This window comes from Homarus americanus, unplaced genomic scaffold, assembly GCF_018991925.1.
Source record: "Homarus americanus isolate GMGI-L3 unplaced genomic scaffold, GMGI_Hamer_2.0 scaffold39155, whole genome shotgun sequence".
NCBI classification, from domain to species: domain Eukaryota; kingdom Metazoa; phylum Arthropoda; class Malacostraca; order Decapoda; family Nephropidae; genus Homarus; species Homarus americanus.
The window spans coordinates 10,434,085-10,722,442 of record NW_024737042.1 but is presented as its reverse complement, the minus strand read 5'-3'; the positions used below and the strand labels follow the sequence as shown (position 1 = coordinate 10,722,442).

Here is a 288,358-nt window from a genome sequence, read left to right as displayed (position 1 = left end):
TTCCTGTATTTTTCTTCATTAGTTAAATCTTTAAAGCAGTAATATGCAATGTGACATTTTATTTTTGTAATTCCTTTATGTTCGAGTTTTTCACTATACGTTATTATTTTTAATTAAAGGTAATAAATGTTTTGTTGGTTATGCATATATAACTCTAGTAAGTTTCAGTGGCTAGCGTTATAGATTTTTTGGCAAAACATGTCAAAAAAATCAATGTGCCATTTTTTCTTCGTCTGAGTGATTATGTCTTTTTTTCGGTTGTATATTTTCCTACATTTATGCAGCAACATCACTTCACCTCCCACCAAACTTTTACACCCTTTGATCCACCTAATCTACTCCTGTTGGTACCCTTATTTCTTCTATCATCATCACTACCTCTTCCATATCACCTATAACTACCTTCTACTATCTCCACTATATCAGAAAGCATCAATAAGTTGACCTTTATGAATGTTGACAAGTCTCGCTGCGCCACTTGAGGTAAGAAGGGGAAGGGGGGGTATAACAGTGGACAGTGTAAAGGCTGGGAAAATATATTATTGATTAACGCGTTGGATAGAATTCCTTTGATATGTTATATCACGAGAAGTTTGAAATCTGTCGCTTTTTGTATAAGTTCTGGTGCTGCTATACAAACCTTCCACACACACACATATTTTTGCACTTTTTATTTGCAATGTGTTAATATAGACAGAGTTAAAAATATCTATTGTTTATGCTTGAAGATATTAGTTGCCGAGGCACAGACACACACTCGGCTAGACAAGAATTGACAACAAGGACAAACGAACAAAAAAAACAACAACAACGCCAATAAACGACAAGACAAACGGTACCTTATGCCTCACATCCTCCAACCCCTTCCTCCCCCCAACTCGGCCTCCCACTTTCCTTCCCTCCCCCAACTAGCCTCCACCCTTCTCCTCCAACTCAGCTCCCACCCCCTTCCCTCCCCCAGACTCAGCTCTCCCTTGCCCTCCTCCCAGCTCAGCCTCCCACGCCCCTTCCCCTGCCCAACTCAGCCTCCACACCTTTCTCCCCCCAACTCAGCCTCCCCCTTCCCTCCCCCCCTCAGCCTCCCACCCTTCCCTCCCCCACTCAGCCTCCCACCCCTTCCTCCCCAGCTCAGCCTCCCACCCCCCCCTCCCCCAGCTCGCTCCCTTCCCTCCCCCAACTCTGGCCTCCACCCCTTCCTTCCCCCAACTCAGCCTCCCACCTTCCTCCCCCAACTCAGCCTCCCACCCCTTCCCTCCCCAATCCCAGCCTCCCACCACCTTCCCCTCCCCCCAACTCAGCCTCCACACCCCTTCCTCCCCCCAACTCAGCCTCCCACACCACCTTCACTCCCCAACTCAGCCTCCCCACCCCCTTCCCTCCCCCCAGCACAGCCTCCCACCCCTTCCCTCCCCCAACTCAGCCTCCCCTGCCTTCCTCCCCCCAACTCAGCCTCCCCACACCCCCTTCCCTCCCCCCCAACCTCTGCCTCCCCACCCTTCCCTCCCCAACTCAGCCTCCCCCCTTCCCTCCCCCAACTCAGCCTCCCACCCCTTCCCTCCCCCAACTCAGCCTCCACACCCTTCCCTCCCCCAAACTCAGCCTCCCACACCCCCTTCCCTCCCCCCAACTCAGCCTCCCACCCCCTTCCCTCCCCCCAGCTCAGCCTCCCACACTACCCTTCCTCCCCCAACTCAGCCTCCACCCCCTTCCTCCCCCAACCAGCCTCCCACCCCCTTCCCTCACACAACTCAGCCTCCCCACCCCTTCCCTCCCCCAACTCAGCCTCCCCACCCCTCCCCCAACTCAGCCTCCCACCCCCCCTCCCCCCAGCTCAGCTCACACCCCCCTTCCCTCCCCCCAACTCCAGCCTCCCACCCCCTTCCTCCCCCCAACTCCAGGCTGGGGACAGCAGCAAGCCTGGCGTCAATCCCGTTGGTCCTGTAAGCAACGACTAACTGGTCTCCCTCTAGACACCTGAGCCCCACCTGACCTCCTCTGAACACACTGGGCCCACCTGACCTGTGTGTTTATTGTGATTTATATGGGGTTACGAAGTCTCAAGGGAAGGACTTTTCTCACCCTCAACCCCCTCCCCACACTCAAAGACCCTCCCCGCTTCCTCAAAGACCCTCCCCGACACTCCAAGGGTCCTCTCTAACACCTCAGGCCCTCCCCCAACACTCAAGACCCTCCCCAACCTCAAAGAGCCCTCCCTCAGGTAACACACTAAACAATGCTGCGGATTCTGAATGTGTTAATCCCTTGCTGAAAAAAACCCCACTTGGCAAAAATCAGCATTTTAGGGATAAAAATAGCGAAGAGAGGAGGAGGCAGTGGTCACATCTGGCAGTGGTGGTGGTGACGGTAGTGGTGGTGGTGATGGCGGTGTTGGTGATGGGAGTGGTGATGGCGGTGATAATGGCGGGTCAGTGATCAATGGATAATAGAGGTTTTGTGTGAGAGGTAGTTAGGGTGGATTGTTGTGGGTGAGTGTGGATGGTGGTGGAGTAAATGGTGGTGTGGATGATTTAGTGGAGTAAAATGGTGGTGTGGATGCTGAAATGGAACGATGGTGAAGGTGTGGATGTGGTGGTGGGTGAATGGTGGAGTGTAGATGTTGGTCAGGAATTTACAGTGTGCATGTTGGGTGGATGGGGTGGATGAGTGGATAGAGGTGGATGGTGGTAGATACACGTACACACAAGCTTCTGAGAATCCTTACAATTTGCCTGGCCGTCCATGATGGGTGTGACTGGCATCTGCTCAGTTGTCTACAGTACAGGCGTCTTACACCTTCGTCAGTAGTGATGTTGGGTTAGCCATCTTCTCTACGTGAGGGAGAGGTGGTGAATAATAACAGTAAGAAAAGGTGTAGACACGGGAGAGGAGTTCGATAATAACAGCAGGTCTACGTATGACAAGTTATAGCGATGTTTTGTAGCGAATTGCACTGTGTTTCCTTTAAGTATAATCCTGGCATAACGCAGTAGCTATGGGCAGCCGTCCGTCCCACGATATAATATAAATAAATAGGAGATGACTTTCAGCAGCGTGAGATAAGGACTTGATGAGGAGGAGGAACGCAAGGGCTCGTCTACAGGATATTTTTGTCATAACTAACTTTTCGCTGATTCTCTTCTGACACATGGACGACCTTAACTTACATTCTGAAGGGATTTTTTTTTTAGGGGCGGGGTGGAGTGGAAACATCAACACCTGTACAAATTCAGGTACTAACAAGTCAAGATCATTGTATGGATGGTTATGTAACGAGACTCAACTAAGTAGAGGTGTCCAGATAGATACATTAATTTCCACGAGGTGACTATACAAAATTAAAGTGTTCCATTAACTTAGATACCTCGAAAAGAAATTCACACACGGAAAACAAACACCATAATCTGTTCTAGATAAGACACATTTCCCTCCTCCAAAAAATACCTGAAAAACATCTCCAAAGTGATGTTATTATCGAACACATTGTAAAAGCTCCGTGAATAACTTTTTTTTTTTACCTTCGCCGCCTCTGACAGCACGCTTTAGGAAATCCATCTCTGTAATACACTCCCCATCATATTCACCTCCTCATCTGATAACCACGGCAGGCGCTCTACTAACCATAAAAGCTCAAGGTTGTTGGTCTGTTGTTGGAGTCTCCCTCTCAGCTAAGACAGCCAGACCATATTGACCGTTCCCCTCCCACCACACCCCTATACTTGGTAAGTCAGTTCACCCTATAACCTATACTCTAGTCTCAACCATACATATCCACACACACCAGGATCCTTTTTACACAGAGGATTACCCACCCACACAGACAGGGTCACCCATCCACACAGACAGGGTCACCCACACCTGCAGTTTTGCTCACACCCCACCCACACACACAGGAACATGGGATCACCCACCTCACACACACCCTGGGATTACCCACCTCACACACACACCCACAGGATCACCCACACCCACACACACCCCAGGATCACCCACACCTCACCCACACCTCTCTGCACACCTGGATCACCCACACCTCTCACACACAGGATCACCCACACCTCACACACACACACACACACACCACACACACACACACACACACACACACACACACACACACACACACACACACACACACACACACACACACACACACACACACACCTCACATACCAGAATCACACACACACACACACACACACACACACACACACACACACACACACACCTCACCTCCCCAGTCACCCTCACACACACACACACACACAGGATCACCCACCCCCACAGCCAGAATCACACACACACCTCACCCCCACACACACAACCAGAATCACCCACCTCCACACACCTCACCCCCACACACACAACCAGAATCACCCACCTCACACACACACACACACAGGATCACCCACAACCCTAGCAATCACTCACACACACACACACACACACCTCACCCCCCACACACACAGGTCACCCTACACACACCTCACACCACAGCCAATCACCCCTCACCACAGGATCACCCACACAGAATCACACACACACACCTCACCCCCACACACAACCAGATCACCCACACCCTCCCCCCACACACACAACAGAATCACACACACACAGGATCCACACCCCACAGCCAGAATCACACACACACACACACACACACACACACACACACACACACAGGATCAGGATCTACACTGATGGATCTCTTAACACCGCCTGTGGGAGGATGTAAGATGCTATCGTTGTGACTCAACCTAACAATGTGTTACAATTGAAAAGGTTAGAATTAACAACTGGGCATCCACTCTACAAACTGAATTGGTTGCCATACTCACAGCTTTAAATTCATTGAAACCACTATCACTGACTCTTATCCTCACTACTTGCCCTGACACCCTCAGGTTTTTACGCTCTTGTCTCTAAGCCAGACACTAATATGTGCCTTGTTGACCGGGGTGTCAAGGTCAAACTGCTGTGGATCCTCATAGGTAAAAACATGACAGAGTTGATGCCTCTCGCCAAACTCGCGTCTAACAAAGGCACTTTTGAATACAATTTGGGTCTGTCAAAAGAGAACTTTAAAACTGTAATTAGGAAAGAACTTATTGATGAGTTTGACGCAAGTAGACAAGTGCAAACAGGCACTAGTCGATCCACTAGTTCATGAAGAGGATGTATCGAGTGAAACATGTATATGGACAAGTAACCGCTAGATTAAGGTTAGGATATATCATCTGGCAGTATGTCCTAAATAGTGTAAATCAAAACTAAATGTAAGAAATTGTACACACTTGAACACTACGTTCTCGACTGTGAAGATAGGAGCCTTTAGGGGACAGGTCCAAGCACACTGTGTGTAATGGCACAACACTTCATCTCTAATGGCAAGATAGCCGATATATTAAGATTGTGTCACTTTTTGCATAGTAACTATATCAGTTCTAATGTATAGAACCAGACACACAATGTGCTTGAAAACCTCTCAAAATCAACAAAGTGTGCGGCCAGACATACTGCCTCAATCTGCTGTACTCACGCAGTTGCAGATAAGTTCCCTCTCTGTACAGAACTAAACAAAGAGTTTATTTGAAATACTGTGTAACATTCAATGCCATAATATCCTGACTACGGGAGTTAATTATTCTGACCCTTTGTAAACCCTACTCTGTAATCCGTTTGCGCTATCACTCGCAGGATGAATAAGGGGTGCACAACAAACTACCCATTGTGGCAGCAAAATTAAAAAAATAATAATTAAATTAAATTAATTAGTCAAGGTCGTCACCCAACACACATCCAGGATCCCACACACGCAAAGTTAACTCAATTATTTACTATTGTAACCATAAACATAACCCAGCCCATGATTATCCCTACACGCCCCCGTCCTCTCGCCACGACCCCCTCTCCTCTCACTCACCCCCCTCTCCTCCCCCTTAACCCTACCACTCCTCTTCTCTCCCTCCTACTGACTGCCAGACTGTTTACACTCACTACACGGCCTCCAGTCAAGCGGGCCGATAGAGCTAATTAAGAATCCTTCCTCAGCTGTGACTTTGTGAAATGCTTTAAGTGATTCATTTGGCCCGGTCTTGTAGCATACCTATAGTTAAATTGGACAAAGGAGAAGAAAAAAAAAGGAAAATTGACGAGAAACAAAAACACGTGACCGGGAAGTGAATGACAAACGTGACAGTAAAATTTCTCAAGTTATCTGGGTTATTCTTGACGACTGAAAGGACTCACATTACAACCTAATATATGACACGGACGGACGGACGGATACATACACCAGACCGTGATCCCAGTTGAAGCTTCAGCAGGGATGAAGGTTCAGTAAAAGTGACCTTTATAAGATACATTATATTCCCAGATTCGGATCAATAAACTATTAGCAAGACCAATATTTGTCATAATTACTGGTAGCTTCGGTATGTATATAACTGTACCGGTAAACTTTTGTCACTTCAAATGATAACACTGCTGGATTACGAAAGCTATATAATCCAGGAACAATACGTACCAGTAAGCATTCCATTATTGGTTTGTCCTCGTAACCAATTGGTTTGTCCTCGCCTTAATAATGATTCAATTTCACCTTCCTTACCTTTCCTAAAATCATGAAAATAAACCCGAGATTTTTATTTAGAGATACCACACGAAAACATTTAAAAAACAATAATTAACTTTAAACTTGGTTCACACAACTACCATCCTGTCAGTAAATAATGACCTTGACATTAGTTTATGTAATCTTCGCTTTAATTAAATACATAAATATTCCAAGCTAAGAATAACCCAACAATCACTGATATTAACCCATTACGTTTAACAAGTTTCATTTTCTCGGTCAAATACACAGACGGTGCACACGGGGTAGGGGAGGGGGAGGGGTAGCGTAAGTCTTCGTCGTCGCTAAAAATAAATTTGTTCTAAAATTATATGATCTTTAGTATAAAAAAAAATCATCTTGCGAAACTACTCTTCAGATCCTGCACGTCTGTCTTCCGTGGTGTGGCAAGAGTTAACTGTCAATATTACGAAAAACAAAAGTCTAGCTCACCGATAAAAAAAATATATATATAAATTACGGTAGGTAGGCCAGTCGGGTATTTTTTGTGGGTTACCCTTTATCAAATTACATAATATATAGAGGTATATTTTTTTTCCTTGGGGGGGTAATCATTATTGCATTGTTTCAAGGTCTTAATAATGCAACGACACGATAAATATATAAGTTACCACTTTAATTTCATCATTATTTTAAGTACTTCCACATTACGGTCGATGAAGAATTGTGAGTCAAAAAAGACGACCATCCACAGATAAAAACTTATATACGGTCGCTACCATATCCATACACATTTTACCTCCTCCTTGGTCTAGGCTACTCGGACTGAGTTACTCTTCCTAGTTGAATTTTCCTGCCAAATATGAAGTAGAAATTTATTCATGTAATGTAGGATTCTGCCAACCCACCAACAGCCAATCTAGTGAGTGAGAGAGAGAAGTTCTTCCTAAATCACAAGTCCACACACACACCCGCGAGTAACACTCCTCTCACCCAACCAACCTGTATCACACCAGGGACATCCCACAGCCACATGTTCCCAACCAAGATCATACCAGAATTATCTAATATCACAAGCGTTTCCTTAAATCACCTTAGCCAATACCTTGTTAGATATCCAGTAGTATATAATATGATCCCTTACCACAGCTCAGTTAAGACAATATTAAGCAATACAAAAAGTATTCGCTTCCACACAGCCACGTCAAGAACCTATCCATTATTCAGTAACTCCTAAATAGCGTGGTGTTGTTCAGTACGTCTCAAGGCCTAACAGTCGTGAGTGTTCCCTTGTGGCTGGGACAGGAAATGCACTATCATCATACTCCTGTAATTTCAGGATCTAATATACCGGTACAGCATGTTAAGCTATGTGAATGAGGTCATCATATTCCTGTAATTTTAAGACCCAAATATACTGGTGCAGTACACTGTATATACCGGTATACTGTACTGTAGTCTGGTCTTCATTATCAGTCAACTTCCTGTCCACTAACACTTTACTTGCCTGCCTAGCAACTTAAACACACTATGCCTGCCTAGCAACTTAAACACACTATGCCTGCCTAGCAACTTAAACACACTATGCCTCACAACATCAATCAGCCTCACACAGCATTAATCAACACACACACACACACCAGTAGTCAATATTCCCCAAAAAACTCTCAAGTTATGGATCAATCTAGTGGATCGTAACATTTTGGCCAGCCTCCAGCACTCCGCCGACCCTCCGAGCACATTCTTGGAAGCTGAAATGCGGGCTGACAAGAACCGTGATCAGGCCCAACCTACCCAATGTTCCTCAAGTGCCCCCACCCAACCACCGTGGTCACTCACTCTCCACTGTTGACGCCAGGTCTGCCTACCTACGTCTCGGAAGACAAAATAAGAACATATTTGCGGCAGGTATTCTTGTTGCAACTATACGGCGTCAGCACTACATAAGTTTGGGCTCGAGAGAACAATTTCAGTCGAGGCAAACTTTATGTTGGCAACTACTCAGCTGCCACCACCATGACGTCAAGTGTTGATAAAAAAAATCTACCTAGTCAAGATAGTTGAATTCTGAGGTTCCGGATGCGACTGGATTCATAACCTTCATCAGATTGAAAACTTTACAGTGCTCCCCCCAACAAGCAAAGTAGCCGGGCGGCAATAGTCTTCTCATGAGGTTCATTACCATGCAGTACTCCGACGCATCGCTTGTCCCTTTCACCAGCCGCTCATCACCTCACCTCACCTCAATAATTATCAGACGACTGTTGGATGATGTTTGTACACTGACAACAAAATAACTTTCATAAAAGTTATATTGAAAATGAACATGTGAAACGTACACAACAAATTTTAAGTGTAAGCGCGCTGTGGTTTTCCACAAATGTGGTTACAACAAATCTCCGACAACGTTGGAGACAGTTTAAAAATAAGTGCAAATTTATAATTAATCCATTAATGGCTGGTTAAGGAGATTAATTACAAAATTTCCACATGGTATACGACAGATAATACACAAGGTAAGAATGACCTTCACTAACATCAAGACGGATTCTGTATACCAGGTGCTCCGGGAACAAGGTAACGTGTCAAAGGTGGAGCAGTTACGAGACAGACAGCCACACGTCACGGAGAGGTCAGCTGTTGTGACTAGCCCTCCCAGCTTCACCCTGTTGGCGGTCACTATCGACCCAAGTGAAGACGACAACAGAAGTGGTGGGGTGGAGTCAGGGAATAGTAACTGGTGGTGGCAGCCTGCGCTGGGCAACAACAGAAGCCAGGGAATAATATTAACTGCGTGGCAGACAGCCAGCCTGGTGCTGGGCAACAACAGGAAGTCAGGGAATACATTAACTGCAGGCAGATAGCAGCCAGCCTAAGCGCAACAACAGGAAGTCAGGGAATAATATTAACTGGTGGCAGACAGCAGCCAGCCTGGTGCTACACACAACAGGGAAGTCAGGGAATAATATTAACTGGCGGCAGATGCCAGCAGCCAGCCTGGTGCCACAAACAACAGGAAGTCAGGAATACATTAACTGGTGGTGCAGATAGCAGCCAGCCTGGTGCTACAAACAAATATGGAAGTCAGGAATACATTAACTGGTGCAGACAGCAGCCAGCCTGGTGCTACAAACAACAGGAAGTCAGGGACACATTAACTGGTAAGATAGCAGCCAGCCTGGTGCGCAACAACAGTAAACAGAACAGCATTAACCGGTGCAGACAGCAGCCAGCCTGGTGCTACAAACAAATATGGAAGCCAGGGAATAATATTAACTGGTGGCAAGATGCGCAGCCAGCCTGCGCTACAACAATGCAGTTTGTGAATAATATTAACTGGTGGCAGACAGCAGCCAGCCTGGGTGCTGGCAACAACAGGAAGCTTGTAAAATATTAACTGCGGCAGACAGCAGCCAGCCTGGTGCCAGCAACAAATATGGAAGTCAGGAATAATATTAACGAAAGACAGCAGTCAGCCTGGCGCTACAAACAACAGGAAGTCAGGGGAATACATTAACTGGTGGCAGACAGCAGCCAGCCTGGTGCCACAAACAACAGGAAGTCTGGGAATACATTAACTTGGTGGCAGACAGCAGCCAGCCTGGTGCTACAACAACAGGAAGTCAGAACAACATGAACCAGTGGCAGGATAAGGAACAGCCTGTGCTACAAACAACAGGAAGTCAGGGAACAATATCAACTGGTGGCAGACAGCATTAAATGGAAAGCCACAAACAACAGGAAGTCAGGGAATAATATTAACTGGTGGTGACAGCAACAGCCTGCCACAAATACAGGAAGCGTCAGGGAATAATATTAACTGTGTGATGGTGTTTCAGCACAACAGGAAGTCAGGAATGGCTATTAACTGGTGGCAGACAGCAGCCAGCCTGGTGCTACAACAACAGGAAGTCAGGAATAATATTAACTGGTGGCAGACAGCAGCCAGCCTGGTGCTACAACAACAGGAAGTCTTGGGAACAATATTAACCGGTAAGACAGCAGCTGGAAGCCTGGTGCTGGCAACAACAGGAAGTCAGGGAATATCAACTGGTGGCAGACAGCAGCCAGCCTGGTGCCACAAACAACAGGAAGCCAGGTCACACAATTGGTGGCAGACAGCCAGCCCAAAAGGCCACAACAACAGGAAGTCTGGGGAATAATATCAAACGGTGGCAGACAGCAGCCAGCCCAGCAAGCAAACAACAGGGAATAGGGAATAATATTAACTGGTGGCAGACAGCAGCCAGCCTGGTGCTACAAACAACAGGAAGTCAGGAATACTATCAACTGGTGGCAGGACAGCAGCCAGCCTGGTGCTACAAACAACAGGAAGCCAGGGAATACACAACCTGGTGGCAGACAGCAGCCAGCCTGGTGCTGGCTAAACAACAGTGGGAAGCCAGTGAAGGAAGACAACAGGCAGACAGCAGCCAGCCCAAAAGGCAACAACAGGAAGTCAGGAATAATATTGAACTGGTGGCAAGACAGCAGCCAGCCTGGTGCCAGCAACAACAGGAAGTCTGGGAATACATTAACTGGTGGCAGACAGCAGCCAGCCCAGCACAACAACAGGAAGTCAGGAATAATATTAACTGGTATAGAGTTGCTAAGCCAGCCTGGTGCTACAACAACAGGAAGTCAGGAATAACATCAACTGGTGGCAGACAGCAGCCAGCCTGGTGCTGCAACAACAGGAAGTCAGGGAACAATATTAACTTCGCGATACAGCCAGCCTGGTGCTACAAACAACAGGAAGTCAGAATACATTAACTGGTGGTAGAGACAGCAGCCAGCCTGGTGCCAAAACAGGAAGTCAGGGAATATTGAATCAGGCAGATACAGCCAAGCCTGTGCCAAGCAACAACAGTGAAGTCAGGAACAATATTTAACTGGTGGCAGACAGCAGCCAGCCCAGCAAACAACAGGAAGTCTGGGGAATAATATTAATCAGGCAGATACATAAGCTGGCCTGAAAAGGCAAACAACAGGAACAGTGAAATAATATCAACTGGTGGCAGATAGCAGCCAGCCTGGTGCTACAACAACAGGAAGTCAGGAACAAATATTAACTGGTATGACAGCAGCCATCTGGTGCCATGTCATCAACAGAGTCTGGGGAATAATATTAACTGGTGGCAGACAGCAGCCTGGTGCTACAAACAACAGGAAGTCAGGAATAATATTAACTGGTGGCAGATAAGCAGCCCAAAGCAGCAACAACAGGAAGCCAGGGAATAATATCAACTGGTGGCAGACAGCAAGCTGGGCCTGGTGCTGCTACAACAACAGAAGTCTGGGAATAATATTAACTGGTGGCAGACAGCAGCCAGCCTGGTGCTACAACAACAGGAAGTCAGGAATAATATTAACTGGCAGATGCGTTGTCTGGTGCCAAGGCAACAGGAAGTCTGGGGAATACATTAACTGGTGCAAGACAGCAGCCTGGTGCTACAAACAACAGGAAGTCAGGAATAATATCAACTGGTGGCAGACAGCAGCCAGCCTGGAAAGCGCCAAACAACAGGAAGTCAGGAAATAATATTAATCATTGGTGGTAGACAGCAGCCAGCCTGGTGCTACAACAACAGGAAGTCTGGGAATGAAACATTAACTGGTGGCAGACAGCAGCCAGCCTGGTGCTACAACAACAGGGAAACAGGAACAATATTAACTGGTGGCAGATATAGCAGCCAGCCTGGTGCTACAACAACAGGGAAGTCAGGGAATAATAACTGGTGGCAGACAGCAGCCAGCCTGGTGCCAAGCACCAACAGGAAGTCAGGAATAGCCATTAACTGGTGGCAGACAGCAGCCAGCCTGGTGCTAAGGAACAACAGGAAGTCAGGAATAATATTAACTGGTGCAGACAGCAGCCAGCCTGGTGCTACAACACTGGTGAAGTCAGAAGGCCATTAACCGGTGGCAGACAGCAGGCAGCCTGTGCTACAACAACAGCAGTCAGGAATACTATTAACTGGTGGCAGACAGCAGGCAGCCTGCGCTACAAACAACAGGAAGTCAGGCCAATATCAACTGGTATAAGATAAGCAGCCAGCCCTGGTGCTACAAACAACAGGAAGTCAGGGAATAATATTAACTGGTGGCAGACAGCAGCCAGCCTGGTGCCACAACAGAAGTCAGGGAATAATATTAACTGGTGGCAGACAGCAGCAGCCTGGTGCTACAGCAACAACAGGAAGTCAGGGAATAATATTAACTGGTGGCAGACAGCACAGCCTGGTGCTACAAACAGTAAAGTCAGGTCATTAACTGGTGGCAGACAGCAGCCAGCCTGGTGCTACAAATAAACAGGAAGTCAGGGAATAATATTAACTGGTGGGCAGACAGCAGCCGCCCTGGTGCTACAAAATAACAGGAAGTCAGGGAATAATATTAACTGGGTGGCAGACAGCAGCCAGCCTGGTGCTACAAACAACAGGAAGCTGTAACACATTAACTGTGGCAGATAGCAGCCAGCCTGGAAAGGCAAACAACAGGAAGTCAGGGAATACATTAACTGGTGGCAGACAGCTGAAGCCTGCGTTAGGTGGTGACAAACAGCCAGCCTGGTGCTACAAACAACAGGAAGTCAGGGAACAGATAACTGGTGGCAGACAGCAGGCAAAGCCTGCGCAACAACAGGAAGTCAGGGAATAATATTAACTGGTGGCAGATAAGGCCAGCCTGGTGCTACAAACAACAGGAAGTCAGGGGAATATTATTAATTCAAAGGAGAAAGCAGCCAGCCTGGTGCTACAACAACAGGAAGTCAGGAATACACATTAACTGGTGGCAGACAGCACAGCCTGCGTGCCAAGCAAACAACAGGAAGTCAGGAATAATATTAACTGGTGGCAGAGGCAGCCTGGAAGCAACAGTGGTTAGAACACATGCACCGGGTGCGATAGCAGTAAAAGCCTGGTGCTACAACGCCTAAATATAAATAGAATAAGAACTGGTGCAGATAACAGCCATTCAGCGCAACAACAGAAGTCAGGGAACAATATTAACTGGTGCAGACAGCAGGCAGCCTGGTGCCAACAACAGGAAGTCAGGAAGGAAGCATAACCAGGTGGCAGCAAGCCGCCTGGTGCTATGTCAACAGGAAGTCAGGGAATAATATTAACTGGTGGTGACAGCAGCCAGCCTGGTGCTACAACAAAGTCAACAAATATTAATTGGTGGCAGACAGCAGCAGCCTGGTGCTACAACAACAGTGGGAAGTCAGGGAATACATTAACTGGTGGCAGACAGCAGCCAGCCTGGTGCTACAAACAACAGGAAGTCTGGGAAATAATATTAACTGGTGGCAGACAGCAGCCAGCCTGCGCGCAACAACAGGAAGCCCAGAATAATATTAACTGGCAGGTGACAGCAGCCAGCCCCGGTGCCAACAACAGGAAGTCTGGGAATAATATTAACCAGGCAGACAGCAGCCAGCCTGGTGCCAAGCAGTCAACAGGAAGTCTGGGGAATAATAAGCAAATTGATAAAGCAGACAGCAGCCAGCCTGGTGCTACAACAACAGTGGAAGTCACAGGGAATACGGTTAACTGGTGGTGACAGCAGCCAGCCCAGCAACAACAGGAAGTCAGAACAAATAACTGGTGGCAGACAGCAGCCAGCCTGGTGCTGGGCAACAACAGGAAGTCTGGGGGAATACATTAACTGGTGGCAGACAGCAGCCAGCGCCTGGTGCTACAACAACAGGAAGTCAGGGCTGAAGACAACTGGTAAGTAGAGACAGCAGGCAGCCTGGTGCTACAAATAACAGTGAAGTCAGGAATAATATTAACCGGTAAGCAAGATAAGCAGCCAGCCTGGTGCTACAACAACAGGAAGTCAGAATACATTAACTGGTGGCAGATAAGCAGCCAGCCCTGGTGCCAGCAAACAACAGTGGTAAAGTCAGGAATATTATTAACTGGTGGCAGATACAGGCAGCCTGGTGCTACAACAACAGGAAGTCTGGGAACAATATTAACTGGTGGCAGACAGCAGCCAGCCCGGTGCTACAAACAACAGGAAGTCAGGAATATTAACTGCGGCAGATACAGCCAGCCTGGTGCTACAAAACAACAGGAAGTCAGGGAACAATATTAACTGGTGGCAGATAGCAGCCAGCCTGGTGCTGCTAAACAACAGGAAGTCAGGGAATAATATTAACTGGTGGCAAGACAGCAGCCAGCCTGGTGCTGCCAAACAACAGGAAGTCAGGGAATAATATTGAATTGGTGGCAGATAGCAGCCACGCCTGGTGCTACAACAACAGGAAGTCAGGGAATATTATTAACTGGTAAGACAGCAGCCAGCCTGGTGCTACAACAACAGGGAAGTCAGGGGAATAATATCAACTGGTGGCGGCAGATACAGCCAGCCTGGTGCTACAAACAACAGGGAAGTCAGGGAACAATATTAACTGGTGGCAGACAGCAGCAGCCAGCCTGGTGCTACAAACAACAGGAAGTCTAAATAATATTAACTGGCAGCAGATACAGCCAGCCTGGTGCTACAAATAACAGGAAGTCAGAATACACAATTGGTAAGCAGACAGCAGCCAGCCTGGTGCTACAACAACAGGAAGTCAGGGAATAATATTAACTGCAGACAGCAAAGGTGCCTGGTGCTACAAACAACAGGAAGTCAGGGAATAATATTAACTGGTGGCAGACAGCAGCCAGCCTGGTGCCACAACAACAGGAAGTCTGGGGAATAATATTAACTGGTAAGCAGACAGCAGCCAGCCTGGTGCTACAAACAACAGGGAAGTCAGAACAATATTAACTGGTGGCAGACAGCAGCCAGCCTTGGTTACAACAACAGGGTGAAGTCAGGGAATAATATTAACTGGTGGCAGACAGCAGCCAGCCTGGTGCTACAACAACAGGAAGTCAGGGAATAATATTAACTGGTGGCAGACAGCAGCCAGCCTGGTGCTACAACAGGGAAGTCTGGGGAATACATTAACTGGTGGCAGACAGCAGGCAGCCTGGTGCTACAACAACAGGAAGTCAGGGAATAATATTAACTGGTGGCAGATAGCAGCCAGCCTGGTGTGCTACAAACAACAGGAAGTCAGGAATAATATTAACTGGTGGCAGACAGCGCCTGCTACAAACAACAGCAGTCAGAATAATATTAACTGGTGGCAGACAGCAGCCAGCCTGGCGCCACAAAATAAACAGGAAGTCTGGGAACAATATTAACTGGTGGCAGACAGCAGCCAGCCTGGTGCCACAGCAAACAACAGGAAGTCAGGAATACACAATTGTGGTGAGAGCAGGTAGCCTGGTGCTACAAAATAACAGGAAGTCTGGGAATAATATTAATTGGTGGTAAGATATGGCCAGCCTGGTGCTACAAAACAACAGGAAGTTCGGGGAATACTATTAACTGGTGGCAGACAGCAGCCAGCCTGGTGCTACAACAACAGGAAGTCAGGAACAATAATATTAACTGGTGGCAGACAGCAGCCAGCCTGGTGCTACAACAACAGGAAGTCAGGGAATAATATTAACTGGTGGCAGATAGCAGCTGTGCCTGTGCTACAAATAACAACAGGGAAGTCTGGGAATAATATTAACTTGCAGGGAGAGCAGCCAGCCTGGTGCTACAACAATATGGAAGTCAGGGAATAATATTAACTGGTGGCAGACAGCAGGCAGCCTGGGTGGCTACAAACAACAGGAAGTCTGGGAATAATATTAACTGCGGCAGATAAGCAACAGCCTGGTGCTGCCACAACAACAGGAAGTCAGGAATAATATTAACTGGTGGCAGACAGCAGCAGCCTGGTGCTACAACAACAGTGAAGTCAGGGAACAATATTAACTGGTGGCAGACAGCAGCCAGCCTGGTGCTACAAACAAACAGGGAAGTCTGGAACAATATTAACTGTGCAGACAGCAGCCAGCCTGGTGCCGCAACAACAGGAAGTCAGAATAATATTAACTGGTGGCAGACAGCAGCCTGGTGCTACAACAACAGGAAGTCTGGGAATAATATTAACTGGTGGCAGACAGCAGGCAGCCCAGCACAACAACAGGAAGTCAGGGAATAATATTAACTGGTGGCAGACAGCAGCCAGCCTGGTGCTGTACAACAACAGGAAGCTGGGGGAACACATTAACTGGTGGCAGACAGCAGCCAGCCTGGTGCTAACAACAGTGGAAGTCAATATTAACTGGTGGCAAGATAAGCAGCCGGCCTGGTGCTGTCAACAGGAAGTCAGGAATAATAATATTAACTGGTGGCAGACAGGCGGGCAGCCTGGTGCTACAACAACAGTGAAGTCTGGGAATAATATTAACTGGTGGCAGACAGCAGCCAGCCTGGTGCCAAGCAAACAACAGGAAGTCAGGAATAATATTAACTGGTGGCAGATAGCAGGCAGCCTGGTGCCAGCAACAACAGGAAGTCTGGGAATAATATTAACTGGTGGCAGACAGCAGCCAGCCTGGGTGCTACAAACAACAGGCAGCGTCAGGGAATAATATTAACTGCGGCAGACAGCAGCCAGCCTTGGTGCTACAAACAACAGGGAAGTCAGGGAATAATATTAACTGTGGCAGAGCAGCAGCCAGCTTCTGGTGCTACAACAACAGGAAGTCAGGGAATAATATTAACTGGTGGCAGATACAGCCAGCCTGGTGCTACAAACAACAGGAAGTCTGGGGAATACATTAACTGGTGGCAGACAGCAGGCAGCCTGGTGCTACAACAACAGGAAGTCAGGGAATAATATTAACTGCGGCAGATAAGCCAGCCTGGTGCTACAACAACAGGAAGTCAGGAACACATTATTAACTGGTGGCAGACAGCAGCCAGCCTGGTGCTACAACAACAGGAAGTCAGGGAATACAACTGGTGGCAGACAGCAGCCAGCCTGGTGTTACAAACAACAGGAAGTCAGGGAATATATTAACTGGTGGCAGACAGCAGCCAGCCTGGTGCTGCTGGAACAACAGGAAGTCAGGGAATAATATTAACTGGTGCAGACAGCAGCCAGCCTGGTGCTACAACAACAGGAAGTCTGGGAATACCATTAACTGGTGGCAGACAGCAGCCAGCCTGGTGCTGCTGTGGGTCAGCCAGGAAGTCAGAATAATATTAACCGGGTAAGCAGACAGCAGGCAGCCTGGTGCTACAACAACAGAAGTCAGGGAATAATATTAACTGCGGCAGACAGCAGGCAGCCTGGTGCCACAAACAACAGGAAGTCTGGGAATAATATTAACTGGTGGCAGACAGCAGCCAGCCTGGTGCTACAACAACAGGAAGTCAGAATAATAACTGGTGACAGCAGCCAGCCTGGTGCTACAAACAACAGGAAGTCAGAATATTAACTGGTGGCAGACAGCAGCCAGCCTGGTGCTAAGCAACAACAGGGTGTCAGGAATAATATTAACTGGTGGCAGACAGCAGCCAGCCTGGTGCTACAACAACAGGAAGTCAGGGAATAATATTAACTGGTGGCAGACAGCAGCCAGCCTGGTGCTACAACAACAGGAAGCCTGGGGAATACATTAATTGGTGGCAGAGCAGCACAGCCTGGTGCTACAACAACAGGAAGTCAGGAATAATATTAACTGGTGGTGACAGCAGCCAGCCTGGTGCCACAACAACAGGTAGTCAGAATAATATTAACTGGTGGTGACAGCCAGCCTGGTGCTACAAACAACAGGAAGTCTAAATACATTAACTGGTGGCAGATAGCAGGCAGCCTGGTGCTACAAACAACAGGAAGTCAGGGAATAATATTAACTCTGGTGGCAGACAGCAGCTGTGCCTGGTGCTACAAACAACAGGAAGTCAGGGAATAATATTAACTGGTGGCAGACAGCAGCCAGCCTGGTGCTACAACAACAGGAAGTCAGGGAATAATATTAACTGGTGGCAGACAGCAGCCAGCCTGGTGTGTTACAACAACAGGAAGCAAGAAAATTACATCTATCTTACTTTAAAACTACGAGTTCCATCACCACAAGATATATTTTCACTTGGTAGTTGAGTATTAAAATTACATTCCACTTAAGGAAGGAGACCAAAAAGCTAAAACATCTGGAAGAACGAATTTCATCACCATAATTTCCACATCTGGTCTCCTGACACCAAACATTTTAATTACTACCGCAGGATGAAATAACACTAAAAAATGGTAAAGTTCAACCTTTATAAGCGTAAGCAGAGGCTGCAAACCGTGGTCGTTTAAATTGAACGCTTATAAAATTTTCATATGGTTGCGTTCGAGATAATTTAAGATTACTGTCGTAATCATGAAGAAAAAAACAATCCTGATACTTAGGTTAAATTATAAATAAAGAATTATTACCCTCGTGTTACTTGATGGAAACCCTTACCAAGAGTGAGTTAGTGTCGAGAAGTTGGGTGGTGTTTGTTTCACCATGATCAGTGCTTATGTTGAGCTCAGAAAATGGAGAGCGACCACAACGAATTGTGATTGTTTGTAAAATAAACAGAAGCGAGATTTTGTTATAGGTTAGGTTAGGTTAGTTTGGATTGGATTAGGTTAGGGTAAAATCCAATTAACTGATTATTTTGAAAACAACCAAAACGCGTTGTGATCGCTTTTCGTTTTCTGAGCCCAACACTTATATAAAATGGGGTCAGCATCTTGTCAACACATTATTTCCTTAGGAAGTTGAATCTAGATATCCATGAGATGTCAGTCAAGTTGACAGTATCCACAATTCCGGCCAACAGCCAACCCTTGACGCTGGAAAAAGACCCCTTCTGACAGACCACGCTTGAGATCGTTTTCTTTTGCGATATAAACCAAAACAGGGGGGGGGGATTAATTTATAGATCGAGTTTTAATACACCGAGGCACCGAGATCTGACTCATATGCTAAATAAACTATAATCATTTGTACATACAGAAATCTTCTCGGTGATTAATTTCTCACCAGTGACATCTTAAGAATTGATACGTTTATTGAGATACAAAAAACATTAATACATCTCAAAGGGATGAAGTGACATAAGTCATCCCCACCCCAGTCGGAGCCACTGTACTGTACAGTATATAGCAAGTTGTAGTTTCATTATCGCATCTCCGACTGTCGTTTTGGCGGCTTAAGTTTCCTGTCTATTTAACACATACAACTCAACGTGTATGGAGTGATTTTCCAGTTACCCAACCTGTCGTATCATTTATAACCTGTGACCTTTTCGCTGAAGGCCATGGACGACGTGGACATTACCCCAAAACAGCAGAGCAACCACACCACGTGATACCAATGGAAGTAAAACACAAACACAGAGGCTGAACAGTGAACACAATGACAAGTGCATTGCACAGCAAATAATATTTATCTTCAACTTGTCACGCTCCAACATACTTTTTCTAACAAATATATTTAAAACCAGCTTTCCTGTACAAATAGAGCCTTTTGGTTCTCCCTGCACGCAACTGCATCGTTGGAGGCACTAAAGGCTGTACGATGAGGTTTACTACTTAAAAAATATGGAGTAATCTATGTCGTCTTTAACTGGTGATATTTAACCTTTACTACAGGATGTTGCGGCAGGCGACGATGAAAGCATATACTGTAATCCCTTACGTAAAATATAAAACATTAATATTTTTTTCACACTGCAGGTCACTCAAGCTCTAGTTTGATTCTGCCATCAACATAAGTGATCAGTCCAGTACCAGCAAGTTATTGTGGCACTCGAGTACAGTACTGTCATCACGAATTTCTGAGTATGTAACAAAATCAAATGATCCATAAACAAGATTACAGTTACAGCAACTTCCATAATACTGTAAGTCTTAACCAATAACCTCATTGGCTGGACCAGAAACATTCTGACATTTATTTATCTTAAGATATCTACTGGTGCTGTTGATTAAGAATGTGAATCACGTTCTTTAGCGCCCTTAAATTTATGTTGACAACGAATGTGTAATATTTTTCTTCTCTCCCTCTACCGATCTAATATACTGTAAATATATATTACGGTATAAAACTTCCCAGGCATAATGATCTAATGCTTAGCACGACTTACCAACTATAGGCTTTTCCATTACCATAAAACATGTAATATCGTTATTGTGTTCCCGATATCACTCCTAAGACTGATAAGTTGTCGTGTTCATATTATTCATTTACTTTATCTCACAACTAAAGATATTAATTGTACTTGTTGAGTTGCCAACATTAGTTTATAAACGACAATTGTTGTACTGTACATCGATATGACCACGTAAAGTGAACCAACACATTTTCTAAAAGAAAAACACAATAGAGTATAATGATAATTTGTTGTCAAATCACTAGCCAGCGCGCCATTTAGTGCAGATCACTGCCATAAACATGAAACCAGAATATATTAGCCACAATAAACCTAGTTTTCGATGTCACGGATAAGTGAAGTATTAACGTGTGGAACTATTATACTGTACGTGTGGTGATGCAGAGATGAATGACGTTTCACATTATGGGAACAGCAACACTAAATGATAATATTCCTCCTAACAACAACAATGCAAGGCCATGGAAATCTTACCGTATAGTTGCTATTTCTTTGTGAACACTGTAAAGTCTCTTCATAACATGATGTATACAGCGCGTCAGAATCATAATCACGTAAGGTGTTAACCCGTCTTTATCACTTTCCATTTTTTTTACAACTATGATACCAAGTGAACAATTCTCTGTTAAACCAAATTAAAACATCAATAGCTGTTTTGGTTTTAAATGTTAAAAAAGTGGAAAACTGTGCACCTTGGTAAAACACTTCAGTCTGGCTGGCTTGAATAGTCTACGCCCCATAACAGGGTAACTTATTGTGGGAAAAAGTGCTTTTAACGTTGGCCTAGGCAAGTGGTGCTGCTTCCTTGAGTAGCCTGTGTCCACTATGACCAACAATAATCAATGTGTTCAAACAACTGCTGTATGTTGTTAGCTAGTACTTTAGAACATACACTACATAATACATATTTTCGCACCTTTAACGTAGTCATAATTATACAGGTTAGCAAGGAACTCATTGAATCATAAGAAATTATAAGTTACGTTGTGTATATATATATATATATATATATATATATATATATATATATATATATATATATATATATATATATATATATATATATATATATATATATATATAGGGTCGTTTAGGTTTGAAACAGATTCACTTATCAAAAGGCTTATCAATCAAGGTCATACACTTTAAAAATTAAACCGGGTTGTCAATGCTCAAGAAATAAATACTACAGACCCTACACAGTATACACTGATCACAGACACACTAGCCAGTACATAATCTAATTATTGTAGTTTGATAACATCTTATTCAACAACCACTGCCACACTGCCTGACATTAATACATGAATAATATATTGACTTTAATCCTTGACACTCGTGGGTGGACTGACAGGACCTTAAACGTGTTGTTATACACAAACCGAAAAATAATTGTCTTCGTTGTTTTCATAATTGTGCTACATAATCAGGCAGTCATTTCTATTGTTATTATTATTAATGGCGTCTTTCGATACTCGATTAGCATGCTTTTGTCGGGTGATGAGAGTCCTCATTTCAGTTTCTCTTCTTTAAAGAATGAAATGAACTATGCGATAGTCGAGATAACGATGAACATGGCAACAGTCCACCAGGTGAGACTGACACACCATCTTTATCGCTCATACGTCAGCCATCCCTTGAAGCGATGAAAAATAATGCATCCAGTTCGATACTGAGAATATCTCCCGTGACCATTTAATATTATTTTAAACAATTAAATTTATTAGACAATACACGTCATTTTCCAGGATAATTAAAAAATAAAAGTACGTTCCAATACCCTTACCGAGGACATGACATTTTGACCATGAAGCGCAGCAAGCGGGTGATGAGGCCTACGTGACATTCACTTACCTTTCTGTGAATGCTGTAACAGTTGCTGGGCTGCTTGCCAATCTCTGATAGCCTTCTGCAACTGTGGTATGTACTGACGTTGCTGAGCGAAAATCCTTAATATACACCACCCTATTCCTCCCTCCCTGAGCTAGTAAGGACGGTAACTCCGTGAACATATAAATGTTCACAGCAAATATCACAAAAACAATGAAGGATGAATGAAAACACGGGAACGTAAAGAGCTCAGGAGTAACCATTACGACGACCTCTCCCGTACACCTCACAACAAAGACTCTGGCTCAGGTTGGGTGCAGGTCGCTCATCTGGCACCATGGCTTCGATCCCCAGGCCACCACGACCCACACTCACGGACCCTTAACTACAGAACTCTCCTCTTCAAGGTGTGTTCGATAATTTAGTGCAACATTCTACGAAATCCAGTCAATGCTGTGGACCTGCTTGAGCTAGACAGGCTAATCTACATTATCTATTACATATATGTTTATACACGGACAATTTCCAAAAAATCTTCTATATACACAAGAATATTTTCTTGTTTAGTTGTCATTTTTGTCTAATAGAAATTAATCATATGACCTGAATATGTAATAAATATACCGATGTTATATATTAATAGTGGGTTTTTCTGGTGGGTACTTAAGTTATTTAACAAGGAAAACGCTAGTCTTGGCAGGACGTACCCATTTTTAAGTTTAACAAATTTATTAGCAAAGCTTGTAGTACAGTTTGCCTATTCTGAGTAATTCAGTCAGGTCTTGACACTGAGGGTGGTGTCACTTCTCACTGCCGCGCAGGACAGAGGTTCATACACAAAGAAATACATCATATTCATTAACAGCTATATGTATAGAGGTCAGATTCATGTGGGTAATGCCACTGTCCAATGCCCTGCAGGACAGAGGTTCGTACACCATGGGTGCTTCACCACTGGCGTACCCACGATTTCCTTTATTAGCGTATGCGTTCTTCTCATTCATTATCCTAAGCATTTTTCGTGCATTCGAATTTAATGCGTATTCAATTCTTTATGACCAGCTTGAAAAAATCCATTGCAAAAATATTACAAATATCTAAATATCCTATAATACGTTTAAAGGGAATTCTAGTATATATATGACCATATTCGACAAAGAAAGTGCAATAGTATAATGACAGTCTATGGCGCAGTGAGAGAGGATGGTAAACAGACATTTTTTCTTTGTCCCTGGCTGCGATTCGAGTCTGGTTTTGGATCAGGTGGCCTTGAAGTTTACATAATTTTCCGCCTTTGTTCACGGTGCATCGATGGGACAGTGTGAATGAATGAATGAATATTTTTAATGTTTACTCTTTTCAGGAAAATATAGGTCATAACGGATAAACTAACCACTCTGACATGAAATATTATATAGAATAAACCGAATTGTTGTAATAAACATGTGATAACAAAGATTATTGGGTGCTACTATAGCGTGCGGTCAACAGATATCTTAAGTCTAACGTCACCTAACCTAGATATCTTGTAGACCGCACGCTATCTTTCGATTATTGTATACTTCCTTCACACAGACACACACACACACACACACACCGGTATTATTACTCATTCAAAATACATAGACACCTAAGTACACATAATCATCATTAACGCGGACACTTACAAAAATATATAACATATGACATTAATCTTCAACACACCTCTAGACGCATTCACAGTGATACCTGAACCAACCATACATACACTCCATAATTCACACAAACGCGAGGCAAGCACACACACACACACGCGCGCGCGCAATACACACGTAAAAAATAGGAAGCTAGGAAGTGAACTATGCAGACATCTCGGAGTCAAGTTGTCCTCCGTGCAGTGTTCTCAGGCCAACCCACCCGTCACCGCCCTTTCTTCCTCTTCCACCCACCCAACGCCTCCCTCTCCTACTCCATACACCCACCACCATCCTCCTTCCCTCACCCATCCATCGCCATCCTGTTCTCCTCTCCACCTACCGTCGCTCTCTCCTTTTCCATGAGTACAAAGTAATTATCATAAGGAAAGAACTGATAAAACTGATGTCAAATATAGAATAACTAAAGTCAACCTCATGATGGTGCTTGGGGCTCTTTTGTGGTGATCCAGGCACTGTGTACAGGAAGTCGCTAAGAGTACACGAGTCGTAGTACAAGAGAAGCTACCTTAGTGGATTCAAACTATAGGTACACATATGACTCCTCAGCCTGTTGCAGGAAGGTGAAACAACAGTACTTCTTCCTAATCCTAGAGACCTCCCCTCGACACCAGTTCACCCACCTAACCATCTAAATGACTGACTTTGCACAGCCCTTACCTTTAGAACAAAATAAGTGATTAGGAACACACGCATAACCCTAACATTGAAAAAAAATTACACAAGCTATTTATACTGACTGCATTTTAGACAATGCCTGTGGGAAGGCTTTTGTGATGTTTTAGTCAGAACGAACCGAACAAGCCGAGAGCGCACGAACGAACCGAACCAGCTGTTCCAGGCAAGCTCGCTGCATTCTGCGTGTTCGCAGGTGTTCGTCTTATTTCCACCGTTTTCCTCAGTTTAAGTATGGATTGACAGTGGCAGCAAGAACTTTCTTCATTACTTATTCCTTAGCCAAAAAAAAAAATAATGGAAATCGAGGAGAATGTGGCTAAGGCGATTTCGACACATACACTTCCTGTGTACCTGTAAGAAATTAATGATTATTTAAAGTTAGTATTATAATTTAATATTTATTAATTATTTATAGTTATTATTTGGCATCATATACATCAGTTTTTTTTCCTTTGTCTTTTCCCTCCTAAAGCTGGCAGCAAACTTTCCATTTTCTTCTTCGCTTCTCATGGGGACATTCAATAACTTGTGATATACTAGCCCATTAATCATGCTTCTTGGCTTTATTGTAGTATAAGCCGTGTTGGGTATTCTAAAGCTCAGAATACTTCTCATATTCACCAAGTAAGGTTCAACATTTCTCTCTGTTCCACTCCATGATAAATATAAAACACACCGAGTAGCTGGAACAGCGTGAACACCCGTCCTGACTGCGCACCAACGAGCATCTGAATGATCTGAATCCTTGCAATAATGAGCTTACATTATTTAACTACACTCTACGGAAAAAAAGTTTGACGCGCTCGGCTCGACTCGGAGACACGTACTTACTAGCCGAATTCTGCTCTACGCTGACTGCTCGTTCGGTTCGTTCGGACTAAACCGCTCAAAACGCACCATAATGGTAAACTAAAAGACTGGAGTCAGAATCAATAACTGGGCATCTACTCTACAAATTGAACTGTTTACCTTACTCTCATACTTGTGAAAGCCAGACCAGAGACAGTCTCATCATCACCACTCCAATCCTCTTCACACCCTCAGCTCAGAGCGCCACAAACTCGTCTCTGAAGCCCCAGACGCATTATGCCCTCCGTGTTAACGAGGGCGTCAGATCATGTTGTGGCCTCACTCAGGCCTTTGGTAGCACGGTAAAGTTGAATGACGTTTCAGCTACCCACCCATCATATAAAGATTCTGTTGAATTTAATTTTGGGTCGTCAAACAATTCTAAAAACTAGAATCATAAAATTATCAGATAAATTTGAAATAAGAAGGCAGATGCAAATAGGCAACAGTCGATCAACTCTCAACCGAGATGAGATGTATCAAGAAAAACATGTGTAGAACACTGAAATCCCATTGTTGGAGTGCGCTTGTTTTTTCTGGGAATTCACATTAATGATGTATGTGGTACAGTATTACATAATTTTTTCAGTTATATGTATGGAACAAGTAACAAGGTCAGTTTACCACAAGTTGTAGCTGCTAAACTGAGACTTAGATATATTTACTGTATAACTGGAAGTATGACCCTCTTGCAGATGCAATTAACACAAAAGGTAAAATGCAAATATAGATAGGCTATACATGCCATAAATGCCGAAAATTCATGTCCGGACCTTACGAAAATTGCTTTTTTGGCGGGTTCGCCAAAAGTGCCGAAAATTCAAGTGTTCTTTCCGGAATGCTGACCTTCCGGTCTTACTAGCAATCTAGAGTTATGTTAAGATGAACCTTGCATCCTTAATATGGGTTATTTGAGAACCATTCAGGGTGGAATTCTCAACCCAATACATATTGCTAGAGTAATAGTGAACGATGTTGCCAATGGAGCGCTATGGTAGCAGCTCAACACTGCCAACCCTGCCGGGTGGTAGTGCTGACTCAGGCATTATCGCTCAAGCTAATTAACTGAGGCGATAATGTCTGTGTCCCTGATTGGTAACAAATAGAGAATGTCATGGGTTGCGTTAGGCTTACCCACGCAACCAACTCCAAAGTTTGTTTAACCAGAGATAAGACGCCCGGCGAGGCATAACTGGGACATGTATTTTTCAATTAGTGTATGTTAGCCAGCCTTTAGGGGGGTGGGCAGTGAAACAGTGTTGTACTGTTCATCGCTTCACACCCAAAAACCTCATTTTGAGTAGTATCCCTGAGCCATGGGTTAGTTAAGACGTCGTCTCCATCCTCCCTCCTGAAAGGGCGGACACCACACCACACAGAGTCCTCCACCGCCACTCCGTCCTGTGGACCGTTGTCGACACGAGACTAAGCGTTAACCTAGGTTGTTATCCCCTGTGAAATATCACGTGTGGATGCCTGGTTGCGACAAGAGCAATCCAGGCTGGCCTATCAAACCTACAGTAAATGGTTAATTAATTCAGGCTTACAGAGTTCTCCTGCACGACACCCGTCTGCTACCGTGATCGACACGAGACTAAGTGTTAACCTAGGTTTGTTATCCCGTGGAAATATCACGTGTGGAAGCCTGGTTGCGACAAAAGCAATCCAGGCTGGTCTATTGCACCTAAATGGTTAATTCAAGTCATGCTACCAGTTCTCCTTGCCGCGACAACCGTCTACCGTGACTCAGTGACGCGAGACTATGTGTGGTACACCAAGAGTACCTTTTGTTGTTATGGCCGAAAGAAGGTCTTGTGATGAAGCCTGGTTGTAACAAAAGCAATCAGGCTGACAGTAAATGTATCACTTGAAGAATTAAGGTCTGTTAAGTCATACCCACAGTAGAGTAATGACATGTGTCCCCAAGTTGTTCCTGTTTTAGAAGATTAATTTTATTACAGCGTGAACGAAAATCATATATCCATGCAAACTGTAAATCATTGTATGGAAGCTTGACAAATAAATAAGTGCAATTATCTGCCCGTCCTGTATCCTATCTTATTATTACTAAAGGTAATGACTGATTGGTTATGACATAGTATAACCAATAACTTAGATGGATGTTGAAAATTAAATGAATTCATTAAATCATCCTTTATCAAGTATAAATCATGGAATGTCGAGTGGTGGAGTGAACTTCTACGTAGATACGCCATAATCTCCTGTAAGTAACCAGTGTGAAAGTATCGAACTCTACGGTAAGAAATAAGAAATACGACATATTATTATCTTTATATAATATAATCCACTCCTACTACTACCGAACCACCCCAAAACCATGACAGAGAACTTGATGATCCCTAAAAATAAAAATGCTCTGAATGAAGTTAGTTTGATTAACAAATAATATTCATTGAGCCACGGGATACTTGAGATAAGAGAAGGGAGAGGTGTACGGCATGGTGAGTTAATTGTTTATGATTGTCAGACTGGTGACTTTTATAACAATAAACGATCTTAATAAATTAACTTATAAAATATAACAGTCACGAGTCATATTGATTAAAGTTTGGGAGAAAATGTTATCTCCCTTATATTATTATAATGATACAATATGACTCATAGTGTTCCTCCTAGTTTAGATGAGTGATGTGCACCTGATTTATGATGGAGGAGACTATGTAACTGTCCCTAAGGATCTAGTGTTGAGTGATGAGCTACAAGGTCTAGAAAGTTCAGCTCATACACTACATACAAGGAATTGTCCATCAGTAGAGAATGTGAATTCAGTAGTAGTAGTTTCACCCAGGCAAACTATACTACAAATTTTACTACATGTAATTATCAAGGATGTAGAGCGACTTGGATTACCAAGATAGATCCTCATTTGGCTTGCATAATTCATGGCAGCTGTGTCTCAGACAACCTGTTTTCACCAATGGATTGTGCAATTTGTTATGATCAAATTTTTCAATCTAATCAAGCTGCAGGAGAAAGAAGAATTATTGAATAAAACCGCTTTTCTTCAATGAGCAAATATAAAATTATGTATTGTAAGGGAATGTACACAGAAATCATACACATATCTGAAGACAGTAAATGATGAGAACATAGGGTGCCTAAAAAAAATAAAAAAAAAAATAATTACACGCTGCCTTACAGATTTTTATGGAGATCACGTGAAAGATTATATTACAAAAACAACAATGTACTTTAGTTGTGGGATATCTTGCACATTAACAAGTGAGGACAATGTTGCTGTTGTAATACTGTACAGTATTGTGTAGCTACAGGCATTCACATGATCTCCACAAAAATCTGTAAGGTAGTGTGCATAATTTTTGTGGGAACACCCTGTATATGTGAATGAATAAATTTACACATGAATGAAGCCATATGAAGATAATGACTTAGAAATCTGACTCAAGTAGATAAGACAAACTTTTAACACAACAAACTAAAGAAAATAAATATCATTGTAAATTTACACTAGAAGTACATTATAAGCAAGGACAAAAAATATGTAGGTGTGCGTGGTAAGCAATGATATAAGATTTTTCAATGGAAACCCACTTTAACCCCTTGTGTACGGGGGAATTTCTGTGCTGAATGAAATCAACTGTTGGTAGCCAAGTAAAACATGAAAAGCTGCGTCCCTGTAGTGATGGGGTTAGGGTTGAAAAAAATAAAGAGTAGGTGATTACTTGGAGATACAGTCATACTACAAAACAACGTTCTACTGATTAGTCTCCCACCTAGCTAATTTTCCCTGATGATTAGACACCCTAGCACTACCTAGTTAGGTAGGTTCTATGATAGTTGTAAATTATTAAATGTGAGGTTAGATCAGTGTCATGGTTTTGGGTGAATCGGTGGTATATGAGTGGATTGTATTATATAAAGATAATAATATGTCGTATTTCTTATTTCTTACCGTAGAGTTCGATACCTTCACACTGGTTACTTACAGGACATTCCATGATTTATACTTGATAAATGATGATTTAATGAATTTCATTAATTTCCAACATCTATCTCAGTTATTGGTTATACTTTGTCATAACCAATCAGTCATTACCTTTAGTAATAATAAGATAGCATCACAGATACGGGCAGATAATTGCACTTACATTTATTTGTCAAGCTTCCATACAATGATTTACAATTTGCATGGATAAATGATTCACTCACGTTCACGCTGTAATAAATTTAATCTTCTAAGAGAGAATTTCGACTTGGGGACACATGTCATTACTCTACTGTGGTATGACTTAACAGAGCCTTAATTCTTCAAGTGATACATTTACTGTCAACTTATTTTTTGTTGCAACCAGGCTTCATCAAAGAACTTCTTTCCACGGGGATAACAAAAAGGGTACTCTTGTGCCCTACAGTCCTGCCTACTGACGTCACTGCAGCTGTCGTGCAGGAGAACTCTGTAAGCGTGAATTAATTAACCATTTACTGTAGGTTTGATAGGCCAGCCTGGATTGCTCTTGTTGCAACCAGGCATCCACACGTGATATTTCCACGGGGATAACAACCTAGGTTAACACACTTAGTCTCGTGTCGATCACGGTCACTGTAGACGGGTGTCGTGCAGGAGAACTCTGTAAGCGTGAATTAATTAACCATTTACTGTAGGTTTGATAGGCCAGCCTGGATTGCTCTTGTTGCAACCAGGCATCCACACGTGATATTTCCACGGGGATAACAACCTAGGTTAACACGCTTAGTCTCGTGTCGACGACGGTCCACAGGACGGAGTGGCGGTGGAGGACTCTGTGTGGTGTGGTGTCCCGCCCCCTTTCAGGAGCGAGAGAGTCAAGGCGACTTCTTAACTAAGCCATGGTCGTCGGGATACTACTTAAAAATGAGGTTTTTGGGTGTGAAGCTATGAACAGTACAACACTGTTTCACTGCCCACCCCCCTAAAGGCTGGCTAACATACACTAATGGAAAATACATGTCCCAGTTATGCCTCGCCGGGCGTCTTATCTCTAGTAAAACAAACTTTCGAGTTGGTTGCGTGGGTAAGCCTAACGCAACCCATGACAATCTGGTTTTGTTAAGTTAAGTTATGTAAGGCTAGGTCAAGTTAGGGTAGCATTAGGTCAGGTTAAGTTAGCTTTAGGGTGGTTAATCTTAAGGTGAAATAAGCTTGGGAGGTTAATTTTCAGGTGTTTCTTTTTCATTACCATCTTTCATTGAACACAACTCATGAGATTTCTGATGAAAAATGTTTCAGGCAGACTAATGAGAGTTTGACTGATAACTGGGAAAACAAAAGAAGAGAGAGTTCCTTTGTGTACTGTGAGCACTTATGGTGGAAAACGGCTTCTGAGCCCTTGATTTGCAGCAGGAAGATTAATGGGAGGTTCAGGGTGATGAATATAGGAAACCAAATTAATGATAAATAATGAGGTACGATTAATAGAGAATCAAAAAGTAGATAAACAAATAGATTGATACTTTTAATGTGATAAAAAAGAAAAAGATTAAGCACTTCTGTAAGCTGGTAAATTGCTTATCAGGAAAACCAATGAAAGGTTACTGGAGTCTAATAATGGCACCTACTGGGGAAGACCAATGGGTAATTCTTAAGATGGACCAATAAGGAATTTCTTGCAATAGAGTCATAGACTAATGATTGTTTTTTTAAGAACAATGGCAATTTCTTTTCCATTTGCTTATGGGGGAAAATTTCTTGGATGAAACACTAGAAAAGTCATGGTAATGAACAAATGAGGGATCCTTTGCACTGTCCATGAGAAAGTTTTTTGTATGGATCAGTGGAACACTCTTAGGAGAGAATACACGTTTGGACTTTCAATACCTAAATGGAAGTGATGACTAGGGAAGCATTCAATGTGTTCTATAATAAACAAAATAAGTAGCTAGTCATACAAATGTGAAGTAAAGTACTTATATATACATACATACATACACACCAACAAACACACACACCTCCCACACTTTAAATAAGTTTGGTGTAAATAAGGCAAAGGATTTACCCTTTACCAATAAAAATTTGATATACAGTACATGGTGTTAGGAAGTTCCTGTTAATGGAGTATTTTCATGACTTCAGAGGACTTGTGAAGACTATGACTAACTACAGTAAAAGGATATCTATAAAGTGAAACAGTGTATAGCAAGGCAATACACCTTAACTCGCTTTTTCAAGGGCTTCTTTCCACCAACTCCAACTGGCTGTAATTTCACCACATCAGGCAACACCCCGACTGTTGCTAGCCACACCACTACCTTTGATAGCCCACTTGTGCTGAAGAATGCCACCATGCAATTCAGTGAAGCAGCCCTTATCTTAAATCAATAAGACATGCCACTACCTGATGACAACCAAGCCAACCCTACACTTTCTCCTCACATCAACATGTAGAGCTCCACTACACTGTTATGTCTTAGTGTGTGCATAACTTTAGCTTACAACTGGTGAGTACAGTACTTGTATATTCGTGTACAATACAGGATACATTATAGAATAGTTTTATATTCCTTACATAAACTACAATACAATACATCACTTTTTTGCTGATGTCTTAGTAAGGATACTGTACTGGGTTTGGTGAAGGGATCTGGAATGTACACCTTATTTACTACGGAAAACTAGGATTGCTCGAAATGGATTTGATGTAAATGAGCTTTTTCTGAGAAAGCATCCTTTGTTTAGGTCAAGGGAAGGGTTTGTGTGCGTCTGATGTATTCTATCTCCTATGTAAACCATTCGTATATAAGCAGTAGCTGTGTTCAGGCAAGAAATGCATTTTCATAAATTACAGTACTGTACTTATACATAATATGGTTGGGTTGGAAAGTAACTTGGGTTTAGATGATACAGGGGGAGTTCAAAGTTCACTCATATCAAAAATGCACTCACTGACCTACCACAGCCTATTCAAATTAACTAATAAGCCTCTTGAAGAGTTTACCAATGATTAGCCAATTCCTAACAACTGTAAGCGTGTTAAACTCTCCAGGAACAAAATTGATGTAAGTAAAATGCAGGTCTGCCAAAACCTGCAGTGTTACTTTTCGTATTTACGTGCTTTTGGTACATATAGAGACCAGGTGGTCATGACATCATAATACAACAGCGCCAATCAGAGTCTGTATTGCAGTACCATATGCTAACGCTCGCTCAGGTTTGTGTATTGAACAAAAGAGTTGCTTAACAATGCTTATTCTAGCCACGGGCGGCAGACGGTAACCACACACCGAAGATTTGGACTCTGATCCGGAGGTGAAGATCATCACTGTTTATAGACCGTGACATTTTATCTTTTTCTCTCAAATTACTGTACAAGTAGAATTTAAAAAGAACTGCCTTTGTACAAAATTTGATGATGATGTCTGAAAGCGTTTGTTTTTATTGTATAAACAAGCAGAAGTACTTAACACTCTACCATCGACGTACTGTAGGTGATTTGTGTAGGTGAGTGAGCCGTGACACAGGTAGACCAGCACACCTGCTGCTGCTCTCCTGGCCTGGTCGATACACCCGCCCTCAGTGTCGGTTATTTTCATTTAAGGGATGGTAGTTCAGGGGTCGCCAACCCCGTCAGTCGAGGTGCGTATCAATACTCTCACATCTGTCATTTTCGACTAAAAGAACAGAAAAAGAGGTGATGGTAACAGTTCCGTCCACAGTGACCTGTTAACAGTCTATCGCTCTGTAGACGTAGCTGTAACTCGGTTATCCTTAAATTTAAAGACTCCGTCGAGGATTGCCTGACATCCTAGCATTTGTCGTCGACCCTCGGGTTGTTTACACTGCTTCACTGTATATCTTCAGTGAGTCTTTTAGAGAAATCTAAACATGGTTGGAAGCATAGCAATATGTTTACTTCGACGGAGCTGTAACCATTGCACCCCTTTAAAAAGAAGCTGTTATTTTTATTTTAGCATATCATCCATTCCTTTTACTATAATATCGACAATAACAGAATATTCAGGTGACGTTAACAAAGATATTCAAGGTGAATTTCTGATAATGTCTCAAAAAACCCACACAACTGTACTGCCGGGCGGTGTTGATCACTCAGGACAGCCAGTGAGAAGCTGTGAGTCGCTACGCTCTGGGAGTCTGTGTTGGGTTATGACACTTATTACCACATTCCTTAATATTTTCATTATACACAGATCAACTTGAAATCTTAGTACGTACAAAGTCTCAACTTATATAAATAAACTCAGTAATGAACAATATTTACAATTTGCCGTGTGAATAAGAGAGAACAAATCAATCCTCTCACATGGTAATAAAAATTTATTAACTTTTGACGCGGAGGACTTCAAGTGGTGAGAGAACACTACCCAAGAGACTGTGGGGTACGAGTAGTTTGGTTCATACTCAGGATGGGATGGAGAAAGGAAACTCACAATGTGCTCTCTGTATACATGTTGTATTGGATGTACAATGCAGCTTGGTGCTGGGAAGTGGCAGCGTGGTTACAAGCGTGATGTAGAGAGAGCTGGTTGGTGAGGATGCTCAGAGGAGGACAGCTTGTGGGTCGCCATGCTCGCCGGCGGGAGCGAGGGCCGCCAGGCAGCGGCGGAGGAGGTGGTGTTGCTTGCTGCGGCTGTAGCTAGAAGAAGAGAGAGGTCACCACGAGGTCAGGTCTTAAATAGCGGAGGTAGGCGTGGCTTAGTAGTTGACCTCCGTCATGTAAGGCGGCGCTGGTTGACCTAGACCACGAGGCATACACTGGGGAATTCGTGGGGTCGGCTACTCAGCGACAAACAGCGTTTGTAGGGGAGAAATCCACTACAATACTCCCTCCTTCCCTCCAGGCGGTATAGGAGACATGTTGTCTGCAGGGTTGCATGGCACATGTGAGGCAGAACGGGCGGTGCATGCCACATGTGAGCCATAACGGCGATGGCGTGGATGAGCCGGCCGCTAGAGACAACTGTCTAGATACACAATATCTGTGGGAGTAGAGAGGGAGAAAAAGGGTGTGTGGAGGCGATGAATGTTGTGCTTCCCTCACGGCAGGTACAGAGTCGTCAGATGCGCCTGCTGGGGTGTGTGGGCCTGGGTCAGGAGCAGGGGCTGCGTCAGCAGAAGCGGATGAGGGCTCGTGACAGCAGCTGGGTCCATGACAGCAGCAGGGTGCAGGACAGTAGCAGGGAGTACCTGAGGGAGAAAAAGAGGGGTGTGTGGGTCCGCACTCAGGCGCATGGGCCGCGTCGGGAGCAGGGGCTGTATTAGGAGGAGCGGCAGGGGGTACTGCTGGGCCGGGGGCGGCGTCTGAGGCAGGACGGGTGTGCTGGGGTCAGTAGGACGTGGTGCTTGGGGCAGGAAGAGGAGCGGCTGTCTGCTTAGAATAGCAGAGCTGCTCTAGGGTGTCTAACCTGCTGTGTAGAGACGGAAGCTGTAGAGCCGATGAGAGCTGCTTCTGGGTGGATAAGCCAGTCTTCCATGTTGCTTGAAGACTGGGAGCGTGATCTGTTTCTCCTCCATCCTGTGTGAGTGCGAATCTCCGGGGGTCACCATTTGTAGGGTTATGAGATGTTTGGGTTCACACTCAGGATGGGATGGAGAAAGGAAACTCACAATGTGCTCTCTGTATACATGTTGTATTGGATGTACAATGCAGCTTGGTGCTGGGAAGGCAGCATGGTTACAAGCGTGTTGTAGAGAGAGCTGGTTGGTGAGGGTGCTCAGAGGAGGACCAGCTTGTGGGTCGCCAGGCAGCGGCGGAGGAGGTGGTGTTGCTTGCTGCGGCTGTAGCTAAAAGAAGAGACTGGTCACCACGAGGTAAGGTCTTAAATAGCGGAGGTAGGCGTGGCTTAGTAGTTGACCTCCGTCATGTATGGCGGCGCTGGTTGACCCAGACCACGAGGCATACACTGGGGAATTCGTGGGGTCGGCTACTCAGCGACAAACAGCGTTTGTAGGGGAGAAATCCACTACAAGACCATACTTCAGCAGTACATCCAGTAGTGTGGGGGTGGAAACCTTACCTATATTACTCCGGTGAAATGTACACGAATTTATATAGGTTGAAGTAGTTTATAATATTCGGAGCTACATAACTGTGGATAAAATGAAAATATTTAGGTGGTTGACCTTGTTAAAAACTGTATTTTATGCAAGACGGTAAGTCATCCCTCGTCGCGCCAACGACAAGGCCAACAGGTGCTGTGCCTGGTGTATGAAATGTTGCGGTCTCTCATATTTCATCTAATAGTTTAAGATGTGTCTGGTAAGATTGGGGAATTACTCGGGAGAAATATTCCAAGGATGGAGGCAGAAAATCATTAATCCTTGTCTGACTCACAGAAGCATAACAACCCCCCACTTCATTCCGAACAATATCCAAGGCACGTGTTGACGAGTAGGTAAGGGAGCTCATGTGCGAGTTTGGAGATCAAGATAACTTCAAGAACTGTATAGGAGGAACTGATTTCTGTGTATCCCACTTTTAGGTGCAGTAGCAGCAGAAATTATGAGTGATGTGTACAGGAACATGTTGTGAGATAATTGTCTGGGTCTCCTTGAATCGCACCTTTACGAAATTCTTTGTAGATTACATTCAAGGATCGATACAGTTTGGTGCATGAGGTGGGCGATGGCATAGTGGCATAATCGATATAAAATTAATCAACATCATAGTTAATTAATGCGCTGTAAACATTTGATGAAAGATCAATTGCGAAAATAATAATAAGACTGTATGACAGATCACTGCTCCTTAGAACCCCAGAGATCTCGTGAGATAATTCCCCCAACGATAGTCTCTGCTACTCACATAACTGAACCGTAACAATAACTTCAAAATGTCATAAATTTTATCGTCTGCACAAGATTTTCTACACACACACAAATTTTATAAAAGTGACGACGAGAACAGAAGAAATTGAAGTCTAGTCTATCATGACATTTAATCTTAGATTGTCTAACTCTAGACTCCCTATCCTTCGAAACCCATGGGGGGGGGGGGGTTAACTCGTCCTGGACCTGTATACAGTACTGCTCGTTGGTGACTGGTGAGCCAGGTTCTCTCCCAGTCTTCTGCACACGTCCTTGGCAATAATTCCTCTTCTCTCACATTTATTCAGTTAAGGCTGTTGAGGTATTTTTTATCCCAGTTGTTATATTTACCTAAAAATAGTAAGCAGCCATAAGTTTATTGGTGACTTGTGAACACATGTGTTGCTCTGTTTGTTATTCGCAAGTTTTTAATTCCGTTTGTATTTTATCAGAAGTTGGTGGTGCTTAAAATCATGTGGTGGTAACAGGTGGTTATGGTAAAGTTGTATTTATGATGATATTGATTTGTTTCTTAATAATCATGTGTTTATGATCATGATGTGTTTACTATAATGCTGTGGTGTTTGTTGATATTTACTTAATAATTATATGGTGGTGTTTATGATCATGTTGTGATCATTGATGTTTGTTAATAATCATGTGGTGTTTATGATCATGTGATGTTTGTTAATGATATGGTGGTGTTAATGATCATGTATGATTGTAGTCACTTGTAGTGTTTACGAACTTTACGATCATATGTTTGTTATTGATCATGTGGTTGTGATTATCATGATGTTGTGGTGTTCATGAGCACGTGGTGATGTTTATCTTACCTTACACGTGCCTTATGTTTTGTTCACAGATTTGTGTTGTCCACTGCACATCAAATAATTCGCAATGAGTGCAAAGAAGCGGAAGTATCTTGACGAATATATTCGATTTGGATTCGTGTCTCTCCAAAAGGGTGACACAGAGGTCCCCCAGTGTGTGATATGTTACAAGACTCTGAGCAATGATGGAATGCGGCCCTCACGCTTGGAACGCCACTTGAGGACAACACATCCTGCTCTAGCTGACAAGCCCAAGGCATTCTTTGAAACAAAAAGACACTCCTTGAAGCAAGTTAAGTTGGACGGCAGTGGGGCATTTCGGCAACAAACTTCAAAGGTTGTTGAGGCTTCCTATGAGATCGCCATGTTGATTGTAAAGAGCAAGAAGAGCCATAACATCGGAGAGCTTCTCATAAAACCAAGCATACTCCGTGCAGCAGAATACGTTCTGGGGAAAGATAGTGCAAATAAGCTTTCCCAAATTTTACTATCAAACGATACAGTCAAGGGAAGGATCGATGAACTGTCTCAAGACATCAAAGATCAAATTCTCGACCAAGTAAGAGATTCTCCTGTTTTGCCATCCAGTGTGACGAAACGACTGACATCGCTCAGTGTTCTCAGCTACTGATGTATGCTCGTTTCGTGTCAGGCAACAGTGTAAAAGAGGAAATGCTGTTCTGTCACCCCATGGAAAGTTGTACAACAGCAGCAGCTATTTTTCATGATTTATCAAACTTCTTTCAGGAAAACCATCTTTCGTGGGAAACGCTGGTAGTGGTGTGCACTGATGGAGCTCCAGCCATGCTTGGTCTGCAGTCTGGATCCATTACAAAGGTGAAAGAAAAAAAATCCGTCTGTTGTAGGTACACACTGCATACTTCATCGTGAATCCTTAGTATCCAGAACTTTACCTGCTGAAATGAGGGATATCCTGAACGTGGCTATCAAGGTAGTCAACTTTATCAAAGCTGGAGCCTTAAACAGTCGTCTCTTCAAACTGCTGTGTAAGGATATGGAATCTGAACATGAAACCTTACTTTTTCACACGAACGTACGATGGCTATCAAAGGGGAACATGCTTGGACGGCTTTATGAACTACGAGAAGTAGCAGCAATATTTCTTGATTCGAAGCAGAAGGCAGATCTCCATGACAAGTTCCAGTCTGAAGGCTTTCAGCTATCTCTAGCTTACCTGGTGGACATCTTCGAAGCGTTGAATGCTCTCAACCTTAAACTACAAGGGAAAAATATCAACTTCATCATGCACCTCGACACCATTCGAACTTTCATGGAAAAACTCGACCTCTGGAAGTGTCGAATTCAGCAGGGAAGTACAGCCAGTTTTAGTAACTTGGATTCTGCTCTCATTCACGGTAACCTTGATTCTGAGTTAAAGAAACAAATAATCACTCATCTAACTGACTTGAAAACAGAATTCATCAGATACTTCCCAGAGATAGATGAGAAGCTTGAAGCCTGGAAATTCATCAGGAACCCATTTCAATGTGAAGTAGCTGATGTTTCGGATGAAGTGCAAGAGGAGTTTCTTGAGTTGAAGTTCAACTCCACAGCTAAGGAAGACTTCAAAGAACTGGATCTTGAGACGTTCTGGGTCAAGTACCTTCCTGTTTATCCTCTGATCTCACATCAGGCTCTTCGGATTCTAACTGAATGTTCGGATCCACGTATCTTTGTGAAGCTGCATTTTCCACGCTCGTTGCTGTCAAGACCAAGTACAGAAACGGCTGAACGTTGAAGGGGATTTACGTTGTGCACTCTCTGGCATTCAAGATCTAGTAGCTAAGAAGCAGTGTCAAGTATCTCACTAATTTATACTCAATAAATAGACTAAAAACACAACTTTTTTATTTTTCTTTAAAATCTGGGAGGGAATTTTATTCATAGATGTAAGGGGGGCGTGGAGGGAAGGACCAATTCCTAGAGGGGGCGTGGTAGTGAAAAGGTTAAGAACCACTGCTCTAGAGTGACGGTAGCTAGACAGTGGACAGCCAGCCCCATCATCGGTAGTGAGTGAGAGATCTATGGTTTTCTAATTATTCGGGATTACACAAACCTTGAAAATAAACTGAACACTCGTGCCCGCCCCGTAACACAATGACCCGGTTAGACGCAGCAACTCATGACCACAAACATGCAGTGCACGATCACTAATTGGTGGCCACGTTAAGTGTTTGAGTATTGTGTACACGACATCTGTCAGTCTGTCCTCACTCTTCTTCAGTATCCTAGATGGCAAAATAAGCATAATACGCCGAGCAGGTGTGTATGGTGGGCCTGGCAGATGTGTGGTGGGCCTGGTGGGTGTGTGGTGGGCCTGGCAGGTGTGTGGTGGGCCTAGTAGATGTGTATGGTGGGCCTGGAAGGTGTGTGGTGGGCCTGGTGGGTGTGTGGTGGGCCTGGCAGGTGTGTGGTGGGCCTGGGTGGTGTGTGGTGGGCCTGGCAGGTGTGTGGTGGGCCTAGTAGATGTGTATGGTGGGCCTGGTGGGTGTGTGATGGGCTTGGCAGGTGTATATGACTCTAGACTTATCACCTCCGTCAGTAAGTAATGTACAGTACTGAATGTCGTAGAGGCAAGAGATCCGTCTTATGTCAGAAATAAATTACATATTTGTATGTAACCAACAGTAAACAATGTTTTAAAATATTACGTTGGTCATTGTGGTATTCTTGAGTACTGTACTTAGTGTACTAGCATCGACTTCAACGAAATAGATAAAGATAAGGAGCAGAATCGTTTATAAAAGATTCCCTATCTTGACTTAGTCCGTGCTAAATGATTGTATCTTATGAGGATATAATCTTAGTGCTATTTTTTGTTATTTTGAATTTATCTTGAGTCGACCAGGTGGGTTCATCCTTATATCTTTAGTTAAAACCAACATTCATCATAATATAATCATTCGAATAATCTGATCTCTGATCCTGTATACAGTATATTAATACTCAGCAGAACGAGTGACTTGTTGTTACTAGTACTTTATTTTACATCTCTAACATAAATAGATAAATAAGACTAGACAAGAGAGCACTTACCTCGGTGCAGTGCTGCCAAGAGTCTCATGCGCATGTCAGGGGTTATCATGACAGCTCGGTGCATGGTACAGGAGCTAAGATTATGAAACATATATTCTCCATAATTAGTATGATAAGCACTATGGTGAAATTAACTGGATGAGACTGAATACTGCATCCAGCAGATTAATTGTTAAAGTCAAACTGCCCTTCCTGACGCTGTTAACACAACACTAAGAAAAACTGTCGTTCATGAAACTGCTACAATTAACAGCTTCTGGCATTCAAACAGTTATGGCTATGAACAGATGGATAAGTCATCCATCCTAAAATTGGTAAAACTGGCAACAAGAGTCATGAAGCTCCCAGTAAGAGGAGGCCCACAGCACAGACAACCTGGCGGGCCGGATTACCGGTTTGGTAACAACTCGTTTGGCAACCCTGCGAACAGTTCATGGCCACACAAAAAAATTCTTTGTTACCGGTTACTACCACAGTGGAGAGTCGATATTGCTGGAAGACTGGACGTGCGTGTGGCAGTACTATCAGTTAAGCGTTTGTGGGAGCGAATAATAACAGCGGCTTCAGGAAATACCACGCGAGGTTGTGTTGTGGATTCATTGATTTTAATATAATAAACGGTTTAACGTACAATGGAAGTGTCATGGATTTTTAGCTCTTTAGAAATAGGGTTTACAGTAATCAGTTTCCTATGCAGTGAGCATCTGGTAATTGGTTGTGCCCTTAGAGGACTTTACAGCGTAACAGCGACATCTCTATTACATATACAGTATTATGAAAGTGGGTCAATTATATTTCAATATTAACCTTAAATCGGTGGTTTGTTTATAATTACAACTTTTAGGTTCATACTGACTCGTTGTTGAAAGTCAAGCGTCTCGTCCCGTTGGAGTTTCAAATCTAAATTATTTAACTAGAGACCTTAGAATTTATTGAAATTTAAGGCGAAATTGACGTACATGTTCGTCAATTTCGCCTTGATTTCAGCTAGTTTTAAGAGCTTAAATTACATGTAATTACGGGGAAATATAAGCAGTTTTGAGTTCTTAAAATTTTTATGTAAAACTTATAATACAGAAAAGTCACATTTGTGAGTTCATAAAATTCAACCATTCAAGATGACAGACGGAAAATAAACAATGAATTATCTTTTACAGTAATGTGTTATGAATAGGCTATAGCAAATGATAATTAATTTACAGTACTACTTTATTGTGATGTATATGGTAAACAATTAATGGATAATTATATTAAAGACTTCAGTTGCCAATGTCAACATACAGTATACTGGAAAGAAGAATATACTGCACTCTACCTTCCTTGCTGTATACAGTATATCATGAAAGTCTACGGTCTCCCCATACATCATTTCACTTGTTCTGTTAATCCTCACTGGTGATAACAGCATCAGCAGCAATATTAACACAGCAGGAACAATAAAAACAGTACCAACACAGCGGGTACACTAGCAATAACATAAACACAGCAGTAACAACAACAAAGTAGCAGGAATAATAATAATAATATGTAACGGCAATAAAAACAAAGCAAAAGGAACAGAGGACACTGGGCAGCTGTCGTACTCCTCATGCAAGTCGCTTCAGAAATGTTCGTTCATGGCTACTTCAGCAGAATTTCTTAAACTACCGAAAATATATATACTGTATATGCTTTTTTTTCCCTATACTGTACTGCGTTTGACCACGGATCTCGCTGAGTATAGCAACAGTCTATGTCCTTATAAGACTACTACTGCACACTTCTCATCTTATACAGTATATGTGATACATGAAAGAGAGGGGTGGAGGGAGGATTGGGGAAGCACCTGAATAGAATTAGGAATCCAGATAATAAAGTCCTTCTGAAATTAAATGTATACTGCATATCCCATATGTAGTACTGTACTATTCTCTGGCATAATACTGAACAAATGTTTTTAGTGTAATCAGGGAAATAGTCACAGTGTAGTGCTAACTCGGCAGTAGATTGAGATGTACAGTACTTGATTATGACAAGTACAATTTCACTTATTAGGAAGTGTATAATATGTAGTACAGACTTGTGGGACAACTAGATGTTTGTAATACTGAAGTTAGCTGCAATTTGTGACTTACAGTCTCACTGACAGATTTCCCAGTTCTTAAGACCTAAATGAGAGAAATTCATAAGCCTTTCGAATAAGTAAATCATATATTCAGGTCTGTTATTCTTGCTCATTGAGATTCCATGTATTTGTAATGATACGGGAACTCACCATCAAGCTATTGTGTAATTTACCTTATTGTAAATACTTTCAGTGTAATTGAAACGCTGAGCTAATAGTGTACATAGAGTATTACAAATTAGTCCTATGGCTAACTCACTCAGGTTGCCATCCTCATGTCTGAGGGTTGGCAACCACATTCCTCCACTCCAAGCATTTGTTAGGATGTCTTTACTCAATGTCCCTGATTATGCATTTCTCCAGGGAACCAGTTTTTAATTTAATTCATCCATCCCAGTCACTGCCTTCCCTTAGCCCTCCTACCTTCAAATTTGCCCATCAATATTTCTCCCAGTATCCCTTCATCCTTAACTATGAGGCCTAAGTATCTTATAATTAGCCTCTATAAAATTCCAGGCTGTCATGGTATTCAATGAGCTCAGATTTTGCCATTCATTCACCTAAGGATTGTATGCTGTAGATCAGGTATGGGCAACCCGTGGCCTGTGGGCCGCACACGGCCCGAACCACGTCTTTAAGCGGCCCACGGAGTGATTGAGAAATTCTTTTTAATGTGACCAGCGGTTCAGGAAGCTGCAGTCAGCTTATGGTGAGTAGAGCAATATTTATAAAAGTATATTCTCCACACACAATTCATTAGTGTTTCATCACCTAAGAGTAAGTACAAGTAACTACGAAAATGTAACTGAAATAAGTACAGTACTGTATAGTATAAAGTCAACAATATAAACATTTTAAATTGTGTGAGTTTACAGACCAAGTTCGGCACATCTGTTTGATGGATTACCGCTATATGGCAGTGGGTCACTTGGGAATTAAGTAAGGTTGGAAAAGTCCAAGTGGGGTCAATGGCAGTGGACATTATTTTGGTGGGTGTGTCTCATAAGAAAGAAAATGTTGTAACTGTAGGGATAATCAACACATTCACAGACTGCTCCACTCACCTTTTGTAATATGCCAAGAAATATTAACATTTAACTTAAAAAATTATTCTGACGGATGTTTCCTATATGGGAAAAAGACTGATTGTAAACTGAAAATATCGTAAGGTGGACGTGACAATAAACTGTTTCACTGTCCGTGCTAATATTGTACAATACTTTTAGCATTACTTTTGGGTTAGGTAGGATATAAAATTTGGTGGATTGGCCCGCAGAAAAATACATAAATCATAATGCGGCCCAAGACTGAGGAAAGGTTGCCTATGCCTGCTGTAGGTGATACTGAATGGCCAGACAGGTGAACAAAATTGTGATACAGGCAGTCTGATTAAATTGAAAACTGATACATGCATGGATGAACATGATGATTGCATGCTTTACTTTTTAATGAGCGCATAGAAGGGTATTTTGGAATACATAAAGGAATACATATGTTGGTACTATACTGTATGATTTTTTTTTTTTTTTTTTTTGTAGATTCTACATTAACTTTTTATGGTTTTGGGTTTATTGAAACAAATCTTCATTTATTTCTTGGGAAGCATTTATGTATTTTTACTTTAATAAATATGAGATATGATACAGTAATACTATAAAATGAGTAATCATGAATTTATGGATGAAAATAAAATCGTAACATGATGAAGTGGTGAAGTTTTCTGAAAAACGCAATGTTAAATTTACAATCCAGGAATGTATCAAATTACACTTTGCTGATTACTGTAAGTCTGGTTATGATAAGTACTGCATACAACACAAAGGATCCCTTCAGCTCTTATTACTGTATTTTTGTTAGAATGGCTTTGTTTTCATGCATTACATTTTTATTAAACAGTATTCAAAAAGTAAGAATTGTTCTTGCAGCTGTTGCAAGTTTCTCGATAAAGTTTTTCAAAGTCTATCACATCCAGTTTACACAGCCAAAATTTCCATGAATTAATATCCATATACTGTACTGTACTAATCAGATGCTCTTACTAGATCCATTGTTTCTTCACAACTTGTCTGAAACAAAGTCTATGAACCTTTTACTTATACAGTACTAAATGCCCTTCCCTATACGATTATGTAATAATTTTCATAAGATCACCACTAATCCTCCCTTACTCCATCCTAACTACACTTTTGTCTCCTCTATTTCCTTTACATTATATTTTCTGTCTCTTTACATTTATATGAAACAACAATTGCCTGTTTTATCTGATCATATATCAAATATCCTTTCTGTTATTTAGTCCTACTCTGTCTCAACATTTACATGACATTTCTTGCCTCACTCTTTACCTTCCATGCACCGCTATAACAATACTTTAACCAACATACTGTGCTTGCATCCTTCCTTCCTCTACTATAAAATCTACCCCAAAATTATTATGTTCTAATCTAATCTGTCCTGTAATCCTATTGACTTGGCACCCACCATTTACATTTCACCAATATCTGTCATATTCCCTTAATGTACTGTATTACAGTACAATATAACGACTAGCATACTTCAGTAAAATTATCTACAAAGTTTGTAATATTTGCTCTAGTGAGGACAATGCTGATTTTTTTTCCAAGTCAGGGCTCCAGACTAAGGTGACCCTCCTCACCCGGGGGATTGTCACCCCATAAAATCGTGGATGACGATGAGCTGATTACCTTTCTAATAAGCAAATTTAATATTACTTTGTCACATTAAGTGCACATAATACACTTACAGTTGACCTGACCTTTTGACCCATCAGTCAATAGGCATGTTTGTACAATATCCCTTGTAAAGTTTAGTGAAGGAACAATATATAAAACACAAGTTATCTTGTGGTGACCAAAGGTTAACAAAGAGCACAACATTATATGCACAAATACACTACTAAAAAAAAACAGGATGTAATACTGTATATAGTACATTCATTAGAGTAATATATACAATATTATAAACTAAGTTCTAACTCTAAATTGCATTTCTTATTCCAACGAAGCAATATTAGAGATATGGTTATGATTTATGAGTTATTTAAAATGTGATGTTCTTGAAGACAAGTAGACCTGTGTTAAGAAATATACTAGTGACAGTTACTTCAACTGTAAGACTGTTTAAGATAGATAAAAAATCTTACGAGATTCAGCAAATGAACAAGAAGGGATCCTTTTTCCTATTAAACACCAGACATAAGCAAGTTACATAAATATACAGTTCAGTACAGTATTACTATTATAGCCATAACATAATTACACATACAGTTCACTTTGGTTGATTCACAATGAAGTGCACAATTTCACATTTTATATACGGTAAATAACTAATTGCATTTTTTATTTTCATCATTCACAAATAAAAGTCACTCAATGTCCACTCTTTATATTGTATGAAAGTTTATGACATCTCTTCTGCATAGTTCTAATTTGGAAGAATGTACTGTACACAATAAATGAACCATAAATCCACAAGAACAAGAAAGCATGAAATGAAGGACTAAAGTATTAAACCCCATTGCATGTGAAGTTACCTGCATTTACTACTCAACCCGAACACCTCCTGCTCTGTTCAGGGGGGTGTCTGTGATCTGAGCAGAGATGTTGTCCTCTTAGGTCAGTGATTGCCTGGGAGAACAACAGTTTATGAAAGAAGTTGAAATCGTGATCCAGCTATGCTTTGAATAGCTAGTTGGTAAACAGGCATACTGGGACAAACTCTGGAGCCAAAAATAAAAAAAAAATAAAAAAAAAATAAATAAATAAATAAAAATAAATAAATAAATAACATATATATATAAATAATATATATATATATATATATATATATATATATATATATATATATATATATATATATATATATATATATATATATATATATATATATATATATATATATATACAGTGGTCCCTCAGTTAACGACACAATTCTTCCACAGAGTCGTTCGTTAACCAAATCCATTGTTTCAATGGGATATTGGGTAACTGGTTCCAGCTCACAGAAAAATACATACAGAGTAAAAAAAAAATGCAGTAAAGTACACTTACTTTGAGGTGTGTATGTAGAAGGTTCCTGGTTGATGATGATGATGGGAATTAGAAGTGGGGGTGGAGGAGAAGGAAGTGGGGATGGAGGAGAAATCACCTTTCAGGGTACCCATGCTTGATGCCGTCATTTCACCAATAAAATTTTAAGTTCACTAGGTGTAATTCAAGATTATTTTATTTAAATCAACACTGCACTGCACTGCACTATATATTATCAATATGTTAACTAAATTTCAGAATGACCAAATAATTTCAATGTAAAAATGCAAAAATATTCAAGACACCAACAAAATATATACTGTAATCACTCCACTGTCAACAGAGCCCAACTGACGCCTGGTGGCTGAGTCAAGCGTCTGATGGGTGCACAAAAAAACTAGCTACCTGTACTGCATATATTATCAATATGTTAAATAAATGTTAAAATGACTAATAATGTTAATATAAAAGCAAAAATATTAAAGAGCACAACTTTCTTGATATTTACTCCACTGGAAATGAATGTAAACATAGAACAGATTACTGAATTGGCAGACTAGCCCATCAGCTGATGCTCACAACAAAACGTGATGTTCGTAAGGATTTAGTTAATCAATTTTTGTTCGTTATCCGAATTGAAGAGTCTTATGGAAGGTTAATTTGTTAACCGAAATTTCGTTAATGATTGAGGGATTCAAGTCAAGCAAACAAGCTCCAGGGTTCGCCTTAGCACTACTTGCTGACTGACAATACAGTGGGTTTTTTAAGGACAGTTGGATTGGCATCCAAGCTATTTTCATTAATGCCAGTTTACCAGAGCAAATACTCGTACTTGTTTATGCATCAATCTATGATGACCTGACAGGAGAATGCTTCTACCCCAGATTGAAGAACACTCACTAGACAAAGCTGACTCTGCCAGAGGGTGTTTTGGAAAGGCAATCCTGCAGGTCACTTGTCAAATGACCTGTGGGCTATGAAAGATTATTTCTGTACAGTATTCCAATTCATTCAAGACATATAAATATTAGTATTCACTGAATACAGTTTACTGAACAATCAAGAGGACACAAATAAAATAAAATATATATTAGGTATTTCTCTAGAGAAATATAAAATATTAAGAATATTTATTAATGCACGACTGAAAATGGTGCAGATTTACTACACCCAAAATAATCTGAAATTCTTTATTTAAGTTTTCTATATCAAGTAAGTTTGCCTTTTGGATACCATTTACTTCTAAACTTTGGTATAACTAGTCAGTAAAATTGCTGTGCTACACTGAGACTAGTTACTAAACTTATCATCCAGTCTTCCTCTGTATAACCTGAGAGAACACACTGCCACTACAAACTTGTAATTAAGCCAAATGTTAGTCTTCAAATCTGCAGTACTAATAAAAAATATTTTGGAAGCATAATTTATAAAGCTTATATGAAGGAATTGGCAAACAGTAATGGACGGGACTGCTCAAGTATGCAGAGTTGTATGGGAAGATGAGGCCACCTTAGCAAACTGGGCTGTCTGGACTTCAGGATACTGTATTTCCTGGTGGGGCAATAAAAGCTATTTGTAGGTTCCTAACAACACAGGGAATTCTCCCAACATTCAGACAACCCAATCCACCCGAGACCACCCGCACAAAAATTGAAACCTGTAATGCTGTATAATTTCATTCTCTGTTAGCTTTTAAAAACATGTACTGTACAGTATAATTTCAGAACTGAACAGGCTTCAATGCATCATTCTCTGCCAGTGACAATTATGACTGAGATAAAACCTTTCCAAAAAGCTTTACCTCATACTTGTGCCCTTCTCGTGACACCTCATGTTCCAACCCTGCTTCTCACTAACTCTCCTCCTCAGTACATTTGCTCACACTCACTATCTTTTTAAGTTCCTTCACAACTGCATTGCTGGGTATTTTACACAACACAATAATATACCAAGGCCAACTAATTACAAGCATACAAGGTATACAAGTTAACCACACATGCACACACCATATTTACAAGTACAGGTTGTACCTCTCTAGTCCGGCAACCTCGGGACCTGACCGGTGCCGGACCATGGAAATTCACCCTTTTCCTGGATAGATAGTGACTTGTGCTTATGCTTGGTAGCACTAGCACCACTTTCTCTGCATCATGGTCTCTTTGAAGACATATTGAAGGGTTAAATGTCGTATAGTAGCTTCTCAAATTTCGCGAGTTTTTAATTCTTAACGTATTTTATTGGAACACCAAAAAATAAATAAATAAAAATTTTGACGGCGGAAACTTGAATTTCGATGAGTTTGAACGGCCCGCCAACGTGCAGATGACATGCATAATCGTGTAAACAGCGTCATTTCTCTTATGTACAAAAGATTCATTATTGTTTATTACTGAATGTCTTTTTTATTGAATTAATGTTTATGTGTGAAAAATGAGCAATACAATTCATTAATAATACGTAGAATATTAAAACACGAGGAAATGACACAGCATTGTTTTCGTTGATTACAAAACCAGTGACTGACTGGTTCTACATATAAAACTGAAGAAAATAAGACCTTGGCTGTAGCTGTAGTAAAATTAATATGGTTGTTTTAAGTAATGTTATTTAATGTTAATAAATGGAACAATAGAAGTAGCTAACGATAATGGTAAAGAAAAAAGAGAGATCGCGTATGTAAGTGCGCATGCGCACACGTGAAAACATATCATCATTACTTTACATAAGAATATGAAAGCAACACTTATTTACTGTTCATATATATTTTAATTAATGTTTCTGAATTTGTTTTTATTGGATTAATGTTTGTGTGTGCAAAATTAACAATACAATTTATTAATAATACGTGGAATATTAGAGGAGACGAGACGGCTGCCGGCATTGTTTATGTTAAAGCTTACAAAACCAGTGACTGATTGGTTCTATATATAAAACTGAAGAAAATAAGACCCTGATTTTAGCTGTAGTAAAATTAAAGTAAAAAATTAATATGGTTGTTTGAAGTACCTGTAATGTTATTTAATGTTAATAAATGGAGCAATATAAGTGACTAACCATTAATGGTAAAAAAAAAGTGAGACTGCGCGTATGTAAGTGCGCACATGTGAAAACATATCGTCATTACTCTACATAAGAATATGAAAGCAACACTTATTTACTGCTCATATATATTGAAGGGTTAAATGTTGTACTCTGTATAGACAAGCAGAGAGAGAGAGAGAGAGAGAGCAGCCGAACTGCTGGATGTAAACAAACCTTAATTTCCCGCGGCTTTTTTTTTTAAAGGGATTAGCCCACCCGGGCATAGGTCACTGACCCACATTGGGGCCTGAGGGGCAAAAATTTAATACTCCTGTAATAATAATAATAATAATAATTCAGATAAGAAAAAAAAAAGAAAAAAGCTGCCTATCTACCTATTGGACAAACTAAAATCGTTCCGGACCACGGGAGTTTCCGGACCACAGAATGCCGGACTAGAGAGGTACAACCTGTATGATCAAAAGCAAAATATTACGAGAAGTTTAATGGCAGTACCATAATAAAAAAATTTCTTAAACTATGAAAATTGAGGCTGATGTGATCGTAAATTTCATGACGTAAAATGTCTTAATGAAAAAATAAATGCAAGTTCATCCACCCTTTCCCCCGTATATTTTCTGTAAAAACAATACTTCCTCAGGACACTTTCCACAATGACCAACACACTTATTTCCATGAAGTACAGTGCCCATATTTAAGACACAAGATATTAATACTTCTTATCAATCAATTCAATGGGTGAGAGGTGCAAAATTTAATTACTGATTAGTTTATGGCTAAAAACTTTCTTCATATACTGTAGTATAAATAATCTTCATATAACATGTGAATATATTTACAGAATCACTAACCTAGTGCAGGTGATTAAAAGGTAAAGCTTGCATGGATTTCATGAAAAATAATTATTGCAATACAGTACTGCTTTTACTTTAGCAGATAAACAAGATAACACTTACGTAGACAGAAACATACTGAATAAACTGTATTACAAATCCACTTTAGAACTCATCACTGGAATGTGCTGCATCTCAGTTCTCATACACAAATATTCACCTAAAACACACATTAAAGTGATGGTTACGAGATTCAGTAGCCATACAGAGGGCTGTGAAGGAAGATGGCCATTATATAGCCAACAACCCAGCAGGTGAAGAAAATGGGCAGTTATCGTGAAGTCTAGACACTGTTTAGTACGTTGAACGACCTTCCATAATCCTAGTGACCTGCAAAATATAAAATGCATGCACAACATTAAAAATGAAAGAGCCACCAACTATATAATTCTTTCAAACATCAACCATAGAGAAAAGAAAAGAACATTATTTTCCTATCATCAATTTTAATGCATATTGTAATTACCAAGAGCTTCTTCCTCACAACATCTGATAAGGTAAAAATGAAGTATTTCTATCAACTTAAATCACAGAATAAAGACCATAAAATTGAAATGTACAGTACTTACCCTGTCAGAGCAAGTACAGTACTTACCCTGTCAGAGCATGTACAGTACTTACCCTGTCAGAGCATGTACAGTACTTACCCTGTCAGAGCATGTACAGTACTTACCCTATCAGAGCAAGTACAGTACTTACCCTGTCAGAGCATGTACAGTACTTACCCTGTCAGGGCAAGTACAGTACTTACCCTGTCAGAGCATGTACAGTACTTACCCTGTCAGGGCAAGTACAGTACTTACCCTGTCAGAGCAAGTACAGTACTTACCCTGTCAGAGCAGTACAGTACTTACCCTGTCTGTACAGTACTTACCCTGTCAGAGCATGTACAGTACTTACCCTGTCAGAGCATGTACAGTACTTACCCTATCAGAGCAAGTACAGTACTTACCCTGTCAGGAAAGTACAGTACTTACCCTGTCAGAGCATGTACAGTACTTACCCTGTCAGTGCAAGTACAGTACTTACCCTGTCAGAGCATGTACAGTACTTACCCTGTCAGGGCAAGTACAGTACTTACCCTGTCAGAGCATGTACAGTACTTACCCTGTCAGGGCAAGTACAGTACTTACCCTGTCAGAGCAAGTACAGTACTTACCCTGTCAGAGTATGTACAGTACTTACCCTGTCAGGGCAAGTACAGTACTTACCCGGTCAGGGAAAAGACAGTACTTACCCTGTCAGAGTATGTACAGTACTTACCCTGTCAGAGAATGTACAGTACTTACCAGGTCAGGGAAAAGACAGTACTTACCCTGTCAGAGTATGTACAGTACTTACCCTGTCAGAGTATGTACAGTACTTACCCTGTCAGAGCATGTACAGTACTTACCCTGTCAGAGCATGTACAGTACTTACCCTGTCAGAGTATGTACAGTACTTACCCTGTCAGAGTATGTACAGTACTTACCCTGTCAGAGTATGTACAGTACTTACCCTGTCAAAGTATGTACAGTACTTACCCTGTCAGAGCATGTACAGTACTTACCCTGTCAGAGTATGTACAGTACTTACCCTGTCAGAGTATGTACAGTACTTACCCTGTCAGAGCATGTACAGTACTTACCCTGTCAGAGTATGTACAGTACTTACCCTGTCAGGGAAAGTACAGAACTTACCCTGTCAGAGTATGTACAGTACTTACCCTGTCAGAGCATGTACAGTACTTACCCTGTCAGAGCATGTACAGTACTTACCCTGTCAGAGTATGTACAGTACTTACCCTGTCAGAGTATGTACAGTACTTACCCTGTCAGAGTATGTACAGTACTTACCCTGTCAGAGTATGTACAGTACTTACCCTGTCAGAGTATGTACAGTACTTACCCTGTCAGAGCATGTACAGTACTTACCCTGTCAGAGTATGTACAGTACTTACCCTGTCAGAGTATGTACAGTACTTACCCTGTCAGAGCATGTACAGTACTTACCCTGTCAGAGCATGTACAGTACTTACCCTGCCAGAGTATGTACAGTACTTACCCTGTCATGTACAGTACAGTACTTACCCAGTGAGAGCATTAAGGATAAATGCTGCCATCACTGCACGTCCATGTACTTCTTTTATCTGGATCTCCTGTAATCACAACCATTACAAATTATTATTATTATATCAGTCATGCTCAAAATTTAAAATAAATAAATAAATAAACAAAATAAATAAATAAATGTACAAGCACCCCCCTGCTTACATCAACCCCAGGGGCCAGAATCAACAGCAGCACAAGACTCCCAACTCTACCATACAGTACAGTACTATATTGTACGGTGACTTTTTTTTACTGCAGTACCTCATAAATACTGTACTCAACCTCGTGTTATTTGTCTGACACATCTACTTGCAACTTTGACTAGATACATCTACATTTTCAATCAAGCATGGCAGGTATCACTAAAATCATGCACAGGCTAAGGTCGTCACAATCCACGAACAACTACTAATGAAACTTGTCAAGGGTGCTTCAGTGAGAGGCACATTTATATTTAAATCATAAGAGTTTGGGGGAGGGGGAGGAATTTAATTAATCTTTTTGTACTATACAGATCAAGTCATGTGATGAGACAAAAGCCTCAAATGACTCATAATAGTTTTTCTTTCTCATAGACAATCATTATTATATGAAAGTACAGTAGTAGAAAAAACTGATGGGAGATAAAACAGAAAAACTCAAACTTATCTTAAATTAATCAAATTATTGTACACTTGCACACATATCATCATAGTTATAACACAGAACTCCAAGGTTTAGGTGCAAAAAGAGATTTGTATGAAATCACTTTTCATTTAAAACATACATCACATAGATACAAACTTCTAATGAGGGTCCAAAGAAATTAAATTTTTGATGCATGATACTTTTTCTTTGTTTTCAGGAAATTACTGGTTGTGACATCTGAAAATCAAACTAAATTCAAGATGGAAATCCAGTTAGCACAGATGTAGAAAGACCATCACCCACTACTCAAGTAACACAAGCTACTTTACTCCATAAAACCTTCTGCCACAGCCAGCCACAAAATGTCTATTTTAGTCAAGTGATAGAAATACAAAGGGTGCATTGGTACTGGCTCCGTTGCACAAGTGTTGACTTTACCACTGTTACCCTTGTGTAATACTGTAGTTATACAAGGGCCAAGTACTGAAAATAAACTCATAAGCATCTGAAATTCTATACGAGTTACAAAATATGCCAAACAATTCTCTTATTTCATGGAATTCCATAACACAAGTGCAATTAATAGGTGTCCTCACCTGGTATTTAAAGATGCTGTCAAGTGATCGATGATTGCCAGTAAACAGATCAAGTATGGCTATCCACATGCCAAGTCCCACATAAAACACAGCCTGAAATAGGATAGCAGTTATGTAAACATTAAAATTCATATGATGTCAAGCTTGATTCTGTATGCTTTCCAACCCAATATTACCAGTACAGCACTTCAAATTTACTGGAAATACAGTACATAATTAAATATGTTACTTAGATACAGTACCGGTACATATTGTACAAATACTGTGGGAAAAAATGAGGATTTAAGTACAGTATCAACTTCATAGACAGTGCTGTGTATCACTGTGTCTACACTGAGACAAGTGACTGGGATCTGAAGTGTTGCTGCAACAAACACACAGATGGATTGGTTTGTTCTTATGTCATGCTAAGTAGCAAAACTCTCACGCCTTCACCCCATACAGGATACCTTCTTACCAAGTTACAATTACCATCTACTTTTCAAAGCGAGTCATCTGTATTTCCTGTTCTTTGAAACAAATATTTTAAAGTTTATAGTGCTTCTGTCTAACACTGACAGGTATACTGTATAAACAATGTTCATTTGAACTCCAATTTTTTATCTGCTGGCAGAGAACTACACTCCTCTACTTTCTCATACTCTACTGTACTGTATTCCTTTCTAGCCTCCTATGTTAAACCTTAATGAAAATGCAGGATAAATGAATCCATGACTGGAAGAATTAAGGGTTATCCTTACAATTACTCATAAGAAGGAGGGGAAGTAGAGTAAACATAAGGTAAAATTCAAGCGGAAATAAAGGGAAGAGAAAATTACATCATGTGAAGAACAATGTTCACAACCAAAGATGAGAAAATCAATAACATTAGAGGTCCTTCCTTTCACCCATAAAGGAAATACTTTGGCAACAAAGGCAAATTGGTCTACAGTACTCCCTGAAACATCTTTGTTGACAATGAATTATTTTAACTTATGCAGTAAAAACCTGAATGAACAAACATAATGAGACAAAACACTAAGGAGAGAGTTAGGCACTGAGTGCGCAATACTGTACAATGACAGCAACAGTGGTATACAGTTGATCTGATAGGAAGTATATCTAGCTGAACCAATAACCATACCTGCATAGTAATTATTTGTGATACAATGAGTGGCGGGTCCCATATTTTGTATCGAAAGCGTCCAGCCATTATGAACCTGAAAGAAAAAAACAGAGAATCGATTTTAATATTCCTATTTCTAGCAAAGCCTGTAGCCCAGCTACTGTTAATGTGTAAGCCAATTAGGTGTACCTGGAAGAGAAGAACACTCACTAACTGGCAGCTCAGGGCTAATATTATAATTATCACCCTTAAAATCATTTATGTAATGAAAACACAGGTCGCACTCAAAAAACAGATCTAAAACCAGCTGTCTGCTTACCCAGTATTGTAGTACTGAACACATATTGCATCCGTTGGGGTAGCCATCACGATTCAGAGACAATTCCCCATTTTGGATTTAGTTTCTGCCTGATTAACCACAAACCCAAATGAGGGACAGTGAGCCTTGTGACTTTTGGCTTAGCTACAAAACGCCTGAGTACAATACTCCATTAAAGAAAAAATATTTGAATTTTCTGGCGAAAAGGGGGTCCGGACCTCCCAGGAATGCCCTTGCTTGACATGGTACCATCTGCTAGGATGAATACTATTGTAGTGGGTCCCACTTTCTCTGAACCCGGTCTATACTTCTATACTTCAAACTTAGGTTGGATGGATATAATTATGAACGATAGGGGTTGGGTGTAAATGGGACTGCTCAGTATGGGCCAATAGGTCCACTGCAGTTTCCTCCATTCTTGTGTACTGTACATGTATACAGTAGATACAGTACAGTACTGTACTCCTTTACCTACTGGTTAAAGGTCGGGATTCAAAATGTTTAAATTCAAGTAATTAATGTTAGTTTATAACCCTTGAAATAATTCAACACATTAAGAATATTTAAAACATCAGTTACGCTGTGCCTGTAAATTTTAAATCACCTTTATATACATTTTCTCGGCACAAGGAAAACTTACATTTTGTTAAAATTTCATACAAAGATACTGCTTTACATGCTGGTTAAGGATCATGGTTTAAAATGGTAAAATTCAAGCAATTACAGTACAGCAATACCCATATACTGTGAAGAATAAAATTGTCTTATCCTTTCTTCACTGTCATCATCAATTTATGGCCAATTTCCGTACCAATAAAAAATTGTAATGAATGAGTCTTGAAACTGGATACAGAATGGCTATTTGCAGAATAATATTTGACTACAGTGCAACAAAGTTCACACCAACATTTCAAGTTAAGGTCATTCCATCATAATGGTGGTTACAGTCAAACACAACTTATTGGAATGTTTATAGATACACTGGACCTGGGTAAATATTAATCAGAGACAAAAAACAAATTGTCTGGACATACAAGGGGAGTTACCCTACAATATGAGACCAAGTTTGAAAGATTTCCATTTGTGATCTTTTCTTCAAATTTATTCAAACATTGCATAATGGACATTAATGCAACCCATGTTATCATAGCATGTAGCATTAGCCCAACAGTTCACATATTAACAGGAGCAATCTAATTGAGTGACATACTATACTGTATATGACCAATAATATAGGCTACAATATTGGTTCAAACATGTTTCCTAGTTTTTCCAATACCCTGTAGTACGTATACACAAAAAAGTCACGTAACGATACCACATTTTTTGCAATAGGGTTACTGTGCAATTTTTAATATAGAATCAGGCATTTAAGGTGTAATAAACAGGTTACAGTGTGCATTGTGGTTATCATTTAACTATATAATGTTGAAGCACAGTAACATCATGTAACTGGATGTTATAATATACTGTAAATATACTGTAGGCTAATTGCATAGTAACTGGGAATTATTGCTAATAAATATATAAAATCTAAACTTTGACCTGACCCATAAAATAGCAATACAGTACATACTGATGAAAAATAGGAAGAAAATAAATATCCAAACAAATAACGCATCGATGGGTCAGTAGTCAACATTAACCGTAAGTTCTGATATGATAATCATTTCTTGTGTATATTCTTCATTTGGTATATAATTAGGCGCCTAGGCGCGCACTATTTTGTCTTCTCGGCAGTAATGCGGAGGTGTCTCATTCTTGGATGTAAACAGGCAATCATATTGGCGTACACTGTATTTCAAAACACTCCCTGCGCCGCACTCCGACCGAGGCCTATGCTCAGTGTACTTTAGCAGCCGCACTGACCGGGCGGTTGCTGTCATGCCCACAAAAAATTTAAAATTTTACCATATCATAGTAAGTTTTTTCTATTTTATATGCCAGGGCATCTGGGGGGGGGGGGTGGGCAGAGCCCCACAGCTAGGAAGTTAGGGAAGGTTAGGTAGGTTTCTTTGATTAGGTTGGTGAGGTCTTCTAACATCACTTCAACTGTTTGTTCTTCTTATCAACTAAGTTTGGGTTAAAATTATAAATAACCATTTTTTAACACATTTGCCATAACTACGACAGTATCCACTATCAAACTCAGTGAAATTGTGGAGTTTTTATAAACGTTTTCGATTAAAATTTGCCGGTGGGTCAGTTGTCAGTAATTACGAAACTTACTGAGGAAAATATAGTAATAAAAGGCTAATATGGAGGACTTCACAGCTGACAAGTTATTTGTTTTGATGTTTATATTCTTACAATATTTTCATCATTGAGTTCTGATATAAGAATTATTTTTATGGAAATGGCTTCATTTGGTAGATAATTAGGTGACTAGGTGCGCACTACTTTGTCTTTCTCAGCATGATGCCAATCGTCTCCAATCGACACCAGTCATCAGTGTATGTTTATAAACCACAGGGATCAGATTGTTGCTCTCACATCCACAAAAAATGTAAAATTACACCATAAAATAATAAGTTCTTTCTGCTTAATACGCTGGGGGGTCCGCCCCCTGGCTAGGAAGTTAGGTAAGGTTAGATAGGTTTGTTTGGTTAGGTTGGTGGTCTTCTATCAATGCTTCTGCCACTTGTTTTTCTTATCAACTAAGGTTAAGTTAGGTTTAATTTATAAATAACCACCTTTTAACACATTTGCCATAACTACGACAGTCTCCACTATAAAACACAATGAAATTGAGCCGTTTTTAAATTTGTTTTCTATGAAAAATCAGCAGCTGAAACGTCGTAAATAATTACCAAAGGAAATAAACATCAAAACAAATAATGCGTCAGCGGGTCAGTCGTCAATATTAACCCTAAAATAATACAAGAAAAACTTATTCCTACCCATTTTTTTTTTCAGGTGAAGAAACATTTACCCTCTGTAGAAAAATGTTCACCAGTTGCTGATTATTGTACACAACTGCCATCCAGTGTTACCTTATTATCAGTGGCAACACAAGCATATGTTTACCTTTCAATTATCAGTCCGACTAATTACCCAAATGTACCCAAATGTAGCCGCAATGAAGTCAAATAATGGGCCTACATGAATAAATCGGACTGCTAATCACTTCTCGACTGGTATTTGGCGTCATAAAGTCACAAAAAATTGGTAAAATTAAGTTAATCTGAGTTGTGTTAGGTTAGGTTAGGTACATACACTCGATCTATTAACTCAGATTAAATTAAGTTTTCCAATTTTGTTTTTTACTTTGTGACACCAAATACTAGTCGAGAAGTGATTGGCAGTCCGATTTATTCATGAAGGCCCATTATTTGACTTCATTACAGCTACATTTGGGTAATTAGTCAGACCCTTCAATTATTGCCTGAGAACACACAAACCCAGAGGCTCCAGATGGACAAACAACACAAACTAACTCCTAATGAAAGTATCCAGGTAGAAACAGGATATTATGATATTAAAACTATCATTTATCCATTAGTTACAAAATTAAAGGATCAGTAGGTATTTAATTAAGAATATAATTAACATTCTTAACTATTGAATCATATCATGTTAAGTACTCCTAACCCGTCAGTACATTCTATAGCTCCGTCTTACTATCCTACTGCTTAAAAATACCTAATTTATATAACATTATGATTAAAATTAATGGTTTATTCTATATCATTGGATGTAAAGTAAGTTAGAGGGAGTAGAGTGACTTACAGTGTTAAAGGAGCCTGGCTGATGTGTCGTCACTCATCACTGTTGTTGTCATGACAGGAAACGACCCAGTAACTTAATTTCATCTTATTTAGCAGAAAAAAAAGGTTGACTGTGCGAAAATAAATAAGATAATTGTTTTTAATAATTGTAATGCAAAATTAAACCGAATACTTTTGACAAAATTTATTTAATAATATATATATGCTTGATCCCTACAGAGGTCAGGGGTCACCTTTACTCATCCTACCAGGTTTTATATTTTTTCCAGGGACACAGCTCTGCCCTTTTAGCTTCAGTTTTGTCCCTAAAAAGCTATATAGCCAAAATACCTTTTTTTTTTATCTTAATACTGAAAGGTCCTCACCTGTAACCTGATTATTTGCCTGACTTTAGCTGCCCCTTTCTTAATCTACAACCAGTGTCTCTTTTATTTGCAGATCCCTTTATGATAAAAAAATTGTTTTATGATTCATTGCTTTTATATTGTCCCCTTCATAACTAATTTTTTTTACCCCCCCCCACCCAAAAAAAATTCCATCTGTTTATGTTTTGAGTTGCCTACATATATTTTTTTTTCACATTGGAAGCAGTCACTGATTACATTGTTACTGCATTAATTCTACTCTATGTTCTTCAAACCTTTCCACTTTATCTGTTGGCCAAGTTTAGTAATGTCGTCTGATATTAGCCAAATTTAATATTTTTTAAGTGTCCCCCATAAAGTATAAGGCCTTATCTGTCTGACTCTAAATCAGATAACTGGCAAGTTCATTATATTTACAGACACTACAGTTGCCTGCCTGCCGGTCAAGATAATATCTCCATCAGTGTTGCTCATTTCTTCCTGACATCTTAAAGTTTATTGTTTTAATGTACCGTACAGTATCAATTTTTTTCTTAGAAATTAAAAAAAAAATAGATTTGCACATTTGCTAATAATATAAATAAAACAGTATGTCATCCTTTCCTTTCATTAACTAACAAGTATATCCAGAGGCCTAACACCCTGTGTGAAAAAGTATTTCCAGAAAGAATATAAAGAAATACTTTTTTACACAGAGGGTGGTAGACCTATGGAATGGGCTACCAGCCTAAGCTGTGAAAGCAAGAACATTACTGGCACATTACATTTTATTCAAGTAACAGCAACGTACAGGTAATTTAACCTGTAGTATAGCAGAGGACTACAATTTGAGATTATAGTACAGTCCATAATACAACTGTCTTTTTCGAGTTACTGTATTAAGTACAGTACTGTAAATACTTTATGAGGGAATATACAATACTCAAGGAATATTTTATATGGCATTTAATTTTATATACTATACTGTACAGTATATACAGGGAGTATATATATATATATATATATATATATATATATATATATATATATATATATATATATATATATATATATATATATATATATATATATAAATATATATATATATACACACACTTTACATTTGCAAACTTGTACAAAGTTCACATACTGTATAATATAATGGTAACAAATACAGTATATCTTATCCTGTATATTAATTACAAACATGCATAATATATTGCAAGAAATTAAATGTCTTCTTTATATCTACTATTTCAGGTTTACAAGAGAATCCATTTATTGTTTCTTAGCATACAATAAATAATTAACAAGGCACAGTCGGGCAGTAAAGCAAGTACAGTATGTCTAACATCTATCTTTATGCTGGATATGTCATTATTAGTACTGAAGAAAAAGATGTATCATTCACTCTTTTCATTGCCTAATAATGAGTTATTCTATTTGACTACAGTACATACAGTACAGTATTATCAAAAGTACTGCAGTACAGTATTACCAAATTCGTAAACAGTTGAAAAGATTCTGGCACAATATTATTATTTTATATGTTCTATAAAATCTATCATTATAGAAAAGTCAAACCTAACATATTTAAGTCTTAACATTTTTATCTTTTAATGGCTCTGTAACTCAATTGGTACACCAGCCCAGCCCTCCTTGACTTGAATATAAACAAGTACATTGTTGAGTGCACTTGCTGATGGTATTACAATACAATCATAAGTGGATCCTGTTTGGTTCCCCTGCATCATTACAGGTAGAGGCTTGTGCAAGTATCCATCCTCCATTAGATAGCAATTCATAAGTCTGTGAGGTCTTCAACTATCACATTTTCATCAAGTTAATTAAAGGCTCATTTGAAATTTCTGCATGCTGACATATGGTGGAGCTTGTTTGTTGCTACCACCTTTATGAACAGCCAGACGACATCTCATTTTGGGAAGTAAGTTCTTTTTTTATAATGTGCTGTACATACATAACATTATTTCCTTTTTATAACAAGTTATTAATAAGGGCATGAAGGAAATTACTTCTACAAGGAAACATACCTATGATCTATTTTGGCCTAAAGTTAACATAACTAAATTTTTTCCATAAGTTCAGTTTATTAGTTAACAATTTAGAGCAGGAGTTCCCAAACCTTTTCTAGTGCTACCCCATCTAGTACTGGACATCGCCTATCTGGTGCGACCCCAAGGCTCATGAGCCTGTGTGGGAGCACTGCGAGTCAGCCCCACATGTCCAAAGCGTCTCCTCTCCCTTGTTTGGGCTTAACCATTGCCCATGCTGCAGCATCTCTCGTGTTGTGCTCAAAACTTTAGCTTATTTTGTGTTAAATTGATCCCAAAAGACTGCATAGTGCTAGTGATGCTAGTGCAGTGAAACATAAAAGGCAAAAGTCAGTGATGACTCTTACCATAAAAATACAATTATTAGATACGTTAAAGGAAGGAATGAGCGACACTGCGGTTGGCCAGTTGTTTGGTGTGAACGAATCCACGGTGCGGTGCGGTACATTAAGAAGAAAGAACAAGTGATTCGTGACTCTCTTGCAGCGAGTCCTCCTACGAGTGCTAAAGTAGTGCACTGTCATATTTCATATGTGACGTGTGCATAATCATTTAATACATTTTCTGTTAACTGAGGGTATGTTTGTGTGATTAAACAAAATAGCATACAATTTTCTAAGTTGAAGTTTGATATATAGTCAAGGTAAAATTTTTTTTATAAACACCACTGATGAGAAAGCTGCCTCACAGACATAGGTGCTTCCAAATTGTACAAGATTTTTAACCAATGAGTGCCTCTTTGATAAAGTAATCCCAAACATTGATAAGTCATCATAGACATTAAAATTTACCTTTGCCTCATTGTTCTGCCTGTAATTTTGCCATTTTGAGCACAAAAGAGTCACACTGTTTTACATCTGTCTTGAATGGAAATTGAACAAAATCAAAGGACTCAGTAAGCAACTCTGGAAATCTATCACTGAATTTGCTGCCATTTTCTGTCTGCATCCGTGGGAAGTAGAGAGTAAACTGAGCTGAGAACAGTTAAAAGGTAGGAGTGTGGAACTTCTGTTGTGAAACATGTCATCGGGGCAAGCCTAACCTAACACAAGGAGAGTAACTGCATTAATCCTTTGACCATAATTTATGTTCCTGACTTAAAAAAAAAAGTAACCGCTACAAGACCAAGGTATCTTAGCGACCCCATGAGCTACATGGGAGCCCAGCATCCGTATTTTATTATTATTTTTTTTTACGAAGATTAGCCCACCTGGGTACAGGTCACCGACCCACAACAGGGCCTGGGGGGCCAAAATGTAATAATAATAATAATAATAATAATAATAATAATAATAATAATAATAATAATCATAATCATCATAATCATAATCATAATTAATAATAATAATAATAATAATAATAATAATAATTCATAGGAAATAAATTCGAGAATAAAAATAAAATAATAAAATAATAATGATAATAATAATTATAATAGTAATAAAGAACTATAAAGAAATAAAAAAATTAAAATACGTAGTGAGAAACAATACATGTATGTTGTGTTGTTAAAGTAAGAGAAACAATTGAGACCCTGCAATTGTATGTAAATGAGGCAGAAAGTCAGATAAGCAACCTGGGACTTGGTCACAATTTTTGTGATGCCATATGGCAGCAGGGTCTACCATTAGACAATACATTATGTTTCCAATATCTTCCCAGGCGGTAGTACCTCTCTGTTTGGTAGCTGCCTACGATGCATTTTGCAACCCCATTTAGGGTTGCAAACCCATGTTTGAGAAACACTGATTTATAGAGTTACCAAGGTGTTTTCGAACGTATCCTCGTTAACTTAAAAGGGATATCTGAATATAAGAAAATTATATTTGTGATCAAATATTGGTAGTATCTCTCCACCCTTGAGCAAAGAAAGCACATTCATAAAAGAAAGGTTTTAAAAAAGAAAATGGGTTCCATTCAGCACATGATCTAGCCAAACTGCATCAGCACACAAAATTTAACAAGGATAAGTAAAGTGAGTAAAAAGACATTCTAGGATGTGTGGGAAAATAATGCTAAAATAAAGTGTGTTTACCATCTGAAAATATACAGTACAGCGCTGTACCTAAGAAAAAGGGGGGGATGGGAGTTCTTCACCAAAAATGTTATTTTTTCAAGACTCCTCCAAAAATTCATTAAGTACAACAGATTACTCCTAAACCCTTTGATGGGTTTGCTTGTGTGGTCAGTGTCCTGGGGCAGCAGCCACAACAAATAAAACTGCAGGGACTATGGTGTAACCCTTTCAAATTTTCTCCCGAGCCACTAGGCCAGAGCTTCATAACAAATACTGTCTCCCCACCATCTAAACATACATGTACTGTGGACAATAAATTTATTAATATAAAGGATCAGTCATACCCAGATAGTGACTGGGGACACATCATTCAATATTTTGGAGATATTAAGTCCTAGTATCTGTTATAAGTGAGATATATTCAGATAACAATGTGCCACTGTTATCCAAAGTAGATATACTGTACCGAGACAGAATATTTCAAGATCAGCAGCAAAATGTACGATATAGAAGTGTGTCAAGATATTTTTGAGATGAGAATTGATTCCATTACAAGTGGAAAAGACAGAGAATTACAAAAGGATGATTTAGAATGAATATAAGATAGAATGCTTTTTGTAATAGAGTTGCAGACAACTGAAACAATCTGATCCTGGCAACAGTAGTTAACTCCAAATAAGTAATACAATTTGAAAATGGCTGGACATTACTTAGCACACACAGCATCAAATATACAGAAGGTATCGTACAAAGTTAAAACTGAGTATTATAACACAGGAATGAACACCAGTCACAATCACAAATATCAGGAGATGGTGCCACAGGCTGAAGAGCCTCTACCAGAAGATCTTGTGTGAGAAGAGTCCAAGGACAATAGACCCATATCATAATTTATATACAGCATACTGGTAAATCACACATACAGAAACCTTAAATGAGTTTTATTTGGGATTATATTAGTAGCAATGTGAAGAAAACTCCACAGTTGACCTCCAATTCTACACAAGGTTGTTGTATCCTAAGGGTTCATGAAAATTCAGAATTACCAAAAATATAGTATTAAAACATGTCAAGTTTCTGGCCATCAGTGAGATCTTCCATATACCTTATTACTGCCCATATACAGCATCAACTGTACACTAAAATGCTTAATGATTTATAAATGATTTATAATAGAGCTTTACTAATAAGCTGGCTTATTATTCTATTTGCTGTAACTGGAATGCCTCAAACAGGCCATCTCAACTGAGGAACTCATTTTGACTTAGTCTAGATAATATTGTACAAAATACAAATTCATTATAAGTTTTAACAAAATATATCTTCATTAACACACCAAAGTTATCATTTAAACAAGTTTTTGTTACCTTGACCTGTATGATAGTGACTCAGGTTTGATGTTCTACACTTTACACTGTATTTATACAAACTCATATAACAATAACTGCAGTAATACAAGAGTTCACAATACTGTACCTTAATGTTTAATCATCAGACATGACTTGGATATAGTTATCTGATATTGGAGTTTACTTTGTTTGGTGATCACACTGTATAAACCCATTTGGAGTCTTGTCAAAATACAGTAGTACCTCGATACTGTACACCGGACAAATTGGGACAGACCCCAGTCTGGAAAATGTGAAATTCCAAATATATGGGGGGAGGGGGGTGGCAAAAACAATGGTTGTCTGGACTGTTTAAAGAAAATCAGTTGGTGTTATAAAATGTTATTACTGTGCTTCAACAACCAAAGTCTTTAAGTACATAACAAGGTTTACAAACTGTAAAGTGTTATATGTAAGTAAACACAGAATTTTACTTATGAATAAAGAAAAAATTGTAGTACTGTACTGTACAGTACAGTACTACAAAGATAAAAAGATTAAAATAAGAAAAATAATAAGAGTGTAGGGGTATACTGTATGTGGGAGATGAGAGCAGCAGGCGACCCCTCTCTACCAAGATCCCTTTAACATAACTTACTGCAATTTCATTTGGTGTCAGGTTGATAAAATATTACCATAAAATAATCACCTTTCCTGAAAAAAGAATACCATACTCAAAACCATGACCCAATTGTTTACAAAGGGCAAACAGCTGCTCGGCCTAGCTCCCTCTCACCACTCATGCTTACCACAACATGTGTCTTTAGCACTTAGTAAGTACTGTAGTGTATTTATCACCACTTAATAAATACTATTATTGTATATTTATCAGCACTTAATAAAAATGTAGTGTATTATGCATCTGCATATACCCTGGTATATTCATTAATCAGTTGTCTAAGTTGTACAAGTAGCCAAATTGAGCCAACATGTATCACTCAAAGGTAGTAAATAGCATTGTTAGGAAAGTAACTCCATAGCAAATACTTTACAGTACAGTATGTCATAGTGACCCTGTTGTAAGCTAATTTGCTGAAAGCTCTCACATTAACGCATCCTGAGTGAATACCTTCCGACACAGCTTATCCTTTTATTTTCAAGTCAACTTATAAATTACATATATTGTATTTTTTCCTCAATTATTGAAGAGATTATATTACACACGATGAACCATACACCAAAAGAGGTTGATCATACAAGCATATAATACTGAATCAATAAATAAACCTGACGAATGCAGCAATGCCCGTTCAGCCACCTCTCCTTCACAAACCCCAGCCTGCTTACATACACAGTGTCTTACCTTTTGTAATACCTACAGCAAATCTGATTAGACCACTGTACAATATTTAGTGAGCAAGTGTTATTCTTTTCAAAAGAGTTTTAATTTTTTTAATTTTATATATTTATTAAAATATGTACAGTATTTTACATTATTTTAACCCATTTCTTAAAACCCTCAAGTATCCCTGTTAAAGATACTACATATACTATATATAAAAAGTTCATGTAAATGAGTGTAGGCAGCGAGGTGCGACACACTGACACGAGTCATATGAAAGCAGGACTTGGAATGAGGCAAATGCAGTGCGACAGCCAAGCACAGACATTCAGCCACATGTATGAGTACACAAACTGGTCCGGAATGATGCTGGATTTTCCGGACGTTTACAAATATTTTTGGTGAATAGAGGAGCACCTCAAGAGAGTCCGAAAAAAGCTAAATCCGGTGTACTATAAACAGGTTCTATTGTATCTGCATAACACTCCATACAATGTTGTGAACACTGATATGGAGACTTGACTTTAGTAGGAAGTATAATGTCTGCTTCAAAACAGATAGTTGTACTAGCTGGATGTCCATTGTCTAGTTATACTCTGTTTTCAGTTGGAGAGAGAAAAACATTCTATATAAATTCATTTTGTAGTGATTTATCATAATAAATGCTTCTGCATGTCTGAGATTTTAAGTGTACCGTATATACAATTTGGAAAAAAAAAATATTCCATTTCCCTTCTCTTCTATGCTACGGTCACAAGGTAGAGGAGTCCTGTACATTTGTAAACACTTCCATGGATGGTTGCTTTAAAAGAGACTTCTGCAGAGAGGACAGGTTGAGTTGTTGCTGCTGTTGAACCATTTGTACTGTATAAAGAAAAGATTATTTGGTATACTGTATATGACATTAAAAGTTGTGGGTTTATCTAAAATTAATTAAAATTTTGAAATATTTTCTCCAAACACTGATAACGAAAGAATGTAATTTTCTATCCTAATCTATTCATGCAGTACTTGAAGAACAAATTAATACCTAATCACAAATTCCTTCTGGTAAACACTCACATATATGCAGCAGCAATGTTCAAACAACATGCTGCAATATTTCTCTAATATGTTTAACATAATAATCCACATGAGGAGGAACAGAAAGATATAGGCTTGTAAGCAGGTGCTACGACACAGACCACAAGTCTCTACATTCCTCTTAACAGCAAGCGAGAATCTTTCTCTTAACTGTTTTTTTCATGAGGTATAAAAATTACAACAATCAACTGTGATAAATTGTCAAAAAAGAAAACATATATACTGTAATACTCTAAAATATCTCCATTCATATTCTTACCAAACAAGCCGAGTGGAATTTCTTCTTGCATGTCCGGCAGAGAAGTTTTGGCAGCTGGTGGTTTGTCCCATGCAGGACGTAGTAACAAATGTAGCATTCCTCAATGCCTTCAAACTTCTGGTCAACATTTTCCTTCCAAAACACTAATGACTGTAACAAGGGTGTGTTGCGGTATGACAGCATTGTGTTCATCTGAAAGATAACTTTTCTTTTTATTGTGGAATGATTATTCTTGGAATATAATCATTGTCAGTTAAGAACCTGATGAGAGTGACTGCAAGAGACTGTGCAGCATGGAGAGCTGTCACCAGGTAATCACGGCTAACGGGCACAAGTGTGAAAAAAGGCCGTAAAAATTTTATGATAATGATGCACCAACTTTTGTGTTAGAAATCAAGAGGTAAAGTAACATCAATAAAGGAGATAACTAACATGGTGAAAGGTGCAAAAACAGTTAATAATACGGCAATTAGAAATATCCACAAGCACTGGTTCATATCCTTGACATAAATATGCAGTACAGTACAAAAAGAGGTCAATGGCATCAAGATCGATTCATGAAGCTTTATATGAATTCTTATAATTTTGTACCGATGTCTTATTATTTTTTTACAGAAAGAAAAGATTTCATCGCTAACAACCTTAATCCCCATTATACTTCAAATTACACATTCAACCCTGCTTCCTGCTATCCTTGATGACAGAAGGTAGCATAACTGTCTTTCTTTCAATACCATCTCTCCTGTTTAGGTCAGCCAAACTTAAGTTCTCCAAACCAAAATCTGTTCTGGCCTAAACTTTCACTGCCCCAAATTCTACCATTACTTGCTGCACCTTCTGTTCCCCCAACCAAAGTGCAAAGTTGACATTAGTCTCATTACTCATAGCCAGTACCTTTTAGCTCAGGCTGGTAACTTATTCAAATGTAAGTTTTATAATATTGCAAATACTGTACAGTATCCTGCATTACAGGAAGAGTTTATATCTGAAATTTTCTATTCCCGGGTATAAAAGATTAATTATGAAAAATTTATCTCACCCCAAGAAGCCAGTTTCGCCACTGAGCAAGTGAAACTCCAATCCTATGATGGTCTTCCACAGTGACTGTGGAAAGTGGGTGATTTGGGGCTACACGGAGAATCAGCTCCATGGTAGCTTCATCTATGGTATATGTGGCCACCACTTCCCTCCCTACTGGTCGACCTTTCACCTGTAATAAAAGGTCAAGGTCAATTTTTTTATAACATGCACATGCATTTATGTACAGGTATCCCTCACTATTTGAATGACCTAGGTTCCTGAAAATCAATTTGTTAGGTGAATTTTTGTGCAGTGGTCCCTCGGTTAACAAACACAATTCATTCCAGAAGGTTGTTTGTTAACCGAAAATTTTGTTAACCGAAACCATTGTTTCAATGGGTTTTTGGGTAATTGGTTCCAGCTCACCGAAAATTACATAAAGTAAAAAAATAAAGCAGTAAAGTACACTTACTTTGAGGTGTGTATGTAGAAGGCTCCTGGATGATGATGCTGATGTGAATTTGAAGTGGGAGGTGGAGGAGGAGAAGGAAGTGGGATGGAGAAGAAGCATTTTACTGCTTCTTGGAAGGTGAGTCACCTTCCATGAAAATGTCAGGAGCCTCTGGACTGACAGATTCTCCAGCAGGAACATCCTCTCTCCTTCTTGAAGTGGAAGGCTGAGGGGTAGCATATTTTTCCAGCTGCCTTTTAGTGAAGAAACTGCCAATTTTTGTTTGTGGGGCATTTCTCCTCCTCATCATTAACTGATTTTTGAAGGAGACCACTCTGTCCTCAACATTACACAAAATAGGTTCTGTTGTTTCCACATCTGGGTGCCTTGAAGCCAGTTTCCTGAACTTCTCCCAGTAGTGAACAACATCTTTCAAATCTGAAGTAGAAATATGGTCATCACTTTCCTTTTCCTCCTCACCACTGTCAGCCTCTAACATCTCATCCAGTTGCTGCAAGTCTTCAGGAGTAAGTTCCTCCTCATGAGACATCACAAGCTCTTCCACATCCTCCTCCTCCACTTCGAGGCCCATTGACACGATCTCCTTGTCCAACTCTGCTTCTTCCTCAAATCCCTCAAAATCATGGACTGCTGATGGCCACAGTGCTTTCCATGCAGAATTGAGGGATCTAATGGAGACTTCTCGCCATGAGGACACAATCAATTTTACAGCCTCCAGGATGTTAAATTGTGTCTTCCAGACCTGTGCCAGTGTTAGTTCAGGATCAATGGAAGTTGCCTGATAACACCTCCTGAACATATTCTTCATGTACAGCTTCTTAAAGTTGCTGATCACATTCTGGTCCATTGGCTGCATGATTGATGTAGTGTTGGGAGGCAAAAACAACACTTTGACAAAGTCAAATTGAGCCTCCAAAGTGCTGGCAAGTTCAGGGTCATGACCAGGGGCATTATCCAAAAGGAGAAGAGCCTTTAAAGGGAGTTTATTGGTGGTTAGGTAGCTCTTCACAGAAGGGCAAAACACCTCAACAGCCCATTCGTTAAAAGAGCTGTCTTGTCACCCATGCCTTACGGTTGGACTTCCAATAAACTCCAAGCCGTCCTCTTACTGGGGTTCTCAGTGGTAGACAAACATAGGCTTCAGTCGGAAATCCCCTGAAGCATTGACACCAAGCAATAGTGTGAGACAGTGTTTCATGGGTTTATGCCCAGGTAAAGAGGCTTCATCTTTAGTGAGGTACTTTTGAGGCCATTAATCCTCACGAGAACACCGTGCCAAGCAAGAGTGAATAAAAAGAGTACACAAAGGCCAAATCACTCAAACAAACAGCAGGAATGTGGATTTACGCAGTCAAAATGGCTGCCTGAACAGCTGACTGGTGCTTTGCTCTCTGTAAATACTCACCAATAATATTCACTAGTAGTATTAAGCGAGACTTATTAGCTGTGATTGCATCTAAATTTAAACTCTCGCCAAAAGTGAGGGTTTGGTCGCCAAAATGGAGGGCAGGGTACTTTGAATTTTGACCGCCAACTTCAAATTCGCCAAACAGAAAGTCACCAAACTGGAGGGTTTACTGTACAGTATTAAACTAATAATTTTAAAGGTCATATAATAAAAGTTCCTATACATCCAAGGATCAAGAACACTTACAGTCATGTTATCAAACTTCACAGATGATTTGTTTATAGCCGACATTTCTTGATTAATTAGTATAGGAGACACATAGGTAGTGGTAAAAGCATCAACAATGGGCTGACGTTGACGATCCAGACTTATAAACCATTGTCTGACTGCGGCTGGGATGCGGCTGACACAATCATAATACACCTTACACGCTAGATGGGCCACCATCCTAGATGTAACATTTGCTGTTGACAAAGATAATACATCAGATGCTGCAGGGAGAGATCAGACACAGCATAAGTTACAGCATCTATAAAAAATTCTCAGTGTTATATCAGTTATTGAATATGGAATGAGGTAATGTATAACATACCAAAGGGAGTGATGTAGAGGCGACTGTTGAATTTAGTTAATGGTGTCTTACAGGTAAAATCTGGAGGCAGCTCCAAATTCATTATATCATCTTCGTGATCAATCACAGGATGTGGAGGCATCAGCTTGAAGAGATTTTGTAGAAGACTTTGGAGTAAGTTAGTCTGCCTGTAAAAGCATGATAAACTTTAAGTTAACCTCTTCCTAAAACTGCTTATGACAAGCACTCTTCCACAGTTAACTGAAACTTTATCCTGTATAATGATCTTTGCTTTTGCGTCTCCTGCCTCCGTCATCCCTTTCACTGAGCTTCATAAAATATTTTAACTTTCATTCCACATTATTGCACGGTGCTGAAAAACTTCAAAATTATAAATAAGTAAATAAATAAATAAATAATTTGATCCTTGGCATTAAAAAATTAAGATCATAAAATAAATCATATACAGTAAGCCTGCTCAATGGACACAGTTCAAGTCTGCTCATCAACATACGTTTTTTAAATACTGTACAGTGGAGTCTGCATTTACGCGGTCAATTGAACCCGTGGAGGCCCGCGTAAAACGAGAAACGCGTAAATGAAATAACAGAACATATGGGATTAATTGAAATACGTAAAGACTGGGCCGACCCCCCAAACTCCACTTTTTCCGACACAATACTTACGTTGTAGTAAAAATAACATCTTAATTTCATGATGATATGCACACAATTAATATTTAAGAGAAATACAGTCCCCCGGTTAATGTCCATTCAAATAATGAACTCAACTCCCCCCCCCCTCCTCTACCCACGCTCGCTGGGTCCTTCCCTCCCTACCCCTCACCTTCCATCCCTACCAGAGAAATGTTTGGGTGAAAACAGTACAGCGAAGTTCTGCTATAACGCGTGTTTTGACAACGCGAATTTGCTCGAACGCGATTTATGAATTGAGGAACGATATTTGTAAAACGCGAACTCGTTTGCTCTAACGCGATTCCACTCGAGATTCAATTGATTTATGTGTTTTTGTTTGTGAAAATTGCAGAAATAATTTATGTAATATTTATGTATACAGTAAACCACTCACAGGTCTCTAGTACCATAATTATTTTATATACTAGAGCTTCACGTTTGGTAAGCTGGATTAAAATAGAAGATTACCGGTATTAAATAATAAAATGTATAAACCAGTCTAACATGCATAATAAAGCACAGCTGCTATTATCATCACCCCCACCCCCATTTGCCAGTAACAAGAAAGGAAAGTGACCTTGACTGTGACCGCCTGTGTATTTTTAGCCATCCTTGTGTTCGGAGGTGGTCAGTAATGCATATCTGTATATTTTGGTCATAATACTTATCTCTTATAAATAATTCATTTAAAATGTATTTTTGCAAAGAATATTCAGTAAATGACTGCATTAATTCTTGGGAAGCACCGACAGTGGTAAATTTAGGATATAAATAATGAACAGAAGTCCGTCATGGATTAGTTTGGTCGCCAACGATGCACCATAAATGTAGCCTCCTTTTTACATGAAACAAGATATAAATTAAAGAAAATACTTGCAGTATATTTAATATATGACAGTATATTATATATAAATAAATAAACAAATAGAATTCAAATTCATATCATCCTGTGTCATATACCAAAAATACTTGAGTCCCTGAGCAGAGTACACAAAAAACGGACATCCTGGAGTGGATAGGGGCAGACATCTCTACTGGGGACCTCAGAGCGTTTCTCTCATGTTTTTGTGGGCGCTCTAGCATAATATGAATAATATGAAATTACAATTTATATATATATATATATATATATATATATATATATATATATATATATATATATATATATATATATATATATATATATATATATATATATATATATATATATATATATATATCTTGATAAATCACCGCAGGAAAATGGAAACAGCGAATTACCTTGGCTTTCGTCTTTATTCAAGACATCTTCCAGAGAGGCAACTGGGTTACATGGACAGAAGAGGCTTAAATATACAGGGTGACCTAAAATATAGGTCAAGGTCCATAATGATGACATCACTAATCCGCTTTTACCAACACACACGTGAGGCTTAAGAGAAGGGTGTGGTGATGTATTCGACAGAATCGGAGTCAGAAAAAAGGGCACAAATATCATACATCAAGATCAAAAGGTTTTTTCAAAGCATTTTAACCTTGGGCCGCACTGACAAATAAATTTATGTAACATATTATCAGTTTTGAACTGACCATCATAAATTTATTTGTCGGTAATCAATTGCCTAAATTGTGGATTTACAGAATATATATATATATATATATATATATATATATATATATATATATATATATATATATATATATATATATATATATATATATATATATATATATATATATATATATATATATATATATATATATATATATATATATATATATATATATATATATATATATATATATATATATATATATATATGAAATTGTAAAATTTAAAGAAAGAGAAAAACTAAATCGTGCGTTTAAAGTGTACATGCAGTGTTTGTGTGGCTTGGCTCAATGTTTGATTCACGTTCATTTATCCTTATTCAATTGATTTATGTGTTTGTTTGTGAAAAATACCTGTACAGTATATGTAAGTTATAAATTTAAATAAGAGAAAAAAAACAAAAATAAGTAGCGTTTAAAGTGTGCACTGTACATTGTGGCAGTGCGGGGTTATGCAGTGTTTACAGTTCGTTAGGCATCACATGTTCGAATTGATTTATGTGTTTTGTTTGTGAAGAATTGCAGAAATAATTTATGTAATATTTGTGTATACAGTATACTACCTGTACAGTATATGTAAAATGTAAACTTTTAAATAAAAACAAAATACATAGCGTTTTTAGACCCGAGCGCTCTGTTTACTCCACACTTTATTTTGGCTACGTGTAGAGATTTTTAAAATGTCCTCAGTGAATTCTGATTACTGTTTGCAATTTTGTGACTATGGAAAAGAATATCTCTGGGAAGCACTCTGGTGATCGCATTTTCAGTGGTGATCGTAAAAGAAAGGCTATAACACTTGAAGAAAAGCGATGTTTCATGACTCCTCCAGCCTCAACATCACCCTTATCCCCCATCAAAGTTATATTCATATTTTTCAAGGTAAGTCTTAACATTTACTGTGTATGATTTCATTATTAGATATGAATGCCAACATTTATTTTAGACTTGTGCTTTATCCTTTGTGTTAGGCTAACTACGAAATTTTTTTAGGTTGGGTAATCTGCACCTAACCTATTTCTCCATAAGCCCTGTTATTTCTATTGCAATTTCTATAACCACGATGTGTTACAAGAACACTACTATCGCGTTATAGCAGAGACTAGTAGGCTTACATTTTTAGTAATAAATAATACTTCAGACTAAAGTTAGGATAATATAATTGACATTGCTGGATTCCGTGCAAGACCAGGAATATTTTGAATATAAACGTCATATATTTTGTACAAAAGATAAAATTTTTGCTCTTTCTAATCAAAATTCTTACATTAGATCTAAAATTTGGATGTCTAATGCAAATTCCATGATGTTAATATTTAAAATAATCACAATCTTATAAGAATTCAAGCAATGTACTGTAAATTATATTCTGGCCGGGTAATTTGTATGAATTTTATGAGCTAAAACAAATATCTTCAGTAAATACAGTAAACAAATTATACTTCACCCGCGTAAATGACCAAATTTACCGCGGAATTAAAGCATTTCATTCTGGCAAGGTACCGCGTAAACAAAAGCCTTGTAAATACAGACTCCACTGTAATGGAAATACAATACAGCACAGGTACAGAGGAATAGATGCCATCATGTTAAGGAGTGTAGGGCAGGAACTGTCTGAGATGTCAAAAAACAAAAGAGGATGTTGCAATGTTGAGTGATGAAACATGGAGAAAACTGATGGAATAAAAGGGGGCCAGTTTCAGAACATTAAGATTTAAGGGTTGGGCTAAATGTGGGAAATAGAAGATGGGTTAGTGTGAATGTTATGTGTCAAAGAGTTGAGAAATAAAGAGAGTAAGTTTGATATGAGGCAATACCATATATGTTTTGAAAATTCAAGAGAAATCCATATGCATACATTGAGTTATGGCAGTGGAGGAAACAAAGGATCATTATACTCTGTACTGTACTAGCAGGCAGAAGACTGAAATGCAAAATGAAAGCCATGAATATTGTAACTGGAGCAGTGAATAGTGACTGTATATTAGTTGGTTAAAACAAGACTAATATCTACTGGAAGGTTCACAACAGGGAAGACTCACAAGACATGAGAAAAAGGTCATCAAATTCCACAAGTTGAGGAATAAAAATGTGGTAGAAAGAATAAAGGAAAAAGGTCTCATGCAAATGGAAAAGGAGGAGGTTATGTGAGATAGAGAGAAGAGTATCAAAAGAATGAGAGATTATACACATATACAGAAACCATGTATGAAGACAGAGATAAGTAAACAATTTACTCCTCTGGATTGGTAGTCAGGCAGCTAGTCAACTGGACCACAATGGGCTAAAAGCTACCTTAGAGAGTTGGGGTAGCCCGCCCACACCCTTGTCCCAGAGAAGTAAATTGTTTATATTGATTTACTAGTATATGTTACAGGTTCTGATTTCGATATAAGAATGAATTAGCTACAGAGAAATACCTGGGAAAGTATAGGGTAGAGTCAATCATTATTAACTTTTGCAAAAACTGAGAGCATGATGGGCACAGCAAAGGAAAAAGATGTGTCAGTCAAGATTTTACATAAAAGAACAGAAGTAAAAGTTTATGGAAAGAAAAACATATTTGTTTGTAGCTTTTATGGAAAATTGAAAAGGCAGGAGAAAATGGATAAAAAAGTGTTGTGGGGTTACTACCATGTATGAATGAATGGGAAATTGTCAGATTATGCCAGTAAGAGGATAATTGACTCCCTGTGTATTAACCCAATAACTGCCACATACATTCTCGAATGATAAGCGGTGGAGTGCTACATACATTCTGGAATTCAGAACATTTTGAATGCAGCGCAGGAAAAATTTCATATTTTGAGGGGACAAGTATGGGATGTTTACACTTGCCAGTTGTCCCAGTGGGTAATCCTCCCACCCACGCTGCTGATGACACAAACATATCTCAGTCACAATGGAGTCAAAACGTGCATGCTAGTCCCACCAGCCACAAACCCACTGACTTCATAAATTCACCATGGCCAAGCTAAGGTAAGTAATGGGCTCATATTTGGTTTCCATATTCTTCTACATACTATCTTTTAAGTCACAAGAGTTAAAATGATGTTAGAGAAAATTGATGTGTTTTGTGAATTAGGGGGTTCATTGGCGAATCACCCCACCGCAGTTATCAGGTTAAAGGAAAGTTACTGAAATAAACAGCATAGGGTAATACAAATCATCCGACAGGAAACTAACTGAAGATAGGCCGAGTACTGGTGCTGGTTGGCGTCTGAAGCGTAAGTGATGGCGGTTACAGTTAACTTCCAGGCCAGTAAGTAACCTGCGATGTAGGTTGAACTCTTGGTGTCAGGCTGTACCACAAAACCATCACCCATTTCTGTGTCTGCCAACGTTTGTTCCACAATTTTGCTACACTGTCAAAGGCAATAGAAAATGTTGTTATCACTACTTAAAGAAAGTTTCATGACAATAACAATGTTCATACTCAGTGTATTTAAGGAAAGCAAGTTCTGCTGCACTGCATTGGTATTTTTCGCTAAAGCAGATTTTTAGCGGTCTTAGATTTAAAGATTGACATTTCATTCTATCCTTAAAAAATACTGCAAGTGTTGGGTTAAAGAACAAATACTGAAGTGAAATGGTCAGACTGTGAATAATGATAAATAGGAATGACTTTGAAGTCAACTATTAAATAGAGGCCAAGTTTACTTAAAACATGACCCATTTCATAACCAGTTCAGTAACATTTGCAAATTTGTTTTTATTTTATTTTATTATACACTAATCTATTGGTAAATTACCTGGTAAACACTACACGCTCTAAAGGGAAACAAAAGGTTTAAGTTATAAGAGAGAGATGTTCCAATAGAAGAAAGACACAAGAAATGGCAGACTGTGTTTACATCTTTGATGATGTTGATCATGGAGTATGGTAGTGGCCTTTGTGGAGTGTCCTCTTCTTCATTTATTGCAATTTGGTTCATCTCCCACTGGGCCATGACTTTTGGCAGGGCAGCACTCAGTAACATATAAGCTGTACATTGTGGTGCAGCGTGTGATGACATCAGTAGTGGGGTCAGGTGATTCAGCAGTATCTGAAAAAAGGTCAATCAGAGAAACACAACTTAGTGAACGTAATTCTTTATTCATTAAGTCATGTGTGTCTGCCATCTTTATGCTACAGTATTACAAATCTTAATACAGACATATGATACTGTGATCCCAATCATCCGCCAGAGCTAATATTATTTTAATTCTTGAGTGACGTAGTAATAATTACAGTCCAGATATATTTAACTGCAAGATACAAACAAAAATATGGACTACTACACAACACTGAATAATCATGGCCAATCATAATTAAATTCTTACATTACAATACTTCTCTTCCTTTCCTTTACAGATCCTGTATCATATTGTAAAGAGCATAATATAAAGGAATTATATTTAAGGTTCCTTTACATTAAATTCTGTAAAACTAAAAAACTGCTTTTCTAGGACATACCTGTTCAGAATCTGGCAGCTTCATTTCTTCTTCTGCAAGTGTAGCATTGTAGATGGGAGGGAGAGAGTGGTTGGCTAAGTCATCTGAGCTTGCATAACACACACCAAAACAAACTGCACGACACACCCCATACAGGATGACGGATGGATTTCTTCTGTAAGATGCTAAAGAAACAAAAAAATAAATCGTGAAAACAGAGTAAAATAAATGTCTAAAGAAAAACATAATATTACAAGATGATTATGAATTGCTGAACACCCCTAGAAACTATTTACAGTACTATACTGTGCTATCAATTTAAACACAATAAATTCTGGATAAAACCAAATAAAAATCCTGTACAGTAAACATCCTCTAATCCCAAACGAATGGCAGGAGGGGTGGGGGGAGGCTGTCTGGTTTGGCCGAAATCTTGGGTTGGGCGGGGATCTATATTTCCGACTCAAGCTGTCTAAGAACATCAAAGTTACTGTAATTTTTAGCCTAGACTTAACACCCTCAGGGTTTTGAAATACCATATGAATGTTTTTTCTTAACTACCTAGGCTTTTAACATGTGGAAAATATTTTTCCTTGGTCTCTCATATATTCTTGGCAGCTTGGTGCTGGCTCTCAGTACAGCTGTACTCAGTTTGCCACCCAGAAGCTGGAGTTGCCGGGTGCTCTCATATGTCGAGCAGCCGTGTGTGCTGTCTTGGTTGAAAAACTCTGCTCTATTCAGCCTAATCAAGATTATTTTGGTAAAAAAAAAAATGGTGTTTCTCACTTAATTAGAACTGATTTTATAAACTCTGGAATAAAACAATTTAGTTTCCATCATTAGATTCTGTAGAAATGTTTGTTTATGGATCTTTTTTGAAACAATCTTGTAGAGAATTTATTCAGAATCATTATGGGACCAAATTCATCCTTCTAACACAATTATAACTGATGCCATGGATAAAAGATTATACACTTTCTTAAAGATTGCTCAATTTCTGCATCAGTTACAATTAATTATAGTTAAAAAGATCTGTTGTAGTATAGAAAATAATTTTTAGTGTACTTAGAACATACAAACCTGCAACTTCCACAAAGAGAGGAATGAGCGAGTTGTACATAGAAGGTGAGAAAAATTCCATCCAGTCTTCTAACAGCTTGGGGGGATATTTTTCCCGTTCCTTGGGATTGCATTTCAATACCTCCATAAGCTCACCGACACAAAAAACACATTTGCAAACTGCACATGCAAATGTTCCAGCCACGGTCTCGTTGGCAATACTCTTGAAAAGTAAAGCAAAAATAAATTTTTGGACATACATGGATATGATATAAATTTAATTTATGGCTAGAGTACAGTATTAGCTTTATCAAAACTCCTGATATTTTCTTGACAAATATTTCATTCGTTGCATCAATGAACATTTAATCTCGCATTCAAAATTTCTTTCCAAACTTACAGTATACTGTACTAATAGTATTCCTCTTGACAAAAATAAAAAAAAATCTGTTTATGTACCTTTTTAGATTCTTCAAGACTCTGTACCCAAGATGAAAGTGAGCACAAAATAAAATCCCAGTGAGATGGATCAAAGTGTACTGCATGACTCTTAACCAACGCCGACACCAACCGCACCAAGGAACATGTCAGCACAATATCCTCCCAGCCCATGTTGGTAACATCTCTGAAAAATTTTGTCTGAATTTTTATTTCCAAATACAAGGTACTTTACACTATTAAATTCACCCAACTTGCAATCTACAAATCTAATTTTCTATCATAAATAGTCCTTAAAAAAATTTGGTTGGTACATGAAACTAAAATTTTACATCCTCTTAAAATTACAAATACCGTACAGTAGAACGTCAATATAACACGAGATACGTTCCAAGAGTGGTCGCTTTAAACCGAATTCGCACTAAATCGAAGTTTTGTTTCAATGGAATAATTTACTTTGGTTCTTGAGAGAAACACAAAATACTAAAAAGACTGAGAGTCTACCCAGATGCACCTCAGCCCATCTCCTAGAATAAACAAAACATTGTTTTTTGTAGTATTATGTTGAAACAAACACTCATAAATCGACACAGCTAAAATTATGGGACGTGAAATGGTCTGTTTACTAGCGATCAGCAGATGGGAAGATAGGGGAGTGGAGGAGAGGTGAGGTGATATGTTTGACAGTTGATGCCAAGGTCTAGGGCTTATTTATTTATCTGTCCTTAAGAGTGACTTTAAGTTTTTCTCTTATAAAATGTCACTGAACTGATATGTTCTAATTAATTTTATTACAAAGGGCTAAAAATTTTATCTCTTGTGCAAAATAAATGACGTTTATATTCAAATTATTAGCTGTCTTGCAAGGATTCTAGCAATGCAAATTATATTCTGTTAACTTTAGTCTGTGATAATATACAAGATAAAAACTGTAAGTCTATAACCACCCAACCCTGGTTAGGAAGATGGGGGGGGGGTAGGTGACGGTGACACGTTTGACAGTTGAGGCCGAAGGTCTAGTGAAGTATTTATTTGTTTATCTAAGTCCTTTAGATTGATTTTTGTTTTTTGTTTATAAAATGTCACAGAAGTGACCGAGGAGAATATTATTTACATTGCTGGAATTCTTTTAAGATGGTGATTAATTTGAATGTAAAAATGCTATATGTAGTAGTTCCCATTAGACGTACAAATTTTAGTTTTAATTAGGAACTTATTACAAATGGCTAAAAATTTGATCTCTTGTGCAAAATATTTGACATTTATATTCAAATTATTAGCTGTCTTGCAAGGATTCTAGCAATGTAAACTATATTCTGTTAACTTTAGTCTGTGATAATATATAAGATAAAAACTGTAAGCCTATAACCACCCAACACTGGCTGGGAAGATGGGAGAGAGGGAGGAAGGGGAGGTGATATGTTTGACAGTTGCACGAAGGTCTAGTTAAGTATTTATTTGTTTATTTATGTCCTTTAGATTTAATTTTTTTTTTTTTTTTATAAAATGTCACAGAAGTGACCGGGGAGAATATAATTTACATTGCTGGAATTCTTATAAGATAGTGATTAATTTGAATATAATCATGCTATAGTTTGCACTAGACAAAAATTTTAGTACAGGTTGACAATCCCTTATCCGAAATCCCTGGGACCAGAGGCATTTCGGATTTCAGAATTTTTCGGTTTTCAGAATGGTTAGGTTTGTTTTTGTATTTTTTTTTATTAGCCCACCCAGGCACAAGTCACTGATCCACATTGGGGCCTAGGGGACAAAAATATAATAATAATAATAATAATAATAATAATAATAATTCATAGGTCTAGGTCGTGTTTCTCACTTTTTATCTTTTTTCATTCTTGTATTTCTTTATTATTATTTTATTAATACAGTATTATTGTTATTATTATTATTATAAATTTTATTATTATATTTTATTATTATTATTATTGTTATCATTATTATTTTATTTTGGTGTATTTTTTAATTAAAATTTTTATTTACTATGAATAATTATTATTACAGGAGTACCCCGCTTTACACTACACGGTCAATTGAACCCACAGGGTACCGCGGAAAGTGAAAACCGCGTAAAATGAACAACAGAACATATGGGATTAATTCCAATAGAGACTGGCCCGACCCCCAAACTCCACTTTTTCGACACAATACCTATGTTTTAGTAAAAATAACATCTAAATTTTATGATGGTATGCTCACACAATTAATATTTAAGAGAAATACAGTCGCCAGGTTAATGTCCATTCAAATAATGGACTCAAATCCCCCCCCTCTTCCCAGCTCACTAGCTCCTACCTCTCTGATTAATGTTTGGGTGAAAACACTAGATTTTAACGTTTAGTAATAAATAATACCTCAGACTAAAGTTAGGATAATATAATTGACATTTCTGGATTCCTTGCAGGTCAGGGAATATTTTGAATGTAAACTTCATATATTTTGCACAAAAGATAAAATATTTGCTTTGTGTAAACCAAATTATTACATTAGATCTAAAATTTGTATGTCTAATGCAAAATCCATGATGTTTATATTCAAAATGATCATTATATTGTAAGAATTCCAGCAATGTAAATTATATTCTGGCTGGGTAATTTGTATGAATTTTATGAGCTAAAACATATATCTTCAGTAAATAAACAAAGAAATATTCTTCAAGGACACTATCTGTCAATCAAAATACTCCGCCCTAGCTGGGTCGGTCCCTCCCTCCCTCCCTCCCTACCAGAGAAGCTTTGGGAGAAAATAGTATATTTACATTTTTAGTAATAAATAATAACTCAGACTAAAGTTAGGATAATATAATTGACATTTCTGGATTCCTTGCAGGTCAGGGAATATTTTGAATGTAAACTTCATATATTCTACACAAAGGATAAAATATTTGCTTTGTGTAAACCAAATTATTACATTAGCTCTAAAATTTGTTTGTCTAATGCAAAATCCATGATGTTTATAATCAAAATGATCATCATATTGTAAGAATTCCAGCAATGTAAATTATATTCTGGCCGGGTAATTTGTATGAATTTTATGAGCTAAATAAAAAAAAAAAAAATTATACTTCACTATGAGTAGATGCACCGTGGAAAGTGAAAGTCCGGTTCTGGCAAGGTACCGTGTAAATGAGAAATTCGCGGAAAGTGAAACCGTGTAAAGCGGGGTAATACGGTATTATAGTTAGTATTACTTTTAAATTTTGCCCCCCAGGCCCCGATGTGGGTCAGTGATCTATGCCTGAGTGGGCTAATCCCTGTTTAAAAAAAAAAAATAAATAATAATTGCTCCACAAATTTTTTTTCGGTTTTTAGAGCTTTTCGGTTTTATAAAGGATTGTGAACCTGTAATCATTTAGTGCATTATTTTGAGTACATATACAGTACGCTTTGCCCTTAGGACAGTGTAGCATGCCCAGAGAAACATTAGGCGCGAATTTTAAAATATGATGCTCCAGATTGACTCGTGCAAAATAGGAAAGATTCGCTTTAAATTAAAACTTTGTCCTTAATTGTGGGTGTCGCATTAAATCAATACTCTTAAATTGAATCACTTTAAATCGATGTTCTACTGTACTGTACTGTACAAGGTATAATATCAAATTAATATGTAAAGATAAGGCTGAAATAGCCAATAGGTTCTAATATACCATATAAGGTCAACAAAGAAGTAAAAATTCCTCACGTGGCAAATAGGAATATGTTGTCAGCATTTTCTCTCCACTGTGTCAACACTGAGAAGATGGAACACACAACATCATTGGTGACGGATGAAGGGACATAAGACAAAGCTGTTGTGATAATAGCCACACTTGGGGTGGCAGAAAATGGGTCTTCAGAGTAACTGGATAATTTACCCATTTCCTCAGCCAAGAGGTCCACTTTAGTTTCTTGAGGCAACAAGGGTAGCAGACACTGTGGACATAGAAATAAAAAAAGATAGATATTTAAGGTAATCTTGAAACAAGAGTTCTAATAATAAAGGGTACAGTACACAGTACCTCCAAGGAGTATTAAACTGAAATAGAACTGAAATAGAATGTGTGGCAACACATTCTAAACTGAAGGGTCGTGATATACAGTACACAGGTTAAAACAACACCCAACACCATTGTCTGACTTTTATTTCATTATAAGTAAAACAATAATAAAAAGGAAGATGTCAATACAAAAATTTTTTGGTTATTAAACACAATACAGATGGATGGATGAACAAAATCACACCATGTATCATGTTATACTGAGTAAGAGAAGGACATACATCAAAATGTAATGAAAGCTATTACTCAGCCTAAAAATTTCTAATAAGTCATATACTGTACTTTATTAAACTGCCCCTTACTTAAGGCTGATTTATAAATGATTGCCAACTGGCCATTGTACAGTATAGGACAGGGGGCCAAACCGAGGTTCGTGAGCTGCATGTGGCTCTTTGACACTCAATGTGCGGCTCGCGAAAATATATTGGCTCACCTCTTTTTTGTGTTATAATTAATATAAAAGGTACCGGTAAATAAGAAAAATGTTCGAGCTTTATATTTATAAACTGAGACTCCACTGGACTAATACGTAAGTTAAGTGTTCAAGGTGAGTACAAATATATAAGAATTTAAATCTTAATTATAATGCTAGATCAGGGTCAGGTGTCATTCATCAGTGCTGAGGGGAGGGATGGTGGGAGGTAGAGGGATTAAAGAAGTTTCAGGTCAGCAAATCTCAGGTCAGCAGAGGGATTATGGAGGAATGTCAGAGAGAGGGGGATGGGAGGGGCTGGGAGGGGCAAGGGGATGGGAGGGGCCTGGGGGGATGGGCTTGGCAGGTCAGGTCCTGGCCTCAAGTCATGACATGTACATTAACGCAGTGTAACACACGACTTTGACCTGTGCAGATCTAGGTGGTACACTCAGGATATAAATTGTGTTTACAGTTCACTAGAATAAGTTGTTTTTAAATACTGTTAAATATATTTCATAGCACTGTGTCTGTGAAAATTTTGTGAAGGAAAATGGCATCATCAAATTGTAAGAAGTGAAAGTATGAAGATGAAAACAGAAATTTTAAGCAAGAGTGGGAGGAAGATTTTGCATTCACTGATAAAGGAGGCAAACCTTTGTGCCTTATCTGCAATGTGTCACTCACTCACTACAAAGCCAGTAACTTGAAACGCCACTACGAAGCAAATCACAAAAACTTTTCGTGTGATTATCCACCTAAATCACAATTACGGAAAACAAGCTGTGTTAAAATCATCACCAAATAGCCAGCGGACACTGTTGACAATGTTCAGTAAGGAAGCTGAAACAGCGACTGAAGCTAGTTTTGTTATTTCATGGAATATTGCTAGTGGTAAATGCCCATATTCTGATGGAGAATTTGTTAACAAGAATAGAGCTGAAGTTATTGCAGTGTCAGATCCAAATAACACAAAACTTCAGCGACCAATAGCACAAACTCCAGTTTCACGCCACACTACAGAGAGGCGTATCTCCCAGATAAGTGCTGATGTTGTAAGCAAGATGCAAAATGCTTTGAAGAATTCTCCAGCATCTAGCTTAGCTCTTGACGAGTCTACAGACATACAAAACAACCCACAACTGGTGGTATTTGTTCGTTATGTTTCCTCTGACGTAACTGTGAAAGAAGAGATGTTAGACTTCGTGGCAATAAAAGAAACAACTCGTGGTGTTGACATTAAAAATACACTTGACAGAGCCTTAACAAATGCTGATGTTCCACTCGATAAACTTGTCAGTGTTGCAATGGATGGAGTACCTGCAATGGTGGGGAAATAGGCAGGGCTAATTGCACTCATGACAAGTGATCCCAAATTTCCAGAGTTCCTCCCTGTTCACTGCATCATTCATCGTGAACACCTAGCAGCCAGATACTTCAGGTACAAAATTTTTATGAAAATTGTCCTAGATATTGTCAATTTCATCCGTTCAAATGGGAAGACCCACCGACAATTCAAAAACTTTACTGAAGAACTGGAGCTTGAAGACAAGCCCAGCGACGTCTATTTCTACTGATTTGTGAGATGGCTGTCAACCAGCAATGTCTTGAATAGGTTTGTAGATCTGTAGGACCCTATCACTACTTTTCTTGAACAGAATAGATCCTATCCTCAACTGGAAAATGATGAATGGATGCAAGATCTGATGTTCCTCACTGATATAATGAAACATCTACAAACTCTCAACTTGGTACTCCAGGGGAAGGATAAGATTGTTTCTGATCTTACTCAAACAATTTTCAGCTTCCAGAAAAAAATATGAATTGTTCTAAGAGACATACTGTACTGTCAAGAAACTTCAGCCACTTCCCCCATCTCAAAAGCAGAGTACAGGTATATACACTCCCTGATATTGAAATAAAAGACCAAAAACTGGAAGAATACAAAGATAAATTACAAGGACTACTTGATAATTTCCTCGCAGAAGTTGAAACCCTGCTTCGCCTTTCTTATAAATCCATTCATGGTTGATGTAATCAATGATGGTTGTCCGATTCTTGAACTTCTGATTACAGAATCATCTGCAGTGGAAATGTAACTAATGGAATTTCAGGAGGACCTCGTGTTATCGCCGCTGGGTTATAAATGCTGGTGTCAGCTGTTGACGATCGCTGCCCACCTCGAACAATCATTGGATCCCCCCCTCCATGACCTGTTGCCTCGTGAGATGTGGCGGCTGGGGAAGGGGGGAGGGGGCGGTGTTTACGGATAAAGAGTTCCTTTTTCTGCTGAATGTAAAGGGTGACGTGGCTCTCATGACACAGATCGCCCCCCCCACGTGACCTGCGACCTCGCCAGATGCGCCAAGCAGTGTTGACGCCTGGCACCCAGGGAGTGTTATCACCGCTGGTGTCAGTACTGACGAGTGAGTACTGGCGTGTGTGCTGGCGTTTGCTGCCCTACCCGAACAAAGATTGGGGGGTGGGCGGTGTTTACGGAGAAGAGGTCCTGATTCCGCTAAATGAATGGCTTAAAAGGGTGGCGTGGCTGCCTGGACTTCAGGAGACCGTTCACTCGAGTGATGCTGTGAGGACCAGCCCTCCCCTCGAGTGATGCTGTAAGAAGCAGCTTCCTGCTCGCACTAATAAACACCACACAATCCTGTCCAAGAATTTGTGCTGAGACAATTTACACAGTACTGTTGTCTCCTGGAACACCATACTGATCTGCATTGACCCGCACTTGTAAGTACAGCCTAAGTGAAGACATACCCCTCGGTACTGAAATATTGTAGACTAATTACGTCTACTCGTTTCTGCCTAACTTGGAGTAATAAGACAATGCAGAATGAAGCAAAGCTAAGATTAATAGAGTTATGAACTTTGTATCATGTCACTATGCTCAAGAAACAATTATAATTAAGACAAACTGTGTGAGACTAACTAATTATGTATCAGATAGATCACTAATGAACGCCTTGTTCTCTGCAGGTTTTGACCACATCAATAAATATTGAATGCGTCAACAGGTGGGTTTCAATCATTCCCTTTGACTTGCCCGTCACCCGAACGTCCTTATTCCCAAGGCGTTTATACTTGGGTTTAAAGATGATCCATAAATCTCAGTCTACAGTCGAGTTCTGGAAGCAAGTTCCAGAAACAAAATATCCTGAACTCAAGAAAACTAGAGTGCGACTCATCTCAATTTTCAGCACAGCATACTGCCGCGAATCACTGTATTACGCAATGAAGTTTGTCAAGTCAAAACATCGTGCAATCCTCACAAATCAACACCTGACGGAGCTAATTCGTACAGCCTTGACAACATATTAACACAGCCAAGTTGGAGACCCACAAGACTTCTACTAGTAGTAAATAGCCTGATAATTGTAGCAATATCTCTTTATGTAATAAATATTAAATAATGTTATGACAATGTTGTATCTTTGTAAGGTGGTATCTGATTAACATATCTTTAATTTTATTTGTTTTACTTGTTTTTCTTTTGCATATTTTCCTCAAAGTTTTGACCAAATATTTTCTAAGAGAAATAAATTTAATTAAAAATACCTTATAGTTCTTTTTTTACTTTTATTTCAGCAATCTCATATTATGTTACTGAAATGCAGAGTTGCATATTTTTCCCGAGATGTTCCCGTAGATCATTATGTATTAAACTTACTCGACACCGTTAAAGCAAACATCACTCAAGATTTTGATAACATTTGGTATATTGAAACTAATTCAATTTAAGAGTTTAAAAATCTACATACATTAGTTAGTACAGTATATAATACTGCATACGAGTATTTCTTAGCAACACGTATTTGCATGTCATTTTTGTAATAAAATGTGTTTGTAACAATAAAAACGTTTATAATGTTTCTTCAAGTCTTGCGGCTCTCGAACATATGAAGATTATCGTATGCGGCTCTTGGGTTCAGCAAGTCTGGCCATCCCTGGTATACAAGTTCATGCTTTCCTAAATATAAATCTACAAATGAGCTTATCCATCGCTCACCTGTCAGGTATAGTCGGGGTCAAAAGTTTGCTCCCTCCCAAAATGAAGCAGTATCGACCCCCAAGTGAGATAAAACAGCACACCAGCACCAGATAGCAGTCAGGGTAAGTAAAGTTCGGAGACTCATTCCCGTGATTCAGTTTCACCACGGAGAGCGAACTTTTGTCCGCGACTGTACCTCCACTTCTGCTCAACAATTAATTCACTTCATCTGTTATGCCCTGTGAATTCTTTACCTGTTTGGTGGCGGTGTACCCGAGAGAGTTTTCTTCTAAGCCATCCATCAGCCGCGGACCGTTGATGTCCTCATCGTACATCCAATTGTTCAGCACATTGATGAACGTCACACACCAAAAACTGCTACCATCACTACATCTACACCAAAGAAATAAATTCAGTCTCTCCCCCAATTGTTTAGCAGGGATAAGACTTTATGAAACTCATGTATTTAACCTCATCAATTTGGCTTTAAAACCTATAGAACGAATAGTTAATCTACCATTGTCTCATGCTAGGTTAGGGGGTGTTATGCCATGGGGAATTATACATGAAATTAATCATTGTTACTGTTATCTTTAGGCTGATAACTACATACTGTAGAGTAACTACATCAACCCTTTTTGTATGTGAGGATGTTAACTCTACTTTGACTATGAACTTGTTTATCTTGAGTTTAGTATAGAGATAACATTTATTTACCTTACCTTTAATCTAGACATCCTTATATAATTTTTCTAAATGTCAACACCAACCTGTCTCTGATTTGCTTTGTGACAAGTCTCTTGTTTCCCTGATTCAGCAATTTTAACAAGCACCTCATGTCCTCATTTAACTTTTCTGTACCTGTTTTTATGTCCTCTGAGACAGTTTTCTGTGGAATAAAATAAATCAATACAAATAATCTGATGTAAAAGACTACAAAATTTAGTACAAAAATAACAACCAAACCACAACATCAATACATTAAAACACTGATAATTTTTCTATCCTATGCTAGTATAGAGAGAACTGCAAGTATTAGTGTAGTATAGGTTAAAGTGTCTATAGATAACTCTGGAAATACAGGTTAGGTGTCTGCAAAAGGAGGTTTATCCAGCACTATGTACAGTACAGTAGTTCATTATAAATTTTTTGTTGAAGACTCAATGCAGTAAATATATTTTTTAACATGATAATTTTCAAATACCATATTAACATCATAGGATAAAAAAGATAATACTGCAATAAGTACAGTACTTCCAAATGAAAGAGGTTTTACACTTACGTTCTGGAGATGTTCATTCAGTTCTTGCACAGCTGTGGCATGGCAGGCAGAGTGAAGTGCTGAGCCCACAAGGTGAGTGTACTGACCAAGGGACACTTGCTCCTCCTTCATACTACTCACATCTTCATCTCCCGATCCACTCAAGAATAACAGCAAATCACAGATGAACATAGACATCTGTGTATGTGTATGTTCCCATTTTAGGTTTTCATGCATGCTTTTTGGGAATGGAAATTCACTGCATGATATGATATCCAGAAGGATATCTGAAACCACATACATGGGAGAGAGCTTTGCTTCTAACTCTGCCCATTCTCCTTCAGTGGGTAAAAGCAAGTTTAACATGGCTTGTATTTGGCTATGATCAAGCATGATACTGCAGTCTTCTTTTGGCACCTGCTTGAACACCATCATCAAGAGATGATGAGTAAGCTCAGCCATGGCCATTGTTAAGTGGAAGGTGGAGGTGGCTGCTATCACAGTTTGTTTAATGTCTTTTAATGTAGAACTAAGGCAACTTCCCTCTTCCAACAGCTTGTCTGGGTTATCTGTTGCTACTGATGCAATCAATCCTTTAAAAGCCTTCAGGAATGTTGTCTTGAGTAAGTCAACTGTAACCACGGACAAGGACTTTGAGGACTGACAAAGTAACAAAAACAAGGAATTCATAAATTCATGGATGCCTCTTGTCTGCCAACACACATAGCTACTGAACAGTTGTCCGGCCAAGTTAGCTACCAGCTGTACCATTGGGTCTTCTGGTTCACTCTCTCCAGGACCACTAACTTTCAAGTTAATACTAAGTTTGGTGAGAATTTGTGAAATGTATTCCATGGCAATCACAGGTTCTGTTGGAAGAAAAATTCAGAAGTCATATAAACAAAGTGAATATATCTGGCATATACAGTTAAAAAAGCTAGAAAAGGTTGCCCCTGTGTAGGTGGCACTGATACAAGTGGATAAAGGATAGTGTATATGTACCTCCACAGACCCCATATCAAGTGCAAATGTTCTTCAGCTCTCTCAATCTCCTCTCAAGTATGTAAAGTGTTGGGCCCTGGAGTCTGTAAAATTTTCACATTCCCATATATTTTTTTCTTCTCACTTATGAGGACTTACAGTTGCTGTCCTGTCACACCCTCTTGCCACTCCTATCCCGAGATATACAATACTCGTAGGACTCAACCCTGAACCATAAACAAACACCTGCCATGGTTCAAAGTTATATACATATTGAAGAACAAATTATATTATAAACATACCAAAAACAAAATGGTAAACCTAATAAAACAGTGAAAAGAATTTACATACAACTTTTTCAATTTGCAAGATACAGTTATGTGTGAGGTGTGATGTGTTTCTGAAAAAGTGTTTGTCAGGTGAATTCTAATTTTACAGGACCCATTTTCTCACACGAATCTGCGTTAAAATCCGAGATAAATTCCAGCACAAAATTTTTGTCCCCAAACCCCATGGTTTAACTCAGATGTGCTACAGCCAAAAGAATTTGAATCTTAAAACCTAATCTAACGAAGATTAAACCATCCAGACATACTGTGCTGGCTCTGCTCCTTGATCCAAGAACTCAACAACCCTTCCATATGCTCCATCACATTACTCCAACTCTGAGACCATTGCCTAACACTTTGGTGTCATTTCTTTATGCACGGAAATATGATATGAACTAAATAATTAGAATTTAACACTCGCTTGATATGGCAGGATAAATTTTTCAGACACACCATTCAAAGTAGTAATGGTGACACGTTAATTTAGAAATTTTCAACACGATGTTAATTTGAAATGATGACGTTGAAAGGAGTAATCTATGAAATATATAAATACAGTACAGTGATCCCTAGGTTAGCAAGATTTCGGTTAACGAGTTACCTTCCATAAGATTCTTAACTTCGGTTAACGAGCAATCCCTCGATTAACGAGTCTTTTACGAGCTGACCTCAACATGTTTTCGCTTGCATTTGGTGGTCCATCAGCTGTAGTATTAGTTCGCCAATAGAGTAATCGGTTCTAGGGCTTAAATTCCTTACTATTTTAGTAAATATCAAGAAGTTTATACTATTCAATAATTTTAAAAGTTTTATATTAAATTTTTTAGTCATTTTAACAATTATTGACCATAATTGAAGTAGAGGAAGCTAGTTTTCTGCGTGCCAATCAGCCTGTCAACACACCATACAGGCGTCAGTCTCTGTCTTTTCAATGGAGGTAACATCTTGCTTGAGACTCTCTTCAACTAAACACTTTTTTTCTGTGTTTCCAAGCAAATTATTGGTCATTTTGAAATTTATTTTACATATTGACAATATATAATGCAGTGTTGATTTAAAGAAAATAATCTTGAATTTCACCAAGAGAACTAAAATTTTATGGGTGAAATGGTGCCATGGGGTGAGTTCTCTTCCACCCAAATGCCTTCTCTTCTCCTTTCTCCTCTACTCCCATTCTAATTCCCATCATCATCATCATCCAGGAGCCTTCTACATACACACTTCAAAGTAAGTGTACTCTACTACCTTTTTTGTTGATTTTAAGCAATTTTCGGTGAGCTGGAACCAATTACCCAAAAACCCATTGAAACAATGGTTTCAGTTAACGAGTTTTTCGGTTAACGAGCAACCTTCTGGAACGAATTGTGCTCGTTAACCGAGGGACCACTGTACTTTTTTTTTTTTAATAAAATGTGAGTAGAGGAAATAATTAAGGTAAGTTAAGATGAATTTCTATACCGTAATAATGTACAGTACAATATTTATTACCATATAAGATGTACATTTTGATGGTCTGGAATGGAATGAGGGAAAAGGAAACCCTCCCATTAACAAACATAGTGTGCACAAATTAGTCCATTATTGGGAGGGTTTACTATATGTAAGATATTGGTAGAATTCATTGAAAAAGGTGTTTACAGAAATACAGATAATTAAATTCCTTTGTCTAAAATGTGTGTCTGTACAGAACCAAGTTTTAATAATCACACATAAAAATAAGATAGAACAAGTAAGAGGTACCTTTTTTATTTCCATTTCTGAGGACGAAGTTGAACAGAGAAATGAGTTCCTCTTGCTGTTTCAAATGTTGAGTTGAGGGTAAGACCTTGGCAGGACCACAAAGTCCATCTACCAGCTGAACAAGACGGCCGCCCAACTGTGGCGATAGTAACCATTCTGCAGCCACTTCATCACTCTCTCTACGGTCTGTCATCTTCTCCACCAGCAGGCGTAACGCACATACTGACAGACATGGCTGCAGATAATCTAAACTTAAACACAACTCTCAGAAACTTTGTGTATCAGCAAACTACAAATACTAAACAACTCATCTTGGCTAGAGCAGAAACAAATACTGTACACATATGCAATATTCTATAAAACATCACATCTAAAATAAACTTATTAATGCAAGTGTTATGGAAAAAATTATAATATTTTCCAATGTCAAACTTTTGGGGACAATAATGCAGGGTGGTAGGAATACAGATTAAACACAGATACTACTGTACTTCATTCTCTGCCATTCATTCTTACTGGTGAACTGGTGCATTCTGCTATCCCCTTCCACAACAACCACCAACATGTGTTCCATGTCCTTATTCCCCCCCCCACCTCAAAAAAAATAAAACACTCAACCTCAAGCTCTCCAGTCATTCAGGAATACTGTTGTTTCCTATAAGTTTATCCCCATACTTGTTGTTGAGTGTCCTTCATCCCATCCATCCATTTTCTTCTTGGTATTCTGCTCACCCATGTACAGTAACTTATCATATCAACAGCCCCGTATCTTTTAAAATCCAACTATGTACCTTTGAGATTTACTGTTTTCTCACATAGCTGTCTCTTATGGTCCCTTGATTTACTTAAACCTGTCTAGCCATTCAATATCTTCTACTTCTCCAGAAAAATACCTCCTTTGGCAACCTTGACTATGAGCACATAACTTCTTAGATACACCATGACACAAACATGACAAGGGCAGGCAGAAAAAGAAAAGAAAAAGACAATGAATGAAGGTGAGTGTGTTGTTTTTGATTCAAGCTAACTATTATCACAATGGAAAACTTGTTAGTGGGGAAATAAACTTCTCAGCGTAATCAAACACGTCCTTTTTAAAAATAATTCACCAGTTTTAGAAAATTTTCAGTATATGTTTCATTGTCACTGGTTTCTTGACACTTTATTGTATGAACAATGTAATAAAGGGCACCTACAGTATTTATATTAGATATAATGTATCATGTTCCAGTTTCAGTGGATATTAGATAATAGAACTTACCTTGAAATTCATCAGCACCAGTTTTTGTTCTGCCTGGTCCAGCAACACGTATAAACTCATGAAAATGTTGACTGTTGGTTGAGATATAAAAGAGTTTTCTTCTTCCATCTTGGGGAGAATAACCTGCTCAAGCAACTCTCTTGCATCAACAGGTTTCTCTTCTCCTAAGCCATGTACGAGGGCAGTGTAAGTACTAGGTGATGGAAAGGAGGACAAGAGAGCTGAAAATATATTATATATTGCCAAACTCTTTTCCTGTAAATATTTACTGTAACAAAAGAATATCAGTGGTGTAATTGTTACTCCAGTAGTTTCTAAGAAAATTATCTCTTTCTCATATTGTTCAGTGGACTTCTCATCTGCAGATAGAACCTTTATGTCAACTTCATCAGAAAACTTTATTCCCTCTCTTCTGTGGCTGAATGTTGACTGTGGGTTCTTCAGGACATAGAAGAAGGTGATCATTTTAGAGTGTACTGACTCACTTCCTTGCTGGATCAGGTTCTCACATTCAGGGATGATTTTTTTCCAGAAAAGGGTAAAAAGTTCATTCAAAAACTTCAACTTTTCTCCTGTTTGAGATTTCCCAGAGAAAAAGCGTAAAAGTCCAGCAACTTCTCTGTAAAGGTTCGAGGTGCTTAACTGAGGTGTGTCAGTGAAGGAAGACCTCAGAAGTTCAACCACCTGCAATACAGCGCTTCATTAGAATGCCATTCACATATACATTAACAAGTGCAAATCTATGACACTATTTTTTTTAGGATTCTATACACAATAAATTCTGGTTCATAAACTGTAAAGAGAAAATATAAATATAAATATATATATATATATATAAATATATATATATATACATATATATATATATATATATATATATATATATATATATATATATATATATATATATATATATATATATAATATAAATATATATATATATATATAAATATATATATATATACATATATATATAGTCGGCCCTTAACATACGCGGGTTTAGCATACACGGATTTGCAAATACTGTACGCGAATTGCCCCGCCGGAGGAATATTCTGTACATTGAAGTAATTGAAGTACATTCAAATCACGCGCGGCTGCACACGGCCCGCTACCCCACACACACACACACGCATAGCGCGTCACGCCACCCCGCTCTCTCACTCAGTCAGTCTCGCTGTAACCACGCTTGTGTTGACATCAGAATAGTAGTTGCTACCCTTGCTACCCACATTTATTTACCATGGCCCCTAAAAGAGCATCAAAGACACCAGCTGGAGTCACCCCTAAGCGCCAGAAGAAAGTGATGACTCTGCAGGAGAAGGTGGAGTTGCTGAATCAGTTAAGGGAGGGAATGTCTTTCGCTGCTGTGGGGCGACTGTACAACGTGAACGAAAGCACCGTACGTACCATCAAGAAAAAGGAAAAAGATATCTGTGATGCTGTAAGTGCCAGTGCTCCACGCAGTGCTAAGCATGCCAGCCAAGTGAGGGAGAAGGCAATGGTGAAGATGGAGAATGCCTTGTTTCTGTGGACAGAGGACCAGCACCGGAAAGGTGTAGTAGTGGACTCTATCCTTATCCGGGAGAAAGCTAAGTCTCTACACACACGCTTCACGCCTGCAGCTGAGGAACCCGTACCCAGTACCAGTGCTGCTACCCCCACACCTGAGACACCTTTCCAAGCCAGCAAGGGGTGGTTTGACAATTTCAAGCGTCGATTTAGCCTGAAGAATGTGAAGATGACTGGGGAGGCTGCGTCAGCAGACACCATGGCTGCAAAAGCTTTCCCAGCAGAGTTGAAAGCAATACTCTAGGAGCAGGGTTACAAGCCAGAACAAGTTTGGAATATGGATGAAACAGGTAAGACAATAAATTACTACTGTACATTTAACCATAAAAATGCTCAAATACCTGTTGTACTGTACGTACTGTATTGTGTTGTAAGAGAAAACGGGATAAATGCGTCTGAGTTTTATACAGTAGCCTTTATATTTTTATTCCGTAGTGATTTACCATACAGTGTGGTGTTATATTTTTATATTTTTATATCAATTTTGATACCGTATATGTATAATAGTACAGGGTGTACTATTTTCTTTTCCAACAGGTTTGTTCTGGAAAGACGCCACAGCGCACTTTCATCGCCCAAGAAGAACGCCGTGCACCAGGATTCAAGGCAGCCAAGGACAGGTGTACCGTGCTATTTTGTGGCAATGCTGCGGGTCACCTCATTCGCCCAGGCTTCATATACAAGTCTAAGAAACCGCGTGTATTCCAACACCGCGACATGAGCATGCTGCCTGTTTTCTGGATGCACAATAAGAAGGCCTGGACAACGAGCGACCTGTTTCTCAACTGGTTCCACCATTGTTTCCTGCCAGAGGTTGAACGTTACCTGCACCAGAAAGGATTTGAGTTCAAGATCCTGCTAATCCTCGACAATGCTCCTGGTCATCCACAGTCAGTGGAGGTGCTGCATGAAAAGGTACAGGTGTTGTTCCTTCCACCCAACACCACTGCACTTATCCAGCCAATGGACCAGGGAGTTATCAAGACATTCAAGGCTAACTACAGTAAACGTGTGATGGCCAGACTGCACTCAGCCTTAGACCATGATCAAAACCTGGATGTGCTTCAGTACTGGAAGAGCTTCAACATTGCCGACTGCTTATCTGTGGTGGCTGAATCTTTCAAGGATGTGAAGCTTGAGACAGTGAATGCCTGCTGGAAATCACTGTGGCCTGAATGTGTGAAAGATTTCACTGGATTTTCTCCTGACGAAGCCATCGCAGATGTGGTGAGAAAGACCCTGGCACTGTTAAGGAAAGTGGCTGCTGAAGGCTTCCAGGACATGGCAGAGGACGAGATTAGGGAGCTAATTGAAGAGCACGACACTGAGCTGACCGAGGAGGATCTACAGGAGTTAGTAGACTCAGGCAAGGAAGAGGAAGCGAAAGGGAAAGAGGTAGAGCACCAAGAAATAACGTTGGAGAAGTTGGGGGAGATGACTAGGAATATTGAGGCACTGAAAAACCTGGCCTATAGTATGGACCCCTCCATGGTGCGTGCCCTGAAATTCATGCGAGGGATGGATAACGTTTTTGCTCCATACAAAAACATTATGGAAGAAATGAAAAGAAAGAGACGACAACTCCCCATCACCATGTTCTTTGATCACCGAAGGAGAGATTTAACATCATCAATCACTGGCGGCAGTGAGGAAGCAGCTGAATCCACCGTCGCCCCCACTTCACCACCCGTTATGGAATTGAGTGACGATGAGCCCGATGACCCCCGTCCTGTCGCCGAGGATAGGTACGGTACAGTAAATTGAAATTTTTATCTCTTTTTTTTAATAGCTTTTCTTGCCATGTTTATTGTTTGTAAAAATGCACAGCACAGTACAGTTCAGTACTGTACATAGGAAGTGGAGGTGCAGTTATTCACAAAACATTTGTGTTTGTTGTCGGCAGTAGTGACGGTGAGGAGGCGGAGGAGGGAGCGGAGGGAGCGAGTTGGGAGGAGTGGTGACCTTGGACGCGGGAGCAGGGACGAGATGCCAGCCAGTACATTACGGGTGTATTAATTGTTTTTATAGCTATTTTTGCATTCTAATATTAAATACTGTACATTACGTTTCAACAAAACTACCATTTATTTCTGAGAACATGGAAATGTAATATTTTTGCTGAAATGATGTACGTATTACAGTGGAAAGTGGGATAAAATTGTGACGAAAGCAATGACTTTCTCTTTCTTTCGTTCAAAAGATGTTACCGTAATCGCTTTTCAAATGGTTTTCAGTTGTGGGATTATAAGGCTAATGATAGGATAGAATATTATTGTAATACAGTACGAGTACAACAGTTTTTTAACTGAAAACCATTCGAAAAGCGATTACGGTAAAATCTTTTGAATAACGAAAGAAAGCGAAAGTCATTGTTTTCGTCATGATTTTATCCCACTTTCCACTGTAATATGTACGTCATTCCAGCAAAAATATTATATTTCCATATTTATTTCTGAGAATCCGTATATTCATTCAGTCACAGTTAAGGTAAAATATACTGTACTTGTGATGTAATATTTTAAGGAAAATACAGTATCGTAGTTTTCTTTTGTTTCAAATTTAATTAACAAAGATTGATGTTTCAAATGTAATGAACAAAAATTTATGTACAGTATCTATAAATACACTTTAATAAATGAAAACTTTATGTTTTACATCGTCCTGTGCTACCATACCATGGATTTGGCTACTTTGGGCTTGCAATGATGACGCAAGAGATCTGCCCTGGCAACTGTACCGACACTCACAGCTGGTGGTGCGTTGGTGCATCGTTTCCAGTGTTTACTGGTAGTTACTGGTAAATATTTTTCAACCTAATGAAACTATTACCCGTTTAGAGGTCAACCCCCAATTTTTTGCCAAATAATTTGGTCTTAAAAACTCGAACTACACACAGGTATATACAGTAAATAAGGACATGGGGGGCCAGGGGTTTTTTTTAGGGGGAGCAAAAATACGCAGATTTCTAACATCCACGTAACCCCCGCGTATGTTAAGGGCCGACTGTATATATATTTTTGTTTACAACTAAAATAAACAATTCCAAAATTATACCAACTTAAACTTTTCTAATCTTGTATTTTAATTCACACTTCCTTATTAGTGCTATGACTTATCTTAAGGAGACTTTGTGATTATTTACAGGCCTTTACAGATTAAATTCCACTGAAAATAATTCCTAGGTAAACTGTGAGGTTATAAGCACACTGTTCAAATGTATAACTGTGCAAAGTATACTGTACTATATAAATATCCAAGTGCTACAGCTCCGGTAGGCTACACACTCTGGGCACTCACCTGGTATTTCATAAGAGTATCCCACAGTTGTGTATCATTAACTTTCTTGCTCACATAACAAAGACACTCATACAATGACTTTATAATAGAAGATACGTCTCTACTGCTTGACAGAATTTTCTCTTTCAGCAATCTGAAATAAAAAAAAATATAATACACATCACAAGATTTATTATTGTAAACTACACACCATCTAATAATTATAAGTTGTTTAGTGTTGTCAAATCTTATTTACGCATTATACTTTTACACATGGCAATAATCAATGAATATGTAAGGTCTTATATAATGTGATAAGATACAGAATGGTATTAAGGATGCTGGACAGTCAAGATGATAAGCAGGATTTGTATTGTTAGAAGAATTCTCAAAAGATGTTTGGAGCTGTAATACAGTACTGTACTGTCACACTTGAAGAGTTGTGGGTACTGGTTCTAGGTTGAGTAAATGTGAATTATTACTTAACTGAGTACAGTACTCAAACAGTCATTACTTATTAATGTACAGTACTCAGACAAATGTACAGCATTCAAATGGTCATACATTCATAAAACAAGAGATGGAAAACTACAGTACTTAAATAACTGAATACTGTACTATAACCAGGTTTCTACATTTGGGTAATAGTCCCTTCTACCCTACTCATGAGGATGTATTATCAGTAACCAACTGAGGTGTGTCTGTCAAAACTACAGGATGGTTGACAGGGAGGAATGGTTTGGAAGCAACTGATAAACCAGCTATACAAAAGTGAAGATGATTGGCAAAATGGTGCATAATAAGAGTGAGAGAAGATGTACAGTAGGGCGAGACTACAGATGAAGTTGAAGTACAGAGTGAGATGAGAATATAAGGAAGCAGCAAGTTTTCATAGGACAAAACTCTGTTGAGAATGTAAAAAGAAGTACAGTGATCCCTCGGTTAACGATTTACCTTCCATAAGATTCTTAACTTCGGTTAAGGAGCAATCCCTCGATTAACGAGTTTTTTACGAGCCGACTTCAACATGTTTTCGCTTGCATTTGGCGGTCCACCAGCTGTAGTATTAGTCCGCCAATACAGTAATCGGTTTTAGGGCTTAAATTCCTTACTATTTTATTAAATATCAAGAAATTTAAACTAATCAATAATTTTAAAAGTTTAATATTAACTTTTTTAGTCATTTTAACAATTATTGAACATAATTGAAGGTAAAGAAACTAGTTTCTGGCGTGCCATCCAGCCTGTTAACACACCAGACAGGCGTTAGACTCTCTCTGTTATCAGTGGAGGTAACATCTTGCTTGAGACTCTCTTCAACTAAATGCTTTTTTCTGTTTCCAAGCCAATTATTGGTCATTTTGAAATTTATTTTACATATTGACAATATATAATGCAGTGTTGATTTAAAGAAAATAATCTTGAATTACACCAAGAGAACTAAAATTTTATGGGTGAAATGGTGCCATGGGGTGACTTCTCTTCCACCCCAATGCCTTCTCTTCTCCCTTCTCCTCCACCCCCATTCTAATTCCCATCATCATCATCCAGGAGCCTTCTACATACACACCTCAAAGTAAGTGTACTTTTCTACCTTTTTTGTTGAATTTAGGCAATTTTCGGTTAGCTGGAACCAATTCCCCAAAAACCCATTGAAACAATGATTTCGGTTAACGAGCAACCTGCTGGAACGGATTGTCCTCGTTAATCGAGGGACCATTGTACAGTGGTCCCTCGATTAACGAACGGTTCAATTAACGAAGTTTTGCTTTACGAATTAGCTCCCATAAGGATTTTCAGTTTCATTAACGAATAAAACTTTGATTAACGACAGCCTTATGAAAAACACGCCTTGTTGTGTGCATCAGCTGATCGACTAGTCCGCCAATACAGTAATTGGTTCTATGTTTACATTCGTTTCCAGTGGAGTAAATATCAAGAAAGTTGTGCTCTTGAATATTTTTGCATTTTTTATATTAAAATCATTGGTCATTCTGAAATTTAGTTCACGTGTTGATAACATATACAGTACAGGGATCAGTTTTTGTGTGCCCTTCAGCTGATTGAATCGGCCACCAACACTTTTCAGTTTAACTTTGTTTACAGTGGAGTGAACTTCCAGTTTATTGGTCTCTTGAATATTTTTGCATTTTTTTATATTAAAATTATTGATCATTCTGAAATTAAACTAACATATTGATAATATACAGAGCAGAAATTATTATGAAACATGAAGAAGGCATTAGAACCAATGCACTCTGTAAAGAATATGGCATGTCATCATCAACTGCCTCTACAATCAGCTGTTTGATATGTAAACAAAGCTGCCGGGAATACAACATACACACCTCAAAGTAAGTTAAAATACAGTACTGTATTCTATATCTTTTTATTTATTATTGTACAGTATACTGTATAGTACAGTACTGTATTTAGTTTATATTTAACGTTTTGTTAATTCTATTGCTGGTATACAGTACTTTGTATGTATACTTTTCCTGTGAGTTGGAACCAATTACCCAATATCCCATTGAAATAATAGATTCAGTTAACGAAATTTTTGGTTAACAACCGACTCTGTGGAACCAATTGTGTTCGTTAATCGAGGGACCACTGTATATTTCTATGATTAGAAATGTAGGGGCATACCCAGTTGTCATAGCTCTGAAGAAATCAGTATAGAATGTGCATTTATCATCGATAGCTTCTTCAGGGATAATGCTGATGATAGGAAGCAACTGTGGGTATAGTTCCCCTGCACTGCCTCGGGCTCCTTCCCGCATCACTGAATACATTCGCTTCAAAACTGACTTGTTGTTTTTGTCTCCCCAGAATCCCTGTGAAATATGGAACATTAGTGAACTCTCCAGTATTATCCAATATGAAGTGCATTACCTTGAAAATCATAAAGCCTACAATATAATCTCATTCATTTATGAAAATATCCATTATGAGTATCATCATTTCCTTAAATTCCTTAAGATGTTGTTACATATGTTATTATAGGTTACTGGATTATTGGCTGTTTATGGAATACAACATGTAATGAAAAATAACATCTGTAATGTTGCTGACTGGGTTTCTTTCTGGATATACAGCACAGTATTATAAACATTTTAGTTTATTTAATGTTGAAGCTGAAATACATGAAATATAGACTAATAGTACTACTATATTAATAACATACCAGTATGTGTTTGGCCAGGCCATGCTTCTTTTGCTAAGGCCACCTAGTCTTACCTGATCATAGTTGATGTGTTTCGTGTGCACTGCCAACACAATCTGTTTCAGCCTAGCTACTGCAAAGTTAAGTATGTACAGTACTTTCTCTCCCTTTGTTCATTGTCACTTGGGAGTGCATTTTTGTTGCTTGTTCAAGAACACTGTTAGACTTAGTATTAACAAAATTAATTTCTAAAAAAAAAAAAATTATAAATAAATAAAATAAATAAATAAATAAATAAATAAATAAATAACAATAATAATATATATATATATATATATATATATATATATATATATATATATATATATATATATATATATACAGTGGCCCCTCGGTTAACGAACTCAATCCGTTCCAGAAGGTCGTTCGTTAACCGAAACGTTCGTTAACCGAAACCATTGTTTCAATGGGTTTTTGGGTAATTGGTTCCAGCTCACCGAAAATTTCCTAAATTCAACAAAAATGGTAGAAAAGTTCACTTACTTTGAGGTGAGTATGTAGAAGGCTCCTGGATGATGATGATGGGATTTAGAATGGGGGTGGAGGAGAAGGAAGAAGAGCAGGCATTGGGGTGGAAGAGAAGTCACCCCATGGTGCCATTTCACCCATACAATTTTAGCTCTCTGGTTTAATTCAAGATTATTTTCTTTAAATCAACGCTGCACTGCATTATATATTGTCAATATATAAAATATATTTCAAAATGACCAATAATTTGCTTGGAAACACAGAAAAAAAGCGTTTAGTTGAAGAGAGTCTCAAGCAAGATGTTACCTCCAGTGAAAACAGAGAGAGACTGACGCCTGTTTGCTGTGTTAAGAGGCTGGATGCCGCGCATTAAACTAGTCACTTTACCTTCAATTTTGTTCAATAATTGTTAAAATGACTAAAAAATTGAATATTAAACTTTTAAAATTATTGAATAGTATAAACTTCTTGATATTTACAAAAATAGTAAGGAATTTAAGCCCTAGAACCGATTAATGCATTGGCGGACTGATACTAAAGCTGCTGTCCGTCAGTGCAAGCCAAAACATGTTGAGGTCGGTTCGTAAGAGTTTTGGATGTAAATTTTTTCAAGTAACTGGGTCTGGAAGATCCTTATGGGAAGGCAGTTCGTTAATCGAAATTGACAAGTAACCGAGGTGTTTCGTTAAACTTAGGGTCATTGTATATATATATATATATATATATATATATATATATATATATATATATATATATATATATATATATATATATATATATATATATATATATATATATATATATATATATATATATATATATATATATATATATATATTAACTACTTACGTGTTAATGTAACCCGGAGGGTACCGCGGAAAGCGAGAAACGCGTAAAGTAAATAACATAACATATGGGATTAATTGAAATGGAGTCCAGGCCGATCCCCAAACTCCACTTTTTGACGACACATAACTATGTTGTAGTAAAAATAACATCTTAATTTTATGATGGTACATGCACACAATTAATATTTAAGAGAAATACAGTCGCCAAGTTAATGTCCATTCAAATAATGGACACGACTCCCTCCCCCTCTCACACTACACTGCCGGCTCTTCCCTCTCTGAGAAATTTTGGGGGGAAAACCAGGTATAGTAATAAATAATACCTCAAACTAAAGTTAGGATAATATAATTGACAGTGCTGGATTCCTTGTAAGACCAGGAATATCTTGAATATAAACGTCATATATTTTGCACAAACGATAACATACTTACTCAGATTAAACATTTTATCTAAAAATTTTGTCTAATGCAAAATATATGATGTTTATATTCAAAATGATCACCAAATTGTAAGAATTCCAGCAATGTAAATTATATTCTGGCCGGGTAATTTGTATGAATTTTATGAGCTAAAATAAAAATCTTCAGTTAATAAAAAAAAAAAATATTCTTCACACGGTAACAGATGGTCGGTCGGTCGGTCAGTCCCTCCCTCCCCCCCACCCCCCACCAACGTCCCTACTAGATATATGTGTGGGAATACCAGACTGTTTACCTTTTTAGTAATAAATAATAAATCAGACTAAAGTTAGGATAATATAATTGACATTGCTGGATTCCTTGTAAGACCAGGAATATTTTGAATATAAATATCATATATTTTGCACAAAAGATAACATATTTACTCAAGAGTAAACATTATATCTAAAATTTGTATGTCTAATGCAAAATCTATGATGTTTATATTCAAAATGATCATCAAATTGTAAGAATACCAGCAATGTAAATTATATTCTGGCCGGATAATTTGTATGAATTTTATGAGCTAAATTAAAAAAAATTATACTTTACCGTGTAAAGGGGTACACCCACCGCGGAATGTAAGCATCCTGGGTTCTGGCAGGGCACGGTGTAAACGTGGAAACGCGGAATGTGGGACCGCGTAAAGTGAGGGTTGACTGTGTGTGTGTGTGTATATATATATATATATATATATATATATATATATATATATATATATATATATATATATATATATATATATATATATACACATACATATATATATATTTCATTAGCCCAATAAAGCACGCGGACTTCTACATACAATCAACACCTCAACCCACCAGGATTCGAACCCACGGCACACAAGCCTATGACTGTGACCGGGGAACGCTAACCACTGGACCACCAGGATACTAAAAGCAGTCCTAGACTTTGTTATATTTCACACAAAGCCTGTTCAACGAGCTTATGGCACCGTGAACCTCTAATGGGGACCACCCGTATCACTTAGGTGGTCAGAGTAACGTTTTACCAAATCCGGCTTCGAAACACGAGGATCCATATATATTTCATTAGCCCAATAAAGCATGCGGACTTCTACATACAATCAACACCTCAACCCGCCAGGATTCGAACCCACGGCACACAAGCCTATGACTGTGACCGGGGAACGCTAACCGCTGGACCACCAGGATACTAAATGCAGTCCTAGACTTTGTTATATTTCACACAAAGCCTGTTGAACGAAAGGCGGCGCCGTGAACTCTAATGGGGGACCAACCCGTATCAATGTAGGTGGTCAGAGTAACGCTTACCAAATCCAAGCCAAAACAGGATCCATATATTTCTATTAGCCCAATAAAGCACGCTGACTTTACATATAATACTGACTCTCACCCGTTAGGATTCAACCCACGGACTGCTTTTAGGCATCCTGGTGGTCCAGCGGTTAGTGTTCCCCGTCACAGTCATGGGCTCGTGGTTCAATCCTGGCGGTTGAGTGTGTTGATTGTGTGTGTGGTATATATATATATATATATATATATATATATATATATATATATATATATATATATATATATATATATATATATATATATATATATATATATATATATATATATATATATATGTTAGTAGTATCTCGTTAACGAACCTCAACTGCTCTAGAAGGTCGCTCATAACTGAAGTTCGTTAACCGAAACCATTGTTTCAATGGGTTTTTGGGTAATTGGTTCCAGCTCACCGAAAATTTTCTAAATTCAACAAAAATGGTAGAAAAGTTCACTTACTTTGAGGTGTGTATGTAGAAGGCTCCTGGATGATGATGATGATGATGGGAATTACAATGGGGGTGGAGGAGAAGGAAGAAGAGAAGGCATTGGGGTGGAAGAGAAGTCACCCCATGGCACCATTTCACCCATAAAATTTTAGTTCTCTTGGTGTATTTCAAGATTATTTTCTTTAAATCAACACTGTACTGCATTATATATTGTCAATATGTAAAATATATTTCAAAATGACCAATAATTTGCTTGGAAACACAGAAAAAAGCGTTTAGTTGAAGAGAGTCTCAAGCAAGATGTTACCTCCAGTGAAAACAGAGAGACTAACGCCTGTTTGCTGTGTTAAGAGGCTGGATGCTGCGCTTTAAACTAGTCACTTTACCTTCAGTTATGTTCAGTAATTGTTAGAATGACTAAAAAATTGAATATTAAACTTTTAAAATTATTGAATAGTATAAACTTCTTGATATTTACTAAAATAGTTAGGAATTTAAGCCCTAGAACCGATTAATGTATTGGTGGACTGATACTAAAGCTGGTTGCCCGGCCAGTGCAAGCGAAAACATGTTGAGGTCGGTTCGTAAGAAATTCGTTAACCGAATTTTTGTTCGTTAACCGAATTGAAGATCCTTATGGAAGGCAGTTCGTTAACCGAAATTTCGTTAATCCTATATGCTTCGTTAAATGAAGTTTACTGTATATATATATATATATATATATATATATATATATATATATATATATATATATATATATATATATATATATATATATATATATATATATATATATATATATATATATATATTTTTTTTTTTTTTTTTTGTTGCTGCAAGTTTAATATTTACTGTATCTAATTTGTAGCTTTAAAGTTTCTTAGGTTTAATTAAATGTTTACTATGTTTATTTCTTGTTAATCATTAATTTTGAATGAACTGAATCTATTTCACTGGTGTTTTAAATATCTGGTAAATTACCTTGACATGGTGAACAGTGAAGGATAACGGGAATGAACTGAGAGTAATCACTAATTACGACCAAACCCCCACGATGTTAACAATAATTATGAAATTATATATCAAACAACAATATTAAAAAGTTATAATCTCCTGTAATAATCTGCTAAACCTGTCACCATATTGACCCTATTAAACAGGTCAAGGGTGCATCTTTCAGCACTAAATCAACACATGCGTATAAGGAGAGGGTGAGTGATAAACCACCTTTATCTGATTAGTCTCAATTACTCTAACTAATGGTCTCTGTGTAATGATCATTATATGGGGACTTGTGAATACAGTACATATATTATTACTTGTCCCTGCCACATAATTCCTGATGAATTTATAATAATTCCAAATTTTGGAGGTGTTAATGTGATTGAAAAGTACAGGTGATTCTAAATATCTAGAAAGGTTTAGCAAATGTATGGTGAAACATCTTAATGTACAATGAAAAGAAAGTGTCGGCCTATACATCCATCCTCCCCCAGCAGGCATACTCCACCAAACTCAATTTAACCGTTTTGTCCAACTCTCTGTGTCAGCTACAGGTACCTCCAAAAAATATGAAATACCAGTACTTATACTGTACTATACATTTCTTGGTGCATACAGCATTAACAAATTCCCTTATGCTGCATCTTTACCACCCTCTAAATTCTTTAATAAATGTTTCAAGTGTTGCTTAAACATGTAAACCTGATTCTGTTTAGCTGATGTGAAGCTTAAATGAACCAATTGTCAATGGAAAACTCTTATATGTGCCAATATCTATAAATGTGATAACAGTTAATCATCCATTTCATGCACTAACACCTACAATAAAATTATTTAGAATGCCAAAATATTTTCTGCTTCATCTTAGCAGCATATACTGTATTGATATGTGCTATTACAAATATTTCTAAGTATCAATGGCTGAATACTTACTGGGTGAGCAACACAAAGATGAAGAAAAGCAATCCATATGTGAGATAGCACAGAGCCATCCTGGTCATCTAATGCTGGAAGAATTGTAGCATTAAGATCTTCTGCTGAATTACCTAACAACTGAGGGTCATACTCAAACATGTCCTTTATCGTTGAGAACCACGCACTCCGAACCTGTAATATAAAATCCATCAATAAATTTGGAAATGTCTAGTGATGTCAACATCAAGTTTGTAAACTAACTCCAAATATCAAATATCAAATCCACATTAAGAAGAAATGACTACAATACTTCAACAATAAATCATTTAATCACACTGAATTAAAAAATAAATAATCCTCAATATTGGTAACGTGAATACTGCCTCAATAATAAGAACTATACTTCATAATATCATGGACTGACAGTATGCCTTCATTGTGGCTCTTGTTATGGTACCTCAGATATCTAACTCTAATTCACTAAATTTTTGTAAGATTACACTTTTGATGATCAGTTAATTTAAACAATTCATACAATGACTTCCTAAAACTACAAATATCAAAACAACTATTACACAGAATCTATGAGCTCTTACCAAAGGATGTTTAGTCTTTGGTATTTTCCAGAATGATGGGTTCTGTACAAGGGGCATCACCATAGTCATTATTTGGTCCTGCTTCTCTGAATTTCCAGCAGTGGATGTCAAGAGCAGACTCACGGCATTGAGGGAGCAGGCTAGTACACGGATGAACTTGTTCTTCATGTCCTCGGGGTCGGTCACTCTGATGGGTTAATCAATAAAGGTTATGGACACACTAACGAGGAAACTAACATTTTTGTTTCCTTCCAGCAGCGCAACTGTAGAAAATAACACAACTCAATAAAATGAACTATGCACACTGGTAAAGCTTGGTACTGTACTGCATTTTGTCAGGTAAAAAATCCTACATCAATCTCGAGCCAAAAATTTTGAAACTGCGGATCATCATTTTACTTATTAATACATATTTCTCATCGGGAAATATTATCATTAATCTTCACTTTCCTATCCATCAGTATTTACCTATCAACTGGAACAAACTTACTTTGGGTCTGAAAGTGTCTGAGGAGTCTGCTTGAACAGGTTATCAGTAATGAAGTCCATTATCTCCTTACAGCAGAAGATCATTACCTCAGCTCTTTTCTCTTCAGAAAATGCAGTCTGAGAACAAAATTAAGCAATAAATAAAGTGGCTGACAAGTAAAGAGAGGAATACAGCATAAAAAGGAACTGTTAAGCTGATATTTCAAAGAATCTTGATTCAAGAGGAAGAAGGAAAAGAGAATCAATAGATGCAATATTTATAAGAGTAACATGTGGGGTCAACAGGATATAGAAAATAAGAAATACAGTACACTGTACAGAAAAGTGGGCACTTGGTCCTGAAATTCCATGAACAGGTACAGTATTACAAAACCAAGATTAGGCAACTCTTGAATACTGTAGTCAACAAGTTCACAGGGTCAAAATTTCCAAACCAAGATAATTATGTGATCACTCCAATCAGAAAATTAGTTTACACCTATGGGTGCATGACAACAATTAAGCCCTAAGACATGTGCCAATATATTTTTGTGTAGAAGCCCATAGCCGCCAAGAAAAAGGAGTAAGTCTACTGATCTCTATTCAGGTTACTCGAGTGGCTGAAATAAGGAGTTGATTGTGAAATGGCACTTTACTTCTGAGTACTATGACAATCAAGAAGCACACTGTTGCTTGTGTGTTGGTAAGATTATGCATGACTTGTCTGAAACATAGTTAAGATTATAAAAGGTGTGAAAATGAGAGCTGCATTTAACAAAAAGTTAGCCAGAGTTTGCTAAGATAGTATTGTGTAGATATTGAAACAATGGGAAGTACAGTACTGTATCTGATGTTAGTTGTGGTAGGGATTAAGATACAACAATATATCTCCAAGTGGTTTATGGGTTGGACACAGTGCTAGTCTCTGTGAAGGAACAAATAAACAAATATATCTGTTACTGCAGTAAGAGTAAGCGAATAACAAAGATTTAAAAAAATAAGTATTCATCACTGGTTGTAGCTATCCTGTACAAAATGGGCAGGGATTTGCTGACGAAAAAAAAAATAATAATAATAAATTTAATAAATAAATATAATGGACGAATTAAAGTTTTATCAAGACAGTCACAAAACTGTCCAGCCAGAGAGTTAATATGTTTCAGCATTATGATTCTCTAAATTTTGGTGTACAGTAAGTTGTAATACAATATATCATTAAGTTTTATAAAATTTATATACAGTTTTACCCCGCTTAACGCGCTTTCACTTAACGCGTTTTCGCATATACGCGGTGCCTTGCCAAAGCTGAACTTTCACTTAACGCGGGTTTTTTCCACATATACGCGGTGAGTGTCCGAGACGCTATTTTTAGATTTGCCCCACCCGCCACCCTGCCTGACTGCCTGTTTTAGCTCATAAAATTCATACAAATTACCAGGCCAGAATATAATTTACATTGCTGGAATTCTTATAATTTGGTGATCATTTTGAATATAAACATCATATATTTTGCTTTAAACTTACAATTTTTAGATAAAAAATTTTTCTCTAGGTAACTATGGTATCTTTTGTGCAAAATATATGACATTTATATTCAAAATATTCCTGGTCTTACAAGGAATCCAGCAATGTCAATTATATTATCCTAACTTTAGTTTGAGGTATTATTTATTAAAATTTAGTGGTTATCCCACACATCTCCTTGGGACGGTTGGTGGGGGGTGGGGGGGAGGGAGGGACCAACCGACCATCTGTTACCGTGTGAAGAATTATTATTTTTTTTTATTAACTGAAGATATTTGTTTTAGCTCATAAAATTCATACAAATTACCCGGTCAGAATATAATTTACATTGCTGGAATTCTTATAATTTGGTGATCATTTTGAATATAAACATCATATATTTTGCTTTAAACTTACAATTTTTAGATAAAAATTTTTCTCTAGGTAACTATGGTATCTTTTGTCCAAAATATATGACATTTATATTCAAAATATTCCTGGTCTTACAAGGAATCCAGCAATGTCAATTATATTATCCTAACTTTAATCTGAGGTATTATTTAATACTAAATGTTAAAAACTCTGGAAGGGAGGATTGGTGGGGGGTGGGGGGGAGGGTTGGGACTGACCGCGCGGTTGGAAGAGGGGGGAGGCAAGGTGGGGTACTTTGACAGATAGTGTCGTGAAGATTATTTTTTTTTATTAACTGAAGATATTTGTTTTAGCTCATAAAATTCATACAAATTACCCGGTCAGAATATAATTTACATTGCTGGAATTCTTATAATTTGGTGATCATTTTGAATATAAACATCATATATTTTGCTTTAAACTTACAATTTTTAGATAAAATTTTTTCTCTAGGTAACTATGTTATCTTTTGTCCAAAATATATGACATTTATATTCAAAATATTCCTGGTCTTACAAGGAATCCAGCAATGTCAATTATATTTTCCTAACTTTAGTTTGAGGTTATCCCACACATCTCCTTGGGACGGTTGGTGGGGGGTGGGGGGGGAGGGAGGGACCGACCGACCATCTGTTAGCCGGCTGTGTAGTGTGAGAGGGGGAGGGAGTTGAGTCCATTATTTGAATGGACATTAACTTGGCGACTGTATTTCTCTATTTCTCTTAAGTATTAATTGTGTGCATGTACCATCATAAAATTAAGATGTTATTTTTACTACAACATAGGTATGTGCCTTCAAAAAGTGGAGTTTGGGGGTCGGGCCGGTTTCTATTGGAATTAATCCCATATGTTCTGTTGTTCACTTAACGCGGATTTCACTTAACGCGGGACCCTCTGGGTTCAATTGACCGCGTTAAGTGGGGTACAACTGTATTATATTTTCATAAAATATAATGCTTTTACTGTCAACAGATGACATCATATTACACATGCTTTTCTTAACTACACTGGATCAGAGTATAACTAGTATGGACAAAATTCTATTCTACTTCTGTGTTCTTTGGAACATTTCACAATTACATCTTTCCCAAAATTAGCTTCATAAAATTGACTTTCAAGAAAACAGCATATGATGCAGACTTGGGAACAAAAGAGTTAAATGTCTGCCAGAAAGGTTCACCATGGAGATAAGTGAAGGAATGGCTACTGAGGACAGACTAAGGCAGGTGTTACTCTTGGATACCTGAAAGAGTGATGCTCCAGCTGAAGAAACAAAAGAACAATGACACAGCACACATAAAAATCTTAAACTTAGAATATTTTAGAGCTTCTTGCAGAGCACTAACCTGGAAAGCTTTTGTTGCAGCAGTGGCGGCAGGAGGATAAGGATCCGCCATGGCTAACATCCATGATGGCATGATGGACTTGAGGTGTGGAGCTAACTGCTTCCCTACTTGAGTCACCAAAGCACCATGTGCTACCTGTGTTGCTTCTCGTACCTATAAAATAGCACTAGGGCATATAAAAATGATTTTGTGAAGCTTGCTAAATGACAAGAATTTCTTCAGAGAAATATCATTCACTTTATAAAAAGAGAAGAGAAGAGAGAGAGGACACTATCTCATTTGTCAAAGTATCTAATTTTGCACAGTTTTATATCTTGTACCTGCCCTATACAGCACAGTAAAGGCAAAATAGCTTCATATAAAGAAGCATTGTTCCAACCCATACTTTTCACTTATTCTGGGTTCTAAAAGACTTCGGGTATCCTACCTGGCCTCCTTACCTTGGCACGACCACCTCTAGTATGAGTGGTCATTTTTCACAACCTCTCAATTGATGCATACAAAGATCACTTAAATTCAAATACACTATGTTTAAGGAACCTTGCCCCATACAGGTTGACAACCCCTTATCCAAAATTCCGAAACCCAAAAACCTCTAAAAACCGAAAGTTTTTTTTTGTGGAGCAAAACTTTTTTTTAAACAGGGATTAGCCCAACCGGGTACAGGTCAGTGACCCACATCGGGGCCTGGGGGGTGAAAATGTAATACAGTATACTAATTATTATAATAATAATAATAATAATAATTATTCATAGTAAATAAAAATTTTAATAAATTATACACAAAAATAAAATAATAATGATAACAATAATAAAATAATAATAATAAAATTAATAATAATAACAATAATACTGTAATAATATAATAATAAAATAATACTCTATAATAATAATAATAATAATAATAATAATAATAATAATAAAGTGGGGTATGCTATAACGAATGGATTCTACTACGAATATTCCTATAACGAACGGCTTTGCCTATAAAATTGAGAATGCTATAACGAACGAAACTCCTACAACAAGAGTATTTTTTTTATACTAATTTATTGTTTTTTATTACAAGTATTATTGATATTCTTTATTTCAGGAGTTTAGATGCATATTTATGCACTTCTTTACAATTTTTACAATTTTATATTATATTTTTCAGTGTTAAGTGGTTGTATTTGGGGGCCTGGAACGGATTAATCCTATAACAAACGAATGCTATAACGAACAAGGTTCTAGAACCAATTAGATTCGTTATAGCATACTATATATATATATATATATATATATATATATATATATATATATATATATATATATATATATATATATATATATATATATATATATATATATATATATATATATATACACACACACACACACACGCACAAGTCAAAATAAGTTTTGATTAATTCAGATACCCAACATTATTTGGAAATGTACAATTTATAACAGCTCACCGTGGCTCCCAGGTTGAGAACCACTGTACTAGATAAAACAGAATTAATTTTGTTAGCTTCAAACTAGTTTTTTTTATTTCATAGTATGATAAAAGGCATTAGCTATCCCTCACTGTAAAAGCTCCCAGTAATTCACTAACACTTACCCTCCTCTCGACATCTATTGATAACTTGGTGTACAGCCGTGGCCAAAAAGGAAGTGCAGATAAAATGGATTCTTGATCTTCATTCTGACACAATACTTCAAATTCTTGTAATGCCTGAAATACAAAGGACAGCTATATCTATTACTGTATAATTACAGTAGTGACCACTTGTAATTATGTAGTGAACTGAATGGGACTGTGAATGAAAGAAGTGAAAAGATACACTGAATATGGTAATAAGCGTTCATAATAGAGAAAACAGAGAGATAATACATGAATCTCTAACTTTCTCTACTTATTATAATGTAGGAAATGTTATTATACTGTATTATATAAAGTACTGTACAAGTACTTCTAATAAATGCTGGTTACATTTTTCTTTGCCTTTACAAACCTCTTTTCTACTTTCCATTTTCATCTAAATTCTAATTCTTTTCCTTCACTTCACAAGGACTTCAACAGTCACACAAAATCAATCAGTCTTACTAGAATACTGCCTGTACTGTATTACTGACCTTAATTTTTGTTGTGGAATCCTTTTTCGTCATCTTTCGCAACGTAACTCTAAATTCAGCAGATATTGTGCTGTCATCAGCTTGTGTTGCTGCCGGCACATAGCCCAAGTCTTGCAAGGCACTGAATCCAACAAAGCCTGAAACCCCACCTAGTAGTTCAGCTGTTCTTCCACTACTGGAGGGCTGTGCAGGATATACCAAAACAATATCAGCATTGAGAGAAGGGAGGAAATACTAAGATAGTGTTGCAAGCAGAGAGTTAAATGTGATTAGAATGGTCTTAAACTTGACACACTACTGTACAGTGCGGTATATCAAGACTTTCTCATATTCTTCACTTGCACAAAAAAACATTATATATTCCCTAGTAAAAGTAATACTGTACTGGTATGTTACCTATATTCCTTTCTCACATAAGTGGGCTGTAAAAGATGCAGTACAGGTATAATGGACGAGTTGTTGGTGCTGAGTAAACACAAGAAATACACTCTGCCACATTCGTAGAGTTTAAAGTCCTGCTATAATAGTCGAGATAAGTTTATTTCTCGAGAAACAAGGCCGTCACTTGCAATGACGTCACCACCTTCCCGCAGACGATGGCCTCTTCAGACCCCAAATGCCACGTTCGGGTAAGTTTTAAGGGTGTTTTTTTTTATGGTCTAAGTCATGGACATTTCGAAGTGAAGAAATGTACTGTGAAGAGCAGGTTATGGACATAAAAAAACTCCCATGTTCAAACCAGCTCAGCTGTCATGTATTCTTACCTGGAAGACTTTCTCTTTTTTTTTTTGCAGTGCATATACAGAATACGGTGATATCTCCGTTAGCCGGAATCCCTCAAATCCGGAACCCAAAAGAGCCAGAATTGAGAAAATTTTCCAGATACCCGGAAAATTCTGGGGATGGGGGATATTTTCCGGGTTTGGGAGATGATATAATGGGCAATTTCTGGAACGTCTGAGAAATTTTTTCCATTACCCGGAAAATTCTGGGGATAAGGGACATTTTTCCGGGTTCGAGAGATGATGTAATGGGTAATTTCTGGAACTTCTGAGAACATTTTTCTGTTACCCGGAAAATTCCGGGGATGGGGGATTTTTTTTCGACTTTGAGAGAATCGTCTCGTTACCCAGAAATCTCTCATCCCAGGAAATGCTCTGTACCAATTGTTCCGGCTAACGGAGATATCACTGTACAGTCATGCGCCGGTTAACGTCCAACCGAACAACGTCCGATTGAATATACATCCGTGCCCCCCCCCCCAAAAAACTTCCGTGACACCTGCTGGACCACCACTCCACGACCCCCTGAAGGAGACACGATGATCCTTCCCATACTGGCCAGATATTGTGTGTTAAAGGAATATCCTTCCTTAGGCCTTAGTAAGCATTTGCCTCCAGGTGTAATGTTAACCTACATCTATTGAGGATAAAATCTTTCAACTACAAATTGACAATAACACATTTGCTGTAATCAGACATATCTAGTTGCCTCAACAATTGCAACCCCAGCTGCAATTGGGGTTGCAATTTCAAATTGTGTCATTACTAAGGAATAACAAAGTCTCTGGTGCACTGCACTCTAAGATTAAGAGAGAAAACGGACTCAGGCGTCCTGAAGCGAGAGAAAATGGACTCCTATGATGGGGGACACAAGCACTCACACGTGCCACTTATACTGACAGACTTGACACTCACTTACTTGACAAGTTTTACCAACCATTAGTTGTGTACGTTATCTAGTGAATTTAGTCAATATTGTACAAGTACACTGCAATACAGTGGTCCCTCAGATAACAATGGACCTAAGTGCAAACCTGTACTGTACATGTACTAAATGATTACGGTACTAAAATTTTTATGTCTATTGCAAATATAGATTATTTATACAGGTATTCAAATAAATTACTATCTTACAAGAATCCCAGGAATGTAAGTTATATTCACCCAGGTCGTTAGGGTGGCAAATTATGAGAAGAGCTTAGTCACTCTTAAGGAATGATAAATAAACACCCAGGCCTTCAGCGCCAACTGTCAAATCATATCGCCTCACCTCCCGCTCCCCTCCCACCCCACACTCCCTTGCGTGGGGGGTTTTAGGCCTTAAGTTTTTCATATAATATCTCAGACTATAGGAGAATATAATTTGCATTGCTGAAATCCTTGCAAGACAGAGATTAATTTAAATATAAACGTCATATATTTCGCTTGAGATAAAAATTGTAGTACATTAGTGTACAATACTGTAGTACATTTTATAATATAAAGTTTTTCAGCTGTATTTTTGGGTAGATTTACATAAATTTCTAAATTTATTTTCATCCATTTACAGGCATACACCATACTAAAAGAAACGTAAAAGAAATAAATGACCTTAGTGCAAAGCTGGAGTGCACATGTACTAATTTGATTACTGTACTAAAATTGTTATGTCAAGTGCGAATTATAGGTTGTTTATATTTAAATTAATCAACATCTTACAAGAATCCCAGCAATGTAAATTATATTCACCCAGGTCATTTCACTGGTTTTTAATAAGAGAGAAGCTTAGTCACTTAAGAACTGATAAATAAACACGCGTTCGACCTTGGGCGCCAACTGTCAAACATACAGTGGGGTATGCTATAACGAACGGATCCTACAGTACTTCAATTATGTTAAATATGTGTTAAAATTACTAAAAAATTTAATATAAAACTTGGAAAATTATTGAATAGTACAACCTTCTTGATATTTACTCAAATGGGAACGAATTTAAGCCCTAGAACAGATTACTGTATTGGCGGACTAATATTCCAGCTGGTGAGCAAGCGAAAACATGTTAACATGATTTCGTAAGAATTTCGTTACCGAATTTTTGTTCGTTAACCGAATTTAATATTCTTATGGAACGTAATTCGTCAACCGAAAATTTCGTTAAGCGAGGCGTTCGTTAACCGAGGGATCACTGTATTAGCCAAAGTAAGGTAAAGTTAGGTAGGTTTCTCTGGTGGGCGAGATCAGGTTCTACAAGTATTAGGTTCTGTGCATTGTCATATCATTTTTAGGTTTTATTTTACTTTAGGACATTGCGTGCCCCAAAGTTATAAACTACTGAAACATTTAGATCTCCCTATTCAAAGCATTTTGAACCCCATTTTATCATTCGCAAATGGAAAATAGCGACAAATCAATTTAATGGATTTTACGTAACTTTCAGTCTTCATCTCTGCGAAGAGATGTTATCTGCAATGTTGACTGATGTCATCTAGTCGTGACAATTTATGTAACGATCTCATCAGGTTTTATTTTTTTTAACCAATCTCATCTGAATTTTTTCAAAGGGAGCAGCCTGGGTACAGATTTGAATTTCAATCACCAGTCTGACAATGGCCGTGGTGGAGGTTGGGTGTGATTCGTGCTCCTACGATTATTTTAAGTTTATTGCCTAATTTTACGAGAAAGACGATCATGCTATCCAATTCCTAATCATGGTGTTCTCCCTACGTCTGTCGAGTGGCCGCACTGTAAATTGCCTTGTAAATTTAGAAAGGACAAGCACCAGTGGTTCTATAATTGGTCAAGGAGGTACGTAAAGAGGAAGAAAACGAAGATTTGCCAATATCTTACCTCGGACTATAACGGCACTTTCCTTGATTAAAATTACTGACCGAGGGGTCCGGGGAGCTTAGGCAACATTTGGTTAGGTTAGGTTAGTTTAAGCTAGGCATACCGGGGGTCAGGGGCAGAGCACCTGGCTAGGGGTTAGGTAAGGTAACATTAGGTTATGTTATGCTAAGTTGTTAGGTCAGATTCGTTTTAAACACACCAAATTACACTGGAAAAACATATTAGTCAACCCCTAGGTGTTAGCCGTCTGCCCCATGAGTACACCCTGAAATTGTTTAAGGAAAATATAACTCACAATTGGGGTCATATATAAACACCTAAAAACATTCCCGGTAAATTACATTATTACCGTGACCATATTAGACTCACATATCCACCATTACTCACCTTTTTGTTGCCTTTAGTTCGCTGAGCAGTCTTGTCCTTCCCCATACTGGTGAGGCATCAGAGGCTACTGTTGACGCGTCTGGTGGTCATCTGTGTTGTGAGGTGAACCAGTGTTACCACAACTGATGCAAGCCTTGACCCTCCCACCAACCAATCACAATAACCTTGGCAAAAGGGAATAAAGAAATGACAGTTATGATTGGTAGAACTGTGATAAAAGTTTTGTTAAAATAACACCGCGAACACATCCACGGGCTCATTTGTTTTCGATAGTATGAAATATGGAACAAAGTTATTTACATATGTTTATTCAGAATCTCAATAAAACTCTCATTGAAAATTAAATTTAGGTTAATGTACAATGATTTAGATTATGGTCACATGCATCTATCATCTTGAGAGCTATCCTCATAATTTTAGGCATATTAAAAATGTAGCATTATTCATCTTGAGGTTGTACGTGCTGTACATGTGATTCATCAATATATTGGTCATATAAATATGAATTTATACCATTAATCAGCAAAGACTATGGGCAACTTCGTTTAATCAAGATGGAACATTTATTTTACTATGTAATGTCCAAAAAACTACTAATACCTTAAGCTTAGAATGAAGTTAAAGTAAACAGTTAATTTTAACACATGACGTAATGTGTTATATTTTTAAAAAATTTTCCTAAAAGGGACAATTACGTATCGTGACAGGCTAATCCCTTAGATTAGATTAACCTAAACAAGGGCGGATCCAGGGGGAATCCTGGGGGTCTGGACCCCTTTTCATCAGGAAATACCAATACTTTTTCTTTAATGCATATTGGTCAAATTTCATTTTTTTCTGGGGGCTCACAACTCTAACTCCGAAAAAGTTGGCCCTCACAGTTTTCTGGACCTGAAACTTCTTCAACCTTGAGCTATAAGAACATAAGAACATAAGAACATAAGAAAATAAGGAGTCTGCAATAGGCCGGTTGGCCTGTGCATGGCAGCTCCTGTCGAGAGTTACTACCACTCTCTATCATCCATGAATCTATCCAGCCTCCTTTTGAAACTTTCCAGAGTTCCCGCACTTACTACAAAGTTGCTAAGCTTGTTCCACTCGTCCACCACCCTATTTGTGAACCAGTTCCTTCCTATCTCCCTCCTAAACCTAAACTTATCCAACTTGAATCCGTTGCTCCGAGTCCTATAACTCCTTGTGGGGCGAGCATCCACCAGCTTCAGCTCCAGCTCCAGTGAAGAGGATAACTTTTTTACTTTTATTCTCTTCACACTGATCAGGTCGTTAGCTGCTTGGGCGATCGGTCACGTCTCTGTTACACTGTTGGCAAGTACTGGGCATGCACCGGCTCCTGAATGTACCTGAACCTGCTACAGTGTTGGTCAAGTCTTGTCTTGAAAGAGCTCACACTCGGTGCCGTCACAATACTGTCTGGTAGATTGTTCCAAGAGTTCACAACTCTCACTCCGAAAAAGTTTGCCCTAACAGTTTTCTGGACTTGCGGCTTCTTCAATCTTGAGCTGTGACCCCTTGTGGGGCGAGCGTCCGCCAGCTCCAAGTAAGGATACTCGGCTGAGTAGTGCCCCCTGAGATGCTTATACACCTCAACTAGGTCACCCCTTGCCCGTCTGTAGTATAAGCTAGCTACCTCAGGGTAGCTGAGGTGGCGAAGTGCAGGCACCAGTCTGGTAGCCCTCCTTTGAACATTTTCAACCAACTTGCCGCCGATACAAAGGGAAGGATTAACGTCTCCAGTAGCTGCAAAACCATGCAGTCTCGGGTCATATCAGTTCATGTACAGCCGACCAATCCACCAGTTACAAGCAATTCACTTCAGTTCTGCACAAGTCTCCATCGTGACAAGAAGAGGGGAGGCTAGACGACTTTTAAGTTCTCTTGTGTTTTCGATCCAGTTATTTACTTCGTTGGAAGACATAATACTATAAGGTAAGAAATATTAAAGTATTGGTTAAAAAATATTGATGTGACTTTTGCTGCGGTACTGAGATTAAATATTAAGATTTTGTTTCACAGTATTGCGATTTTATACTAAGACACTATCCTCACTGGGGTACAGACAAAAGCCCCACGACAAAAGCCACCCAGACAAAAGCCCCCCAGACGTGAAAAGAAGACCCCCTTGAACTTTTGCAGTTTATTCAAAAGTATAACCTTGGGAACTCGGTTCCAAATATAGTAATAATGCTTTGGATTTTCCTCACAATTGCTGTTAGTGTTGCTACCTGTGAGAGGAGTTTTTCGAAATTAAAACTGATCAAGAATTACTTAAGATCTACTATGAGCACCTTGCGGTTGAGAAATCTTGCCATACTGTCTATAAAGCGACAATTGACAGATGAAATAGTTTTTGACAATGTCATTGAAGAATTTGCCAACAAAAAAACAAGAAAAGTTACTTTGTAGAAAGTTGTAGTTTTCATTTCAGAAATAAAGATGGTCCTAATTTTTTACACTTTTTTTTACTTTTTTCCCTATCCTATATGTCGTTTTTGCTTTTTGTTTAACTGTTACTTATAAAGATTTAGTATGTTTGGGGTGTATTTAAAGCATACTATATTTGAGTATGTGAAAGAACAGTAATATTATAATGGTACACAAACTATTTAATATATATATATAAATAAGAGTGAGTCACTGTGCAATATGTATTTTTTGTGGGGGCACAGGGGGGGGCGGCTAACTCAAGGGCCGCCCCGGGCGGCACACACTCTAGCTACGCCACTGAGCAGCGTGGTGTAGAGAGCTGGTTGGTGAGGGGCTTGCTCGGAGGAGGTGTTGCGTGCTGCGTGGCTGTAGGTAGAAGAAGGAGCAGGTCACGGCGAGGCGAGATCTTATATAACGGAGGTAGGCGTGGCTTGATAGTTGACCTCCTCTTTGTTAGGCGGCGCTAGTAGCCGACCTTAGACCACGAGGAGTTGGCTGGGGAATTCGAAAAGGGTTCGGCTAGTCAGCGACAACGGCAGTTGTAGTTGTAAGGAAAATATCCACTACAATATTTCGGGGAGACAGTACTCCAGATGGGGAAGCAATTCACTCTTGAAGATCATTATGAGGGACTGAGTAGGCCTCTGCTACCTACAAATGTTAGCTTTGAAGGTTGGTAAGGTATGGTTAGATACGTTTCCATGGCTCTTTATTTCGGATTTTGTTACTTAAGTAAAAGTATTGTTACGTTTACTTTTACCTTTATCCTCTTCACCACTGCTTGGCTTGTTACCGCTTGTGCGATTGGTCACTTCTCTTTTTATTTCTTTATTTTTTTTTACGGGGAGTAGCCCACTCGGGCACAGGTCACTGACCCACATCGGGGCCTGGGGGGCGAAAATGTAATAATATTAATGATAATAATAATAATAATAATAATAATAATAATAATAACAATAATAATTCATACTAAATAAAATTTATAACAAATATATTTTTTTAAATAAAATAATAATGATAAAAATAATAATAATAATAAAAATAATAATAATAATAATAATAAAATATTAATAATAATAAAATAAAAAAGATCAAAAGTGAGAAACAATATATGTATGTTGTGTTGTCAATAGTAAGAGAAACAATTGAGACCCTGCAATTGTGTGTAAATGAGGCAGAAAGTCAGATCAGCAACCTGGGATTTGGTCAAAATTTTCGTGATGCCATATGGCAGCAGGGTCTACCATTAGACCATACATTATGCTTCCAATATCTTCCCAGGCGGTAGTACCTGGCTCCTGAATGTATCTGAACCTGCTCCAGTGCTTGTCAAGTCTGGTCTTGACAAGCTCAGAGCCTCACACTCGGTGCCGTCACAACACTCTCTGGCAGATTGTTCCAAGAGTTTACAACTCTCACTACGAAAAGGTTAACCCTCACTCGGTTACGGTAGGTGGTGAGGATAAGTTAGATGAATAAAATATTAAGCATGGTACTGTGGGGTAAGTGATGTTTGTGTTCTCACTCAGGATGGGATGGAGAAAGGAAACTCACAATGTGCTCTCTATATACATGTTGTATTGGATGTACAATGCAGCTTGGTGCTGGGAAGGCAGCATGGTTACAAGCGTGATGTAGAGAGAGCTGGTTGGTGAGGATGCTCAGAGGAGGACCAGCTTGTGGGTCGCCATGCTCGCCGGCGGGAGCGAGGGCCGCCAGGCAGGAGCGGAGTTGGTGGTGTTACATGAAGACTGGCTGTTGGTAGAAAGAGAGAGGTCACCACGAGGTAAGGTCTTATATAGCGGAGGTAGGCGTGGCTTAATAGTTGACCTCCGTGATGTATGGCGGCGCTGGTTGACCTAGACCACGAGGCATACACTGGGGAATTCGCTGGGTCGGCTACTCAGCGACAAACAGCGTTTGTAGGGGAGGTATCCACTACAGTACCTCAGCTACCCTGAGAGATTAGAGCGCCTGAAATTACCTTGCTTATACTACAAGACGGGCAAGTGGAGACCTTATTGAGGTGTATAAGCATCTCAAAGGGCACTACTCAGTCGAGTGCCCTTACCTGGAGCTGGCGGACGCTCGCTCCACAAGTGGTCACAGCTCAAGGTTGAAGAAGCCGCAAGTCCAGAAAACTGTGAGGGGTAACTTTACCAGAGTGAGAGTTGTGAACTGTTGGAACAATCTGCGCCAGAGAGTGTTGTGACGGCACCGAGTGTGAGCTCTTTCAAGACAAGACTTGACCAACACTGGATCAGCTTCAGGTACATTCAGGAGCCGGTGCATGCCCAGTACTTGCCAACAGTGTGTAACAGAGACGTGACCGATCGCCCAAGCGGCTAACGAGCCGATCAGTGATAAAGAGGATAAAAGTAAAAGTAAAATGGTTAGTTTTGGTAGTTGCTAAGGTTAGATAGATTTTAGTGGTTAGGTTAGGTTTGCAAAAACAGGTTTTAGTGGTTAGGTTTGCAAGAACAAAATAATACAAGTAGATTTATGGTTGATAAATTTGGGATATTATATCACTGCACGAGGATTCGGCATACACTTTGTCAACGTTTCATTTGATAAAGTCCTTCCTGTGGAAACATTGGGAATAAAGTTGTCTCTGAGTTTGTGCTTCCTTTACAACCATTTAATCATAAGTACGTAATTAAACTTGAAAATCTGACGGAGAGTATATTTAGCTGTACAATTAGGTAAACTTTTATTAGTTACATCAGTATTTTTTTTATTCCATTGTACTTTCCCTCACAGCCCACTTATCAGAACTCATCAGCAGCATTTTTACTTTACTTTTACTTAACCTCTTCACCGCTGAACGGCTCGTTAGCCGCTTGGGCCTGTAGGGAAGGGTCGCATTTTAACGTTTATAATATTCATATTGCGGTTCAACAACTAAGATCTTGAAGCGCATACGTAATTTTGAATCATTATAAGTAAGAACGCCTGTAGGAATTAAGGGCCACAACAGTTGAGCGAGTGTTTGTGTGGCGACGAGACACTTTTGTGAGGTAGTTGTAGGAATAATACTTCTGGATATAATTTAGAAATACCTGGTACAGTATGTTCATAGTTTGGTCAAGTTAATTTAGTCGCTGTAGGTCGAGGATACTGTAGTGGGAAACGTCATTGGTCTTTGAACATTATCAGTGGTCGGTACTCGAGGGAGGCCGCAATCACCCTGAGCTAATGTGTATCGTAATGTATATTCCAAACAAATCTTAATTTTTCTTTAAATTTGTGGTATAAAATGATTTATTTCTTATATGGATACCGAGTGTATATATATTTATGATTTATTACGCAATATTGGTATTTTAATATATTAATTATCTATAGCTTCTGTAATAGTATTAAATTTTTACCAATTGGTGATTTAATAATAAAGAAATATACAAAAAATTTATATTATTTACTAAAACTAGATATCATTATATTAAATGAATGTAAAGGCGCAATATAAAAAAAAAATAAATATTATCATCATGACTAAACAACCATGTTAGTGACAATAACACCTGAGCCCCCCAGTGTGACCAAGGCACTGCAGGTGAAGAATACTGTTAATACTTATCAACTATGTCAGATTAATGTGTTCACCTTATTATCAGTGTTAGGTAACGTTTCTTCCATATATTATAATTGTAAATGGCTGTGATCTATCGTTGGTGTTGTAATTTAAGAAGGGAAGTAAGGCTCCCGGCATAACACAATGTTTACATAATGTAGTAGTAGTTTATGTGAAGTAATTAGGCATATTTGTTTTATTTGGTGGGTTTGTATTTCATAAATTCCCCAATAAGGGTTGGTAAATTTATCGTAGTTTACACAACACTTAGAAAGTAAAAAAATCTATGTTTTTCTAGTGTTTTTTTTTTTGTGTTTTGATTAGTGCTGACCTTGATTACCGTCGGCAATTACCTGTTTTTTTTAGTTATCGCCCCCTTCTACCCCAACAAGATAGGGGCTACTGTTGGGAACCGGGGTTATGGGTGGTGCGTTTTCCGACAAAAATCATGGCTAAGTGAATACAAAATACAAAGAGAAACAATAGAAAAAAACATATAAACCTAACGTCACCTGACCTGACCTGACCTAATCTAACTCTCATGGTGATTTTACATAACCAAACTCTCACCATATGAAGGATTACTGTTATTTCTTACCTTATTGGCCTGGTTCCGGTTCGCCGCCGTTATCAGTGACGGTGTACTTGGGAATAAGGAACGAGTTGGTACACTGCCAATTATGTTGGTCTTGACGATATTTACACTCGTTATTACACTTAAGACACTTTATTGAGGTCGGGAGAACACTATGAAATCTAAAAAATGCTATTGCTTGTTCGTTTTTACGCGCACTTAACTCCATATAAATGAAGTGACACCCGTCGCAGACTTCTCTGGTCGGAAATGAATTTGAATTTTGAAATATGAGACTCAAAATCGAATCTGATTGGGCAAAAAATACCGCAAATTCTAAAGGCAGAAACCACAATTCATTTTAATTGGGGGGAAAAAAAAAAAAGCTTTTGATTGGCCGCGTAACGTGTATGGGAACGCATGCGTGTGACGATTTATAAAGGGAACACGCTGAGTGGGAGGTCGGGTAGAGGCAGTCGATGATGACATGCCATATTCTTTACAGAGTGCATTGGTTCTAATGCCTTCTTCATGTTTCATAATAATTTCTGTACTGTATATTATCAATATGTTAACTAAATTTCAGAATGACCAATAATTTTGATGTAAAAATGCAAAAATATTCAAGAGACCAATAAACTGGAAGTTCACTCCACTGTAAACAAAGTTAAACTGAGAAGTGTTGGTGGCCGATTCGATCAGCTGAAGGGCACACAAAAACTGATCCCTATACTGTATATGTTATCAACACGTGAACTAAATTTCAGAATGACCAATGATTTTAGTATAAAAAATGCAAAAATATTCAAAAGCACAACTTTCTTGATATTTACTCCACTGGAAACGAATGTAAACAGAACCAATTACTGTATTGGCGGACTAGTCGATCAGCTGATGCACACAACAAGGCGTGTTTCTCATAAGGCTGTCGTTAATCAAAGTTTTATTCGTTAATGAAACTGGAAATCCTTATGGGAGCTAATTCGTTAAGCAAAACTTCGTTAATTGAACCGTTCGTTAATCGAGGGACCACTGTATATTGGATAGGACCTAAAACAAAGCGTATGGTGTGAAAAAATTGAAAAGGATTGCGCCTAGTTGAAACCAGCTTTGGCTCGGCCCATTTTTGAGTGGGTGCTGTCGAATTTCATTAGGTGTTTTGGTGACTTTGGTGCAACAGTATTGATAATTACTCAAATATGATTAAAACTTTAATATCATTACTCATAAGATATACTTTAAATAAGGGTGAACAAGTTGATTACAGTTCTATACGTGCTAAACTGAAGACTTAAACGAGCCTGAAAATTGTCGTATTTCGTGTCAAAATATGAGAAAACATAGCCGTGAGAGAAGAAGCATACAGCTGCTCTAGTCTTTTCGTGTGGTTCCAATGTCCGAGAAATTTCCTTTACAACGGGCGTGATTTTATATGTTATTCTTATTTATTGTTGACTGACTTTTTTTCCTTTGTTGTCTTTCCATAATTTTCTATATATTTTCTTCACTATTTCTTTCCGTATTGTGTTCAAATAACAGTTCTCTTAATTTTACTATTTTCTGAAGACTGTGTTGTACAACAGTTATTCCAAAGACGCGGTACAATGTCAAATTTTTTTAATGACTGTCCGGGAAAGCTAACGCGTTAGCTATTTCGTGCAGCTTAAAACGCCATACAATAAATGCCACTATTATTGGGCAAGAGTTTTTTGTCTTGGCATGAGCAAGGGTTAGGTTAGGGTAGGTTAGGTTTAGTTTTGTTGGTTGGTTGGTATTTGATTTATGTGATTAGGCGAGAAAAAAATAAAACTTTTCCCGTTAAGATTGTGGGGGGGGGAAATAGTGATTTTTGGCGGAAATTAATATCATGTTCGTTCGAAACTCATCAAATTCCATAGGAAAAACGTATTTCTAATATCAAAAGAAAGATTGGTGCCAGATGTAAACAAATCATGGAGACACTTGTGACTGATGAAATCTAATAATATTGAAAAATTAATATCTCGGTTATCCTTAATTTCCAGCGGAAATATCATAGAAGAAAAAATGTCTAAACATTACGAAATGCATATTAATAACAGCGAAAGAAAGACTGGTGTAAGACTATATATTTACTGAAAACTGCATTCCTAGGTTTTGTTGCTTTTTCAACCAATTTGATTTTGACTTCAGCCTCTCGAGCCATTTCCTGGACCCTCCACTGCTGATTTAGGTATTCATTCTAGGTTTGGTTAAGTTGGTTTTCAGTATGAAAATCGAATAAAACTCTATCACGAGACCCATGTTGGTTGAAAATGCAAATTTATCCATTCATAATTAAAGAATATCCCAAAACAGGTGGAGGAATTTTCATTATTTTGTTTTTCCAGCCAAAATCTGTGGTTATAATTTTTGTAGTGATGCGCTAACAGAAAGCCTCCAGCATTGTACGTGCTACATATACATATTGAAATGGTTTTCCTTCACTGGATTTGATTTTAGATGTGGCTTTATCTGAAGAAGAAATACTAAACTTTAACATTTTATTCTTTCCATTGACATCAGATCAAACTCGGGGACACTAAGACATCAACATTCCCACTGTTGAAATATCATGAATCAGTGTCTTTCCACTGCTTCACATAGTGATCCTGTGAGCCTTAATAACTGAAAACTACATGTAGTTTATTTTTAGCCTCTTTAACCACTCTCAATACAGTACAACAGTGTACTGTATGTTGTTTTTAGTTTAATTTTCTTTATAAACTAAAGCACGTGTTATTCTCACCAAAATGTCAAGGATTCTAGCCTCGGACCAGACACAGGTTAGAAGGGTGTTATCCAGTGTGACTTTCACTGCCAAACATCACAGGTTTCCTGGCCCCCAGATTCCTGCTGTACTAACACTGGATAGCCCAACCGCCCAAATGGCTAGTAAGCTGATAAGTTTCGAAAATGAAACAAATACAGTACAGTACATATACAGTATAGGTATGGGACCATTTATCCGGCGTGCTTGAGACCTTGGGGTTACCAGATCATATTTTTGTCTAGAATTTGGAGCACTAGGCCTTAAATATACAAAATATACAGAAAACCCTCTGTAACTGGCTGCGAAGCCTCTGTTCAAATCACTAGACTCACCCCTAAAAGTAGCTTTAACTGTACACTGTAGCATTAAAACTTAAAATTGTAGACATACAGTGATCCCTCGGTTAACGAACGCCTCGGTTAACGAAATTTCGGTTTACGAATTACCTTCCATAAGATTCTTCACTTCGGTTAACGAAAAAATTTCGGTTAACGAATTCCTTACGAATTTTTCCCAACATGTTTTCGCCTGCATTTGGCTGCTCACCAGGTGTAGTATTAGTCCGCCAATACAGTAATCGGTTTTAGGGCTTAAATTCTTTACCATTTTAGTAAATATCAAGAAGGTTGTGCTATTCAATAATTTTAAAAGTTTTATTTTAAATTTTTTAGTCATTTTAACAATTATTGTAACATAATTGAAGTATAGGAAACTAGTTTTTTGCACTCCAAACAGCCACTCAACACACCAAGCTTGGCGTCAGTTTGTTTATCGGTTCAGAGGAAGGAACATCCTGTTTGAGACTCTTCAACATAAACGCTTTTTTCTGTTTCCAGTCAAATTATTGGTCATTTTGAAATATGTTTGTGTTGATTTAAAGAAAATAATCTTGAATTACACCAAGTGAACTAAAATTTTATGGGTGAAATGGCACCATGGGGTGACTTCTCTTCCACCCCAATGCCTTCTCTTCTCCCTTCTCCTCCACCCCCATTCTAATTCCCATCATCATCCAGGAGCCTTCAACATACACACCTCAAAGTATGTGTACTTTTCTACCTTTTTTGTTGAATTTAGGCAATTTTCGGTGAGCTGGAACCAATTTCCCAAAAACCCATTGAAACAATGGTTTCGGTTAACGCGCAACCTTCTAGAACGAGTTGTGCTCGTTAACCGAGGGACCACTGTATAAACAGCAATAACAAAAGAATATAAATACAGTACTGTAGTACAGACAGTAAAAATTAAAGCATTAAAAGAGGAAAAATTAAAAAAAAATTATTGTACAAAATGTGTTGCAGTCGCCCCTGATAATTGCCTTGGCACCTTAACGGCATCCTCACCAACGGTGCTCCGCCACGAATCGTCTGACCTCCACACATTCACCACACAGCTTCACAGATGTAAACCTATAGATACGTATAACTATACAATACTGTATACAGTACAGTACCCTATGATAATTATTTCTTTTATTTCTTTTTTCATTTTTTGTATGTCGGATTGTGTGTGCATATAACGGAGTAAAAAAAAATTATGCGTATGAATCTAAAATTACGAGTTGAAAAAATAACCATAACATAACATACAGCTCACAGGTGAGGAATGGTTGGAAACATTCCTGCTCATCTCTAGAATTACTTTTGGCGTGTATTTTAAATAATATGTTCCAAAACATAGCCGATTTTTGGAGCATTCTGGATAATGCACAGGGACGTCAGATACAGTAGGTGGTCCCCTACCTGTATAATGTACAGAAGGATTAAATTGCATCTTATTCCAGTGTACCAGAATACAGTACTTATCCTGAACAAGATTGTGTAGGGACTTATGTAATATTCTTTAAGTTTTGCTACTCACCAAAATATGATCAGATTACACGTACGTACAGTATTGGGGGTCTTGGCTATCTCTGTACTTCTTGTGTTTATCTTATGTTTACATTATTTGTAATTTATATTTTTGGATCCTCAGTTCAACAAATACACAAACACCAATTTCTTTTCCCATGTGTAACAGATTGGATGTGCTGAGTCTGTAGATTATTATATTCAATCTTTAAATGGAATTGCCAGGGTCAGTTTTGGTCTCTGATCAAAAACTTAAATCATAAATCACCCAAGTCTTAAAGAATTGTATTTTGCTGGATACCCCAAAAATGACTGGTACAGGACATCAAATTTATCAGCTTCCAAACCCTCCAACTTTGAAAAACCCAGAGTTACCTTGTACTGTATCACCTAATGTACCCCTATAGCCACCAGTATTTCCTTAGATGACCAAATTTCATCATATGTACTGTCAGAATCATTGCCAGAAGAGTGTTTCACATTGAAACTGACACATTTTCCTCTTTGGATGCGAATTATAATATGGTATGTCCCCAGTGACTTTTGAAATGAAAGGTTTCCATCTTTGATAAGACATCCTAACGACTGTACTACAGAGTCTAGCAGGAAACATGATTGTTAGAATTGAGTAATAATGATCCATCTTTTATAAAATACTGTATATCAAGAATGAGAACTTTCCTAACAATAGAGTGATAAAATGATCTGTCTTTTTCAGGTCTAAAAAATATACAAGATGTTGTACTGTCCACCAAATGTCACATTCAATCACATCTGGGTCAACCATGGCATATCTCACTGCTTTTTGGACACAGTCACAACCTCTGTTTATGCGTCATTCATAGTTTTATTTGGATTGGGACAGTGGCTTATGTACCGCAAGTATGCCACAGAGACTGACCAGTATTTAAGGCCAAAATCTGTACTATTTGGCATCCAAGTGGCACTTTCGATCTTGATGCTGTTGATAGCATGTGCAAGAATAATTCTCCAAGCAACAGTCATTGGTGAGAAAACATGAGAATTATTGATTACTGTACAATTTGTCTTATACTGTACTTTTAGTGAAGAACCAGTACTGTGGCTCATGATTAGGGTCATTGTTGGAAATACAACAATAGTATTCAATAGTTCAACTGCTTTCCATTTTTTTAATTGGATGGATCTTATTAAAAATTGTCATGTTTTGTGTTGAAAATTTGGGAATAAAAGTAATTTTAGATAAGCATATGCATTTATGGTAGTTTTTTAAATTGCCAAGAAGACACATACAGTAATTTATGGCCATACAGTGTGTCCTTTTTGAGTGACTGATGGGATCCTGATATGCTAAACACCCCATTGATGAGGGGCTTGATGTAAGCTGCCAGTGCACCTCTTTGCCAGTCACACCAGAAGGCCATTAAGGTATCTATTGGTCTGTTGGTTGCTGATATGGCCAGTGAAGATGCTGTACATTAAAAATGTTTCAGGTGTGACTGGGCAAAGGACTGCACTGGCAGCAGTTGCAATGTTTACTTGGTTAATGTGAAGTATCTTGCTGCTCATCACTGACAGACTGTCATGGTGTGTTGAGCATATGGGGATGTCACTCATCGTGGCTCTTGGCCACATTGATTATTATGCTTCAATCGTTCATTTCTTTTAGTGGATTGACTGAAAATTTGTAAAATATGGATTAACAGATGTCCTCAGTATCATAATTAAAATCCTTAATATCTCTGTTTCTTACCATAGAAATAATATTAGCTGCCTTGCTCTGTTTATTTCACTATAATAATGAAAGCGAGAGAACTTACCTTTTGCAGTTGGTTGGGCTAATGTGTCTTCTGGATTTTGGAAAAGACCAGACATATATATTAGTTAAAATCAATTTTCACATGTAAGTACAGTATTTAGATAGCTAGGTTTTTCTGTTGTATTTTTTTTTAAATTTTATCCACCAGTTAATTTATAGACATGTAACTGATGATAATGATCTTTTATATTCCTTCAGAAGAGAGCATGTTTTCCTTTTTTTAACTTAATGCCAATACTGTATTATATGTGATAAAATTTTTGTCATAGGTCACTTATTTCCTTAAGATAATAAATATACAACTGTTGAATTTTGTTATGATATAATGATTATCAGTGTTACAGTAGAACATAATAGTATTAAAAAGAATTTTAAATGAGTAAATCAGGTTTGCAAAAAAGAAAAAGAAAAGGAATTTAAGTGTCTCTAGTAACACACACATGTTTTGTATTCAGGTGACCATGTTCTCTATGGGTATATGATTCTATACTTTGGCTGCAACCTGGTGTGCTGGCCACTATCCCTTCGTATTGTGTTCTTGGAGCGAAATTATCTCCTACCAACCGTACCCACCAGAGGGCATGGGGTCGTGTTGCTTGTGTTCTGGACTCTGGTGTTTGTCAGTGAAAATCTTGCTTTTCTCAATCTAAGGAATGAAGATTGGTGGTTTGACCTGTCAACGTGAGTACAAGATACTTTTAATTTTGAGTTTTATTATTATTTGGTTTTGGAGGATTACCCATTCTTAAAGTTTTTGTTTATGGCATCATACCTGCAGACTTGCTACAGTGGAACCTCCATATAACGGACTTCTCTCTATGTATATATTCCGTTAGATGGGGGTTTTCACATCTAATGGACCCTCGATATAACGGACTTTCCTCTTTGTATAGTCCATTAAATAGAGGTTTTATTGTATATCCACAAGCGTGTTATGTATTGAATTGTAACAGGAGGAGGGTAAGAGAATTAGGGCAGGAACTCTTGTATTGTACAGGGTATTGAAATTTATGAGCATTGATGGATGTTATGTAGTAATATGAGAGGGTGAGGAAGAGGCATTGAAAGGGTAAGAAAGTGTTGTAGATGATACATGTTATTGATTAGTTAATAGTATCGTTAATTATAGATAATATTTTTGACACATGGAAATATTACGGTGTTTATTTATAGATATTATTATTACTTGTGGGTGATAGATTGTAAATTAGATATGATAGATCTTTGTTGATTATAGATGGTAGATTTTTTTAAAGATAATATTAATGTTAACAATAGATAATAGATTGATGATATATTGTTAGCACTGTTGGAGAATATTTGTAATGATAGAAGAAATATTTAAAAGGATTACAGAATATCATAAACATGGGAAAGTAAGAATATTGACTTTGGATCTTATAATCAGAAAAAATTACATTATAGAATCATTTGGCACTATATAAAATTTTGCTTGGTTTTCTAGTGGTATTAGTGACCATTGTCTCTCTTTATTAGGTAGCATGTGGGATGAGATAAGATTTTTAAGTGTTATATTTCCTTTAATTTGCCCCAAAACCCACACAGTCGATGTTCTTTTTTTATTTTTTTATTTACATATTTGTTTTTCACTTATGTTTGTTTGGTATCTCGTGTGTATAGGTCAATACTTTTTCCACAGTTTTAGAAGGTCCTTTCATCTTTTTTATTGACACCTATTTTTATTTCTGGTGTGTTATACCCCCTTCACAAAGACCAAAGGTTTGATTAGAGTCAGTAATAATCCATTGAGGCAAAAATGGGGGCAAGTCTACAAATGTGATGAAAACCATCTTTAATGTGTCAGGGAATGAAAGGAAAATGAAGATGATTATGATATTAATTTATTGCAATAGGATTCTTGTTATGGCGGGTTGTGAGGTTTTGGCAGTGCTAAATGAGGAGAAAAAGAAAGGTATGTGGATAGTGGCAGGTAAGGAAGGCATGATGAATTAAGGTAAGCTTATAAAAAGAGCAGATGAAACGTGAAGAGCAAGTTTGGCACAGAGTCTTAAAGAGAGCGGGGAACTATTCTGGAGGGAAGTTAATGAGTCAACATAAAGATGGAAGGATGGGGGTGAAGAACACGTTAGAGGTGAAGGGAACAGATATCTTGGAGCGGCAGAGAGAGCGAGTGAGTGGAGATCATAGTACTGTACTGTAGCAAGGGTTTTTGGGGGTGAATATGATGTTCGGTCTTGTTGTGGAAGGCGGATCATAGCAGACCACATCTATTATAGCAGTTAGAATGACAATGAGGGTAAAGAGAAAAAGTTTGAAAATAGTAGATTAATTTTATTGTTAATTGTCATAAACTAATTTGTTTGTTATTACATATTTGTTTGTGATGAAAAATATTTCTCTCTTTCAGTTGTGTAATCAGTTAACTTTCTTTTTACAGGATAACTGATAAATTAGAATTTGTCCTCTTCATTTTGCGTTATGTCTGTGGCTGCTTCCTCTTTATTCTTGGACTGAAGGCTCCTGGAATATCAACCCTTCGAGACTACGTAAATTTTGGAGGAACAATTAATGATCCACTGGTTACTGATGATGTAAGTGAACATGATCAACCTTAGTGGAAGTATTGGCACAGTTTTCATGTCTGGTTTTATATATACCGTATGCTGTAGTATATATATTGCAATGTTTGTGAGGCCTATATTTATTATGAATTTTAATTTTTTTTTTAAATTGTGCTTGCTGTATATCTTGCAAATGCATCTATAAGATTCTTTTGTTCTTATATAGTTGTCAGTTTTACTAATTTTTTCTTACATCTTGCAAAATGCTTCTGTGAGGTCCATTGGTTCAGATTCCTAAAATCTGCTGTCAGGTTACTATTTCTGCTTAGCTTTTATTCCAAGTACTGTACAATACTCACACAGTTATCAAGTCTAGTATAAAGTTTAACCCAATTTCATAGTAGAGTCAGAAGACCCTGCCAGTGGATGGGTGTCACCACTGACTGGCCTCCCAACTTCTGTGCCACCACACATACTGTAGTATTATTCTATTTCTGTAAGGTGTACAGTCGGGGACAAAAGTTTGCTTCCTGTAGTGAAACCGAGTCATGGGAATGAGTCTCTCAACTTACTCACTCTGACTGTCATCTGGTGTGGATGTGTTGTTTTATTTCATTTGGGGTCGATGCTGCTTCAGTTTGGGAGGGAGGGAACTTTTGACCCCGACTGTACTGTACAATTATGTGGTTTGTACTGTACTTACTATGAGACAGGAAGATCATCCACAAGCTGTGAGTCACAGTTACACATGCTGCACCACATCACATCATGGTAATTCAATAAAATGGGGATGAATTAAATGCACAGTTTGGTCACAATTACTATATCATGGTTAATTCACTTCACAGTTGGGTGAGTCATGGTTAACAGTGTGAGTACTGAACTGTACTTTATTGCTTGAAAAGGGTGATCATTTTAACTGAACACTCCCAGTTAAACTGCACTTGAAGGGAAAGGAAATGAAAAGGAAAATCCATATATTGTTCATTCAAAATATTATTGAACTTAAAGTAGGATTTATGTGTGTAGATGATAAGCAAATATACGAGGAAAAATGGGACCTTAGAAATAAAATTTTGCAAAAGAGAACTTTAGGTGGCCGAGTCTTATTTAAGTTAACTATTCAGAAAGGCAAGTACTAAAACGATTCTTGCATAGAAAGTTTACTTAGTACAGGTATTGAATTTTTGAGGGACTTTTCTAAATTAAGATATATTTATCTAGTCAGTGTGTAATTTTTATTTTTATTTTATTTAAACAGTTGTTTCACAGAGAAGATATTTTGTAGCCTTTGTGCTAATGGAAAATAAAAGTATGACGTATTTAAAGTAATAGTAAATAAGTGATGATCAGGCCTATTTCTCATCAAAAGGTGCATTTTTATATTTTTTTTATATAATTTGTAGGTTATAATGACATCAACAGTAGCATGATCTATTGAGTACAGTATTATTTATAATTAATAAAGGATATATAACACTGTTTTGCTTATCTTTGTATTGACATATTGGGTGGTCAGTCTTAGTTTATCACTTCATAGATGCAGTGCACTAGGAGTTGTCTTTCGTATGGATGGACAATACTGTATAGTACAGGTAGTTCTGCTATAACGCGATAATTGTGTTCTTGTAAAATATCGTGTTATAGAAAATCGCGTAATAGAAATAACAGGGCTTATGGAGAAAATAGGGTTCGGTGCAGTTTACTCGAAATCGAAAAAATTTAGTAGTTAGCCTAACACAAAGGATAGCACAGTCTAAATAAATGTTACATTCATATCTAATAATGAAATCATACAGTAAATTTAACACTTTACCTTGAAAAAATATGAATGTAACTTGATGGGGGAGAAGGGTGATTTTGAGGTTGATAACATCAAGCTTCTCTTCAAGTGTTATATCCTTTCTTTTACGATAATCACCGGGAATTCTATCATCAGAATGCTTTTTGGAGATATTCTTCTTTACCATATTCACAGTTAATACCACAAAATTGGAGAAATAGTAAGCAAAAATCGCGTTATAGCAAACAAGCGATCGCGTTATACAAATATTGTTCCGAATTCATAAATCGCGTTAGAGCAAATTCGCGTTATCAAAACACGCGTTATAGCAGAACTCACTGTACTCATTAATTTTAATATCCCTTAATTTTTCTGTCTTTTCCATGAGAACCAATGCTCCATTTTTTGGGGTAACATATAAGCATGGTTATTTTGTAGATGATTATTAACATTATTGCACGGTCTGTTATGTATAGTTACGATAGTCTCTCTAATCCTTCACTTGTTAGTACAGTATCAAGATTAGATGATCTTTTTAAATAGGAACAAATTTGTTTGTCCAATAAACTGTTAACTATATTTGCACTTTGATTTTCATTGCAACTCTTGTAAGAATACTCTAAGTGATTAATAACTTTATCATAAAAAATCCCTCACATCACAGATCAAGACAGACTGTATTGACCTTTTAGATGGCACATGAAGCACATAAATTAATATTAATATTTTGTTAAACTGGTAAATTTGTAGTTTTGTTTTTAGTTTCATGTTACCTTTTACTGTACAGGTACCATACTGTATATAGTTTTTCAACATAACCCAGTCAGACTTAATTTCTCATTCTGTACAATTTAAAATGTCTTCTTCTCATGTTGCACATTTTGGTAACAAAGTTTTTACCAGTTAGATATTTTAATTAACAGATATAGAATTTTTGTGATGGCATCATCATTCATTCAACCTTAATTAGATGAAAAATAGAGTGTTTATAATAACAGACCAGCCATTGGAAAGAAATGAAGTGAAGCGGGGATGTGATGTCTCCTTACCTGTTCAACATATGTATGGTTGGAGTGGTGAGGGAGGAGAAAGAAACTGATGACTGGGGTAAGAGTAAAGCTGGTGAATGTGTATCTGGCAGGCTTTGTGATGAAGGGAGAATATATGTAGCTGCTGGAAATGGCGAGATAAAAAGTACTCGAGATGTGAGAGTGTGACATAGTAGATTAAAATGAATCTGGATGCTCCCATACCAGTGTGTGATTTACTTGACACATGCATACGGGTTTAATAAACCGGTAGAGGTAGACAAATCACAGTGTATGGGGTGTTTGGAATGAAAGAGAGTGTAAATTTTGGAGTAATGGATTTGGGTGAAAAGAGTTTCTCTGAGATGGTATGGGCATACGAAAGAAAAGCTGTGAGAGGATAGGGTGGTAAGGAAGGTGTGCACAGGAGCAATGTGCAGGTGTGTTTGGAGAAGGGAGATCACTTACAAGAGAGTGGGGACAGGATGAGGGGAATAGATAATGTAGTTATATACTGTACAGTACTGTGATAGGGTAGGGTGGCCTGGAGGCGAATTTTTCTTAGGCACTCTTGTAGTGGGAGGTCCCTTAGGATGTGAGGCAGTGCAGAATAGGAGAAAATTGTGGTGAATTAACAATGTGGGGTTACTACTTGCTTGCTAATCAACAACTGGTGTACTTTTATGAATTATAACAGTTGCTAAGGACACCAAAATGGGTAAAGCTTGTGTGGTAAATCATCTGGCATATTTATTTTATGCAGATTGTTCTCGTTTGGTACATGTTTTCAGAATATTTATGTTGGAAGAAAGTTGGATAAGTCAGATAGTGACAATATCTCATTAACTCCTTAATGTACGAGTATTAGGGCTTTATGATTTTCATAAAATTTTCAGCTTTGACAATTTTATTAAGCTCTGCAAGTGTAGTAATATTATAGCCTGTGTGCCATGTTGATGCTCTTGCTTTTTTTTAAAGACATCTTTATGTGTTTCTTACAGACAGTGGTCTAGAAATAATAAACTCAGATACTGTAGCTAGTGCTTCTAAAATTTTAAGTTACTAACATCTTTGTCTTTATCTGTTATACAATATTAGTAGTGTTTGTGCATGCTCAACTGTTGAATTTTGGTGCCATTGCTTTTTCTCATCGTTTTCTGCATTTCTGCTTTACCTTTTAATTTATTTAATCTACTTCACTGAATATAATGGAACATCAGTATCCATTATGTAATATAAGGAGATATTTCTTCATGTATGGAAGGTGAGTTTTATCTTTTTAATGTTCAAACAACTGCTTCTTAGGCTTTTTTGTTCTTAGTTATATATCTCCCAGTACCTGTAAGAAATGCTAGAGATATTGCAGTTGATATAAATTTTTATGAACATTTTATATACGGTGGTCCCTCGATTAATGAACACAATTGGCTCCACACAGTCGGTTGTTAACCAAAAATCTATTATTTCAATGGGATATTGGGTAATTGGTTCCAACTCACAGGAAAAGTATACATACAAAGTACCAGCAATAGAATTAACAAAACTTTAAATATAAACTAAATACAGTACTGTACTGTACAGTATACTGTACAATAATAAATAAAAAACAATAGAATACTATACTATATTTTAACTTACTTTGAGGTGTGTATGTTGTATTCCCGGCAGCTTTGTTTACATATCAAACAGCTGATTGTAGAGGCAGTCGATGATGACGTGCCATATTCTTTACAGAGTGCATTGGTTCTAATGCCTTCTTCATGTTTACCAATATGTTAACTAAATTTCAGAATGACCACTAATTTTAATATAAAGAATGTAAAAATATTCATGAGCACCATTTTCTTGATATTTACTACACTGGAAACGAATGAAAACATGGAACCAATTACTTTATTGGCGGACTAGCTGATCAGCTGATGCGCACAACAAAGCGTGTTTCTCATAAGGCTGTCGTTAATTGAAGTTTTGTTAATTAATGGAACTGAAGATCCTTATGGGAGCTAATTCGTTAACCAAATTTTTGTTAATTGAGCCGTTCGTTAATCGAGGGACCACTGTACTGTACTAACCTTGAGGCTTACAACAAATTTATTCCACTAATTTAATGTACTTTATCAAGCATTTTTGACTCCCAGTAATGTTTGAGAAGTTAAAGAGTGGTGCTCGAGTAGTTTAGAAGCAGCACACACTTACACTACAGGCAAAATTAGACACCATTAAAGATGCGGAAAGAGGTGAAAGACAAAAAATCAGGCTTTCTTTTGGTGAGAATGTCCCAGGAAAAGGAAACAATAGGAAAATTCTACTTGTGAACAGGTAAACCTATGAACAGGGTCCAGGAATGTAACTTGTTCATAAGTAGGGGACCTCCTGTATATACTGTATAGTATACTGTATATATAGATCACCATTTTTAGGCTTTATTAAAGTTGTAAATCAGTAACTCTTGTGGCAGTAGAAAAGTTAGCAATGTGGTAGTGGTGTCAGTAGTGTTTAGTATTCCATATTTGATTGTATTATAATTGTTTTTGTTTATATTTTCTTCTTTTCACAAGTTGACTGTTATTATAAACATGCTGAAGGTATTATTATTATTATTTAACATATTGTCAGTCGGTAAGGCTGATTGAAGTACTGTATATATTTTACCATTAATTTATGGACACTTATTCTTTGAGAATGGCAGTGGTCCTTGGAGGAAATGTACTGAAGGTAGAGGAAAGAAACAGGTAACTTGTTCAGGACTTGTACCTCCCCATCCTCAGTCCATGAGTATGGGGAGGGTAACCTAATGTTCTTATGTTCATTTACTGAAGAAGATGAACAGAGGATAGGACCAGTGTTAGACTGCCTGCGGATGTATTGGATGATCAATAAAAAGTTATTGAAACTTTGGTGAGTGGAAGGAATCTGGATGTCTGTCTTTTGTGCAAAACAAAGCTGTTGGATAAAGGAGAGATGGGTTAGGGATAATCAAGAGGAGTGAAGTTGAGAGGATGTGAAGCAGGTTGAGAATATTAAAGCACTTTTTTGGGATGGAATCACTTGAATATTAAAGATGGGAAGTTGAAATTGTGCTAGAATGAATTAAAAAAAAGTGAAGGATATTTAAATTATATACCTAATGGCCACCCACTAGAGGTGGTCATGCTGAGGGAAGGAAGCCAGTGGCTTGTGTAGGATCCCTCCTTTGTTCTTGACATTTTTATTAAAGGCTATCTTGAAGCCCAGTACTGTTCTAGATTCCACAGCTTACGCTGGTAGATCGTTCCATAGGTCTACTACCCTCGGTGAAAAAATATTTCCTTAGGTTCCTTAGTTTTCCATTCGTTTTATGATTTTGAATGTTTCAATGAGATATGAAATATTGTGCTTTGTCTGAAGGGTTGTTTGTCTATTTTGATAATCGAGATGGTACAATATAGGGAAGAATTTATAAGAAAACTCGCCTTGAAAAACATCGAGTTCGTATTTGGCTTTATGGCTACAAAAGTATGTTCTGATATTAATTGTAAAGATGATAATTGATGAGGTTCATTAGTTTTTTCACTGTTAATAACAAAGCATTAACACCACTGACAATCCTCCATAACACTGCTATGAAAATAATTTTTGATTTATCAATTTTATGTTTACCCACTGGGCTGGGATAGTCAGCTGGTTAGTGTCTGTGCCAAACTTTCTTCTTATTGGTACTGTATGATGCTCACAAGCTTTTTTTGTTCTGACACACGAATAATAACTTGCATATAAAATACTTTTTTATCTTGCTAGCAAGTTTGCATTCTTTTGAGAAAAATGGTAGTAAGTGTATTGCCCATTTAAAGAGTACCTCAACCCTCTCAGCCTCGCGACGCCAACGTGGTCCAATGGGCTATATTTTCAAATAACTCAAAAACTATTTGGTGAAACTGACTGAACTTTGGACGCCATTGGACAGACGTCGTTTTCTTTGTGTGGGCCATATCACCTCCCCCGAGACGGTCTTAGTTATCGTATGCTTTGCAGCCAGCATGAAGCCGGTGTTGCTCTGGCCATTAGAGCGAGAGGTGGCTGCGCCGCTCGGCCTTTTAAATTATTCCATGAGTTTTTGTGTAGTTATTTTTCATTATACCACAACATTCTACATGCTTTGTTCTTTATTTTAGTATATATAGTACATATCAATGAACACCATAATACAAGGAAAATGTGAATGGAAATCGAGTTGTTACTTAACATTTTCTTACTTTTTCAACTTATAGTTGAAAAAAATTGGTTTAAATTTCAAAATTTTAAATTTTTTTATGGTTTCATAGAAATTTTCCGACAATTTTATGCTAGAAGAAACCCTATTACAATTAATAAAATAATTCCATGACAGTGAAATGAGCCCATGAAAAAGGAAGAAAAAAGTTAACTATTTTTTGGAAAAAACCTCCGAGGCTGAGTGTAAGTTTTCATGTACGTATGTGTCTCAGGCTCCAAGGTTGAGAGGTTTAATGACTTGTCTGATACTGAGTCCTGTTATTACATTAAAATAAATTGCATTGAAAAAAAGGAGGCGTTGATAGTTTGGTGGAAGCATTAGGTGTAAGTGGATACACTGTGTAATGTGGGTTTCTGTATGACCTCTACATGAGAACTATTTTGATGATAATTAGGCTTGTGTTGATCTTGACTAATACATCATCGATTAAAGTAAGAAATCTGATATGTGTCCTTCAGAAAGGTACCCACGATAGAATTTTCGGATATGAAGAAAAAGAAGTTAAACATTTTTATGAATAAGAGAAACTTTTGTAAACAAGACTTCATTTCTTGTACTGATTGAAGGAGATAGTATTATGCACTTTATTTCTATCCACTTTGATTAATTATTTACAGCTCCTCCCCGACTTATGACCTACTCGACTTACGACCACCCGTACTTACGACCTGCCTCAGTCGTACCAAAATTTTGTCAAATTACGTATTTTCAAGTCCCAACGTCAGTACACAGACAAAATTTTTGTTTGTAATTCACTTTAAATGGCTGGCAAGCTTAAAAGTGAGAGTTTTGTGGTGCTGAGAAGAAAAAGAGACACCCATTTTAGATTTTCTATGTATTATTTAAGCATTTTTTACTTACAGCCGGCCCTTACATACGCGGGGGTTAGGTAACAGAGATACCCGTGAATGTTAAAAATCCGTGTACTATTGCTGCCCCCAAAAAAAAATACCCTGGCCTCCCATGTCCTTATTTACCGTATATACCGGTGTGTACAGTAGTTCGAGTTTTTAAGACCAAATTATTTGGCAAAAAATTGGGGGTCGACCTCTAAACGGGTAATAGTTTCGTTAGGTTGAAGAATATTTACCAGTAACTACCATTAAACAATGGAAACAACGCACCACCAGCTGTGAGTGAGTGTCGGTACAGTTGCCAGGGCAGATCTCTTGCGTCATCATAGCAAGCCCAAAGTAGCCAAATACATGGTATGGTAGCACAGGATGATGTAAAACATAAAGTATTTGTTTTTTTTAGTTTATTTATAGATACATAAATTTTTGTTCATTACATTTGAAACATCAATCTTTGTAAATTAAATTTGAAACAAAAGAAAACTACGATACCGTATTTCTAAATCCCTGGTATTTTCATTAAAATATTACATCACAAGTATATTTTACCTTAACTGTGACTGAATGAATATATTCTCAGAAATAAATATGGAAATGTAATATTTTTGTTGAAATGACATACATATTACAGTGGAAAGTGGGATAAAATCATGACGAAAACAATGACTTTCGCTTTCTTTCGTTGTTCAAAAGATTTTACCGTAATCGCTTTTCGAATGGTTTCAGTTAAAAAACTGTTGTATTACAATAATATTCTATCCTAATTCACTTGAATAAACACAACGATACCATATTTCTGAATATTTTCATTAAAATCCATCAAAATAATTTCCCTTGTCATCGTCTTAAGCACCAAACAGCTCCTCCCAGTCTTCTCCTTGAACAGGGCTAGAGGGTACGTGTTTTTCGAATCGTTTTCAGTTAAAAAACTGTTACATCACATGTATATTTTACCTCGACTGCGCCTGAATGAATATATTCTCAGAAATAAATAGTAGTTTTGCTGAAACGTGATGTATTTCAATGTAAAATAGGATAAAATACATGATGAAAACAAAAGACTTTACCTAACCTTCCGATGTTCAAGAGATGTTACTCGTTTTTTTTAATAGTTTTCGGTTAAAATACTGTTATATTAGTGATATTCTATTCATACTGTGCTTGATATAATACATTCACGGAAATGTAATATTTTTGCAACTACAATGCTGATGTCAACACAAGCGTGGTTACAGCGAGACTGACTGAGTGAGGTGTGTGCGAGGTAGCTGGAGCGGGCAGTGTTCGGTGTCGCGCGCGATTTGAATGTACAGTACCTCAATTACTTCAATGCACAGAATATTCCTCCGGCTGGGCAATCCGCGTATTTGCGAATCCGTGAATGCTAAACCCGTGTATGTGAATGGCATACTGTATGACCATTTTGACTTACGACCTGGATTTGGGTCCCTAACCCCGTCGTAAGTCGGGGAGTAGCTGTATTTGTGTGTTTACAAGCACATGACAAAGTTTGAATTATATAAGACAGTATGAATCTCTTAAATAGTAATGCAGGTGTCCTACATGTTACGGGAACTCAGGTTGCGGAAATTCGCCCATATGGAATTTATAAATTACAGTACAGTATAGTCTGGGTTTACGCGGCTAATTCAACCTGTGGAGGTCCGCGTATAACGTGAAACGCGTAAACAAAATAAAAGAACATGGGATTAATTGAAATAGAGACTGGGCCGACCGCAAGACTACCCTTTTTCCGACACAATACGTACATTGTAGTAAAAATAACATCTTAATTTTATGATGGTATGCACACACAATTAATATTTAAGAGAAATATCAATAATAGTAGGTTTTTTAACACTTACGTTAGTAGAAGAGATGGCTGGGCACACGGGGATGGGGGGTTGGTTCCGAGGCAGAGGGCAGATTATTGGCCCTCACCTGTATGACTTGTATCACCTGTATCACTATCCACCACAGAGGCTAGCAGGGCCTCCTTGTCAAACCCCTCAAAGTCCATATCCTCACTATCACTGACTTGGGCTGGCTGTGGTGGGTGGTGTTCACGAGGGAGTATACGCGGAGACGGGATACAATGGGGCCTACGCAGTCAAGGTCATCGCCCCTGGTGGCAGGGCAAGCAAAGTTAAATAGACCAATCACAGCTCGCGGTGGAGGGGGTGTGTGGGTGGTAAGGATACGTGGCCCAATCACAGTCCACAATGTCATCGGCACGAGTCTGACATCAGCAGTGACGTCAGCGACCAGCAGCTTACTTGCCACGTAAATTAGGGAATGTACCGCGTGACTAATAATTGACGCGTCTGGACAGGTGTCACGTAAATGGCCAAATGCATATAAAATATCTGCTTAAACCCAGACTACCGTATACTGTATACTCTCGATTTAATGGAATCCGATGTAATGAACTCTCAATTTAGCAGAAGGAATTTATTCCATTAGATTTAACTCGATTTTGTGAACTAGTTCGCTGGATCGAGATTAATTCCGTTAATACGCTCACATCTACGGAGACAACTCAGACACATGATAAGTACAAAGAAACATTAGAAACATAATTCATGGCTTACCTTAAACTAGGGGGTTCAGTGTTTGTTTAAAATTTTTTCTATAATTTCTTCAAGTGCCGAATTGTTCAAAATTAGATGACGTCACGTCTTAAGGGTGAGAGAAACTCTCAACGTGGACTCATTTAACGTTTATTGATTCGTATGGTCAAAACCCGGTAAAGCGAGACACTCGTTAACTACTGATTACATTCCATTTACATGTATACATTATACGTCAGTTAGTAAAGACACTATTCTGTATGATTATTATCCAAATTGCCTTATACTATGCACGTATGTAGTTCACAACACTTCATAATACAAACAATCACTGTGTTCTTTCACTCATGTGTGCGGGCTTATAACTCCACTTAACTCCTAGTATCACTCCAAGTAACTCCTTTGGTTATAACTAGTGTGTGTACACTCGAAGGGGCTGGACGATAATGTCAGCCAGAGGCATCCCGAGCACCAATCTATGGTCATAACAACAAAAAACTTGTTGTGCGTCCACAAACATCTGGCAAGGTCACAGGTTGTGCGGCCAGATGGGGTCAGAGGTCGTGGCGTACGAGGGCGGCGGTAACAATTTCCAAACTTTTTTTTCAATTGACTTTCTGACCAAGAGGTAGCAGTGAACAACACACACGGTGGTGGCAGGACACAGACTGATTGGATGTAAACAATTCCCACGCGCCAAGCAGTGCATTTGGCGCGGAGTTTAGCGGAATTGCGCTCGATTTAGCGGAAATTTTGATTTAACGGAAAGGGGTGGCTCGAATTAGTTCATTAAATCAAGAAAATACTGTACAGTATGACCATTAAATTTGGGATATACTGTAGCCCGTAAATTCAACTTTCAGAAATGGGATAAATTTTCAAGATTTTCAACACAAAAATTGCAATACGTATTGTACTGTACAGTATAGAAAAAACAAACAAACATAAATAATAATTTATTTGGTGTCAATTTCTTAGTGTTTGCTACCACCTAGTGTGGGTACACAGCATACCCATGCAGCTGGACCCGATTTGTTTATATCTCCCAGCTCTTAGTTTTAACACTTGCCTATGTATCTTATTCAAGACTGTCCAGTTTATTACCCTTATTCTTGATGAGTGAAAAAAGGCCATCAAGTGCAAGTGAAAGCATTAGTGCTAAAAGAGCCCGTAATGAAATTATGTTGGATATAAAACTTGATGATTTATGGAGTTTGATGCAGGAGAAAAGCTTAGGCAGATTGCAAAAAACATTAAAGGCTTGCTACATCTCCCAATAACTTCCATTGCATCACTTCACCTCTCCTCACACAGCACTTAACATTGTTTATGGTGAGCTAAATTCAAGTGTTTTATGATATAATATGCTAATAAATATTTATTAGCATATTATATCATAAAATAACCTATGCATGCATTTAAAATCTTTATTTTCATTCATAAGTGTGCTTGTATTACAGGGTACAATGCTTTTTTTTGCAGAAAAAGTGTCTTTAGGAACGCATCTCCATTTATATAATGGGAGTCAATGGGGTTCACGTTACAATCAACATATCAAGGATGCATCCATTCCATAACCTGGGGGATTACTGTAGTACAATACTTCAGTCGGTTTATTGTAACACGCATTTGAAAGAATTACATTTGTTTGCAGGAAAATGAATAGGACAGATGTAACATTTGAAAAAATTGGGTTTTCTGTTTGTTAAATACTTTACAGTCAATATGAAGAAGTGCAGGGAAAAGATTGGGAAAAATATTAATTGAATAATTGTGTTAAAATAATTATATCATAGACCAGTGATTTGGGATGTTATAAAGATATGGCATGGTTTTGTTCAAAAGTAGGTGAAGCCATCCTTTGTCACAACTGTCTGAAGATGCCTCTGAAAATCATGCAAATCTGTACACTATCAGCTGTTAATGAAAGGGTTGTCCATGACATCTTCTTTGTATAATGACCCTGACACACATCACAAGATTGTTCCATCATTATGCCCTTCTCACCTATAAGAGTCCATTATACATGTCTTTCTCTACCTACCTTACTCTCGGTCATTGTCACTCTAATTCACTACTGTATTCACATTTTGTCATAAGGTTGTGTCATCCTTGGACAAAGTGTTGATTACCAAACCCAAGTCTGTATCAAAGGTCGAGGTCACTGAGAGGTCATAAACTTATGAGAAAAATGTTGAACACCAAATTCATATGTCTATTGAAAGGTCAAGATCACTGTTAGTGGATAAAGGCCTAAATATGGTCAAGATAATCACTCATTGGTGCAGGTATTGTGATGAAAAGTCGGTTTTACCGCTGAAGGTCAAAGATCATAACCTAGTCGTGATTATGCCATTTATATTGACATACTGTACTGTATACAATATAGATACTGTATATATATATATTTTGAAGAAATTTAAGAGGAATATCTATCATTATTAGACAAAGTGCAGAAAAGTGAATTCAGAACTCTTGTCAGATTTAAAGGTCGCAGCTGCAGGCCAACGTTAATGTTTTTTTTTATTGATTAAATGAAAAATAATGAATAACACATTTCATAAGATATTAACACAGTTCTTTATGTTACATTGCCTGGGAGGAGTTTGATTACCTCATGTTGGACTATATTGTTTACAGTAATCTCTATAATCTAATCATATCATCCTATCTATAACCACCCTATACAATTCATACCTTTAACCACAGCCATTAAACTTAATCTATGCTTCCCTCTGTAATACAATAGTGGTCACTGAATTCATAGTTTTTATGTACTGTATATCATTTTCCTCCTATGTACTCTTACACATTGTACAGAAGCATTAGTCCTACATTAGTATGCATGTAACCGAGAAGTACAGTATTTGTGTTTTTTCATTGTTTTCGTTATAATTGAGGCATATATATATACACCTAGACCCCGACTTACGACTACGTGGACTTACGACCGTCGGGACTTACGACCGCCGCAGAATTTTTTTTTTTTTTTTTTTTAATGACACACGCATTTTCTATACCGAAACGTTTCCAGTTAATGTAGTCTCCATGTATAATTAGAAAATTATGGGGGCCCCATGTGCATTCAGCTGACTACATTAAAGGTTAAGTGCTCAGTCACACTGTATCCATTCCTTATTATTTATTACTTTCACTGTACTGTATCCATTCATCATTATTCATTACTTTTACTGTACTGTATTTCATTGTAGATTTTTTATTAATTTTTATTTTTTTATTTTATTTTTTTTTTTTTATCTATGTCGGACTTACGACCTGGATTTGGGTCCCTAACCCCGTCGTAAGTCGGGGTCTAGGTGTGTGTATATATATATATATATATATATATATATATATATATATATATATATATATATATATATATATATATATATATATATATATATATATATATATATATATATATATATATACTATTTACTTCACTGGAAACGAATGTAAACTTAGAACCAATTACTGTATTGGGGGACTAGTCGATCAGCTGATGCGCACAACAAAACGCGCTTGTTGTTAGGATTTCGTTAATCGAAGTTTTGTTTGTTAATTGAACTGAAAATCCTTATGGGAGCTAATTTCTTAACCAAAATTTTGTTAATCAAACCGTTCGTAAACCGAGGGGCCACTGTACTTAATTTTACCCACATAAAGGCATACTAAGACTAAATGCATATCAGTAATACTACATTATGCAAAAGCAACATTTTTAAAGATCAGAATCACATTGAAATATTACACGACCATCAGCAAAGGCGGGAAAAATATGAAGTTGTTCGCAGTCATATTTCCCGCCTCTGCTGACAGTCGTGTAACATTTCAATGTGATTCTGATCTTTAAAAATGTTGCTTTTGCATAATGTAGTGTTACTGTTACGTAATTTGTCTTAGTGTGCCTTATTGTGGGCAAAAATAAGTATATTATATATTAAATGCATCTTCCGAAAACGTTTATTTGCTACCAGAGTTTAACAGTTAATTCATGTATAATACTAAAGTTAAACTTCCTACGTGCTTATGTTTGAAATAATGAATGTATCAGGACAAAATCGGACAGATTTGCAACAGCCTATCAGCTGTAAATTTTGAGGAGGGGACGGGGCATCTTTTCTCAGCTGGGAAAAATGCGTTATAGTGTAGCCTAGCATTGTGATCAAGGGATCTCAATTTGTTAACAAGTTGGGGAGCTTTTGGCCAATCATAACTTAGCACTTATTAAATGTTTAAATATTGGTGGGTTGTATCAGAAGAAAGTAAGTTTTGTTGGATGGCAATTTTAAGTATACAGGTGCTCCCCGACCTACGACGGGGTTAGGGACCCAAATCGAGGTCGTAAGTCCGACATAGATAATAAAAAAAAAAAAAAAAAAAAAAAATCAAATTAAAAAAAAAAAAAAATCTACACTGAAATACAGTACAGTAAAAGTAATAAATAATGAGGAATGGATACAGTGTGACTGAGCACTTACCTTTAATGTAGTCAGCTGAATGCACATGGGGCCCCCATAATTTTCTATTTACAGGATACATGGAGACTATATTAATTGGATGAAGCAGAGGAGGAGACAGGGCTGGGTGGGTCATCAATGTCGTTTTCTTCAGACAGGTTTATGTGCTGTGGAAACTTGCTGGTTGAAGGTATTGGATCATCTTGAGGGAGTGAAGAGGCAGCACTGGTGGGGTGAGAGGAGACAGCACTGAGGGACTTCTTAAAATACAGTAGATGTCCAATTGAGACTGCACAGTTTGTTTTTTCTTTTCATTATAAATTTCTCTGTAGCAAGCAAGTGCATCTTGGATCATTCTGTCAACTTTGGCATTACGCTCATAATTTTGATCCATGCCATCAAACATTTGCATTCCTTTATTAATTGTAGCAAATGTCTCTGCCATTTGTTTCACTGAAAACTTTTTGGGGGATGCAGGTTCTTCTACATTTTGTCTCTCTTCTTCCTCTGCAATTTTCTGTGCATTTAGTTCAATAAGATCCTCGTCACTGAGCTCTTCTGCTACACTTTCAACCAACTGTTCAACATCTTCATTATCAATTTCTAACTCCAACTGTTTACCTAACTCCACTATCTTGTTACTAATACAGTATCCAAAATAACTTCATTTTCATTAAATCCTTTGAAACTGTGCATATATCTTTTCAGGATTTTCTTCCATATTCCATTCATGCAATGTTTCGTAACCTGATCCCATGCTGCACTAATGTTCTTTATACATGACAAAATGTTGTACTCCTTCCAAAACTCTCTGGGCGTTTTCTCACCTTCAGTAGCAGCAACAGCCTGAGCGAAGGTCGTGCGTAAATAATACGCTTTAAAGGCAGCAATAGCACCTTGATCCATGGGTTGGATGATAGAGGTAGTGTTAGGTGGAATTTAGACTCCCTTAACATCAGGGTGCAGGTCGTCCAGGTGTGGTGGGTGTCCCGGAGCATTATCCAAAATCAGCAAAATCTTGAATGGAATCTGTTGTTGCACACAATACTCCTCAGCTCGTGGAATGAAACAAGTCATGAACCAATCCTCAAACAGTGCTAAGGTCATCCATGCCTTCTTATTACTGCGATAAAACACTGGCAGTGTGTGCTTGCTGACATGTTTAAAAGCCCTGGGATTCTCTGAATGATAGATCATGAAGGGCTTTAGCTTGAAACCAGCAACATTCCCCCCCAACAGAAGTGTAATTCTGTCCTTGAATGCCTTGAATCCTGGCATTGTTGTCGCCTCTTTGTGGATGTATGTCCGCTCAGGCATGCGCTTCCACAATAATTCAGTCTCATCCACATTGAATATTTGCTCAGGCAAATAATTCTCTTCCACAATCACATCATCTAACGCCTCCTTAAAAGCTTCGGCAGCACCAACATCGGCACTAGCTGCCTCTCCACTCACCTTAACATTGTGTAGACTGTAGCGTTTTTTAAATCTATCAAACCACCCATGACTTCCTGTAAAGGTTTGATCACATTCATCTTCTGCCTTCTCCTTCAGGCTTTGGAACAGGCTTCTTGCTTTAGCCTGTATGGTTAGAAGGCTTAAGGGTACACGCTTCTGTATCTGGTCTTCTATCCATATCACCAATAATTTTTTCCATATCGTGAAAAGAACCTTGTCTTTTCTTTGATATTATAGTTCTCTTTATAGGTGTTGTTCCTTTCACTACATCACGAATACGGTCCTTGTCCTTCAGAATAGTGGATATAGTCGAGTATGAGAAACCTAGGTCGCGTGAGATTGTTGCTACTGTTTTTCCATTCTCATGCTGTATTATTATCTTCATTTTCATCTCAAAAGTAATTGCCTGTCTCCTTTTCTTTGGAGCACCACCAGCACTCTCACTTCTACGCTTTCCAGTCTTTATAAAGTCAATTAAATACGATAATAACGAAAGTTCACAGAGCGATCAGTATAGGATATGATAGCCAAACACCATCTAAGCGCTCCACTGAGTGAGTGTACCGAAGCGGCGGCGACCCGAGCCTCGCCACACTCTCGCCCGGGACGGAAACGTTTCGGTATAGAAAATGCGTGCGTCATTTGAAAATATTTTTGGTCATGACTGCCGCGGTCGTATGTCCCGACGGTCGTAAGGTCAGAGCAGGACGTAAGTACCGATGGACGTAAGTCCAAACAGTCGTAAGTAGGGGAGCACCTGTAGTAGTATCCTTATTATTAATTTATCTGAGGATTTGCCCTGGTGGTTGAACTCGGGTCCACGTTGACTTGACTGGGTTGACGTGATGTTTAGGAGCCAATCATCCGCTAGTGACATTCATTCTCTCTGTACCTCTTTGTTTGTTTTGTTTATTTATGTATGTTTGTTAATCTGTTAATCCATTCCCACTTCAACATCCACATTTGACTCATGTACTTTAGACAATTTTAAGGAGATTTGCCATGTTTAGAATGTTGAACCAAATCTCATTGGCTAACATTACATATCCATACATGTCCACGTTTATCCACCTGAAATGAAATATATACATATGCAACAAAATATATCTACATTCAATAAAATATCCATGCACAATCAAATTACCTCTACCAAATAAAATATCCACTCCTTATAGATATCGACAATAAATATCCACCTTCAATAAAAACAGAGAAACACGACAAATTATCCATTCATGAAAAATTAGCCTTTCACATAAAATATACAAACAGTAAATTTTCCATACACAATACACACTCACACTCACACTCACACTCACACTCACACTCACACTCACACTCTCTCTCTCTCTCTCTCTCTCTCTCTCTCTCTCTCTCTCTCTCTCTCTCTCTCTCTCTCTCTCTCTCTCTCTCTCTCTCTCTCTCTCTCTCTCTCTCTCTCTCTCTCTCTCTCTCTCTCTCTTCTCTCTCTCTCTCTCTCTCTCTCTCTCTCTCTCTCTCTCTCTCTCTCTCTCTCTCTCTCTCTCTCTCTCTCTCTCTCTCTCTCTCTCTCTCTCTCTCTCTCTCTCTCTCTCTCTCTCTCTCTCTCTCTCTCTCTCTCTCTCTCTCTCTCTCTCTCTCTCTCTCTCTCTCTCTCTCTCTCTCTCTCTCTCTCTCTCTCTCTCTCTCTCTCTCTCTCTCTCTCTCTCTCTCTCTCTCTCTCTCTCTCTCTCTCTCTCTCTCTCTCTCTCTCTCTCTCTCTCTCTCTCTCTGTTGACTCAAAATATCCATCAGATAAAATAATCACTCAACAAATATTCACACTGAAATACCCACACATATTTAAATATCCAAACTCCGTAAAATACAGTTTGGTAACAAAATATCCACATATGACAAAATAACCACTCCACAAAATATCTACATGTATACACAGCTCAAAAAGTATCTTTCTAGCTGTGTTCAATGAATTTCAGAATGAGCAGTATGGCTCCTATTATATTGGAAGTGTTGGTATGCTTGATAGTATGAAGTGCATATCTTTAATAGTGTTATAATATTTGTAACTCCTCTTTATGTTTCTTTATGTTATCTTTAAAATAAATAAGTTGTAACATAATCTCTTTTAACCAAGATGCTACAGTTTACTTTGTTTTACACACATTTAGTAACATCCAACTAAGGAGATGTTTAAGAATACAAATGAAAGGAGGCGAGTTACCACTTAGGAATAATGAAGTTTAGTTACAAAAAATAATTAACATATGTTGCAATTCAATTTGTTTAACAGTAAAGCACACTTATAGACTCTTTCTTCTATTTATAAAAAAAATACAAATTTAATGTTTTAATTGGCAAATATTAATGCTTGCTATGTAGCGCACATGTGATCCTAAACCAAATTCACATGTTAATTGTCCTTATATTTGCTGTTACAAACATAAGTGTCATGTTTTGAAACATATGATGAGCTCAGCTGCAAAAAATATGAACACCAAGAATTGGCAAGTCTTAAGCTGTGATAATCTGTTTGAAAGGTTGACTTTTGCTGATTACTGTACATAGTCGTGTTTGGTTTTGTTTCAAAATTATTTCCACATATGGAACACTATCCATGCTGATAATAAAAACTCCAGTTATAATCTTGGTCTTCACTTTGAAGAGTTCCGAAGCATTGTGCGCAACCATTATCACTTTACGATGAGTGCCGAAGCTTTCAGGAAATTGCACTGGAGACTGGCAAGTCGATGCCCACTGTATTGCTATGGATAAGGCATTACAGAATTAAGATACTGGCGCCACCAGGAACCATCGGAAGGCCGGCTGGACAAGACTTGACAGCTGAGTTGATGGCCTCCATGATTTGGAGACTTGATTGTGCGATCAACATGCAATTCCTCCATAAAATAAATTCCTATCTATCCAAGAAACAAATGATTTTTAAGTTTTTTATTTATTTATTTATTTTTTATTATTTTTTTTTATTTAATTTTTTTTTTACGGGGATTAGCCCACCCGGGCACAGGACACTGACCCGCATCAGGGCCTGGGGGCCGAAAATATAATAATAATAATAATAATAACATTAATAATAAAAAGAATAATAATTAAGGTTTTACCGTATATGATTAGCATATTTTTGTTATAATATATTCATTTGATGTACAGAACATAAATCTTTAATGTACTGCCAGGCAACTTAATATGCATAACATAATCGTCTACTCTTTGAAATGGTCCATTCATTCAGTTTGTTTGTTTCTTGTTACCACGATAACCACCACAAAACATGTTCTGCCCGTAATTTATCAATATATTGTAATAACAATGTTTTGTTTTTTTAACGCAGGTGACAGTCAAAATAAAATTACCCAGTATAGTAATTGAGATTGTATACAAATAGGCATACAGAAAAATGTGAGTCACTGGCATATCCACATTTTTCCATATAAAAGGGTAGTCGGGGCTACCAAAAGGGCACATGATCAATGATCTCTGTTCAGAATATAGCGTCTGATTTTGTTTTATCATACGTATTGTATAACACTGAGTGTAAAGACACTTTTTGTGCTGTGTGCACGTAAATAATAATAAGATATATATATATATATATATATATATATATATATATATATATATATATATATATATATATATATATATATATATATATATATATATATATATATATATATATAATATATATATACATATATATATAGTAAAATACTAAACCTTCCACACAACACAATACCCCTATGCCACTCACAATACACCTATGCCACTCACAATACACAACACAATACCCCTATGCCACTCACAATACCCCTATGCCACTCACAATACACCTACACAACACAACACACCTATGCCACCCACATTACACCTACACAACACAATATACCTATGCCACTCAACACACAATACACCTACACAACACAATACACCTATGCCACTCACAACACTTACACAACACACCCATGCCACCCACATTACACCCACACAACACAACACACCTGCCACTCACACACACCCACACAACACAATACACCTACACAACACACCACACCTACACAACACACTACACCCACACAACACACCACACCCACACAACACACCACACCCACACAACACACTACACCCACACAACACATTACACCCACACAACACATTACACCTACACAACACACTACACCTACACAACACACTACACCTACACAACACATCACACCTACAATAAACACACACACACCTACACAACACATTACACCTACACAACACATTACACCTACACAACACACCACACCCACACAACACACCACACCCACACAACACATTACACCTACACAACACATTACACCCACACAACACATTACACCCCACACAACACACACACCCACACAACACATTACACCTACACAACACACTACACCCACACAACACACTACACCTACACAACACATTACACCCACACAACACATTACACCTACTGTACACAACACATTACACCCACTGTACACACACACACCCACACAACACACTACACCTACACAACACACTACACCCACACAACACACACACCTACACAACACACAGCACCTACACAACACACACACCTACACAAAACACACACCTACACAACACATTACACCTACACAACACACACACCTACACAACACACACACCTACACAACACACACACCCACACAACACACACACCCACACAACACACCACCTACACAACACACCACACCCACACAACACATTACACCTACACAGCACATTACACCTACACAACACATTACACCCACACAACACATTATACACCTACACAACACATTACACCTACACAACACATTACACCTACACAACACATTACACCTACACAACACATTACACCTACACAACACATTACACCTACACAACACACTACACCTACACAACACACTACACCTACACAACACACTACACCTACACAACACACTACACCTACACAACACACTACACCTACACAACACACTACACCTACACAACACACTACACCTACACAACACACTACACCTACACAACACACAACACACCACACCTACACACACATTACACCTACACAACACATTACACCTACACAACATGTTACACCTACACAACACACTCACACCTACACAACACATTACACCTACACAACACATTACACCTACACAACACATTACACCTACACAACACATTACACCTACACAACACATTACACCTACACAACACACTACACCTACACAACACACTACACCTACACAACACACTACACCTACACAACACACTACACCTACACAACACACTACACCTACACAACACACTACACCTACACAACACACTACACCTACACAACACACTACACCTACACAACACACTACACCTACACAACACAATACACCTACACAACACACTACACCTACACAACACACTACACCTACACAACACACTACACCCACACAACACATTACACCTACACAACACACCACACCCACACAACACATTACACCCACACAACACATTACACCCACACAAACACACTACACCTACACAACACACACACCTACACACCATACCCACACAATGCATTACATCACACAATGCATTACACTCTACACAACACATATTACACCTACACAACACATTACACCTACACAACACATTACACCTACACAACACATTACACCTACACAACATATTACACCTACATAAATAATATAACAACACCTACACAACATTATTACACTTACACACAACATATTATACCCCACACAACACATACACCTACATAAATACATTACACCTACACAACACATTACACCTACACAACACACACACCCCACACAACACACTACACCTACACAACACATTACACCTACACAACAATACTAATACACCCACACAACACACTACACCCACAACAACAACACACTACACCCACACAACACACCACACCCACACAACACACCACACCTACACAACACACTACACCTACACAACACACTACACCTACACAACACACTACACCTACACAACACACTACACCTACACAACACACTACACCTACACAACACACTACACCTACACAACACATTACACCTACACAACACACTACACCTACACAACACACTACACCTACACAACACACTACACCTACACAACACACTACACCTACACAACACACTACACCTACACAACACACTACACCTACACAACACACTACACCTACACAACACACTACACCTACACAACACACTACACCTACACAACACACTACACCTACACAACACACTACACCTACACAACACACCACACCTACAACCCACCACACCTACACAACCCACTACACCTACACAACCCACTACACCTACACAACCCACTACACACCTACACAACACACTACACCTACACAAACACACACAACACACTACACCTACACAACACACACCACACCTACACAACACACTACACCTACACAACACACTACACCTACACAACTCCACACACCTACACAACCCACTACACCTACACAACCCACTACACCCACACACACACCACACCCACACAACACACAACACACACCACACCCACACAACACACCACACCCACACAACACACCACACCTACACAACACACCACACCTACACAACACACACAACACACCACACCCACACAACACACCACACCCACACAACACACCACACCTACACAACACACCACACAACACACCACACCTACACAACACACCACACCCACACAACACACTACACCTACAAACACACTACATCCACACAACACACTACACCTACACAACACACTACACCTACACAACACACCACACCTACACAACACACCACACCCACACAACACACCACACACCCACACAACACATCACACCTACACAACACACTACACCCACACAACCCACCACACCTACACAACACACCACACCCACACACAACACACCACACCCACACAACACACAACACACCACACCTACACAACACCACACACCCACACAACACACTCACACCCACACAACACACTATACCCACACAACACACAACACACCACACCCACACAACACAACACACTACACCTACACAACACACTACACCTACACAACACACTACACCTACACAACACACTACACCTACACAACACACTACACCTACACAACACACTACACCTACACAACACACTACACCTACACAACACACTACACCTACACAACACACTACACCTACACAACACACTACACCTACACAACACACTACACCTACACAACACACTACACCTACACAACACACTACACCTACACAACACACAACACACTACACCTACACAACACACTACACCTACACAACACACTACACCTACACAACACACTACACCTACACAACACACTACACCTACACAACACACTACACCTACACTACACAACACAACATTTTTCTTGCTGGAGTAATCCTTGAACTACTGTACATTATGAGCTATATCCCAAACAATTTATGATTATACAGTATTATTATTGCTATACTATGTCTGAAACAACAAATACACAGATTTTATGTTGTATTTTTCTCATATAATGAAAAAAAATTATAATTGTTGGAAAGTAGTGTTCTCAAGTATACTACTATTGAATTTGGTTCGTCTCTGTATAAAATTCTTCAACAGTACCGTAGAGTGTACTGTGTGAAGTAAAAGAGACTCTCACTGGCAGATGCTGTACAATATACTAGTGGTCAGGTTATGGAACATTTATGTAACTTGTCACAAATTATGAGTTGCCAGCTACTACATTTTTATTATTTTTTTATATAGAGTACAGTACAGTACAGTAGATAATTATAAAAAGGAATGGAAAGAATATTCTTATTTTATTGTTTTTGTAGGTCTAGTGTTTGTGCATTGCTGTAGTTAATTCAAGTAAAATGAATACTCTATGTGGAAATGATTGAGGTGGGAAGAACAAATGTACTGGCTGTGTGTAAACTGATACTGTTATGTACTTTAGGTATTGTATACAGTATCTGGTTCCCAGCTTATTTGTTGACAACTCTGGGCTAAGTAAACTTCTGTGGATTCTTATTTAATCAGGCACAGCCATAAACATACTGTACATGTTTTCTCTTCGTCTGGGTTTTCAAAATCATTACATTTGAGTTATTAAAACTGAACTGGGTATGATGGCATTGTAGTACATTATATTTACTGTATGCTGTATATACTTTTGTTTTAAGTTAATTAACATACACAAGACAGTATACAGTAAAAAAATATTGTTTTTTTAGGTGAACAGGATGTAGTTGAAATATTTTGTTTGTAATTTTTATCACTAGTGTTTAAAAAAATATATATATTTGTATTGTCTGTATAGGCTACTTTAGTACCATTAACTGTAGAGTTGTATCATTTGATACAAGTGCAGTATACTGTACTGTATAAATTGGATAAATTTAAAGTAAGTTTGGCAAGTTGGTGGATGCATGAGGCAAGAATTATTCTTCAGTTCTTGTTGCAATTGCACAAGCTGAATGTGAATGTCTTGCAATGCAGTCATTGTTGAGAAAGCAAAGGTTTAAAAATAAGAGCATGATAAGGAATAAGACCTGGGCAAGGGGGGTCCTGGGGGTCTGGCCCCCCCCCCCCTCTTCACCAGAAAATTCCAATACTTTTTCTTTAATGCAGTATTGTACTCAGGCAGTTTTGTATAGTAAAAAGTATTTACTATTGACTTTAAAATATCTCCTAATATCAAGTGTGCATGGCTTCAAAATGGCCTCAAATTGCCCAGCTGGGTGGACTCGCTGCGCTCGGCTTGTTCCCCTACCCACAACTTCTTGGACCCCCCCCTTTTGATATTCCCTGTGGGGGAGGTACAGTATTCTGCTGGCTGGCAAATAGAAAATGGGAAATAAAACTAACTGGGAAGACAGTGATAAAGAGAGTAAGAATCAAACAAATACTGTATCCAAAAATGATAATAAACACTATCGGTGTGGGCTGGGCTGAATAATTCTCTTAGTTAGATAGGATTAGTTTTCAGGTTTGCTTAAAACAGCTAAAACTTTCAAATAAATATATATACTGTACTGTATAGTACAGTAGACTCACAACTTACGCGGTTTCAACTGTACGTGGATTAAAATTGGGTTAAAATTTCAAGCTCAAAACTTTCAAAATGGGTCGCAAGCCTGCCAAACGATAGCCCGCCAAACGCACCACCCAGCCACCCTACCTGGCCACCTCTGTCTCTCAGTTGCCGCACGTGTATCGTCGGAGTAACAGCTGCCTCTCGTGTGTGTCAATTTAGTGCGCTTAAACCTCTCTTATACTCGTTCATAATGCCCAAACACAAGCCAACCTCTGCCTCTTGTCCTCCAGCAAAGAAACAACACTCTGTGATGACCCTGGAAGAAAAAGTGGCCGTTTTAGACTTAATAAAAGGTGGCATGTCGATTGCTGCTGTGGCACAGAGGTGCGGGCTGAACGAATCAAGTGTGAGGTCCATCAAGATTTGGGAGAGGGAAATTCGTGAAACGTGTCTACAAGTGCCTCATTTAGTGCTAAGGTGACTAGCCAGGTTAGAGACATAACCCTAGTGAAGGTGGAGAAGGCATTAACCATCTGGGTAGAGGATATGAACCAGAAACGTGTCCCCATCGATGGCAACGTGCTCAGGGAGAAGGCACAGAGTCTTAATGACCAGTTTAAATCTGAGGTTCCTCAGGGCGAAGCATCCACCAGCTCTGAGAAGAATTTTAAAGCCACTACAGGTTGGCTCAACAGTTTCAGGAAGCATTTGAACCTGAAAGATATTACTCGTTGGTGAATCGGCATCGGCGGACGAGGCAGCTGCACAGGTGTTCCCAGAAGAATTCAGATCTGTGGGTCTTCTGCCTCTGTATGGATTCAAGGACAAGATAGAATCAGTAATAAGGTTTAGAGGGCACCAAGTGTGCCAGTGCATGCTTAGTGCCTCAGTAATCCTCCACCAACCATCCCACTAACCAGCTGGTAAGCAAACTGGTGAAAAAGAGCCAGACAGTTGTGCCAGAATTTGAAAATAAAGGTACAGTATTATATGGTGTATACAGCAATGTTGTGATGACACACAACTATAACCTCTCACCCAGTGGTAGATTAATTATCAATGAGGTACTTGAGGCTGAAGCCATGGGCCCATTTCTGGAGAGGCCACAGTCAGTGTGCAAATGGAAAAATACACTGTTATGGTGCTCATTTGTTTATTTCTCAATTGGCCTCCGTACTGTACAGCACAGTAGTTTTTTTTTATTTATTTTTTTTATTTTTTTATTTTTTTATTGGGCACTCCCCTACATCCATGTGTAAGGTGAAGCGCAGAAGCGTTTACAGCGCCCAACAGGGAAGCATGCTAAGTTCATGCTTGCCTTTATGTCTCATGAGTTAAGGGCGTAGAAGCCTGAAGAGTCAGTGGTTTATGTCATCAAGTTATTGGAAGCTCCAACAACTCCCTGAATACGAATTCGCAACTTTCGGCGTACAACAGGTACCTACTTTACTGCTAGGTGAACAGGGACTAATGGGGGCTAGGAAGTACTTGTAAATTGTGCCAATGTACGGTGTACAGTACAAGTGTTTGTACAGTATCTTTAATACAAATTTCTTTAAAAGTGGCTTCAGAATTAATTTAGCCTGTGGCCTTAAGTTCAGTTAATCCGCCCCTACACTTACTGTACCTCATGATAAAACTCATTATCACAAGTTTTTTAGTTTATCAGTCATTTTTTAGTATTTCACAGCAAAGAAACTTTAATTTATGTAATGTTGAAATTTTATCCAAGATCAGATTTCTTCCCTGTAAATTATTTGCTGTAGTACTTTACTAGTCCACATTTTAAAGGATAAAACATATTTCGGATTAATGAATTGAGGCCACACATGATTTTGATAGTTTGTTGAGTAGCATGTTGTAATGTGTTGATTGCTTTATGACACATACAACTTGTTACAGTACTGTACTGTATTCCCTAAAGTAAATTTCTGTGGTGTGTCTTACAATTGTACTAGACGATCACTTACAGAAGAAGGTAGTTTTTATCATTTATTTAGAATACAGTTTGTCCTTGTCATGCAGTGTTATGGATGTGAACTGTACCCAGATGTGGGCACTGGATTACCTCATCTGGATACTGCATACCTTTAATCTTATTACATAGAGTAATAGTAATTTAACATTGGGATTGAGCCTGGAGAATGCTAATAATCTGGCACCTATGATTTTCCTAAGGCAATATTTGGTGTGTTTGTCTTATGCTTTATGTAGAAAAGTAAATACCGTACTGTACTTGAATTAATTTCCAATTCCGAGAGAAAGAATTTTTCGACCAAAAAACACCCAGGGGATACAGTAGCCTTGCACTTTGGGCTGTAAAATTAAATTTGCACAAAATCTTTACGTGTACAGGTAGTCCTCAACATGGTTATTAAGGATTTGCGGTCAAAAAGTTAAAATTTCAATAACCTTTAATTTCTTGTTCTAATGACTATACTGAACAGCAGGGCACCACATAGGTATTGTGATTAGTTCGTACTGTCAATATTCTTACCAACTCTGTTACCCCTATTTTTTTAGTTAAAGTTTTCACTTGTTTGAAGTATACCTGTAGTACAGTATTGTATTTAGTTTTAGTAATACAGTATAAAATTTTTTTTATTTTTTTATGAGAAATAAGGAAAAAAAGAATTGCCATTTCCAAATAATCAATAAAAAACACTTTTAAGCTTGTAAACATTGTTTACCGATATTTATAACAAAAGTGCCTTTATATTATGGAACAGTACAGTAGTGTAATAAACTTAAATCATCAGGTTTTAAAATAAGTTAGTACTGTAATGTAGGTAAATTAACTGGACACACTGGTTCACCTCGTTTTTTGGATTATTTTAATCCAAATTAGCAAGAAAATATAGTGGTCCCTCGGTTAACGAACTGTTCGATTAACGAAATTTCGGATAACGAATTAGCTCCCATAAGGATTTCAGTTCGATTAACGAACAAAATTTTGATTAACGAAATCCTTACGACAAACACGTTTTGTTGTGCGCATCAGCTGATCGGCTAGTCCGCAAATACAGTAATTGGTCATATGTTTACATTCGTTTCCAGTGAAGTAAATATCAAGAAAGTTGGTCTCTTGAATATTTCTGCATTTTTTATATTAAAATTATTGGTCATTCTGAAATTTAGTTAACATATTGATAATATACAGTACAGAAATTATTATGAAACATGAAGAAGGCATTAGAACCAATGCACTCTGTAAAGAATATGGCATGTCATCATCGACTGCCTCTACAATCAGCTGTTTGATATGTAAACAAAGTTGCCGGTAATGCGACATACACACCTCAAAGTAAGTTAAAATACAATACGTATTCTATTGTTTTTTATTTATTATTGTACAGTATACCATACTGTACAGTACAGTACTGTATTTAGTTTATATTTAATGTTTTGTTAATTTTATTACCGGTATACAGTATTGTACTTTGTATGTACTTTTTCTGTGAGTTGGAACCAATTACCCAATATCCCATTGAAATAATAGATTCGTATAACGAACGACTCTGGAACGAATTTTGTTTGTTAACCGAGGGACCACTGTATTATCAGACATATGTATAACTGAAGTCAGTAACAAAAAATAAACTGTAGTCAGCCCCAAGATACATTACCTAATTGAGTATAAAAAATGATCTTGAAATACAAAATATTTTGTTGTTTGTATTAGTTTGTCTCATTAGTTTAGGGATACAGTACTGTATATTTACTGTACAGTATACAGTATGTGGGTTTAAGTTCACTTATAATACTCCAATACATTACTAAGATCAGTAACCCTAATTGATATTCTCTGGGAAGTGATATACACTACGTACTGTACTACAGGTATTTGGTTTTAGGTCAACAGTGGGGGATATGTCTAGTAGGTATTATGCATAGTTGTTTTTCTCTCTTTCAGTGAAAAAACAAACATTAATTGTGTTTCAAATTAAGCATGACTATGATGGTCCTACAAATGAAACTGGAATTCCGTTGAAAGGTTGAGTTTGTGACGGGATCATAAACTGTTGAGGCGAAAATGAGGGGAGGAGGTCGTGGAAGGGGCAGGAGCTATGATCCACGTACTTATGGCATGGTATGTCTACATCAAGTCAACACCGCCTTTCCTTGATATCCCTTTTTTTTTCTTAGTTTCTTCTGTAGCACTTTCTTATCAAAATTTTATCCTGTACTAAATTCCAGATTCACATATTCTATTATTAAAATCTCGATGGGGTATGTACTGCACTTCAGCCATAGAGCTCTGTTGTCCCTGTTGTTTTACCTGCCTGTTAAAATTCTGCGTAATCTTCTAGCTGGTTAGGTGATCCACATGGGGCATGGATTCTGAGAGGTTCAGTCACTGATGTTCTTCCTGGTAACTGTGGATGAGTGAGGGTATTGTACTGTACCTGGGTAAGGCGAGAATAGCAGTGCACTTGTGATGTTAGTTTTGGTGTCTTTTGCGAATTTCTGGTGTTTTTAGGGAAAGTGGGTGACCTGAAGAATCTCCACCCCAGCTTATTTCACTTAAAGATTAACCACCCTTATGCTGACCTAACTTAACTTAACTTAACTTAACTTAACTTAACCTACCGGGTAACCTAACCTCATCCCCCCCTAAGTAGTGTTATGGAGGTTATTCTATAGGTAAATTATGCTGGGGTGGTGATTCTTTAGGTGACCGGGGAATATTTTCTGGGGTATAAAATGATGTCACTTACAACCATTTGAAAGTTCATCTGTATATTTACCTCATAGCATCCATTTTCCATTAAGGACAAAAGTGAATGAGCATAACATAGTTTACCTTAAAAAAGTAAATTCATTACCCCTGTTGCTTCACATAAGGGAGCATCACCCATCACCAGCCCATCCATCCACAAGAATTACCCAAAGATAAGTTCTGTGGTCAATCGTACACAATGTTGCTTCTAGACGTCTATTCATCTCCATTCTAGTGTGCTCTTCACCCTATTTTCTTTTCTTCTTGGTCTTCTCCCTCTTTACTACCAGCCTCCTTTGAATTTTCCACACTTTTTATCAGTCTTTCACGTCTTATTGTCGCATTATATCTTTAATATATAATGAGACCTGGATTCATTCCCTTCTTGACACATCTTTCATTTAGTTCTGTGTGTGTGATTTTTTCCTGCTTTAAAGCATGTCACTTCCCACTCTCCTGATTTGTTCCTTCCTCCTGCATCCAGAGACCATCTTGCTTCTCACACTTATATTAATGTTGGCTAATATCCATCTTTGCATCCTTGAATATGGTTGTCTGTGTCTATACATATCTTAGTGAACTTTCATTATATATACCTGTATATATTTTGTTTTTACTTTATTGATCTTATTTTCAACTAATTAGAATCCTTCCTACTTACTACCTTCTCTTAAATTCACCTCTTAGCTTGTTGGTCACAGCAGAAACTAACGTGGAGGTGTTTGCAGTGTCAGGTCTGGATTGTTGTCTGTATGTGCTGTATTTTTATGGTCATTTTTGTTTTTTATTTTGATATACCAAACTCACCTTCTACACATAAGAAAATCTGCTTTGACCAGAATAACTTTTGTAGGAGAAAAAAAAAGACAGTCTTTAAAACTGTCGTGCAGTTCTTTTACTTTATTCTGAGATGAAGCTTAAAGCTAACGACTATTGGGCTTTGAAGAATAAATTAGTACCTTGTACTTAATTTTCAGATGAAGGTTGTCAGGTGCTATACTACTGTTGATAGGACACTTACACATGTTACATATACTGTACAGTGTATACAGTATCTTTGTTAAAGATTATTAAGCATTTTGAAATGTTATCAGTGTTTTCTTGGATATAAATCCCTCTATAAAAGATGTGCGGTACAATGTGTTCACCTGATATGTGAACACATTGTACTGCACATCTTTGCTGTTTTCTCCAGCTTATAACCTCTTCCTGAAAATTCCATTATAAACATCCATGATATGTAGTACAGGTTGTACCTCTCTAGTCCGGCAACCTCGGGACCTGACCGGTGCCGGACCATGGAAATTCACCCTTTTCCTAGATAGATAGTGACTTGTGCTTATGCTTGGAAGCACTAGCACCACTTTCTCTGCATCATGGTCTCTTTAAAGACATATTGAAGGGTTAAATGTCGTATAGTAGCTTCTCAAATTTCGCGAGTTTTTAATTCTTAACGTATTTTATTGGAACACACAAAAAAATAAATGAATAAAAATTTTGACGGCGGAAACTTGAATTTCGACGGGTTTTAACGGCCCGCCAACTTGCAGACGACGGGCATAATCGTGTAAACAGCGTCATTTCTCTTGTGTACAAAAGATTCATTATTGTTTATTACTGAATGTCTTTTTATTGAATTAATGTTTATGTGTGCAAAATGAGCAATACAATTTATTAATAATACGTAGAATATTAAAACACACGAGGAAATGACACAGCATTGTTTTCGTTGATTACGAAACCAGTGACTGACTGGTTCTACATATAAAACTGAAGAAAATAAGACCTTGGCTGTAGCTGTAGTAAAATTAATATGGTTGTTTTAAGTAATGTTATTTAATGTTAATAAATGGAAATAAATGGAACAATAGAAGTAGCTAACGATAATGGTAAAGAAAAAAAGAGAGATCGCGTATGTAAGTGCGCATGCGCACACGTGAAAACATATTGTCATTACTTTACATAAGAATATGAAAGCAACACTTATTTACTGTTCATATATATTTTAATTAATGTTTCTGAATTTCTTTTTATTGAATTAATGTTTGTGTGTGCAAAATTAACAATACAATTTATTAATAATACGTGGAATATTAGAGGAGACGAGACGGCTGCCGGCATTGTTTATGTTAAAGCTTACAAAACCAGTGACTCATTGGTTCTACATATAAAACTGAAGAAAATAAGACCCTGATTTTAGCTGTAGTAAAATTAATGTAAAAAAATTAATATGGTTGTTTGAAGTACCTGTAATGTTATTTAATGTTAATAAATGGAACAATATAAGTAGCTAACCATTAATGGTAAAAAAAAGTGAGACTGCGCGTATGTAAGTGCGCACATGTGAAAACATATCGTCATTACTCTACATAAGAATATGAAAGCAACACTTATTTACTGCTCATATATATTGAAGGGTTAAATGTTGTACTCTGTATAGACAAGCAGAGAGAGAGAGAGCAGCCGAACTGCCGGATGTAAACAAACCTTAATTTCCCGCGGCTTTGTTGTTTTTTTTTTAGGGGATTAGCCCACCCGGGCATAGGTCACTGACCCACATTGGGGCCTGAGGGGCAAAAATTTAATACTCCTGTAATAATAATAATAATTCAGATAAGTAAAAAAAAAAAGAAAAAAAAAGCTGCCTATCTACCTATTGGACAAACTAAAATCTTCCGGACCACGGGAGTTTCCAGACCACAGAATGCCGGACTAGAGAGGTACAACCTGTAGTATGTAAGTGTTTTAATTCTTCAACCTCAGCTCTACATTTACAGTACCTCGGTCAGATATTTATTCTGATGAAAATTATTTGTCATTATTTGACTAGGAAGTCTATTTATTACTTATCGGTCTTTCAACAAGTTACCGGTGGGTTTACCTCACCTGTATTACTGTCAGACCTTGTTCCGATAAGGGTGCTATTTGCATGTTAGACACAGTCACTGTCTTTTGTATCTGTGATTTGTTGCATGAACTTCCACATGCTCAATGGAACAAGAATCATGTGAGATCAAGGCAGTCATTGATGTTATCTCCAGTTACAGTTATTCTTACCTAATTAACCGATACATTAAGCATCATCGCCTTTAAACATTTATCTGTATTAATTATTTTGCCACCCTGGCAAATCTTTATAGACATCCAAAGCCATAAGACTAGCAACAGAGAACCATCACCAACATACAGACGTTAGATAAACCCTCCCATACACCAGAGGTAGATGATTCCATTCCAAATAACAAAAGAATAACTTTAATACTGTAAATTACTACCGGTATTCATCCATATTCTTCAAGTCTAACACCTAAATAAACATAAAATATTAGACATTCAAACAAAACAACTGATCCCATCTCTTCTCTCACTACACAAGTTACACGGCCATTAAACTTTAAAATGATTCACTGAAAGAGAACGAGACAACATTTTCAGCATATATTTAATTAACCTGGGACCAAATATCCATAAACATCCTTACTGAAATCTTGAATCACTCTGGGACACATAATCATATACCCAACCTAAAATTCAATAAAGAACCCCCAAATAAACCATCCTCATGCAAACCTCCCTCCCATAATGGCTTCTGCCCCATCATTCTACTGCCATCCATTGCTCTACCCTAACATAATTCATTCTTGACTGTCTCAACAAAGAACCATGCAGCAATATACAGAGTACATCAATAAAACTTTTGGCCCTTTACTTTACCATATATTCATCAATTAAATATGAATATCTGTACAGGAATACCTGATGTTCACCCAATACAGTACAGAAAATTCTTTAATATACTTTCCCTGAGAGGTCTCTGAGGAGTGATTTTTTATAATTATCATCAAATATCAAAGGTTAATCGACTTTACACCCATGTGAAGCAGTGAGATGTCAATAACAACAAATAGTATAGCTGGAGAAGGCTTACAAGAGTGAAAAAATTACCAATTAGTGTTCTATGTATTATGTTAAGAGATATTTATCTTTTCCATGTTTTTAAAACCTCAAGTTTGTCAAACTATTATTATAAACATAAACAAAAATGCATCTTTGTTCTGTTTCAGGATCAGTCACAGAGCCAAAACAACAGTCAGGGGTCAACATGGCGCAACACTTGGAAAAAACTGCGAATTTTGTTGCCCTTCATGTGGCCCAAGAAGAATGTGTTGTTGCAGTTGGCTGTCATCATGTGCTTCGTACTACTTCTTGCTGGCAGAGTGACAAATGTTTATGTTCCACTATTCTATAAATTGATTGGTAAGATATCATGGTCACATAATGATGCAGGTGGCTGGTAATATACAGGGCTTACTTGTTTGCTTGGCAGAACTGTCTACACTGTATTATAATGCCTATGAATATAACAGTGGATGATACCACAGCAGCCACCTCTCCAACCATATCTGTAACTTTTATCATATCTTCATTTTTATATTTTTAGCCTCTTAGTGTAGAATTTAGTTCATGAAATAAAGTGATGAATAGTATTTATACTATGAAGGTACTTTGCTTGAAGATTAATTTACATAGTTCAGAATTTTTCTCATTTTTCACTTAATGGTCGAAGTAAAGAACTAAGACACTTTGGTTAAAAATCTGACTTTTTAAAATGAAAATTCTTCCTTATTTATTTATTTCAGTTGATGGACTTGGAGGCAGTGGTGGAACTCCAGAATTCTGTTGGCAATATGTTCTCATCTATGTTGGCTTGAAGTTCCTGCAGGGAGGAGGCACGGGAGGGATGGGTTTCCTCAACAACCTGCGGTCACTGTTATGGATATCAGTGCAGCAGTACACTAGCAGGGAGGTTCAAGTGAGTCTTTGGGAAATATCATTGTATATACAGTGTCTAAATACAGTATGCACAGTCAGCCAAAGATGCACCGACCCCACCCTGGGTCTCGTGATTGCAATTTTACCTGGCAATACTTGGTAAAGGAAGGCTGTATGTAAAGGTGATTGTGATTGGTGGATCTGTTTTCGGCTTTATCACTGTCAGGATAATTATTAAACAAATGAAAGGTAATATTTTTATAATAATAAACTATTCAGTATTATTTAAGGTCATGAGAACTTTCCAAATTTTTGTATATTTCCTTAAATAATGAAGAAAATTATATTAATGAATTGGCAACTCGACTATAACCACAGCTGCCCACAAGATTCTCCCATCAAATTTTCTTCATAATTTAAACAAATATACGAACATTTGGAAACTTCTCATGACCTTAAATAACAATGAATAGTTTATTATTATAAAAATTCTACCTTTGGTTTGTTTAATAATAATCCTGACAGTGATACAGCCGAAAACAGATCCACCAATCACCTTTACATACAGCCTTCCTATACCAAGTATTACCAGGTAAAATTGCGATCACGAGACCCAGGGTGGGGTCAGTGCATCTTTGGCTGACTGTACTTTATCTGTATCTTTTGTTGAGCTTTGATAATATTTGCATGAATGAGTATGTAAATCTATGTATTTCTTATGTCAGGAGAATAGAGTAGGAATGTATACAGGGTGATTCAGCAAATATTACATTAAATTGGAGGATGGAATCCTTGGATAATTCTAAACCACAATGTCTCAATGGTAAAATGTCAGTTTCTGCATAGTTTCCATGTTACAATACATTTAAGATGTATTAATGAGAGCGAATTTGAAGTGAAATCCCCATAGGTTTTTGTAATCATTTATTCACAGATCTCTACAGTGTGGCCCCTCTTTGTTACAACCTAAAGGAAATGTTAAAAGTTGCCCCCTTCTGCCTCAATGCAGGCCTGTACACGTCGTATCATTGATTGTCTGACTCGTTCCAGAATGCCTGGACTATGTTTAATTTGCTCGCACCTGTCACGAACAATTGGGCACATGCAGAATCTGACATTTTACCATAGAGACATTGTGGTTTAGAATTATCCAAGGATTTCATCCTCCAATTTAATGTACTCTTTGTTGAATCACCCTGTATATTTTTTCTACATCTCTTATCATAAATGGCTTTCACTAATTCGTACACTTTTAAGTTTCATATAAAGGAGAGAGTATGTTAAATATCATCTGGTGCTGTGTTATATTAAAATGTTTTTGGTCTTTAGATTAAATGTTGACTTATCTCATGAACTTATACATAAAAAGAGCAAAGGTTGCTCCCCAATAAAATTAATTTTTATCAATAGGTGCAACTATTCTCCCACCTGCACAACCTTTCTCTAAGATGGCACCTGGGACGGAAAACTGGGGAAGTGCTACGTGTGATGGACCGTGGCACTAACTCAATTAACACTCTACTTTCATATATTGTTTTTAGGCAAGTTTAAACAAGTTTATCAGTTGACAGCTATTTGTACTATAGTTTTAAGGTTGATGGCTTAATTAAAGTCAATACTGAGAATAAAAAGTTTAGTTTTTCTCAAGTGTGTTGCTGTTAGTTTACCCCTAAGGTACCTCAGTCCACTTAACTTTATAGTTGAGAAAGTAAAAGTGGTGGAGGCCACTGTGCCTGCTGGACTCACTTTTTTGTAGTGAAGTGATGCTAATTTGAATTAATTTGGGAGGAAGAGGGTGACTGAAGACTAAGTTTTCAAGTACTGTACTTCCACAAAATATACCTGATTTAGGAAATACAGTAAAGGTACTGCATAAAAAAAGTCAATGAATAATGATTGCACAGCCAGACTCCACCAGACTCTGCCATTACTAGCAGCAATTTCTCATGAGTATCCCTGCACTCAAGAATTGCATGCTTATCCTAAGTCTTAAGGTGCTTGTTTTTATTCTATACTTTGACCAAATCAAAAGTTAGCACTCATGATGATTAGAGTAGGATTATTAAAATCTTGTATAGGATACAGTACAGTATAGTATACTGTTTTGCAAGAAAAGGTTATGACAAACAGATGCAAAGAACTAGAATTTAAGCATATCATAGAAACAGCAGTGTCATCTACTTGTATGCAGCATACAGGAAAGAAGATAATCCTATGAAAGATATTTTTAAGTTCATCTTATCATAGTACAGTACTGTACAATGCTTTCTTCTTTGTTTTGTAAATGATTATAAATTTTACAGCATCCTGCCAACAGTGATAGACATCCTTGTGGCTGTTGTTTACTTCACGGCAGTCTTCAACTACTGGTTTGGTCTTATTGTCTTTGCAACCATGGCTGCCTATTTAGGTATGTTCAGAAAATTTTGGATTGTCAGATATTTTATGTGATTGTATACAGATAGTGTAAATAGTTATCTGCTTGTGTATGTAATTGTGCTTTTGATAAGCTTTAAAGTACAACCTGTTTTATTCAAAGCTTATGGCAACTAAACTATTCTATTAGTATGAATTTTCCATAAAAAAATTATGGAACAGAGGGAGATTGCCAGATGACACTACCATAACAACCCTCTTCACATTACCACACCATCCCTCCTTTAAACAGAGAGCTGGATCTCACCTATATTGTAATTTTTGATGTCCAGTGTACGTTCTAAGTTGGTGTTGGTGGTACAGCAGTAACATGCCTCCTTCTCATCAATTTTTCTTTGGTTCAGTCCCAAGGCTGGGTGTAAGAAGGGTGTTATCCAGTGTGACCTTACCAAACATCACAGGTTTTCATCAGCTACTTTGGTTTCCTCTTGACTTAACATTGGACAATGAAGGTCATAACAAAGAAAATTTTGACCCATGTCTGTTTATTTAAGTGTAATAAAAAATGAAATTAAGGATATGAAGCATTATGCAGTTTTGTACAGTGTACTCCATCAAAATTAGTGCAGTACCTGTACATCCATGATGAGTGTGGCATCTGGCAACCTCCTTCTGCTTCTGGGGCCAGAGGCAGGAGTGGTACTCTATGTGCCCCATATCTAATTTTGATGCTGATAAGGGTTGTTATTATCGTCTCTGTCTATGCTTCATATTATGTTATTCTACTTTACATTTAACAGTATTCTTTTTCATTGTTCCAAATTATGTGTATTTTCTCCTCAGTACTAAGGGTAGTATGCTTCTGTCTTGGATTACTACAAGATGAAACTTGACTCGATAGACTTTTTCACTTTGCTGGGAAATTTTCAGATAGTGCACTGGATCTGAATATTTTTTGATAAATTAAAGAAGTTGCTCACAAACTTTTTCCATGAACATGAACAAATTCAAACAGTAGCAGAAACATGTACAGTACTGTAATGCATTCTGGGTAGGAGGGGAGAATGTCTGTATCCTTGACCAAGTTTCATAACACCTACCAAAAGCATCCATACATGATATCCTCTGCCTACAACTGCATAGTGTGGTAGGAATTATATTGTGGGATGATGGGTCACTTAGGTAACACCCCATCTTCCATCACAGTGTCCAAGCTCTTGGTCAAGTCCTTCAGGCTGTAAATTAAATGCTCAGATTGTTTTTACATTTATAATCTACTTCACTGCATGTATAAACACCAAAATATATTACTAGTATTTGACCATATTCTTTAGTCTTAATTTGATACAGTTTACTCTTCCATTTGACAATGTTGTATATTTCAGCTATCACAATAGTCATGACGGAGTGGAGGACAAAATATCGTCGACGCATGAATCTTGCTGACAACGAACAGCGATCAAGAGGTGTAGATTCTCTTCTCAATTTTGAAACTGTGAAGTATTATGGTGCTGAGGATTATGAAGTCAACCGATACAGGGAATCTGTATTAAACTATCAGGTAGAATGTTGTGTGCTGCTCTCCTGCCTGTATCATAAACCAAAAGTCCCCAAATAGAATGATGGAAGTCAGTTGCTTCTATATCTAGGAGTGTGTGTGCCAGAGAATGGAGCAATGAACACGAAGTGTTCAGATATCTTCCCTGTGCTGTACTGTTTTGTCCTGAATTTATAGTTTTTAGTGTTGTTATTAGTTAGTAAATGTTGTGTAGTTTATTTCCAGTATGTATATTTCTTAGATCCTAGACCACAGATAAAGTGTTCTTGTTTTTTTCTTTTTGGGGGGATGTACTGTATGTGCAACTTGAAATTTCAGTCAACTGTCATTTCTAAAACATTATTTATTACAGCATTGAAAAGTATTGTGACTTTATTTTTCTCTGTTACAGATTGAGGAATGGAAGTCAAATGCATCATTATCCTTCCTTAACACAATTCAGAACTTAGTGATCAATGGAGGACTGTTGGCAGGGTCCCTGCTGGCAGCATGGATGGTTGCTTATCATAAAGGTCTAACAGTGGGTGACTATGTGCTTTTTGCAACATACATCATGCAGCTGTACACTCCACTCAACTGGTTTGGCACTTACTATCGTATGATTCAGCAGAACTTTATTGATATGGAGAACATGTTTGACCTTCTTGATGAAAAGCAAGAAGTTGTTGATAAGGTTGGTTTAATATATCTTTCTTACCATATACTCACACCGTTTCTGTCTTTCATCATAGAACTTATCAGTCACATTCTTGACATAGCTGTGTATCCCCCCGATATTTTTTTTTTTTTTTTTTAGTGTGCAGTTTAGACTCGCCTTTATTCTCAGTACAGGTTCCCTCATTGGTGACAACTACACAAGAACCAGATTTTTTTTTTATGCAACCTACTATTTGCCTTACATTTTTCATTTTTCCTCACATAGTGCATCATGGGAAAACATCTTGTGCCATCTTCTTTTCTACAATACTCAGGTACCATTCCCAGAATCTCTGGGCTTTCAATGGTCTTCACCATCTTACCCTACCAGGCCTACCTGCTCACTTGCAAGGCAATAAAAAAGTCTGGATAACAGCAAAACGTTTTGAAGATTAGTTTGTGTGGAGCATTACTGCCTTGCTTGTGACCTCATTTTCAAGGCCTTACTCCTTGATAATGCTCTAGGCCACCTAACACACTTTAATGACCTACACCCTAATATTTAGTCCATGTTTTTGCTGCCTAACACCACCTCTTTAATTCAACCAATGGATCTGGGAGTGACAACAACATTTAAAATGTATAATTTGAAGCAGACATTTAGTTGCTTGAAGCTTATACCAGACCTGACAAACCATATATTTTCCACATCACTACAGTATCAGAAGTGCATGGGATAAATTCAAGATCAACACTATGAATGGAACTTGGATGGTTCTTCTGGCAGGAGTGCACATATGATTTTGAAGGCTTTGCAGTCAGAGCTTGTGTTCTAGGGCTGTAACACTTTCCTATGTTAATCAGTGCTGCTGCATTAACAGCTGCTCCCTCAATCAGTCTGTGGTTAGTGAAGGCAGAATTTCAACCACAGTCTGGCAGTTGCTTTCAAAAGCACGAGATTTGAACATTCATCAATAAAAATTCTTTGCTGGTTCATATAATTCAAACCCCCCAATCATAATGCAGTACTGCATCGCGTATGAAGATCCATGTTCATAGTTTTCTGCTGAGAAAGAAATACACCAATAGTAGGAAGGAGAGTTTCAAAGTTACTTGACTTCCCCTTGGTCATAAATTGGCATTTTGAGGTTCAGATTTTGGCTTTATGGCTACATCATGTGACTTGTACAGACTGGCTAGTAAATGAAGGGAGGAAGTCACATGTCACAGTAACCAAATAATTACACAAAGGTAAGGAGATACCCTAGTGGAAATATGATTAACATAAACAAAGCCCAAAATACTGATTGGAACAATTATTGCTTTTTTTTTTTTTTTTTAATTGTGCAACCTTCCTGGTATGATGCAAGTGTGTTCATCTGATTCTTAGCATTGGGCATCTAGTTGGCAGGGTGCTTATTCAATAAGGGTTGCTTTATCATTTGCAAGTGCCCCTGATCATACACTCATCTTATTGTTTAGTGTGCAATGGTTTGGGAACTAGGAGGAATACACTCCAACACTCCAGCCAGAAATAGAACATGGGACTGTATGCTTGTAAGACAAACACTCCACTACTGAGCAAAGGAGTCATCCAAGTGTCCCTTTGTCTCACATGCATTTTAAAGTAGCTTCTGGATCACAAGTGAGGTCTTAACCTCACTAACCATTGAGTCAGTGGTCAAGTAGCTGTTTGTGCAGTCTTAGCACTAATCCATTTAGGGCAGTGTCCTTACCAAAGAATGCATTCATCCACCTAGACACGGCAAGCTCTCCCAAAAGGGGTCCTGCAGGAAAAAATCTGGCAAATCACTTGACCCGTCACCTTGACCAAAAAATGAAATTCTCAAATTCAGTTTTTTATTTATTTATATTTATTTTTTTAGTTTTAATTTATACCACTGCACCATTAGTTTATTGGGGTGAGGTGAGGGAATATGAATTAATTTTCTCATTCTAGATACTTCTTTCAGGATGATGCCCAGACTTTACCGGTGCCTCAGGGAATAATTGAGTTTAAGGATGTGTCTTTCCATTATACTCCTGAGAGACCAATCTTGAAGAATATTTCCTTTATTGTAGAACCAGGAAAGACAGTAGCTGTTGTAAGTTTAAACTGTTAATTTGTTTGTGTCATATACTTTCATGTTTTGATGTTTGGCTAGTGTTCATGCAGAAGATATTCTTTTCATATACAGTACAGTATTTTGACCAGTTTGCCTTCCGCCTCTTTTGAGTATAATTTAAGATATTAATCACCCTCATCAATCCACAGGTTGGCCCTACTGGTAGTGGCAAGAGCACAATAATGCGTCTTCTTTTTCGTTTCTATGACGTACCTGGAGGCACTATCTTGGTCGATGGTTTAGATATCAGAGATTACAAGCAAAAATCCCTCCGACAGGCCATTGGAGTTGTTCCCCAAGATACGGTTCTTTTTAATGAAACTATTTTGTACGTATATAGCTTTTTATTATTAAAGAAGGAAAGAAAAAAAAATTGGGTGTATTTTACACTTTAATAGGATATCTTGATAAATTGATTTGATGGCAGGTTGGAAGGAGTTGTGTAGTCAACTATAATGCACCACAACACATATATCATCTCTCTCTCACCACATTTCTATGACTGGGAGTGAATATTGTGTTTGCAAGATTTTCAGTAATTCTTATCTTTTCAAGCACATTGTATGTAAAGTAATCTTTCAAATTCTGGACTTCAGGTTTGTTTAACTTAGCTTATTTCAAACACTTTTGGGTTCTTGGATGTGTATTTATAATTTTATCTTAAAAAAAATTCAAATTCTTGAATGTGTGGGATTAGAGTATGGTAGTCCACATGATAACTTCTCATAAGAGCAATGCATGATGTGGGGAGCTCCTAAGGTTGCAGCCCACCACAGCCTCTCATTGGTCGAGGTAGTGACCTGACCCACATTATGTGTGGACACTGCCTGCTTGGGTGCCTTGTAACTGCATCCTCATTCACCTTAGTACCAGTACTTTGTTGTCTCGTTCAAGATTTTTCGAACACTGCTGGAGACAGCTGGCAACTCAAGGTCGTTTGTTTACTATAAAACGTAGTAAAAAATATGAATCAATGTAAAAGGTTATCGGTGATTGGTTACTTAGTTCCCCGTTGCTTAATTAATGTTTGGGCTTTGTTGTTTTGTATTATATTTTACTACGTACTATAGTAAACAAACGGCCTTGAGTTGCCAGCTGTCTCCAGCAGTGTTCGAAGAATCTTGAATGAGACTGTACAAGCTTGATCCATCATTACATTATCCTTGTATCATCTCGGCTCAACCACTGTTTATACATTTCACTCTGTGTGGTTTAGGATGCAGATACTGAGTGGAAACAGTGCTTCCCTCATGTCCTAAGGGTTGCTGGTTTTTGCCTAGGGTACCCAGATTTTACCTGGCTGTGGATGGGTGCAGTACTTGGAAAATTTTACAGTTGAGGAAGTAAAGGCAGTAGGGTGTAGTGCAAGCCACAGTGGCTCCTTGTATACTGAAGGCTTAGTGTACAGTATGCTTAGCATACTGTGCTGTATCTATACTGCCCTTTATGGACTATCACTGTCTATAATATAGGACCTAATTTCATTTGTGGTTTTGTGACATACAGTATAGTGCTCTAGCATTGGCTTCCAGTGATGGTCCTCTGTGTGGCTCTTAAAAGAAGCATCTCAGTATCTCAGAAAAGCTGAAATAATAGTCAAAGTATGTCTGACCCAGGTTTCAGTAATCACCATCACCACAACACACTCTTGCTTTGGCCTGGGAAGGGAAGGGGGGTGCAAAATATAAGGTTAATATACTGGATTTAGATTTATTAGTATTATTGTCTTATCTTTAGAAAATGTAAATATCAGAATATTGACTGGTTACATGTGCATGGGGAGGCTTGAGATCAATAACTTTTCATAACTCAAACAAAATGAATTGTCAAGGAGAGAACTACCTCTAGTTTTTGTAATGTTTAGTTTGTCAGGCTGGTCTTCATCCCAGTAAGTTTGATATTACAAGGTCTCTATCATAATGGTTTTATTTTTTAGTTATAACATTCACTATGGGAGAGTGACTGCAACTGACAGTGAAGTGAAGGATGCAGCCAAGCATGCTGATATTCATGACAAGATCATCACATTCCCTGAGCAGTATGACACGAAGGTTAGTAGTATATATATATATATATAATATATATATATATATTTATATATATATATATATATATATATATATATATATATATATATATATATATATATATATATATATATATATATATATATATATATATATATATATATATACACACACACACACACACACAGTAGTACCCGATTTACGCGGTCAATTGAACCCACAGGGTACCGCGGAAAGTGAAAACCGCGTAAAGTGAACAACAGAACATATGGGATTAATTCCAATAGAGACTGGCCCGACCCCCAAACTCCACTTTTTCCGACACAATACCTATGTTGTAGTAAAAATAACATCTAAATTTTATGATGGTATGCTCACACAATTAATATTTAAGAGAAATACAGTCGCCAGGTTAATGTCCATTCAAATAATGGACTCAAATCCCCCCCCCCTCTTCCCAGCTCACTAGCTCCTACCTCTCTGAGAAATGATTGGGTGAAACACTAGATTTTAACGTTTAGTAATAAATAATACCTCAGACTAAAGTTAGGATAATATAATTGACATTTCTGGATTCCTTGCAGGTCAGGGAATATTTTGAATGTAAACTTCATATATTCTGCACAAAGGATAAAATATTTGCTTTGTGTAAACCAAATTATTACATAAGATCTAAAATTTGTATGTCTAATGCAAAATCCATGATGTTTATATTCAAAATGATCATCATATTGTAAGAATTCCAGCAATGTAAATTATATTCTGGCCGGGTAATTTGTATGAATTTTATGAGCTAAATAAAAATAAAAAAAATTATACTTCGCGTATATGAGTAGATGCACCGCGGAAAGTGAAAGTCTGGTTCTGGCAAAGTGAAACCGTGTAAAGCGGGGTAATACTGTACAGTATTTGTCAAAAGCTTAAGAGAAATCCATATACCTGTACTGTGCATTGGTGGGAAAAATTTGATCATTACTGTCTGTCAACATTCTACAGAATTTAGTTGCCATGAATGCATACTGTGATGCTTTGATGTCTTTGGGCTCGGTCAGGCCCATCACTAAAAATTTCCTTGCAGATAGGTGAAGTTAAGACAGGTCAGTAGTTTTCTGCTGCATTCTGACTACCCTTCTTGAAGATTGAGATGGTATATGCTGTTTCTTGTAGCACCTTAGACTGTACTACTGGACCTTTGAATTCTATTTGGTTGTTTTTTCCTCATGAGGATTTTGTATGTGATTGGTAGATCTTTTAATTCTTCTTCCACTCCTGCAGTTTTAATCCTCCTAGGAATTGATATGTTATCCATTGTCTCTTGTGTGATCATTGATGTAAAGTATAGACTGAGGGCATCTGTAGTCTACTGTTCATGTGCTGCAGCTACGGTACGTTGTTTCCATTCTTTAGGGCCCGGCCTACTGTATCTAGTATTCTCATAGATATTGAATTGATATTTGAAAATATTTTTTGTAGGTGGGTGAAAGGGGACTGAAGCTGAGTGGAGGAGAGAAACAACGTGTGGCCATCGCTCGCACATTACTCAAGAATCCAGCATTTATCTTGCTAGATGAAGCCACCAGCGCTCTTGACACACAGACAGAAAGAAATATTCAGGTGAAAGATATTAATTAATTTTTAAAATTTCTTTTTATTTTGTCATTCACTTGAACTGTTTTACAATGTACAGTATTTCTGTTTTATTCATTTACTTGCATGGTATAAGAAATTATTGATTTAATCAGACATTAATTTTTTAGTACTGTAGTTATATTGCTTCTGGTACACTACAGTCAAAGCCAAAAATTGCAAACATCCTGTTTTAGTACCTGTACTGTAGTATGAATTTAGAAAAAAATTATTTGAAGAAAAATGCCAGTTGTCTGAGATGTTCACACATGTAGACCAGTTTAGTAGGAGTGTAGTGTTTATCTTATTCATTAAATCCCTCTATACATCAGGTGGGTTATACAGTCTTGCCTTATGTCATACTGCTTCTATATGTCTGTCTTGGTACCGGATACACTTGTATTTTCTTACTACGTATACATTCATTGTTTTATATTCATATACCTTCTTCCCTCCCCTTTTTTTACATGACTATAATTATTTTTTTTTTATTTTTTTATGTTTTCTGTTTAATGATGATACAGTAATTTGTTAAGTGTAAAAGAAGAATATAAATTACTCTAGTTTTCAGCCAACAAGAGTATGTTGCATTTTAGTTTAATTAAAAGGTAAATATTATTGAGGGATAAAACTTCAACAATATAATCTATTATTTTGGTGTCTTACCAAAACTGTGCTTTTTCAGTTGTTTCAGCCACCTCTATGAATTCCCATCCTAACTGAATGAGAAAATTTTTTTGGTCGGTCCACCTTGATTTACCTGTCCAGCTTATGACCAATTCTTGATCAGTCTTGTTTACTAACCTTTTAATTTTGTCACTTCAGGATGCAATACAGAAGGTGTGTACTGAACGTACAGTGCTGGTGGTGGCTCACCGTCTCTCCACAATTATTCATGCTGACACTATTCTTGTTCTCAAGGATGGCGTAATTGTAGAACGCGGAAGGTAAGTACAACTACTGTACTGGTTAATAGTAAGTGAATTTATAATAGAAAGTGTTGTGAATACAGGTACTGTATGTGCAAAGCTATATAATGTCTATTAATTGTTTTAAAGAAGCAAGGGTGAAAATGGTTAAAGAAATATGTAACAAAAAAGAAAGAACTAACTATGGTAGATTCTTAGAAGTTTGGAAACCAGTTATCCAAGAACCTCAGAAAACTGGTACACAGTACCTTACTGTACAGGTGCTTGAAAATTAGCATTAGGGAGTTTAATAATTGGGTGGAATAAGCTGGGGGCTAATATTCAGCTGATCCCAGTATTTTATGTAATGATAGATTCCTGGATGATTATTTTGCCAACTATTTTATAGACACAGCGAGCTGATAGCAACAGGTGGAGAGTACAGTAATATGTGGAGGCAGCAGCTGGAGGCCAACAACAACACCAGCAGCAACCTGGAAGATGAGGAACCTTCTCCAGATGATCAACAGAATATAAAACCAGAGGCTGCCGAGACTTCCAAACTTTAGAGTTCCATTGCTAATGAAATTAAAATGTTAAGGTTATAAATAGTGTCTAGTGTACAGAGTAAACAATGTAATTTGTTTCAATATTTATGATAGAAATTTTTTTTATTGGTTTAAAAAAATATATACAGTACAGGTTGTACCTCTCTAGTCCGGCAACCTCGGGACCTGACCGGTGCCGGACCATGGAAATTGCCGGACCATGGAAATTCACCCTTTTCCTGGATAGATAGTGACTTGTGCTTATGCCTGGAAGCACTAGCACCTCTCTCTCTGCGTCATGGGGTCTTTGAAGACATATTGAAGGGTTAAATGTCGTATAGTAGCTTCTCAAATTTCGCGAGTTTTTAATTCTTAACGTATTTTATTGGAACACACAAAAAAATAAATAAATAAAAATTTTGACGGCGGAAACTTGAATTTCGACGGGTTTGAACGGCCCGCCAACGTGCAGACGACGTGCATAATCGTGTAAACAGCGTCATTTCTCTTATGTACAAAAGATTCATTATTGTTTATTACTGAATGTCTTTTTTATTGAATTAATGTTTATGTGTGCAAAATGAGCAATACAATTCATTAATAATACGTAGAAAATTAAAACACACGAGGAAATGACACAGCATTGTTTTCGTTGATTACAAAACCAGTGACTGACTGGTTCTACATATAAAACTGAAGAAAATAAGACCTTGGTTGTAGCTGTAGTAAAATTAATATGGTTGTTTTAAGTAATGTTATTTAATGTTAATAAATGGAACAATAGAAGTAGCTAACGATAATGGTAAAGAAAAAGAGAGATCGCATATGTAAGTGCGCATGCGCACACGTGAAAACATATCGTCATTACTTTACATAAGAATATGAAAGCAACACTTATTTACTGTTCATATATATTTTAATTAATGTTTCTGAATTTGTTTTTATTGAATTAATGTACGTGTGTGCAAAATTAACAATACAATTTATTAATAATACGTGGAATATTAGAGGAGACGAGACGGCTGCCGGCATTGTTTATGTTAAAGCTTACGAAACCAGTGACTGATTGGTTCTACATATAAAACTGAAGAAAATAAGACCCTGAGTTTAGCTGTAGTAAAATTAATGTAAAAAAATTAATATGGTTGTTTGAAGTACCTGTAATGTTATTTAATGTTAATAAATGGAACAATATAAGTAGCTAACCATTAATGGTAAAAAAAAAGTGAGACTGCGCGTATGTAAGTGCGCACATGTGAAAACATATCGTCATTACTCTACATAAGAATATGAAAGCAACACTTATTTACTGCTCATATATATTGAAGGGTTAAATGTTGTACTCTGTATAGACAAGCAGAGAGAGAGAGAGAGAGCAGCCGAACTGCCGGATGTAAACAAACCTTAATTTCCCGCGGCTGTTTTTTTTTTTTTTAAGGGGATTAGCCCACCTGGGCATAGGTCACTGACCCACATTGGGGCCTGAGGGGCAAAAATTTAATACTCCTGTAATAATAATAATAATTCAGAAAAAAAAAACTGCCTATTGGACAAACTAAAATCGTTCCGGACCACAGAATGCCGGACTAGAGAGGTACAACCTGTACTGTAATTTTTAAAGTAATTTAGTATATTTTATAAGGTAACATACCAGTTTGCTCCACTTGACCAAGTATGTTGAGTTAGAAGTTTAATAATTGTGTTCTTTCTGTGATGATTCTTTTGATTTAAAGCATCATGCTATCACCTGCCACACAGAAAAGTCCAGCACTTGTCTTAATAACCAAGGGCTCTTTTACTATATTACCTTACTTATCCCATTCGTTTCTCATCATCTTGTTTCCATATTAAGCATACTTCCTGGAGCAAACTTCATCTCTTCCACACGCCTACAGTGTTCCATATTTGAGGGAATTTGTAACTTTTTTGTGTTTACTTGTAACTCAAGTTTGAACACATGATTGTTTTGAAAAAGCCTCCAGGGCCTGGTTGAGCACTCAGAATTTAATAATGATCTGTAATGGATATATTTGGATATTCTCTATACATTACCTGAGCATGAGGAGAGAGAGAGTTGATTATTTTGATGAAGAGAGCATATCTTTTATAAGAAACCTCAAAACAATTAGGTTAATTATTATTCTATTTCAATTGTGTCAAAGCAGTAAAAGATTTCCAAATGGGTTAGTGAATTGCAAGATTTTGGAACACATTCATAGTGTAGGTTATTTTTGACAGTATTGTAAGTATGGTTGTCTATTAAATTTGGAATAGGCATGCATATACAAATTAGTATCGGGCTAAAAATCCTGCACCATTTTTTTTTATATGTATATTGTGAGGCTGGGGACTGCAGCCTTCTTTGATTCCTGGAGACATCTTAAATACTCATTCTTGGGCAAGGAGTTGTCTTGGCATTATTTGTGTGACATTGCAGCAGAATCTAAAACCAAAATAATTGACAGACGAGTAGGAGCCAGTAACTGACAGTTGGGTAGCGGACCATTTTCTGCTGGGAACCAGCTTCTAGTGACAGCTATGGTAAGGTTTTAGAAAAGTCCTTTAAACTTTGATGTAATATTTGTAGCATGATCTCAGAATTTCTTCTAAGTCCTGTATACATATAGAGAGGGAGTATAAAGATATACTGTACATATGATATGCAGATTTTTTTTTAGCTCCTCACATGACTAATCGAGCTCTAGAAAATATATTTCCGTATGCTAAATTACTTTGATAAATTAAGAGGATAATTTTTTATGAAAAAATTGGGTGATGAACATCATAAATGTACATAAATATTAAGAATGGAAATGTGAATATTCTAAACTACTTAATTTACCAGAGATGTAGTATTATTGTGTTCAGGATGTGGTGATTTGAATGATGTAAGAGGAAAAGTAACAAGATAGAAGGCAAGACTGGATTGTATAAGTTAAAGACTGATAAGGCACCAAGAGAAACAAGTTTGTTTGAAAACTTATTGGCAGTTAGTTCCTGACCACCTCTGGTCTGTTCAGCCAAATATTTTACAGATATTGGTACCAGGTGCTTCTTGGTTTATCAAATAATCTTTAAAGCTAGATATAGAGTTGGCCTAAAGGACACTTGGCCATAAGTACATGCTTGTGCCACTACCAATAGCTATGAAATAACAAATTCACATGAGTAGTTTTGCTGTTCTCTAGAAAGAAATTTCAGCAAAATGTTATTTGGTGATCAGGATAACTGCTAAAACATAATACCTAGTTTGGAATTTAAGTTTTGACAGTTTTACCCAACACATAGAATTGAACTTCACAAAACAGCAAAGTAAAATTTCCCTCGATATTTGTCTATCGACTCTACCAAACATATTAAGGAATAAGAATGCATGCACTTCAGTTAAATAGGTTTTTATTCTTATGAAAACACAGCCATAAACAAGAACTACAGCAATTAATGACTTTCTAGTTGTGCACTACCAAGTAATGCAAGTATCAAGAGGGCATCTTATGGTGTGTAACACCATGTATACCATATTGCAGACTAGACCAATTTTTTACTAATTTTGCCACTCGTTAGCTTTTGCAATTTTATAAAATTGTGAAATGTAAAAAGAAAAAAGTCCAATTATGGTGAACCACCTTATTCAAATATTCCTTTCACCTAGATTTACAGGGTGAAGCAGCCAAGTGGTTAGAGTGCTCTCCTTCTGTTAGTTTGAGCATTGTGCACCCTTAGTTGATCCAGCTGCTAGTGGGTCCCTAACTTGACAATTAGGGAAGTGAAACCAACCGAGTGCAGTATCAGCGGTACTACCTCCATGTGTAATGGAAGCTTAAGGCTTAGTATACAAGGTACTGTACCAGCATGACCAAGTTAGCCATCAGGACTATATAACCCACTTTCACTTCTCTTAGAGTACCATAGAATCCTTGCCATTCGTGAGGGATAGGTTCCAAGAAATGGCACGAATTGGCAAAACCGAGAATAACAACTTGTACTACCTCAGTGCGCTACTGTATACCTATACCAAACAACTGACCAGCCATGGCAGCACTCATCCCCTCTTTTAACTTGTCTAATAATAAAACTCTGTCATGGTCATCCTTTTGTGTTTTACATTTTCACTACACTGACACTAGGCAGTCTCTTAGGGACCATTTCACATAGAAACACTAACATTTTGAGAGTACAACATGAGATGCTGTGCAGGGTGACTCATTGTGCTGCGGGAAAAGGCTTGCAAGCTAGCCACCATCTGCTTACCGCGAATTGTCAAAATCACAAATGGCAAGGATCTATTGTTCACTTAATCTACAATGGCTCGCTCCTGAAAGAGGCTGCCCTCTGATTGGGTGGCCATAACAGAAGAGCTACAGGCTAGCTTTTCTTCCTGTATTCATCTTGGATGTCCATATCATTTCAGCAATTTACTTTACAATTTACACCCATCTTCTCTGCCATTCCAAACACCCCATTCCTTTGCTATGTTGGTAGTCAAATTATTTCAGGTTTGTTTTATTACAGTTGGAAGCCTTTATAATAACTACTGTAATTCTCATTGCTTCCCGCATCATTAAATCTTGTTATGGATAAATCTATCGGTAAACAAAGATGTTTGGCCTCTGAGGAAACTAAGACCACATTATACAATATGACTTCTTTTTTTTTAGATGGGCACACATTAACTTTATAACCACACGAGGTCAATAAGTTTTAAACTTGGGGAGGTGTTAGATGATACATAAGCAACACAGTTCTTTACAATGTATCTCTCCTACAAGTATATAACCATATACTGTACTGGCAACTGAGAAATCAGTAATCCTTATTTTCATGCACATTATATGGACTTTCAATGATAGCACTGTTATATAGAACTGCAGTATTTTCTAACTTAAATGTGGCACTTAGCATGATGGTTAGATAAAAAAAAATTAATAACAATTCTTACAATTATAATGGGTATCAAAATCCCTATATTCATTTTGTACTATGGTCCATACATTCTTACAACCTACAGGTTGCATCTTGATATTTACATCTTTTGTGACAACTAAAATAGGATATTTGGTGTCATAATACCTTAAGTAATCATCAGAAAGCATGAAATAGTATATACCGTACATGATAATTTATTTTTTACTTTGCAAAAGGTATCTTTAATGCTGTATCAACCTAAGCCAAGTACAAACATCACAATATAAAGTACATCAAGTCACTCGCACAATAAAAAATATTTTACAAACTTTCTGCATCTACCATAGATAGAAGACATTAAAAATCATGTGCTAAATTTTTTTCTCACAAACCTAGCATGTTTGGATCAACAGTCTTGACAATATAATCATGGTAATACACCATTATTCCCAGGGGCTGACCCAGGATGAGGGAAGACCAAACAATCAAGTTGCCCCAACGTGGACCAAATTTGGATTCCACTTTAGTGGAAATATACACCAAGGGTACCTGAAAATAAATATAACATAATTAAAATGTTGGAGGAGCCATGGGAAATCCAGTTAGGAGAGAAATATTTTCAAAAAGAAATGGTTAGAACTTCATAGTTGACAGTTCCGGTGATGTTACCTACTATGTGTTTATAATCTGAGCGGCAAACAGGATTGCTCAATTGGTCAACAAATCAATATTTATTACATATTTAAGCTACAGAACTCTGCTTTCAGCAGTTTCTTCAGCCTGATTTTAATATTTGCTTTTTCAAATATCATGAATACTTAAAAACTTGGATACAACATTTGTCATCTTTATGTTGGATGACAATATACATCAACTGTTCTCCAATGTATTAATTTTACAAGGAATTGAATTTTGTGTCCATTCATCACTAAGCAACGAGAGCTGTTAGCGGATTAAACGTGTAGAGTACTGTATATAAATAAGATAACTTGTGCTAGGCTATATACCGGATACTATATGTTAGGGTCAATATTTCTCATGTTTTACAATAATTTGTTTTTATTTTTTATTAATTTACAACTAGAGCTTTATCTCATGACAAAAAAATCATACAGTAGTGTAACTTCATCCAATATCTGGAAATCTTTGAAAATCATAAGTACAGTATTTATAATTTTACCAAGATATATTTTGAAGTACAGTACAGTGTACTTGTACTGTGCTGCCGTATTTTTTCACAGGTAATTATTCTTACCAATAATTGAATACACAGTATAAATTTTTATAAATTCTGAATGTATGCCAAATAATGCCTTCTCTGACTTTTTAACAATTATTTCTCAGAATCAACCACAGCAAAATGTAAACTTGAACTAACCATCCTTACTATTATGCAGATGACCTATATCTTACATAAGCAGACCCTTTGTTTATACAGTACAGTGATCCCTTGGTTAACGAAATTTCGGTTAACGAATTACCTTCCATAAGATTCTTCACTTCAGTTAACGAATTCCTTACGAATTTTTCCCAACATGTTTTCACCTGCTCACCAGCTGTAGTATTAGTCCGCCAATACAGTAATCGGTTTTAGGGCTTAAATTCGTTACCATTTGAGTAAATATCAAGAAGGTTGTACTATTCAATAATTTTCCAAGTCTTATATTAAAGTTTTTAGTCATTTTAACAATTATTTAACATAATTGAAGTACTGTATAGGGAACTAGTTTTTAGCGTGCCAAACAGCCACTCAACACACCCAAAATGGCGTCAGTGTGTGTCCCTGCTCTGTGGAGGAAGCTTCTTGCTTCAGACTCTCTTGAACATAAACTATTTTTATGTTTTTACAGTACAATTATTGGTCATTCTGAAGTTTATTTTACATATTGACAATATTAATGCAGTGCAGTGTCGTGTTGATTTAAAGAAAATAATCTTGAATTACACCAAGTGAACTAATATTTTATGGGTGAAATGGCAGCATGAAGCATGGGGTAACTTCTCTTCCACCCCAATGCCTTCTCTTTTCCCTTCTCCTCCACCCCCATTCTAATTCCCATCATCATCAACCAGGAGCCTTCTACATACACACCTCAAAGTAAGTGTACTTTACTGCATTTATTTTTAGTTTGTATGTAATTTTCGGTGAGCTGGAACCAATTACCCAAAAACCCATTGAAACAATGGTTTCGGTTAACAAACGACCTTCTGGAACGAATTGTGTTCATTAACCGAGGGACCGCTGTACATCTTTACTGTAGTTAAATTATTGTTCTATTAATCTGTCAACAACAAATAAAACTACAATGTTTTAGAACCTGTTTTGAAAAGGATTAGGTTTTAACAAACAAGGCCCCTCCTACATAGTTGACTTCAAAATCCTTCATATTTGTCATTGCTGCCAGTCAAACCTTTCATCTGTATTTGTACCTTCGATGCAACACTTAGTGCACTTCTTAATGAGACAGTGAAGTGGCTGGCCTTGATTCAAAGACTGATCTAACTGATAGACTCGACACAATGTGGCAAAACCTGCCCACTAGACCTGTTATGTTATCGTATAGCATAATATAAAGAATCACCATTGTGGAAATCTCACTACTGTATGTAGTTATTATATGTAACTGGAGATCATGTAAGGATGAGAGGGGGAAAAAGAAGGCCTCTATTATTAAATATTTAAATCTGTCATGAGCTTGGCTACAAATAAAATGGAAAATGCGACAACCTAATACAACAAGAATTAAGTTTCTGAATGAGCCAACCACCTTAGAAAGAAAAACACAAGGCATATGGTAACTACCATATATCATTTAATGAAGACCAATATGGAATAGTAAATGTAAAGAGGTCAACCTCTCACCTGAACCATCATACCCGCAAACACCCCAATTTTGTACATGTGGAGTGGAATGGACACCAAGTATTCATGCAAGGCAGCTGACAAGATGAAAACTGCAAATGATGCTGATGCTTTACTGTACTTGTTTTTCATCATTGGGACAAAGACATGCCTGAAACAGATAAAAAAAATTACTCCATGAAAAACAAACCATTTTAATACAGTACAGTAACCAGCTACAATTCAGACCTGTTTTCCAAATTTTGGTTAATCCAGATACAATCCACTAGACCTGTTGACTGTCCAGACTCCCCAAATATTTGTCCTACTGATTACAACCCCACACTCACGTCTCCAAGAACAGCTTTGCCGTTTACATCACTTGTCACGGTGTTACTAAATATCAATTCTAGTGCCCCCATATTTTTAAGCTATTACCTGTATAATGGCACCTAAGAAAAGTGCAGGGAAAAGAAAGCATGTTAGTTACAATATTCATGATAAACTAAAGATAATCGAGAGATTAGAGGTAGATTAATCGGTGCTTTCAATTGTTTATAAACTCGGTATTACTAAGGAAAGTTTCCGATGTCAAGAAAAACAAAGAAAAGTTCAGGGAACTGTTGTTATTTGCAAGCAAATAAAATGATCCATATAGATGAAGATTGATTGCTTCTTCAAGCCTTGCCCTCCAAGATCTCCTGTACAGCACATGTATTTAAGGCTTTATGTCACAAACATGGCCTTAATCATTATCATTCAAACTGGGAAGTGTTTTGGATATCATTGGTGTGACATTAGAACTGTCAGTGCAAATACTCTAGCAATTCTGAATGGCAACCCCTCTATGGCCCTCATACTCTGCATCTCCTCACTGCTGTACATTTTATGCAATGTCTATTAATCTGGCAAGTAGACCTTTAAATTATAACAGTTTACAGTACTGTTTTTGTATTTGCTTCTTCATCATTGAAGTCATCCATTTAATACATGTACTTAGTAGATCAAAACTTCTTGCATGCTAAAAACAAGACTATTAATAGTTTACAGCAAAGTATCATCATCAACACATCAAATTAATTTTCCACACATGTGTGGGTTAGCCATGATTAGTGTACCTGATGGCAAATCCCCATGCTGTAGCCTCTCTCATCAGGTTTTGAAATCTTGATATCATTTCTTACAACTTCTATGTCATGTCATTCTTGGCTTACCCCTAGCTCTCCACTCCTTCACATTTAAGAATCATGACCCAATTGGTCTATTCCATTCTCTCCTCATGTCCAAACCATCTTGGTCTTCCTCTACGCAAAACTTCACCATTACTGTACAGTACTGACCCTCCATCATGACTGGCTCCAAATCAACATTCAAAACTATTTCCTCTTTAAGGAGAGAATTGATCCGCCCTTGTCAACAATATAAAGACTATGACTTTCTCGCACTAATAGTTAATGGTTTATGTGGCCACATTCACACACACATACATAACAGACGAAAAGAATTCCTTAAAATTAAAATTTTTCCCAACTTCCTTCCTTGGCTACATACCTCAGTGCCCATTTGTGCACTGGGAGATTCCAAAGCCTCCAAAATGTCCCAACATCTTTTGCATTCCACCAATCTTGGTAAAAATCACGATCAGCAAAGTATAGAAGTTCGGCCAATGTGTTGAGAAAGGAGTGAAAGCACAGGTAGAACCAGCTCAACCATAAAATGTGGTTTGGTATCTAAAAGAAAACAATTAAAAAAATTTATTATTCCATAAAATTAACCTTCAATAAAATACAGAATGTGTACCGTATTAGGAAAAATATATTGTACAGTATCACAGTTACCATTTCTTTTACATATCTATAAAGTTATTTATTTCATTCAGTAAGATAGAACAAACTTGATAATTGCTTGGGTCTGCATAAATCATACGGACTGATCCTTCAACACCCTTGTTAAATACAGTGTACTGTACTGGACTTTACAGTACTGTATTTGGTACTGTAAATATTTATGTGCAACCGAATTATTATCCCATTGATTTTTCTCTTCTGTCATTCATCAAACAGTACTGTACCTGTAAATTAATGGAATTAATTAACTGTTTACTATAACAATCACTACTACTTTATAAGTCAACTTACTGCCAACTTCAAGAGACGCTCAGCACACCGCATAAAATCAAGGTCCTGTAAATACAGTAAATGAATATCATAATTCATAGGTATTACAAATTAAATTCATTCAAATCTACAGTACAACATTTGTCTTAAATTTGTCATGAAGTATAAATTAAGTTTATTCCTATTGAATTACAAGTAAAAGAACAATATTGCAGACTAAACCAATATTTTTAATTAATAGGACAGACATTAGCATTAACGGTGGACACGTCTATAACTTCTTCCTTAACACTATTTCTGCTGGCAAGTAAACCATAACAATCCAGACTCACCATTACAGTATACTTAATAATAATGTCACTACAGTTATCATTAACAAACTATGCCAATGTGCCACACTAGACAGAAAAAGTAATATTGTACTTGAAATATTGAATACCTACAGTACTTGTCACACAGAACAAGGGAGAAGAGGAGAGGAATGGGAAAATAACCTGTTTAGATTGGATGAAGATTAAAGAATTGGGAAGGTGAATTTTACCACTACAACATGCATGGTCATCATAGACTGCCTAAGTACAGTGTATCCAGAAGGAGTTCAAAGCCAGAAAACAAATACAAGAATTTAAAGAGCTTTTTAAGTCTGTGCATTATTGTACAGACACATGACATCAGAAAAGTTAGCACTACACAGGATGTTAAATTATTTTCCTTATCACAGTAATTAATAGGCTTACCATTCATCAAAGTGCAACAGTGAACTTGCCAAACAATTAGCAAATTTTTTACTCAATGATCTATTTGTCAACATTTCTCAGATGCTAGAAATGCTCAAGTTCCATCAGATTGCCTCCATCCAAACTTACACTCATTTCTCTATTTTCCTTCTCTGCTCATTTTCATTATCATTTATTTCTTAGCTTTCACCAGTAACTTTCTTCTAGTGCACACTTTTTCAGTTATACAGTACTTACATTTGTAACTTTGCTTCAATACCACCCATTAAGCATCACTGCTAATGACCCTGACAATTAGAGCACCTAAAACAAATGTACTGTGCAGTGCATGAGTACAGTACCACCAACCAGAGTTGTGTTATCAGTACAGTACAATATTTAGCACTTGACTTGCCTCTTAATTTGCAACCCACCTCCTTTTCCTGATAAATTTATGTCCCTCTCTATCACTTGTGCTTTCACCTTGTTATCTACCCCACTTCACAGGCCTAGCTGAAATATTCAATGTTCTTTCCATACTATTTCATAGTATTTTCAAAGTATTGTACTGTTGAGCAACCTGTACCTTGAGCATACACTTTCAAAAGTACAAAGAAAATCTTTGAAATTGTAAGGATGGTCTTTGTCAACAATAAAGGCCACTCGTGTATGTAATAATGATTATTGATGAGAGCTTGAGCCTTTCCTTTGGAAATAAGTTACTGCAAGTCTGGTTAGGATAAAGAAACCTAACCATTTAAAAAAATGTGGCATAAACTCTGATCAGTGGAATTTCATTTGTATGAACAGTGACTGAAACAATCTGCATGTGACATTTGTCTTCAATATGGTAGGCAGCAAATGTAAATGCATAACTTTATGACAATATCAACAAACTGTTTAACTTACAGAGAAAGCCTTGAATGAATTTTTAACACTGGGTATAATCCATTGTTGAAACATAGCCAATAAAATATTGGTTATTAATATCACTTCCAGCATTCGCCGCAACAGGAATCTGTCAAGAAATAGGAAAAGCAAACAAAATCCTTAAACTACATAGTGAATGTTATACAATGAAAGGAATCTTCCCAACAAGTAATCATGACAATAATAACAATAGGTCTTTAGTCTTTGGCACGGGACACCTCAGTGAATAAGATATGATGATGACACTTCTTTAATAAAAAGGCTTGTTGTAGGCTTCCCCAAAATATCTGCAACAGCTGTATAAATTTGACAAACTAAGCCAAATTAATTCTCCCAATGAGTTCAGAAAAACTAAAGATATTGATAAATCAATTTTATTGAAAGTTAAAATAATATTGGTAGGTTTTGTCTTCTAAGATGGCCTAATTACAAAAGAAAAAATGTTTTCCCAAAGTTAGGATCTGACTAAGAGTCCATTAGTGAATTTTATAATTTAAACTAACCTTTTTCTAATACGCTGACTCCGAGGAAAGTTGAGTTCATAACAGAGTGTCGGTGCAGCCAAGAAGTAGTAGAGATCACGAAGTGTTAGGTTGTCTGGATACTGTGTTAAATTGAGTGCAGCCACTTCATCACTTGCCTCCTCACTGATCTCAGCAACTATTCAAGAACACAAAAATCATACATACAGTAATTTCAATGTGAATGCAATTAATAATTATAAGAATGAATGTATTGGATATTTACCAGAAAAAGTTACCGGTATATACACTTAACCTTCTAACACGTTTACAGTTTCTTTTCTTTTTTCTTTTATCCTCTTTGCCACTGATCGGCTTGTTAGCCGCTTGGGCGATCGGTCATGTCTCTGATTACTTTTCCTTTTCATTTATCTTCTTCACCAAAAGATCGGCTCGCTAGCCACCCGGGCGATCGGTCACGTCTCTGTCACACACTGTTGGCAAATACTGGGCATGCACCGGCTCCTGAATGTACCTGAACCCACTCCAGTGTTGGTCAAGTCTTGTCTTGAAAGAGCTCACACTCGGTGCCGTCACAACACTCTCTGGTAGATTGTTCCAAGAGTTCACAACTCTCACTCCAAAAAAGTTTGCCCTCACGGTTTTCTGGACTAGCGGCTTCTTCAATCTTGAGCTGTGACCCCTTGTGGGGCGAGCGTCCACCAGCTCCAAGTAAGGACACTCAACTGAGTAGTGCCCCCTGAGATACTTATACATCTCAACTAGGTCCCCCCTTGCCCGTCTGTAGTATAAGCTAGGCAAGTTCAGGCGCTCCAATCTCTCAGGGTAGCTGAGGTGCCGAAGTGCAGGCACCAGTCTGGTGGCCCTCCTTTGAACATTTTCAACCAACTGACAGTCCCTAGCATATCTCGGGGACCAGATGGGGAAGCACTTCACTCCTGAAGATCGTTATGAGGGACGGACCGTCTAGATATCTGAATGACCTTATAAGACCCAATAATTTATTTGCCTGATTTACCTTCTTCTCACAATGGCCCGAGAACTTCAGCTCATTGTCAACATACACACCTTGGTCCTTCTCACACACAGTCTCAACTAGCGCAGTTTCTTCATCCCGTTGGGACATATGATACGCCTCCTTACCGTTGGTACGCCCCAGGTGCATCCTCTTACACTTCGTGACATTGAATCTCAGCAGCCATTTCTTCGACCATTCCTGGAGCCCACAGAGATCCTTCTGCAGCTCTTCACAGTCCGCTTGGTTCTTAATTTCCCGAAATAATTTGGCGTCAACGGCAAACATTTGTATGGTGGAGTGTACAACATCAGGCATGTCATCTATGAAACAAACAACAGCAGGCCCAATACACTGCCCTGTGGTACCCCACTTGTGACAGGTACAGATGACGATTTCGTACTATTAATCACCACACACTGCTTGCGGTCATGTAGAAAGTCTTCTATCCACGCTAGGACATTTCCCCGAATTCCGTACCCTTCCAGTTTGATTTTAAGCCTTTTGTGGGGTACACTGTCAAAAGCCTTGGCAAAATCTAGCTAAATATTGTCGATATTACCACCCCGTTCCAGAATATGGGTCCAAATATCCAATACCTTGAGCAATTGCGTTAAGCAGGATTTCCCCGGCATAAAACCGTGTTGGCAATCTTTTACAAGGTTGTTTCGTATTAGATGTTCCATTGCGGCATCTCTGATAATACTCTCAAGTACTTTACATATTATGCTGGTCAGGCTCACCGGTCTATAGTTGTTCGTGGAGTGACGATAGCCCTTCTTGAAGATAGGACTCGCATAAGTCGCTTTCCATTCACCGGGGACCATTTGTTCGTCCAGGCATTTACAAACCAGGATCTTCAGGGGCTCTGCAAGCTCGTTGCACAACTCTCTTAGCACTCTAGGATGCACCATGTCAGGTCCGGGACTCTTATGGACCTTTAGCCTGGACAGTATATTTCTAATACCCTCTTCTGTGAACACAATGTGGGTCAGTGCTGTGTCGAACTGTCTGTCCTCAAACGCAGGAAGGTTAGTTGCATCCTCTCTTGTGAACACTGAGGAAAAGAAGCTGTTCAATGCCTCAGCTTTATCCTGGTCAGAATCTGCGTAACTACCATCCACCAGCCTCAGGTCTGATACTCCTACTCGCGTTTTCAATTTCGACTTTGCATAGCGGTAAAACGCTTTTGGGTTTGACTTGACCTCGCTTGCAACCAGCCTCTGGAACTCCTTTTCAGCCCTCCTACACTCTATCTTTGCTTGGTTTCTGGCTCTTGCATACATCCTCCTGTCTTGCTCATCGTTTGACCCAACCCACGTCTTGAATTTTTGGGTTTTCTTCTTAATTTTGTCGACCGCCATATGGTTCATGTGTAGGGATCCCCTCGTATTCCTAGAAGCACTGGGTTTGGTCTTGGGTATATATTTATCGATCAAATGGGTCATTTTACTAGTTATGATATTCAGCGTAGTGTCTGCGTTCTTGTACCTTAATAAGTCAGGCCAGTTGATACCCCTCATCTCTTCCCTCATCCCATTGTAATTTCCCTTGTAATATTTGCACCTTGGCCTTGCCTTATCCTGAACTAGGTAACAGTTAAATCTGAATGACAACACTGTATGGTGACTGGTGCCAACTGGGGCAAGGTTTTCCAGTTTGGCCACCATACCGTCCTTGTTTGTTATGATGAGGTCAAGTGGCTTGGGTGTTTGCTCCCCTCTGTAATGTGTCGGGTCTCTAACATGTTGGAACAGAAAATTATCTCAGAGTTTCTACAAAAAGAGTAGCAGGGTTATTCAAGTCATTCGGGGTGGACTCGTTTTCCAGTCGATGTCGCCATAGTTAAAGTCCCCCATGATAAGGAGGTGGCTAGGGTTGAGCATCGCCGCATTGCTTATTAAGGTTCTTAAGTTCCTTTGATTTAGTGGGCCACAGTTTGGGGATCTGTAGATACACCCGACGATAAGTAAGTCCCCTCCCTTTAATTTAATTTTACACCACTTCTTCAAAAACATCCTCTCCCTGTACCCTCGCCTGGTTGGCTCTAAGGTCTTGCCTAGTGTAGATAACCATACCCCTCTTGCAAGTTTCTTGAGAAAGGTTCGTAAATGAGTCATATCCAGCAATACTGAACTCGCATTCCTCTGGGTCGATTCTCCTGTTCTTGTACAACAGTTCTACAACACCTACAATATCTGGTTGGTGTACTCTTAGTAGTGTTTCAAACTCCTCTCTCTTATCAAGGAATGTGTCAGTATTAGTGTACATGACATTCAAGCCAGAATTTGTTCTCGGTAACGTCTCTGCTCTTAGTAATAAACCCGCTTCCCCCACATTCTCAGAAGCTGCAGCATTTGCGAAGTACACTGTATTTTGCAGGGTGTGGTTAGAAATGTCATTGTTTACACGGCGCTCGCCTCCTCCTGTCCGGTAGGCTGAGCTGGTGCCGCCTCCCGGGTGGGGGGTTGAGTGGGTGGAGGGTGCACTGCTGCCCCCTGGCTCTGTGTCGGTACACTTGTTTCCACTACCCTCCCCCTGAGTATAACCCATGTACACCTGTCCCCATTCCTCCTCAACTCCTCCCTCTTCTGCTTCAAGGCCTGCAGGAGCTTCTTGTGCTGTTCCCTTTGCATTACCGTGCGATCTGGGTGAATGAATGCACTCCGAAATGCCTCGCTCCTTGCTAAGTTTTTTGCCTGCCGAATAACCTGCCATTTCTCCTCCTCACTCACTAGTGTGATCCTGAGGGGGCGAGGCTTAGCCCCCTGCTTTTGTCCCAGGTTCCTCACATCCTGAGGGGTTGATGGAATCTTCAGAACCTCTGTATAAATATTTTGAAACTGCATCTTGTCGTGTGTTACCTTACTCACAGTTCCCTCCGCCTGGCTCTCTGGGACTCCAAAAACTATTACATTGTTCCTGCGCTGGAGATGTTCCTGGTGTTCCTCCTCTCCCCGAACAGTAGGTCTGTTAATTTTCATTTCTTCGACACACTTCTTCAAAGTCCCAAGCTGTTGTAGAACTTGTACTGATTCTGCATTACTCTCCGCCCCCCTCCCCCCCGTGGCCCTCCTAATACGTCAGCATAATTCCTCTTAGCAATCACCTCCATTCTATCAGCTACTTCCTCAGTCTTAGCAAGGATCTCTTTCCCAACTTGCTCCAGTTTGTCAACCAGCAGGGCTCCAGCTTCATCTATTTTCGTCCCTAGAGAATCGTTCCCTTATGGTTTGCAATCGCTTCATTCACCTTGATTATGCAGCCAGGGCAATACCAGCAACAGCCATCATGCTTTACGGCAGTTAGTAACTTCCTAAACGGTGCATTAGTCAGGCCTATATCCTCCATATGCGACGTCTCCCTTCAGTAATCACATATCAAACTCATGGTTGTTGTTGTTGTGGGGCTGGGGGGAGGGGGGTGCAGACTGTGTATAGATCTACGCCTATTTAAAAAAGTAAAGAGAGAAAAAGAACAGTACTTAGCTACTCTCTGTTGCCTATAGAGTTGTCTTCTGCGACTGCGTACACTGTATCTCCCTGTGAATGGTGTATTGTAGGCACAGTTTCAGTCCTTGAGAAAGCACACAAACAAAATAATGCCATTACAGTACATTACTGCACAATCTTTCCAGGAAAGTATTAATCAATTCTCAAGACTCAATCCCTCGCCTTCAACACATCTTTTAACTCCCCAATCTACTGTATAAACAACATTATACCATTTCAATTAGCCTTTTTAAAAGATGCCCAACCTTACCTGGAGTATTGCTTTCACATTTTTGGCAGTGCAGCCTCAAGGTCTGTGACAAAACCCCCTCTAAACTCACACATCTTGTTCTTGAACTAACTCTAGGAGTGTCCCACTAAATCCCAAGCATCAATTGGTCTCCTCTGTCGGTTTGTTACTAGCTGCATGTACAGTACACTATACAGTACACACAATTAGAAAAGCATCCTTAAAATTTTGTGTTTAGACAATAAGCAAATTCTAACAACCCAAGACAACAGGAGTCATTTTAAATTCATCGAATCTATCTGTAAAGATCGTTTTTAGATTGTGTGTACATATCCCCTGTGTTTCTTAAAAAGGCTACAATATATACCCTGTACTGTAATGTATATTAAAAAAAATTTCATCTATTCGTATCAAACAATAATAACATTCATATAAGTACAGAATAGTTCTCTCTTAGTGTTACTTATACAGGTATATACTTACTCTCCTTATCTTGTGCCTTTCTGAACGAGAAGCTTCTTCGCCGGGACAGTTTTTTCCTCCAAGATTTCTCTGAGCGACACCAGTGGTTGACTTGGGCATAAGACCACAATTTCAAGAACATAACTGTGTAAACCACACATATGACTGTTCGACCCACTGCAAGGATGTACAGTACAGTATTAAGAAAAAATTATTCATCGAGAAAATATGACAAATAAAGATCAACTAAAAATATTATACCTACACTGTATAAACAAAAAGCCACCAAATGTTAGATAAAACGGTAAATGCACTCACAGAGACTGAACATGTCTGTCCAGATACCAAGAACAACCACTGGTATGAGCAGGATGATTCCCAAATGTGCTGCATGTACGTAAATCTCGACATTACCACGGATTTTGTCCTAGGGTTAAGGGTAAAACATTCTTTAACAGTGCTTGTGCAGTTACTAATGGATAAAAAATAAACAAAAAATAAATAAAAGTAATGCAACTACAAGAAACCAAATTTTGTAAAAATATTTGCCTACAACCATAAAAATGTTTGTGTAAAAGTGAGTAAACATTTACAAAATGCATAAGCCGATTTGCATTCATAATTGTGACTACTGTACAGTACCTTGGAATTACCAATTTATTTTATAGTATAATACTGTACAGTACAGTACAATATACAGTATGTATTTCCATGATTATACTGTATACTGTACAGTACAAGACTTTGTTCCCACAGAGTTGATTTTTTTTTTACAATAACTCTTCTCTCTTCTTAAATGTTAAAGCATAGGTATGCATCCAATAATAATACACTACTAAAAATCTTTTCCCAATCCAATTTTGGCTCCAAGGCCAAACACAAAACATTATAGGCTCTAATTCCTTTCAACTTTTTTAAAACTAAAATTAGGTGATAAAATGATGCCTTCTAACAACCTTTCTTCCCTTTATCAACCCAAGTCAAGAAATTTATTAAAACAATATCTTCTTGCTGTAATTTTCGACATTCTGTGACTTGATATGGAATATTTATGTTTTACCAGGTACTGTATGTGAAGTCCAGGGTCCTAAGTCAAATACTGTAATGGAGTGTCTACTGTTGTGATTTATGCAAGTCTTTGTCTGTGTGTATGGATCAGCAGCCAGGGATCTGTGAGATGTACACTGGACAGACTGGCAGACAAATGACTGGGTGCACTGGTTAGTAACTTTGTGGACAAAAGAGTGGGTGAGTGTACATGTTAACTTAGGCACTGCTTCATTCAGAAACAAGCAGCTGACAGTGTAAAAGAGCATTCAAAAGGTTGTACAGGTATATATTTATGGTTAGTGCAGATGGATAGTTTATAGTGCTACAGGTACTATATTAGTGGCATTACCTTGCTTAAGAGGTGCTCCAGGTAGTAGGCAAACCATATGTGGAGGTTGGCAGCTGTTAAGGGGAAAATAATAATTGTACCTGTACCCGTATATGTACAGTAATATGTTATTGTCGAGTATAATTGTCTTGAAGGATTACTCAAAGATTTAATTACTTCTCTGAAGTACACCCTTAGGTTTCGAGACTGATGTAAATTATAGATACATACAGTATTTCTATGCCAAAAAAAAAGAAAAAAAAAGAAAACTGGAAAACTTGCAATTATTTTCCAAAATGTAATAAATACAGTAGTGTACTGTAAACACCTGCTGAACAAAACCTCACTTACAATTTGCTCACCCAAGGCCCAAGAATGACACCTCAAAGTAGCTTATTTCATAATTTTAAACTAAATTCATTAAAAATAACAGCAATACAGTTAACTAAACTGAGAACAGCTATTTGAACAAAAGTAGTAAATCATCGTAACCAATTCATTATTTCGTTTACATGAACTCAAGTTTCAAAGAGTGGACATTATACTGTATTAATAGAGAAATAAAGACATATTAGCATAAAAAATAAAGCACTAATAACTATTGTTCATAATCTTTCTGATCTAACTCAGTACAGTATTGGGTAGTGTACACTGGGTTTGTTTCAAGAAGAAAGAATAATTTAAGTAACTTTCAAAATGCTCAAACTAAATACAGTACAGTAATTGGTTATTAACAACTTGCCCACAAGAAACACAGTTGTGTGGTAGTAATAATCAGTCTCATGTTCGTGTTTCATCCACAACAGCCATGACAAGGGGTTAATGCGGACACCATACCTGTAAAGATTTAGACCATCAAAAATATTTAAACCCTTGTTGTGACCCGCAACCACTACAAACAAATTACCATGCAGCATTAAGTGTTGCCTTACAGGTGGACAGGTTGGTGTCTGTGCTGGGTTCATGAATTGTCCCAAATTCTCCAACCAGGCATCTTTCAGCATTCATTGACATCATCGTGGAACTAGACTGCTGTTGAACCCACTACCCCTATGTAAAATGTCCAGGACAAAGCTGAGGACCTACATCTATCTTAGGCTCATCAATCACTAATGGTACAACTCCTGCCAATTCTTGTCAAAGTGGATTTCCATTTCAGGGTTTGTTTTTGAGGCATTAACTGTACCTTGATCCTTCATTTGGCTATGAGTTGCACTTCAGTCTGCATTTTGTGTGAGTAGCACATCACCTTCGTTCATCTGTGACCTGCACATTATCCTGTGTTTTGTTCAAGTCTTGCACTCTGCTTACATTGAACAGTTCCTTATCTCACCCTGTGGCCTGTACATCACCTATGCTACACTTTGCTTGTGACCTACTCTCCAACCCATGTCCTGTAGGTAGCCTGCACCATGTCTCATTCCCTGGTTGGAACTCTCACCCTTCCTACAACACCCCAAGGTCCTGTTTTGACCCATCAATTGCTTCATATTCCATTATCCCCAAGAATCAAATGGTTAAGGGCCCACATAACAATTAAACCAAAGTATTAAGAACAGTGATTGCTACAAGGAAATTTTTTAATTAATAACAATACTTGTACTGTAATGTAGAGTTTCCTACTTGATGACATTCTCGAGGAAGAGCCGAGTGCCCCCAAGCATGAGGATGAGCGCCCCCCAGTTGACAAAGCCCTCATAGCGATCAAAACCTGACGACCATGAGAAGAGGGAGTCCCGTGGCTTGTGGATCCTGCAGGAAGGAACTCAAATCAATTACATTAGTTTATTTGTTATATTTTTTACATTTCAATATTGCATACGATACAGGACAGGACATTCCATCCCAATGTAGTACATTTCTCCCCTGCAAACGCTGTTTGTCGCTGAGTAGCTGACCCCGCGAATTCCCCAGTGTATGCCTCGTGGTCTAGGTCAACCAGCGCCGCCATACATCACGGAGGTCAACTATTAAGCCACGCCTACCTCCGCTATATAAGACCTGACCTCGTGATGACCTACCTCTCTCTTCTTCTAGCTACAGCAAACTACACCACCTCCTCTGCCACTGCCTGGCGGACCTCGCTCCCGCAGGCGAGCATGGCGACCCACAAGCTTGTCCTCCTCTGAGCACCCTCACCAACCAGCTCTCTCTACATCACGCTTGTATCCATGCTGCCTTCCCAGCACCAAGCTGCATTGTACATCGTGATTTTTGAGTCTTGAACCCCAAACAACCCGTACCCCACAAATGGTGACCCCCGGAGATTCGCACTCACACAGGATGGAGGAGAAACAGATCACGCTCCCAGTCTTCAAGCAACATGGAAGACTGGCTTATCCACCCAGAAGCAGCTCTCATCGGCTCCACAGCTACTGTCTCTGCACCGCAGGTTAGACATCCTAGAGCAGCACTGCTTCTCTAAGCAGACACCAGCTCCTCTTCCTGCCCCAAGCACCACGTCCTACCGACCCCAGCACACCTGTCCTGCCTCAGACGCCGCCCCCGGCCCAGCAGTACCCCCTGCCGCTCCTCATGATGCAGCCCCTGCTCCCGACGCAGCCCATGCGCCTGAGTGCGGACCCATACACCCCTCTTTTCTCCCTCAGGTACTCCCTGCTAATGTCGTGGACCCAGCTGCTGTCATGAGCCCTCATCCGCTTCTGCTGACGCAACCCCTGCTCCTGACCCAGGCCCACACACCCCAGCAGGCGCATCTGACAACTCTGTACCTACCGTGAGGGAAGCACAACATTCTTCGCCTCCACAACCCTCTTTCTCCCTCTCTTCTCCCACAGATCTTGTGTCTAGACAGTTGCCTCCACTAGCGGCCGGCTCATCTACGCCCTCGCCGTTGTCTAACATGAGGCATGCACCGCCCGTTCTGCCTCACATGTGCCATGCAACCCTGCAGACAACAAGTCTCCTACACCACCTGGAGAGAAGGAGGGAGTATTGTAGTGGATTTCTCCCCTACAAACGCTATTTGTTGCTGAGTAGCCGACCCCGCTAATTCCCCAGTGTATGCCTCGTGGTCTGGGTCAACTAGCGCCGCCTTACATGACGGAGGTCAACTATCTACCCACGCCTACCTCCGCTATAAAAGACCTGACCTCGTGGTGACCTACCTCTCTCTTCTAGCTATAGCCGCAGCAAGCTACACCACCTCCTCCGCCGCTGCCTGGCGGCCCTCGCTCCCGCCGGCGAGCATGGCGACCCACAAGCTTGTCCTCCTCTGAGCGTCCTCACCAACCAGCTCTCTCTACATCACGCTTGTAACCATGCTGCCTTCCCAGCACCAAGCTGCATTGTACATCCAATACAACATGTATACAGAGAGCACATTGTGAGTTTCCTTTCTCCATCCCAACCTGAGTGAGAACCCAAACAACCCGTACCTCATACCATCCCCTGTACAACTAGTGAAAAGAATAAATACAAGATTAGTACAGTAATGTACACTCACTCCAAAACGTATCTTTACAGAGGGGTCCGATGAATTTCAAGATGAACACTGCAGTCCTGTTGTCTTGGTAAGGTCAAATTCCTTCGTCGGTTGTGTCATATTGTCTTGTAGTGGACGTCTCCCCTACAAACTGCGTAGCTGCATCCCACCTGCGACGCCTTCCTTAGCAACCAAACGAGCGGCGACACCAGATGTTACGGTAACCTAGCAACGGTACCAAAAGACCGGCGACTTTCTCGGGTTTTCCCAACATGACTCATAGAGGGCTCACGGCTGCTGGGTATATAAGCTCTGTCTCTCCATTGAGATTCATTCTAGCCTTTCTTCTTGAACAAGCAACACCTCCTCCTCCTCCTCCGCCGCTGCCTGGCGGCCCTCGCCTCTCCTCCGCCTGCCTGGCGGTCCTCGCTCCCGCCAGCGAGCATGGCGACCCACCAGCTGTCCTTCTCTGAGCTTCCTCGCCAACCAGCTTTCTCATTCTGGCCCATCTTCCTGAACACGCAACACCTCCTCCAGCAAGTTCCACGCTGTCCAGCTTTCATTCAACCAGGAGGCCAGCAACAGGCAACATCTTCTCTAATGAAGCTCCTGCACATCTACCTCCTTCAACACGCTACTCACCGAACGTCTCTACTGAGCAGCCCCTCACCACATGGCACCTCCAGCACCAGACTGTCTATTATATAACTTATATTATACAAGAAAACCACATTAGAGTTTCCATCCATCCTGAGTGCTAGACAACATTATGCCACGAATTCCTACAGTCTTGCACAAAATCGTAAAAATACCTTTTGGAGTGACTGTACATATCATATCAATGTACATTTTCTGCAGCTTTAACAAGGCTTTCTCGGACATTCTAATTCCTTTACTGCCTTTTGACTCTTGTCTAATCATTATTATTATGTGTGTGTGGTGTGCAATATCTGTTTGTGCCGTGTGTGATGTGTATGTGTGTATGCATGCATGTGAACATGTGTGTGCATATATGTACGTATGTGTGTGTACATATATGCATGTGTTTCTGAAACATACATACATACATACATACATACATACATACATACATACATACATACATACATACATACATACATACATACATACATACATACATACATACATACATACATACATACATACATACATATACATATATATATATATATATATATATATATATATATATATATATATATATATATATATATATATATATATATATATATATATATATATATATAGTAAATCACTGTAGGTGCGCGTAATCCAGGTATATGCTGATAACCACAAGGAAAAAGAAAACACTTAGTTCCCAAGCGCTACTCACCCCTGAAGATGTGAATTACATGAAGGCGCTTGGGAACTTCGTGTTTTCTTTTTCCTTGTGGTTATCAGCATATATATATATATATATATATATATATATATATATATATATATATATATATATATATATATATATATATATATATATATATATATATAGTGTGCGTGCGCACGCGCATGTGCGAGTGTGTGTAGAGGTCCATACAGGTGATTATGTGCCAGGTAGACTGTAGACGGCACACAAGGAAGCCCCACGACCCTCTGGGAAGAAACACGACACCTTACTCATTCTCAACATAAAATTGCGGTTCGCCCGCCTGCTATGTCATGGTAATTGTGACAATGTGTGCACATGTGAGTGATGTGACATGTGAATTGTACATGGAATGGTTTCTTAAACTTTGTCGATACTAACAACAAAGTTATAATAAGATTACCTGAATACTGTGTGTGCTCTTGGCGCGAAAAATTTACTTTTCCACTAACAGTAGTGTTGTACCCTAATGTACTGTACTTGTCACCTCTATTAAATAATATGCAAGTGGTAGGAAAAGTATAACATGTACACAGCTAAGCTCTAAATACTGTACTGTACATGTGTACTCAAGTGAACATTATTCCGTCTGAGTACAGTACAGTACAGTACCTTTTAGTGGCGATAAGGAATGTCAACTCAAGATAACACTTATACAGGTGTAGATATAATTCGTTATGAGACGGTTAATATGTTGAAGGTTACCCGTCGCTAGAGACAAGAGGGTTACAACCCCCCCAAAAATGAGGAACTATACGGATTTCCTACTTGCCCTAGAAGCCAAGATCATAACGGGACATGTACAGTATATATACTGTACTGTGTCGTTTCATCAATGTCCATTTTTATTTCAAGATATTGCGTTCACAAAATGTCCAGTCCTCCACCTACACAAATGTTGGGGTCTGTCCCGAGCTTGAAAATATGACCTTTTGAGCTTGTAACGCTTGCCATCTAAGAGCAGATTTAGTTTTATGCTTCCCACCCCTTTCAGAATTTTGAAACCATGAGGTCCGCCCTGCTATATGTTTTTCGAAGAATTGTTTTTAGTACTAAGGCCTCAGCCTAAGTGGATAATCCAGGTAGCTTACTATTTAAAGAATAATTTGTTTGAAATTTTCTGGTGATGTTACGTCAAAATGAATGTTTGGCCTCCCTGCTTTTATGCAATAGACCAGGTGGGGGCGTACGAGTGATTTGTTGAGCAAAACCAGCACTCTTACCTTTATATTCAAAGATATGATTTAAGATTCCTATTAAATGGTAAGCTTTCTTCACGGTTTCCTCTGCGTTCTGTCAGATGAACTTTTATTTATACCTCGACCTTATATAAATCTTATCTTGGGTAATCAGTGCTCAGGTGATTGTACTCTCCCAGCCGACATGTATTTACAGAGATCGTACTCACGGGGATGTCATGATGAGCATCCACCTAACTCTCTCAATATATAATTTTTGTATCTTTTTGTGCAATAATAGTAATCGTAGACTTTTTTAACAACCATTTTTGCCTGTACAGAAATAATGAGGTCTGTGATGATATGTAAGCACACCTATCAAGTCATACAGTATTTATAAACTGGTAGCCTCAGATTATTCATGTCAGACAACAGGGTACCAGACGAGTGTGTTGACAAGACGATTTTGACAGTTATCCACAAAAATACTGAATGAATGTTAAAGCGAGGTTTAAGAATAAATTAAAAAGGTTTTCAGAGTCAAATATAAATTGGCATTCAAGTTACAAGATCACAAGAAAGGTGTGCGTGAAAATTTGTCATTGCTGATAATGTGGTAATTATTAAAACCTACAGACTAAAAAAATATACCTATTACAATAGCTTAACAAGTAAGGAATGAGATTAAATTACACAATTTCCAATAAAGATCAATAAAAAAAACATTAAACATTTGATTGCCATTCTGTATATTAAAAATATGACGAGTAATAAAATAAAAAACAAGCCCACTGTCACGTCACAGATAAACAATAACATACAAATAGTAGAAAAGAATCGACCAGTGGCGAAGAGGATCTGTGAAGTAAAAGACGAACCTTTATTACACTGTATATAGATCAGCAGTAAAAAGGATAACCTTGTATTCTCATTACCTGGCAAAACTATTTGTGTGTGTATTGTACATTGATGAACGGCAGGAATACAGTATGACGCTTTAGTTTGCAAATATTGTTAAGTACTGTACTAGATAAAGAGAAGTCGAGGGACATGCAACTAGTGTGGAGAAGGTCGGTGCCATGACAATGATGACACTGACCTACTGCAGATATCAGGATTCCGGAACCCTTGGCTCTTCATCCCACTTCTTTCTCGAGAAAAAAGTAAGACTATTATTACCCTTTACATGCAAGTTTATATTCAATGAGAAATATAACGCCTATATTTTTTATTCTTTTACATTAGTAAGAGTACTCCACATATCAAGGAGTCCCAAACTCTATATACAGTTATATCTTATTTGACCTGTGGGCTGTGGTAGACTTTCTGCGATTTTATTGAATTACAAAGTTTTATTCGATTAAATAAAATTTCCTTTAGTCGAGACCTAGGTAGCCACGAGCAATTGCCTCTTTCGACAGACATGTAGAGCACAAATTCTTGGTGGCTCCTGACGTTTTGCGACCAGTTTTCGTAGACAAGGGATATCCAAAGCTATGTCTAGTTTCCCCTGGATAAATTATTATTTCGATTTATTTGTAACTTGTCAAGGCACGCACATTATAGTTTTTTTTAATTCTTTAAAGGAATTGAGTGTAGTTGTGGAGGAGAGGTGATGGGGTAAGGGCGAATGCTAACTCCCTAGTTCATTTCTAACTTTTATCCTTCGGTACTAGCAAATTGCTAGGCTTCGAACGGGTTAGATATATATTGTATAACCCTGACTGTCACAGTTAGCCCTCCCTGATATGGGTAACCACCTTTCGCATTCGCCGTGGGCCTGGGAAGATTTTTGGTTCTTGCCCGGACCTCCCGGGGGTCAGTGGTCAATAGTAATACCAAGGTGCACAACCTTGAGACCTATGTAATGTGTGTAAATTTCAAGGTCTCTTAACTGCTTCCGTTTTGAAGCTATGGGTGGAAAAGACGGACAGACACATATCCTTTTATTATTATAGATTTAGTATTATTCTGGCGAGGCGGGGGCCAAGGGCACCCATTCTCACCTTAAGGTCCAACTGTAATTGTCTCTCATGATTGTGGAAGTGTATTATTGGTACCAAATATAAGAAAATTGGTGAAAACTTCGATAATTGAGAACCATGGTGGCCATCTGATGGCAGTTTGATTGTTAGTGGAGAAGTGTGTGAATCAAGCCTGTGTATCGGTAACAGAAGACCATGGTAGCCAACCCTCAGATATGAGGATGGCAATTTGATTGTTAGCAGAGGAATGTGTCAGGCCTGTGTATCGGTAACATATACCGTAATTGTTGTTTGTTTTTCTGTATGAAAAGTAAAAATGGGTCATTGGAATGAAGAACCTTTAGGGGTGGTATGATACAGCATAATTAACCCGGCATTGCACTGGAACACCTTCACTTCTGACTGTTAACTTAGATACTGTATTTATTTATAACTGGGTGGACTGGGACTGACTATAATCCTACAATACTGACATCACAATAGAGAGGGCATTGCAAGAATGAACTGCACTTAAAGCAGTAACCAAATCTGTACAGATTAGAGGTGTTAAGAGAGACAAATGACTGGAAAGTTCAGTGGCAACTCAAAGTAACAAAGGGATTAGCTACAGAGGGTAAAAATAAGTGGCCAGCAAGACTTTTTCGGATGAACATGTACTGTATATATTGCTCAACAGATATAGACCACAGGAATATTCTATACATGTACTTCAAAACCGGGAAGATGGACTTTGTTATAACACCCTTTACCTAACGTCTACATCACCGCCTTGTTCCTGAGTGTGCTATCCAATTCCCTCCAATTTTCCTTTGCCGCTCTAACTGCAAAACAATGTGGCACCCGTACTACACTGTCGCCTGAAAACATAGTATTTTTCTTAAACTAGATAGAAAAATATATTTTCAAGTTCTAAATATGCTTTGTATTTAGATTTTCAACGAAGTTGCTCAGTTGAAGAGTAGAGAAAATTAGGAACTGGTAGTGTACAGCAGCCCAGCCCACCCATTGCTAAGCTGCCGACCTCTCCCCTCCGCCCATTACACCACCTTATTCCCACTAATAACATTTGACCTTAGCTCACAGCTCACCCAAGACAAACATGTTAGATAACAACCAGCCGTAGTGCAACAATTTATGGCTTCTCTAGAACAGGAAGGAAAAAACCAAGGAGGCGTAAACTGGCCATATTGCATCATCCCTAGTGTTTTCGTAAGGATCCATCAGATCACCTCGCTCATAAGGTTAAAAGAGGCAGACATGATGATGAGTCACACATAATTTCGTAGGATAAGAAACGAAGTACAGTAAGGTGAAGTGAGCGAAATCAGAACACCAAGACTGAAGATAATAAAAATAATTATAAAAACTGTGGAAACAATCAATCCCCCGTGGACACCGCCACAAACCAAAAGAACGTTCCAACGATGCATCCGAAGTTTTAGTTCATTTTATAAAACTTGTCTTCCCTCGAGTCAATAAACTGCTGGTAAAATCAAGCAATTAGTGTAGGATCAGATGCTCTTCAATCCCACTACAGAAAGAAAGGAATCACTCCAGCCTTGAAGTCCACACTATAATCGAGGACTTTGTACTAAAAAGTAGTAAAATAAATTAGACCACTACAATGGCGCAGGTATTGAAAACATCCCAGCCACGTTTATGAGGGATAATGCTACTGTATTAAAAATATCAGTAACAGACTATTTATCTTTCCATTAACACCAATACTGTACTAGATGAACATACTGTTTACCAGAGTAACAGCTGTCTATAAGAAAGGCGACATGGCTGATGTAGAAAAAAACTACAGGTCAGTTAGTATCCTGTGTATTGCATAAAAACATTCTGGAGAGCAGTGTATATTCAGGTGGAAAGATATACTTATGAATGTACAGTACTATAACATTTTGTAGTTACCAGTGGCCTTAATAGTAGAGCGGATAATGGAAAAATCGTGCAAATGGTGATACAAGCATGAAATTTGGCTTGGTCATACCCTAGGGGCTACTTGTCAAATCTGCCTGATTGGCCATTTTTCAAGATAGCTGCCAAATTGACCTTCGAAAGATGATTTTTTTTATAGAAATTGATGTAGTTGGTCAATCTAAATGATCTTAGTGTCGATATGTATGTTTTCAAGCATGCTCAGACGATTTTTTCTATTTCTGATACTCTCAGATATATATTTGTCTTATTTATGACTGGTTTTATGTACTGGTTTTATGTTTTTTCCATCTAGGTGAGGGTAGCATGCAGAGGGTTTATGCATGTGAAGGAGTGATTGTCGGGCACTACCAGGGCGCACTGGTGACATCACTGCTGTGCAACCCAGCATGGGGTTCAGTGTCAGCTAAGAAAAAGCATGTCATACTGCAACAGCTTAGTGTCCCAAATGCTTCTTAACCAACCCCAAATCAGTTAAGCAGCCGCACCTGAATTGACAGGATGTGCCAGCGTGGAAGAGCCGAGCCAAGGATAACGGGGTTTTAGTCATCTGGATGGTGTACAGATCGCACGGGACTAATGACACTGGATAAACGATCGGACTAGGTGTAGGGCAAAAGGCATGAACCTAGTTGTATCCCATACAAGATAGTGCTCATCAGAGTGGTAAAAAGATAAACCCTCGGCCCTGAAGATCAAAAATAGTTATGGACACAAAATCTGCCAACAAATCATTCCTCACTGACTGGGCAAAATGTTGTCTTTGTCAACAGGATAAGAAGGAAGATCTTAAGTCTCCACATGCAAATCCTGCCAAAAAAGGAGATGGCGGTTACAAGAGCTTGGCAAGGAATATTCCTCTATTTCATTCAATCAATGCACTGCCAATCAATCTTGACCCTGGAAGACCTGTTGAAGATGATGGGATAGAGGAGACCTTGAGGAGAAACAAGGCACAGTATCATGAGAGTTGCAGACTTCTGTTCAACAACACAAAGTTAAATAGAGCTCAGAAAAGGCGAACCTCTGCAGTTGCTACAGAGGAGAGCAGCAGTAGCAAGATACCACGAATGGTCAGCTACCCCAAAACAACAGACTGCTTTCTCTGTGAGGAAGAAGCTTCGGGAGATGACATAAGGCATGCAATGACAATGAAACTTAATATAAGATTGAATGATTGTGCGAAGACACTTAGCGATGGAAAACTCCTTGCCAAACTAAGTGCAGGAGATGTTGTGGCACAAGAACCGAAGTATCACCCTCGCTGCCTGGCAGACCTGTACAATCGAGAAAGAACACACCGAAATGTCCATGAGCAAGAAGAAGCACAAGAGCTTCATCCGAACAAGGACTCATACCCAACATTGTAGATCCAGATATTGCTAAGATGGTTGGTACACACCATGACAGAGGAAAAGAGCAATTTCAGTCATTCTTAGAGGGACTAAAGAATGCTATGCGTGATAGTACATGTACTCACAATTACATATCAGTAGACTCGATACGTTTCTACACAAACATGTGGAAGTACACATGCATTCAGATGCACACACACAAGAGTACATATTCACCAACACAGGTAACCCCGATATCAGCACTGAGTCCGGATGAAGGCGAGATAATGTACACAGCGTCCCGCCATGATGAAGGTGCTGACCTGGTAGATCAACATAACCTTGTGCTTTCTACTGTTCCACTTATTTATTGTTCTTTTACAGTCACATCACATCGCCATAACAATCACTATTTGTTCTTACAGATTTGATAATTTTCGCGTTGGTTGTAGTTTTAAGTTACAAACATTATCTGGTTCTTTCTTTACAATGTTGCGCTTATTAATGATTTCCTGCTTCATCAAATTCTATAGACATCATATCCGGCTATATAGTGCTTGCGCTGTGTCCTTGACGAGGTCTGACACGCACACACACCAAGCAGCCACCAGTGAAAGTGGTTAATGACCCGTGGCGGTGTTCTGTTCTTGACTCTGGTTTACTCCCCTAAGTTCCTCCACCATCAAAGGGAACAGCGTTATACTGTATAGTTTGGACAAAACATTTTATGTCGCTGTAATAAAAATAAGAGTTTATGCGATATTTTTAAACAAATAAAAAAATTTTTGCAATCAGAAGCATGTTAAACCATCGTAATTGTACTGGGTTCAGTAACGACAACACAACACACACCACCATCCAGTTTTATCTAATGCCAAAGTCTGATGGATTAGCTGAACATGTACAACGGTTTTGAGCACTTCTAATTATTTGTTCCCACTTTAAAGTAATAAACTCAAAACAAAATGTAGTTTCCATCTTATATTTAGGTCAGCTCCATCCACTACTCCTACTCTACCCTGGTGTACGTGACTATCCTTGCGTGGCTGACTGCCTTGGGTATCTTGTCGAAGGGAGTAATGTTCTACTGAAAAAACACACATTTCAATGAATCTTATTTGGTTATGATTAACATTCTTGCTCATTATTTGGCAAAAAAACATCTGAAAAGCACTCTTACTTAGGTAAGTATGTCAGCTGATGTTGCTCGTTAGCTTAGTTGTCTCATGTTACATGCTAACATCATTATTTCTAAATATGTGAACCTGTATCGTCCAGGTGACGTGGTCCAACTATCACCTCAGGATGTTGATTATCACAGCTACGATAGTCTATCCTGCATCACATAACAACAGCTCCCATGATAAGAGAAAATAGAAGTGTGTGTGTGTGTGTGTGTGTGTGTGTGTGTTTTTAGCATGATTTACTACATTAATAGTCTACGAGTATTTCAGTAAACACATAACTAACAATCATATTCGTTAAATGGTGTAAGGACAGAGCATCTCTCAATAAGTGCACGGACATACCCACAAAATATCAAGACCACTATAATTTCATCACTTCGCTGTTAATGAAAATAATGCCCCATACATACGAGAGACAGACGTGCAGGTACTCACGGTCGGTCAGGCTGGGACTCACGAGCCTTCTTCTCCACCTCTGTTATATGCTCTGCTCTGGTCACTGATTTCGTGCGGCGCAGCAGCCTCATTGCCTGTCAACATAGAAAATTACTTAAAATGTACGAATAAACAATGGCTATATTTTCTGATAACCAAGTTTTGTTGATTATCATAGCTTGTATAGGGTTGCCATACGTCCGTATTTTCCCGGACATGTCCTCCATTTAGGTCTCGAAATCTTCATCCGTTAGGAATTTTTTAAATTCTTCAAAAGTCCGGAATTTCAGCTTCCATCATTTTCTCCACGAAAAAAAAAACATGAAACTGTAATGACGAGAGAGAGAGACAGAGAGAGGGGAGGTGGAAACCGTAGAGATCTCGTTCAGTTTTCGTCAGCTGGTAAGTCACGTGCACGCCTTTATGGTGTTGTCAACTTAGCTGTCAAATATTTGATTGATAAGAGGGTAGAAGTTGATGATGTGAAGTGTTTTGACCAAGTTTGTGGAAAATTACAAGTGATGAATTTAGTAATCTGCCAACACATAAAAAGTGGACCAAATACTTTGAAAAATCAAAGAACTTTGAATGTCACTCAGAATTGCACAAATCTTCTTTGCTATATCATCTCACAATGCAAATGTAGAAAGTTTTTCACTGATGCAAAGTCAATGGACAAAGGAAAGGAACAAATTGAGTGTTTCAAACAATGAAAGGCATTCTGACTGTACAGTACAACTTCCGAGAAACATCTTGCAGTGACTTCTATACCTTTCTAAAGAGCAATCAGCCAATACTGAAAAAGATCCGATGTACAGAAGAAGTATGCATGGGCACAAAGTCACACACACAGTGTGGGAAGAAGACTGCAGCTAAAGAAGATATTCAGCCTTAAGCAAAAGGTAATTTTTTTTTTAAGATTTCTATATCATGTATGTTGTATATTAGCCTACATTAAAAACACAATGCAATACAGTACACCGATACTGGTGTGTGTGTGTGTGTATATATATATATATATATATATATATGCTATGCAAATATGCAAAATTAATTGTCACGGCTGCTTCAAGGTTACATAGCTCCAAAGTGTGTGCCGGGGGGGGGGGTGTCTTCGGAAACGTCCTCTTTTTTTAATGTTCAGATATGGCAACCCTAAGCTTGTAGTTTTATCTGGTTATCCATTCAGTAGCAGAGCCAGGAGAAGGGAACATCTGCGCACATTTCCTCTATACAGTACGTGTCCTGGTATATATAACGGAGAAAATTATCCCAATTTTCCTTGAACGATCCTTATTTCTCTTATTAGAGTTTATTCTCATGTAATTTTTAATTGTAGATGGACTACAATAATTATTTGCTGACAACTAGTAATAAAGGAAAAGTAACAGAGACGTGACCGATCGCCCAAGCGGCTAACGAGCCGATGAGTGGTGAAGAGGATAAAAGAAAAAAATAACGTCTTCTCTGTGACGACGGTTCTAAATACAGTCAACCAGAGCTGGTACTGTACACCCTCTATATCTGAATTGTGATACATATGTTACGGTTATTTTTTTGCGAAACCGGTTATTTTGCAAAATTTCCGGTATGCATGCCAGGAATTTTGCAAAGTAACTTACAAACAGGCTAACCAAAGTTAAAAAAAAAAAACAGGACCACTTAACTGTGTATCAATCTACACGAGCCATCCTAACCTAACCTCTCACTTCACCTAACCATAAGGTTAGATTAGTTTAGGTTGTCTGTTTGCAAGTTATTTCGCAACAACAAAACGTAACACATACACTCAATCGACCAACTCGTTTATGACAGTCAACATCTAGAACAAAATTTACCATATATGAAGTAATTTCCTTTAAACTTATTAAAGTGTAACAATGAAAACAAGTAGTCTGGGTGTGTGGCCACAAATGTAAACACAGTAAAAGAAAAATCCACGTACTTAGTCATAGTGTAACAATATGACGTGATAATTATCTTCGTTAACTATATTATAATACTTCAGGTGAGATAACAGGTAAGTGGCCTCAGTCCTACAGTACGCTTTCATTATAAAGTGTCTTTCAGATTTAGTTCTGCTATCTGTTAGTGTGCCTAGACAGCGCTGAAGTAAGGTTTGCGTGTGTGGTAAACGCAAAACTGTTGAGATCGACTCGCACTCAGTTCCTTGTGTGGGCTCCTTACTAAAGACCTAAGTTGTGACATCATTCGTGTCTTTCGCAAGGGTTGCCCGTTAAAAAAAATGCTTTTCTGTACTTTACACGAACAGCAATTGAGAGATTTAAAAAAAAATAAAAACCCTGCCTCGGATTCTTGACCGAGACGTGTCTGAATGACACTTGCTAGTCATTTCAGGGACAATTTTCGCCCTCCAAATAATTTATCTCTCCTCAGCTGAGAATTTAGAGTAGGTGTTATTGAGGCATATTATAGGTGTTGTGGACACCAGGGGCTGCAAGGGGGCCAAAGATAGCATCAAGATATGTTTACATAGACAGATTTAACAAAAAGGCTTGGAAAGGAAGTTTCTGTTTGGTCACCGTTTAGCAGCAGCGGGAATCGTGACGGGTCATCAAATAACTCGCTGACTGGCCAATATTTAATCTCTGAGTTTGTACCGTCCGTGGCTATCACGTGACCCTTACTATATAGAGCATTTAGCATATGCTAATTAAGGAGGGAGGAATTGAACTTTAATTGGAGACGCGTATGTGCCCTTCAGTGTGCAGTACCCGGTCAAATATTGCACTGAATCTGGAATTAACAGATAACCGTCCCACTTAAAATCTCAGTATCAAGGTACGGAAGCTAATAGCATAAACAACTGTTAACTGCTTTAGAAAAAATGTTGTGAATTCATGGATTAAAAAGAATATACAAGTGAATTTTGTGAAGACTGTAAATTAAGTCCAATAAGACCGACACAAGGATGCGTTCTGGTATACACACAAGAGCTCCGTGTCTGAAGAGGATACGAAACGAATGAGAAGACGACTGTGGTATTTATTTAAGAACTAAACATCCGGAACCCAAATAATTTTCTAACTTTAAAATTTTAATTCATATAAAATTAATATACAAATAAGATCTTCTCAGTTTTATTCGGGTGGCATTGCTTAAATTAGTTCACTGTGCACCACTGTTTTTATACTTTGTTCATGTACATTCTGTACCTGTGAATCCACATGATTTTACTGAATAGCTCTTCATATAAAATATTTAAGACTGATGATTTTATTTAGGTGTATGATAAAAAAAACCCATTATCCTCTTACGACCCCGTCCGTTAAGCCGGTATACTTGGAGCACGTCACGCCTCTACCTGACCAACCTGTTAAAATGTTATCCATTCGTCATAAGATGATCTAGCTTGTCAACTTAAAAAGAGATGATTAGATTGCTCAATGACGACGACACCTACGACTAGTCATGTCCCCCAAATGAAACTAGATTCATATATTAAGTCCCTGATAATTATTTAATGTGAGGAGTCCGGGACCGTCCTAGACATATATCTTATAATTGAAGTGGGGCGACGAACGTGTCAGCTGGCTATCACATATACCATAACACCATTCCCACACTCACACGGCTTGGTTAAGTAGATTAGTTAAATATATTAATTTACCTAGTCTTATTAGTTATAATTAATACAATGTCAAGGGCGAATCCAGGGGGGTCCGGACCCCCCCCCCCTTTTCATCAGAAAATTTCAATATTTTTTCTTTAAAGCAGTACTGTATTGTACTCGGGCGTTTTTGAATAGTAAAAAGTAATTACTATTGACCTCAGAATATCTTCTAGTATCAAGTGTACATGGCTTCAAAATGGCCTCAAAATGCCCATGACATTGGTCATTGGGTGGGCTCGCTATGTTCCCCAACCCAAAACTTCTTGGACCCTCCCTTTTAATATTCCTGAATCCGCCCCTGTATGTGTTACTTTTTTCTTTTATCCTCTTCACCACTGATCGACTCGTTAGCCGCTTGGGCGATCGGTCACGTCTCTGTTACTTTTCTTTTACTTTACAGCGTTTAGGATGTTGCAAACTGCCGTAAAGCATGAAGGCTGTTGCTGGTATTGCCCTGATTGTGTAGTCAAGGTGAATGAGGTGATTGCAAGCCATAGGGGAACGAGTTTCCTAGGGACGAAAATAGATGAAGCTGGAGCCTTCCTGGTTGCCAAACTAAAACAAGTTGGGAAAGAGATCCTTGCTAAGACTGAGGAAGTAGCTGATAGAATGGAGGTGGTTGCTAAGAGGAGTTATGCTGACGTATTAGGAGGGCTACGGGAGGGGGCGGGGAGTAATGCAGGATCAGTACAGGTTCTACAGCAGCTAGGGACTCTGAAGAAGTGTGTCGAAGAATTGAAAATTAACGGGCCTACTGTTAGGGGAGAGGAGGAACAACGGGAACGTTTCCAGCGCAGGAACAATGTAATAGTTTTTGGAGTCCCAGAGAGCCAGGCGGAGGGAACCGAGAGTAAGATAACACACGATAAGATGCAGTTTAAAAATATTTGTACAGACGTTCTGAAGATGCCATCAAACCCTCAGGATGTGAGGAGGCTGGGACAAAAGCAGGGGGACAAGCCTCGCCCCCTCAGGATCACACTAGTGAGTGAGAAGGAGAAATGGGAGTTTATTCTGCAGGCATAAAACTTAGCAAGGAGCGAGGCATTTCGGAGTGTATTCATTCACCCAGATCGCACGGTAATGCAGAGGGAACAGCACAGGAAACTCCTGCAGAGCTTGAAGCAGAAGAGGGAGGAATCGAGGGGGAGCGGGAACGGGTGTACAAGGGTTGTATTCAGGGAGAGAGTGGTGGAAGCAAGTGTGCCGACATAGGGCCGGGGGACAGCAGCGCACCCTCCACCCCCTGCCTGGAAGGTGGCACCAGCTCCGCCTATCAGCCGGGAGGAGGCGACCGCCTCGTAAACAATGACATTTCTAACCACACCCTGCAAAATACAGTGTACTTAGCAAATGCAGCAGCTTCTGAGAATGGGGGTGGAGGGGGTTACTACTAAGAGCAGAGACGTTACCGAGAACAAATTTGGGCTTGAATGTCATGAACACTAATACTGACGCGTTCCTTGATAAGAGAGAGGAGTTTGAAACACTACTGAAGGTACACCAACCAGATATTGTAGGAGTCGCCGAACTGTTGTACAAGAACAGGAGAATCGACCCAGAGGAATGCGAGTTCATTATTGCTGGATATGACTCAATTACGAACCCAGCCAGGCGAGGGTACAGGGAGAGGATGTTTTTGAAGAGACCAAGTGGTGTAAAATTAAACTAAAGGGAGGGGACTTACTTATTGTCGGGTGTAACAACAGCTCCCCAAACTGTGGCCCACTAAATCAAAGGAACTTAAGAGCCTTAATAGACAACGCGGCGATGCTCAACCCAAGCCACCTCCTTATCATAGGGGACTTTAACTATGGCGACATCGACTGGAGAAACGAGTCCACCCCAAATGACTTGAATAACCCTGCTACTCTTTTTGTAGAAACTCTGAGAGATAATTTTATGTTCCAACATGTTAGAGACCCGACACATTACAGAGGGGAGCAAACACCCAAGCCACTAGACCTCATCATAACAAACGAGGAGGGTATGGTGGCCAAACTGGAACACCTTGCCCCAGTTGGCACCAGTCACCATATAGTGTTGTCATTCAGATTTAACTGTTACCTAGTTCAAGATAAGGCCAGGCCAAGGTGCAAATATTACAAGGGAAATTACAACGGGATGAGGGAAGAGATGAGGGGTATCCACTGGCCTGACTCATTAAGGCACAAGAACGCAGACACTACGCTGAATATCATAACTAGTAAAGTGACCCATTTGATCGATAAATACATACCCAAGATCAAACCCACTGCCTCTGGGAATACGAGGGGATCCCTACACATGAACCATGCGGAGGTCGACAAAGTTAAGAAGACCCAGAAATTCAAGACGTGGGTTGGGTCAAATGATGAGCATGACAGGAGGATGTATGCAAGAGCCAGAAACCAAGCAAAGATGGAGTGTAGAAGGGCTGAAAAGGAGTTCCAGAAGCTGGTTACAATTAAAAACGCGAGTAGGAGTATCAGACCTGAGGTTTGAAGATGGTAGTTACGCAGATTCTGACCAGGATAAAGCTGAGGCATTGAACAGCTTCTTTTCATCGGTGTTCACGAGAGGATGCGATTAACCTTCCTGCGTTTGAGGACAGACGGTTCGACGCAGCACTGACCCACATTGTGTTCACAGAAGAGGGTATTAGAAATAAACTGTCAAAGCTAAAGGTCCATAAGAGTCCCGGTCCTGACATGGTGCACCCTAGACTACTAAGAGAGTTGAACAAATGGCTTGACGAGCCCCTGAAGATCCTGTTTTGAAAATGCCTGTATGAACGAAAGGTCCCCAGTGAATGGAAAGTGGCTTATGCGAGTCCTATCTTCAAGAAGGGCGATCGGCACTCCACGAACAACTATAGACCGGTGAGCCTGACCAGCATAACATGTAAAGTACTTGAGAGTATTATCAGAGATGCCGCAATGGAACATCTACTACGAAACAACCTTGTAAAGGATTGCCAACACGGTTTTATGCCGGGGTGCTCCTGCTTAACACAAATGCTCAAGATATTGGATATTTGGACCCATATTCTGGAACGGGGTGGTAATATCGACAATATTTACCTATAATTTGCCAAGGCTTTCGACAGTGTACCCCACGAAACGCTGAAAATCAAACTGAAAGGGTACGGAATTCGGGGAAATGTAGCGTGGATAGAAGACTCTACATGACCTGACGTTGTACACTCCTCCATAGAAATGTTTGCCAATGACGCCAAGTTATTTCGGGAAATTAAGAACCAATTCGTCTGTGAAGAGCTGCAGAAGGACCTCTGTGGGCTCCAGGAATGGTCGAAGAAATGGCTGCTGAGATTCAATGTCACGAAGTGTAAGAGGATGCACCTGGGGCGTACCAACGGCAAGGAGGCGTATCATATGTCCCAACGGGATGAAGAAACTGCACTAGTTGAGACTGAATGTGAGAAGGACCTAGGTGTGTATGTTGACAATGAGCTGAAGTTCCCGAGATATGTTAGGGACTGTCAGTTGGTTGAAAATGTTCAAAGGAGGGCCACCAGACTGGTGCCTGCCCTTCGGCACCTCAGCTACCCTGAGAGATTGGAGCGCCTGAACTTGCCTAGCTTATACTACAGACGGGCAAGGGGGGACCTAGTTGAGGTGTATAAGCATCTCAAGGGGCACTACTCAGTCGAGTGTCCTTACTTGGAGCTGGCGGACGCTCGCCCCACTAGGGGTCACAGCTCAAGATTAAAGAAGCCGCAAGTCTAGAAAACTGTGAGGGCAAACTTTTTCGGAGTGAGAGTTGTGAACTCTTGGAACAATCTACCAGAAAGTGTTGTGACGGCAAGTACTGGGCATGCACCGGCTCCTGAATGTACCCGAACCTGCTCTAGTGTTATTGAAATCTGGTCTTGAAAGAGCTCACACTCGGTGCCGCCACAACACTTTCTTGATTTCCCGAAATAACTTGGCTTCATAGGCAAGCATTTGTATGGAGGAGTGTACAACGTCAGGCTTGCGGTCATGTAGAAAGTCTTCTATCCACACAGGACATTTCCCCAAATTCCGTACCCTTCCAGTTTGATTTTCAGCGTTTCGTGGGGTACACTGTCGAAAGCCTTGGCAAAATATAGGTAAATATTGTCGATATTACCACCCCGTTCCAGAATATGGGTCCAAATAACCAATATCTTGAGCAATTGCGTTGAGCAGGAGCACCCCGGCATAAAACCGTGTTGGCAATCCTTTACAAGGTTGTTTCGTAGTAGATGTTCCATCGCGGCATCTTGGATAATACTGTCAAGTACTTTACATATTATGCTGGTCAGGCTCACCAGTCTATACTTGTTCGTGGAGTGACGATCGCCCTTCTTGAAGATAGGACTCGCATAAGACGCTTTCCAATCACTGGGGACATTTTTTGTTCATCCAGGCATTTACAAAACAAGATCTTCAGGGGGCTCGGCAAGCTCGTTGCACAACTCTCTTGGCACTCTAGGGTGCACCATGCCAGGGCCGGGACTCTTATGGACCCTTAGCTTTGACAGTTTATTTCTAATACCCTCTTCTGTGAGCACAATGTGGGTCAGTGCTTTTTCGAACCGTCTGTCCTCAAACGCAGGAAGGTTAATAGCATCCTCTCTTGTGAACACTGATGAAAAGAAGCTGTTCAATGCCTCAGCTTTATCCTGATCAGAATCTGCGTAACTACCATCTTCAAGCCTCAGGTCTGATACTCCTACTCGCGTTTTTAATTTCGACTTTGCATAGCGGTAAAACGTCTTTAGGTTTGACTTGACCTCGCTTGCAACCAGCCTCTGGAACTCCTTTTCAATTAAGAGAAAGTTATACAAGCCTGGATACAGAAATGAAACAAGTTTCTTATCGCTCTTAGGCAATCAGTTGTAAGTTGATTTTGGAGGGAACGTGCCAAGGTAATGTCACACATTTGTTGATGCAGGGAACACCTTGAGCTAGATGAATTTCTCCTATATTTGTAAATTCATTACATCTTGGCCAAAGTGTCTTCTTTGTGTAGCCAACTGTTAAATAAGCGAAGACTATTTGTTGGAGGTTCACAGCGGTAGTTTTCATGACGTGGAATACCATACCTAGATTTTTTATTTGTTGAAATTTCCAAAGCAGCGAAGGGAAAGAGGGCCGGACTGTATCACACCGCCAGATATGCAGGTAACTGCTCGGGAAACTGACTAAGCATTTTGTCAGAGGAAGTTTGAGCTTGGTTAAAGTTTATATGGGTTAAAGATAAATTGGTGTTCGGGTCAGAAAGCATCCATACCGATTTCTCCTAGAATTAAACCTCAGCAGCTGACATTTATTTTTTTTCTTTTATCCTCTTCGCCACTGATCGGCTTGTTAGCCGCTTAGGCGATCGGTCACGTCTCTGTTACTTTTCCTTTTCATACATCTCCATCAAAAGATCGGCTCACTAGCCGCCCGGGCGATCGGTCACGTCTCTGTCACGCACTGTTGGCAAATACTGGGCATGCACCGGCTCCTGAATGTACCTGAACCCTCTCCAGTGTTGGTCAAGTCTTGTCTTGAAAGAGCTCACACTCGGTGCCGTCACAACACTCTGGTAGATTGTTCCAAGAGTTCACAACTCTCACTCCGAAAAAGTTTGCCCTCACGGTTTTCTGGACTTGCGGCTTCTTCAATCTTGAGCTGTGACCCCTTGTGGGGCGAGCGTCCGCCAGCTCCAAGTAAGGACGCTCAACTGAGTAGTGCCCCTTGAGATACTTATACACCTCAACTAGGTCCCCCCCTTGCCCGTCTGTAGTATAAGCTAGGCAAGTTCAGGCGCTCCAATCTCTCAGGGTAGCTGAGGTGCCGAAGTGCAGGCACCAGTCTGGTGGCCCTCCTTTGAACATTTTCAACCAACTGACAGTCCCTAGTATATCTCGGGGACCAGATGGGGTGACAGTACTCCAGGCGGGGAAGCACTTCACTCCTGAAGATCGTTACGAGGGGCGGACCGTCTAGATATCTGAACGACCTTCTTATAAGACCCAATAATTTATTTGCCTAATTTACCTTCTTCTCACAATGGCCCGAGAACTTCAGCTCATTGTCAACATACACACCTAGGTCCTTCTCACACACAGTCTCAACTAGTGCAGTTTCTTCATCCCGTTGGGACATATGATACGCCTCCTTACCGTTGGTACGCCCCAGGTGCATCCTCTTACACTTCGTGACATTGAATCTCAGCAGCCATTTCTTCGACCATTCCTGGAGCCCACAGAGGTCCTTCTGCAGCTCTTCACAGTCCGCTTAGTTCTTAATTTCCCGAAATAACTTGGCGTCATCGGCAAACATTTGTATGGAGGAGTGTACAACGTCATGCATGTCACATGAAACAAACAACATGACCTACATTCACCTCATTTCCTCTAAATTACCTAGAACCTGGCGATTTAATGTTGGTAATGAATTCAAACTCTGGCAATTTAAAATGACGATGCAGTGTTCATCACCTACACTTAAGGAACTGTATTGTTTGGTATCTAGTCCCTGGCCCCGTTAAGTCACGCCTCATGTGCGTGCCTACATGAATCTTTAAAATTGGCTATACAATAATATTAAGACATTCAACGTGCTGGTGTTATTAATTTGATAACTTTATAGCAGCTTCAGTTAATAATATCAAATGTGGAATGCGAAATCAAGAGCAAATGCGGCTAATTAAATCTATTGAACAAGGAAAAATATAAATTGCAATGCCAGTGTGAACAGGAAACGTTTGTGTGACAGTGAGTGTTGAAACAGTCCACAGTCTATACCTGGCCTGGATAACACAGCCAGGTCACTGGATCAAAGGGTATTGGGACCCAACACCTGCTTATCTGACTTATCGTTCAAAACACTCCTCATAGATATATTGTGTCCATGTTTCCGATATGGTGAGAAGAGTAAGACTAGGTCCAACTGAAGTTATATTATAAAACGATTTATATTTATAGAAATTAAAACCATATTATGCCGTCTATAGCTTTAATTAATGTATTCTAATCTACAGGTCACAAAGTTAACTAAGAATTCTAATAAAAAAAATAAACGATACAGCATCAGGTACTAAAGCCACTTGTCACAATATTGTTGGATCACGCACAACAAAATATAAGTTACATAAAATATAGTCGAAGAAACAGTTTCTTAACTCGCATCGCACCGTTAAAAGGGTTTGAGTTTCCACTACAGTATTGTTTAAATGGGAATCTGGTGGTGAAGCAACAAAAAAAATAATTTTAATTAACTGTAGCAGTATATATCCCTGGACTATTTCGGGGTTAAATTGTCTGCTTGTGTGTGTATTTCTTACGGATCATTGGTCAGTTCTATTTAAAATGAAATCAATTCAAGTAATGTTTTTTGTCAATTGATCGGAGCGCTGAATGCATCGGATGCCACCTTCGGCCCCCTTACCATTTAATCACTTTGTCTTTTTGTCATCTTCTCGTCCACTGGATTTATATTGTTAACAAAATACGATTAAAAACACTTAAATATAAGCATTATTAACCGTAAGATTAAAACACATTTACCAATACACAACATATTTTTCAGTGGATCAACTCGTCCGTGATCCTTGAGAACCATCACTCAGCCAGGACGTCTCACCTTGACGGTCTAGATAATGAAAGATAACACAACATTACCCCCAGATCAGTGATTACACCAGAGATAACAGTATCTCAAACACAAGTAATAGCTCCACATACTAAGTAATCATCAAACAGTATTGTCCTTAATGTATTGTCTGTCAAGTATATTTAGTATAATAGCCTGGAAATCTGCCAAACTTACTCTCCTGTTCGGTGAAATAGAACTTTAATGTCTAACCAATCTAACTCCCATTATAATACAAGAACACCTGATGATCTTATGGAGATTAGGTTTAGATAGCTCGTGTTACCAGAGCTGTTATGGTACAGTATTACATCCACGGGGTCCCTCGCTCGTCCAGAATACAAGAATGAGAATAACTAGATATAGTAGCAAAACAAGATTCAAAATTAAAAGCATTATTCCAAACTATCAGTAACAATACAAATTTGGGTATAAACTAAGGTACAGCGTGATACTTTCTTCACACACTATCAGTATCGCAGATGGTCACCGAACCTAAAAATATAGAACTAAATCTACAGTACCCCGTCACATACATTTCGTGTTCGGGTTTACAAACATTCGTACCATGAATATTCCTGGAAAGTGAAAGCTTAATGTGTCAGAGCGCGGCTTAAGTTCAAGTACAAAAAATAACGACCAAATATCAGAATTATATTATTAGATACTTTGACTTATTAGACCGAATACAGTTGCTAGGTGAGTTTACTTAGTGGAGGCGGTCGCGTCATCGTACACCCTGTTACTCCTCAAAGACTCATAACTGTGCGGTGTTCACTTACCCCGGCAGGTGCTATGAGAGTCTAATATGTTATGAACGCAGTCTATCACGATAACAGTTTTCAGGTGCCTTCCAAAGCTTATCTCCGTTAAGTTAACTCTCGGGCCCCGGCGACCAACACCCGAACTTTGACCATCAGTAACCAGCAAGTACACTTGACCTTCCACCCCTGGCAACAAACGTCTATAGCGGACCCTCAACTGCTGACAACAAACAAATTTACCCTTGACCCGGGGAAACTAACAAGCAGATTAACACTTCCACCCCCAAGAAACAAATAAACTTTGACCCGAGCAACCAGACTTGACCTATAATTCCCAGCATCCAGCAACCATACTTGACCCGGTGACAACTCGAAAAATAAGTGAGACACAAGTTCCATATTTATGAATACACTGACCAGGATGACCCCCCTACAGACACTACCTTTGGAGGGGTCAGAAGGTCAAGGTCACGTACACCAGTCTAGTCTACTCCTCCCTCGAGTAGATAATTTTTAAACGCCAGCCAGACGTATGATGGGCAGGTCTGGCATGACGTTACTGACAGATGCACTGAACAATAATAAAACATTCTCCAGCTCCCCTAAAACTGAACAATGTTGAACAAGACTATAGCAAGAAGACTGTGCTAGTTACCTTGAAAGTTCACTAAAATACCTCATTGCTTGTTAAGAGTTTGGACAATATGCCACGATAACAATCGGCTATGGGTTTCTAATTGCTTCTATAAAATCTGTGCAATAATTTCATACGCAAAAAATGTTTCGTCGAAGTCTTCACAAACTGATCAAAGGGACTGTTCAATATAGCATTCAATAACTATTAACTATTTACAAGTGCTAGACAATTACTGTATACACCTTGTCATAACATTCTTGTGACCGGATTACTTGTTACTATTGTATATAATTTAAGAATAACTGGTCTAGCGAGAAACCTTTTAATTCTAAAGTACGCGTAACACTCAAAATATAATTACTGTACAATGATTCACTTTCCCACCTACCCTGTTCTCGTCTACGTGGGCTTGGACTCCTGTTTTCACCACATGTATACCATTTTCTGAGGACTTCCCCTCATCACTGTCCACGTTCCCGATAGACATCCTACCTGCCCGAGAGCGACAGAATGACTGAGGGTAGGGACGGGGAGTGCAGTGAGTGCGTTGAGTCGACTGGATTTACTCACCTCGTTAGCCGTTACTAGAAGGTCGAGGCTGCCTGACCGTTGCCATGTAGTTTATTCCAGTGTTTGCGAATTACCTTAAACCAAAGGTATGTTGATTGAGATGATTTTGTTGTGGCTCAGTAATAAAAAGATAACAAAATTAGATAGATCAGTCTCGGCACCGGAGCATTTTAACAGTAAGATTACAATATTAGTGTTGCCACATCCATCCCATGTTCATACATTTTTTCATAGATTTGAGTGCGTCTTATAGTAATGTTAATTTAGCACAATTAATTGTTTTCATCGCTTAATTTTATCTGCGATGTACTGCTTGTGTCTAATTTACTTCTGGCATTGGAAGTAGGTAGTAGGCAGCTATCAAGCAGGGAGGTACTGTGGGGTACCGGCCGATCAGTTTGACGTCAGTAGTGGGGAAATTTCTTGAATCAATTATAGCAGATAGCATCCGATCGCATCTAGAGAAAAGCAAATTAATCTACGACTCAACATGGGTTTACAAAGGGAAAATCTTGTCTAACTAATCTGCTAACGTTTTTTAGGAAAGTCTTCGAGGTAGTAGATAACGACGAAAATTACGATGTTATTTACTTAGACTTTAGTAAAGCATTTGACAGAGTACCGCATCAGAGGCTTCTGAGAAAAATTAAGGCTCATGGTATCGAGGGGAAAGTTTTAAATTGGATAAAATCATGGCTCACCGATAGAACGCAGAGGGTCAGCTTAGATGGTGTTAAATCTGAGTGGGGCCGTGTAACCAGTGGGGTTCCCCAGGGGTCAGTACTAGGCCCACTCTTGTTCATAATCTACATAAACGATTTAGATACTGGGATCAGCAGTGACATAAGCAAGTTTGCGGATGACACCAAAATAGGGCGGCAAATTAATTCAGGGCAGAATGCAAATGCATTACAGGAGGATCTAAATAAACTGCAGGGGTGGTCTGAAAAATGGCAAATGAAATTCAACACCAGCAAGTGCAGCGTACTTAATATTGGAAGAACAAATACTTATAATGTATACAGCCTTAACAACATCAACCTAGAGAAGTCGACTTGTGAAAGAGACCTAGGGGTACTTGTAAGCCCGGACCTACGGCCTAGAAAACAGTGCGTTAATGTTCGAAATAAGGCAAACAGAGTATTGGGTTTTATATCTAGAAGTGTAAGTAACAAGAGTGCAGAGGTCTTATTGCAGCTATATCTTGCGCTAGTCAGGCCGCACCTCGATTATGCGGTTCAGTTCTGGTGCCCCTATTATAGAATGGATATAAATTCACTAGAGTCGGTGTAGCGAAGAATGACAAACATGATTCCGGGACTTAGAAACCTTCCATATCAGGATAGGTTAAAGAAACTTAACTTGCATTCCCTAGAAAGACGAAGAGTGCGGGGAGATATGATAGAAGTATTTAAGTGGGTGAAAGGAATCAATAAAGGGGATATAGATAAAGTTCTTATAATATCCGAGCAGGATAGGACGCGGAGCAACGGATTCAAGTTGGATAAGTTTAGGTTTAGGAGGGAGATAGGAAGAAACTGGTTCACAAAGAGGGTGGTGGACGAGTGGAACAAGCTTAGCAACTTTATAGTAAGTGCGGGAACTCTGGAAAGTTTCAAAAGGAGGCTAGATAGATTCATGGATGATAGAGAGTGGTAGTAACTCTCGACAGGAGCTGCCATGCACAGGCCAACCGGCCTATTGCAGACTCCTTATTTTCTTATGTTCTTATGTTTGGGTTCACACTCAGGATGGTTGGAGAAAGGAAACTCACAATGTGCTCTCTGTATACATGTTATATTAGATGTACAATGCAGCTTGGTGCTGGGAAGTGGCAGCGTGGTTACAAGCGTGATGTAGAGAGAGCTGGTTGGTGAGGAAGCTCAGAGGACAGCTGGTGTGCTCGCCGGCGGGAGCGAGGGCCGCCAGGCAGCGGCGGAAGAGGTGTTGCTTGCTGCGGCTGTAGCTAGAAGAAGAGAGAGGTCACCACGAGGTCAGGTCTTATATAGCGGAGGTAGGCGTGGCTTAGTAGTTGACCTCCGTGATGTATGGCGGCGCTGGTTGACCTAGACCACGAGGCTTACACTGGGGAATTCGCAGGGTCGGCTACTCAGCGACAAACAGCGTTTGTAGGGGAGAAATCCACTACAGTACTACCGCCTGGGAAGATATTGGAAGCATAATGTGTTGTCTAATGGTAGACCCTGCTGCCATATGGCATCACGAAAATTGTGACCAAGTCCCAGGTTGCTGATCTGACTTTCTGCCTCATTTACACGATTGCAGGGTCTCAATTGTTTCTCTTACTTTGACAACACAACACACACACACACACACACACACACACATATATATATATATATATATATATATATATATATATATATATATATATATATATATATATATATATATATATATATATATATATATATATATATACATATATTGTTTCTCACTTTTGATCTTTTTTTTCATTTTTGTGTTTATGTTTCTTTGTATTATTATTATTATTATTATTATTATTATTATTATTATTATTATTAGTATTTTAATATTTTATTTTTTTATTATAAATTTTATTTACTATAAATTATTATTATTATTATTATTATTATTATTATTATTATTATTATTTTCGCCCCCAGGCCCCGATGTAGGTGAGTGACCTGTGCCCGGATGGGCTAATCCCCGTAAAAAAAAAAAAAAAAAAACGTAATATTTGAGTCAGTTTATTTTCTTACCAGGTTTCCCCTTGAATCTGGAAACATATTAATAATAAATAATAGAACTTTAAGATAACGCCCAGAAATATTGCAATGCTGCCTAGATTTAAGGAGTGAAGATTTCTTATGGACCCTCCCCACCAAGTACTCTGGGAACAGTGTGATGAAATGGACCCCTGGCGCACTGTGTTCATATAACCAAATTCTGGGAATTCCACCTGAACTAGTCCCCTGTTGTCTGATACAACACTACAACACAGGTATCCACTGGTTGAACGACGGCATCTTCGGTAAACAGATTTTCAGTAAAACTGCCATACAAGTTTACATTGGCTCAGCACGTAATAAGATAGTGCAGGTGTGGTGTAAATTATATTATTATTTTATCTTCTTTGCCACTAATCGGCCTGTTAGCCACTTGACCGGTCTGTCACGTCTCTGTTACACACTGTTGACAAGTACTAGGTGTGTACTTAATCCGGAATATATTCGAACTTCCGCCGGTGTCAGTGTTGGTTTACATGAGTTGACATTCGGTGCCGTCACTCACAACACTCTCTGGCAGACGGCTGGAGAGACACCATAACGTGGACAACAACGTATGGGAAGAAACCCACAGTGGTAGGCGAAATGTTTATTCCAGTTTGGGAAATCAGGCAAATAAATTATTGGGTCTTATAAGAAGGTAGTTCAGATATCTAGGCGGTCCGTCCTTCGTAACGATCTTCAAGAGTGAAGTGCTTCCCCATCTGGAGTACTGTCACCCCGTCTGGTCCCCGAGATATGCTAGGGACTGTCAGTTGGTTGAAAATGTTCAAAGGAGGGCCACCAGACTGGTGCCTGCACTTCGGTACCTCAGCTACCCTGAGAGATTGGAGCGTCTGAACTTGCCTAGCTTATACTACAGACGGGCAAGGGGCGACCGAATTGAGGTGTATAAGCATCTCAGGGGGCACTACTCAGTCGAGTGTCCTTACTTGGAGCTGGCGGACGCTCGCCCCACTAGGGGTCACAGCTCAAGATTAAAGAAGCCGCAAGTCCAGAAAACTGTGAGGGCAAACTTTTTCGGAGTGAGAGTTGTGAACTCTTGGAACACTGTGACGGCACCGAGTGTGAGCTCTGTGAAGACCAAACTTGACCAACACTGGAGCAGGATCAGGTGCATTCAAGAGCCGGTGCATGCCCAGTACTTGCCAACAGTGCGTAACAGAGACGTGACCGATCGCCCTTGCGGCTAACGAGCCGATCAGTGGTGAAGAGGATAAAAGTAAAGGTGACCTCTAGCGGGGCGGGCATCCGCTAGTTCCAGGTATGAGCACTCGACTAAGTAATCTCTTCTTTGATTGGACAGCATCCTTGCCTAGCATGTGAGATGGTCCCGTGTTCAACCCCAGGCACTGGATAATGGTTAACCAGCTCAATTGACGAATTGTCCTTGTTTTTGGCAGAAGCGGATCCAGGGCGGTCCTGGGGTCTGGACGCCCCCTTTTCATCAGAAAATTCCAATACTTTTTCTCTAATGCAGTATTATACTCAGGCGTTTTTGTATCGTACAAAGTCATTACTATTGACCTCAGAATGTCTCCTAATATCAAGTGCACATGGCTTCAAAATGGCCATGATATTTGTCAGATTAAAAAAAAAATTCTGAAGGGGTCCTACAGCCCCCCCCCTCCCCCCCCCAAAAAAAACAGGTGAGTGGGCTCGCTGTGCTCGCCATGTAACCCGCACACACAAGTTATTGGACCCCCTTTATGATATTCATGGATCCGCCCCCAAATGATTATCCCTTGACAAAGTTGACACGGAGTAATACGGCTCGTTAATTTGGGGTGTGGTTGTTGCGTTGGTAACAGCTTCTACATCTTAAATTTATGCAGAGGTGGCTTTAGGGCAGGTCAACCGTTAAAACAGGATATTACCACAAACATTAGGATTTAGCTAATTTAAACTTTCTTAACAGATCAGTAGGAAAGTTAAAAAAAATCCTTATAGCCCAGGCAAAAAAGTAAAATGTGACTTTTGGAACATCTGTGATAATTGAAGTATTTAGGTAATAAAATACAGTAATATTGTAGTGAATCTCTCCCCTACAACTGCGTATCCACATTCCAATGCGACAGTATCCTAGCAACCAGCGAGCTGCTCATGGGGGGGGGGGGTCGCCACGTGCTACGTCTACCCTAGCAAAGGAGTCAAGGAACCGGCGAGTTCCCACGGGTTTACTTCCGGCTGCTGTGTATATAAGCTCTCAGTCTCTCCATTGAGATTACCTCCCAGCTATATCAGCCAGGAAGAAGTAATTGAACCACCTCCTGCCTCAACATACACATTTCTACATAAAACATTACTAGAGGAATAAAGATGAGAGTGACCAACCAGCTCCACTAAGAACCTGGCAGGCCTCTCCATACAGTGTACCTTTAGACTAACACAACTAACACTTAACTAACACCTCAAAAAAAATAAATAAAATAAAATAAAAAAATAAATGTGACTACCCTCCCAGTTACACAAGGACCTGGGCGGGCTCACTAACTCCAACAATAACAAATAATAATAATAAGCAGCATTATATAAATAAACCAATATTAATACAAAGGTCTGACGACCCAAGGGAGCAGAACAAAGACAAAACACCAATAAGAAAGATGAAGCGATCTGGTTGAGCCCAGATTCTTTCTACTCCTACTGTATTTCAGTTTCACCACTTTTCCTTCAACTCCTAATAATCTTCTTTCACCTCTTAACTAAAGACTTCGTATCGTATCGTATTGAGATTCATTCTACCCTACATTCCTGAATACGCAACACCTCCTCCAAGCAAGCTCCTCGCTGTCCAGCTCTCATTCAACCTGGAGGACAGCAACACGCAACATCTCCTCTAACGAAGCTCCTGCACAGATACCTCCTCAAGCACGCTACTCACTGAACGTGTCTTCTGAGCAAGCTTCTCACCACACGGCATCTCCAGCATCAGACTGTCTTGTATATAATATATTTTATATAAGAAAACCACCACCTAGAGTTTCCATCCATCCATCCTGAGTGCTAGACAACATAACCTCACGTAACCCTACAATATAAATATGATTTTGTGATAATCTTCTGTACTTCGCCGAGTAAATAATAGTTATGAAAAGCGAATTATATTTAGTTTTAATATTGATGATTTTTCATCTGCCCGACTTTAGAAACAAATAAATATGCACGACCTATCCGTAACTTGTTTTATAATCATTTATCATGGCCATATTTGTACCATTATATTTTTTATGAATTTTATGGGAAGTTCACGTAAAAAAATAATATTTATTCGTATGTGATCAATCTCTAAATATTAAGGCATTTTAATTATAATTTCTGGAATGGGCGGGGTGGGGCGTGGGAGGAAGGCTAGCGTATGGTGCTTGTGTGAATTCGTCTTTAATGCAATATTTCCAAAATAGGTCAGATTTTTTTCATATACAGTATTATATATTTCTAAATTCTCTCCCCGGTCCCCTCTTCCGACTGCGAAGATTTACCTACTGTGTCTTAACATGAACTTCAATCTGATCTGGACATTAGGTACGCACTGAGGTAGTCCACTTAATTTCAGCTGTGTTTAACAACTTTGGAAACTTACTCAAGTACTGTATACTTAGCTAGTCAGCCGTGTACCCCTAGTAATAGTCGACCATGACCAAGCAACTCCTTAGATAACTTAGATAACGCCCTTTTATCTTATATCAATCACAAAAATACTTGAGGACGGTGAACTGTATATATATATATATATATATATATATATATATATATATATATATATATATATATATATATATATATATATATATATATATATATATATATATATATATATATATATATATATATATATGCTATAAAACCAAAAGAAACGCTTGGGGTCTAGAGAGAAATACGATACGATACGAAGTCTTTAGTTAAGAGGTGAAAGAAGATTATTAGGGGTTGAAGGAAAAGTGGTGAAACTGAAATACAGTAGGAGTAGAAAGAATCTGGGCTCAACCAGATCGCTTCATCTTTCTTATTGGTGTTTTATCTTTGTTCTGCTCCCTTGGGTCGTCAGACCTTTGTATTAATATTGGTTTATTTATATAATGCTGCTTATTATTATTATTTTTATTATTGTTGGAGTTAGTGAGCCCGCCCAGGTCCTTGTGTAACTGGGAGGGTAGTCACATTTTTTTTTTTTTTTTGAGGTGTTAGTTAAGTGTTAGTTGTGTTAGTCTAAAGGTACACTGAGAGAGAAATACAAATCAAGGTGTATATATATACATACAGAGGAGGGTGAGACCAGGTCCACAGTGTTAGGACAGGCCAGGAATCCAATGCTCTGTTTGTTCATTTGAGGGATAACAAGCATTGCATTGACTGGGATAATGCCTCCTCAATATTACCATGTAATTCAATTGATAGTAGGAACATCATAGAATCTAGTCTTATTAAACATACAGAAGCATTCAACATGAATTTAAGTAACGGCATGTACAAGCTGGACAATTTTGTAATTAAGAAGATTTGTAACCAGGTGAGAAGGCCGGGTCACTTGACCATCTGACTTGACCACCAACCGTTGTGTGCTATTTCAAGATTAGTAGGGTCATTACCTAATACCTGACCATTGTGGACCTGGTCTCACCCTCCTCTGTATATATATACACCTTGATTTGTATTTCTCTCTCTAGTCTGTACTCACCCCTGAAGATGTGAATTACACGAAAGCGCTTGGGAACTTCGCGTTTTCTTCTTTCCTTGTGGTTATCAGCATATATATATGTGTATATATATATATATATATATATATATATATATATATATATATATATATATATATATATATATATATATATATATATATATATATATATATATATATATATATATATATATATATATATATATATATATATATATATATATATATATTGACAATTTTACTGACTATCTGTGTATTTATCTGAGAGATGGTGAAACATGACCGGGCACTGCGCTACCCGATGCTCTCTCGTCTTAATGTAAACAAACATGGGAGGGAAGACAGTCGCTTATTTTTATGATCCGGACGTCGGGAATTTTCATTATGGTAAGTAATATTTAATATGAAATATGAGTTTATAGAATATAGTTTAAGAAGTTGTGTGAGTCTCAACAAAATAATTGGCCACTATGTACAGTAACTGAGTGTGTGAGGTCATCCTATACCAACTTGTCTTACGTCTCTAGGTCTTCTGTAATATAGATATTGTTGACATGAACATCACATAATACAATGCAGGAGTTATTTTCCATATACCCACAAAAGATTATTACCCACTGAACTTGACGGTATGTACTCAGCTATGGTCTTTTGGTCACCCTATAAGAAAGGAGAATTCCCGGCCCCCGAGGCAGCGCAATGCGTCTTCACAAGACATCCATGAAGTGAAAAACCCGTCCTTCTGGGAGTTACTGCTACATCTAGACCTGTACTCACAGCAGAGGAAGAGTGATAGTTGCATAGTTAGTGTTGGTTGTATTTCTCACTACAAGTCATGGGTTTGGGTCTTACCCGGGTCACATGTGGGGAGAGTGTCCCTACCAAACATCATAGGTGGGCTCCAGGCACTCCGGTTTCCTCCTGCATTAACAATGGACAAAATGGCCATAACAAAGAATAGACAAACTGTCCAAATGGCTAGTAAGATGATAAATGGTGAAGTGATAAATAAATACAGGTTGAAGCTCCCATATCCGGTATCATGCCAAATGTCTACCTACGACTTTCGTAAGTCACGCCTGTGCGGTGGCTGTGATCAGCAGTTGAGCTAACTGGTGAAGCCTATATTGTGTGGTGCTTATTGTGTGTTGCTAATATTGTGTGATGCTCAGTGTGTGGTGGTAATAATAATATGGTATGTTCATTGTGTGGTGATAATGTTGAGTGGTGCTTTACCAGTTAGCTCCACTCTGCCTCGCTCCTGGTTGCGGCCACTGTGCAGAGGTGTGACTTATTCGTAGTGGTAGATATTTTGCAAGACACAGTACTCTAACATACAGCAATTCCCCTCCAAAAATGGCACTGTGTTTGGATATTCCTTTATCCAGAAAACCTAAAGAACAGTAAAGTCGGATGGTAACGTGAAAGAAAATTCTACTACCCGGCAAACCTCCCATAAAGCGTCAGCATCTTGTAGTTTCGCCTGTTGGTTGCTAATGTTTTGGTGGTGTACCAGTCGCTCTTGCCTTGTAGTTTGTTTGTTTGAATTAACAGTTGATAGTGGTGCTGTGCTTATTTAAGCGTTACAGTTTTATTGTACCCTTATTAAACTGAACAATGGCTCCCAATTGTGTGTTTACATACAAGTACAGGCAGTGGTGGGCACGGTTCCGCTAATCCGCTAACCGCTAATTAGCGAAGCTAACTTTCTTGTTAGCGGATTAGCGTTTTCGCTAACTTTGGAAACCATTAGCGGACCAATTAGCTTCCGTTAAATTTAGTTCAGCTAACAAAATTTATACATATTTGTTCCTGTTTGTTGTAAGAGTGTGACGCCGCGACGCGTGTTTCCAACAGCCAGTCAGGCACCCTTAGCTGACTGCGTGTTAGTACATGTAAACATGAATGGAATTTTTCGATTACCCGTATTAAAGTTTAGTACTTTTTTTTTTTACAGTGAATAAAGACTGTCAGTGTATGTTGAAAGAATCATAGAATGTAATTATAAACTAATGTATAATTTCATTTCTCATTTATTTGTAAATTTAATTGGGATTTTTTGTGTCAATATATTTGGTTATGCTAAGTACTGCATAAGCTCATAACCAGGATGTCATCCAAGGTGTACGCCAAACAAAATTGTCTAACAACTTACTTTTCATTAAAGTTTAGAGTTTTCTGTTTATTTATATAACTAAGACCAACAATACGGTAAGTTATTTAAAAATGCACTGGTATAATGACTAAGACCAACAACAAGTTATATAAAAATGCACTGGTATAATGTGTATGTGGTTGGTATTGCATATTTACATGAATTATGAATTAGGCCGATAGGTTGTATGAGAATGCAAATTAATTATTTGTGAAATTGTGTACAGTGTACACCTTGATAAGTTGGTCATCATCTGATCTTGGCATGATGCTATTTGCTACCTATGCTATACAGTACAATAGTTTTTGGATTCGTTTAATACTTTCTGTCTTTTCGTACAGTAAGTAAAGATTATAAAGTGTATGTTGAAACTCGAATGTAAACTAATGTTTAATTTCATTTGTTCATTTAATTATTTGTGTACACCTTGATCATCATCTGATCTTGGCATGCTATACCTTTTTGGAAAGCTCTATGTCTAAGCTACAAGACAACATATGAAAATTTCAGCTCTAGGTCTGTTTTTAAGGGTTTTAGAGCCCTCCCCCCCCCCAAAAAAAAACGAAGCTAAATTCACATAATAAAAGTTAGCGGTTAGCATTAGCTTCCGCTAATTTTTTTAGCTGTTTAGCGGTTTAGCGTTAGCGAAGTTAACTTTTTAGTTAGCAGATTAGCGGTTAGTGAAGCTAACTTTTCGTTTAGCTGTGCCCACCACTGAGTACAGGTAAACAGTGTATCGGTAACCTATTACAAGTACAGTATATAAACAAATGCGACTTTCTAAATAACGGCAATTTCCTATATCCGGCTCAGAGTTGGTCCCATGGTTGCTGGATATGGGAGCTTCAACCTGTCGTAATATGTGTACAGTATGGAAAATACAGCTTCAATAGAGAAAATACCGACTCCTCGACCCAGCAATGAGACATGTTTCCTTAGAGGTATTTTTTATTTTGTATTCACTGGTGATAATCATTTCTTGTGCATACAGTATACCTCATTTTGAGTTATGACCCCTTTCTCCTTCACCCCAGTAGGTAAGATTATTAATTAGGTTAGGTTGTCTTTTAGGCTGGGTTTGGTTATGTAGTTTAGATTGGGTTAGGTTGAGTTAATGTTTGTAACACTGCTCCAATATTCTGTGGAGAGTTTGGGCATTTGTAATATTACCACCAGCTACTGAGAGCTGTGAAAAAAACATTTTAAACTAAGAATTGATAAAGATAAGGTAAAATACTTTGTTTTGTGTTTTAACCCCATGTTTTCCCCTCAATGACCAAATTGACATTTTGCATGCAGTGACCATCTATTTTGGGTGTACTTCCAACTCGGCCCATCTTAAATAACCAACTCGGCCCACCTTGCACACTTCAAACAAGAAGCTGACTAGAGGTTCAGGAATGAGTTTAAGATATGTTTTATGTCTCATTTGGTTACCGAAATACGAAGAGTGTGAATGAGTGAATACTGAGGGTTCAATCGGTATGAAGGACGAATTTTATGAGTTTATGTTAGTAGAACTTGATCAATGAACCATGATTCACATTCGTAACTTGTGCTTCTCCAGGTGATTTCGAATAAGGTTTGAAATTATTGCTTCCAGCAATTTGCCTACAATTGATGTTAAACTGATTGGACAGTACTGTAGTTAGAGGGTAGTGATCTATTTCCCTTCTTGAAAAAGGTATTACACTCGCTATCCTCCAGGATTCTGGCACTACACCCGTTTTTAATGACATGTTAAAAAATTTGCTGAGGACATGCTAAGCTCTCCCTTACATTCCTTTAATACTCTGGTAAATATCTCATCGGGACCTGGTGACTTACAGGCAGTCCCCGACTTACGCCAGGGTTAGGGACGCAAATCCAGGTCGCAAGTCGAAAATGTGAAAATAATACATAGAAAATCTAAAATGGGTGTCTCTTTTTCTTCTCAGCACTACAAAACTCACTTTTAAGCTTGCCAGCCAATTTAAAGGGAATTACAAATGAAAATCTTGTCAGTAAACAGCGCAATCACTAACGTCAGGACTCGAAAATACGTAATTTGAAAAAAAATTATACGACTGAGGCGGTCGTAAGTCCGGGTGGTCGTACGTCGAGTAGGTCGTGAGTCGAGGAATACCTGTTTTAGGCTTTAGCTTGTCTATTTGCATACTAACATCGTTACTATTCACTATTATCTCGCTTAATCTATTTTCATCACCATCTCTGTATATAGTCGGTGTCTCGGGTATCATATTTAAATTTTCGGTTGTGAAAACTGTTGAAAAATACCTGTTCTGATTATTGCTCATTTCTCCGTCGTTGTCAGTTAGCTCGCCGGTATTGTTCCAATCTTGTCTCTTGTTTTAGTTTGATACATTTGAAAAAATCCCTTGGGGTTTATCTTCACCTCCCTTGCATCCTTCAGTTCATTATTCCTCTTTGCTTTTCTTATCTCGGTCTTAACCCCACTCAGACCTAAACTTCACTATTTATTCTCCAACCAATAGCCTTCCTTTGGCCAATAATATTCTTTAAATAATTATTTATCCATTTGGGGGTCATTGTTATTTGATCCGATTTTTCTGTATGGCGTGTTCTGCCTTTGTGCATTAAGTAACTCATTACAATAAGTCCTCATATAACGTCGCCCCGCTTAACCTTGTTTCGGTACTACGTCGCTACTGTTTAGATATCAATAATTCGTTTAACGTCGTTTTTGCATCGTCACGGACTACTTTTTACGGCACATCACCCCCTCTCGTCTGGCCATTCTACCTCACTAGCGCAACAGCACAGCATCCCCAGGCGACGCCAGGCCAGTCTCTGTTACGCTGCCACATCATTCGTGTGTGCTTAAATGTTTTTGCTTCCAAGCGCCCATCAAGTGCGACTGATGCTAGTGTTGTGAAGAAGCAACATAAGACCATTAGCTTTGCTATGAAAATGGAGGTTTTAAACCAGGAGGAGGAGTCACCTGTCGGGTCTCAGTGACTCTCCACCCTCCTCCTCCACTCCACTACCCACCACACACTCGCTCCACCACCTCCATCCATCAGTGAATACAATACAAAATTATTGATTTTATTTATATACATATATATAATATTTTCTATAAAAATGCCATTGAATTTCTGTGTATATGTAATTTATTTCATGGGGCAAAGGGAGGCTCAGGAATGTAATTATTCATTGTTATTTAAGGTCATGAGAAGTTTCCAAATGTTCGTATATTTTCTTAAATAATGAAGAAAATTTATGTGAGAATCTTGTGGCAGTTGTGGTTGCAGAGTTGCCATTTCATTAATATAATTGCTTCATTATTTAAGCAAATATACGAACATTTGGAAACTTCTCATGACCTTAAATAACAATGAATAGTTTATTATTATAAAAATTCTACCTTTGATTTGTTTAATAATTATCCTGACAGTGATACAGCCAAAAACAGATCCACCAATCACAAACACCTTTACATACAACCTTCCTTTACCAAGTATTACCAAGTAATATTGCGAGCACGAGACCCAGGGTGGGTTCGGTGCATCTTTGGCTGACTGTACATTAATATATTAATAAGATAGAATTGAAGAGATAGATAATAACAAATCAATTCCCCCCCTCCCCTTACAAGCTACAGTATGCTGCTATTTATCATTGTACTTTTATCATTCATGCACAAAAATTTTAACCTAAGTGGTCCAAGATGGTCCGAGTTGGCAATGGGCCGAGTTGTACTCTAACCGCTATTTCGTGCACAAACTATTGACTCATTTCAAAATAACCTAAGAACTGAATCTGAGTTTGTTGCCATTTTCATTAAATAACGATAAACTATTTTTCAACAGGTCCTGGACACCCTATGAAACCACATCGTCTATCAATTACACACAGTCTTGTCCTCCATTATGGCTTATACAAGAAGTTGCAGATATACAGGCCTTATCGAGCAAATTTTCATGACATGACTAGGTAGGTATGGAGTGAATGTAATCTTAGGTTCTTAATTCATATAATGTGGACAACTTCCCAAAATATAGCTACAGTACATCCCTTCAGATATACAGTATGCTAAGATAATATCCATCATTTTTCTCTTGCTGATATACCAGTTTAGACACACAAAAGTAAAAATGATTGTGTTTAGTATTCATAAAACTGGCAAACAAATGAAACTAGATATGCTGGCAGCTTGTTGAAGTTGGCAGTGATGTTATGTGGTGCTTCTCTATTTAAACAATGAAAAAGATGCTAGAATGTACCAATACTGTAACTTTCTCTTTTCCAGATTTCACTCCGAAGAATACATAGACTTTCTGATGAGAGTTTCACCACAAAATGTCCAGAACTTCACTAAAAATTTAGGACAGTTTAACATGGCTGATGACTGGTAAGTTTCAGATGCTTTTTATTACTGTTTGTCTCAAATACAATAGTGTTGTCTTGCATCACATCAGCAACTTTGAATATGAGTACATTTTGCATAAGTATTTTCAAAGTTGTGGTGGGAGAAATTAATTGTTAAATTTTTGGTATAAATAGAGTACAGTACATGTACTCTACTGAGTACTGTACAGTATTATAAAAAATCAGTGATAGTTCTGAATTCCAGTGATTCATATTCACTGTAAGCAATTATATAACTATATTTTCAGCTGCCATGCTCTTTTAATAAACCATTTATTATTATTATTATTTTTATTATTATTATTATTATTATTATTATAATAATTGTTAATTTTTAAGGCAGTTCCATGTTACAGCAGACATGGAGCAAAATAAAGGCAAAATTTGCACTTACCATTAAATGTTTTAACTGTAATTAGTCTATAAATGTAATGTTGAGAAGTAAGTTAGTTTTCATGTCATTGAGAAGGTGTCTTTATTGTCAATTGTAATCAGGTCTAGGCATGCCTGGTGGAAAAGAAACAAGATTTGTATACAGTGGTGAAAATGTAATAGTGTTACTACTTTTTTAACCTATAAGAATTAGCTTCTGTTTGTTATTAACCCATGATTAGTAATCCAGTGAAAGCTTGAAATTCTGTGTCCTTTTGTTGGGTGGGATTTGCAATATACCAGTAGGACAGGACTGTGACTGCTTTTTGCTTAATTTACAAGATACGCTGCTCCTGATTATGTAAATGAATAAAAAGACTTTGAGAATGTAAGGTAAAACAGGTAGACTAAGGAGGAAATGCTGAGTATTGGAGTACAGAAAGAGTGTTTAGGGGCAAGCATACTGTACCTGATGGACTTTTAAGTAAAAAATCAATCTTATTATATTAAAAAAGGCAAACATAGGTGGTATTTGCTGCAAGTGGAAATCCTAACCAGAAGTATGACATTTTATTAAGATATTCAGTTGTATTTTACTAGTTATGCTCTTATTGTGTACTGTACTCTTCTTTTTTTTTTCTTTTTTTTCAAATACCTCGAATGATATTCTTTAATTTTTTTTCTTATACCCAACAGCCCTGTCTTTGATGGCCTGTATGACTTCTGTTCCATGTACACTGGGGCATCCCTGGAGGGTGCAGTTAAACTAAACCATAATTGCTGTGATGTTGCTATTAATTGGTCCGGAGGATTGCATCATGCCAAGAAATTTGAAGCCTCGGGTTTCTGCTACGTTAATGATATTGTAATAGCAATCTTGGAAATGTTAAAGTGAGTTGTTGTTGTTTTAAAATTTTAGGTCTAATCCATCATCTGAAGTGTTTCTAATTATTTTGTCATTTTTTTTTCCTATTATGATGCAATTGCAAGGTGATATGTGGTAATCTTAATTCTTTGTACAGTATTCAACAAGTAGTGGGTTAACTCACTCCTTTTGCAGGATTGCTAGTTTACCCAGAAGTTGTTCCACCATTGGCAAGTGCATCTATAAGTAAACTCCTTTTATTGTTGAATTTGTAAGGATTTGTGTAAAAGGAAGGTCCTGTCAAGGAACTGAACCCATAACCATTTATTTGTGTGGTGAATTTTTTACTTCTGATCTAAGGAGCTACTTGGTGATTTCTTATAGAGACAAAAAAGAGTAAAATTGTGATGAAGATTGACAGAAATGGTTGGGGATCTTAAAGGAGGAAATGAGACATGGGAAATTTTATAGGAATTGTTGTAAGCAGAAGGTAAAATATATAAATGTGTGTGTGTGTGGATGCATGAATATGTGTTTCTATGCATTTTTAAAAGAAAAAGGAGCAAGGAAGGCAAAATCAGTGTTCAGAATTAACTGCAGTAATATTTGCAAAATGCTTGAAGAAATGGGTTAACTTTTATGAGTGTTTGGGTAAAATTTGTTACTTTGCTTTCCCAATGGGAAGTAAACTTGAATTTGTACCAGTATGCAGAGGTGTATTTTTTCAGATTCTGGGTAAAAATTATTTGTTACTTTCAGGTATCACCCCAGAGTACTGTACATTGATATTGACATCCATCATGGTGATGGAGTACAGGAAGCCTTCTACCTCACTGACAGAGTCATGACAGTGTCCTTCCACAAATATGGAAACTACTTCTTCCCTGGCACAGGTTGGTCTTATAGAGTAGAACTAAACATCCTTAGCATCCTAAGGTCTTAGCACATAATTTGGGGAACTTTTTATTATGGTCCTAACATGTACATTTTGTTCTTTGCTTGCCTCTTTGGAGTCTATGAGTGTGGTGAAAAATGTGCTGCCAAACTATTACTGTGGGAAAAGTCCTGGATTAAATTTTCTCCTATATTTGATTCTTTATTTCATTCACATAGGAACATCATTTGGTGGTGTGTCACATAGTTACAGTACCCTTTGTATTTTACCATTTTCCTATTTATTAAAGCTTTTTTTTGTCAATTTAACAATTAATAGGTTTTTTTTTTTAGGTGACATGTTTGAAATTGGACATGAGAGTGGCAGATATTATTCTGTTAATGTGCCCCTCAAGGAAGGTATTGATGATTCGAGCTACACCCAGGTCTTTAAGCCTGTTATTGAGGTAAATACAACAGTTTTCTCCATCTGCAAATTTAGATGTTAATTTAGAACAAGACTTACCAAACTTATGCTAAAATACAAATCATGTGCATAAAGAATATTAATTTATCATATTTTAATTGACCTTCCACATTTTCAGTTTTAGAGTACAGTACGCAAAAATCTTGATGAACTTAATTAGAAAATTGAAGATTCATATTTCCTTTAATGTGCCATGTACTGTTATTATTTAATGCTTTTATATCACAAAGTTGTTGTAAGAACAAGCCCAGTTCAATGTCATCAGTGTCTTTGTCTGAGTAATAAAGGACAAGCTATGTTACGTGCTTCAACGATCATGTTGGTGAATACAGTAGAACGTCGATATAACGCGAGATACGTTCCAAGAGAGGTCGCTTTAAATCAAATTCGCACTGAATCAAAGTGTTGTTTCAATATAATAATTTAGTTTGGTACTTGAGAGAAACACAGAATACTAAAAAGACTTTTATTAACTAATAAATATGAGAAAAATATATGGTGTAATGATATATATGCAGCAAGCACTCCCTGCAGTCGAGTTGAGAGCTGGACGGTACTGTCACTGTGTGGTACTGTACTGTCTGCTGCCTCGCGTCACTGGCCCTCCCCCTGCCCCAACTGAGAGTCTACCCAGATGCACCTCAGCCCATCTAGAATAAACAAAACAATGTTTTTTTAGTATTATGCTAAAACAAACACTCATAACTCAACACAGCTAAAATTATGGGATGCGAAATGGTCTGTTTACTAGCGATCAGCTGATGTGAGAAGGTGGTTGCACTGGCGCCGCACACCACCCGCCTCTCGTCTGCCTCACTCCATCCCTACCACTCACCATGCACTTTCACGTTCCTCTCAACTTAGTTTTTAATTACTTTTTGCTATCAAAAATAGATTTTCACTCACCTTTAGTTAGGCAAGTCATCCTCTGAAGATGCAGAGCCCAACTCGACCAGCTCATCATCCACATCACTGTCTAATGGTGTGGCTGTGGAGGCTTAGATTTTCTGCTCCAGTGTAATTGTCTGCCTTGATTTCTTGGTCTTTTGGGAAGTTAATGATGTAGTAGCTGGCCTCTTGGACATAGTGGTGATGTTTGATGCACGTGGTAGAAGGAGATAGTGTCACACAGTATGTCCATTCACTAGAGCGTCAGCATGAGAACTGGGGATGTGGGAGGGTGGCAGGCAGCCTTGTAGCGTGCCCAGAGACGCGTCTAGCGGGAAACATTAGGCACGAAACTTAAAATAGTGTGTATTTCCGTATGATGCACCAGATTTGACTCGCGTAAAATAGGAAAGATTCTCTTTAAATTGATACGGCGTCCTTAATTGTGGGTGTCGCTTTAAATTGACATTTTACTGTATAATGGTTTGGTGTGGGGGTAAACACAAGGAAACTGATTATTTAAGTAATTGTTTGATTTGGGGGATTATATTTTCTATATCATTTTAACAGGCTGTTATAGAGTTCTATCGTCCAACGGCAATTGTCCTCCAGTGTGGTGCAGACTCTCTCTCAGGTGACCGTTTAGGTTGTTTCTCACTCTCCACCAAAGGCCACGGGTAAGAGTTTTTTCAGCTTTGACATGTTTGTGTTGAGAATGTAGATACAGTAGTAGTAGAAAATTATTATGTTTGTCTTTACAGGAGAACCATTGTGGGAAAGTCGAGAGATTTTTCACACCGATAGTGTTTCATTGGCCACCCTAAAACTGTATACCACATTGTTACCTTGGCTGTGGTTTTGTAAGGTGTTTTCCCTGGTGGAAATACTGTATTCAAGGGCTTCTACCTGCCTCACTTAAACTGTGACAAAATGAGTGGTCAGAGTAGCATTAACAGTACAGTACTTCTTCATTCAGTCATATTTAAATGGATTCCAACACCCATAAAAAAAAAGAACTGTAAGTACTGTTTTTTAATGAGCTGGACTCAACATGACACTGTTAAAGTACACACACACACACACACACACACAGTCCTGCTAACTCTAATATTTTTTATATTCTTGTGGCTGTTATTGTTTTAGCATATTGTACTTTTGTCTTTTAATGCATTTCCTTTCTTAATTTCTCTTTCACCATTTAGATTACAATGAAAGTTTGATTGATTAAATAACTCCAATATGTCCAGTACTTGTTAGTAAAGAAACAGCAGTGAGTGAGTGAGTATTGGTCTTCAAAATGTGATTACTCAGTTTGTCTTTCAAGGCTTTTTTTTTCCTTATACCCTTTATCTGTCTTTTATTGTTTCCTCTCTTGTTTTTGTCATATGAAGCCTCCATTATTTTTTCTTGTGTTTGTTTGCCGATTGAGTGGGACCAAGGTTTGAGATTTTGGGTTTGTTGGTATATGTAATATCTATATTTATGTTTATCAAGGTATATGAGTTTTTGTGGTGCAGTACACCTTTAAAATTTGTCTAACATTTGAAATAATGGTTTCAGATTCACTAATGAATTTATTTTAGATATTTATTTCAACTTTTTTCCTTCAGTGAATGTGTAAACTTCACAAAAAAGTTTGGTGTTCCGTTGCTAGTGTTGGGTGGTGGTGGTTACACTCCCAGAAATGTGGCAAGATGTTGGGCCTATGAGACAGGGCTACTGGTTGACACAGACATGCCAACAGAAATACCTTATAACACAGGTACAGTAGTACAGTACTGTATAGTGGTCCCTCGATTAACCAACACAATTGGTTCCACAGAGTCGTTCGTTAACTGAATCTATTATTTCAATGGGATATTGGGTAATTGGTTCCAACTCACAGAAAAAGTATACGTACAAAGTACTGTATACTGGTAACAGAATTAACAAAACATTAAATATAAACTAAATACAGTACTGTTCTGTACAGTATACAGTACTGTATAATAATAAATAAAAACCAATAGAATACTATACTACATTTTAACTTACTTTGAGGTGTGTATGTCGTATTCCCAGCAGCTTTGTTTACATATCAAACAGCTGATTGTAGAGGCAGTTGATGATGACATGCCATATTCTTTACAGAGTGCATTGGTTCTAATGCCTTCTTCATGTTTCATAATAATTTCTGTACTGTATATTATCAATGTGTTAACTAAATTTCAGAATGACCCAATAATTTTAATGTAAAAATGCAAAAAATATTCAAGAGACCAACAAACTGAATGTTCACTCCACTGTGAACAAAGTTAAACTGAGAGGCGTTGGTGGGTGATTCGATCAGCTGAAGGGCACACAAAAACTGTACCCTGTATTGTATATATTATCAATATATTACCTAAATTAGAATGACCAATAATTTTAATACAGTTAACCCTCACTTTACGCGGTCCCGCATTCCGCGTTTCCATGTTAACGCGGTGCCTTGCCAGAACCTCACGTGCTCACATTACGCGGAGAGTGTCCGGTGCGACGCTATTTTTAGATTCGCGCCGCCCGCCCGCCTGCCTGCCTGCCTCTCCCTCCTCCTCCCTCCGCTTGGGCAAGCGGCGCGGTAAGGTTGCGCAGTGTGTGTCTTTGTTGCCTTATCACTGACGTCATATGACGTATCAGACCTGTGATTGGCCATGCATCCCTACCCCCCTCTGCTGCTAGCTGTAATTGGCTTAAAGTATTATGACGTGTCCACCCGGGGGAGGGAGGGAGGGAGGAAAGACGACGCTTGACCTAGCCGCGGCAGTTTCATCCCTCAAGGCCACTCCGTGTAAACGCGCATCCATTGTTCCGTAAAATGGCTTCCGCCGGACCACAACCCCCAGAGAGAAACCTTTCCTTACCTGGACCCAGCGGCACTAAACCAAAGAAGACACGACGTTCCTTAAGCTACGAGGTGAAGTATAGCACCAGGACACTCGCCCCTACTGTTAGATCGTCACCCCAACGTAAAAGTGGTCTTCCTTCCTCCCAACACTACGTCTTTAATCCAGCCCATGGACCAGGAGTTGATTTGCAATGTGAAAGCTGCATTCTCAACAAAAAAATTCCAGCTCCTGAACGACTACACCAACACCAGGGAAGAGTTGCGTAACCTGAGTGACACCACCACCGGTAGCAAGAGCGAAGAAGATGAGGATCAACAGTTAGAACAGCAAAAAATACTCTTCAAACAATTCTGGAGAGTATTTAACATCAAGAAAGCTGTGGACTTCTTGGTGGAGTCATGGGATCAGCTGTCTATTGCTACAATTCATCACTCATGGAGACATGTGTTGCATGGAATACCAGGTGAGAGGAGGAGTCAATCTGTGACTGGTGAGGTTCAGAATGTTGCAGTAGCAGTGGACCTTGCCAGAGAAGCTGCGCAGACTGTTACAGTTCCAGGCTTCTCCGAGACCACCAACGACGACATCCTGGAGGTGATCAGAGATCCTGAAGTGACTGCCGACGAGATGTTGGAAGAAGAACACGTCAGTGAAGAGGAGGAAGAAGGTGCGTCAGTCTCCGAAGAACACAATTTAAGTCATAGTGATATTAAGGGTGCCATGGAGTGTGCAGAGAAGATGAAGTCCTTCCTTTCCCGCGACAATGACGATGACCGCTATGAAGTCTTCCATACCCGGCTGGTGCAGGCTATGGAGCCGTACATCAAGGTGTATCACGACAACATCAACGCCAGCCGTCAGCAAAGCATAACAGATTTCTTCGCCCGCAACCCACCACAGCCAGCCCAAGCCAGTGATAGTGACAGTGAAGTTGACTTTGAGGGATTTGTCAGGGAAGCCCTGACAACTGTAAGTGACAGTGATGGTGATTCACCTAGTAATGGTGATTCACCTGAGGGCCAGTAATCTGCCCTCTGCCTCGGAACCAGCCTCCATCCCTGTATGCCGACCCATCTCTTCTACTACCGTAAGTGTTACACCTAATTTTTAGTTTTCTAACCTTACCTTTATTTTTCCTATGTTAACCTTTATCTTTCCTAACCTAACCTCTTCTATATTACTTGTTTTTTCATACCATCATAAAGTTAAGATAAAATTTTTACTACAACATAGTTGTGTGTCGTCAAAAAGTGGAGTTTGGGGATCGGCCCGGACTCCATTTCAATTAATCCCATATGTTATGTTATTCACTTTACGCGTTCCTCACTTTCCGCGGTACCCTCCGGGTTACATTAACCGCGTAAAGTGAGGGTTAACTGTATAAAAAAATGCAAAATATTCAAGAGCACAATTTTCTTGATATTTACTCCACTGGAAACGAATGTAAACATAGAACCAATTACTGTATTAGCGGACTAGCCGATCAGCTGATGCGCACAACAAAGCGTGTTTCTCATAAGGCTGTCGTTAATCAAAGTTTTGTTCGTTAATAGAATTGAAAATCCTTATGGGAGCCAATTCGTTAATTGGACCGTTCGTTAATCGAGGGACCACTGTATATTGATTTCCTATTGATGCTGCTCATGTATATATACTGTGTTTATAGTCCTTTCATCATTTAAATAACATCAGAACTACTAAATAGTTTTTACCTGACTTTTCAGAATACTTTCAGTATTTTGCTCCGGATTTTTCCCTTCACCCTGAAGTAATAACCCGTCAAGAAAATGGGAACAGTCGACAGTACCTGGAAGCTATTGTTAAGCATGTACAGGATAACCTCAGAATGGTTCAACATGCACCCAGGTACTCCTTTATTTATACAGTACTGTATTGTTAAACTTTTGTAAATCACTTGCATTTAGTGAATATAACAAGAATTTGGAGTGTTGAGAATTTTACACTGACATGTTTTGACCTTTCAGTCCTCCTCATTTGAGGGAAAGGTCAAAACACATGTTAAGAGTAAAATTTCTAATGTCTGCATGTGTTCCCTTTGCCACCACACTCCCATCTCTCCAAAGGAGTCATATTCAAAGCTGGAGTTCATTTGAATAGTCACAAGAATTTTTTTCTGTTTGCTAATGTGTATTCTCTTTATTATTCAGTGTACAGATGCAGGATGTGCCAAAAGATGGGATGGATATTAATGAGGAGGAAAATGAACCAGATCCTGATTCCCGGCTGCATCTCAGTGAAGAGGATAAGAGGTGAAGAGAATTATTTTGTGTAGTTCTATGCACTCTCTCTCTCTCTCTCTCTCTCTCTCTCTCTCTCTATATATATATATATATATATATATATATATATATATATATATATATATATATATATATATATATATATATATATATATATATATATATATATATATATATATATATATATATATATATAACTTGCTACCATATTTTATTATCAGTTTATTGGGGTGGAATTTGATGCATGGTGCTGAAAAATTGAAGTGTGGAAAAAATTCCTTCTTTGTTGTTATTTTAGTGCCTGTGTTACTTTTACTTAATCCACTACTCATTACTGCCTTTTGAAGGATAATAAGTGGACTACTCAGCCAATACCCTGGATAATGCAGGGTTGGTGTGAAATAACTTAACACATTCAGTAAGCTGTAAAACCCACCTATGTGTCAGTTGTTTGTCACCTACCCAACTATATTCACATTACACTGAGTTTGTTTTTTTACTCTACAGGGTGGAACCTGATAATGAATTTTATGACGGTGAAAAGGATAATGACAAAGACGAAGACCCTGAAGTCACGTCCTCCTCCTCCTCCGCAACTAAAAACTGAATCAGTTCTTGAGAAAGTGAGTGAGCTCAATGCTCCTGGTGAATACTTGAAGCTTAACACTGATATTATTAATTTGATTTATCCAAGACAAGTGAAGCAAATGAATATGTGGAATAGTTTATGATAACTTGTAATGTGACATGAAATATATTAATAGTGATCCAAAGAAAATGGGGGTAACTCGTGAACAGTATACTGTATATCATTTTAAGGTTTAGCTACGTGGAAGTGAATGATGATAAAGTGCAATTTTTAAAAGTTACTCCAGTCAGTGATTCTATGAAATGTTTAAGAATAAATTCTTTTCAATTATATTAGAACATTATTCCTGTACAAATATTGGAATATAACTTTTAGACTAGCTGCTTTTAGAAGATACAGTATATGTACAAGAGGGGGGTTTTCTTAATTTTTTACAAAAAGTCAATATTGGTTAATAGATAGGTTTTATTGTAATGTGTTGTGGAGTTCTTTTTGTAAAAAAAATTACAAAGATTTTGGTATACAGTACAGAACTAACGTTATGTTAGTACCCATAACTAAGATGACCTCAATATAAACAACTGTAAGTTATGTATTTTTATAAACAAATTGAAACCTGATAATAGAATTTGTCATGCATTCCTCAAAGTATTAACCTTTTTTGATAAAAGGAATAATTATGGTATGTGCTAGTTGTACAACTAACAGTCAACTAAATACAATATTGTACAGTTTTTAATAATCTGAGTTCGATATGTGAAATCTGTTACATTCCACAGATCATAAATTTACAGTATACCCTTAATTTCCATGCAGGTTACATTCCTGGAAATCAAAGCTAATATGAAGAAGTTGGGATGTATCCAGGCCCCAAATTTTTGCCCCAGCCCATTATATTTAACAATAATACACTCTCACAACCCCAATTATTAGTCTAAGGATTTGGAGTCTTCATTATGTGTATGATATTAAGGAGTAATTGACCAATAACCCGGCTCTTCAGTAGAGATGGTCGACCCTGTTGTGGCTACGGGCACGCTATTTTTGATAGTTAGTGCTTGTGTTTATGTTGCTCTTGCATCCCTCATTATTTTCATAATATTTTTCTTTTTATGCTGTGATATCTTCCTAGGCATATTCTTTTTTGTCTGCAGATTATTTTTTTGTCTATTTTATTATTCCTTACACTGCAACAGAGCAATGAGAGTTGAGAAGTATACTAGTACAGGTATTCTAGTTAGTCACTGATTTCAGTCTTTACTGGTAACTGCTGTAACCATCAGGTCTATTTTGTTATGATGAGTTACAGCCATTTTGTCTGCATCCTGAGAAGCTGTGTCTTGGGAGCCTTGTGTCCTGGCAATCCTGTGTTCTGCTTCAAATGTTCCAGTAGTAGACCTGAAAATTAAACTTTACATGATTGCTAGAATAATTTCCAAAGATTGCACAGGGTGTTTTGTGATAAATACAAAAATATTCTTGCCATTGTCATGAACGAAATAAAGCCAAATGCAGAGGCAGACTATGATTTCAAGGTAGGAGATAAGGATAACATCAGCACTGGATAGACTACTGTAGTTGTGGCTACCAAATCCATCCATGCATTGTCTGCCCACCTAAGCCTAGTTATTCAGCATTCTTTTGATCATTCTGGCCAGTTTTAATTTTTAACATTCAATGTACAGTAGCTAAAACAACTATCTGTGCAGGTGGGGGTCGATATGCTCCTAAATTGTATGTGTGACTAATGGCAGCCCTCATATACCAATATTTATCGTCCATGGTCTCATATTGTTTCCCACAAAGTATGCACAGATAGTTGTTTTAGCTACTGTATATAGTGAACTATGCCATATGAGTATATGTCCCAACACACACAAAGCCCTCATGTGTAGGCTGAAGATAAAACAAAGAAGCACAATTTATTATAATATACAGCTCCTCCCCGACTCCCGACGAGGTTAGGGACCCAAATCCAGGTCGTAAGTCGAAAATGCTTAAATAATACATTGAATTACCTTTACAATAAACAGGCAGCCTGGAAATGTAAACTGTAAACTGATGGGTATAAATTACATTATCGAGGTATATCATTATCCTGAACTTGAAGACTTTGGAAATTAAGGGTTTACTCTGTGTGTGTGTGTGTGTTTCAGCAAAGAGTTCATTAAATTGGAGGATGAAATCCTTGGACAATTCTAAACCACAATGTCTCTATGGTAAAATGTCAGATTCTTTATAGTTTCCATGTTACAATACATTTAAGATGTTGTCTTAATCAGAGTCAAGTTGATGTGAAACCCCCATAGGTTTTTGTAATCATTTATTCACAGATGTCTTATGTACACCAGTACAGCGTGATACAGATGTCTAACACCGGTGCAATGAGACAAAGGCAGTTACAGGGGGGAGGGGGTTTCACATCAACTTGACTCTGATATATATATATATATATATATATATATATATATATATATATATATATATATATATATATATATATATATATATATATATTCCGACTTACAACGGGGTTAGGGACTGAACTCCAGGTCATAAGTCGAAATGGTCGTAAGCCGAAAATGCTTAAATAATACATAGAAAATCTAAAATGGGTGTCTCTTTTTCTTCTCAGCACCACAAAACTCTCACTTTTAAGCTTAACAGCCATTTAAAGTGAATTACAAACAAAAATTTTGTCTGTGTACTGACGTTGGGACTTGAAAATACGTAATTTGACAAAATATATATATAAAGTAAAATCAACGACCTCACCAGCCAGGACTCGAACCCTCGACCTATTGCGTGTGACCAGGGAACGCTACCACCATGCCACAAGGACACTAAAAGCAATTTTAGACTTTGTTATATTTCACACAAAGCCTGTTATTCGAACTGATGGTGCCGTGAACCTCCAATGGGGATTGCCCGTGCCACTAGGATTGCTTTTAGTGTCCTTTTTATGTTTCTTAACTATTATAATGTTCCTTAATAAAATTTACCATGTGCAGTTCACTTGCTTATAAATACAATAAGTTCCAGCAAGTCAGTCTTAATCTGTACAAAAACCATTAATTGATTTTCAAAATAAAATACATGTATTGCTGTTTTGACTGAATGAGCAGTGCATCTGGTAGTTACCGGTAGTTCAGAGACCTAAGTTTGGTAAGTATCAGTAACTAGACGAGTGTTGTTCATTAGTATGTATGAAGGACTGGCTGCTGTTACTTTCAACCAACACTTTTTTCAATTGTAGATATTATGAAGGGCATTAAGTTTTTCCTTGTAATGAATTATAAATTTTATAATTATTATACATTTATCGTAGTATCGTTATTCCTCATGTGATACGAACTCGGCTGCATACGCCATGGAGCTAGATTCTGAGTGTAAGGAACAGGTGCCTGAAGAAAACATTAACAATCCTAGAAATGTTGTCTTTAGCAGTGTGTAGAAAGAAACTCATACAAGCTGCTTATGAGTTGCAATGATTTAAGTAGACCCCCAACCCTCATGTGACATTTTGCACCATGTAGCCTCCCAAAGTAAATGAAGGTCAAAAGTTGGCTGACGGTTGCAGACATGCTTGCAGCTCTGTTTTTATGATATTACCTTGGTCTTTGCTGCTACAATACTTCGGTGTTTTTCCTCTGTTATATTGGATTAAGTCCTGTATACTCTGATTGTGATAGATTGTAGTTTCTGATTACTGTACTAGTGTATATTGGATATACATTACTGTATTATGATTATTTATATCAGTTATAGATCTTTGAGTCAATCAGCTGGTGAGGTGTGTAATTCTCATTTATTCCATACATGACAGTGTATAGTGTGTTGCAGTATTCATTGACATTCTTCACAAGGATTTCATTTCAATCAAGGTCCCATCCTCATATCTGAGAGTCATGACAACAGCGCCTCCACTCATTAATTTTCAGGCATTCTTTACCGATCTTTCCAGGTTTTGCATCCCTTTTAGGGACCCGCTTTTAATTTCATTCATCTGCTCTAGTTTGTGCAATTACTGTATCCCTTCATCCCTAATTGTACAGCCAATCTCAATATTTCTTATTTGTAAATTTTCAGTATTTCTCAGTTGCCAATCTTAGTACAGGTAGGGTACTACTTTGCATTTTCTATCATTAAAAATCACTGAGCATCGCATTCTTCTGTAGCACCACATTTTGAAGGCCTCCTAGCCTTGATATCTGCTGAAAACATCCAGGCTTCTGACCTATAGAATATCATTGACCATATATTGAACTTTAACAGGTCTCTTAAGATTAAAATTTTTTATCTATTTTTCTTGACCTACTGTAGTCCTTTTTAAATATGGTAATTTTTAACAAGATAAGTTATTTTCCAAGTACAAAAATTATTCCACTTGTTAGTTCATTATTGGTTGCAATTATTTTTTGGTGTTTTACATTATCAAAAGCTTTTTTAAAATTCACAAAAACTAGATGCACAAAATTCTTTAACCAACGATATTTTCTCATGTTTCACTTTTTTTCTAAATCCATTAGGTGCTATAACTCATTGCCTATTCTTATTCTTTATTCTGTTAAAAATTATCTTTAATAAAACTTTGCATGCACTTTATTACTAATCAACCATGTTGTTCTAAAATGGATAATGCACTCTGAATCTCCGCTTGGGAACTTCGTGTTTTCCTGTTTCCTTGTGGTTACCAGCATATTCTTGGATCACGCGCACCTACAGTGATTTACTTGCATATATATATATATATATATATATATATATGCTGATAACCACAAGGAAAGAAGAAAACACGAAGTTCCCAAGCGCTTTCGTGTAATTCACATCTTCAGGGGTGAATACAGTCTGTACTCACCCCTGAAGATGTGAATTACACGAAAGCGCTTGGGAACTTCATGTTTTCTTCTTTCCTTGTGGTTATCAGCATATACCTAGATCACGTGCACCTACAGTGATTTACTTGCATATATATATATATATATATATATATATATATATATATATATATATATATATATATATATATATATATATATATATATATATATATATATATATATATATATATATATATCAACGACCTCACCAGCCAGGATTCGAACCCTCGACCTACTGGGTGGGACTAGGGAACGCTACCGACCAACCCACTGACAGGGTTCGAATCCTGGCTGGTGAGGTCGTTGATTATATGTTCAAAGTCCGCGTGTTATATGGACTAAAAATGAAGTGTGTGTGTATATATATATATATATATATATATATATATATATATATATATATATATATATATATATATATATATATATATATATATATATATATATATATATATATATATATATATATATATATATATATATATATATATATATATATATATATATATATATATATATATATATATATATATATATATATATTTATTTATTCACTGGGAAGGTGTCCTCTGTAACAAATAAATTTATCCATTTTAATCAAATATGTGATCCCATTATGTTCAACCCTACAAACCTTCATACCCTCTATTGTTCAATTTGGTCACAGTTACCTCAATACAGTATTTGTTTCCAAAAGTGGTAGCTTAGAAACATCGCTTCTTGTCTGATCAGCAAACTTAGCAATGTTGGGTCTGGTTAGTACTTGGATGGGTGAGTGCCTGGCCCTATGAACACCAGATGCTGCTGGTATAAGGACTCTACTGGAAACAAGCCTCTCATGGTTTTGTCAGCTGTCCTTAGTCAAATTGACTGACTTCTTATTTTAATTCAGTCATTATCATTGTCCAGTTCTACATATTTTGACTAACACATTTAAGTTTGGCCTTAAACAGGGTCTTATTTTTGCTTTTTATATTCCTATGCCAATGTAAGTTTTTTTCAGCCTCACTTCTTTTATCCTTCTGTACATTTCCCAGCAGTTGTCTCCTTCTATCATTCATTTTGTCGCTGACTAGCCGACCCCTCTTCGAATTCCCCAGCTTACGCCTCGTGGTCTAAGGTCGGCATCCAGCGCCGCCTAACAAGGCGGAGGTCAACTATCAAGCCACGCCTACCTCCGCCAAATAAGACCTCACCCCGCCGTTAGGGTGTGACCGTTGCCCTCCAAAAATAAAAAAAATGGTCCTACAAAGCTGTTCAAAGTTTTAGTGTTGTGTATTTATCAAGGAAACACCCCTGTAAATATTCATGGAGATCGGTGCATGTGTGGGGTTATGAGATATTGGTTTACACTCAGGATGGGATGGATAAAGGAAACTCACAATGTGCTCACTGTATACATATTGTATTGGATGTACAATGCAGCTTGTTGCTGGGTAGGTAGCATGGTAATAAGCATTGAGTAGAGAGAGCTGGGTGGTGAGGGTGCCCAGAGGAGGGACACGCGGCTTGAGGGACACCAAGGTCGCTGGTGGGAGCGGGAGCCGCCAGGCTGGCGCGGAGGTGGTGTTGCTTGCTGGTGGCACTGGGTAGAAAAGAGAGTGGTCACAGCGGTGTCAGGCCTTATAAGGCGGGGGAAGGCGTGGGTAGATAGTTGACCCCTGCTCCGTGGGCGGCGCTAGAGGCGTAGGCTGGGGAATTCGGGAAGGTTCGGTGCTTGTAGGGGAGAAATCCACCACAATGTATACTCCCCTTCCCCTCCGGGTGCGGCTGGAGGTTGGCAGAGTTGCGTGCCACATGTGAGGCAGAACGGGCGGTGCATGCCACATGTGGGACATAACGGCGAGGGCATGGATGAGCCGGCCGCTAGGAGGCAGCTCTCAGATACACGAGATCTGTGGTCTAAGGTCAGCATCCAGCGCTGCCTAACAAGGCGGAGGTCAACTATCAAGCCACGCCTACCTCCGCCATATAAGACCTCACCCCGCCGTGACCTCCCTTCTTCTAGCTAAAGCCGCAGCAAGCAACACCTCCTCTGAGCACCCTCACCAACCAGCTCTCTCTACTCCACGCTTGTACCCACGCTGCCACTTCCCAGCACCAAGTTGCATTGTACATCCACTGCAATGTGCTCTCTGTATAAAACAGAGAGCACATTGTGAGTTTCCTTTCTCCAACCCATCCTGATTGTGAACCAATATCCCATAACCCTACAGTAACTCAAAATATGTTGACACTGCTTTTCATATTTTCATGGTGCTCACGTGAATGCTTGTACAGGTATTAGATTACTAAAGCAACAGATACACATTGACAACCGAGTAAAAGGTTACTAAGTAGGAAATAAAAAAAGATAGGAACGAATTACAAGTAATGATTGCTCATACCTCACATTGGTAAAGAATCGACCTACAGAACTCTACTGTACTACATTTTATTTTAAGGACGAGAAAAAATTAAAACCTTGGAAGAAATAGGAAGAAACATGAATAGTATATTTGCCTCTATAAATAAGTGTGAACAGTATAGAACATAATATCAAGTTTTCTACACATTGTCTTGCATAAAAATGGGAAGCTAGTGAAATCTAGATTACAGTGGGAAAAGGATCAGTAGATCTATGACATTACTGGGTGATAGCAAAAAATATAAAACCAGTCATGTCTTCACACACCCTGAACCTATCAAACCCGAGCCAAAGTAGGTGAGGCAATGTGATAGTTTATTTGTTTATTCTCTTATGCACCTTAAGGAGAATTACTCTGTAAAACATAAAAAATCTTATTTTTACATTACCAATGAATAAAACAATTGAATATTACTATATACAGAGAAAAAATTATTTATTCCGATACAGACGTTCTACTGACACACCGTTTATGTTCATCCAACACATTTCACTCATAGGTAACACATGAACTGATGGTTTCATGTGTTCCAGAAAGCACAACTGAATTATATTAAAATCCTTTATATTTATTTATTCTATGTTAATTATATATATTCTATGTTATGGAATATAAAGAATTGTGATATAATGCAAATATTAGGATGAGAATGACAACGTATAAGTTAAAGAATAAATTTTTAGTACTGAACCAGTTATTGTTAATTATTTTTTAATATTTACCATACAATTATTAGGTAAATATTTCTATCATATAAATGGATAATTTCCTTCAAAAAAATACAAAGTTAGGGGAAGTGGTTAACTGTGGCGAGGTAAGAGACCGTCGTCAACAGAGTTGCCAACTTAGCGACTTTGTAGCTAGATCTAGAGCTTTTTGTTTTTTTCTAGCGACACTTTAGAGCGATTTGCGACTTGTCGCACATCTAGAGATATCCACAGAAATCTAGCGACTTTCTGGATACTTTTGGACTGTTCATGAAAACTCAAGTTTTCCTAATTTCGAGCCATAATATATAGCAACGGGGTTACATTTGAACGGGTCGCGGTACAGAAGGAGGGACACGTCTATTTCCTGATCACTTGATGTCAGCCCGTCCATGGCTAATGTTGCCGTGTCGTCATTTATTTGTCTATTACCTTCGCCTTTGTAGCACCTGGGTAACTTACCTCTGTCAGATATGCAATATGAATTTCATTAATACGCTAAATTTTAAAGAATATTAGCAAAACATCTTATAGAATTAATTCTATCAAGCCTGCGTGGTTCCAAACTTGTCATCCGCCTCCACCATGGGTGACCCATAGACTCCATACAGTTGCCCCGACACTGTTCACCCGCTTTGCCAAAAACCATCAAGGAAAGTTTCCGCTTGTTTGCATGCTGTTTATTAATTTGAACCCTTCATAGTCCCAATAGAAAAAGGGTAAGCCACAGTATTCGCAGCGATTTAGGAAGGAATGGCTCAGAGATGACAGATACAAAAATTGGCTTCTGGAGGTGTGTAGTGGAATTCTCCCCTACAAACGCTGTTTGTCGCTGCCTAGCCGACACCACCAATTCCCCAGTGTATGCCTCGTGGTCTAGGTCAACCAGCGCCGCCATACACCACGGAGCGGGGGTCAACTGCTAAGCCACGCCTACCCCCGCTATTTAAGACCTGACCTCGTGGTGATCTGTCTCTCTTTCTACCTACACCAACCAGCCAGCAACACCTCAGCCTGCCTGGCGGTCCTCGCTCCTCCGCCTGCCTGGCGGTCCTCTCTCCCGCTGGCGAGCATGGCGACCCACAAGCTGTCCTTCTCTGAGCGTCCTCACCAACCAGCTCTCTCTACAACACGCTTGTAACCATGCTGCCTTCCCAGCACCAAGCTGCATTGTACATCCAATACAACATGTATATAGAGAGCACATTGTGAGTTTCCTTTCTCCATCCCATCCTGAGTGTGAACCAAACATCCCATACCCCACAAATGGTGACTCCCGGAGATTCGCACTCACACAGGATGGAGGAGAAACTGATCACGCTCCCAGTCTTCAAGCAACATGGAAGACTGGCTTATCCACCCAGAAGCAGCTCTCATCGGCTCTACAGCTACTGTCTCTACACCGCAGGTTAGACATCCTAGAGCAGCTCTGCTACTCTAAGCAGACACCAGCTCCTCTTCCTGCCCTAAGCACCACGTCCTACCGACCCCAGCACACCCGTCCTGCCTCAGACGCCGACCCCGGCCCAGCAGTAACCCCTGCCGCCCTTGATGCGGCCTCTGTTCCTGAGTGCGGACACACACACCCCTCTTTTCTCCCCCAGGTACTCCCTGCTAATGTCCTGCACCCTGCTGCTGTCGTGGACCCAGCTGCTGTCACGAGCCCTCATCCGTTTCTGCTGACGCAGCCCCTGCTCCTGACCCAGGCCCACACACCCCAGCAGGCGCATCTGACGACTCGGTACCTGCCGTGAGGGAAGCACAATATTCATCGCCTCCACACACCCTTATTCTCCCTCTCTACTCCCACAGATATTGTGTATCTAGACAGTTGTCCCCAGCGACCGGCTCATCCACGCCATCGCCGTTGTCTCACATGAGGCACGCACCGCCGTTCTGCCTCACATGTGCTATGCAACCCTGCAGACAACAAGTCTCCTACACAGCCTGGAGGGAAGGGGGAGTATTGTAGTGGAATTCTCCCCTACAAACGCTGTTTGTCGCTGCCTAGCCGACACCACCAATTCCCCAGTGTATGCCTCGTGGTCTAGGTCAACCAGCGCCGCCATACACCACGGAGCGGGGGTCAACTGCTAAGCCACGCCTACCCCCGCTATTTAAGACCTGACCTCGTGGTGATCTGTCTCTCTTTCTACCTACACCAACCAGCCAGCAACACCTCAGCCTGCCTGGCGGTCCTCGCTCCTCCGCCTGCCTGGCGGTCCTCTCTCCCGCTGGCGAGCATGGCGACCCACAAGCTGTCCTTCTCTGAGCGTCCTCACCAACCAGCTCTCTCTACATCACGCTTGTAACCATGCTGCCTTCCCAGCACCAAGCTGCATTGTACATCCAATACAACATGTATATAGAGAGCACATTGTGAGTTTCCTTTCTCCATCCCATCCTGAGTGTGAACCAAACATCCCATACCCCACAGGTGCCAGGAGATAATAAAAAAGGATTTTGTAAATTTTGCAAGTGTACTTTGTCTGCCAAGTTGTGCGACATTGAAAAACACAAAAACACTAAAAAACACAAGAAAGTAGAATAGCCGTTTAGTGCAGAAAGAGACAATTTTACCATTCAAGAAACTTGGTGAAGCAAACAAAGTGGAGGGAACTCTGGCCATGTTTGTAGCTGAACATTGTTCTATTCGTGTGGTAGAACACTTAAGTGAAGTGTGTAAAGTATGTTTTAGTGACAGCAAGGCAGGTAGTGAACTCAAGTTAAAAAGATCAAAGTGTTCTGGGATAATATGCAATATTCTTGCGCCACATTTCACAGAAAATCTGAAAAATGATATTTTTACATAATGCATTTTATTTATACTCCGTCCATTATAGTCGGCATTATGAAAATATTATTTGCATCAAATTACTGAAGGGGGGGAATAATAGCTAGCGACTTTCCATGGAAGATTTAGCGACATTTAGCTACTTTTAGGTACCAGCCTAGCGACATTTGAAAATCCGAGTTGGCAACACTGGTCGTCAACAATCATCAAAACAGACGTGTCATCCCAGAGGGTCGGCCTTGTTGTTAACGCCAAGATGAGTTCTAAAGTTGAAACTTACCTCACAGAAAAAAAGAATTCTTCTCCAACAGAACTCTCAAAGAAGTTCGGAGAGTTAGAAGAATACTACAATAAGAAGTGAGTGAGCAAGATCTCCAGTAGGGTTCAAAATGTTGTCCTCAGTGGTCAGTTTATACCTCCCGGCCCTCACAACCATCACCTTATGAGGATTCCAATAAAAGCATGTGCAGTAATACAGGAAGATACTGGTAAACGCTTACTTAAGTGCTAGCAAAAAAAAATTGCATGAATTTTGCTGTTTTTTTATTGGAGATTTTTGCTTGGGAGAAAACAAGAAACTAATGTTTTCCTTATTTAACCTAACATAACCTGACACCCCCCCCCAGTGGTTATTTAATGTCAGTATTTAACTTATCCTTATTTAACCTAACATAACCTGACACCCCCCCCCTCAGTGGTTATTTAATGTCAGTATTTAACTTATCCTTATTTAACCTAACATAACCTGACACCCCCCCCAGTGGTTATTTAATGTCAGTATTTAACTTATCCTTATTTAACCTCATGTAACGTATTCCCCATAATTTTTTCAAAGTTGGGTCTTGTATTATATAACATGGTAATGCTATTCAGACGACCTGCGCACTATGCACTCCCCCTCCCACGGCTCGCCGACGGTATTATAGAATACATTATAAAAAAGAAACAGTTCCCCAAAAGAGAACACTGTCACTAGCAATTAGCAAATATTATGGTGGAAAAGCAGTGTGTTCCTCCTAGAATCGTTGGCAGCATTAATCTACATGTTAACCAAGATATTTTATACAGTTTAAAGGTTTAGTATTTTTAATTACTAGTAGTGGCTTAGGCCAATATTCAGGTTGTTTTTGTCTTGTTTTGCAGTTTAATAAATACTTCAAATATGTATATAAATTTTGGGTATTCTTGGGTTAATATCCGTCCATTGGCTGTCCGCAGGTTCCCGCCATGTTTATCTGAGGTTATACTCCTCAGAGTCAGTTGTCTCCTTTCATCCTCCTCCTTGTGGGTTGGTTCCTTTCTTTTTGTGTGTTTTGGAGTGTTTTACTCATATTTTACCCCCATTTTTGTGCAAATTTGCTGTTTCTGTTAAAAATGAAAAATTAAAATTTTTTGCAAAGACTGCTAATTTGCACAAGAAATCAAGGTCAGATTGGAGTAAAACACCGAAAAGTGCCACAAAACCTATTCTCGTACCAAAGCCCGAGAACAGCCAATGAACGAATATTTACCTATTCTTGTATATAACGTGTAAAATCACGCATGCCTTTGTTAACAATCAGTGAGTCTGGGAACTTTCAGAAATACAGTACTATAGTACTAGATACTGGTACATTATATAACTAATTATTTATGACCACAGCCGCTGATTTTTCATAGAAAACTTATTTATAAACTCCACAATTTCACTGTGTTTTATAGTGGACACTGTCTTAGTTATAGCAAATGTGTTAAAAGAAGTGTTTATTTAAAGGTTCAAGTTAACCTAACTTTAACCTAACCTAACCTTAAACTAACCTAACCTAGCATAACTTAACACCTGCTGTGGGTGAACTTACTGTTACTGAGATGGAGAGAAGCAGCTGTGAAGTCCTCCATATTAGCCTTTATTATTGATTGTTCAGGTTAAGTAAGTTTGGATAATTTTTGGGGGATAATGTCTGAGAACAGCACTACCACCAAAAGGAGTTGTCTGATTTTGTTCATTTTTTTCACAGATATTCTCATCATTATAGTACAGTATTTTAAAAGAGGCGACAATTTTTTGTTTTAATTACATTGTGGATATTTTGCCGTGACCGGCCTAGTTCCTACTAACACTATTTTACTGTAAGTGCACTCTGATTGGCTAAATACTTTCTGTTAAACTGTTTAATATGACAGGAGACCCCTCCCCCACCCCACTGGCTAGGAGGTTAGGTAGGTTTCTTTGGTTGGTTAAGTCAGGTTCTAGTAAATGTCGCCTTGTTTATAATGATCATTTGTGGAAAAAATGAACAAAATCGAACAACTCCTTCTGGTTAGGTATGTTTACAGCTACACAACGATCAACTCACGGCAAAATGTATGCTAAATGCTGCCAGTCACGATCACATATTGTTTTCGTGTTCTTTGCCGGTAATGGGCGATTAGCCAATCAGAAAGCACACTCAGTAAAATAGCATTAGTAGGAACTTAGCCTGTCACCGCTAAATATCCACTGTCTTAATTACTGTATCAGTATTATTTTTTACCTTTTTTTCTATATGATCATAAATCACCTGCAGGGCATGAAGGATGAGGAAAATTGTGGGGTGAAACCCGGTGAAAAACTGAGGAAATTAATTTACTGTAAATACATGTACTGTACTCCTCTGAGAAACTGCTGAGTCACTGCATGTTTCTCTTTGTTTACAACCGACCTGTTAGCTCCACGCATACTCTCACTTCCATAAAAAAATAAAATTACACCCTGACATTTCAGCAAAGTTGCTTTCATCGGTACCAGATATCAAAATAAGTACTTTCTGTTAAATAAGGCGGGGGAAGACCCCCAAGCTAGGACGTTAGGTAAGGTTAGGTAGGGGTCTTTGGTTGATTAGGTTAGGTTCTAGTAAATGTTGCCTCTTTTAAAATACTTACTGTAATGATAAGAACATCTATGGAAATAATGAATGAACTCAAACAATTCCTTCTGGTTGTAGTGCTGTTCTCTGACATTACCATTTTTGAGTGATGTACAGTATTGACAAAGTGGCTATTACCGCACTTTTTATGTGAGTACGTATGTTGGTTATGGCTGGCGTTTGCTTTTCTGTAATTTCACAGTTACCAGGCTTTATTATGTGATGATAGGTAAGATTAAGTTGACTTTATTTCTATTCATTTTTCTTCTACTTGATGTTATGTTAGGTTGGAAAAGTCATGTATCCTAATATATGAGAGTTGTTTGGTATGGTACCTTATTTTATTTATTTATTTATTTATATTTTTTCCTTTATGGATACCTTAGGTTTGGTAAAAATGTATTCCTCCATTTTTGGGATGTTCTTGAGACAAGGAAAAGTTTTCTTCTTTTAAAAAGTTATTGTACCTAATGTTGCTCGTTAACTTGCACACCTAAATTTTAACTTTTTTAAGTTTTTGGTGATAAGTTAGATTACCTTGGTAATTATGAAACGTGAGAATAACAAACATGAGCTGGCACTGACTATACTGTAACTACTCCTGAAAACAAAAGGGGTAATAGCCACTTTGTTAACTTTCCCAGTGCACTACAGGGGGGGGGCCCCCAAATTTGCAGGGGTTAGGTTCTCAAAATGGCTGTAAATTGTCAAATCCGCAAATAACATTTGCTGACCAGGGGGGGCACATTTTTACTTGTGTACAAAATAAATGTATATTCCCTTTATGTGTTTGCCCTTAGGACAATTATTTCTTTTACCAGTATTGTATATACAGGGGTATGCATGTGTGTGTGTGTAGACACACACACACACAACACATACAAATAAATAATAATGGGAAAATACACTCACAAATAATCAGAGATAAATTTTAAAAAATGTGGCAGTTTACCCTCAAGTCCATGCTTTATTAATAAAGCACGGACTTGAGAGTAGACTCATATTTTTAATAAATTTTGTTCTGATTGTGCATATGTATTGTTTGTATACAGCTGCTCCCCGACTTACGACGGGGTTAGGGACCCAAATCCAGGTCGTAAGTCGAAAATGCTTAAATAATACATAGAAAATCTAAAATGGGTGTCTTTTTCTTCTCAGCACCACAAAACTCTCACTTTTAAGTTTGCCAGCCATTTTAAAGTGAATTACAAACAAAAGTTTTGTCAGTACACAGCGCAATCACTGATGTCGGGACTCGAAAATACGTAATTTGACAAAATTTTGGTACAACTGAGGCGGTCGTAAGTCGAGTAGGTCGTAAGTCAGGGAGTAGTTGTATATGTGTGTGTGTCTACACACACATGTATGTATTTACAATACTGTACAGGTAAAGGAAATTACTGTCTCTAGAACAAATGGCTCCCTGTCCCAGCTGCAAAAATGACAGCAACTTTAAAACTACCCACAGACATTCTTGGGTACATGCAGAGTGTCATCCGTGAATAATAGAAGACCGAGAAATAAAAATCCACAAATTTGGGGGGGGGGCCCCCTATATATAGAATCTGATACACAACCAACTACATCATGATCCAACCAGTTTCACTAGAACATGGTATAAAGAGTAAAAAAGGCTGCAAGAAAGTTTGAGTGAATAGAAAAGTGGCGCTTCCTATGTGAGGAAAAATTTTAGGAAGGGAAAGCACTTGTGACACCTAAGTTACTTCAAGACACTTTAGAGTCCAGTTCAGAGTAACCAGGGTCAGGGGAACACAGTTTCAACTAAATAAACAACAACAAAGAAGCCTTAATTTATTGTGAGAGTATACAGTACTGTAAGGGCATGTGTTTTCCACCGGAGCTAATATGCTAATATGAACACCTACACCACCCTTATCTAACTTACTTCTCTTGTCTTTCGTTCTTACTCTTACTCAGGTCTGTCACATATTCTTTTGGTAGCATGGTCGAGGGTCTAGGCACATGGGTATTGTAATTCTGGTATTAAGTCACTTGGACGGAAATAAAGGTAAAATACTGTGGGAGAAATGATTACACCTAAAATACTCTAAGAACAAATTTATTAATATGAAATCAAAGGGAAAAAAGAGGTATTATTAGTATATAACTATCAGGCTCACCTCCTGGGCTTATTGCAGACTCCGTACTTTCTTCTTTACTTATTTCTTATTTACTTATTTCTTTACTCAACAGTAATTACTTAGATCTTACACTCTTACTGCACACAACCTTACTGGTGTTACATTACATGGCATAGCAGGATTAGTTCCTTGGCCCTACTCACAATACATAGTACATGGCACTCATTGTAGATTCCTGTACTTCTCACACCTACTGGTGGTACGTGGCATTACAGTACAGATACAAGACTTTACTCATCATACACGTTAATACTGAAACCAGCCGATACGTGGGTCCACTTACCCAACATGGGATAATTATTTCCAACTAATTATCCCTAACATACATATTACAACACCCTCTGTTGACATATACTTCCAGGGTGTATCCCAGGGTAGAACACTGAGATTCACGACCGTTGTTGTGGTCGGTGGTAGCCAGACACATGGCGAGTCTGGGGTCTGGCACCAAGAGGCAGTGGAGCGTATTAATCAAGCCGCATCGGTGCCATCGTTTCATATATGGTCCCTGCTGAGTATCTACTGCGTCCGGGGCAGTTGTTGAGTGATGCAAGAATCACAAGGGGATCTGGAGAAACGTTGGAGAGCGTCAGGGGACGCTCGCCCTGCGTGATGCGCGGGTATATATATATATATATCCCTGAGTTGCCGGTGATCGCTACTCACGCAATGACAATAATTACAAACAACTCTAACTGTTACTCATTCAAAGATGACCCTCAGTTGACAAAGGTCTGGCGAATTACTTGAGTTGATTTACACAGACTAATTCAAGATTGAGCTTCCCAGGAGAAAGTGGAATAACAACGCATTGATAACTGTCTTCACAAAGGCGGGGCAACTAGGAGGGAAACACAATTGTAGCGCCTATGGGGAAAAACACGTCTTCAGGGGTTGCTAACCCACTCATGTTTTGTGGTCGTGGAGTTTAATAAGAATCATTAGTTAAATAGACTAGCAGTCAACGTGACCATGACAGTGCTCATGCATTCTCATTTACATTTAACTGTGTTGTGAGAATGTTTTTTTTTTTCAGTGCATTTGCAAAATGCAAAACAGTATTTACCGGTAACTAAGAAGGATTTAATATACAGTATATCAGATCTTTGTACTGTAATATTTTTTTATGTAAAAAAAAGTCAAGTACAGTATACTGCAGGTTTTTCATGCCTAATAAAAAATAATGTAGCTACTGTACTTGGAAATTTACTTATAGTGGACCCCTATCCCCAGATTTTTACAAATTATTGAAGTTCTACTATATTATAAAGTACAGTGTACAATCTACAGAATTTGATATTTATATAAATTTTTCTTTTTCAGATTATGGCACCAGTTGACCTTGGCTCTTCACAAGCTGGTGAAGGAGCCATCTATGCAGCAAGGCACAGAACTTATTAAACTGTACAAGAACTTGATTATAGAGCTTGAAAATAAGTGAGTAAAGAGTACCTGTACACTACTTGCAGTGACACGAAATTTTTAATTTAGTTTGATATTTAGATGTCAGAGTAGAATTTTCTTCCATTATATCCAAGAATTTGTTTTGTACATTAAAAATGGCAAGTTCAAAAGTCCAGAATTTTCATCAGGGAAATATGAGGTCGGAATATAATTATATGTGACTGATGACTTATTCATGGGTTAATGTAGCAACTGTTGGATGTTGAAGGAGAATTCCCAAGAAAATTTAGATTAAAAAAAAATTAATTGGTTGTTTTGAACAATTTTACCAGAACTAAACTACAGTACTGTACTGTAGTTTACTGTAGTTTACTGTTTTCAATTAAATGGCAAGTTGTGTGTCAGTTTCACCCCATGGTGATTTTTGTAGTTTATAATACCTTTCTTTGAGTTAGGATGATTTGTATTGAAAGCTTAATCTTTTTCATTCATGAATTTATCATGTTTTAATTTGCCTACAGGATCAACCCTCTGTCCTTGGCACAGATAGCAGGAGATGTCATTACACAACACACAGACCCCAATGAAGCCATCACATTTGTTGAAAAGGTTGCTCCTAAGGTTGTTGACCACCAAGAAGCAAGAGTTCTTTGTAATGTTCTTATTGCACAGGTTAGTGTAGAGTTGCATTATGTTCCCATACATGATTTTAAGCTCTTGCTTTCACAGACAATTTGATACATTGCATTGGTATTTGTATTGTACATGCATGTGTACTGTACAGTATTGTACATGTGTTTGTTATGATATTGCTGGGTTTCATGTTTAACTTGGCATGTACTACAGGTTGTACCTCTCTAGTCCGGCAACCTCGGGGCCTGACCGGTGCCGGACCATGGAAATTTCCGGACCATGGAAATTCACCCTTTTCCTGGACAGATAGTGACTTGCACTTAAGTTAGCACCACTTTCACTGCTTCGTGGTCTCTTTGAAGACATATTGAAGGGTTAAATGTCGTACAGTAGCTTCTCAAATTTTACGAGTTTTTAATTCACCGTTTTTTATTTGGACACAAAAAAAACACTACATAATTTAAAATTTTGACGGCAGAAACTCGAATTTCGATGGGTTTGAACGGCTCGCCAATGTTCAGACGACGTGCACAATCGTGTAAACAGCTTCATTTCTCTTATGTACAAAAGATTCATTATTGTTTATTACTAAATGTCTTTTTTATTGAATTAATGTTTATGTGTGCAAAATGAGCAATACAATTCATTAATAATACGTAGAATATTAAAACACACGAGGAAATGAGACGGCATTGTTTTCGTTGATAACAAAACCAGTGACTGAGTGGTTCTACTTATAAAACAAGAAAATAAGACCCTGGTTGTAGCTGTAGTAAAATTTATATGGTTGTTTTAAGTAATGTTATTTAATGTTAATAAATAGAACAATAAAAGTAGCAAACCATTAATGTTAAAGAAAAACGTGATACTGCGCGTATGTAAGTGAGCACATGTGAAAACATATCGTCATTACTCTACATAAGAATATGAAAGCAACACTTATTTACTGTTCATATATATTGAAGGGTTAAATGTTGTACTCTGTACTGTATAGACAAACAGAGAGAGAGAGCCGAATTGCCAGATGCAAACAAACCTTAATTTCTCGCGGCTTTGTTGTTGTTGTTTTTTACGGGGATTAGCCCACCCGGGCACAGGTCACTGACCCACATTCGAGCCTGAGGGGCGAAAATGCAATACTCCAGTAATAATAATAATAATTGAGATAAGTAAAAAAAAAAAAACCTGCTTATCTACCTATTGGACAAACTAAAATTGTTCCGGACCACGGGAGTTTCCGTACCACAGAATGCCGGACTAGAGAGGTACAACCTGTACTATATATACAGTTAAACCTTGCTAAGGCGGACGAATTGGGGGGGGGGTGTCCTGTATAAGAGGTTATCCGCCTTGGAGCAAATTCTTAAAAAAAAGACCTCCATTTTAAACAAAAAACAAGTACAATACCAGTATATCCTATTTTTATAAAAGAAATACACGTTTTTTAATATGAATTAATAATAAACGGTAGTGTACACAAAGTGCTGTACACTTACCCAAAAAATGGAAGGCAGACCCAGCTAGACATGCCTCAGACTGCAAGAGGCTTGCAGTCACTCTTGAGTCTGAATGTTTTGAAATTCTATATTCAGCACATATTTGCTTGTGAGAATCACCCTTTTCTAGCTTTTTAATCACCTTTAACTTTTTGTTCACTGATAAGGTTTAAGGCTTAACCTTCTCACCACCCTTACTGACACCAAACACTTTCTTAGGAGCAATGGTTATTGTCTAATTTTTCAATAATAATGAAAAGTATGTTTGCTACATCAGCCTACAGCATAAACACATTATTGGCAATGTCAAATAAGTTTCAAAATAAAGTTCAGCACGTCTGATGGCAATAAAACACAATCGATGGAGCGAGAGAACAGAAGTGATGCTAATTTATGACTGAGCTCGTGACGCATGTCCCTTTGTTTACCAGCGTGGATCAAGAGGACTGTCCTCCTTGCTCCCTTGAAACTTTGGCTTATGGCGGACATGTCATCTTACGACATATTATATCTTACTTTTTAAATTTTATTTATTTATTTATTTATTTTTTTTATATTTCTTTAAATTTTTAATTATTTTTGGGGCAATTAATTTTGTCCTGCTTAAGTGAGGTCTGGCTTAGCGGGGTCTGCCTTGGCGAGATTGTACTGTAGTACAGTATATATATTTGTGTTTACCTGTACAGTACTTTCTTTTAGGGATGTGTGTTTAATCGGACACTCTTCTTGTTTCATGGTATTGACCACTAATGAAAACACTCATGCGATTTGATTTACATAACAATGATTTACAAGAAGTTTTTCAAAAATGTAACCCTTCATAAATCAGGGAATACCTGTTTTATCAAAATAATGGGCCTAGTACATTTTTATTAATGTTTCAGATAACTTTGTCACGATTAGAGGATCAAGTAAGAACAAAAAAAATTCTGGACGAAACGGAGAAAATGCTTGACGAAATTGATGGGGTGACTCCAGTTCATGGAAAGTGAGTTAAATATTAGTACTACCATGTTAACAGTAATCCTAGGTACAGTGATATAGGTTCAGTAAAGTTACTGTATCTCTTTTTCTCGATGCATGCAAAGCCAATGAGCCTCAGGTGTTTGTTGATAACCTCTAGGCTCTTGAGATCTTTTAATGAAGCTGTGTTGAAGGATTGTATGTCTGGCATATAGTTGAGTAGGTTAGTTGTAATATGTAGTGTTGCAGTGTAGGGAGAGTGGGTAACTGTTAGGCCGTGGCCGCACCGAGAGCAGGCAGGCGGGGGCAGGCTGGCGCATTTGAATGGCCGTTCTGGAAGCTGGAAATCGCCGTGGTTGGAGGGAGTTGTCGTGGCAACGTCCATTTTTCTACACTGCTCACGCGCGTGTTCGAGTGGGAAAAGTCATCTACTGACTCTTCCCTGCCTGGACCTGTGCGCTGCCTTAGGCAGGCGGGGTGGTTGTGTCGTGTGGAGTGAAGCATTTGTGTGAGTTGTATAATGTGATGATATTGGTTTAAGAAAAGGTGGTGACCACAACATATATATACACACACACACACGCTAGTATATCGTGCCACAAAGTATATGAAAGAGTGAGTTGCTGGAGATAAGATTCATCAGGGGAGAGAGGACAGTTCCTTTATATCTCAACAGTGTTGTCATTTGTGACCATAGTTAACCAATGTACTACTTCTGCATATATTTTTGTAGTTGAGATGAATTTGCATTCATGTAATGGTGATGGTAAATGATATCATATTTTAAATAATTATTCAATTCCCTTCCACATGGCAGGTTCTATCTCTTGGCGTCAGAATTATATTGCCGCAGTGGGGCTCATTCAGATTACTACAGAGCTGCTCTCCGATACCTTGGTTGCACAGAGGTAGACGACATGGAAACAGAGACCAAGAATAAACAAGCCTTTTACCTTGGACTTGCTGCCCTTTTGGGTGAAGGTATCTACAATTTTGGAGAATTGGTGAGTAAAACATTTATTGAAATGTATTTGTATAAATTTGGACACATAATATTGTGGTAATTCAAGAGCAAAGTAAAAGGACTGTAGAAAAGAACTAAATTTTGATAATTGATAATGAAAACACAAATTTCTTGTAGGATTAATAATTAACAGCAAACATGAAAGTTTGTATTGGCCACCTTTGGTATTTTTTGGTGTATTTATTTATTTATTTTTTATTGAAGTGGTCCAGGCACCTTTACCATGGATGTATCAAGTAGCATACAGAATCAACATATGTTTAATGAAAAAGAATTGCACTTCATCCAAGGAGGTTTTCTCTTTGAAGGTTTCTAATACCAAAGTCGTTCAATTAATTGGTACCATTATATTTGCCAAATATTGATCATATAACAAATCTGTTTCAGCTTGCCCATCCCATTCTAGAAGCACTGAAAGGTTCATCATCGGAATGGTTGTTGGAATTGTTGTTTGCTTTTAACCAAGGTAACATAAGCAAGTTTGAAACCATGAAGCCTCAATGGAGCACTCAGCCAGACCTACTTGCTAAAGAAAACCAACTGAGGGAAAAGATTCGTCTTTTGTGTCTGATGGAGGTACAGTGCAGTACAGTAATTGCTTTTATGTGCTTATTCTAAGTTTTGAAAAATTATCACTTTTGCTTAAGTACTGTATTTATTATTCCTATTCATGACAGATGTCCATTTTCAGTCGGTATTTATATAGAAAATGAATATGGATTTGTTCCAAATTTGAAATAAAAATGGGCATGGCAGTGTACCATAATGCTTTTGGATGTTGTAGTCCCTGGTAGAAGAATAAGGAATTAATTTTGTCAGACATGAGCATCTGTGTAGAAATGATGAATTGCCAATGTTTCGACCAATTTGCTTGAGTTTTGATGCACATAATCTTCAGTACAGTGAGACGTTTTGTTACACATATTTTAGATGTACTGTACTTCCAAATATTTTCGTTATCCCACTTTCATGTTTTATTATAGATGACATTCCAACGTAAGGCTTGGGACCGTCAGCTGACATTTGCAGAGATTGCCCAGGAAACAGGCCTTCCAGAAAACCAAGTAGAAGTGATGGTGATGCGTGCCCTGTCACTTGGCCTCGTCCGTGGCACGATTGATCAAGTGGACAACAAAGTTAATATAACTTGGGTTCAGCCGAGGGTCCTCGACAAGAAACAGGTTAGTGATAAGAATACAGTACCGGTACCATGATTTAAAAAAATTATTAGTTTTAAGAAATCAAGTGTAAGGTGGTAAAAATAACTATTGAATAATCAAATATCTGTAGCACTATTCTCTCTAGAAGTATTAGACATATTCTATTCTTTTTGATGGGTGTAGCCAGATTTAATAAAAAATATATATATAAAAATTATTGAAAATCTCAAAGGAAACTGCAGACAAAAGGGATGGTGAACAAATGTAGAGGGGAGGCTATTGTGAAGAGTTGTGGTATATTAAATAAGGATGGAATTATTAGATGTGGATTGCATAAATTAGTTAAAAATGGAAAGGTTTAGGTAATAGTGCAAGGGTAATTGATATAATTTTATTTTCATCAGCTGGCATCAATGATGGAAAGATTGACGGACTGGTGCAAAGACGTCAGCAGCATGCAGAATCTTCTACAAGACCAAGCCAGCACCATCCTTACATTATAGTTGTACAGCTCACAAATGGAAAATATTATTACAGTACTGTAAAGAGTTTTGTGTATATTTTTACTTTAATGTGCATTGTACTTGCAAGTTTGTAATATTTGGAACATAATTATATATTTTGTTTTAATTGACATGGTTGCTTATTTATTTATAATAATGGTACTGTACTGCTGAAACAGAAAGTTGTATAAGGATATTAGGAATTGTAAGTTAACATAATTGATTTTGGAAGATAAATTTATTTTGTGTATCATGTACACTGTCAATTAATGAATAAACATAAATAAATCGTTTTTGCTAATTGGATATTTAATTGGGTGAACTGGTTTGCACAAGAACAGTTTGTGAAGAGGTTTTAGGAAATTTTACCATGAAGAGAAACTGGCTTTACCATTTAAACATTACTTTTCACTTTTCAGATAAATTCATATGCCCCCCCAAAAATCTGACCTATTACCTTGCATTTTAGGTTAGTCAAAGTTTAGATTTAAAACAAAGGTACTGTACTCCTCAACATGCTGGTTATGGATCTGGGTTCAATTTTTTTGGAATTTGTGCAGTTAGTGTTAATTAATGACATGAAATAATTACAACACATTTAGACTACAGTAAGCCCTGAGGATAATGGACTAATTAGAGGAAAACCATTTACAGTACGTTTTGGCTGAACATCTGTTAAACCGAGTGACTGATAATGTCCAAAAATCTATCAATGAAACAAAAACTGCATTAACCAGAGGGAAAGTCCAAGAGGCCATGCTGGCTTTTCAGTTTGAATGTGTTGCCTGTGTTGTAAATGTCACCTCCACTGTGTCCTGCTATCACTAACCAGTTCAGTACCTACAATGATGAACTATTGGACAACTCTTTAGGATAACAGACACCTATCCATTATCCTGAGAGTTTGTCCAATAGGTTTAGGGTGTTCATTATAACCAGGGTCTGTTATATACAGTGTGTGACCATTATCCCAAGGGTTTACTGTATTCTATATAAAACACCAATGGCACTATGCCTGTAATTTTTAAATAAAATTATTACATGGTTTACCATGAATATGGTCTGGCTTTACCATTTAAATGCATTACTTTTTAGTTTCCATATAAACGACGTATTTGGCCCCAAAAAAGGCCTGACCTATTACCGTATTTTACTGCATATAGGACGCACTTTATTGTTTGAAAAAATGGCTGTAAAAATCAGCCTGCGTCCTATATTAGAAGTTTAAGTCTTCCTTAAGCTAATGAACACCCCAGTTGCTGTCTCCAATAGGCTAAATTATACCTAACCAACTCCAGAATTAAAAATATGTTGCTGCTTACTTAATTAAACACATTATTATTATTTTTAATTAATTAAAAAATTAATATTGTAAATATAAAAGCTCAATTTATAACTACTGTACTGATGATGATACCCAAGATGATTTACGTCCGTACGGCAGACACCCAACTCTTCAGAGGTAGCTAAGCAGTAACCATTTCTGAACTCTTATAAGCATTACAATCTATTAATTCCATACCTTCAACATTTATTTTAAAATCTACAAATACCTGATACAAATAGGCGCTCAGCATTAGAAGGGGGTGAAGCGCCAAATTTAAAAGGCGGAAAAAAATGCGTTTAAAGTTTTTCAAAGTTCAAACAACCATAACTTTGTTGTTTTTTAAGCTAGAGGGTTCATTTTTCTTTATCGTGCAGCTCAATCCCGCTCCTAGCGAACTGTGAAAACTGGAAGTTAGTACTGTGAATAGTTATTATTTTATCGCGAGTTGAATGAGAACTACCCGTTATGTATGGTTGTTTGATCTTCAAACCAGCAATAATCACGTTTTTCTGTAAAATTTTCTCATTATTGTGGGCTAATACTGTAACAAGTTAATGATCACCAAAAGCAACACTTGTCTTACACCGCCCCCCCACACCCCGCCAAAAAAAGAAAATAATAAAAAGCTCTTGCCTATCAGTACAGGTTGACAACCCTTTATCCGAAAAGCTCTAAAAACCGAAAGTTTTTTGGTGGTTTTTTTTTTTTTAAACAGGGATTATTAGCCCACCCAGGCACAGATCACTGACCCACATCAGGGCCTGGGGGGCGAAAATGTAATAGTAATAATACTTATAATAATAATAATTATTCATAGTAAATAAAATTTAATAAAAATACACCAAAATAAAATAATAATGATTACAATAAAAATAATAATAATAATAAAATTAATAATAATAATAACAATAATACTGTAATAATAAAATAATAATAATAATACAGTAACGAAATACAAGAATGAAAAAAAGATTAAAAGTGAGAAACACGACCTAGACCTATGAATTATTATTACTGTATTTTTATTATTTTTATTATATTTTCGACCCCCAGGCCCCGATGTGGGTCAGTGATCTATGCCCGGGTGGGAAAAAAAAAAAAACCTAACCATTCTGAAAACCGAAATGCCTCTGGCCCCAAGGATTTCGGATAAAGGATTGTCAACCTGTATTTATCTTTCCGTCCCTATTATTAGCCAAAGATTTATAATATTAAGTATAATAGTGTGCAATAATAAGGAAACACCACTGCAGTCACCCCCCCCCCCCACGTAATTAACATGCGAATACAAAGGTGGTGAAAGTTTTCATAATCTTTGGTAAAAACAGTATTATGATAATAGTTTTACAATCTTACTTTGTTTAGCTACTTCGTTTAATTATCCCTGAAGATCGTAGTAAGTTGAAGTTACATAAATCCTAAGGAGTGCGTACAATTTTAATGGCCTCATCATAATCAAATTAGATTTGTGCTTGGCAACCTCCTGTGCCCACTCGTCAACCCTAAGCTGTCTCATCCTGCCTTTTTTTTTCTATAGGGCCTTTGGGGCTATGCTCCTGACCCCTGCAATTTGCATCACGTGGTGCTCCACCACCAACTCTAGGCTCCCAACATCACCAAGTAGCTCACCACCAACATTCTCACGCACGTCACCTGCACCATCGCCAGTAGCGCTTGCATCACCATAATCACCATTAAATTCACCACCAAAATCACTATCACCAAGCATGGCTGGGGTGTCCACATGAGCACTGTCATCACTAAACACACGCTCAGGATTTAGGACTCCTGAACTCACACCAGAAGGCCTGGCCTCACTCGAGTCTTGCTCTAAAATCGGGCAGACATTGCACAGCACTTTTTACACCCATGGAACACGAATAACGTCAATGTTACGCCAAAAAGTTATCAAAAAAAGCAGTAGAAAGTACACTGAACCGCCTTAAGCTATACAACGTGCCAAAACTAACAGGGAGGCAGCATCTGGGCGCGCGGATTGGCCGAGGAGCTGTGACGTAGCAAGGGAAATCCATTGTGATTGGCTGACTCGGGGTATGGTCCGCGGGAGGTGCACTGTCATTGGCTCACTTTCCTCTCACTTTGAACGGGATGTAGCCACCTTCATTTACTGAGCACACAGCCAGATATGTAACTCCCTGCCCGAGGCGAAATGACACCCTACTTTTGAAGGACTTTCAACCATATTTCTATTCTAGCTAGGGGGTTACATCTAAAGCCACCATGTAGAGGAATGGTGAAAATAGTGATGTCCACCAAAAAATGCATTTTGCCTGGTGTGGCGCTTCACCCCCTTTTAATGCTGAGTGCCTCAAATGAAGATTTACATATATTGTACTGTACTGTAACTTTCTCTTCACATTTGCATCTGTTAACATCGCTGGCGGCATTGTAGGTAGGTTAGACTTGTCACTGAGGCTACTGGGCCAAGCTATGAGGTGTTGTGGTTGTTTTTCAGCTCGTATTTTTGGGTAGATATACATAACTTTCTTCATTTATTTTTACTTGGTTACATGCACACACCGTCCTAAGGGCAAATACATAAAGAGAACATATATTTCTTTGCACATGAGTTAGCTGACTCAGTGGAGGAGTGGGAGGGAGCATTGCTAGGGAATCGGCGGAGGTGGAGTCTCCATTGCTATGGTGAACCAGGGAGTACAGCTAGACGCCGACTTACGACCACATGTACTTACATCCATTGGTACTTATGACCTGCTTTGACCGTACGTCCGTCGGGACAAACGACCGCAGCAGTCGTTACCAAAAATATTTTCAAATGACGCATGCATTTTCTATACCGAAACGTTTCCGTCCGGGGCGAGTGGGTGGCGCGTCTCGGGTCGCCTCGTGGGTACACTCACTCAGTGGAGCGCTTTGTTTGTGTTTGGCTATCGTATCCTATACTGATCTCGCTGTGAACTTTCGTAATTATCGTATTTAATTGACTTTATAATGACTGGAAAGCGTAAAAGTGAGAGTGCTGGTGGTGCTCCAAAGAAAAGGAGACAGGCAATTACTTTTGAGATAAAAATGAAGATAATAATACAGCATGAGAATGGAAAAACAGTAGCAACAATCTCACGCGACCTAGGTTTCTCACACGCGACTATATCCACTATTCTGAAGGACAAGGAACGTATTCGTGAAGTAGTGAAAGGAACAACACCTATAAAGAGAACTATAATATCAAAGAGAAGACAAGCTCCTATTCACGATATGGAAAAATTATTGGTGATATGGATAGAAGACCAGATACAGAAGCGTGTACCCTTAAGCCTTCTAACCATACAGGCTAAAGCAAGAAGCCTGTTCCAAAGCCTGAAGGAGCAGGCAGGAGATGAATGTGATCAAACCTTTACAGGAAGTCATGGGTAGTTTGATAGATTTAAAAAACGCTACAGTCTACACAATGTTAAGGTGAGTGGAGAGGCAGCTAGTGCCGATGTTGGTGCTGCCGAAGCTTTTAAGGAGACGTTAGATGATGTGATTGTGGAATGGAATTATTTGCCTGAGCAAATATTCAATGTGGATGAGACTGGATTTTTGTGGAAGCGCATGCCTGAGCGGACATACATCCACAAAGAGGCGAAAACAATGCCCGGATTCAAGGCATTCAAGGACAGAATTACACTTCTGTTGGGGGAATGTTGCTGGTTTCAAGCTAAAGCCCTTCATGATCTATCATTCAGAGAATCCCAGGGCTTTTAAACATGTCAGCAAGCACACACTGCCAGTGTTTTATCGCAGTAATAAGAGAGCCTGGATGACCCTAGTACTGTTTGAGGATTGGTTCATGACTTGTTTCATTCCACGAGCCAAGGAGTATTTGTCTGCAACAACAGATTCCATTCAAGATTTTACTGATTTTGGATAATACTCCGGGACACCCACCACACCTGGACGACATGCACCCTGATGTGAAGTTAGTGTACATTCCACCTAACACTACCTCTATCATCCAACCCATGGATCAAGGTGCTATTGCTGCCTTTAAAGCGTATTATTTACGCACGACCTTCGCTCAGGCTGCTGCTGCTACTGAAGGTGAGAAAACGCTCAGAGAGTTTTGGAAGGAGTACAACATTTTGTCATATATAAAGAACATTAGTGCAGCATGGGATCAGGTTACAAAACATTGCATGAATGGAATATGGAAGAAAATCCTGAAAAGATATGTGCACAGTTTCAAAGGATTTAATGAAAATGAAGTTATTTCGGATATTAGTAACAAGATAGTGGAGTTAGGTAAACAAATGGAGTTAGAAATTGATAATGAAGATGTTGGACAGTTGGTTGAAAGTGTAGCAGAAGAGCTCAGTGATGAGGATCTTATTGAACTAGATGCACAGAAGATTGCAGAGGAAGAAGAGAGACAAAATGTAGAAGAAGAATCTGCACCCCCCAAAAAGTTTTCAGTGAAACATATGGCAGAGGCATTTGCTACAATTAATAAAGGAATGCAAATGTTTGATTGCATGGATCAAAATTATGAGCGTAATGCCAAAGTTGACAGAACGATCCAAGATGCACTTGCTTGCTACAGAGAAATTTATAATGAAAAGAAAAAGCAAACTGTGCAGTCTAAATTGGACATCTATTTCAAGAAGTCCCTCAGTGCTGTCTCCTCACGCCCCACCTGTGCTGCCTCTTCACTCCCTCAAGATGATCCAATACCTTCAACCAGTAAGTTTTCACAGCACATAAACCTTTCTGAAGAAAGCGACATTGATGACCCACCCAGCCCTGTCTCCTCCTCTGCTTCATCCAATTAATATAGTCTCCATGTATCCTGGAAATAGAAAATTATGGGGGCCCTGTGTGCATTCAGCTGACTACATTTACCGTAAGGTAAGTGCTCAGTCACACTGTATCCATTCCTCATTATTTATTACTTTTACTGTACTGTATCCATTCCTCATTATTTATTACGTTTAGTGTACTGTATTTCATTGTAGATTTTTTATTTTTTTTGAAAAAAAAAATTATTTTTTTTTATTTTTTTTATTTTACGGTATTTTATTTATTTTTTTATCTATGTCGGACTTACGACCATGATGGACTTGCTACCTGGATTTGGGTACCTAACCCTGTCGTAAGTTGGGGAGCACCTGTATATGCAAATGGTGACTGCGTTAAACTTTCATTTGGCCTTTATTTATTGGTTTGTCAATACAGTATTCTTTTTTTGTAACTTATTCATTGGTATTATTTTTATTTAATCCTCTTATTTCCTGGTACTGTATATATTATTTTAAGAAAGCTATGGCTACAGGAGGAAAATACACACCAAGTTGTTTCCTAAATACTCCCTGCTAAAATGGGGGGTGCTTCTTATGTGGCTGTGCATCTCATATGACGTAAAATATGGTAACTTGTGTTATAGGTCATGCGGTCAGAATATACATTTTGTTCAAATTTAATACAAAGACAATCTTTGACGTGCTATTTCACCCTTTAATGGGTAGGGGCTCCCCTTGACTGAGTAAAATCATCTGGCATTAGGCAGAATAAAATACCTAAGGGATACTTTGCTCTCTAAACTCTAAACGGCTAATCAAGATAGGCTACATCCCTAAATAATCATTTGTAAATACAAATTTTGTAAATTGATGCAAATTTTCCGATTGACTCCCATTACACAGTAGACGGAGTGATAAATTCTTAAGAAAAAACCTCAGCTGCTATAAAATGACACTGGACATGTATTAATGATTTTTTTTTGTGGATAGTAATGAATATGAGCAAATAATAATTATATCAAAGTGAAATACATGCAGTAGTAAGTTTAATCTAAATTAAAAGGTACAGTTGTGGACAAAATTTCTTGAACAAATGGCAAATTATCTGGCATCTACTTGTTGGTCGTATTTATGATTGGTTTTATATCTTACAATGCTGCATTTCATCATATATTATTGTATGTCAAAACCACATAATAGAAAAAACCCACTCCCTAATACAAAGAAAATACATTACAATTCCAACCCCCCTCACCTAATGATCCTCGAGTACTTTCGTGGCAAATATTGTACAGTACTGTACTGTCAAGTGTCCATGGAATTTTGTCCACAACTGCATCTGTATTATTCTTGCAATAAACTGGGGTGAGTATCATCGCTTGATTGGGTGACATTCATTTTCATCAACATAAAAGCCATTGTTTCTTGTCACTATCATCTTGTATTGACCCTATCATCAATCCCTCATCATCATCTTATTGATTATATAATGTGCGAGAAGTTTATACAGATTCGTTATCAGAACTTGATACTTTATATTATATTTTTCATCACAGTTTTCCTGTTGTGTTGATTTAGGAAAATTTTAAAGAACTCAGTGATGAGACTTTGTGTTCTTCTATGTGGTGATGACATACTGTAATACTGTACAGATGTGTTCTTCACTATATTAATCAAAGTAAGATGACAGTGAATAAAATGGGTAGTGTGTCACTAATTGTATGCACCAATGGTTCTCTCATCAGGATATTTTATTAGACTGATGTGTTGTAATAACTTTATACTGTATCCATATTTGTGTGGTTTTCTTTTTTAATATTTAACATAGGGTCTTTGTAAATGATGCTACACACATCAAGTGACCAGACTATACAGTACTGTAAACCGACTAGGTTCAGCACAGGATGACCCAGATGCCTATTTCAGGACCTCATCATTTTCCTATTCTATGAAATTATTATTTTTTTTAATTTTTTTTTTTAGAGCAAAGCTCTGAATTATTAGTATTACTATTTTGTGTGTGGGTGGGGGGTGGGTTAACTGCTAAATTTCACAAAAAGGAACAACTTATATCGGGGTTTGCGTGGATTATTTTTTTGCCATATTTCAATGAGCCGTTTGTTTTAACTAATATGCCAGCCTTTCTCTGTCAGTTTTTATGATTTATACAGTATTTCTCGTCTTCAAATCATATCTTCGCGCAGTATGTATAAAAAATTTCCAGACTCTGTATCTCAAATAATCGTAACAAAAAGATGCATGCCAATATTGTACTGTACCACTCTTATACAGTATATTGCATACCCACACCAAATACCAAATTTCATGCAGATATTTGCAAAACTTCTCATGGCAGCTGTCAATAATTGGTTTTCACATTATCCAGAAATTGGGAAACTCCATTACAAACTGGGTCATTTATTCTGAACGTAACACAAGGTAAAGTTTTAAGTCTGGATATTTTAACTAAAAGTTGATCCCAGAATGTGCAATTAACCCTTTAGAGGGCAGGGGTTTCTCTCGGCTGAATAAAATCGTTTGGTGTTAGCCAGAACAAAATACCAAAGCGTGGGGTTGTCCTCTAAAGGGTGAAATGGCAATTCAAACTGAGCTGAATGTAAGCTAATAAAGCCCAGAGCCACCATTATCCACTGCCAAGTTTTGGCTTTTGGGACATGATGCTGCCCTTGAGTAAACAATGATTCTATGTATTCTTACTGTTTATGGTGGACTAGAATACAAGAAATCACTCAAGTTGACAAAGTCTTCAGAGTATGACATTCCACATCTTCTGTAAGCCTACAATTTTCTTGCCTACGTTAAGTGCCCTTCTGTGTGTGTGTGTACCTATCCCTTGGAAAATATCTGGACCCACCACTGATGAGTGCATATGTTAAATTTGCATCCTGCTACTTCTCGCATATTCCAATTTACAGTATTCAGTCTTACTCAAGTTTTATATTTTCTCATATCAGACCATTTTGCTACTTACTAATATACAGCTAACAAGGGAAGCCTGTCTCACACACAAACTGTAAACAAAAACTTATATCCTTTGGCAATAACAAGGATTATTATGGGTACTTTGTAGCACCTTGTGTGCAGTCATGAGCATTAATCATGTGACACTCGCTCCCTGCATGTTGTAGTTCCATTGCCGTTGTGGGGTGGAACCTCTCCACCATACTCATCAACCATTTAAAGGGGTACATGAGCAATACGTATAAATACCTCCCCGCATATTGTAGATTCCACGCTCATCACAGTGAATATGCAGGAAGAGTGTGTTGCTTGACTATTGCTTGTAACTGTACACTCGCTCCAGAAAGTATACAGTACTTATGATTTTGTGACACAACGGATGAAGGATCTTGACGACCCTAAAAAGACAATAGGAGTCGTGGTGTTCATTTTGAAATTTATTGGACCCTCCCATAAAGATACCTTTTGGAGCGAGTGTACAGTACATTCTTGCCAACCTTAATAAATGTGAAATAGATTAAATTTTTCACAAAAGCGCTCTGCCATTCAAAATAAATGATGGGAACTGCAGCTATTCAACATTTTTTTATAAACCTTTATAATAAGGTTAATTCTGCTCAAACTGATGCCAATGTTGGTGTTGTACAACAATGCTCACTGCTAACTTTTCACCATGGTCAGGAAAGCACACCTCTGGGCAATGGCGTAGAGGGCAGGGGGGAGGGGTGGGGGGGTCTGGACCCACACCTTTTCACCGTATAATTCCAATACTTTTTCTTTAATGCAGTATTATACACACACACACACAAAAAAAAGCTGGGTGGACTTGCTGTGCTCGCCAGATTTTCCCCCCACCCCCCTTTTTGATATTCCTGGATCTGTGCCTGGAGGGGTACTGTATACTACAACGAGTGTTTACAGAGATTATCATATCAGGAAGACACTGTAAAATCCTCTCTACTAAATCAGTCATCATCTTCAAGTACAACACTTGCATATCTTGGAAACCATCAGGTTGCTTAATGAAGTGAGCCAAGGGTGTAACATACAAAGCCTCAACTCTACAGTAATAACTGACATAATAAACATTCCTTTGAGAATCCATTACTTTTATATCCTCAAAATCTCACACTGCATACACTTTTTCTTTGGCTCTCAGCCGAAGAGCCCCACACCTGGCTTACCTCTTTCCTTTCTCAAAGTGTTGGCAAGCAAAGGTATGAATGGGTGGTTGCTGATCTGGGTTTTCCCCTTCATTGTTAACAGCCGAGTGGGAAGGCAAAAAAGTTTATTTGAATAAGTGTATCAGAATTAATGGGTTACAGGATGAAACTAAAACATCTCGATCATTAGTGGATTCTTTTACGACTTCAGGTGACTTTTATCTGTCTGGTATAAGAAACATTATGGGTGTTAAGACTAAGGAATCATTGTAAAACCTACTAATGTAATTTCTCTCTTTAGCTGAGGAGACATGCAGGATTACATGTTCCTATGTGACGCTATTACCTATGTCCGACTGTCTAAAAGCATTGTAGTGGATACTCTCCCCTACAATGCCGATTTGTCACTTACCTTCCGTGGATAGAAGACTTTCTACATGACCGCAAGAAGTGTGTGGTGATTAATGGCACAAAATCATCATCCGTACCTGTCACAAGCAGGGTACCACAGGGCAGTGTATTGGGCCCGCTGTTGTTTGTTTGTTTCATAAATGACATGCCTGACGTTGTACACTCCTCCATACAAATGTTTGCCGATGACGCCAAGTTATTTCGGGAAATCGAGAACCAAGCGGACTGTGAAGAGCTGCAGAAGGACCTCTGTGGGCTCCAAGAATGGTCGAAGAATGGCTGCTGAGATTCAATGTCACGAAGTATAAGAGGATGCACCTGGGGCATACCAACTTTAAGGAGGTGTATCATATGTCCCAACGGCATGAAGAAACTGCACTATTTGAGACTGAATGTGAGAAGGACCTAGGTGTGTACATTGACAATGAGCTGAAGTTCTCGGGCCATTGCGAGAAGAAGGTAAATCAGGCAAATAAATTATTGGATCTTATAAGAAGGTCGTTCAGATATCTAGACGGTCTGTCCCTCGTAACAATCTTCAAGAGTGAAGTTCTTCCCCATCTGGAGTACTGTCACCCCATCTGGTCCCCGAGATATGCTAGGGACTGTCAGTTGGTTGAAAATGTTCAAAGGAGGGCCACCATTTCGGCACCTCAGCTACCCTGAGAGATTGGAGCACCTGAACTTGCCTAGCTTATACTATAGACGGGCAAGGGGTGACCTAGTTGAGGTGTATAAGCATCTCAAGGGGCACTACTCAGTTGAGTGTCCTTGGAGCTGGCGGACACTTGCCCCACAAGGGGTCACAGCTCAAGATTGAAAAAGCCGCAAGTCCAGAAAACTGTGAGGGCAAACTTTTTCGGAGTGAGAGTTGTGAACTCTTGGAACAATCTACCAGAGAGTGTTGTGACGGCACCAAGTGTGAGCTCTTTCAAGACAAGACTTGACCAATACTGGAGCAGGTTCAGGTACATTCAGGAGCCGGTGCATGCCCAGTACTTGCCACAGTGCGTAACAGAGATGTAACCGATCGCCGAAGCGGCTAACGAGCCTGCAGCGTACTGTATGTGGCCAGTTGTCAAATTATATTTGTTTGTGTATTTCTCTTTGAATTCGCTCACATACGTACGTACATGTAAGATATCTCACACTAAGGATGGAGATAAGAATAGAAACAAACAATGCGTTTTCTGTATACAGGTATATATATATATATATATATATATATATATATATATATATATATATATATATATATATATATATATATATATATATATATATATATATATATATATATATATATATATATATATATATATATATATATATATATATATATATATATATATATATATATATATATATATATATATACTTGTATATATATATTGTATGTACAGTGCAGTGCTAGGGAGTTGTGGTGTGGTGAGAAGCTTGCTCAGAGGTCCTGTTGGGTGAGAAGCTTGCTGAGGGAGCTGGTTGGTGAGGAGCTTGTTTGGAGGTCTTGCTGGTTCAGGAGAGTAGAGTAGAATGAGTTCCGCAGCCAGGCCTACTCGTATTTATGCGGCTGCTCAGGATCAGAGACTTGAGGTGTGAACTGTGCGGGGCCAATCACCGTGCAGTACGCGAGAGAGAGCTGGTACGCTGATCCTGGCTGGGAAGTGGAAGGTCAAGACTCGGTCACCGATAGTACTCCTCCGTCCGCACCTGAGAACTAGTCTGTCGACGTTGCTGGCTAGTTTGGGAGTGACTCTGTAACCCTCTCTCACCATGAACGGTTACGAGTTTGATAACGTGGCGCGGATACGTCCGGATACGCCGACCTGCCCCAAGAAATTAAACCTCCTAGTTCTCAAGAAGTTCTTTGAAACTAATGAGATCATGGGGGTCACCAAGGTGGAACGGCTGAAGCTCCATGGTGACATCAAGATCACCTTCGCCGAGAAGGGTATGCACCGTACAGCTCGCGGAGATCCCAGACATCAACGGCATTCCATTTAAAATGATTGCCTACAAGTGGGACAACCTGAAGCTGGGAGTAATCTCCCATACCGAAATTGCCCATGTGGACCAAGCAGAGCTGAGTGAGCTCCTCAAGGGGCAACTCCAAGTTGTGAAGAAGCTGTCCGACACCACTGCCCTCATCGGACACCATACAACCTTACCCAAGGAGGCTCAACTGGCGTGGGTAACTGTGCCAGTCAAGCCCTACTGCAGACCGAAACGCTGTTACAAATGCCAGCACTACGGACACACTGTCAACAAGTGTGAGGCGCAGGAGGACACCTGCTCCCTGTGTGGCAGCCCTGGACACCGCTACACAGTCTGCCCCAACACAGTTAAAAAATGCGCTACCTGTGGCGGCCCACACTCCTCCGCCGATTGGACCTGCCCGAAATGGAAGGAGGAATGCAGGATAGCCAAGGCTCGACTCGACAAGAAACTGAGCTACAAAGAGGCCCTCCTTGCTGTACGCTCCCAAGACAAGAAAAAACCAGCAGAAAAGAAAAACCAAGTAAAGAAAACCCAAGAAAAGAAAACTCAAGAAAAGACACCCACCACACAGAACCAAGAACACCACGAGGCCCGTGGAGCTGAAGCCCACGTGGTCAACCTCACCGTCTCCGACTTCTTCCACACCTATGAGGACTTAAGACACGAGGAAGACGAACAACAAGACCCAAACACGAATGAATGGACACTTCAAGAGAGCAAGAAGAGGAGGAGAGTTAGAAGAAAATCTACATCAAGCTAAGAAGAATACCAAGAAAGAAGACCAAGACATTTCCTCCACACAAGAAAACAACACACACAATCAAGCTGACCAAGCACTGAGAATCCATGGCCCAACCCAACACGCACCTGACGCTTGACCTGACGCTAGCCTGACTCTGTCCTGTCGCCTCCTGGCCGCGTCCGGGCGAGTTGCTGCTGCCTCCAACTTATACTCCCTCACGCAAGCGGTGTTTAGCCATTGCACCTATTCTCTCCTCCTAAAATTCACTTCAATCCTCCCTTTATTCTTCCCCTGAACCTCCTTCCCCCCTGTCACTAGCATTTTTCGATTCGATTCGCTAGTTTGGTGACACAATCCGGAGGAGTGGCGACCCGAGGATCACACACCCAACACAGACAAAACTAAATACGTGCGCTATGTGCTAACCAAATATACGCAGTCGTGTAAAGCCACGGCACTATCTCAACCCACTACAATTCCCTTCCTAACCTCCTGCTCCTTCCTCTGTCATCTTCCCCGCTCTGACTTTCGCTACCAACAACTTTTTGGAGCTTCTAAACTTGGCTGTAAGCTGATTGGCTGGGAAGCGAACGGCAGGTGATCAGTCGGCAGTTGTAGGGGAAAGTATCCACTACAAGCCGATCATTTGGTGACGAGGATAAAAGAAAAGGAAAAGTAACAGAGACGTGACCGATCGCCCAGAATCGTATAAATACCCCCAGCCTCGCCGTGAAGGTCATTCTACTCAACGCTCTCAAACAGACAAGACCTCCTCTCAACAAGCTCCTTACCACACAGCAACTTCCTAGCACTGCATTGTATATACAGTTGTACCCCGCTTAACGCGGTTTCACTTAACGCGATTTCTCATATACGCTGTGCCTCGCCAGAACCGAACTTTCACTTAATGCGGTTCATCTACTCATATACGCGGGAAGCGGTGCGGGCACGATGCGCACAAGGTCGCCCAGTCATCAAAACATTACCGAGTTCTTCACCCGCCACCCACCACAGCCGGCCCAAGTCAGTGATAGTGATAATTATAGTGAGGATAAGGACTTATATGGACTTTGAGGGGTTTGACAAAGAGGCCCTGCAAGCCTCTGTGGTGGATAGTGATACAATTGATACAAGTGATACAGGTGAGGGCCAATAATCTGCCCTCTGCCTCGGAACCAACCCCCCATTCCCGTGTGCCCAGCCATCTTTTCTACTTATGTAAGTGTTAAAAAACCTAATATTATTGATATTTCTCTTAATTATTAATTGTGTGTGCATACCATCATAAAGTTAAGATAATATTTTTACTACAACATAGTTGTGTGTCGTCAAAAAGTGGAGTTTGGGGGTCGGGCCAGTCTCTATTGGAATTAATCCCATATGTTCTGTTGTTCACTTAACGCAGTTTTCACTTAACGCGGTACCCTGTGGGTTCAATTGACCGCGTTAAGCGGAAACAACTGTATACATATATATATATATATATATATATATATATATATATATATATATATATATATATATATATATATATATATATATATATATATATATATATATATATATATATATATATATATATATATATATATATATATATATATATATATATATATATATATATATATATATATATATATAAAACACCATTGTGAGTTTCCCTTCTCACCTCCATCCTTAGTGCGCGATCTCTTACATGTAAGTATGTATGTGAGCCAAACAGAGAAAATAGACAAACACAAAGAGAAATTTGACAACTGTCCACATACACTATGCTACAGCATCATGGCAGGGTCACAGGTACAGTACTGTACAATTACGTTAAATTATCTTAAAATTTGATAATTGTACTTTAAAACCCTTGGAATAATTATTCTTTCGCAATACAGTAGTGTATCATATTGACACATTTAATTCCTTTCTCCCAGTTTTTATGTTTTACTCCTATAGCACAGCTCAAGGAAAAGGGCCCAGTTCCTTTTTAAAGGCAGTTGTGGGCGGAGCTTCAGGGCAACCACCTGGTGTAGACTCGGAGGACAAAGTGCTGTTTACCTATTACACTTGGAACGGTTTGTATGGTGTCTTATTCATTTGCCATTATTTTAACTTTAGATGATGTACCCAGGGCAAAATCTCTACGTCCTTATGTTCCCCAGCATATGGTTAGCTAGCTGAAGCGATGGCTGGAGTGTAAGACTTCCATTAAAAGGAAACAAAGCAAAACTAGTATTTCCACGCAAACCTGGCCCATTAGCCATGCCCATTTTCTATACTATTAGCTGATTGGTTCATAGAAAATATTTGTGTAGCTGTCCATTTACTCAAACTAAATGTGTTCACAATTGATAAGCACAGCTGTTATTGTCTAAACTAATGTTAAATATCTGGATTATCAAAATGCAAATGATTTCAAGGCATTAGTACTTCAAAGAGGATGTTAGAAATGTTTAAATATTTATCATGAAAGCTCGAAGTCAAAGATGAAATTCGCTTTCGAATGAAATCTTTTCAATATTTCTTCGTTTTGAACCAAACGGAAACAAATGATACTAAATATATAGCACAATAGGTAATGAACTAGTTTGTATGGATGGATGTATCCCAAATCAATTATATATTGACTTGTTTGGGAATTACTGGCCACTTCGTCTTTTGGCTAATTCGGCCGAATTATATATGATAAAACTCGATATAAATAGGCGCAGTGTGGGGGGTGGTAAAATGCTCAGGGGAACAGCCACTGGACTTTTTGCTTTAAGGGTCTGTACTGCTTATTTTTTCTTCAATTCTTACTGTAGAGTACCGTACACTTCCTATAGTTTGTACTTCATTTATATGAATACCACACTTATTGCATGTTTTCTCTATTTCGATCCAACACTGCAGCATACTGTTGTGGCAGGTTGTCAGAGTCTCTTTATGCCCTCACAACGTACGTACATGTAATATATCCAACACTCAGGATTGAGGTAGAATAGAAACTCACAATGTGTTTCCCGTATATATATTGTTGCACAGCACAGTGTTAAAGAGATACTAGATCAGGCGAAGCTTGCTCAGAGTTCCTGTAGGGTGAGGAGCTTTCTGAGGGAGCGTGTGGTGTGGAGCTGTTGACAGATGTTGCTTGCTGGTGGCGGTAAGTAGAAACAGGTCAATGATGGCCACGTGAGGTCTTACATACCTGGGGTAGGCGTGGCTTGATGGTAGACCTACGCTTTGTTCGGGGGCGCTGGTTGCCTTGTAGTGGATCTCTCCCCTACAAGCCTAGCCGCATTCCAATGCAACAGTATCCTAGCAACCAGCGAGCTGCTGGGGGGGGGGGGGTCGCCACCTGCTACGTCTACCCTAGCAACAGAGTCCAGCAACCGGCGGGTTCCCATGGGTTTGCTTCCGGCTGCTATGTATATAAGCTCTCAGTTTCTCCATTGAGATTCATTCTGCCCTACCTTCCTGAACACGCAACACCTCCTCCAAGCAAGCTCCTCGCTGTCCAGCTCTCATTCAACATGGAGGACAGCAACACGCAACATCTTCTCTAACGAAGCTCCTGCACAGATACCCCCTCAAGCACGCTACTCACTGAACGTGTCTTCTGAGCAAGCTTCTCACCACACGGCATCTCCAGCACCAGACTGTCTTGTATATAATATATTTTATGTAAGAAAACCACCACCTAGAGTTTCCATCCATCCATCCTGAGTGCAAGACAACATATCTTCACGACCTGACCTTGCCCACGAGGCGTACACTGGGGAATTTGCAGGGGTCGGCTAGTCAGCGACACACGGCGTTTGTAGGGGAGGAATCCACTACAACTCCTCATATGGATTTATCATTTGATCATTATTATATAATTGATTAATCTTTTGTTCGATTAAGTCAGTATGTTATTTAACAGCAATGTTGTCCTGCTCCGAATGTGTCCTCTTCCGTTGTCATGCGACAAACCTTCCGTGCGCAAAACCTTCCGGGGTAAATGCTTAATTTTGGATATTAAATTTAATTGTAAAGTTAGTAAAATTTATACAACTTTGGTGGTTCTCAGTTCGCTTTAGTGTTTATTATTTACTTCTTCACGCGGTGCACACATGATCAGCCTCCACCATCGGTTAAGTAGGGTAAGATTTTTTAATGTTAGGTCAGGTTAGGTCAGGATTCCTTGGGCTTGATTGGTTCATTTTCTGTGTTCTTACCCCACAATTTCCATCGACTTCAAAGCACTGCCCACTTTCTGCTTTCATTGTCTTTGGTAGTGAGTATGTTTCATATCCTTATACTGTAGTCAGTTTGTTCAAGATATAATTGAAAATTCATTCAAAACCTTCCGCTACCGTATTTATTAATATTTTCAGCTCTCACAAATCAATCATACATCTTAGATGTCGATAATGAACATCAGTAATTGCTGAGCCCGGAAGGTTTATCGCACCGGAAGATTTGTCGCATGACACCGTCTCGAATCTGTCTTTGTGAACCTTGGCGAATAACGAACTGTGCTATACAACGCGCGCTCAAAGCAAAATTAGGTGAATTTGATTTTTTACGCCAGTTCAAATTACCCCAAACGCCTTATAGGTTTATTGAGGTCGTCTGTTTTCAAGTAACGGTTTTCTCCA

The 288,358-nt window shown here is 38.5% G+C and overlaps 8 protein-coding genes across 13 annotated transcripts in view; 4 read left to right on the top strand and 4 right to left on the bottom strand.

The window, feature by feature from the left end:
* The window catches only part of LOC121872711, a 136,694-nt gene extending 113,923 nt beyond the window's left edge, over nt 1-22,771 (bottom strand). The window contains exon 1 of the mRNA XM_042375717.1: nt 22,487-22,771. The gene's annotated coding sequence lies outside the window, so the exon portion shown is untranslated. The remainder of the gene's footprint in view (nt 1-22,486) is intronic.
* Nucleotides 22,772-37,486: 14,715 nt separating this feature from the next.
* LOC121872795 (SCAN domain-containing protein 3-like) lies at nt 37,487-37,927 on the top strand. The gene has a single exon (XM_042375852.1). It carries the CDS (start codon nt 37,487-37,489, stop codon nt 37,925-37,927), a length of 441 nt encoding a protein of 146 aa, XP_042231786.1.
* An 11,965-nt stretch (nt 37,928-49,892) lies between these two features.
* On the bottom strand, nt 49,893-58,965 carry LOC121872710 (protein SYS1 homolog). Its single transcript, XM_042375714.1, has 5 exons — nt 58,908-58,965; nt 54,878-54,953; nt 53,755-53,847; nt 52,511-52,578; nt 49,893-50,771 (listed from the first exon to the last, which is right to left on the bottom strand). The coding sequence occupies exons 2-5, from the start codon at nt 54,944-54,946 to the stop codon at nt 50,534-50,536; spliced, it is 468 nt and encodes a 155-aa protein (XP_042231648.1). The 5' UTR covers nt 54,947-54,953; nt 58,908-58,965; the 3' UTR covers nt 49,893-50,533.
* Nucleotides 58,966-64,265: 5,300 nt separating this feature from the next.
* LOC121872709 (E3 ubiquitin-protein ligase listerin-like) lies at nt 64,266-117,365 on the bottom strand. The gene is made up of 25 exons (XM_042375713.1): nt 117,055-117,365; nt 113,060-113,242; nt 112,545-112,658; nt 110,942-111,094; nt 107,704-107,819; nt 107,214-107,400; nt 106,636-106,809; nt 100,581-100,768; nt 97,953-98,085; nt 93,084-93,767; nt 91,823-92,057; nt 88,794-89,641; nt 88,282-88,400; nt 87,766-87,904; nt 82,742-82,971; nt 79,061-79,226; nt 78,623-78,824; nt 77,564-77,727; nt 76,962-77,153; nt 76,294-76,472; nt 70,844-71,010; nt 70,498-70,715; nt 68,391-68,561; nt 67,352-67,543; nt 64,266-66,873 (listed from the first exon to the last, which is right to left on the bottom strand). Exons 1-25 carry the CDS (start codon nt 117,097-117,099, stop codon nt 66,814-66,816), a joined length of 5,259 nt encoding a protein of 1,752 aa, XP_042231647.1. The 5' UTR covers nt 117,100-117,365; the 3' UTR covers nt 64,266-66,813.
* A 5,283-nt stretch (nt 117,366-122,648) lies between these two features.
* Nucleotides 122,649-179,867, top strand: LOC121872707 (ATP-binding cassette sub-family B member 6-like). 3 transcript variants are annotated; one of them, XM_042375712.1, is made up of 16 exons: nt 122,649-122,706; nt 129,010-129,298; nt 130,545-130,770; nt 132,509-132,662; nt 166,931-167,123; nt 167,507-167,679; nt 169,050-169,180; nt 169,943-170,049; nt 171,401-171,576; nt 171,965-172,246; nt 174,183-174,314; nt 174,485-174,663; nt 176,272-176,386; nt 177,836-177,976; nt 178,814-178,935; nt 179,306-179,867. In XM_042375712.1, the coding sequence occupies exons 2-16, from the start codon at nt 129,028-129,030 to the stop codon at nt 179,463-179,465; spliced, it is 2,562 nt and encodes an 853-aa protein (XP_042231646.1). In that variant the 5' UTR covers nt 122,649-122,706; nt 129,010-129,027; the 3' UTR covers nt 179,466-179,867. The 3 variants fall into 3 exon arrangements, with proteins under 3 accessions (XP_042231646.1, XP_042231645.1, XP_042231644.1); XM_042375711.1 differs by lacking the exon at nt 122,649-122,706 and adding an exon at nt 123,003-123,058; XM_042375710.1 differs by lacking the exon at nt 122,649-122,706 and adding an exon at nt 123,011-123,125.
* A 2,956-nt stretch (nt 179,868-182,823) lies between these two features.
* On the bottom strand, nt 182,824-224,124 carry LOC121872706 (diacylglycerol O-acyltransferase 1-like). Of its 2 annotated transcripts, none has more exons than XM_042375708.1 (13): nt 223,961-224,124; nt 210,928-211,022; nt 199,656-199,784; nt 198,775-198,869; nt 198,054-198,106; nt 196,973-197,081; nt 196,676-196,831; nt 191,458-191,614; nt 190,934-191,042; nt 189,330-189,374; nt 188,743-188,921; nt 187,213-187,363; nt 182,824-184,898 (listed from the first exon to the last, which is right to left on the bottom strand). In XM_042375708.1, exons 1-13 carry the CDS (start codon nt 224,057-224,059, stop codon nt 184,734-184,736), a joined length of 1,542 nt encoding a protein of 513 aa, XP_042231642.1. In that variant the 5' UTR covers nt 224,060-224,124; the 3' UTR covers nt 182,824-184,733. The 2 variants fall into 2 exon arrangements, with proteins under 2 accessions (XP_042231642.1, XP_042231643.1); XM_042375709.1 differs by lacking the exon at nt 223,961-224,124 and adding an exon at nt 222,954-223,031.
* Nucleotides 224,125-231,896: 7,772 nt separating this feature from the next.
* LOC121872705 (histone deacetylase 3-like) lies at nt 231,897-249,525 on the top strand. Of its 3 annotated transcripts, XM_042375705.1 has the most exons (12): nt 231,904-231,978; nt 234,560-234,687; nt 237,580-237,703; nt 238,020-238,121; nt 239,207-239,401; nt 240,135-240,268; nt 240,603-240,715; nt 242,194-242,300; nt 243,234-243,385; nt 246,215-246,356; nt 246,659-246,760; nt 247,259-249,525. In XM_042375705.1, exons 2-12 carry the CDS (start codon nt 234,618-234,620, stop codon nt 247,356-247,358), a joined length of 1,341 nt encoding a protein of 446 aa, XP_042231639.1. In that variant the 5' UTR covers nt 231,904-231,978; nt 234,560-234,617; the 3' UTR covers nt 247,359-249,525. The 3 variants fall into 3 exon arrangements, with proteins under 3 accessions (XP_042231640.1, XP_042231639.1, XP_042231641.1); XM_042375706.1 differs by lacking the exon at nt 234,560-234,687 and having other exon boundaries at nt 231,897-231,978; XM_042375707.1 differs by lacking the exons at nt 231,904-231,978; nt 234,560-234,687 and adding an exon at nt 232,259-232,394.
* An 8,791-nt stretch (nt 249,526-258,316) lies between these two features.
* Nucleotides 258,317-270,660, top strand: LOC121872704 (26S proteasome non-ATPase regulatory subunit 13-like). Its single transcript, XM_042375704.1, has 8 exons — nt 258,317-258,486; nt 264,500-264,613; nt 265,102-265,252; nt 267,594-267,697; nt 268,490-268,676; nt 269,084-269,272; nt 269,680-269,877; nt 270,261-270,660. Exons 1-8 carry the CDS (start codon nt 258,386-258,388, stop codon nt 270,357-270,359), a joined length of 1,143 nt encoding a protein of 380 aa, XP_042231638.1. The 5' UTR covers nt 258,317-258,385; the 3' UTR covers nt 270,360-270,660.
* Nucleotides 270,661-288,358: the final 17,698 nt, after the last annotated feature.

What these genes read in the sequence shown, in the direction of transcription:
- LOC121872795 (XM_042375852.1), top strand. Translation starts at nt 37,487, where the DNA reads ATGCGGCCCTCACGCTTGGAACGCCACTTGAGGACAACACATCCTGCT.
- LOC121872710 (XM_042375714.1), bottom strand. Translation starts at nt 54,946, where the DNA reads ATGGCTGGACGCTTTCGATACAAAATATGGGACCCGCCACTCATTGTA. An exon ending in ACAGCATCTTTAAATACCAG is followed by an intron (nt 52,579 to 53,754) that starts GTGAGGACACCT and finishes TTGTGATTACAG; the next exon opens with GAGATCCAGATAAAAGAAGT. An exon ending in ATCCTTAATGCTCTCACTGG is followed by an intron (nt 50,772 to 52,510) that starts GTAAGTACTGTA and finishes TATATTTTGCAG; the next exon opens with GTCACTAGGATTATGGAAGG.
- LOC121872709 (XM_042375713.1), bottom strand. Translation starts at nt 117,099, where the DNA reads ATGGGGAAGGACAAGACTGCTCAGCGAACTAAAGGCAACAAAAAG. An exon ending in GAACTAAAGGCAACAAAAAG is followed by an intron (nt 113,243 to 117,054) that starts GTGAGTAATGGT and finishes TATCCTGCACAG; the next exon opens with CCCTCCAGTAGTGGAAGAAC. An exon ending in TGAAGTTTGATAACATGACT is followed by an intron (nt 68,562 to 70,497) that starts GTAAGTGTTCTT and finishes CTTTTATTACAG; the next exon opens with GTGAAAGGTCGACCAGTAGG.
- LOC121872707 (XM_042375712.1), top strand. Translation starts at nt 129,028, where the DNA reads ATGTTGTACTGTCCACCAAATGTCACATTCAATCACATCTGGGTCAAC. An exon ending in AATCTGTATTAAACTATCAG is followed by an intron (nt 171,577 to 171,964) that starts GTAGAATGTTGT and finishes TCTCTGTTACAG; the next exon opens with ATTGAGGAATGGAAGTCAAA. An exon ending in AGACAGAAAGAAATATTCAG is followed by an intron (nt 177,977 to 178,813) that starts GTGAAAGATATT and finishes TTGTCACTTCAG; the next exon opens with GATGCAATACAGAAGGTGTG.
- LOC121872706 (XM_042375708.1), bottom strand. Translation starts at nt 224,059, where the DNA reads ATGTCTATCGGGAACGTGGACAGTGATGAGGGGAAGTCCTCAGAAAAT. An exon ending in TGGAGCACCTCTTAAGCAAG is followed by an intron (nt 197,082 to 198,053) that starts GTAATGCCACTA and finishes CCTTAACCCTAG; the next exon opens with GACAAAATCCGTGGTAATGT. An exon ending in TTGCGGGTATGATGGTTCAG is followed by an intron (nt 184,899 to 187,212) that starts GTGAGAGGTTGA and finishes ATTTATTTTCAG; the next exon opens with GTACCCTTGGTGTATATTTC.
- LOC121872705 (XM_042375705.1), top strand. Translation starts at nt 234,618, where the DNA reads ATGGAAAATACAGCTTCAATAGAGAAAATACCGACTCCTCGACCCAGC. An exon ending in CTACTTCTTCCCTGGCACAG is followed by an intron (nt 240,269 to 240,602) that starts GTTGGTCTTATA and finishes TTTTTTTTTTAG; the next exon opens with GTGACATGTTTGAAATTGGA. An exon ending in ATGGTTCAACATGCACCCAG is followed by an intron (nt 246,357 to 246,658) that starts GTACTCCTTTAT and finishes TTTATTATTCAG; the next exon opens with TGTACAGATGCAGGATGTGC.
- LOC121872704 (XM_042375704.1), top strand. Translation starts at nt 258,386, where the DNA reads ATGAGTTCTAAAGTTGAAACTTACCTCACAGAAAAAAAGAATTCTTCT. An exon ending in GAAGAATACTACAATAAGAA is followed by an intron (nt 258,487 to 264,499) that starts GTGAGTGAGCAA and finishes TTTCTTTTTCAG; the next exon opens with ATTATGGCACCAGTTGACCT. An exon ending in GTGACTCCAGTTCATGGAAA is followed by an intron (nt 267,698 to 268,489) that starts GTGAGTTAAATA and finishes TCCACATGGCAG; the next exon opens with GTTCTATCTCTTGGCGTCAG.